Genomic DNA, 288358 nt, shown 5'->3' with positions numbered 1-288358 from the left:
ATGGGCTAATATTACTACTAACATTGTAGGAGTAGGGGCTAATATTACTACTAACATTGTAGGAGTAGGGGCCAATATTACTCTTACTAACATTGTAGGAGTAGGGACTAATATTACTCCTACTAACATTGTAGGAGTAGGGGCTAATATTACTACTAACATTGTAGGAGTAGGGGCTAATATTACTCCTACTAACATTGTAGGAGTGGGGACTAATATTACTACTAACATTGTAGGAGTAGGGGCTAATATTACTACTAACATTGTAGGAGTAGGGGCTAATATTACTCCTACTAACATTGTAGGAGTAGGGGCCAATATTACTCCTACTAACATTGTAGGAGTGGGGGCTAATATTACTCCAACTAACATTGTAGGAGTAGGGGCCAATATTACTCCTACTAACATTGTAGGTGTAGGGACTAATATTACTCCTACTAACATTGTAGGAGTATGGGCTAATATTACTACTAACATTGTAGGAGTAGGGGCTAATATTACTACTAACATTGTAGGAGTAGGGGCCAATATTACTCTTACTAACATTGTAGGAGTAGGGACTAATATTACTCCTACTAACATTGTAGGAGTAGGGACTAATATTACTACTACTAACATTGTAGGAGTAGGGACTAATATTACTCCTACTAACATTGTGGTAGGGACTAATATTACTACTAACATTGTAGGAGTGGGGACTAATATTACTACTAACATTGTAGGAGTAGGGGCTAATATTACTACTAACATTGTAGGAGTAGGGACTAATATTACTCCTACTAACATTGTAGTAGTGGGGACTAATATTACTCCTACTAACATCGTAGGAGTAGGGACTAATATTACTCCTACTAACATTGTATTAGGGACTAATATTACTCCTACTAACATCGTAGGAGTAGGGACTAATATTACTACTAACATTGTATTAGGGACTAATATTACTCCTACTAACATCGTAGGAGTAGGGACTAATATTACTACTAACATTGTAGTAGGGACTAATATTACTCCTACTAACATCGTAGGAGTAGGGACTAATATTACTACTAACATTGTATTAGGGACTAATATTACTACTACTAACATTGTAGGTGTAGGGGCTAATATTACTCCTACTAACATTGTAGGAGTGGGGACTAATATTACTCCTACTAACATTGTAGGAGTAGGGGACTAATATTACTCCTACTAACATTGTAGGAGTAGGGGCCAATTTTACTCCTACTAACATTGTAGGAGTAGGGACTGATATTACTACTAACATTGTAGGAGTAGGGACTAATATTACTCCTACTAACATTGTAGGAGTAGGGGCTAATATTACTCCTACTAACATTGTAGGAGTAGGGGCCAATATTGCTCCTACTAACATTGTAGGAGTAGGGACTAATATTACTCTTACTAACATTGTAGGAGTAGGGACTAATATTACTCCTACTAACATTGTAGGTGTTGGGACTAATATTACTACTAACATTGTAGGAGTAGGGGCTAATATTACTCCTACTAACATTGTAGGAGTAGGGGCCAATATTACTCCTACTAACATTGTAGGAGTAGGGGCCAGTATTACTCCTACTAACATTGTAGGAGTAGGGGCTAATATTACTACTAACATTGTAGGAGTGGGGGCCAATATTACTCCTACTAACATTGTAGGAGTGGGGACTAATATTACTCCTACTAACATTGTATGAGTAGGGACTAATATTACTCCTACTAACATTGTAGGAGTAGGGGCCAATATTACTCCTACTAACATTGTAGGAGTAGGGGCTAATATTACTCCTACTAACATTGTAGGAGTAGGGGCTAATATTACTCCTACTAACATTGTAGGAGTAGGGGCTAATATTACTCCTACTAACATTGTAGGAGTGGGGACTAATATTACTCCTACTAACATTGTATGAGTAGGGACTAATATTACTCCTACTAACATTGTAGGAGTAGGGGCCAATATTACTCCTACTAACATTGTAGGAGTAGGGACTAATATTACTACTACTAACATTGTAGGAGAGGGGACTAATATTACTCCAACTAACATTGTAGGAGTAGGGGCTAATATTACTCCTACTAACATTGTAGGAGAGGGGACTAATATTACTCCAACTAACATTGTAGGTGTAGGGACTAATATTACTCCTACTAACATTGTAGGTGTAGGGACTAATATTACTCCTACTAACATTGTAGGAGTAGGGACTAATATTACTCCTACTAACATTGTAGGAGTAGGGGCCAATATTACTACTAACATTGTAGGAGTAGGGGCTAATATTACTCCTACTAACATTGTAGGAGTAGGGGCTAATATTACTCCTACTAACATTGTAGGAGTGGGGACTAATATTACTACTACTAACATTGTAGGAGTAGGGGCCAATATTACTACTAACATTGTAGGGGTAGGGACTAATATTACTACTACTAACTTTGTAGTAGTAGGGGCTAATATTACTCCTACTAAAATTGTAGGAGTGGGGACTAATATTACTACTACTAACATTGTAGGAGTAGGGGCCAATATTACTACTAACATTGTAGGAGTAGGGACTAATATTACTACTACTAACATTGTAGGAGTAGGGGCCAATATTACTCCTACTAACATTGTAGGAGTGGGGACTAATATTACTACTAACATTGTAGGGGTAGGGACTAATATTACTACTAACATTGTAGGGGTAGGGACTAATATTACTACTAACATTGTAGGAGTAGGGGCTAATATTACTCCTACTAACATTGTAGGAGTGGGGACTAATATTACTACTAACATTGTAGGAGTAGGGGCCAATATTACTACTAACATTGTAGGAGTGGGGACTAATATTACTCCTACTAACATTGTAGGAGTAGGGACTAATATTACTCCTACTAACATTGTAGGAGTATGGACTAATATTACTCCTACTAACATTGTAGGAGTAGGGGCCAATATTACTCCTACTAACATTGTAGGAGTAGGGACTAATATTACTCCTACTAACATTGTAGGAGTGGGGACTAATATTACTCCTACTAACATTGTAGGAGTGGGGACTAATATTACTACTAACATTGTAGGAGTGGGACTAATATTACTCCTACTAACATTGTAGGAGTGGGGACTAATATTACTACTAACATTGTAGGAGTGGGGACTAATATTACTCCTACTAACATTGTATGAGTAGGGGACTAATATTACTCCTACTAACATTGTAGGAGTGGGGACTAATATTACTACTAACATTGTAAGAGTGGGGACTAATATTACTCCTACTAACATTGTAGGAGTAGGGCTAATATTACTCCTACTAACATTGTAGGAGTGGGGACTAATATTACTCCTACTAACATTGTATGAGTAGGGGACTAATATTACTCCTACTAACATTGTATGAGTAGGGGACTAATATTACTCCTACTAACATTGTAGGAGTAGGGACTAATATTACTCCTACTAACATTGTAGAGTAGGGACTAATATTACTCCTACTAACATTGTAGGAGTAGGGACTAATATTACTCCTACTAACATTGTAGTAGGGACTAATATTACTACTAACATTGTAGGTGTAGGGACTAATATTACGCCTACTAACATTGTAGGAGTAGGGACTAATATTACTCCTACTAACATTGTAGTAGGGACTAATATTACTACTAACATTGTAGGTGTAGGGGCTAATATTACTCCTACTAACATTGTAGGAGTAGGGGCCAATATTACTCCTACTAACATTGTAGGAGTAGGGGCTAATATTACTCCTACTAACATTGTAGGAGTGGGGACTAATATTACTCCTACTAACATTGTAGGAGTAGGGGCTAATATTACTCCTACTAACATTGTAGGAGTAGGGACTAATATTACTCCTACTAACATTGTAGGAGTGGGGACTAATATTACTCCTACTAACATTGTAGGAGTGGGGACTAATATTACTCCTACTAACATTGTAGGAGTGGGGACTAATATTACTACTAACATTGTAGGAGTAGGGACTAATATTACTACTAACATTGTAGGAGTAGGGGCTAATATTACTCCTACTAACATTGTAGGAGTAGGGGACTAATATTACTCCTACTAACATTGTAGGAGTAGGGGACTAATATTACTCCTACTAACATTGTAGGAGTAGGGGCTAATATTACTCCTACTAACATTGTAGGAGTAGGGGCTAATATTACTACTAACATTGTAGGAGTAGGGGACTAATATTACTCCTACTAACATTGTAGGAGTGGGGACTAATATTACTACTAACATTGTAGGAGTAGGGGCTAATATTACTACTAACATTGTAGGAGTAGGGGCCAATATTACTCCTACTAACATTGTAGTAGTAGGGGCCTAATATTACTCCTACTAACATTGTAGGAGTAGGGACTAATATTACTCCTACTAACATTGTAGGTGTAGGGACTAATATTACTCCTACTAACATTGTAGGAGTAAGGGTTAAAATTACTCCTACTAACATTGTAGGTGTAGGGACTAATAGTACTCCTACTAACATTGTAGGAGTGAGGACTAATATTACTCCTACTAACATTGTAGGAGTAGGGGCCAATATTACTCCTACTAACATTGTAGGAGTAGGGACTAATATTACTCCTACTAACATTGTAGGAGTAGGGGCCAATATTACTCCTACTAACATTGTAGGAGTAGGGGACTAATATTACTCCTACTAACATTGTAGGAGTAGGGGCTAATATTACTCCAACTAACATTGTAGGAGTAGGGGCCAATATTACTCCTACTAACATTGTAGGTGTAGGGACTAATATTACTCCTACTAACATTGTAGGAGTGGGGACTAATATTACTACTAACATTGTAGGAGTAGGGGCTAATATTACTACTAACATTGTAGGAGTAGGGACTAATATTACTACTACTAACATTGTAGGAGTAGGGACTAATATTACTCCTACTAACATTGTGGTAGGGACTAATATTACTACTAACATTGTAGGAGTGGGGACTAATATTACTACTAACATTGTAGGAGTAGGGGCTAATATTACTACTAACATTGTAGTAGTAGGGACTAATATTACTCCTACTAACATTGTAGTAGTGGGGACTAATATTACTCCTACTAACATCGTAGGAGTAGGGACTAATATTACTCCTACTAACATTGTATTAGGGACTAATATTACTCCTACTAACATCGTAGGAGTAGGGACTAATATTACTACTAACATTGTATTAGGGACTAATATTACTCCTACTAACATCGTAGGAGTAGGGACTAATATTACTACTAACATTGTAGTAGGGACTAATATTACTCCTACTAACATCGTAGGAGTAGGGACTAATATTACTACTAACATTGTATTAGGGACTAATATTACTACTACTAACATTGTAGGAATAGGGGCTAATATTACTCCTACTAACATTGTAGGAGTGGAGACTAATATTACTCCTACTAACATTGTAGTAGTAGGGACTAATATTACTCCTACTAACATTGTAGGAGTAGGGACTAATATTACTCCTACTAACATTGTAGTAGGGACTAATATTACTACTAACATTGTAGGTGTAGGGACTAATATTACGCCTACTAACATTGTAGGAGTAGGGACTAATATTACTCCTACTAACATTGTAGTAGGGACTAATATTACTACTAACATTGTAGGTGTAGGGGCTAATATGACTCCTACTAACATTGTAGGAGTAGGGGCCAATATTACTCCTACTAACATTGTAGGAGTAGGGGCTAATATTACTCCTACTAACATTGTAGGAGTGGGGACTAATATTACTCCTACTAACATTGTAGGAGTAGGGGCTAATATTACTCCTACTAACATTGTAGGAGTAGGGACTAATATTACTCCTACTAACATTGTAGGAGTGGGGACTAATATTACTCCTACTAACATTGTAGGAGTGGGGACTAATATTACTCCTACTAACATTGTAGGAGTGGGGACTAATATTACTACTAACATTGTAGGAGTAGGGGCTAATATTACTACTAACATTGTAGGAGTAGGGGCTAATATTACTCCTACTAACATTGTAGGAGTAGGGGCCAATATTACTCCTACTAACATTGTAGGAGTAGGGGACTAATATTACTCCTACTAACATTGTAGGAGTAGGGGCTAATATTACTCCAACTAACATTGTAGGAGTAGGGGCTAATATTACTACTAACATTGTAGGAGTAGGGGCTAATATTACTCCTACTAACATTGTAGGAGTGGGGACTAATATTACTACTAACATTGTAGGAGTAGGGGCTAATATTACTACTAACATTGTAGGAGTAGGGGCCAATATTACTCCTACTAACATTGTAGTAGTAGGGGCCAATATTACTCCTACTAACATTGTAGGAGTAGGGGACTAATATTACTCCTACTAACATTGTAGGAGTAGGGGCTAATATTACTCCAACTAACATTGTAGGAGTAGGGGCCAATATTACTCCTACTAACATTGTAGGTGTAGGGACTAATATTACTCCTACTAACATTGTAGGAGTGGGGACTAATATTACTCCTACTAACATTGTAGGAGTAGGGGCCAATATTACTCTTACTAACATTGTAGGAGTAGGGACTAATATTACTCCTACTAACATTGTAGGAGTAGGGGCCAATATTACTCCTACTAACATTGTAGGAGTAGGGGACTAATATTACTCCTACTAACATTGTAGGAGTAGGGGCTAATATTACTCCAACTAACATTGTAGGAGTAGGGGCCAATATTACTCCTACTAACATTGTAGGTGTAGGGACTAATATTACTCCTACTAACATTGTAGGAGTGGGGACTAATATTACTACTAACATTGTAGGAGTAGGGGCTAATATTACTACTAACATTGTAGGAGTAGGGACTAATATTACTACTACTAACATTGTAGGAGTAGGGACTAATATTACTCCTACTAACATTGTGGTAGGGACTAATATTACTACTAACATTGTAGGAGTGGGGACTAATATTACTACTAACATTGTAGGAGTAGGGGCTAATATTACTACTAACATTGTAGGAGTAGGGACTAATATTACTCCTACTAACATTGTAGTAGTGGGGACTAATATTACTCCTACTAACATCGTAGGAGTAGGGACTAATATTACTCCTACTAACATTGTATTAGGGACTAATATTACTCCTACTAACATCGTAGGAGTAGGGACTAATATTACTACTAACATTGTATTAGGGACTAATATTACTCCTACTAACATCGTAGGAGTAGGGACTAATATTACTACTAACATTGTAGTAGGGACTAATATTACTCCTACTAACATCGTAGGAGTAGGGACTAATATTACTACTAACATTGTATTAGGGACTAATATTACTCCTACTAACATTGTAGGAGTAGGGGCCAATTTTACTCCTACTAACATTGTAGGAGTAGGGACTGATATTACTACTAACATTGTAGGAGTAGGGACTAATATTACTCCTACTAACATTGTAGGAGTAGGGGCTAATATTACTCCTACTAACATTGTAGGAGTAGGGGCCAATATTGCTCCTACTAACATTGTAGGAGTAGGGACTAATATTACTCTTACTAACATTGTAGGAGTAGGGACTAATATTACTCCTACTAACATTGTAGGTGTTGGGACTAATATTACTACTAACATTGTAGGAGTAGGGGCTAATATTACTCCTACTAACATTGTAGGAGTAGGGGCTAATATTACTCCTACTAACATTGTAGGAGTAGGGGCCAATATTACTCCTACTAACATTGTAGGAGTAGGGGCCAATATTACTCCTACTAACATTGTAGGAGTTGGGGCTAATATTACTACTACTAACAAGGGGCTAACATTTTTTCTATAAATACTAACCAGAAACAGACGCCTGTGACGATAACAATGTGTCACCCTGACCTGTCGGGTCGGGTGTAAAATAGGGTGAAGGCTTCATTTTTGATGCATTGAAATGCATTAAACATTCAAATGTCACCCTATGTACCATTTATCTAGAAGTGAGTGTGTTTTAATACCATGATAGTACTCGGGTTTCACTAACAACATTAGCCCGGCGGACTGCCACTGATAATACCGACTACTGACCCAGATCTGAGGTACGACTACAACATTGTCTGTTAGAGTAAAGCTCCCGTGTAACACGGTAAGTAAGTAACATGTACACACGTGTATAGTTATAAATATCACTCTGTTTATCCTAAACATGTAATACATGTATAGTTATCTATTACATCTAAAATATCACTCTGTTTTGATATTTGGATTGTATCCGGGACGTACACACATTCTTTATACATTGTATATATCTATGATATCCTAAATATATCCAAAAGATCACTCTGATATACTGTTCAGATTATATACATGAATGTATCTATGGTATCCTAAACATGTAATACATGCTTACTTATCAATCAATCTGATTAAAATCAGCTGTTACATGGCTACGTTTACTATGCACTACGTCAGGATTAAGAGGTTGATAGTTAACAAGAATTACTCGTAATTATATGTTTTCAAGATTAAGGAGTTGATAGTTTCCAACAATAACTCGTAGTTATATGTCGTCAGGATTAAGAGGTTGATAGTTAACAATAATTACACGTAATTATATGTCGTCAGGATCAATAGGTTAGGTTGATAGTTAACAATAATTCCACGTAATTATTTATCTTCAGGATTAATATGCTATGTTGGTAGTTAACAAGAATTACACATAATTATAGCCATTTTGATTTATCATATTCATTGTTCTAATAATATGAATCAAATTTTAAAAAATATATTTTATTGCTATATTTCTTCAAATTTCAAAAGTTGTTTGAACTTCTAACAAGAGGCCAAAGGTCACGACGATTTTGACCGGAAGATGATTTCTGAACGTTCCGTGTCCCGATGCAATACAATACTTAAAGGGGGATATATTACCCCCTCATAAATATTACTAGATCAGCTGTAGGTACCTGTTGCTGTGGCAATGCTTGACAACAGGTTATCTGTAGTCAACAAATGTTGACCCTGCCACCGGAAAAATAACGCATTGCCTTGCTCCCCGACTCTGTCGCACTCAAAACAAAAGCTGTTGATACTGACAACTTTGTTTACTTCAGGAACCAGTATTTATGTCTAAGACACCAGTTATAATTGTACACGGTGGGGCGTGGGCCATCCCCGACTCCCTGGCGGAGGGGAGTGTCCAAGGGGTAAGGCTGGCCTCAACAGTAGGGTACAAAGTCCTCGGGGCCGGAGGATCGGCCGTGGACGCTGTAGAGGAAGCTGTCAGGAGCATGGAGGACAACCCAGTTTTTGATGCTGGTAAGTTTTAAACGATATTTATTGCATTTTTAATTGATTTGTATAAGTAAATAATTCTGCCCAAAAGCTGGCACTTGGAACAAGTTTTCAATTATTCTTTTTAATCTTTCATATTCACCAGGGGTTGGGTCAGTATTGAATGCCGACGGCGAAGTCGAAATGGACGCCGTTATTATGGATGGGAGGGACCTGAAGTCTGGAGCCGTTGGGTGTGTCCAGAACATCAAGAACCCTATATCTTTGGCCAGGGCAGTCATGGAAAAAGTGAGAACAACAGTCAATATACATTCCTTTGTAGCTTGGTGTACACCTACACGTGTATACAGTGCAACTTCCCCAAACCGATCCTTCCTAAAACCGACCACCTCTTGATAGCGATTGCAATTGCGATGTATGGAATCGATCCTTCTTTATCATAGTAATAAAACTTCCCAATACCATACCGATTCCTCTGAATTCCTAACATCGAACCGATTTTGTGTACAGAATGTTTCGAAATACGGGTAACGGACGGGTCGGGACATGTGTCTACCTATTTTTAGTCCACAAAGTGCTTTAGTGGTTTGTGTGGTATTTACCATTTATCACCAGCAGATGGACAAAACAAAACAACTTCTCCTAAGCAACTGGCAAGATATCATCCAAAACAAGCATAGGTCTTCTTACGCAGTTTGTATAAAGGGAATCGGTGACTTCATGGGACCTAAATGAGTCTAATTACTGATGGGTCGGAACACAAAATCCAATCCCTAGATAAAAAGTTAGTTAGTTATCCTTTCGCAGGAACGAGTAAAAGAGTTTTTAATTTCCCTGGCACAAAACAACCTTTGGCCAAGGGAACTCTACTTAGCTCACCGAATCGTCGAAACAGTTGAGTTAGAATGACTTTAGACTGATGCAGGATGGACACATGACGATGGGCAATAGGCACATGATATATGCCTCACTACAGCATGATCTCGTTTATCCTTCCGGCAGTTCTAGCTTGTAATATGAGTTCAGGATTTGTTTCCTAATTGAAGCATTGACAGGTTTTGCCGTTCATCAGTTCATATAGGTATGGTGTTCCGTTAGGGCCAAATTTCTAATATCGCTCCTTCGCGTTTGAAATTTGGTCCTAACGGAACACCATATATAGGTATCTATTTGATTACAGTTCCTGATCACGAATAAGCAGGTTAATCATAAATTTTTTATTGTTAAACCACACACACCTAGCTAGGTCTACATGTAACGCCAGATGGACGCTGAACGGACACTGGACATTGGACAACAGACGAACTCACGATGGATTTTGGTTGCATGACTATTGTTCGAATTTCAGGGTAGAAGTTGAATGTGTCCGAGAATGTCAATTCCATGTTGAATTTGTAATATAGATGTAATTTTATTGTCATGGAAGAAATTGTCTACTCTAGGTAAACCAGTGCCCGACTGTCAATACCTGTGTTTATTTCTAGACTGACCACACCCTGATTGTAGGGAAAGGAGCCAATAAATTTGCAGAGGAAGTAAATGCTGTAACCTTGCCAACTAACCAGCTGGTGACGGAAACAGCACGGAGAGAGTGGGAAGAGTTGATGAAGTTCCGCACTACCGTCACAAAACTCTTCAGTCCAAGGTATTAACAGAGCAATGTGGCTTTATTAACTAGAGAAACGAGTCTCAGTGTCCCCCACCCCCTGCTTGACTGGTTTAAATATCAATATTTCTGGTCAGCCATGCTTGGTGAGAAGAAGCTTTAATGCTTGTTGTTTTGTATAGCTTTTATTTTTATCATGTGACAATTTATAGCTGAACTCCCTCGCTCAATTGACTTTTGACCTTGGACCAATAATGACGGTAGTTGACCTTGTAGAATGAAAGAGTGCTCAATGCAAACATACTATTAAAGTTTCATCTAATATATCAACATTGAATATGTTAGCCAAATCTATTTCGGTAAGTGACCTTAACCTTTGATCAATCAGACAAACATCCGAACTTGTCCATCCATCGCAAACATGTGACGCATATTACTCATAATATTACTAGTAATGTGACATTAATTAATGACAGATTACACCATAAGTTTGAAAACTTCTTCAAAGTACTGTCCTGTGAGCTAATTTAACCATAATAACATAATAACAAATCACACTAAAACAGTCAATTGTTATAGACGGAGTATATACTGGTATGTGTCAGTATGAAGTAAGTAGGGCGCCGCGATGGCCGAGTTGTCCATGTGTCCCGACACTTTAACACTAGCCATCCACCTCTGGGTTGCGAGTTCGAAACTCACGTGGGGCAGTTGCTTGGTACTGGCCGTAGGTCGGTGGTTTTTCTCCGGGTACTCCGGCTTTCCTCCAACTCAGACACGTCCTTAAATGGCCCTGTGTGGACGAATAACAAAATAAACCAAACAAAGAGTATCAAGTAATAAAAAACTTAGATGTGGTGTTATGTTTATTACAGAGATACTGTCCAGAAGGAGTCTGTCCCTGTCGCCCCGGGTCACGACACAGTGGGCGCGGTGGCATTAGACACACAGGGAAACATTGCCTTTGGGACGTCCACTGGTGGCATCACAGCCAAACGTCCTGGCAGGATAGGGGACAGTCCTATTATTGGTGTGTTTAGTTTTTAACTTATCTCTACTTTATTGACACTTATGTACGGAAGCCCATTGGTGCCAAATGTTAAATGAAAAAAACAATTGCGTTTAAATAATTATGGCGTTCATTCGCAAAAGTATTGCGTTTAAACGCAATAAATTATGTTTTTTTACATTGATCATTTGGCACCAATAGGCCTCTGTACTTATATAATAGTAATTGGTCAAACAGATTATATTTCCATTTTCCAGACTTCGCCTAGCTATGTTTTAGTCCTGTGTGTTAGTCCGGGAACTAAAACACCCCTGCTGAACTAAGACACATCTACGTTTGGGTGTTTCCGCCGAACTTACCAGACAATGAGTGATCAGAGCCTGTTATTTATCAAACTCGTCGTCAGCGGTTATATCTCTGGCCTGTATCGATACATTAAAACAGTTAAATGATGGGATTGAGGGATGTAGCAAGTTTCTGGTTCCACCAATACCAGGTCTTCTTCTCGAAATGAATGTCTCTCTTACATAGCTATTGTCAGATTATACAGGTGTTGAAAAGATGAAAAATGACACAAAAGTTTTGTGGTTTTAACACATTTGACCCCTGTTGGTAAAGGTAATTCATTTTAACAAAACAGGAAACCCCCAATCTAGCATGTTACTTGCCCTATATCATGATCATGTACCTTTTGGTTATCGAGAAGAAGTTATTCAAACATTTTTTACAGATTTAATCCTAGTGAAAGACATTCATTTGAATACACCAATGGTCCTTTGGACATGTGAATCAGTGGCACATTAATTTGTATCAGCACTTGTGGAGTTGTGGGATTAAGGAACTTTAACCGCCATTAAACATGACTTTAACACATTTGAAAGCAATACATATCATAAATATCACTGGAAATATTTCAAAGGTCATTGACACACAGTGTGTACCTATCAACATCACCTCTTGTTGATCTTCTCTTGTTTGTTCTCATCAACATAAACAAGAAATTTACTTCCAGGTGCCGGTGGGTACGCTGATAACAACATAGGCGGGGTGTCCACCACAGGCCATGGCGAGTCTATAGCCAAAGTCTGTCTGGCCAAGCACATCACCCATCTGATGGAGGGAGGTAAGTGATAATAACTACAATGCTACTCAGAGATGACAGAGTGACGTCATGTGACCGGTTTTTTTTTATCTGAAAAAATCATTATCTATGGATATTTATCTTTCGTAAGGATAAATAATATAACAAAACAAGAAATATCTTTAAAAAAGATAAACGGCATAGTTTTAATGCTGGTGGTTATAATGTAAAACTGCTGGTGAAATAAATCAACGAACTAATGCGTTTCAGCACGGATGACAAAATCATATCAGTGTGAATCATTTTGGGTGATACTAAGACTGCATTTGAATCAGGAATATAATTGTATTAATGTGTCACTTGCAAAAGATACCTCCACTTATTCAGCTTGCATTCAATCTTAAGTTTGTTTCGTTTTTAACTGGATATCTGCATTTTGCACTTACCGCTTCATTGACCAATCACATACTTCATATTGACCAGTAACGCCACCTGTTGCGTCATATCAAAAAACCTTCTGGAAGTAACCCATCAGTTCCAGTCTCCTTTAGTGATAGATAAATCACTCCCAAAAATTAACAATGAGGTATTTATTTACAATTTTCAAGAGTTTATCCTGGATTATTGAAGGTTAATACTTATCACTGTAGGAATGACCCCACAGACCGCTTCAGAGACGGCCTTAACTTTCATGGCGAAGAGAGTGCAGGGCTCGGGAGGTGTGGTTGTACTCAATGACAATGGTAACATAGGGAGACATTTTACAACAGAAAGGATGGCCTGGGCCTGGGTCAAAGACAATGTCCTACACCATGGTCTCAATCCAGGTGAGGACTTCAGTGAGAATGTGAAATAAAATGTCTTTAATTCTTATCTACGCGTGTTTCTTATGTATTGATAGGCCACTCCCATTATACATATTTACACAACAAAACCTCTAAAGAATTGTACAATTTATTATCATATCATTATTGGTGTACAATTTATTACTTACAGTGGAACTTCGTTAACTCGAACTCGGAAAACTCGAATACCCCGCTTAACTCGAAGTACTTCGTCAGTCCCGGCCGAGTTTGCTCTTTATCCTAGTAACAAAAACTCGGAAAAGTCGAATTCGGAAAACTCGAAAAACTCGATAATACGAGGTGAAAATTTGGTCCAAACAATAAAAATGTATATCGTAATTGGTGTACAATTTATTACTTATATCATTATAGGTGTACAATTTATTACTTATATCATTATAGGTGTACAATTTATTACTTTTATCATCATAGGTGTACAATTTATTAATTATGTCATTATTGGTGTACAGTTAAAAAGACGATGTTAAAAGAACTAGATTTGTATCTAAAAACAGAGGAGGTAATTTACAAAAACAACATGGAGTATGATAGTTTTGTGAAAAAATGGTCTATATAAGTGAATAATTTTTCAGATCTTCTTCACACATATCATAACATGTACTTAAAAGTAAGTCAAAAGTTTTCTTTTTTTATACCTTTAAACACAATATATTAGAATGAGAGAAAGTGTGAGTGGAAGGTTGTTTGTTTGTTTGTCTCTGTATTCCAAAAAAAATCCCAACCAATCCTTTTTTTTTCTATTCATCACTTCATACGTATTGTACATCTTACTGCTGTAATGATATGTCTGTATTATTATACCATGTAATATAATGTAACTGTATGTATACTATATGTAAAAGGATGAATAAAAAAGATTTCAAAACTGAAAAAAAGACGATGTTATCAGAAACACCACAAAAATATACACAGAAGAACTTCATCACAGTGAACTAACTACGAAGATGGTTACTTTGTAATATATTTACTGAGACACTCCAGACTTATACTACGGTGTTAAGTCCCAGCTGATTCGATATTCAAGGTCTTGTTCCCGTTATCACGATTTCCGTGACGTATGTCGACTTCTGGCGGAGAAATTAACAACACAAAGTTTCATGTTCCACATCATGATCCGTATGCTATGACGTTTGACGTGTTTGATACTTGCTGATATGCCTAGTGATTCCGTTGTCACCATAACTCTCATTTTGAGATAGCAATTTCCCTCGGATTTGAACTATATGTATATGACAGGTGTGGCCAATGAGGAAGACGCTTACACTTCCGAAGAACCTGATATCAGGGGCCGCGATAGGTCAGTCGGTTAGAGCGCCGGCCACGTAACCTAAGGTGAGAGGGCCACGATAGCTCAGTCGGTTAGAGTGCCGGCCACGTAACCTCAGGTGAGGGGGCCGCGATAGCTCAGTCGGTTAGAGTGCCGGCCACGTAACCTAAGGTGAGGGGGTCGCGATAGCTCAGTCGGTTAGAGCGCTGGCCGGGTAACCTAAGGTGAGAGGACCACTATAGCTCAGTCGGTTAGAGTGCCGGCCACGTAACCTCAGGTGAGGGGCCGCGATAGATCAGTCGGTTAGAGCGCCGGCCGAGTAACCTAAGGTGAGAGGGTCACGATAGCTCAGTCGGTTAAGAGTGCTGGCCACGTAACCTAAGGTGAGAGGGCCACGATAGCTCAGTCGGTTAGAGTGCCGGCCACGTAACCTCAGGTGAGGGGCCGCGATAGATCAGTCGGTTAGAGTGCCGGCCATGTAACCTCAGGTGAGGGGGCCACGATAGCTCAGTCGGTTAGAGCGCTGGCCGGGTAACCTAAGGTGTGGAGGCCGCGATAGCTCAGTCGGTTATAAATTGATTGCCGTTTTATACATTTGTGTTAACTACGTGTTATATTTCTATAAATTGTGTGCCATTTTATACATTTGTGTTAACAGCCATGTTGAATGAATGGATCTGGTATAATCTCTGTATATCCGTGTAATAATCAACCCACTAAGTGTCCACACAATCGTCCAAACAAATGCCCATATAAGTGTCCATATAATTGTCCAAACAAGTGTCCACACAATTGTCCACATTAGTGTCCACACTAAGTGTTAATATGATTTTGAGTTCATGATTCAGCTGTACAAAAAACAATGAATAGTTAGTATCGTACTAGGTTTCTGCTTTTCCATTTTAAAAAAAATCGTAAATTCCGGAAATTGGACATACTACCGCTCCATAATTGAATACTGCTACATAATAATTATGTATATGGGGACATTAATTATAGTAAGGTATCAATGCTATATACAGCATACAGTTGCTCCATCTCGGTCAGTATTATTGCTGCGCTTAAAACTACATTTTCATTTACTAATGGTAAACATATACATAATATAAACACAAACAAACGAATTTTCATTATGTACATAGATGGATGCATATATCTCAGTAGATGTCAAACCTCAACGAATCTCGAATTTATTGTTTAATTAAAGACGTCTGTTTAACGTATCTCGAATATCTCAGTGCCGAGATATCTTAACATACTCAACAATTTCTCCATCCGAGATATGCGTGGAATTATGACTCAGTTTACAGTTATTTTTGATTGATTATTGGAAATATTTTTTAAATTATTATTATTAGAAACGTAGGTCTCTGCATTGTTATGAATCTTACTAAAATAGATATCGGTCTGTGAAATGTATTAATATTTACACCATGCTAGTTTGCATTAATGGCATAATGACATCACCAATATCGATATATACGTAAAACAAATCAATTTGTCGTAATGCATGGAAAACGCGCGAAACCTTCCATGACGTTAAGCGTTATTATGACGTCACTTCCTCTATTGATTTCCGCTTTTCAGAACAACGTTATTTTCCTGAAGGAAATACTTAAGATGTTCGGTGGTATGTGAACATGAACACTTGCTTACATACAAAAGATGGCGAAACGGTCGCGTTTCACAAGAATTCGTGATCATGTAATTAGCGTTTTAAGTAATATTCGAGCCAGCATACAAGAACTTTGGACCACTATTCAAGAATTTTGTACATCTGAAGAGAGTTCCAACAGAAATGACGCTTGCGGGGGATTTGTGTTGTTGACGGACATTTCAAACGTTAAGAAAGAAGATCAATGCACAAACAGTGAGGAAATATTGAAGGTCAGTATGGCATGTCAAACAGATCTGCAATTATTTAACAATGCATTGAATGCATTAGGGAAATCTGTAGACGATTGCTATATTGGAAACACACATATGCATATGAATAAGAAACGTTCTTCAAAAACATCAAAAAGCAAGGCTGATTTAGACGGATCGTTGCAACAACACAACATTCTTCTCTCAAATTTCAATGAAAACTATAGTGCTGAAAGAAATCGCAGGAAAAGTGCGCCATCTAGCGCACCGGTCCAGATTACGCGATCACCATTACCACTAGGAAATGAAACTCCCCAACCGGCACGATCTGCTGGATTTGTTGACAATTTCAGTGAAATGCGGGAAGAAGATATGGCCAACCAGCAACGCAGAAGGAAAAATATTTTCAATAAATATCCAAAAGATATGTGCGGATCAAGTATCTCAAAGACAATCTACCATGTCGGTAAACGATCTATTGGAACTTCAGCGTTCGTGAAATCTGCAGATGCTTTTACTCAGACATTCATGAGTATAGAACCGTCAGCGATTTTTCTTCCTCTGTCTACAACTCCATCGACAGACAACCAAAGGACAAGTGAAACTAGCGGGGAAAAAATTGGAGATCACATAAAAGACAAATCAAAGGGTTTTCAGAGCGGTAGCAAGACATCTGTCGGAAAAACGTGTACACAGGAATTACCAAGTGATAGCGTGTTTCATTTCAATGGTTCCCCGACACCCGTTAAAAAAGATGTGAAAGCGAATACAAAGATATCGCCTGACAAACAACGAAAGACGTTAACACCAGATGAGAAGGTTCTGTCCGTGCCCGACTGTTCAAAGTTAAGCGACAAAGGTACGGTGGCACATAAAATCGGAAGGCGAGATAAGACACCAACAAAACCGGACGAACAAAAATCGCCTGTCCAATCAAATGAAAGCCAACAAAATCTTAATGCAATCAAAACCAACACGACACCAATAGTGAAAGAAGAAAACAGCAAAATGCCGAATGAATCAAAAGTACCCGTCGAAACCAAGGCTGATTCGCCCCATCGTAATATCTCAAAAAGGGTGGCTGCCGCCGTAACTCGCGCGGACGGACGAACGGAAAATGCTAATGCATACGGACGCGAGAACTACATCAAAGTTATGCTTTTGAAAATCGTCGAAAAAATCCCACATATCAAGAAAATGAAAAAAAGACAGGATTCGTTAGCAGAAGACGACCCCGAAAGAGATCGTCTCTTTAAGGCAATCAACACTGAAATTAAGAAAAATATTAAATATGGCATGGAAAAATTCTATGTTCGTTACAATAAGCTTCATCCATCACAGAGAGTCGATACAACTAAGTTGGAAAAAGACTTCCTTATGGATTTAATCTCAGAAATGAAAAAGACAGATAAAGAGTTCCTTGCGGAGGAAGTGAAAACGCCCTCAGACGCGTATTTGAGGCAGAAAGGTGACGGCCAAATTGAGGAGGTGTCGGAAGCTAAAAAGATGGACATTGCTCAGATAAAAGAACTGGAATATAAACATAACCAGCGATTGGAGCAATCTCAAGAATCGAAGAGACAAGCTGAGGAATTGGAAAACGCGTCCGTTAATGTAACTCGTGCTACATCAACAGAAGTCCAAAGTAAACCGAAACATCGCAATAAAACCCGGCACCGTAAAAACGAAGTGACGGAAAGTCCAGTACCACTTCCCGATGACAACAAGCTTGTTACATTATTCTCGGAACAACAGAAATCAGAGAAGGACATACATATAGAGAATTTAGAGGAAGAAGTGCAAACAAATCAAGAAGCGCTGAGTTTAACGGAAGAAACAACTGCATCTGAAGATGGAACTAGCGAAGGAGACATCATCGATTTGATGAATGATCTAGAGGATGAGGCACATCGTGATGGTCTTTTCACAAACTGGGACGCAACCCCGTTTGGTGATATAGCAGAGTTCTTTGATAGAGGTCACTACCGTATCGACGGCCAAGCCATGGTCAGTAAAGGGGGTAGAGGAAGCAAGGTGGACGCGCGGCCGCAAAAGGTAAAAAGACGAGGTATTCCAAATAAACACCTTCAAAACACGAGCAACTACCTACAGGAGAGTGCCGGCGATACACAAAAAGACTGGCTGTTAGAAGAGGATGCTAATGACGTAGAGGCGGATGGCGCAGTTTTAGAGAACACCGATGAATCCGTGGATTTTGATATAGCACACGAGACCTTGGCAAGTTTGGATAACACCGAAAAAGAGATCAACCTTCCCGTAAACGAGGAGCCCGTGGTTGATACACGTCACCTGCAAGACATGCCGTGTGACGTCATTATGAAGAAGAAAGGGGAATGCGATCTACTCGAAGAAAAGTATTCAGTCTGCAAACCACCAAAAAACAAGGCTAAACCGAGAAAGAAGAAAACGAAGAAATCGTCAATATATGCAGCGAACTACAGTAACAACGCCGACGATGAATGGTCCGATGATGGTGACGACGACGAGAGTGACAGCGATAGTGACGATCAAAGCGACCTGTGTAGCGACGATGAAATAAGCACTGATAGCGATGAATCTGAGAACGAAGTTGCGTACCAAGCCAGGATTGCGAGATATACAGAAACGTTACAAACAATACCGTTAACCCATGATGATGATGAGCAACAAATATGAAAATATGTTGGGGTTTTTTGGATTTTTTTCCCCAATTTTCATTTTCACGTTAGGTTTTGCCAAATATTCGCATGGGTGCAAAAACAGACTGGATAAATAAAATAACAACAACATATATACGTGTATATAGAATCGTGAAATCTACAAATGTGAACATAGATGTATATTTAGTGTTTACATAAACATGATCTATTAATGGATAAATTACTACATTTCACCAATAATTCACGTGTAAAACCCTGATCTTTGAACAATTAGAATTAAAGACAAAGTTTGTATCAATATGAATGTTTATTTCTATGCTTGGCAGAATTAAGAAAGCGTTGAACAAGCTATGGCATCCCAGCTGCAAAAACTGTATTGCTATAGCATTCATACTGTCATAACTGTCACGTACGAAACTGAATGATGCAACGTTATCGCGCCATATCATGTTTGTCAGTGACACGAATGGCAGTTATGGCGACATGTCTGCCGCATCTATGAAGTATATTTCTTATAGATACGTTTTCAAATTGTTGTCTTTCTTGAATTTAAGTTCGACGACTTCTGTTGTAGTTAAATTAAATCAAATATCAGAAAACGTCGGTGTCCTTTTTCTTGAAAGAGAAAGTAAAGTTGGCAATTATGACGTCATTATGAAAATACGTCACTGATGGCAGCTTCACTTACACCCTTAACTGTTCTCGGATATCTCCATAAAGCGGAATCATTGAGCTGGTGGAAAATAGAAACAGGTCTATCTTAGAATTGTTAGCCAATGATATCATATGCTCGCGTACTAACAGACGGATTTATTATTTATTATATATGTTAGTGGTATTGTAGCCAAGTCAGAAGTAAAATACTCGGATAAATGACATGTCGTCAAAGTTTTTGGGTCAAACTATGATTGTTACACCCGTTTAAACACTAATTTTGTATCACGGTATGAGTTAATAGCTGTTGATTTATACGTCGTTTGGAAACAACTTATGAACAGTATTTGTGCTAAATTTTGATTATTTGTGAAAAGATTAACCTCATAGATTTCTTAATACAGTTATGTGTAATGTGGCATTTTAACAAACTTTATTACACATACAACCAAGGCATCCGGATTAATGAATACGACATGATGGTCAGGCTATATATCCGTGAAATACTTCTACAAAATATCAATAGAGTAAAAACAGGAATCATTCGGAATAAGAGGTACAATATATATAATTTATATAACACTTCATGTTAACGTCCGGAATAATGAATATACACTGTAACACTTCAGGTCAGAATCAATATACACTGTAACACTTCATGTTAACGTCCGGAATAATGAATATACACTGTAACACTTCATGTTAACGTCCGGAATAATGAATATACACTGTAACACTTCATGTTAACGTCCGGAATAATGAATATACACTGTAACACTTCATGTTAACGTCCGGAATAATGAATATACACTGTAACACTTCATGTTAACGTCCGAAATAATGAATATACACTGTAACACTTCATGTTAACGTCCGGAATAATGAATATACACTGTAACACTTCAGGTCAGAATCAAAATTGCGTGAACTTATGAAAGTTAAAACGTCCGGACTTATGAATATACAGTTACATTTCAAGTCAGAATTAAAACGTCCGGACTAATAAATATACACTGTTACATTTCAAGTCAGAATTAAAACACCGGACAAATGAAAGTACACTGCAGCACTTCACGTCAGAGTGAAACGTTCGGACTAATGCAAGTATAATGTTACACTTAAGGTCAGAATTAAAACGTCCGGACTAATGACTTTACACTGTAATACTTCAGGTCAGAGTTTAAACGTCGGACTAATGAAAGTATACTGTTACACTTAAGGTCAGAATTAAAACGTCCGGACTAATGACTTTATATCGTAACATTTCAGGTCAGAGTTTAAACGTCGGACTAATGAAAGTATAATGTTACACTTAAGGTCAGAATTAAAACGTCCGGACTAATGACTTTACACCGTAACATTTCAGGTCAGAGTTTAAATGTCGGACTAATGAAAGTATAATGTTACACTTAAGGTCAGAATTAAAACGTCCGGACTAATGACTTTACACTGTAACATTTCAGGTCAGAGTTTAAATGTCGGACTAATGAAAGTATAATGTTACACTTAAGGTCAGGATTAAAACGTCCGGACTAATGACTTTACACCGTAACATTTCAGGTCAGAGTTTAAATGTCGGACTAATGAAAGTATAATGTTACACTTAAGGTCAGGATTAAAACGTCCGGACTAATGACTTTACACCGTAACATTTCAGGTCAGAGTTTAAATGTCGGACTAATGAAAGTATACTGTTACACTTAAGGTCAGGATTAAAACGTCCGGACTAATGACTTTACACCGTAACATTTCAGGTCAGAGTTTAAACGTCGGACTAATGAAAGTATAATGTTACACTTAAGGTCAGGATTAAAACGTCCAGACTAATGACTTGACACCGTAACACTTCAGGTCAGAGTTTAAATTGTCCGGACTGACGACGTAACATCGTAACGCTTCACGTCAGAGCTAAACTGGTCTTGTATCTAGTTTGGTGGCATAAAGGTTAGCTTAAGATCTTCCAGCAGCCGTTAACATCCTGTTTTTACCTGTCTGTAGGTTCTGCATCCAGTTTTGATCTTTCTTTTGCGGTTCACTTCCTGTTTTGACCTTTTCTATGAGGGTCTACTTCCTGTTTTGACATTTCTGTGGGGGTCTACTTCCTGTTTTCACCTGTTTGTAGGTTCTACATCCTGTTTTGATCTTTCTGTGGGGGTCTACATCCTGTTTTGATCTTTTCTATGAGGGTCTACTTCCTGTTTTGATATTTCTGTGGGGGTCTACTTCCTGTTTTGATTTTTCTGTGAGGGTCTACATCCTGTTTTGATCTTTCTGTGTGGGGTCTACATCCTGTTTTGATCTTTCTGTGTGGGATCTACATCCTGTTCTGATCTTTCTGTGTGGGGTCTACATCCTGTTTTGATCATTCTGTTTGGGATCTACATCCTGTTCTGATCTTTCTGTGTGGGGTCTACATCCTATTTTGATCTTTCTGTGTGGGATCTACATCCTGTTTTGATCTTTCTGTGTGGGATCTACATCCTGTTTTGATCTTTCTGTGTGGGATCTACATCCTGTTTTGATCTTTCTGTGTGGGATCTACATCCTGTTCTATCTTTCTGTGTGGGGTCTACATCCTGTTCTGATCTTTCTGTGTGGGGTCTACATCCTATTTTGATCTTTCTGTTTGGGTTCTACATCCTGTTTTGATCTTTCTGTGTGGGGTCTACATCCTGTTTTGATCTTTCTGTGTGGGGTCTACATCCTGTTTTGATCTTTCTGTGGGGTCTTCATCCTGTTTTGATCTTTCTGTGTGGGATCTACATTCTATTTTGATCTTTCTGTGGGGGTCTACATCCTATTTTGATCTTTCTGTGTGGGATCTACATCCTGTTTTGATCTTTCTGTGTTGGATCTACATCCTATTTTGATCTTTCTGTGTGGGATCTACATCCTGTTTTGATCTTTCTGTGTGGGGTCTACTTCCTGTTTTGATCTTTCTGTGTGGGGTCTACTTCCTGTTTTGATCTTTCTGTGTGGGGTTTACATCCGGTTTTGATCTTTCTGTGTGGGGTCTACATCCTGTTTTGATCTTTCTGTGTGGGATCTACATCCTGTTTTGATCTTTCTGTGTGGGGGTCTACATCCTGTTTTGATCTTTCTGTGTGGGGTCTACATCCTGTTTTGATCTTTCTGTGTGGGATCTACATCCTATTTTGATCTTTCTGTGGGGGGTCTACATCCTGTTTTGATCTTTTCTATGAGGGTCTACTTCCTGTTTTGATATTTCTGTGGGGGTCTACTTCCTGTTTTGATTTTTCTGTGAGGGTCTACATCCTGTTTTGATCTTTCTGTGTGGGGTCTACATCCTGTTTTGATCTTTCTGTGTGGGATCTACATCCTGTTCTGATCTTTCTGTGTGGGGTCTACATCCTGTTTTGATCATTCTGTTTGGGATCTACATCCTGTTCTGATCTTTCTGTGTGGGGTCTACATCCTATTTTGATCTTTCTGTGTGGGATCAACATCCTGTTTTGATCTTTCTGTGTGGGATCTACATCCTGTTTTGATCTTTCTGTGTGGGATCTACATCCTGTTCTATCTTTCTGTGTGGGGTCTACATCCTGTTCTGATCTTTCTGTGTGGGGTCTACATCCTATTTTGATCTTTCTGTTTGGGTTCTACATCCTGTTTTGATCTTTCTGTGTGGGGTCTACATCCTGTTTTGATCTTTCTGTGTGGGGTCTACATCCTGTTTTGATCTTTCTGTGGGGTCTTCATCCTGTTTTGATCTTTCTGTGTGGGATCTACATTCTATTTTGATCTTTCTGTGGGGGTCTACATCCTATTTTGATCTTTCTGTGTGGGATCTACATCCTGTTTTGATCTTTCTGTGTTGGATCTACATCCTATTTTGATCTTTCTGTGTGGGATCTACATCCTGTTTTGATCTTTCTGTGTGGGGTCTACTTCCTGTTTTGATCTTTCTGTGTGGGGTCTACTTCCTGTTTTGATCTTTCTGTGTGGGGTTTACATCCGGTTTTGATCTTTCTGTGTGGGGTCTACATCCTGTTTTGATCTTTCTGTGTGGGATCTACATCCTGTTTTGATCTTTCTGTGTGGGGGTCTACATCCTGTTTTGATCTTTCTGTGTGGGGTCTACATCCTGTTTTGATCTTTCTGTGTGGGATCTACATCCTATTTTGATCTTTCTGTGGGGGGTCTACATCCTGTTTTGATCTTTCTGTGTGGGGTCTACATCCTGTTTTGATCTTTCTGTGTGGGGTTTACATCCGGTTTTGATCTTTCTGTGTGGGGTCTACATCCTATTTTGATCTTTCTGTGTGGGGGTCTACATCCTATTTTGATCTTTCTGTGTGGGGTCTACATCCTATTTTGATCTTTCTGTGGGGGTCTACTTCCTGTTACGATCTTTCTGTGTGGGGGTCTACATCCTGTTTTGATCTTTCTGTGGGGTCTACAATCTGTTTTGACATTTCTGTGGGGGTCTACTTCCTATTTTGATCTTTCTGTGTGGGATCTACATCCTGTTACGATCTTTCTGTGTGGGGGTCTACATCCTATTTTGATCTTTCTGTGTGGGGTCTACATCCTGTTTTGATCTTTCTGTGTGGGGTCTACTTCCTGTTTTGATCTTTCTGTGTGGGATCTACATCCTATTTTGATCTTTCTGTGGGGGTCTACATCCTGTTTTGATCTTTCTGTGTGGGGTCTACTTCCTGTTTTGATCTTTCTGTGGGGATCTACATCCTGTTCTGATCTTTCTGTGTGGGGTCGACTTCCTGTTTTGATCTTTCTGTGTGGGGTCTACATCCTATTTTGATCTTTCTGTGTGGGGTCTACTTCCTGTTTTGATCTTTCTGTGTGGGGTCTACTTCCTGTTTTGATCTTCCTGTGTGGGGTCTACTTCCTGTTTTGATCTTTCTGTGTGGGGTCTACATCCTGTTTTCCTGTTGCCTTGTCTTGCCATCGACGTGATCGACGTAACGGGACGTAAAACTACATGTTTAGTAGAGGGATGAGAAAAAGACGTTTTATAGACCCGAGATTCGTCTTTACTGACAACGAAATCCAAACGCCATTTTCAGGGGAAAGTCTGTTCGGTGTAGCAATGAAAATTCCAGCAAAAGATGGCAGAATATTGACAATCTAAAGTCAATACCTGATAGAATTAGAGACATGTTGTAGGACTGTGTAGATATTATACACAGTTACGTTTTAATCTTTTGTTTCTGTACTGTTGACACACTTTAATATTGTTTGTTTTGCCAGAGACCCTTAATGACCATGGTGGGTATTCCACGAACCGAAGGCTCTGTTCGCGAGCGTCTGGACCGTGGGTCACTGAATGATGCTTAATGACATGAATCTAGATACTTCAATACCTCACCCAAACCACACGGTACACTTCTGGGACTGAATCTGGTATCCCCGTCTGAACTTAAATCGTTATCATACAAACAAATACAAAGACAAAACAACTTGTTAATTTGCTTGGCAACATGGAATAAAACACAGAAACCATTAGCGCGAACTGACAACACCAAAACACACGATAATGGACAATGGGAGTGTCTTATCAATGGTCGGCAGGAGTTCCGTGAGAGAGTTGACCCAGCGACGTCAATTTACCTTGTTCTCACATTCCGGGTACAAACGCAAGATAGCTTCCGTTCTCGCGAGATTCTTCGATAGCTAGGTTATAAATACGGCACCCCGACTGATAACGCTCCTGTTGACCACTGTGATACGGCAGAGGAAGTCGTCGAAAGGAGCAACTCGTGACGGTAAATCGATCTTAGGTAAGAATGGATTTTTTGTTTGTTTTTTGTTAATGAAAATAATGTCTATTTTTGTAGTTTTCAAAATGAAGATTCGAAGAAATGTGAAAAAAAACCCAGCATATTCCGCAATCATCCTTGGATATTTCAGATACATGTTACATGATTTTATTTCTGCGAAACAAATCTGCGAAGTTGAAACACTTATCCGAATGTATTTTTTTGTTGTATTGGCCAAACTTTCTATTTAGATTTTTGTTAATTTTCTCTTTGTAAACGACAAAAATTTATTAAAGAGCTCCACAACAATTTCAAACACTTTTTGGAATTACCCATTCAATGTCTTCGCACATGCATCAGCCGTCATATGACGTACAGCGTAAGATGAAATTAAACATCTGTATATCAGGATACGTTAAACCCCTGCTCATCTCTTATAATTGTATTTACCATCTATGTCTATTGTATTGTATTAAACTTATAGCTGGGGTCTCAGGTTTGGCGCCAAATTGACCTATGTTCATGCTAATCATTCAAGAAATAAAATCATGATAATATAACAAGATGAAATAGACACGGGGATATGATGTAATAATCATGATTATATGACAAGATGTAATAGACACGGGAATATGATGTAATAATCATGATTATATAACTAGATGTAATAGACACGGGGATATGATGTAATAATCATGATTATATGACAAGATGTAATAGACACGGGGATATGATGTAATAATCATAATTATATGACAAGATGAAATAGACACGGGACTATGTTGTAATAATCATGATTATATGACAAGATGTAATAGACACGGGGATATGATCTAATAATCATGATTATATGACAATATGTAATAGACAAGGGGATATGATGTAATAATCATAATTATATGACAAGATGAAATAGACACGGGACTATGTTGTAATAATCATGATTATATGACAAGATGTAATAGACACGGGGATATGATGTAATAATCATGATTATATAACTAGATGTAATAGACACAGGGATATGATGTAATAATCATGATTATATGACAAGATGTAATAGACACGGGGATATGTTGTAATAATCATGATTATATAACTAGATGTAATAGACACGGGGATATGATGTAATAATCATGATTATATGACAAGATGTAATAGACACGGGGATATGATGTAATAATCATGATTATATAACTAGATGTAATAGACACAGGGATATGATGTAATAATCATGATTATATGCCAAGATGTAATAGACACGGGGATATGGTGTAATAATCATGATTATATAACTAGATGTAATAGACACAGGGATATGATGTAATAATCATGATTATATGACAAGATGTAATAGACACGGGGATATGATGTAATAATCATGATTATATGACAAGATGTAATAGACACGGGGATATGTTGTAATAATCATGATTATATGACAAGATGAAATAGACACGAGAATATGCTGTTATAAATACTGAAATCTAAATATAATGATGGTCGTCGTATTGTATTTTTTTGTATTCACGAAAAACAGATAATCACAAGGTCCTACGCCATTCTATTTTTCGGTCTAATAGATCGCATTTGATTGATAATAAACACAATCTGGCCACCGTTCAGTGGTAAAGTGGAGCCTCAATACTGTATACAGCATTTCTATAGTAGATGATGCCGACGTTCATTTAAACAATGATTGGTGAAAAATTCTTCATGAATTGACAAAGTACATGCTTTGATTTTGTGATACGGCGACATCAGTGGAGCTTAGATTACTAGAGACCTTCATTGTGACGTCATCAATGTCATTGTTATCAAACTAGTGATAACCTTGCATTGAACATTCTCACAAGCGTTAACCTAATATGTGTCTACTTTCGTTTTCCAGTCATGCAGTCACATAACTTGTTCTGGACTTTAGTAATTGGCATGGTCCAAGTGTTACTGCCTTTCGCCCTTTCTTGTGAGGTAAACGGCTGTTTTTGTTATGAAGAATATTTGAGCTGTCATAATCTGACGTCATTTCCTGCTCAGTTCCCGAAGGAATTAGAGGACCTATATTTCCATGACGTCACTTTTGATAAAATACCGACAGATGCTTTCCGTGGACTTAAGAACATGAAAACATTCAAGATATATCGCGGTTCAGTGGGGACAATAGAGAGATCGTCATTCAACGGATTTAAGAGATTACAGACAGTTTTCTTTGATAATGTGTCTATTGGCGAGATTCAAGGTCATGCCTTCGGTAGCCTTCGTAATATTTCGTTGACGTTCCAGTCATCATCGATTCCTGTCATACGATCCTATGCATTTGAAAACATCCGGAATGCGCATGCATTTGTTTTTGCCAATCTGAACATCGGGCATATTGAAAGTCGTGCGTTCGAGAATATCAGTGATATTGAGATGATTTCGTTTCGTATGTGTAACATAACTTCAATGGCCCCTCGATGTTTTCACAACTTCAACAGGATTAGATCATTTGGCTTCCACACTAACGAAATCGAAGATCTTTCATGTGGTAATATCGATAGTGCTATATCTGCCGTGACGGATCGTCTACAGGTTTTCTTTTTCAGCAACATCCTGTCGTGTAATTGTGATTTGGCCTGGATTGTTAACAATCCCATTATGACCATTGTCTTGCCTTATTCCAATCGATGTATTTTGCCTGGAACAAGAGGACATGTTAAAGTCGGTTTGGCAGATCTGACACTAGGGGTACTAAACTGTACACAACAAGACACCATTTGTCCTGATAATGAATTAACAGCAACAACAACGGAAGTGACGACACAAGCCACACATGCGCCTACATCATCTATGATGACTGATTTCGTCACAGGAACATTAGATATGACTTTTTCTACATCAGAGTTACCTGTATCCTCAGATAATTCTGTAAATAAATCTGACTTCGTGACAACATCTGCCGTTTCAGTAACAACAGAACCAGAAAGCACAACACCAAATTTCACAATAACTAGTATATTAACAAAAACCACAAAGGCGCCCTCTGTTTCCACCGGAAGTACAACTTCGTCTCAGAACGGAAACGAACAATCTTCGGTATCCCATCACGACACGATGATTGAAACAGTTACCAGTACTCTTCCAGGGACGAGTTCTCATCATACGATTTCGTCTTCCGAAACCACGGAAACAACTGTTACCCGTTCGGTGTCGGGGACACTGGCGATGTCACAGCACACGACATCGAGTACAAAAGCTGGTCACGGAGAGGCCAGTGGCGCCACCTATATCACGTGGTCTGTAATGACCTTGACATTTAATAGTTTATTATGTATATTCGTTAAGAGGATCGCAAATTAGGTTTCACTTTGAGCAATGGTTGATGGAATGGTAAACATAAAGTATAATCATAAAATATCCCCAGATACCAAACACCTCCCTCTGCTAATATATATAAATACTTTTATTATCATTTGTAATGATGCATGCCTTTTTATACTGTTCTTCCTCATTGCCATCGAAAAGCTGTGCTTGGGTGTGTAGTCTGGTCCTGCTACTTTACCGTGGCTTGGTGGTACAATGCGTGGATATAGACTCTTTTTTTTCGGAAACAGGATAAGACTGGTTTGCAATAAATCAACGGCATACAAGGTATCGAAGTAAATGCAGTAATCTTTACGGACAGACTGATCAAAGTAAACGATTCCTTGACGTATTTCAGTTGTCAATATTCCTATTTGAATCTTATCATATCGGGGAAAAAAACAAAAGCTTTCATAATGCGTACTGCTATTAGAGTATATTTTATGAGTTGCGCTCGTGCGAAAAAATACAATGATTAGGATATTTGTTTTATCGACTATAAAAAAAGTCTAACATTGTGGGAGGCCGAGTCATGTAGGCGTTGAACTGGAGCGGAGTCATGTAGGCGGAAAACCTGTAACTAACTAACATTGTGGGAGGCGGAGTCATGTAGGCGATGAACCAGTAACTAACATTGTTGGAGGCGGAGTTATGTAGGCGATAAGCCAGTTACTAACAGTGTGGGAGGCGGAATCATGTAGGCGATGAACCATTAACTAAATGACTTTGTTGGAGGCGGAGTCTTGTAGGCGATGAACCAGTTACTAACAGTGTTGGAGGCGGAGTCATGTAGGCGGTAAACCTGTAACTAACTGACTGTGTTGGAGGCGGAGTCTTGTAGGCGATGCACCAGTAACTAACAGTGTTGGAGGCGGAGTCATGTAGGCGGTAAACCTGTAACTAACATTGTGGGAGGCGGAGTAATGTAGGCGATGCACCAGTAAGTAACATTGTGGGAGGCGGAGTCATGTAGGCGGTAAACCTGTAACTAACATTGTGGGAGGCGAAGTCATGTAGGCGGTAAACCTGTAACTAACATTGTGGGAGGCGGAGTAATGTAGGCGGTAAACCTGTAACTAACAGTGTGGGAGGCGAAGTCATGTAGGCGGTAAACCTGTAACTAACATTGTGGGAGGCGAAGTCATGTAGGCGGTAAACCTGTAACTAACATTGTGGGAGGCGGAGTAATGTAGGCGGTAAACCTGTAACTAACAGTGTGGAAGGCGGAGTCTTGTAGGCGGTAAACCTGTTATTAAGTGTGGGAGGCGGAGTCATGTAGGCGTTAAACCTGTAACTAACAGTGTGGGAGGCGAAGTCATGTAGGCGGTAAACCTGTAACTAACATTGGAGGCGGAGTCTTGTAGGCGGTAAACCTGTAACTAACAGTGTGGAAGGCGGAGTCTTGTAGGCGGTAAACCTGTAACTAACTAACAGTGCGGGAGGCGGAGTCTTGTAGGCGGTAAACCTGTAACTAACATTGTGGGAGGCGGAGTCTTGTAGGCGGTAAACCTGTAACTAACTAACATTGTGGGAGGCGGAGTCTTGTAGGCGGTAAACCTGTTACTAACAGTGTGGGAGGCGGAGTCATGTAGGCGTTAAACCTGTAACTAACATTGTGGGAGGCGGAGTAATGTAGGCGTTAAACCTGTAACTAACAGTGTGGAAGGCGGAGTCTTGTAGGCGGTAAACCTGTAACTTAAGTGTGGGAGGCGGAGTCATGTAGGCGGTAAACCTGTAACTAACAGTGTGGGAGGCGGAGTCATGTAGGCGGTAAAACTTTAACTAACTAACTAACTAACAGTGCTTGTGACAGAGTTCTTGAGGTTATAGAACCAGTAACAAACATTGTCGGATATTTCAATGTACAAATGAATGTTTAAAGTGTAAATATATGCCATTTATCTGATATTGTCCCTTAAAATGATTTTTTAGCTGTCAAGCGTTATCTTATACCTTTGATTTACGTGGCGGTTAACACACGATTGATAAAACAGTTGGTAGACATCTTCGTCGCATCTGGTTTTCTGTGAGACTGGTGGACGTAATGGCGAAGTGCCATGTTGTGTGTCCCTTAAACAATCTGTGAGAATGTTCAGTAGTGTCGATCTGACAATCTCCTTGTGACCAAGAAAAAGGCAAAAATACATTTCATTTTCTTCGATCATGATAAGGAAGAGTATTTCACAGGGACAAATAATATTATGTTAGTTTTGATTAATTTTACAAGGAGGGGATTCTTATCAATGGCTAGATTGATGGCTGATCTTCCTGAAATTTCCATATACACTTTTTGTATAATTCATTTTAATCCATATTAAAGATATAAGCATTAGGTTATGAAAATCTTAAACTCGAATAAGAAAATATGTAAATTTTCTAATATTTCTTAATAAAATTCAATAAATATATCTTTTTTGTTCTCGATTCATTCACATGAAAAGGGTTATATCAATTACACAGACATATAGACGTCTTACCTGAATATTGATGTCTTCGCTGACAGAGATCAACAAAGATCAACAATAAGAGTTTATTTATTTTCTCCCAGTAGGTTAAAACGGTAGCTTCTCACATACAATGCTGTTGAAACTGAGTTTTTCATATTTAATAAAAAACGAATTTTGATTTTTCTGGAATACACACACATACATCGGAAGTAGTAGCTTACAAACTACTAAACATACTATAGGTCCTCCCTTCCATAATCCCTCCACTTGTTCTTTAGATTCTATACAAATTGATGGTCGATCTTTATTAGAATATGACAACATATTACTAGTATTTAACATGTGGAGCCAACAGGTGTACAGTGAAGTACAGCCTTAACTATGAACAGGTAGTTATAAGGTAACACATTTCTACCACAATAGGTGTACAGTGAAGTACAGCCACAATAGGTGGTAGGAATATGTTATTCAACTCCCAAGACATATAATAATCAGTCTATACCACGCGTGGAATAAACTCTAAATGCGTTTTGATTGGTTGACACAGTGACCTTTCATCGGGAATAGTTTTTAATCACTTGGTTCAATGCGTTTCGATTGGCTAACGCTTGAAGGCCACTAAACGCGGTCCCGGGAATAATCCCACAAGAAGTAGTTTGCAGTTTTTTTTTGTTTTTTGTTTTGCCATTTTTTAAAGATATATATATATAGTGATTTCTATCAATTCATTGCTTTGAAAATGATATACTTGCTTATTATTTTTTATGATTTGTAATAGATTGTAATATTTCCGTACCAATATTGTCAAACTAGCTTTTTTATGGTGGTAGTAGAAACAGATCACACAAACTCGCTGAAATTTGTGAAAAATAATTAACTTGAGTGAAAGAAATGCCATATACAGCAACCACTTGTTGTGTGAACTCTATATACAACAACCACTCGTTGTATAATCTCTATATACAACAACCAACCGTTGTGTATCCTCTATATACAACAACCACTCGTGGTGTAACATCTATATACAACAACCACTCGTTGTGTAAACTCTATATACAACAATTACTCCTGTAACCTCTATATACAACAATCACTCGTGGTGTAACATCTATATACAACAACCACTCGTGGTGTAACATCTATATACAACAACCACTCGTTGTGTAACCTCTGTATACAACAACCACTCGTTGTGTAACCTCCATATACAACAACCACTCGTTGTGTATTCTCTGTTACAACAACCACTCGTTGTGTAACATCTATATACAACAACCACTCGTTGTGTAACCTCTATATACAACAACCACTCGTTGTGTAACCTGTATACTCAACAACCACTCGTTGTGTAACATCTATATACAACAACCACTCGTTGTGTAACCTCTACATACAACAACCACTCGTTGTGTAACCTCTATATACAACAACCACTCGTTGTGTATCCTCTATATACAACAACCATTCGTTGTGTAACCTCTTTATACAACAACCACTCGTTGTGTAACATCTATATACCACAACCACTCGTTGTGTAACCTCTATATACAACAACCACTCGTTGTGTAACCTCTACATACAACAACCACTCGTTGTGTAACCTCTATATACAACAACCACTCGTTGTGCATCCTCTATATACAACAACCATTCGTTGTGTAACCTCTTTATACAACAACCACTCGTGGTGTAACATCTATATACAACAACCACTCGTTGTGTAACCTCTATATACAACAACCACTCGTTGTGTTACTTCTATATATTAAACATTTAAGTGAATTGTGTTGGGAATCAATGAAAGAAAACAAAAGACACAAATTAATGTTCTCAGCCCTCCGTTCCTAAATCGCACTCAGAACCATAACTTCAGAAAGTCTAAATACAATTCGTCCTATACTCTGGAAAAAATCATTTATTCATCTGCCATTTTTCCAAAAAAAAAAACGAAAAAAAAACGAGAGATTGAGACCACTTACCTGAGGAAGTCTCCACCAACTACCTGCAACTCTGTCTCGTGACCACTTACCTGAGGAAGTCTCCACCAACTACCTGTAACTCTGTCTCGTGACCACTTACCTGAGGAAGCCTCCACAAACTACCTGTAACTCTGTCTCGTGACCACTTACCTGAAGAAGTCTCCATCAACTACCTGTAACTGTCTCGTGACCACTTACCTGAGGAAGTCTCCATCAACTACCTGTAACTCTGTCTCGTGACCACTTACCTGAGGAAGCCTCCATCAACTACCTGTAACTGTCTCGTGACCACTTACCTGAGGAAGCCTCCATCAACTACCTGTAACTCTGTCTCGTGGACGCTTACCTGAGGAAGCCTCCACCAACTACCTGTAACTCTGTCTCGTGACCACTTACCTGAGGAAGCCTCCACCAACTACCTGTAACTCTGTCTCGTGACCACTTACCTGAGGAAGTCTCCACCAACTACCTGTAACTCTGTCTCGTGACCACTTACCTGAGGAAGCCTCCATCAACTACCTGTAACTCTGTCTCGTGACCACTTACCTGAAGAAGTCTCCATCAACTACCTGTAACTCTGTCTCGTGACCACTTACCTGAGGAAGTCTCCATCAACTACCTGTAACTCTGTCTCGTGACCACTTACCTGAGGAAGTCTCCACCAACTACCTGTAACTGTCTCGTGACCACTTACCTGAGGAAGCCTCCATCAACTACCTGTAACTCTGTCTCGTGACCACTTACCTGAGGAAGTCTCCACCAACTACCTGTAACTCTGTCTCGTGACCACTTACCTGAGGAAGTCTCCACCAACTACCTGTAACTCTGTCTCGTGACCACTTACCTGAGGAAGTCTCCATCAACTACCTGTAACTGTCTCGTGACCACTTACCTGAGGAAGTCTCCATCAACTACCTGTAACTCTGTCTCGTGACCACTTACCTGAGGAAGCCTCTATCAACTACCTGTAACTCTGTCTCGTGACCACTTACCTGAGGAAGCCTCCAACAACTACCTGTAACTCTATCTCGTGACCACTTACCTGAGGAAGTCTCTATCAACTACCTGTAACTCTGTCTCGTGACCACTTACCTGAGGAAGTCTCCACCAACTACCTGTAACTGTCTCGTGACCACTTACCTGAGGAAGTCTCCATCAACTACCTGTAACTCTGTCTCGTGACCACTTACCTGAGGAAGTCTCCATCAACTACCTGTAACTCTGTCTCGTGACCACTTACCTGAGGAAGCCTCCACCAACTACCTGTAACTCTGTCTCGTGACCACTTACCTGAGGAAGTCTCCATCAACTACCTGTAACTGTCTCGTGACCACTTACCTGAGGAAGCCTCCATCAACTACCTGTAACTGTCTCGTGACCACTTACCTGAGGAAGCCTCCACCAACTACCTGTAACTCTGTATCGTGACCACTTACCTGAGGAAGTCTCCACCAACTACCTGTAACTCTGTCTCGTGACCACTTACCTGAGGAAGTCTCCATCAACTACCTGTAACTCTGTCTCGTGACCACTTACCTGAGGAAGCCTCCATCAACTACATGTAACTGTCTCGTGACCACTTACCTGAGGAAGTCTCCACCAACTACCTGTAACTCTGTCTCGTGACCACTTACCTGAGGAAGTCTCCATCAACTACCTGTAACTCTGTCTCGTGACCACTTACCTGAGGAAGTCTCCATCAACTACCTGTAACTCTGTCTCGTGGACGCTTACCTGAGGAAGTCTCCATCAACTACCTGTAACTCTGTCTCGTGACCACTTACCTGAGGAAGCCTCCACCAACTACCTGTAACTCTGTCTCGTGGACGCTTACCTGAGGAAGTCTCCATCAACTACCTGTAACTCTGTCTCGTGGACGCTTACCTGAGGAAGCCTCCACCAACTACCTGTAACTGTCTCGTGACCACTTACCTGAGGAAGTCTCCATCAACTACCTGTAACTCTGTCTCGTGACCACTTACCTGAGGAAGCCTCCATCAACTACCTGTAACTCTGTCTCGTGGACGCTTACCTGAGGAAGTCTCCATCAACTACCTGTAACTCTGTCTCGTGGACGCTTACCTGAGGAAGCCTCCACCAACTACCTGTAACTGTCTCGTGACCACTTACCTGAGGAAGTCTCCATCAACTACCTGTAACTCTGTCTCGTGACCACTTACCTGAGGAAGCCTCCATCAACTACCTGTAACTCTGTCTCGTGGACGCTTACCTGAGGAAGTCTCCATCAACTACCTGTAACTCTGTCTCGTGGACGCTTACCTGAGGAAGCCTCCACCAACTACCTGTAACTGTCTCGTGACCACTTACCTGTGGAAGCCTCCATCAACTACCTGTAACTCTGTCTCGTGGACGCTTACTGATCACACTACTCTATTAACGAACTCTTTAAATTGTATTAAGTAAACATAAAATAACATTTATTATTATTATGATGATTTGTGACCACATATATAGTTATCTTCCTTGTTGAAAATCATTTGTTTACGATGGAAATGGTTTTTTTTTATCTAATTAAGAGTGTACAACATTATGAAGATGAAGATATACGGTCAAAGTAATTACCTTCTGGATGTCAGTTAATCATGGATAATTTAATCCAACTGTATCCAAGTAAAATTGTGTAAAGTACAGTAGAAATAGGTTGTCTTAAAAGCCAAGTTTCATTCCAATTGATGTTAAAAGGAATAGCGCGTGATCAGATTTTGACCAATCAGCAAGTTTGATCTTATTAGAAAATGTGTCATTTTTACATTAACGTTACCATGTCGTCATGATAATATTACTGTGTGAAATTTAATTATTTTTTTTTAACATTTGATTAGCCCGAGTTTCCTGTGGCCCTGGCACCAGACTGGGACATTCCTACACCAGACATCTAGATGTCAGAATGTCCAAATCTGGTGTCAGGTCCAGAGGAAACTTGTCATTTAATATGAAAGGGTGATACTTACTAGAAGGTATATTATGAAAAACAAAATCGATGATAAAGCGCGCCTCTGACATTGAGGTCCGTATATAATGTGATACACGAAAATCTGACTTCATAAACGCAAGAATCAATAAACAACGTGCGGCGATCAACGTCATAGCACTTTATAAAGTTGATTTCTATGTTGAATATGACTTAATCTAGAGAGCTTTACTTCAAGGTGAAATGTCATGTTTATAAAGTCACGGCGTATAATAGATTGTTGGGCAGGGTTGATGAAACACGGACACAACATTCATATCTGTCAGGCAGTAATGACGATCTAAACACATAAACAGTCAGGGAATGGGCGATAAGATGGCCGAATACAGACCGTGTTTACGTAACTGGCTCTGTAGCCAAGGACAGCTTGTCTGACTGTTTTATCGCATACATACCACACCCTGACGGACGAAAATATATCACCATGATGTTATATTGGTGTTCATATCGGGGCACGAATACGAAGTTACATTTCCACACTTTTCCATTTAAGAGACCTTTTTCAGTATGATGAGAAGTGTAGAAATGTGAGAAATTTTTGAGTTCTTGGTATACATTAGATCAAATCTAAAAGTTATACATGAATTTTAATCTTTGTGGAATAATGTTTTTCACATTGAAATTATATCGCCTGGAAACTGTACAGTGATAGAAATGCGTGCAAACACGGGGTGCTTGATTCAAATAATTTTTATTTGAGGGAGCGAATGTTACCCGGTCGGTTTTACGGTGGTCATTTATTATTTTCGTTGATTAGCGTTAAGAAGCGAATGCGAACATTTCCTCGTATAAATATACCAATGTCATTTCGCGAAATGTAACGTGCGAGAAACTAAAATGTTTTAATATACTCTTCATAATTAGCATTAATAGACAATGTAAAAAAAACACCTTTCTCTGATACGGGACGACTGCGCTAATTCGCGTCCACGCTAATAAATCATATTTTACAATTTTCTGTGTTTGCGCTTAAATTTGACTGCGCTAAAATAAGTACATTTACAGTATATAATACAATATGAAACTCCAGAATTACCCAGCATCACATGTAGAGTGCACGTGCGGCGTAGGTATTCTGATGTCACCAAATATCGCGCGTAACATCAATTGTATATTTCGTAATAAATTATCGGCTTTGAACGAATCTGTTTTTACTACTGGTATAACGCTATCATGAAAATTCCCACCAATTGAATGTCAAACACAAGATTACAATCCAAACAAATACTCCAACGTTTGCAATTTTGTTATTTTATGGAAAATGCCTTAATCCATGCTGCACAGTGTTTTCATCGCCGCCGTTACAAACAACCGTAAAACAACTCGTTTGATTTCGTCTATAATATTTTGACACGAGTTAAACATTTGTTATTTTCGGTGTTGTTTTAGCCAGGATGTTTTCTATTTTAATTTTTTGTTAAATTGCATTCTAACGACCGCTATATCAGACACAAACACCGTCAAAGTGGATACCTGGTGCCCGCTAGACAACTATCTCAATAGCTGCTTCCCACGGTCACGATGGCTACTATTTCCTATCACTGTTTTTCGGCATAGCCGTATAATTTTCTTTTGGCTCCGGATATGACGCGACAGGTGGCGTTACTGGTCAAGATGAAGTATGTGATTGGTCAATGTAGCGGTAAATGCAAAATGCAGATATGCAGTTAAAGACGAAACAAAATTAAGATTGATTGCAAGCTGAATAAGTGGATGTATTTATTCAAATGACACATTAATAAAATTATATTCCTCATTCAAATGCAGTCTTATTATCACCAAAAATGATTCAAACTGATATAATTTTGTTATCCGTGCTGAAACGCATTCATTGATTAGTTCGTTAATTTATTTCACCAGCAGTTTTACATTATAACCACCAGCATTAAAACTATGCCGTTTGCCTTGTATATACAAGATACTAATCAAATATATTTAAACCAGAGAGCAGTCAGCCATTTTTTTATTAGATGTAAGTAATTTACATTAAAAGTAATAAAGAACGTGAACACGAACTTACATTAACTTAAACGTACAGAATCACTTAATATGTTATCTTTAGCTGTTGTATGTCTCTAGATTTGACTTTTGTCTTTTTTCTCGACTTGGTACGCGTCCAAGTGTTCGTTGCGCTCAACAACATTAGTTATATGGTACTTGTCAAACCAAGGTCCGGTAATGGTCACGTCAAATTCGTTCGGGGTTTCGCCGACCTGAAACAAAAGAATACACATGAAAAAACAAAATTGAACATTCCTTTGATGACGAAATTTCAGTTCTATACTTATCTGTCGCTTTTGTTTGTCTAAATGTGGACATGGTGTTAAAGATCGTGCTTACCTCCAAACAACCATTTTCTGCTGTGGCATTGACAAATGGGATCCACGCTGTTACCACATGTGTGTCATAGCTTTCGACGTCAAAATATGCCGAATCTATGGACAGGCAAAAGTGTCATTATATAGTACACCCAAGGCAGCGAATTTCCTAAAATTCATCATACAAATGACTTATTATCGATAGTTGGAGACTTCTTTTACCTGTCATTGGGATGTCAGGTGGCGCAGTGGTAATGCACTCGTCTTCCATTTAAGCAGCCGGGTTTCGATTTCCCGACCGGACATGAAAAATAATGAGGCGACCTGCCCGCCCACGTAGGTTTCCTCATTTCATTCTAGGATTTTTATAATTTATCCCGAAATTGCCATAACCTAATTAAAGATTGTTATAATTTATTCAAAGACTGTTATAACTTATTCCATGATTGTTATAACTTATTCCACGATTGTTACAACTTATTCCACGATTGTTACAACTTATTCCACGATTGCTACAACTTATTCCACGATTGTTATAACTTATTCCAGAATTGTTATAACTTATTCCACGATTGTTATAACTTATTCCACGATTGCTACAACTTATTCCACGATTGTTACAACTTATTCCACGATTGCTACAACTAATTCCACGATTGTTACAACTTATTCCACGATTGCTACAACTTATTCAAAGACTGTTATAACTTATTCCATGATTGTTATAAATTATTCCACGATTGTTATAACTTATTCCACGATTGCTACAACTTATTCCACGATTGCTACAACTTATTCAAAGACTGTTATAACTTATTCCATGATTGTTATAACTTATTCCACGATTGTTATAACTTATTCCAAGATTGTTACAACTTATTCCACGATTGTTATAAATTATTCCATGATTGTTATAACTTATTCCATAATTGTTATAACTTATTCCACGATTGTTACAACTTATTCCACGATTGCTACAACTTATTCCATGATTGTTACAACTTATTCCACGATTGCTACAACTTATTCCATGATTGTTATAACTTATTCCACGATTGTTATAACTTATTCCACGATTGTTATAACTTATTCCACGATTGTTATAAATTATTCCACGATTGTTATAACTTATTCCACGATTGCTAAAACTTATTCCACGATTGTTATAACTTATTCCATGATTCATATAACTTATTCCACGATTGCTAAAACTTATTCCATGATTGTTATAACTTATTCCACGATTGTTATAACTTATTCCACGATTGTTATAACTTATTCCATGATTGTTATAACTTATTCCATGATTGTTATAACTTATTCCACGATTGTTATAACTTATTCCACGATTGTTATAACTTATTCCACGATTGTTATAACTTATTCCACGATTGTTATAACTTATTCCACGATTGTTATAACTGATTCCACGATTGTTACAACTTATTCCATGATTGTTATAACTTATTCCACGATTGTTATAACTTATTCCACGATTGTTATAACTTATTCCATGATTGTTATAACTTATTCCACGATTGTTACAACTTATTCCATGATTGTTATAACTTATTCCATGATTGTTATAACTTATTCCACGATTGTTATAACTTATTCCACGATTGTTATAACTTATTCCACGATTGTTATAACTTATTCCACGATTGTTATAACTTATTCCACGATTGTTATAACTTATTCAAGAATTGTTATAACTTATTCCACGATTGTTATAACTTATTCCAGAATTGTTATAACTTATTCCACGATTGTTACAACTTATTCCATGATTGTTATAACTTATTCAAGAATTGTTATAACTTATTCCACGATTGTTATAACTTATTCCACGATTGTTATAACTTATTCCACGATTGTTATAACTTATTCCACGATTGTTATAACTTATTCCAGAATTGTTATAACTTATTCCACGATTGTTACAACTTATTCCATGATTGTTATAACTTATTCAAGAATTGTTATAACTTATTCCATGATTGTTACAACTTATTCCACGATTGTTATAAATTATTCCATGATTGTTATAACTTATTCCTGGATCTTTGTAAAATAAGTCTAGTTTAGTATTTAGTTGGGTGCCAAAAGGAATAGAAGTAAATGCAACGTCCAGTCCGGAACTTACTCTAGATGGAGGCTTTATCCAGCTACATGACCACGAAAATGCAGTACGTCATACCCTGGTGCCAGGGAACAAGTGTTTCCGAGTGCCCAGGAATTTTTGGTCGGAGGTTCCAGACAGCGTGAGCGGAAATTTCAGGTCCAATTAATTGTTCAATGATGTTGAGAAGTCGATCAGGTGACCACAAATCCCGAAATGCCTGTAGGGAATAAAATAAAGTCTGTTTCAGATTTTTTACCGCTGATGTTAGGTACTAACACTATTCTTATTGGTGAACAGAAATATGATATATGCTATCGTATTACCATCTATATACTTCAACAGGCTCTATTTTCGCTGTTTTCCGCGATAAAATGAAATGGCGAAAAAATAAGATACACAGCTAGTTGAGAATACATAACAGTGATACTGATAGGGGTAATTAAGTTTCCCAGTCAAATTACCTGTGGTATTTTTTCCCAGTCTAATTACCTGTAGTAGTTTTCCCAGTCAAATTACCTGTAGTAGTTTTCCATGTCAAATTACCTGTGGTATTTCTCCATGTCAAATTACCTGTGGTATTTTTACCAGTCTAATTACCTGTGGTAGTTTTACCAGTCTAATTACCTGTGGTAGTTTTCCCAGTTTTAGCAGAAGCATGACTGCGCCGGGCCATTCCTTCTCGAGTTCAATCAAACGTTTCTCGAAGCCTACTCCTCACACAGATCTGTAGCATGAAGAAAGGGGATGTATTGACTGTTACTGCCAATACTCTCTCGGAAGGTTCAAATAAATGACCGGTTTTTTTTTTATCTCCTTTGCCCAATAATGTCATCAAAATCCATTCAGGGGTTCATGACTAGTAGGGATTTAAATGATTCACGGACGGGTCAGTTGAGTTAAAACTACGGCAGGTAATCCAGTGAATAAAGTGTATGTCGCCAAAATGAAACTTACTGGGAAATGTGCATTTTACCCAAGAAGTGAAAGCTATAAACTTCATATTGATACGAGAGATTTACTCTCAAGGGAAAAAAAGTGCTGCAAGCACCAAATCATAAAAACTCTCAATTCGACCAGAAGTATCACTTATTACCGCAAAGGCATACTGCATTTAGGCGTTACTTTCATTGCTGGTAGACACAGAAGCTCATATAATCCTCATTGGGGCACAGATTTAATCAATAGAAATTTAGCATTTTTCTGATGTCCGAACGAAGGAATCCCCCTTTAAAAGACATGAAGGCGTTTTCCTAATGGAAGACTAAGGCTATTTGTTCAAATTGATTTAAAAAATATCAAGGTTCGGACTTCATGTTTTACACGAAAGCTATCTAGACTTGCGTAATAATAACGTGAAATGGGACGTGTGTGTACGTGTGTGCACGTGTGTGTAAGTATGAATTGGTCACCGTTTGGTCCGATTGACTGACCAATTGACCTTATACGGTCCGCTACGATATCGCGATCCAATCACAAAAGGGCTTCAAACCAAACTATACTACATGTACTTACATCTCGTAAAAAAGTAAAAATGTTGACATGGAGTATAGCTATGTATTATATAAGTCATACGTCACCTGACTTGGGGTAAACAATACTAGAATATTGAACTGTACTTGACCTGTCTATTAACAATCATTACCACTAACACTGAACTCCAGACGACCTTTCAATACAAACGAAAGTTACTATTGTTGACAAACGTTTCTGATTTTATTTTGTTAACGATCTCGAAGCAGCTTACGTTTAATAAAGGCATTGCCTGGGGCTAAGAGTGTACGAAGTAGAGAGAGAGCAAAACAAAGGTCCAATGGGCTCGTACCGCTCAATTGTTCCTCAGGTGATGAAGATGGATGGACGGGCGGGCGACGGACGACGGCCGCCGCACCACGGACGTCATCACTTTATACTCACTGTTTATTTTACCAGCCTTGAACAGTTTTTTTTAACAAGATCGTCCACCAACTAATCAATCGCCAACCGGCATGGTTCCTGTTCAGCTGGTTCGAAGAAGTTGTCCACCATCAGGTAGCCCTAAAACATTTCCTGTATCCATTTGTAAACATTTTTACTGTAAAACGACGTCAAAGAGGCCTGTGAATTAGCTTATCAATTTAGCTAGACTTTAATATTGAACACAAAATCTCTAGCATGATTATAATACACCAGAGATATATTTCAAATGTTTAGGATATAATAAAACATTGAAGAATGTCCACTTTCTACAGAAAATAATTCGCGATAAAGGATCCACTCCATATTACTCATTGACTTTAACCCGAAAGTACTATAACGTTTGTAAATAGTTGCTACACTATAACCGTGCATTTATAACGTCAGGGGTTGATTTTGGACAATAGATGTACGTTTTTGTATATACATGTATCGTAAGATAGCATTGTTATAGGAAACAACAATCCTTAATTTTATACATAGAAATGTCGTAATATGTTACGTCATAACGCAAGAAAAAAAATCACGAGAAACCATTGAATGACGTCATTTATGTCGAACATATCATGTGTTTTGATTGTATTAGAATTTGGGAGTAAAGATCGCCAATAAAATCTCCAATAGATGAATAGCTTCAACCACAGACGTCTGTTTCTGATTTGTATCAACACAGATATGGTTTGGAAAGCAATTACTAAAAAAATCTACCTGTTTAAAGTACCTGTCGACCTGTTCTTTCGTCAACTGCCCAGGTTTCCTTTCCTTCGGTTGTATGGGAGGTTCAGTAAACACTTTCGGATAAGTTTTCCCAGTAAAACCTGGGGGTAATACTTCCGCCGCCATCATAATGTATTACACTACAGAAGACTGTTTTCGTTCTGGTATTGCTGTATACGCACGTAAAGTTTATGTAGAATCTGACCCAAATCTCCATGGATCGCCAGTTACATGAACATCTAACAACATCCCAATACTTGGCAATAGGGGTCACGTTCTGATGACCTTTGAGATGTGTGTATTTCACTTTCAGAGCGAATTGTCCATTTGCCGATGCCATTTCGTTACAGCAAGCATCTGAAGCAAACCATTTCGGTACAGCATGTACTATATATTTTGTCGGACGAAATGACTTGAAATAAATTGACAGATTATGCAAGTGATGAACTTTAGTCGTGCTAATTCGGACATATCATAAATTCACTTCCAAGATTCTGGAAGTAGTCATTTGATTGGCTAATCCAAAAGGTCACCCTGACGTGACCCCTGATGGGATGTTCTTAGATGTTCATGTAACGTAGTAAGAATGACCATCTATATTTTAATTAGATTGGGTCTGGTCAAGGTTAAACGGTCATAGCCGATGGGGGTCAGTAAAAGTATGAATGCCTCGCGAGTACATGTATGTGTAAACACTGGAGTAGCCCGAGTTTTCTCTGGCCCTGTCACCATGTCTGGTACATGGTGACAGGACCAGAGGAAACTCGGGCTAACACTGGAGTTGAATTGTGCTTTGGTAATTTTCTAAAACAAGGTAGTAGGGTATGTGTCTGGGTCCGATTGACCCGGACAAGATCGTAGGTATGATAGAATCCCAGTACTTAATGAACATGACAAAAGGTCAGGATGGGTTACAACGTTCTGACATCGTCAGAGTCCGTAAATCGCAACGTAACTAGTAACGTTATGACAACGTCAGAGTGACGTAAATCGCAACGTAACTAGTAACGTTCCGACAACGTCAGAGTGACGTAAATCGCAACGTAACTAGTAACGTTCCGACAACGTCAGAGTGACGTAAATCGCAACGTAACTAGTAACGTTCTGACAACGTCAGAGTGACGTAAATCGCAACGTAACTAGTAACGTTCCGACAACGTCAGAGTGACGTAAATCGCAACGTAACTAGTAACGTTCCGACAACGTCAGAGTGACGTAAATCGCAACGTAACTAGTAACGTACCGACAACGTCAGAGTGACGTAAATCGCAACGTAACTAGTAACGTACCGACAACGTCAGAGTACGTAAATCACAACGTAACTAGTAACGTACTGACAACGTCAGAGTAACGTAAATCGCAACGTAACTAGTAACGTTCTGACAACGTTAGCTCAACGTAAATTAGAACGTAAACAGTAACGTTCTGACAACGTTATCACGATGTTTTCCACAACATTTTAACAAAACGTTCTTACAACGTCACTGCAACGTTATTCAAAACGTAACTAATGACGTTTGATAACATTCCAGGGAGTCTACAGCGTCACGTTGCTTAACGTGGACCTGGGTGTTGGTGTTCCCTACTCCTATATACGATAGGTTATAGTCCGCCTGATTACATTACAAGAATAGTACATGGCACAAGCGAAATTTTCTCGCCATGTTGAACCTCAAACATTGTTGGACTAGGAATTTGGTCAAGGAATTAGAAAATATACATCAAGAAAAAGATCTTAGGGTCATATTTGAGATTCAATCTTTACTTGGCAGAATGTGTAAAAAAAAAAAGCAAATATGACTTATATGAAGGACCTAAAATAAATAACCAAATGTTCCTGCCCCTGTACAAAGCCCTAATGAGACGTCATCTAGAGTTTGACGTTACGGCATGGAACCCAACACTGGCAAAAGATACACAGACAACATAGTATAACGACCTGCAACTGGTCTATGGACTTAAGGAAAAGGCGTAAACATTGCCTTTATTGGATACAGGAGAAAAAGGACCAATGTCAAACAAATATCTAGTATAATGAATGGCATTAACAAACTTAGCCAAAACACGGCCGAAAATTGTTCAAACTCTCCAATGAGACCAGAACAAGTTGCCACAGCGAAAATCTGGACAAAACATTTTTTTTGCAGTGAGAGTAGTTGATGACTAGAACAGTTTGTGGGTGAAGTTGTGAGTCCCTCTAATCTCAATATCTTTAAATCTTGCTTAAACCGTGACTAGAAGACATTCCAATCAAATCTAATCCACGTTTCTACAATGCCCAAGAGTTCTATTAGCAATGATTGACCAGTGTTCATAAAACAGAAATATAGTCTGTAGTGTGACAAAGAAACTTTTTTTATCAAAACTATATATAAATGTCATCAGGACCAAATCAACAGGCACAGAGTGTGCAATATGTGTATATATATATATATAGTGTGGAAATTATATTTCAACATTTTCAATGGTAAAGACATGGTGTAGTAAACAGTAAATCCAGCTTTTAATAGTGAAAATTTAATCTCTGTTTAAAAACTTAAATATGAACAGGTAAATAAAAATTCTTTAAAAACAACAGTCTACAGTTACATATACAATTACATCTTATAAAAACATTTAATTACCATAATTACTGCACAACATGAAATGTCTTGGGGAATTTTCTTTTGAGTTATAAAGCTATTCAGCTTGTATGAAGCTATTTCGATTGTTTGAAGCTATTTCAATTGTTTGAAGCTATTTCAATCATTTGAAGCTATTTCAATTGTTTGAAGCTGTTTGAAGCTATTTGAAGCTATTTCGATTGTTTGAAGCTATTTCGATTGTTTGAAGATATTTCAATCATTTGAAGCTATTTCAATTGTTTGAAGCTGTTTGAAGCTATTTCGATTGTTTGAAGCTATTTCGATTGCTTCTTGAACAACAAAATCTGGTCTTGTATCACAACAAAATTTTTTATAAGCCTATTTACTGTAAATTTAATTTTTGTTTTTTGCCGGCAAAGATTAATAGCAACGAAATAGTTTCAATTACAGGTACAGTAGGCCTTTTTTTACTGTAAATCGTGAAATTAAAACGCAATGAAAAAAGTGTTTAGCACCAAAATACAAGTTGAGTTGATTTAAAGTATTTATTTTCATTCGTCTTTACAATGTTTACATGTCTGGGGGAATAAAATGGCGGGGTGGGTGGGGTGGGGAGAAGGATTGTTAGAAAAACCCAAAAAACATTTCATATTTTAAATTATGTAATATAAAATGTAAATACAAAACATGATATCTATAATCTTCCATGAGGATTGACCTTGTACTGAGTCACGAACAAAATATGATATCAATAATCTTCCATGAGGATTGACCTTGTACCGAGTCAACAACCAAAACATGTTTCACATATTGTGATATTTATTTATTTAAAATATATTGACTTTAAAAAAACATTTTCAACAGGTTGATAAATCACGGTAACAACCTCAATGCAAGTCAATAACTGTAAATTCATATTCATTCTAATGACTAAATAAAGCAGGAAAAACAGCTAAGTGGAGCACCTCTGTTTAATTTAATCGATACAGCAGTATTTTATACCATACATGACAGAACATAGGAATGTACACTTGTATTTTATACCTAAAATCACACAGAATAGGAAGAGACATATTGCACACAACTCAAAACTAAAGGTAATATATCAAGTGTATTATTAAAATTATTAAAAACTACAATCCTACATCAACTAAACAATTATAAATCCCCCCCGGAGTCTGAGGAGAAAGGCCTGGTAATTACATCCTGTCCGAGTCTGAGGAGAAAGGCCTGGTAATTAAATCCTGTCTGAGTCTGAGGAGAAAGGCCTGGTAATTAAATCCTGTCTGAGTCTGAGGAGAAAGGCCTGGTAATTACATCCTGTCTGAGTCTGAGGAGAAAGGCCTGGTAATTACATCCTGTCTGAGTCTGAGGAGAAAGGCCTGGTAATTACATCCTGTCCGAGTCTGAGGTGAAAGGCCTGGTAATTAAATCCTGTCTGAGTCTGAGGAGAAAGGCCTGGTAATTACATCCTGTCTGAGTCTGAGGAGAAAGGCCTGGTAATTACATCCTGTCTGAGTCTGAGGAGAAAGGCCTGGTAATTACATCCTGTCTGAGTCTGAGGAGAAAGGCCTGGTAATTACATCCTGTCTGAGTCTGAGGAGAAAGGCCTGGTAATTACATCCTGTCGGTGTCTGAGGAGAAAGGCCTGGTAATTACATCCTGTCTGAGGAGAAAGGCCTGGTAATTAAATCCTGTCTGAGTCTGAGGTGAAAGGCCTGGTAATTACATCCTGTCTGAGTCTGAGGAGAAAGGCCTGGTAATTACATCGTTTTCACACAATAGAACTTTTTCCGTAAAAAAATGTGAACTTCATTTATTTTATAACAATTGCTAAAACAATATCAATCAGCTTGTTGTCCCAGATTTAAGCATCTGGGTTCTTAGTGTGGAAGGAAACTGGAGAACCAAGGAAAAACCACGTGGTCGGACAGTTGATGCCATTACTTGTCACGTCGGGGAATCGAACCCTGGCCGCCAAGGTGAAAGGCAAGTGTGTTACCACTGTACCACTTGACCACACTTAGCTTTTCCCATCACTCCATACCAGCTGTTTACAACCAGATAAGTGTATAAATATCAATACTGGAGTATTTTAGGTACAAGTCCATATAATAGGAACCCTATCAGTCACTTTTGTAATGAAGAAGAGTTTGGATTTATTATGCGGTTAAATCAATTTATCACTTTATACTTCAGTTCTACAATATAAACACCCATAGAGGTTTTATTGATACAGAGCAGTAAAACCAGGGGATCTCGCAGTAATTTATAATAAAAACTTAATTTGTTTTACAACAACTATGAAAAAGGTTAACTTTTATTAATCAGTCTTTATGTCATGGATGGTAGCACACAAGGTCTTGTTTCTGGAGGAAACCACTTAAAAAGTTAGAGGAAATCAATCTGGTCCAGCAGGTAACCCCATATCGTTTCACAAACATGATTTATAACTATATAATAATCCGAAATGATCGTAAAACATAGAAATATATCGTGTTACGGTGTAAATATATTGCATTGTCATGTTATAGACTTTTCTGACCTGGGTTCATATTGCTTTTATATACATGGAGACATTTTCTTGATATTGAGGTCCTATATCTTAATGTATAATGTTGGTATCCCTGTTTGATCAAGTTTTGGCATGATTAACGTGTAACTTAACTCACAAATACATTCATCTTCAGAGAAACAAATACATTCATCTTCAGAGAATTATTGCTACAGTAAACCTGATCATGCTATCTTTGTCATGAGTTGTTATTAACAGGGCGTATCATTGGTTGATAAGGTAAATAATATATTTAACAGGGCATATCATTGGTTGATAAGGTAAATAATATATTTAACAGGGCATATCATTGGTTGATAAGGTAAATAATATATTATCCTATCATTTGTACCCTATTATAGGATACCATTATCACTTTAACAATATGTACATATTTATATATTACAAGGTCTTATCTTTGTTTTTGGTTCCAATATAATTACCAGCTAAATTGCTCTACAAATATTCAAAAATAGTCTTTAAAAAAAACAAAAATTAAAATCTATTAAGCTGAAAAAATCCCTGGAATGTCTACTATTCTTCTTGTCAAAGTACAAGTATGTGTCACAAAAATCAAATAAAAGCATTTAAAAAAAATAATGCATCTTAAACTCTATATCATGTCATGAACAAACCAGCTAAAATAAAAAATTTAAAACATTTTAGCATAAATCAATGAACAACAAATCAATAGATAATTTCAAAAAATAGTGCATCAGAGGACCTGTTTAACCAGATAAAATGATATGCCAGTGGTATGTTTGTCTGACTAAGGTGGGAGAATCAATCAATACAATTGTTTTACATACTGAATATATTTCATAAAACACAAATGTAGGTCGTAAAAACAAATTAACATTAGAATCACAACATTAGAATCACAAAAGTCTACCTTAGAGTCTAAAGGGCAAATGGTGGCCACTTGGTAATGATCAACACCACATCATTATGCTTATAGAATACTGGAATACTATCATGAATTGGCATCTTAATTTTGTAAGATGCATCAGTTTTTGAAATCATCCATTAATCAACATAATATACAAATTAAAAAAAAATATATATGCATAAATGGTGGTCTTAAAAGGTGCATTAATTGTCACAATCAACAGTAGATTACTTATATCGTACAGGTGTTCAATATTAAACACTAGTAAAATGAAACTAACCTGAATCCTTGAATGATAAAATTTGTTCAATATTAAATATTGTAAAGTGAAACTAACCTGAATTCATGAATGATAAAATATAACTATAATTTTCTAATGAAGAGGTTTATCACAGCAAAATGAGTATCACATTGGCGTTCTTACTTTAATGATCTGAACCAAATATGGCACAATTGTTTACAAGTTCTGTGAATTTCAATCAAAGTTAGATTTTACATAACAATGTTCATCCAGACCATGTTTGTTATTGTCATTAATAACATATTCTGTGAAAATCCATTTCTCATCAACAGAACGCAAAAGAAGACAAACATTCACCGAGAAGGGATAAAATATTTTGAATGTGTTTTTAAATATCTTGTCTTGTGCATTAATATTATTCATGGTCAGAATGATCAGAAAAAGTAATCATTTAATAAATTTGTCAATGTCAAATCATGACAATTTTGTCAAAAGCAGGAGACAAAATGACCTGAAATTATCTAAAAAAGCTAATCAGAACACTACCTCATGCTTTAAAATAAGGTTTCTAATGTTAAACTAAATCATTTCCAAGACCCTGACCTTATTTATTTTAAAGCTAGAAACATCTATATCAGGAATATGACCCTGGCTTTATGCTTTGGATCGCTTTGCCCGCAAAACCAGGAAAAGAAAAGATATCAGCCGGAATCCCACAAAAAGGGCTGTCATCACCAATAAGTCCAGAAGCTGATTGTCCTGTAACCATAGAAACACATGATTATGTTAATATGGACATCTATTTATGATGAGGTGTTAGCTTTTATTCTGAAGAGATTCATCCCTACTAAAGTCTATATGTATGTAAACACATTTATTGAATATGAAATGTCACTTACGTCACTGAAATTGAAACCGTCTAGAATGGCTGGCCCTGTACCACATATAGGCGATCCTTCTGGGGCGGGATGTTCGGTCACATTGGCACAGTCTGTAACGAAAGATAATCATTAATAGATCCTATTTTATTTATGACATCATAAAAGTGTTATAACACTCGATATTTACGACATGGGCATGTCCTGCAAGGTAACACATGTCTAGTTCAGAAGATGGACAAACTATGACATTATGGTGTTATTATTATATTCAATATTAATAGTTCAAGTTCAATTTATTCCAAGGACCTATCGGCCCATAAGTGAAAATAACAACATGGTAATGCATAGATATACAATAAAACAGTTACATGGTCGGAGAGTGTTCAACATGATAATGTAAGCTTATACATCTCATTAGTTTAACAAAATGATATTTAACTATTAACCTTTTCTGCCCTTTAATAATTAAGTTCAACTGAATGTTACATTATAATCATTTATATAATGAAAAGATAAAGTGAAAGTAGAAATTTGCAGAGACTCATCGTTATTGGTAATCGTACTTGATGTATCCGTGTGCCGGTAAATAAGATTTCCCAGGTAATCATTTTTTGTCTTACATATGAGACTATATACACACTCGAGGGGAACCAGTACTGGACTTTTAACTGGATCTGTCATTGATTGATAATTTTACAACAAAGCTGGTTTTTGAAACACAAAACTCATGAGAGATTACGCATGTTTTTGGTGTGTATGTTAGTCAGACATTTTTCAGCCATTTTAAGGTGATGTTTAGATGTGTGGATTACACAGTTATTTATGGTATATGACTTTGAATATTGTTAATATTTCCAAATGAATTCATGAAGAATTTTTTTTTTTTTTTTTTTTAAATCTGACTGCTTTTATGCGAGGACATGAAATCCAGCAATCTATGTTCTATATTTGTCTCCTAATTCTATACTTTAGCCAAATTTCCCCATTTCCATTAGGTAGCAATTTCCCGAAATGACTAAGAAAAGTACCATGGTTTGTTTTTGTTTAACGTCCTATTAACAGCCAGGGTCATTTAAGGACATGTCAGGTTTTGGAGTGGAGGAAAGCCGGAGTACCCGGAGAAAAACCACTGGCCTACAGTCAGTACCTGGCAACTGCCCCACGTAGGTTTCGAACTCGCAACCCAGAGATGGAGGGCTAGTGGTTAAGTGTTGGGACACCTTAACATATCGGCCACCGCCGCCCAATGTTACATGGTAGACCAGTTATGTGATTAAAAAATATCTAATACTCACATATGATGTCCACTTCCTTCCATTGATTTACAGATATCAGTTCGTTGGAAAACTGGAACCAGGAAAGGTACTTGACCCACAGCAACCAGTCCGGTATAGTACTGGCAAAACAGTGGAGTGTTAGAGTATTTTGGTGTAGCATTGAACTTTGAATACGTATACATGTCCCCTACTACCCCTGTGCTAAAATTAGCTAGTGACCTTGACCCCAAAACCCTGAAACTTATACTTGATTGAGATAATGACCTTTATCAATTAGTGAAGTTTGATCAAATTTCCTTACGTATATAAATACCGGTACATACGAGACAGACGGACAGAAAATTTATAGTCCCCAATCCCGATTTCACCAGTAGGAGACTAACAACTACGATTTTACGGGTCATTTTCATCATTACAGTCCACAGTGTTTGAACAAGCATGCTGAGTATTTCAAAAGCAATACATGTCCCCAATTGGTCCCTGCTAAAAATAACATCATTGACCTTGACCCCAAAACCCTGAAATTCAAACATGATCTGTAGCTACTCATACTGAAGTTACATACCAACATATCTTGAAGCATGGCTGAGGAAAGTAAGGAAAACTGTGGGGGCAGCCTGGCAGACAGACTTGGAGGAAACCCCTATAGGCCCACTCGATTTCACCAGTAGGGGACTAATAAAGTTGTTTCATTAAGGAGAGACCTTCCTATCTCATTTTCTGGTGTTCACTGATGTAAGATTTTCAAGGCTTGTATTAACATGAGCACCTTTCGTTAAAAAGGTCTGAATTATAAACTTAATGTTTAAATATGGACAAACTTGTTAGTCAGTGTAAACAAAAAGGATTGACGTCAGATATCGGTAAAAAATAATGGAAAAATTATAGAGACAAACTGGTAAATCGGTATAAACAAACTGAGATTCATGAACTGGGATCCACAAATTGGGATCTACTTCAAATATTGGTACAAAATAAAGGAAAGATTATAAAAACTGAATGCATTTGATAGGCTGTTAAATATCTGACTCTTGGCCATCAGAACAATTATTTCAACAGGCCTCCTTCATACCTGTAATGCCTGATACAGACACAGAATGTGAGATGTGATTTCAACAGGCCTCCTTCATACCTGTAATGCCTGATACAGACACAGAATGTGAGATGTGATTTCAACAGGCCTCCTTCATACCTGTAATGCCTGATACAGACACAGAATGTGAGATGTGATTTCAACAGGCCTCCTTCATACCTGTAATGCCTGATACAGACATAGAATGTGAGATGTGATTTCAACCAGAATGATAAAGCTGGGTACTTACCTGTTGTTGAGGAAGAAGCCACCAAATAGAAGAAGAGGGGTGAGAATAGCTGGGGCCACCGCCAGGGCTACATTCACACTACTGAAGGCTGTCGACACCATGTAACCTACGGAAATTATGATGGCAGATTATGATAATTCTAACATAATGTTTTAGTTGAATGCATCAGTCTTTAGTTTGCGTTTAATTTCATAAATGTAAAGAAATTTCCATCAGATATCAAACTTTATTTTACAACGGGTGCTGTATTTCACTTGGTAGATCATAAGATCAATGCCACTTCTGGTGAAGATCTGAGGTGTTTGATTTGTATACATATATCAAACAAGTCTGTGAGAACTAAAAATGTGTATATGATGATCTACCTTCTAAACGAGGCTGTTATATTGGTACTATATGTAAAATGCATTGAAGTAAGGAGAATGCTAACTAAGTTGCAATAACTTGTGCTTAATTCTTTTGGTCATTTAAAGGCAATAAAATATGTTTAAACCAATGTTGGCGGAGTATATAATGATCTACCTACCAAACGAGCCAGCAATGTTGGCGGAGTGTATAATGATCTACCAACCAAACGACCCAGCAATGTTGGCGGAGAATATAATGATCTACGTACCAAACGAGCCAGCAATGTTGGCGGAGTGTATAATGATCTACCAACCAAACGACCCAGCAATGTTGGCGGAGAATATAATGATCTACGTACCAAACGAGCCAGCAATGTTGGCGGAGTGTATAATGATCTACCAACCAAACGACCCAGCAATGTTGGCGGAGAATATAATGATCTACGTACCAAACGAGCCAGCAATGTTGGCCGAGTATATAATGATCTACGTACCAAACAAGCCAGCAATGTTGGCAGAGTATATAATGATCTACCAACCAAACGACCCAGCAATGTTGGCGGATTATATAATGATCTACGTACCAAACGACCCAGCAATGTTGGCGGAGTATATAATGATCTATCTACCAAACGAGCCAGCAATGTTGGCCGAGTATATAATGATCTACGTACCAAACGACCCAGCAATGTTGGCGGAGTATATAATGATCTACCAACCAAACGACCCAGCAATGTTGGCGGAGTGTATGATGATCTACCAACCAAACGAACCAGCAATGTTGGCGGAGTATATAATGATCTACCAACCAAACGACCCAGCAATGTTGGCGGAGTATATAATGATCTACGTACCAAACGACCCAGCAATGTTGGCAGAGTATATAATGATCTACCAACCAAACGAGCCAGCAATGTTGGCGGAGTATAAAATGATCTACCTACCAAATGACCCAGCAATGTTGGCGGAGTATATAATGATCTACCAACCAAACGACCCAGCAATGTTGGCGGAGTATAAAATGATCTACCTACCAAATGACCCAGCAATGTTGGCGGAGTATATAATGATCTACCAACCAAACGACCCAGCAATGTTGGCGGATTATATAATGATCTACGTACAAAACGAGCCAGCAATTTTGGCGGAGTATATAATGATTTACCTACCAAACGAGCCAGCAATGTTGGCCGAGTATATAATGATCTACGTACCAAACGACCCAGCAACATTGGCGGAGTATATAATGATCTACCTACCAAACGAGCCAGCAATGTTGGCGGAGTATATAATGATCTACGTACCAAACGAGCCAGCAATGTTGGCGGAGTATACAATGATCTACCTACCAAACGACCCAGCAATGTTGGCGGAGTATATAATGATTTACCTACCAAACGAGCCAGCAATGTTGGCGGAGTATATAATGATTTACCTACCAAACGACCCAGCAATGTTGGCGGAGTGTATGATGATCTACCTACCAAACGAGCCAGCAATGTTGGCCGAGTATATAATGATCTACCAACCAAACGACCCAGCAATGTTGGCGGAGAATATGATGATCTATGTACCAAACGACCCAGCAATGTTGGCGGAGTATATGATGATCTACGTACCAAACGAGCCAGCAATGTTGGCGGAGTATATGATGATCTACCTACCAAACGACCCAGCAATGCTGGTGGAGAATATGATGATCTATGTACCAAACGACCCAGCAATGCTGGTGGAGAATATGATGATCTATGTACCAAACGACCCAGCAATGTTGGCGGAGTATATAATGATCTACCTACCAAACGACCCAGCAATGCTGGTGGAGAATATGATGATCTATGTACCAAACGAGCCAGCAATGTTGGCGGAGTATATAATGATCTACCAACCAAACGACCCAGCAATGTTGGCGGAGTGTATAATGATCTACCTACCAAACGAGCCAGCAATGTTGGCGGAGTATATAATGATCTACCTACCAAACGAGCCAGCAATGTTGGCGGAGTATATAATGATCTACGTACCAAACAAGCCAGCAATGTTGGCGGAGTATATAATGATTTACTTACCAAACGAGCCAGCAATGTTGGCGGAGTATATAATGATCTACCAACCAAACGACCCAGCAATGTTGGCGGAGTATATAATGATCTACGTACCAAACGACCCAGCAATGTTGGCGGAGTATATAATGATTTACCTACCAAACGACCCAGCAACCTTGGCGGAGTATATAATGATCTACGTACAAAACGAGCCAGCAATGTTGGCCGAGTATATAATGATCTACGTACCAAACGACCCAGCAATGTTGGCGGAGTATATAATGATTTACCTACCAAACGAGCCAGCAATGTTGGCCGAGTATATAATGATCTACCAACCAAACGACCCAGCAACGTTGGCGGAGTATATAATGATCTACCAACCAAACGAGCCAGCAATGTTGGCGGAGTGTATAATGATCTACCAACCAAACGACCCAGCAATGTTGGCGGAGTATATAATGATCTACGTACCAAACGACCCAGCAATGTTGGCGGAGTATATAATGATCTATCTACCAAACGACCCAGCAATGCTGGTGGAGAATATGATGATCTATGTACCAAACGAGCCAGCAATGTTGGCGGAGTATATAATGATCTACCAACCAAACGACCCAGCAATGTTGGCGGAGTGTATAATGATCTACCTACCAAACGAGCCAGCAATGTTGGCGGAGTATATAATGATCTACCTACCAAACGAGCCAGCAATGTTGGCGGAGTATATAATGATCTACGTACCAAACAAGCCAGCAATGTTGGCGGAGTATATAATGATCTACCAACCAAACGACCCAGCAATGTTGGCGGAGTATATAATGATCTACGTACCAAACGAGCCAGCAATGTTGGCCGAGTATATAATGATCTACGTACCAAACGACCCAGCAACGTTGGCGGAGTATATAATGATCTACCTACCAAACGAGCCAGCAATGTTGGCCGAGTATATAATGATCTACGTACCAAACGAGCCAGCAATGTTGGCGGAGTGTATAATGATCTACGTACCAAACGAGCCAGCAATGTTGGCGGAGTATATAATGATCTACGTACCAAACGAGCCAGCAATGTTGGCGGAGTATATAATGATCTACGTACAAAACGAGCCAGCAACATTGGCGGAGTATATAATGATCTACGTACAAAACGAGCCAGCAATTTTGGCGGAGTATATAATGATTTACCTACCAAACGAGCCAGCAATGTTGGCGGAGTATATAATGATTTACCTACCAAACGACCCAGCAATGTTGGCCGAGTATATAATGATCTACGTACCCAACGACCCAGCAATGTTGGCGGAGTATATAATGATCTACGTACCAAACGAGCCAGCAATGTTGGCGGAGTATATAATGATCTACCTACCAAACGAGCCAGCAATGTTGGCGGAGTATATAATGATTTACCTACCAACGAGCCAGCAATGTTGGCGGAGTATATAATGATTTACTTACCAAACGAGCCAGCAATGTTGGCGGAGTATATAATGATCTACGTACCAAACGACCCAGCAATGTTGGCGGAGTATATAATGATCTACGTACCAAACGAGCCAGCAATGTTGGCGGAGTATATAATGATCTACGTACCAAACGACCCAGCAACATTGGCGGAGTATATAATGATCTACCAACCAAACGACCCAGCAATGTTGGCGGAGTATAAAATGATCTACCTACCAAATGACCCAGCAATGTTGGCGGAGTATATAATGATCTACGTACCAAACGACCCAGCAACATTGGCGGAGTATATAATGATCTACGTACCAAACGAGCCAGCAATGTTGGCGGAGTATATAATGATCTACTTACCAAACGAGCCAGCAATGTTGGCCGAGTATATAATGATCTACGTACCAAACAAGCCAGCAATGTTGGCCGAGTATATAATGATCTACCTACCAAACGAGCCAGCAATGTTGGCCGAGTATATAATGATCTACCTACCAAACGAGCCAGCAATGTTGGCCGAGTATATAATGATCTACCTACCAAACGACCCAGCAATGTTGGCGGAGTATATAATGATCTACTTACCAAACGAGCCAGCAATGTTGGCCGAGTATATAATGATCTACGTACCAAACGACCCAGCAACATTGGCGGAGTATATAATGATCTACTTACCAAACGAGCCAGCAATGTTGGCCGAGTATATAATGATCTACGTACAAAACGAGCCAGCAACGTTGGCGGAGTATATAATGATCTACCTACCAAACGAGCCAGCAACATTGGCGGAGTATATAATGATCTACCTACCAAACGAGCCAGCAATGTTGGCCGAGTATATAATGATCTACGTACCAAACAAGCCAGCAATGTTGGCGGAGTATATAATGATTTACCTACCAAACGACCCAGCAATGTTGGCGGAGTGTATGATGATCTACCTACCAAACGACCCAGCAACATTGGCGGAGTATATAATGATCTACGTACAAAACGAGCCAGCAATGTTGGCGGAGTATATAATGATCTACCAACCAAACGAGCCAGCAATGTTGGCGGAGTATAAAATGATCTACGTACCAAACGACCCAGCAATGTTGGCCGAGTATATAATGATCTACGTACATAACGAGCCAGCAACGTTGGCCGAGTATATAATGATCTACGTACCAAACGACCCAGCAACATTGGCGGAGTATATAATGATTTACCTACCAAACGAACCAGCAATGTTGGCCGAGTATATAATGATTTACCTACCAAACGACCCAGCAATGTTGGCGGAGTGTATGATGATCTACCTACCAAACGACCCAGCAACATTGGCGGAGTATATAATGATCTACGTACAAAACGAGCCAGCAATGTTGGCGGAGTATATAATGATCTACCAACCAAACGAGCCAGCAATGTTGGCGGAGTATATAATGATCTACCTACCAAACGAGCCAGCAATGTTGGCGGAGTGTATAATGATCTACCAACCAAACGAGCCAGCAATGTTGGCGGAGTATATAATGATCTACCTACCAAACGAGCCAGCAATGTTGGCGGAGTATATAATGATCTACGTACAAAACGAGCCAGCAACGTTGGCCGAGTATATAATGATCTACGTACCAAACGACCCAGCAACATTGGCGGAGTATATAATGATTTACCTACCAAACGAACCAGCAATGTTGGCCGAGTATATAATGATCTATGTACCAAACGAGCCAGCAATGTTGGCGGAGTATATAATGATCTACGTACAAAACGAGCCAGCAATGTTGGCGGAGTATATAATGATCTACCTACCAAACGAGCCAGCAATGTTGGCGGAGTATATAATGATCTACCTACCAAACGAGCCAGCAATGTTGGCGGAGTATATAATGATCTACGTACCAAACGACCCAGCAATGTTGGCGGAGTGTATAATGATCTACCTACCAAACGAGCCAGCAATGTTGGCGGAGTGTATGATGATCTATCTACCAAACGAGCCAGCAATGTTGGCGGAGTATATAATGATCTACGTACCAAAAGAGCCAGCAATGTTGGCGGAGTATATAATGATCTACGTACCAAACAAGCCAGCAATGTTGGTGGAGTATATAATGATTTACTTACCAAACGACCCAGCAATGTTGGCGGAGTATATAATGATCTATGTACCAAACAAGCCAGCAATGTTGGCGGAGTATATAATGATTTACCTACCAAACGACCCAGCAATGTTGGCGGAGTATATAATGATTTACCTACCAAACGACCCAGCAATGTTGGCGGAGAATATGATAATCCCACACAGGAAAAGGTAGTTATCAGCTGCCTGGTATAGTCCTGTAATATACATTAATATATCAGAACAACACCACAGTATTTTTTCAGACAATAAAACCCAGTAATATTATCAGATATGGTGGGAATATATGTATTATTGATCTACAATGGTCATTGGTCAACAACCTTCCCTACTTCTACATACATTATCACCTGACTTACTAGGTAAACTTCCTGCTTTGATGTTTCTTTTACATAATTTTCTGTACCATAAGTATGAAAATAGATAAAACCTTACACAATGGTTTGTACAAAAGACACACAAAATATCAGCATATTTAACAAACGAGCATACAGCTGTTTAGTCCTTCAAGGAGTGATGTTAGGGACATCATACAGCTGTTTCATCAGTGATATTAAGGACATCATACAGCGTTTTCACCCTTCTTGGACTCAGTGATATTAGGGACATCATACAGCTGTTTCACCCTTCTTGGACTCAGTGATGTTAGGGACATCATACAGCTGTTTAGTCCTTCTAGGAGTGATGTTAGGGACATCATACAGCTGTTTAGTCCTTCTAGGACTCGTAAGTGATGTTAGGGACATCAAACAGCTGTTTGGTCCTTCTAGGACATGTAAGTAATGTTAGGGACATCATACAGCTGTTTAGTCCATCTAGGACTAGTCTGAATGATGCTAGGGACATAAATCAGGTGTTTTGTCTTTCTAGGACTCCTCAATGATGCTTCGGACACAATACAGCTGTTTAGTTTGTGTAGGATTTGTCAGTGATGCTAGTGATGTCATCCAGTTGTTTCTTCCCTCTAGGACTTGTTAGTGAGTTAGGGACATCATACAGCTGTTTAGTCCTTCAAGGACTTGTCAGTGATACTAGGGACATCATACAGCTGTTTAGTCCTTCAAGGACTTGTCAGTGATACTAGGGACATCATACAGCTGTTTAGTCCTTCAAGGACTTGTCAGTGATACTAGGGACATCATACAGCTGTTTAGTCCTTCAAGGACTTGTCAGTGATACTAGGGACATCATACAGCTGTTTAGCCCTTCTAGGACTTGTCCGTGATACTAGGGACATCATACAGCTGGTTCGTCCTTCTAGAACTAGTCAGTGATACTAGGGACATCATACAGCTGTTTAGTCCTTCAAGGACTTGTCCGTGATACTAGGGACATCATACAGCTGTTTAGCCCTTCTAGGACTTGTCCGTGATACTAGGGACATCATACAGCTGTTTAGTCCTTCAAGGACTTGTCAGTGATGCTAGGGACATCATACAGCTGGTTCGTCCTTCTAGGACTTGTCAGTGATACTAGGGACATCATACAGCTGTTTAGTCCTTCAAGGACTTGTCAGTGATACTAGGGACATCATACAGTTGTTTAGTCCTTCAAGGACTTGTCAGTGATACTAGGGACATCATACAGCTGTTTAGCCCTTCTAGAACTCGTCAGTGATGCTAGGGACATCATACAGCTGTTTAGCCCTTCTAGGACTTGTCAGTGATACTAAAGGCCCGATTGATAAGTGATAAGAGGAGGTGACAAAACAAAACAAGAGATCCCAGAGGGATCTTGGCGCCCACCACTGAATGATCTTCATAGGTTCCATGTCAGATTGATCTTTTCTCTTTTTTCCCCTTCCTCTTACTAATCTGTATAAATTGAGAAACATCCCTCCAGTGCTTTTTAAGCAAGGGAAACTTATATATGAAATTTGAGATTTAGAGATAATGGTTGTCTGTCGACAATGTTTTCAGATTGGTCCAAAAATGCAATACGACGGACCATGGAGAACCTACATATGAAAATTGAGAAAGATCCCTTCAGTTCTTTCTGAGAAATATCGATAACAAACTTCAATTGTCAAAATCTAAGATGGCTGCCTGTTGGCCATGTTGTTATCTGATTGGTCCCAAAATGCAATATACATAACAAGGGACCAAGGGGAATCTACATATGAAATTTGAGAAGGATCCCTTCAGTTCTTTCTCAGAAATAGCGATAACAAACTTCAATTGTCAAAATCCAAGATGGCTGGCTGTCGGCCATGTTGTATTCCGATCCTTCCTAAAATGCAATATGCATAACTAGGGACCAAGGGCAACCGACATATGAAATTTGACAAAGATCCCTTTAGCACTTTCTCAGAAATAGCGATAACAAACTTCAATTGTCAAAATCCAAGATGGCTGCCTGTCGGCCATGTTGTTTACGATTGGTCCCAAAATGCAATATACATAACTAAGGACCAAGGGCAACCTACATATGAAATTTGAGAAAGATCTCTTCCTTACTTTCTCAGAAATAGCGATTATATAACAAACTTCAACAGTCAAAATCCAAGATGGCTGCCTGTCAGCCATGTTGTTATCCGATTGGTCCCAAAATGCAATATGCATAACTAAGGACCAAGGGCAACCTACATATGAAATTTGACAAAGATCCCTTCAGTACTTTCTCAGAAATAGCAATAACAAACTTCATTTGTCACAAGAGATCCCAGAGGGATCTTGGCGCCCACCATTGAATGATCTTTATAGGTTCCATGTCAGATTGATCTTTTCTCTACTTTTCCCTTTCTCTAAGTCTTACTAATCTGTGTAAATTCAGAAACAGCCCTCAAGTACTGTCTTGATCTGATGATGGTGGGCTAAAAAATATCAAAATCAGATTGTATGTGATATTCAAGAATCCTAAGAGGTACATACAATGCTTGGATCATGAGTAATATTGAGACATGTCCTGTGTAAAGAATTTTCTTTCAATGTGACATATATGTGAAAAATTCAACTGATTATAAATGTAAGTTTTCAACCTACCTGACATCCAGTACAGGATTGTACAGAATATGAATGGGAATATTGTAAAAGCTGGAATCTGGAATAGAAATATAACAAGAAAATATTTTATCTTCCCATGAAAGTGTATCCACAAATCTATTACTGTTTCCACTCTTCTTGTCTAAAGTTTTGAGACATACCAAATAATTCAACTGATATAATAAATTCTACATTAAATAGCCACCGAAGTAAGATCTTTTATAATCTCTAACATAACAAAGAGGCCAATGGGTTCAAAAAGGTCATAGGAAGCAAGTAATGATACTTAGTAATCTGATATAAACTGATAAATATTTGCTGTCTGTACCTCAGCTATGTTCTTGCAGAGGAAATATATATCCACACCATACAGACCGGAACCATATTCCCTCAGAAATATAGGCAGCTCCAACGGGAAAAGCTGCAATAAAGACAGAGAAAATAAATTTCTACTACAATAGGTGTTAATCAACTCCCAAGGCTGGGAATAATCATTACAACTGTTGAATAACATTCAGTTTATACCACACATGGAATAAATTCTAAATGCGTTTTCATCGGTTGACACGATAACCTTTGACCGGAACTATTTTTTAATCACGTGGTTCAATGCAATTTGATTGGCTAACACTTGAAGTCCGCTTCACAATGTCCTGGAAATGGTAACACACAAGAAGTAGTCTGTTTTGTTATATTCTTGAAAACATATAAAGATTTTTATCAATTAATTGCTTTGAAAGAATTAACCTACTTATGATTTTGTTGTGGTTTGTAATGAATTGTAATATTTCAATACATTTCCGAATTTGACAGTTTTGCATACTAATTAGTGGTATTTTGAATCAGGTCATATCCTTACACCACACCTGATATTGTGTAAAGAACACACATTGACACAAAACTCTTGAATCATTTATGTTTAGAAAATAGTCAAACCATGACTGATCACAGAAAATCATGATCTATTAGTCAGAGCCACAAGTAAAACGACTTACCAATTAAGAAGATTCAAACATAATAATTAGAGTTTAGAAAAAGTGTAAAACAATTTGATGTTAATGTGTGTGTAAAAACAGTGAGCCCAACACAGATTCATTCAATAAATCATTGAATACATCTCCGTGTTAGACTCACTATTTTCACACACACATTACCTGGATTTTGGTGAGACCCCGTGTATACATTAATAACATATGTTACCATGGAAGATTTGTCTGGATTGCTACAACTCGCTACATTCTAGGACATCTCCACCCCTGTATTAATTAGATACTCCACCCCTGTATTAATTAGATACTCCACCCCTGTATTAATTAGATACTCCACCCCTGTATTAATTAGATCTTTCTGCTTTTAAGATCAATTGTGCTGTAACCATTTAACCTGAGTACTGATGCTATACAAACTTACACTGATTTTAACCTGAGTACTGATGCTATACAAACTTACACTGATTTTAACCTGAGTACTGATGCTATACAAACTTACACTGATTTTAACCTGAGTACTGATGCTATACAAACTTACACTGATTTTAACCTGAGTACTGATGCTATACAAACTTACACTGATTTTAACCTGAGTACTGATGCTATACAAACTTACACTGATTTTAACCTGAGTACTGATGCTATACAAACTTACACTGATTTTAACCTGAGTACTGATGCTATACAAACTTACACTGATTTTAACCTGAGTATTGAAACTATACAAACTTACACTGATTTTAACCTGAGTATTGAAACTATACAAACTTACATTGATTTTAACCTGAGTATTGAAACTATACAAACTTACATTGATAACAGCAAACAGGTTCTGCATCGTCATCTGGATGAGGAGGAGAAAGAGGAGTCCATTGATGTTCTGTACATCATTCTGGTTGTATTCATCATTTGTCTTCAGGTAGATCAGTCCGAACAACACAGAGATTACCTAAACAACAAAGAGATTACCTTAACAACACTGAGATTACCTAAACAACAATGAGATTACCTTACAACACTGATATTACCTAAACAACGAGATTACTTAAAAAACACTGTTATTACCTAAACAACAATGAGATTACCTTAACAATACTGAGATTACCTTAACAATACTGAGATTACCTTAACAATACTGAGATTACCTAAACAACACTTATATTACCTTCAGAATGAGATTACCTTACAACATTGTGATTACCTTAACAGAGATAACTTTAACACTCAGATTACCCAAACAACAAAGTGATTACCTTTACATTATTTTGGTTACAGACAGATGAACAGACACATGTTTATATAACCTTTGATTACAGAAAAGAATTTTTCTTAAATGAGACCTGAATGTTTGATGAGGTTGTAGGAAAAAAAGTATCAATATACAAATAAAATGACTTACAATGGTCTGGAAAATCTTGGCTTTAAACACGATTGGATCACGAACATTTGTGACCCAACTTCTCCACAAGACGTTGACAAACTGAGTAAACCAGCTGGCACCATACCTGTTTAAAACATAACACTAGTAATACAACGATTACATATTAACTGGAACCTCATTTTTCAACAAACATTTCCCACAAATTATATATGGATATATATATATATTTAGAATGAGCAAAATCAGTTTTTAATGAAGCTTTCTTATAGACAATATACATATCATCTTTTTTGTTATCAATTTGACCATTTTCCTTTCATTTACCTCATTTACGGTATGTTCAAGTTCAAGTTCTTTATAACCTTGTGTAATATGACTCAAATTATAGATTTATACATCAAGCAGAGGAGGAACTCCTGAAGCCAGGTTACAATTGGTGCTCCAACTGGACATTTTCCAATAGGTTTGTAAATTTGTGTAAATTTTCTTTAAACATTAAATATTTATATCCATTGTATAATAATTTACTGTAATCGGAAATGCCTTACCTTGAAGCATCAAACACAGACTGAAACATGAAAATATTCAATTTAATTAAACTACTTTTATTAGCACTTTTGTAATTACACATAATTTATATATTTCCACAGGACCAATACTGTAATCAATTAATTTGTGTTGTTTTTTGTTGATGAATGCAATAAGTTTAGTAAAAATGTTGCCGTGCGCACTCTCCAGTTTGAGGAAAGTTCTCAAACTGGAGATCTCCAGTTTGTCAACATTTGATCTTTAACAGGTATGTCATATTCCATCAGGTATATTATGAACAGTCGAAATTTCACACCTTACTAAAGTGCATTGATGGACCTTATTTTTTACAAGCCCAAAATAACTCAAAACTTTAAAAAAATTCTTTCTGATGAACTTGAGCCTCCCACCTAAATAGATAGGAAAGGTTGACAACAAGAGGCCCATCAGTCTGAGTTGTCATCTGATTTTAATAGACCCCGGTACTATTGTATAGATAGGGTTGACAACAAGAGGCCCATGGGTCCGAGTTGTCATCCGATTTTAATAGACCCCGGTACTATTGTATAGATCGGGGTTGACAAAAAGAGGCCCATGGGCCTGAACGGTCATCTGACTTTAATAAACCCCAGTACTAAAGGAAGGTTGACAACAAGAGGCCCATCGGTCTGAGTTGTCATCTGATTTTAATAGACCCCGGTACTATTGTATAGATAGGAAAGGTTGACAACAAGAGGCCCATGGGCCTGAACGGTCATCTGATTTTAATAGACCCCAGTACTATTGTATAGATCGGGGTTGACAAAAAGAGGCCCATGGGCCTGAACGGTCATCTGACTTTAATAAACCCCAGTACTAAAGGAAGGTTGACAACAAGAGGCCCATGGGTCTGAGTTGTCATCTGATTTTAATAGACCCCGGTACTATTGTATAGATAGGAAAGGTTGACAACAAGAGGCTCATGGGCCTGAACGGTCATCTGATTTTAATAGACCCCAGTACTATTGTATAGATCGGGGTTGACAAAAAGAGGCCCATGGGCCTGAACGGTCATCTGACTTTAATAAACCCCAGTACTAAAGGAAGGTTGACAACAAGAGGCCCATGGGTCTGAGTTGTCATCTGATTTTAATAGACCCCAGTACTATTGTATAGATAGGAAAGGTTGACAACAAGAGGTCCATGGGCCTGAGTTGTCATCTGATTTTAATAGACCCCAGTACTATTGTATAGATAGGGGTTGACAAAAAGAGGCCCATGGGCTTAACAGTCATCTGACTTTAATAGACCCAAGTACTATTGTATAGATAGGAAGGTTGACAACAAGAGGCCCATGGGCCTGAACAATCATCTGACTTTAATAAACCACAGTACTAAAGGAAGGTTGACAACAAGAGGCCCATGGGCCTTAACAGTCATCCTAAATAGTCACTTAAATAGACCCCAGTATTATTGTATATATAAGGAAGGCTGACAGAAATTTAATTCTGGACAGTGTGCCAATAGATAAAGGAGTGAAAAAATTACTCATACAACAAAATTTTAAATCCCAGATGTTATCAGGAGTAACAAGGGCAGAACATATACACCTGTTGGAATCTGACTGAATAAAACCGTTAATTTAATGCTATATAATAACATTTTTCTTTTAAGGATTGTCTTTAAAATTTATAGAATCTTTTTGCACACAGAGAAATATATCTTACACTGAGGCTGTGTCCATTTGATGACACATTCATGGCTTCTCCAATGTCGTCCATAATGGCCTTACAGGTGCTGGTTTTCTCAAACGAGTTACATATAGACTGAAATAGGTAATTGTCTAATTACAGCTAATGTCTTCATTTAAAACCTTTATTTATAGACAAAAGGACAGCATTAAGAATGGGGACAACCACGCCTGGTATATACATCTCTAGTTATTTTTGGGTTAGGTAGCTATAGAAGTCTTGGTTATTACCTAACATTTCTTCCTCAGCTTCAATTAATCATCTTGAAAATCTTTACAATTACAAATATTTAACAATTTATTTACAATTTGGATACATTATATTGTAGTAGTAACTGGTCAGGTGTTGTAGTAGTAACTGGTCAGGTGTTGTAGTAGTAACTGGTCGAGTGTTGTAGTAGTAACTGGTTGGGTGTTGTAGGAGTAACTGGTCTGGTATTGTAGTAGTAACTGGTCGGGTGTTGTAGTAGTAACTGGTCGGGTGTTGTAGTAGTAACTGGTCGGGTGTTGTAGTAGTAACTGGTCGGGTGTTGTAGTAGTAACTGGTCGGGTATTGTAGTAGTAAATGGTCGGGTATTGTAGTAGTAACTGGTTGGGTGTTGTAGTAACTGGTCAGGTGTTGTAGTAACTGGTCAGGTGTTGTAGTAGTAACTGGTCGGGTGTTGTAGTAGTAACTGGTCGGGTGTAGTAAACTGGTCGGTGTGTAGTAGTAACTGGTCGGGTGTTGTAGTAGTAACTGGTCGGGTGTTGTAGTAGTAACTGGTCAAGTGTTGTAGTAGTAACTGGTCGGGTGTTGTAGTAGTAACTGGTCGGGTGTTGTAGTAACTGGTCAGGTGTTGTAGTAGTAACTGGTCGGGTGTAGTAGTAACTGGTCGGGTGTAGTAGTAACTGGTCGGGTGTTGTGTAGTAACTGGTCGGGTGTTGGTAGTAGTAACTGGTCGGGTGTAGTAGTAACTGGTCGGGTATTGTAGTAGTAACTGGTCGGGTGTTGTAGTAGTAACTGGTCGGGTATTGTAGTAGTAACTGGTCTGGTATTGTAGTAAATGGTCGGGTGTTGTAGTAGTAACTGGTCGGGTGTTGTAGTAGTAACTGGTCGGGTGTTGTAGTAGTAACTGGTCGGGTGTTGTATGTAGTAGTAACTGGTGGGGTGTTGTAGTAGTAACTGGTCGGGTGTTGTAGTAGTAACTGGTCGGGTGTTGTAGTAGTAACTGGTCGGGTGTTGTAGTAGTAACTGGTCGGGTGTTGTAGTAGTAACTGGTCGGGTGTTGTAGTAGTAACTGGTCGGGTGTTGTAGTAGTAACTGGTCGGGTGTTGTAGTAGTAACTGGTCGGGTGTTGTAGTAGTAACTGGTCGGGTGTTGTAGTAGTAACTGGTCGGGTGTTGTAGTAGTAACTGGTCGGGTGTTGTAGTAGTAACTGGTCGGGTGTTGTAGTAGTAACTGGTCGGGTGTTGTAGTAGTAACTGGTCGGTGTTGTAGTAGTAACTGGTCGGGTGTTGTAGTAGTAACTGGTCGGGTGTTGTAGTAGTAACTGGTCGGGTGTTGTAGTAGTAACTGGTCGGGTGTTGTAGTAGTAACTGGTCGGTGTTGTAGTAGTAACTGGTCGGGTGTTGTAGTAGTAACTGGTCAGGTGTTGTAGTAGTAACTGGTCAGGTGTTGTAGTAGTAACTGGTCGGGTGTTGTAGTAGTAACTGGTCGGGTGTTGTAGTAGTAACTGGTCGGTGTTGTAGTAGTAACTGGTCGGGTGTTGTAGTAGTAACTTGGTGTCAGGTATTGTAGTAGTAACTGGTCTGGTGTTGTATTAGTAACTGGTCGGTGTTGTAGTAGTAACTGGTCGGTGTTGTCGTAGTAACTGGTCGGGTGTATGTAGTAGATAACTGGTCGGTGTTGTAGTAGTAACTGGTCGGGTGTTGTAGTAGTAACTGTCGGGTTGTAGTAGTAACTGGTCAGGTATTGTAGTAGTAACTGGTCTGGGTGTTAGTAGTAACTGGTCGGGTGTTGTAGTAGTAACTGGTGGGTGTCTGTGGTATTGTAGTAGTAACTGGTGGGGTGTTAGTAGTAACTGGTCGGGTGTGTAGTAGTAACTGGTCGGGTGTTTAGTAGTAAACTGGTCGGTGTTGTAGTAGTAACTGGTCGGGTGTTGTAGTAGTAACTGGTCAGGTGTTGTAGTAGTAACTGGTCGGGTGTTGTAGTAGTAACTGGTCGGGTGTAGTAGTAACTGGTCGGGTGTTGTAGTAGTAACCGGTCAGGTATTGTAGTAGTAACTGGTCGGGTGTTGTAGTAGTAACTGGTCGGGTATTGTAGTAGTAACTGGTCGGGTGTTGTAGTAGTAACTGGTCGGGTGTTGTAGTAGTAACTGGTCGGGTGTAGTAGTAACTGGTCGGGTATTGTAGTAGTAACCGGTCAGGTGTTGTAGTAGTAACTGGTCAGGTGTTGTAGTAGTAACTGGTCGGGCGTTGTAGTAGTAACTGGTCGGGTGTTGTAGTAGTAACTGGTCGGGTGTTGTAGTAGTAACTGGTCGGGTGTTGTAGTAGTAACTGGTCGGGTATTGTAGTAGTAACTGGTCGGGTGTTGTAGTAGTAACTGGTCGGGTGTTGTAGTAGTAACTGGTCAGGTGTTGTAGTAGTAACTGGTCGGGTGTTGTAGTAGTAACTGGTCGGGTGTAGTAGTAACTGGTCGGGTGTTGTAGTAGTAACCGGTCAGGTATTGTAGTAGTAACTGGTCGGCTGTTGTAGTAGTAACTGGTCGGGTATTGTAGTAACTGGTCGGGTGTTGTAGTAGTAACTGGTCGGGTGTTGAAGTAACTGGTTGGGTGTTGTAGTTAATCCTTGAATACCTCCTATCTTGTAACCTAATAACACACAGCCTCCACCTACCTCAGCCCTGCGTTTACAGGTTTCCACACTGTCTGGTAGGATAGCCAGAGTCATGATGAAGTAATCGGCTGGATTGTAGTTTGGAGGGCACTGGAAATTTTCACTAAGAGGAAAGATTAAATTGTATATAAGGAATTAGACAGATTTTCAATTCAGCAATCCTGTTTTCATAGAGATTATTTTAATTGTAGGATTCTATGAAAAATGAGTAAGTTTTAAATAAATTATTGAAAAAATATTCTTTGATTGAAGTTAATGGGTCATGAATGTAAATTGATTATTTTTTGTGATATCCAGAAGTGTGTATATACAAACTTGGAGAAGAATGCTAGTGCTTCTTTGGCAGGGCCGAAGTAGGCAACTCGTCCTTCTGTCAATAACAGTAATCTGAAATATAAGTCATTGTGTTTAAAGTATATAATGTATTCTGTGACGTCATTGTGTTATAAGTATATATAATATACTCTGTGACGTCATTGTGCTTAAAGTATATAATGTACATGTAAGTTCAGGATTTTACAGTTTCCAGGATTATTTTTATTGTAGCAGCTTAAACGCTGAAATGAAATACCAGCATGATATTTATGAATTTCAATGAAAAGAGTTTTTTGCAAACATTTTTGAAAACATCATTCTCTTGAGACTGATTTAAAAATTAAAATGGTGATATTTTGACAGCATTTCATTTTTAAGAGCAATTGCTGTTTTCAAAAATAATTGCACTTTTCACATATGATTTCAGTATAGAATTTCCCATTTGCATAAAGGTTTATCAGTCTGAAACACAAAATGGAAATTTGCAATTCACCTTTGAACTCATGGACCTAAGATTATGAACAAAGGGTGTTTCTTTGAATTTGGAAAGAAAGTACAGTTTCCCATATGTATAAGAGAGATAAACTTGCGCAGGTGACACATTTTCGACATTTAAAAAAAAATCTTACTGGTCAAACATTTCGAACACCTCGGAGGATGGCTGGTGAAGGGTGGTGATGATGGTACGTCCATTGGACACCAATAACTTGAGGGTCTGTACAATGTTTTTAGCCATGTATGAGTCCAGGCCGGAAGTGGGCTCATCACAGAAGATCAGTGGGGGATTGGACAACACTTCCGAGGCGAACGCCAGTCGTTTCCTCTCGCCCCCTGATATCCCCTTTACTCGACCAGGCGTTCCTATGACTGTGTTGGCACACTTTGATAGACCAAGCTACAACAGCAAAAACAAGTTTTATCTTTTCATAAGGTTGTCATACAATTTTATTAATAGTTTCATAATAATGACCAATACCAAGGTTCTAGAATCCTGAGCTGTGTTTGAGGTATGTATAATAATGAGACCTGCATCTCTCACCTGGCCATTAGAAAACATGGGAAAAAATACTAATCTAGTTGCATAATCAGAGGTATAAATAGTGATACATGAACATTTTGTATCACAAATGTTTACCATTTTGTGTTCTACTTTTCAATTCTAAGAGGACAGCATATGTATTTTCATATATTTACATTTATTCCGTATTTAGTGTTAAATAAACCAGGTTGTAAATGATTCAGTGTTTCCAGATAAATTACCTCTCGTATGACTTCTTCAACCTTCTGTAGACGTTCCTTGTTACGGATTCTTTTGTCCATTCTTAGCAAAGCCTACAAAACAAATCAGACAAACAGTTCCGATGTAATCATATATCAGAATAGAACTAGAGTACAAGATTTTTCTGCTAATAAGAATCCTTGGAAGATTTAAGTATCCATACTATTAGAAGTTATTGTTTAAACTGTACTTTATTCAATAAACTCACAACAGTTTACAATTAGAATGTTTCATTGTGATTGAAAAACAAGCTAAGGGCTGTTCCTGAGAAGAGTTACTTACCCTGAATATCAGATGTTCCCGGACAGTGAGTCTCTAACGAGAGTTACTTCCCCTGAATATCAGATGTTCCCGGGCAGTGAGAGTCTCTAACGAGAGTTACTTCCCCTGAATATCAGATGTTCCCAGACAGTGAGAGTCTGTAATGAGAGTTACTTACCCTGAATATCAGATGTTCCCGGACAGTGAGAGTCTCTAACGAGAGTTACTTCCCCTGAATATCAGATGTTCCCAGACACTGAGAGTCTCTAATGAGAGTTACCTACTCTGAATATATGATGTTCCCGGACAATGAGACCTCTAACGAGAGTTACTTACCCTGAATATCAGATGTTCCCGGGCAGTGAGAGTCTCTAACAAGAGTTACTTACCCTGAATATCAGATGTTCCCGGGCAGTGAGAGTCTCTAACAAGAGTTACTTACCCTGAATATCAGATGTTCCCAGACACTGAGAGTCTCTAACGAGAGTTACTTACCCTGAATATCAGATGTTTCCGGACAGTGAGAGTCTCTAACGAGAGTTACTTACCCTGAATATCACATGTTGCCGGACAGTGAGAGTCTCTAACGAGAGTTACTTACCCTGAATATCAGATGTTTCCGGACATTGAGAGTCTCTAACGAGAGTTACTTACCCTGAATATCAGATGTTCCCAGACACTGAGAGTCTCTAATGAGAGTTACCTACTCTGAATATCAGATGTTACCTGATAGTGAGAGTCTCTAGCGAAAGTTACTTACCCTGAATATCAGATGTTTCCGGACAGTGAGTCTCTAGCGAGAGCTACTTACCCTGAATATCAGATGTTCCCGGATAGTGAGAGTCTCTAACAAGAGTTACTTACCCTGAATATCAGATGTTCCCGGACAGTGAGAGTCTCTAGCGAGAGTTACCTACCCTGAATATCAGATATTCCCGGACAGTGAGAGTCTCTAGCGAGAGTTACCTACCCTGAATATCAGATGTTCCCGGACAGTGAGAGTTCCTATAAACAGATCATCCTGCTGAAGGTAGGCAGACATATTTCGAATATTTTTGCCAACTTCAACTCCATTGAGTCGAACATCACCTTGTACGACCAAATTCTTTGTCTGGTTTCTGTAGGTCAACACATTCATCAATGTTGACTTCCCAGCACCACTATAAATAGAACGAGCATACTGGGTATGGATAAAGAAATACATGTCCCCTATCGGACCCTACTAAAAAATAGTTACAGTGACCTTGACCCAACATCCCTGAAACTCGCACTTGATCAGCAGGTACTCATACTATAGTTACAATACCAACTTTTACCAACATACCATGAAGTATGGCTGAGAAAAGTACAGAAAACTGAGTGGACAGACTGACAGACGGATGGACAGGGAATGAAAACACAGTTCCCCTGGTTGCACCGGTAGAGGACTAATTAAACAGATTATTTTGACTGAACTGAGCTGGTGATAACATACACATAAAGCTCCACTGGTTACATTGACATATTAGATTTCACAAATTTTTAGTTTGAACACCAAATTACCAAGTTTGCAAATACATTATAATTGTATTATTTTTCATACACCGATGAAACTAAAAACACTTTACACAAATATTATCACCCAAGTGTGAAATTCTCTGGAAACTTCAGCAACAAAAGTTAGCTTACATGTTCTAAATTTTCTAGATTATATCAACACAAGAGTACAAGCTCTGATATAAAACAATTTGAGCTACAGTATACAATTAAATGTACATACCTGGCTCCTAGGATAGCCAGCAATGTTCCTGGTTTTACAATTCCAGATACTGAAAAAGAAGTAATAAAATTTATATCATAACACACAATTTACAGATAGAGACAAGATAAAATGGCAGAACTACTTCTCCTCACTTCACAACACGACTCAGCCACCCCACTTCGGCTCAGACAACATCCCCTGTCCTTAGGGAGGGAGTATACTTTGTAGCTTACCATTAGAGAATGCGTCTTACCCCCGACAACACCTTTTGTCCTGAGGCATGGGGTATACACTAACTTACCATTGCGGAGAATGTGTCTTGGTTCGGCCCCTTTGGGAGGTCCGTGACAACATCCCCTGTCCTGAGGCATGGGGTATACACTAACTTACCATTGCGGAGAATGTGTCTTGGTTCGGCCCCTTTGGCAGGTCCCCGACAACATCCCCTGTCCTGAGGCATGGGGTATACACTAACGTACCATTGCGGAGAATGTGTCTTGGTTCGGCCCCTTTGGCAGGTCCCCGACAACATACCCTGTCCTGAGGCATGGGGTATACACTAACGTACCATTGCGGAGAATGTGTCTTGGTTCGGCCCCTTTGGGAGGTCCGTGACAACATCCTTTGTCCCGAGGCGTGGAGTATACACTAACTTACCATTGCGGAGAATGTGTCTTGGTTCGGCCCCTTTGGCAGGTCCCCGACAACATCCCCTGTCCTGAGGCATGGAGTATACACTAACTTACCATTGCGGAGAATGTGTCTTGGTTCGGCCCCTTTGGGAGGTCCGTTACAACATCCTTTGTCCTGAGGCATGGCGTATACACTAACGTACCATTGCGGAGAATGTGTCTTGGTTCGGCCCCTTTGGGAGGGCCCCCGACAACATCCCCTGTCCCGAGGCGTGGAGTATACACTAACTTACCATTGCGGAGAATGTGTCTTGGTTCGGCCCCTTTGGGAGGGCCCCCGACAACATCCCCTGTCCCGAGGCGTGGAGTATACACTAACTTACCATTGCGGAGAATGTGTCTTGGTTCGGCCCCTTTGGGAGGGCCCCCGACAACATCCCCTGTCCTGAGGCGTGGAGTATACACTAACTTACCATTGCAGAGAATGTGTCTTGGTTCGGCCCCTTTGGGAGGGCCCCCGACAACATCCCCTGTCCTGAGGCGTGGAGTATACACTAACTTACCATTGCGGAGAATGTGTCTTGGTTCGGCCCCTTTGGGAGGGCCCCCGACAACATCCCCTGTCCTGAGGCGTGGAGTATACACTAACTTACCATTGCGGAGAATGTGTCTTGGTTCGGCCCCTTTGGCAGGTCCCCGACAACATCTCCTGTCCTGAGGCGTGGAGTATACACTAACTTACCATTGCGGAGAATGTGTCTTGGTTCGGCCCCTTTGGGAGGTCCGTTACAACATCCTTTGTCCCGAGGCGTGGAGTATACACTAACTTACCATTGCGGAGAATGTGTCTTGGTTCGGCCCCTTTGGGAGGTCCCTGAAAACATCCTTTGTCCTGAAGCATGGCGTATACACTAACGTACCATTGCGGAGAATGTGTCTTGGTTCGGCCCCTTTGGGAGGTCCGTGACAACATCCCCTGTCCTGAGGCGTGGAGTATACACTAACTTACCATTGCGGAGAATGTGTCTTGGTTCGGCCCCTTTGGCAGGTCCGTTACAACATCCTTTGTCCCGAGGCGTGGAGTATACACTAACTTACCATTGCGGAGAATGTGTCTTGGTTCGGCCCCTTTGGCAGGTCCGTTACAACATCCTTTGTCCCGAGGCGTGGAGTATACACTAACTTACCATTGCAGAGAATGTGTCTTGGTTCGGCCCCTTTGGGAGGTCCGTTACAACATCCTTTGTCCCGAGGCGTGGAGTATACACCAACTTACCATTGCGGAGAATGTGTCTTGGTTCGGCCCCTTTGGCAGGTCCCCGACAACATCCCCTGTCCTGAGGCATGGCGTATACGTTGATGTCTTTCCATGATAGGTAGATGGGTTGTGTCACCTCTGCTACGCTGGAACTCTGACGATGGTACCTATTCCCTGTCGGAAGTGGCCCGTTGTATGGCTCATACAGCAAATTTTCCCTGTTACACATGCATAAAAAAATGTGCTTGCATCTTACAGGGACTGTTATGTTAATACTTAGCTAGGCATTACATCATGTTAGCTAAGATGGACTTCAGACAATCTATGATAAAATGGCTCAAGCCAACTAATCCAATAATCCTAGTTTCTTACTAAAAATCTTTTAAATAGCATACAAGTTTAATAACATACCAGTAGACCCTATACATTAATGAATGCGTCCCTTGTTTCTGAAAAATTCTAAAAATCAATTTCTCCGTATGGTATATAATTCAACACAGTTTGGATCGATCTTCATGTAAGAAGAACATAAGAGGGCTTGCTTTTGCAAAATATTCTTTGGCCTTAACCAAAGTGCCAGTTTCTCAAATATTGATAGAAATATTTACCTGACTTCTGTTGAACCACTAGAACTCTGTGCGAATCTTGTGTCTTTGATGCCTTGAGGCGTAGTATGTTCATGGTTGGGATTTGGGAGACCTTTAGGGATGACATTGGCATAGACAGCCTCCGACTCATCTTTCGCGGCCAACAAGGGCGTTTTCTCTTCTGCCATTATAGGCTTCACTCAGTGTTGTGTTGAGATTGTGTTCAATTAATCTAACACCGAGAAGAAGTCTGATCACTTTCAAAATTCTTATTTGATTCCTTAAAAATAAAAATAAAAATAGAAATTATGACTATAATTAAGTTTTCTAGTCCAATTAAAGACTGACCATTATCATAGGCTTCAAAATTCTTATTTTTCACCTGTTTATGAATTTTGGAGTCTGGAATTAGTCATAGTAATTAGATTTAGAGGACTAGTAAAGCAGGGCTGAACATTCACACAGCCCAGTTTGTTCTTAACTGTATTTTTCCTTCCTTAAATCATTTACCGTATTTGCCAATAAGCCCACGCCACAAATAAGCCCCTTTCTTCATTCTTGCAAAATCATCAATTCTAAAATACCGCAGTTAGGCCTAATTCAGTGGATCACATATAAGACCTCCCTTAAGTTTGATACTATACTTTTTCCAAGGTTAGAGGGCTTATTAGAGGATAAATACGGTATATTTCATTGTGTTTAGCCCCAAACTTAATACCTGGTAGATATTGATATGAGAGGGTCTCATATGTACAACTTTTGGGGCTTTGTTGAGGGAAGAAAAATTATAGCAGAACTAGTCTGGGATGAATGCCAGTTAGTGGCTATATACTTGTTACTAGACCCTTGATATAAATGTATATGAAGTATTTTCGACTGCTGACCAGTCAATATTTTTTACTGTTGACTGGCGAGGAACATGCTCACGCACACAGAATGTCAGAATGTTTAGAAGAAATCTCCGATCAAGGTTTGTTGTATCCAATTGAAAACAGACAGGGATTCGGGTACCACATAAAATATCATAAAAAGGGTGTGTAAGAATTCTTTAGCGTACTGCGAGGCCAATTTAAAGGAGAGTCAAATTCGGAGTTTGAATGCCCCGAAGCCAGTATTAACATTTTACTGAAGGATTTCTACGCGTTCAGCCTAATAAAATAGCCTATATGTGAATCTTATGGATTATTCAGGTAACAGTTGTTTTGCCTGTGGCCTCGAGAAACAGTTCATCGGGTTGGTCCCAACACCACGGGGAACAGTTTTGTCTGTTGACTGATAAGGCATGAAACAAATCTATACTGTTTCACGCAATGTCGGGGGCTACATAGCTTTTGTTTCAAGCTATGTCAGGACTAGCTATATAGCTATTGTTTCTCATTATGTCAGGGCTATAGCTATATAACTATTGTTTCCACTATGTCAGGGCTAGCTATATATAACTATTGTTTCTCATTATGTCAGGGCTATATCTATATATTGTTTCCACTATGTCAGGGCTATAGCTATATATTGTTTCCACTATGTCAGGGCTAGCTATATATTGTTTCCACTATGTCAGGGCTATAGCTATATATTGTTTCCACTATGTCAGGACTATAGCTATATATTGTTTCCACTATGTCAGGGCTATAGCTATATATTGTTTCCACTATGTCAGGGCTATAGCTATATATTGTTTCCACTATGTCAGGGCTAGCTATACAGCTATTGTTTCTCATCATGTCAGGGATATAGCTATATATATTGTTTCCACTATGTCAGGGCTAGCTATATAACTATTGTTTCTCATTATGTCAGGACTATAGCTATATATTGTTTCCACTATGTCAGGGCTAACTATATAATTATTGTTTCCGCTATGTCAGGGCTAGCTATATAACTATTGTTTCACGTTATCAGTGCAACCAAGCGAATGCATAAATCTGAATGGAAAAGCGTTTTATACTTATATTATATGGCAAATGCAACAACCAAAAGGGCATGTCAATCTTAAATAAAATAGCCAGACATAGCTACATGTATATTTATAAAGACTTGATGTATGGGTATTTCTGGCATTTTTTTTAAAGATATGACTTGACATGTCCCTGTGCTACAACAGTAGCTAGTGTCAGGGCCAGAGGAAAGTCGGGCTACATTACATAATCTGTGTGTTTACATTCTGTTCTAATTATTAAAACTGTATAATCTACTTTAACGTTAAGTGTTTAATAGGAGTCTTAATCTTACTTCAACGAATCAATCTGACCACGGACAGACTAGAATCTAGTCGTCTTTCAACCTATATATTTTTTTGTCAATAGCCTAAGTAGACTTACTTTTTGCATGTGAATAAGGTCAATATATGGGTCGTTGAGCGGCCCCCGTTATACCAAGCTAATCGTTACTTTACAGCAGAAACAAAACATTCAAGGTCTAGACTACAGTACAGTACATATTACAATCACGTCTTACCAGTTTTCATTCCTGAGACGACTTATCAAATATGTCCACCAAATCTCGATAACACCGATTCGACACCCTCCATCAGCTGTCACTGAACTCGTGCAGTCGTGGTTGTGTATCGTCTGGGTTCAGTTCACAGGTCAAAGGCAGACGCATCACACTCGGGCAATTCCGTCGAATTATCAGAGTTGCTTCCCTTCGTTCTATATCTTGGTTAGCGAAGATGTCCCGAGATTGACCGAAATGTAAATGATTTTTTTCCCAAAATGAGGGACATAGATACGTCCCTGCCAAAATGTATTACTTCATAAATAAAGCCGAAGCTTGGGTTCATTGTTATTTCAACTACTACCAAAAATATTGCCTTGTTGTGTCTTATTGTATTTTCTAGTACTGCTTATAACGTTACATATCATTTCATTGTATTTTTGTATTCCATGTGTCTTGATAAAGGGCGGTTAATTGCCTCGAAAATTTGACATTTTTCATTGTCCACAAATTTTCAAGGCAACGACTAGAAACGACTGAGTGGTATAACTAAACTACTGAGTGGTATCACTTAACAACTGAGTGGTATCACTAAACTACTGAGTGGTATCACTAAACTACTGAGTGGTATCACTAAACTACTGAGTGGTATCACTAAACTACTGAGTGGTATCACTAAACTATGAGTGGTATCACTAAACTACTGAGTGGTATCACTAAACTACTGAGTGGTATCACTAAACTATGAGTGGTATCACTAAACTACTGAGTGGTATCACTAAACTACTGAGTGGTATCACTAAACTACTGAGTGGTATCACTAAACTACTGAGTGGTATCACTAAACTACTGAGTGGTATCATTTAACTACTGAGTGGTATCACTAAACTACTGAGTGGTATCACTAAACTACTGAGTGGTATCACTTAACGACTGAGTGGTATCACTAAACTACTGAGTGGTATCACTAAACTACTGAGTGGTATCACTTAACTACTGAGTGGTATCACTAAACTACTGAGTGGTATCACTAAACTACTGAGTGGTATCACTTAACTACTGAGTGGTATCACTAAACTACTGAGTGGTATTACTAAACTACTGAGTGGTATCACTTAATTACTGAGTGGTATCACTAAACTACTGAGTGGTATCACTTAACTACTGAGTGGTATCACTAAACGTCTGAGTGGTATCACTTAACTACTGAGTGGTATCACTAAACTACTGAGTGGTATCACTAAACTACTGAGTGGTATCACTAAACTACTGAGTGGTATCACTAAACTACTGAGTGGTATCACTTAACTATTGAGTGGTATCACTAAATGACTGAGTGGTATCACTAAATGACTGAGTGGTATCACTAAACTACTGAGTGGTATCACTAAACTACTGAGTGGTATCACTTAACGACTGAGTGGTATCACTAAACTACTGAGTGGTATCAATTAACTACTGAGTGGTATCACTTAACTACTGAGTGGTATCACTAAACTACTGAGTGGTATCAATTAACTACTGAGTGGTATCACTAAACTACTGAGTGGTATCACTAAACTACTGAGTGGTATCACTTAACGACTGAGTGGTATCACTAAACTACTGAGTGGTATCACTTAACGACTGAGTGGTATCACTAAACTACTGAGTGGTATCAATTAACTACTGAGTGGTATCACTAAACTACTGAGTGGTATCACCTAACGACTGAATGGTATCACTTAACTACTGAGTGGTATCACTTAACTACTGAGTGGTATCACTTAACTACTGAGTGGTATCACTTAACTACTGAGTGGTATCACTAAACTACTGAGTGGTATCACTTAACTACTGAGTGGTATCACTTAACGACTGAGTAGTATAACTAAACTACTGAGTGGTATCACTAAACTACTGAGTGGTATCACTAAACTACTGAGTGGTATCACTTAACTACTGAGTGGTATCACTAAACTACTGAGTGGTATCACTTAACGACTGAGTGGTATCACTTAACTACTGAGTGGTATCACTAAACTACTGAGTGGTGTCACTAAACTATTGAGTGGTGTCACTTAACTACAGAGTGGTATCACTTAACTATTGAGTGGTATCACTTAACGACTGAGTGGTATCACTAAACTACTGAGTGGTATCACTTAACTACTGAGTGGTATCACTAAACTACTGAGTGGTATCACTAAACTACTGAGTGGTATAACTAAACTACTGAGTGGTATCACTTAACCACTGAGTGGTATCACTAAACTACTGAGTGGTGTCACTAAACTACTGAGTGGTATCACTTAACGACTGAGTGGTATCACTAAACTACTGAGTGGTATCACTAAACTACTGAGTGGTATCACTAAACTACTGAGTGGTATCACTAAACTACTGAGTGGTATCACTAAACCACTGAGTGGTATCACTAAACTACTGAGTGGTATCACTAAACTACTGAGTGGTATCACTTAACTACTGAGTGGTATAACTAAACTACTGAGTGGTATTACTAAACCACTGAGTGGTATCACTAAACTACTGAGTGGTATCACTAAACTACTGAGTGGTATCACTTAACTACTGAGTGGTATCACTAAACTACTGAGTGGTATCACTAAACTACTGAGTGGTATCACTTAACTACTGAGTGGTATCACTAAACTACTGAGTGGTATCACTAAACTACTGAGTGGTGTCACTAAACTACTGAGTGGTATCACTAAACTACTGAGTGGTATCACTAAACTACTGAGTGGTATCACTTAACTACTGAGTTGTATCACTAAACTACTGAGTGGTATCACTAAACTACTGAGTGGTATCACCTAACGACTGAATGGTATCACTTAACTACTGAGTGGTATCACTTAACTACTGAGTGGTATCACTAAACTACTGAGTGGTATCACTAAACTACTGAGTGGTATCACTAAACTACTGAGTGGTATCACTAAACTACTGAGTGGTATCACTTAACGACTGAGTGGTATCACTTAACTACTGAGTGGTATCACTAAACTACTGAGTGGTGTCACCAAACTACTGAGTGGTGTCACCAAACTACTGAGTGGTATCACTAAACTACTGAGTGGTATCACTAAACTACTGAGTGGTATCACTAAACTACTGAGTGGTATCACTAAACTACTGAGTGGTGTCACCAAACTACTGAGTGGTGTCACCAAACTACTGAGTGGTATTACTAAACTACTGAGTGGTATCACTTAACTACTGAGTGGTATCACTTAACTACTGAGTGGTATCACTAAACTACTGAGTGGTATCACTAAACTACTGAGTGGTATCACTAAACTACTGAGTGGTATCAGGTAACTACTGAGTGGTATCACTAAACTACTGAGTGGTATCACTTAACGACTGAGTGGTATCACTTAACGACTGAGTGGTATCACTTAACTACTGAGTGGTATCACTAAACTACTGAGTGGTGTCACCAAACTACTGAGTGGTGTCACCAAACTACTGAGTGGTATCACTAAACTACTGAGTGGTATCACCAAACTACTGAGTGGTATCACTAAACTACTGAGTGGTATCACTAAGCTACTGAGTGGTATCACTAAACTACTGAGTGGTATCACTAAACTACTGAGTGGTATCACTAAACTACTGAGTGGTATAACTAAACTACTGAGTGGTATCACTTAACAACTGAGTGGTATCACTAAACTACTGAGTGGTATCACTAAACTACTGAGTGGTATCACTAAACTACTGAGTGGTATCACTAAACTACTGAGTGGTATCACTTAACTACAGAGTGGTATCACTTAACGACTGAGTGGTATCACTTAACTACTGAGTGGTATCACCAAACAACTGAGTGGTGTCACTAAACTACTGAGTGGTATCACTAAACTACTGAGTGGTATCACTAAACTACTGAGTGGTGTCACCAAACTACTGAGTGGTGTCACCAAACTACTGAGTGGTGTCACCAAACTACTGAGTGGTATCACTAAACTACTGAGTGGTATCACTAAACTACTGAGTGGTGTCACCAAACTACTGAGTGGTGTCACCAAACTACTGAGTGGTATTACTAAACTACTGAGTGGTATCACTTAACTACTGAGTGGTATCACTTAACTACTGAGTGGTATCACTAAACTACTGAGTGGTATCACTAAACTACTGAGTGGTATAACTAAACTACTGAGTGGTATCACGTAACGACTGAGTGGTATCACTAAACTACTGAGTGGTATCACTAAACTACTGAGTGGTATCACTTAACTACTGAGTGGTATCACTAAACTACTGAGTGGTATCACTAAACTACTGAGTGGTATAACTAAACTACTGAGTGGTATCACTTAACCACTGAGTGGTATCACTAAACTACTGAGTGGTGTCACTAAACTACTGAGTGGTATTACTAAACCACTGAGTGGTATAACTAAACTACTGAGTGGTATCACTAAACTACTGAGTGGTATAACTAAACTACTGAGTGGTATCACTTAACCACTGAGTGGTATCACTAAACTACTGAGTGGTGTCACTAAACTACTGAGTGGTATTACTAAACCACTGAGTGGTATCACTAAACTACTGAGTGGTATCACTTAACGACTGAATGGTATCACTAAACTACTGAGTGGTATCACTAAGCTACTGAGTGGTATCACTAAACTACTGAGTGGTATCACTAAACTACTGAGTGGTATCACTAAACTACTGAGTGGTATCACTAAACTATTGAGTGGTATCACTAAACTACTGAGTGGTATTACTAAACCACTGAGTGGTATCACTAAACTACTGAGTGGTGTCACCAAACTACTGAGTGGTGTCACCAAACTACTGGGTGGTATCACTAAACTACTGAGTGGTATCACCAAACTACTGAGTGGTATCACTAAACTACTGAGTGGTATCACTAAACTACTGAGTGGTATCACTAAACTACTGAGTGGTATCACTTAACGACTGAGTGGTATCACTAAACTACTGAGTGGTATCACTAAACTACTGAGTGGTATCACTAAACTACTGAGTGGTATCACTAAACTACTGAGTGGTATCACTAAACTACTGAGTGGTATCACTTAACTACTGAGTGATATCACTTAACTACTGAGTGGTATCACTTAACTACTGAGTGGTATCACTAAACTACTGAGTGGTATCACTAAGCTACTGAGTGGTATCACTAAACTACTGAGTGGTATCACTAAACTACTGAGTGGTATCACTTAACTACTGAGTTGTATCACTAAGCTACTGAGTGGTATCACTAAACTACTGAGTGGTATCACTAAACTACTGAAGTGGTATCACTAAACTACTGAGTGGTATCACTAAACTACTGAGTGGTATTACTAAACCACTGAGTGGTATCACTAAACTACTGAGTGGTATCACTAAACTACTGAGTGGTATCACTTAACTACTGAGTGGTATCACTAAACTACTGAGTGGTATCACTTAACTACTGAGTGGTATCACTAAACTACTGAGTGGTATCACTAAACTACTGAGTGGTATCACTTAACGACTTAGTGGTATAACTAAACTACTGAGTGGTATCACTAAACTACTGAGTGGTATCACCAAACAACTGAGTGGTATCACTTAACTACTGAGTGGTATCACTAAACTACTGAGTGGTATCACTTAACTACTGAGTGGTATCACTTAACGACTGAATGGTATCATTAAACTACTGAGTGGTATCACTAAACTACTGAGTGGTATCACTAAACTACTGAGTGGTATCACTAAACTACTGAGTGGTATCACTAAACTACTGAGTGGTATCACTAAACTACTGAGTGGTATCACTAAACTACTGAGTGGTATCACTAAACTACTGAGTGGTATCACTTAACTACTGAGTGGTATCACCAAACTACTGAGTGGTATCACTAAACTACTGAGTGGTATCACTAAACTGCTGAGTGGTATCACTAAACTACTGAGTGGTATCACTAAACTACTGAGTGGTGTCACCAAACTACTGAGTGGTATCACTAAACTACTGAGTGGTATCACTTTAACTACTGAGTGGTATCACTAAACTAGTGAGTGGTATCACTTTAACTACTGAGTGGTATCACTTAACTACTGAGTGGTATCACTAAACTACTGAGTGGTATCACCAAACTATTGAGTGGTATCACCAAACAACTGAGTGGTATCACTAAACTACTGAGTGGTATCACTCAACTACTGAGTGGTATCACTAAACTACTGAGTGGTATCACTAAACTACTGAGTGGTATCACTAAACTACTGAGTGGTATCACTAAACTACTGAGTGGTATCACTTAAAATTTTGAATGAGTGATATCAGTGAAATCGACGGCACACAAACTAAACTAGTTATTTCCGTTGACACGTAACGATCAAAAGTAAAGCCTCAATTTTATTTTCGATTTTGCCATGACAGTGGTGAAGAGAGCGAAAGTGAAAGTGACCAACAAGCCATGAAATATTCTTCTATACACAGCATACGACCCCGACTCATTAATTTACAATCTCACCTGTTATCTGGTAAACCCCACAGGTGGGCTGATGCTTTTCCTAAAATATACATTGGAGCATGAATCCCTAGCCCCTCAAAGTTTGAAACCCCGTGCTTCACATTGACATTAAAATTTATTGTTTTGATAGAACTATTTACATAATTTCTGATAACTTAATTTATGTGCAGAATACGTAATCGATGTTTGGGGTAGTCCAAAATCTGGATAATAATAGATGTAATTAATGTAAGTTTAAATCAATGACAACCTCCAGATTTAAATTGTCTAAGTCTGGGAAAAGGGTACGTCTTTGTATGGTATGAGGACAGGTAAAACAAAGGGTACGTCTTTGTATGGTATGAGGACAGGTAAAACAAAGGATACGTCTTTGTATGGTATGAGGACAGGTAAAACAAAGGGTACGTCTTTGTATGGTATGAGGACAGGTAAAACAAAGGGCACGTCTTTGTATGGTATGAGGACAGGTAAAACAAAGGGCACGTCTTTGTATGGTATGAGGACAGGTAAAACAAAGGGCACGTCTTTGTATGGTATGAGGACAGGTAAAACAAAGGATACGTCTTTGTATGGTATGAGGACAGGTAAAACAAAGGATACGTCTTTGTATGGTATGAGGACAGGTAAAACAAAGGGTACGTCTTTGTATGGTATGAGGACAGGTAAAACAAAGGGATTCGTCTTTGTATGGTATGAGGACAGGTAAAACAAAGGGCTACGTCTTTGTATGGTATGAGGACAGGTAAAACAAAGGGCACGTCTTTGTATGGTATGAGGACAGGTAAAACAAAGGGCACGTCTTTGTATGGTATGAGGACAGGTAAAACAAAGGGCACGTCTTTGTATGGTATGAGGACAGGTAAAACAAAGGGTACGTCTTTGTATGGTATGAGGACGTATGAGGACAGGTGGAACAAAGTTTTTCCACACGATGCCATTTCGACCGTTGATGTCATTTCGTATTCAGACGTGACGTCATTCAGTTTAGAGAGATATCGCTATAATGATAATGTTTGTGATATCTGTAATCATTTATATTTAACATACTAGTTAATCATAAAATGTCACCAAATGTTCCCGAATTAGTATCACTGTATAAATGGAATTAAACCATTTAAGAAAACAACATTACTAATGTTACTTTGTCAATGTAATAAAATAAAATTAATAGTGTGGTATAATTTGTTCCATATCAAACTGCTTCAGAGCCCCCATGTTGGAGTTACATTGCTGACTTATTGCTATTAATAGAATCTATGTTAGTCTGACAGGTTCTCATTGATAAACTTTGTCTAAAGACCACCACAGATAAAAAGAAAAAACTATGAAATTGATAAAATTGATCACGTGATTTAAAGCGTCTCCTTGGATAATCCTACTTTCGTTTCGGGTATACTTTCGTCTTGAATAACCAATGGACGGCTGGTCTATGGCGGAGGTATGTACAAGAATGCAAAGTAAAATAAGAAATATAGGAATCAAAGTTTTATACGAAATATTTTTTTGTTTTTGCCGCCCCAGCGGATCCAGGGCAGCGCCCTGGTAGGGGTTACCCCCGGCTGAAAATGAATTAATTTAGTGATAATGCGAGCGCCGTAAGCGCAAGCCGATTTTTTTTTTTTTTTTGGCAAGGGGTCTGGGGGCCGCCCCAGCGGGTCCAGGGCAGCGCCCTTGTAGGGGTTTCCCCCGGCGGAAAATGAATATAGCAAATTTGCAATCATTCGGGATTTAGTAATGGGTCTGCCCTGTAGGTAGGACGTACCCACTGCATGGTCGTAAGAGGCGACTAACTTTTGGATCTTATCTTTTTTCTCTTTCTAAATACATTGTACTTGCCTGCTCCTAAAGTCTCCCTTAGCTATACCTCACGTTTGGCTTTTAGATAAAAGTTCTCTCCTGTGTGTAAGGCTTTGGATTCTGTGCCCTTTCTGAAACGTACCAGAGCCTAGGAAAATGGTAGTTTTCTGCTCCTGCTTACGGTCGGCAATTTTGGGAATGGAAAGACTGTCGGAATAATTAATGTCCTGTTGGATGTCTCCGGCAGTATGCGTCATTTTTGTTGTCCTTCTCATTTGGCAAAATGAGGTAAAATCTAACGTGGTTTAGCGACAGACAGGTACTTGGTATTGTCTTTAAAATACACTCCCTCTGAATGGCTAATCCAGTTTTATATTTATAATAAAGAAATGTCCAGTTACACTTACTGTAACTCATTCCCAGGTTGCTGTGTATGTGGACGAATAAAAGGCAGATGCTACACGTTATAAAGCCCGAAGTAGACAGAATCAGGACTCCGGCTACTAAACTCACCAGTCTCTACAGAAGTTATTTAGAATCCGATTGGGACCTCTGTTGTCAGAGGAAGAATACATAAAATTCATGATCTGATTTCCTAAGATTGCTGATGGTCAGTGCCCTTCTTACTGAACTTGTAACACCAAAAGAGCTAACATTTTTATCAAGTAAACTGTCTCTATAAAGATTCGTCCCTACTCTCCTCTGTTGACGAATGGATCGTCCATATACCAATCATTGATATTGACCATACCAACCATTGATATTGACCATACCAACCATTGATATTGACCATACTAATCATTGATATTGACCATACTAACCATTGATATTGACCATACCAATCATTGATATTGACCATACTAATCATTGATATTGACCATACCAATCATTGATATTGACCATACCAATCATTGATATTGACCATACTAACCATTGATATTGACCATACCAATCATTGATATTGACCATACCAATCATTGATATTGACCATACTAACCATTGATATTGACCATACCAATCATTGATATTGACCATACTAACCATTGATATTGACCATACCAATCATTGATATTGACCATACTAATCATTGATATTGACCATACCAATTGTTGAAAGAAGTTCTTATCATCCTTACAGCTAGCACTGCGGCATCACGAAAGAAAATAATGTACACGCATACATTTTATTGTAAAGTAAGAACCAATACAGGCGTAAAGCTACACGCAGACAAACGTATACATGTATAGATGATAATTCTACATGTATATATATATATGACGAATAACTAAAGAAAGTCTATAATTAGCACACACTGTAGAAGCACGTGATTAGAGACACTACGTAATACAATCTATACAGTGGGATTTCCTATGAAGTGACGTCTACTTTCGTTTTTGACTTGTCAAACAACTGAGGAGACATTTTTGGTTCCTCGCAATAACAGAAGCTCACGTAATTTCAAGACTGTCTGAAGGCGAGTTAAAAGAAGGCAACCATGCTTGTTGTAAGTAGATAAGCGTCCTATCTATCATAAATTTAGTTTCGAGGATAAATATCTATATTCAATTCTGCTTCAGGTAGACGTGTATACATGTATATTGATTGTAACTGCGTCTTGGGTTGTTGCCAGTTGTGACAGGAAAAATAAAGCATAAGGGATAGACAAAAAGTTAGTTTTACGTCAACAGTTGACTTCTTCTTCATAACCGCTAATCGGAATTTGACTGGTAGTATATCATTATGGGGTGGGGATTAGAAATTGTACGAAATGGTGGAGCTGACACCCCCAGGGGGCCAGAGGGTGGGGCAGAAAGGGGTCAATTCGGCTAAATTGATATAAACGGTTTCTTTTCCGAAACTAAGCAGTGGATATCGCTCATATTTGACTGGAAGCATCCTTATGGGGTAGGGATAAAAATTGTAAATATGGTGGGGCTAACCCAGGGGCGGGGCCAAAAGGGGTCAATTTGGCTAAATTGATATAAACAACTTCTTCACTGAAATTAAGCAATGGCTATCACTCATAGTTGTCTGGTAGCATCATTTTGGCGTGGGGATTAGAAATTGCCCCCCCCCCCCCCCCCCCCCCCCCCCCTGGGGGCCTGAGGGACGGGGCCAAAAAGGGTCAATTTGACTCAATTGATATAAAAGACTTCTTCTCTGGAACTAAACAATGAATATCACTCATATTTGAATGGTAGCATCCTTATGGGGTAGGAATACAAAATTGTACAAATATCGATAATACAGTCTATACAGTGGGATTTCCTATGTAGTGACGTCTACTTTCGTTTTGACCTGTCAAACAACTGGGGTGGCATTTTCGGTTTCCCGCAATAACAGAAGCACACGCAATTTCCAGACTGTTTGAAGGCGAGTTAAAAGAAGGCAACCATGATTGTTGTAAGTAGATAAGCGTCCTGTCTACCATAAATTTAGTTTCGAGAATAAATATCTATATTCAATTTTTACTTTAGGTAGACGTGTATACACGTATATTGATTGCAATCTTTTGGGACGTTACCAGTTGTGGTTGGACAAATAATGCATATAGATATATAAAAGGATAGGTAATAAGTTAGTTTTAATGTATAGATGTAAAGTAGATGAATTTGGCATTACTCTGCCTTCAGGGATATATATGCTGTCAAAAAATAATCGTTTTACAGGTAAAGAATATTTTTGTATAAAAGAGAAACACAATAAAAATGATCGGACAACTGGCAAAATTTGTTCTTGTCGGGTCAGAACAATTTAAGTATCCACGGAGTAAATTTCTATAAAAGGACATAATTAATCTACATGTTCAAGAACAATCGTCCTTTAATTAGATAATTAATCTGCAGTCTTTTGGTGCTGTGATATGGGCCTCGTTTGTCAACACGCCCATTATAAGGACGTATTTTATTTGTTGTGTATTTGCCATAGATAACATAAAGGGCGTATGGCCATAATTACACGTAATTCAAGTACTAGACAGTAGGAAAACGAAAGTATCAAGGGAAGTAACTCGGACAATGCGCAAAACTAAATCGTTATTGATAAAATTTCCAGACAACATTAAGTATAGTTACTATAATATCAGTTCTTTATGTTCATTTAAAGTTACTTTCTGTATACTTTCATATCAAAATAGTATATTTTTGTTTTAGTATTGCGTAGTCTCCCAAATTAAAAGCGAAAGTACATTTCATTTTTCCAAATGCTAAAGTTAAACAGAAAGTACATTCATTTGTTTCCCAGAAATGGTCGAAACTTCATTGTCTGGATTCTAATATGGAAAAAAAGATTTATAATAACAGTGATGATGATAAGCATTAATTATACTGATTATCAATGCAATTATTCATTAATTGATATCTAACAAATTACACATTTGCATACTAGGAAAAATATTGTTTTGGTAATTGAATGATAATTACTGATTTTCCCCCATTCATATATATATAGTGCATACATCTTTAAATTGCTCCTATAATGAACATATGTGTATTGATAAATGATAAATTAAAACTATCAGAAAAAAGATACTTGGTATAGATGTTTTTTTATCCCCCGCGAAACGCGTTTGCGGGGGATATTAAATTGGGCTCCGTGCGTCCGTCCGTGTGTCCGTCCGAGATTCTTTTCCGGGCTATAACTCCATAACCGTTCAACGCAGCTCCATGAAACTTTCTGTATATATCAGACTAGTGCCGTAGTTGTGCCTTTTGCTATTGGGGACCTTCCATTTTGGGTATTTTTTCTGTCACCATGGAAACTTAATCAAAAATACCAAATTACTGTTTCCGGGCTATAACTCCATAACCGTTCAACGTAGCTCCTTGAAACTTTCTGAATATATCAGGCTAGTGCCCTAGTTGTGCCTTTTGCTATTGCGGACCTTCCATTTTCGTTATTTTTTCTGTCACCATGGAAACTTAATCAAAAATACCAAATTACTGTTTCCTTTTTTCCTCCGTGCTATAACTCCATAACCGTTCAACGCAGCTCCTTGAAACACTCTGTATATATCAGACTAGTGTCCTAGTTGTGCCTTTTGCTATTGCGGACCTTCCATTTTCGTTATTTTTTCTGTCACCATAGAAACTTAATCAAAAATACCAAATTACTGTTTCCGGGCTATAACTCCATAACCGTTCAACGTAGCTCCTTGAAACTTTCTGTATATATCAGGCTAGTGCCCTAGTTGTGCCTTTTTGCTATTGCGGACCTTCCATTTTCGGCATTTTTTCTGTCACCATGGAAACTTAATCAAAAATACCAAATTACTCTTTCCTTTTGTTTCCGGGCTATAATTCAAAAACCGTTCGAAGCAGCTCCATGAAACTTTCTGTATATATCAGACTAGTGCCCTAGTTGTGCCTTTTGCTATTGGGGACCTTCCATTTTCGGTATTTTTTCTGTCACCATGGAAACTTAATCAAAAATACCAAATTACTGTTTCCTTTTGTTTCTTGGCTATAACTCCAAAACTGTTCAACGCAGCTCCTTGAAACTTTCTGAATATATCAGACTAGTTGTGCCTTTTGCTATTGCGGACCTTCCATATTCGGTATTTTTTCTGTCACCATGGAGACTTAATCAAAAATACCAAATTACTGTTTCCCTAATAACTCTTACTTTGAGCTTAATTTATACATGTATTTAGGGTTTTCATACCAACTGCGGGGCGCGGGGGATAAACTTTGTGGCTCCTTGTTATTACTGGTATTTTGTTTTATACAAATGTAGTAAATAATTGACTGGTCTATAGTTATTGTATTTTATACTTTAGTAAATAATTCACTGGCTTAGTAATTGTGTTTTATACAAAGTAATTAATTTATTGGCCTTTCGTTAATTGATGCAACTTGATATATTGCTTCTGTATGGCAATAATATAACCATGATGAAAATGCAAAATAAGAAAAGACAGAATCACGCACAACTATCTATATTGTATATCTGTGAAACATGTAATTATATAAATCAGGCAATAAGCCTATACATGTATATATATATATATATATATCTTTGTACACTCGTCCATATATATCACAGTTAAGATGAATTACTGATTAATATGCCAACCCATCTATATTACATTTCGGGGGAAAGGCTAATTAACAATTATTATTTTAAGTTTTTAATTTAGTCCCTTTTAATTACAATTAATTTTAATTTTAATTTTAATTACAGGATAAATACGGTACATTCTGTGATATAACTGTGAGATAGGATATAAGGATGTAATATATATATATGTGTGTATTTCCTTTCAGTGTACTTTTATAGTGTATGTACAACTTAGAATATCATTGTGTGCATATATCATTGTACTATAATATATTTCCATTGTACTTATAATATACTTCCATTTTACTTATAATGTACACATGTACTTCCATTGAACTTAAAATGTACTTCCATTGTACTTATAATGTACTTCCATTGTACTTATAATGTACTTCCATTGAACTTATAATGTACTTCCATTGTACTTATAATATACTTCCATTGTACTTCTAATGTAATTCTATTGTACTTATAATGTACTTCCATTGTACTTATAATGTACTTCCATTGAACTTAAAATGTACTTCCATTGTACTTATAATGTACTTCCATTGAACTTATAATGACTTCCATTGTACTTTTAATATATTTCCATTGTACTTATAATGTACTTCCATTGTACTTTTAATATATTTCCATTGAACTATTATTATACTTTCATTGTACTTTTAATGTTTTAATGTACTTCCATTGAACTTTTAAAGTACTTTCACTGTACTTTTAATGTATTTCCATTGAACTTTTAATGTTCTTTCATTGTACTTCATTGTTCTTTTAATATGCTTCTATTGTACTTTTAATGTCATTCCTTTGTATCTTTAATTCACTACAATTGTGTTTTTAATGTACTTCAACTTTACCTTTACAAAATTAAAACAGAAAGTAGGACTACCAAATGAAAATTTCCATTTTTTCCCCAGTCAATTCAAACAGAAAGTATATGTTTCATCCTTTATATAAAGTATACCTAAACCAAAAGTATAAATATAAAACAGAAAAATTGTCACTTTTATTTTCATACCCTGTCATAAATTGACTGGGATATTATGGTATATATTGTTCACCTGTCTGTCCAGCATCAATTTGTTTGTCAGAAAATCTTTTCCCTTAATTTCCAACAGATCTCTTTAAAACTTAAATAAACCAGGTAATTGTGATATGGAGATGAATTTTTCTAAGAGGTTAATTTGGCTTAATTGATATAAATGACTTCTTCTCTGGAGCTAAGCAATAGATACTGCTCATATTTGTCTGATAGCATCGTTATGATGGGCCTGAGGGATAGGGCCAAAAGGGGACAATTTGGCTAAATTGCTGTAAACAATGAATTGTCTGGAAGTAAGTGATTAGCATCGTTATGGGGTAGTGATTCAAAATTGTACAAATGGTGGGGCTGACCCCTTCAGAGCCCAAGGGAAGGGGCCAAAAGGGGTTCATTTAGCAACTCTGATATTAATGACTTTTCTGGAACTAAGTTATGTATGGCATTGATATTTCAGTGGTAACATCCCCAGGAGGGAACTGACACCACCATCCCTCCCCACCCCCTGGGGTCTTTCCCCACCCTTGAAGACTTATTTCATTTGTTTTATCTTTGAAACCATTCATATCCCCATCCAATAATCATATTCAGCCTTGCTGGGAATCAAGAGATGAACACAATCCTGATGTAAAAATAGGCCCAGGGTTGAACCGTTCTTTCCATACCCTAAGGGACTTATAGATTCTTTAACGACAATTATGTTGAATCTTGACTTTATTTACTGGGTTATATCTTTGAAGCAGTTGAGATCCCCACAATATAATCATATATCAACAAATAAAGCTATTAGCAAATGGAACATAAACATAATTTTGATGTTTGCTCAAATAAACCAGGTGAGCGATACATACCCTCTGGGCCTCTTGTTGATAAATGCTCTCATTGAACCTTTGCTGTCTCTATTATCAATATCACTTTGAAGTGTGATTGGACATATATATATATATCCTGACCATTAACTGGGCATAGATATCATTCCGACCAATCCACTGGGCATTGATATCATTCTGACTCGCCCATTGGGTGTAGATATCATTCTGACTCGCCCATTGGGTGTAGATATCATTCTGAGCTATCCACTGGGCATTGATATCATTCTGACTCACCCATTGGGTGTAGATATCATTCTGACTCGCCCATTGGGTGTAGATATCATTCTGAGCTATCCACTGGGCATTGATATCATTCTGACTCGCCCATTGGGTGTAGATATCATTCTGACTCGCCCATTGGGTGTAGATATCATTCTGACTCGCCCATTGGGTGTAGATATCATTCTGAGCTATCCACTGGGCATTGATATCATTCTGACTCACCCATTGGGTGTAGATATCATTCTGACTCGCCCATTGGGTGTAGATATCATTCTGACTCGCCCATTGGGTGTAGATATCATTCTGAGCTATCCACTGGGCATTGATATCATTCTGACTCACCCATTGGGTGTAGATATCATTCTGACTCGCCCATTGGGTGTAGATATCATTCTGAGCTATCCACTGGGCATTGATATCATTCTGACTCGCCCATTGGGTGTAGATATCATTCTGACTCGCCCATTGGGTGTAGATATCATTCTGACTCGCCCATTGGGTGTAGATATCATTCTGACTCGCCCATTGGGTGTAGATATCATTCTGACTCGCCCATTGGGTGTAGATATCATTCTGACTCACCCATTGGGTGTAGATATCATTCTGACTCGCCCATTGGGTGTAGATATCATTCTGAGCTATCCACTGGGCATTGATATCATTAATTCTGACTCGCCCATTGGGTGTAGATATCATTCTGAGCTATCCACTGGGCATTGATATCATTAATTCTGACTCGCCCATTGGGTGTAGATATCATTCTGACTCGCCCATTGGGTGTAGATATCATTCTGAGCTATCCACTGGGCATTGATATCATTCTGACTCACCCATTGGGTGTAGATATCATTCTGACTCGCCCATTGGGTGTAGATATCATTCTGAGCTATCCACTGGGCATTGATATCATTCTGACTCGCCCATTGGGTGTAGATATCATTCTGACTCGCCCATTGGGTGTAGATATCATTCTGACTCGCCCATTGGGTGTAGATATCATTCTGACTCGCCCATTGGGTGTAGATATCATTCTGACTCACCCATTGGGTGTAGATATCATTCTGAGCTATCCACTGGGCATTGATATCATTAATTCTGACTCACCCATTGGGTGTAGATATCATTCTGACTCACCCATTGGGTGTAGATATCATTCTGACTCGCCCATTGGGTGTAGATATCATTCTGAGCTATCCACTGGGCATTGATATCATTCTGACTCGCCCATTGGGTGTAGATATCATTCTGACTCGCCCATTGGGTGTAGATATCATTCTGACTCGCCCATTGGGTGTAGATATCATTCTGACTCGCCCATTGGGTGTAGATATCATTCTGACTCACCCATTGGGTGTAGATATCATTCTGAGCTATCCACTGGGCATTGATATCATTAATTCTGACTCACCCATTGGGTGTAGATATCATTCTGACTCACCCATTGGGTGTAGATATCATTCTGACTCGCCCATTGGGTGTAGATATCATTCTGAGCTATCCACTGGGCATTGATATCATTCTGACTCGCCCATTGGGTGTAGATATCATTCTGACTCGCCCATTGGGTGTAGATATCATTCTGACTCGCCCATTGGGTGTAGATATCATTCTGAGCTATCCACTGGGCATTGATATCATTCTGACTCAACCATTGGGTGTAGATATCATTCAGACCAATCCACTGGGCTTACCAGTAGATATTATTCCGACCAATCCACTTGACTTACTCATAGATATCATTCTGACCAATCCACTGGACATTGATATCATTCTGACTCAACAATTGGGTGTAGATACCATTCCGACCAATCCACTGGACTTACCCGTAGATATCATTCTGACCAATCCACTGGACTTACCCGTAGATATTATTCCGACCAATCCACTAGGCTTACCCGTAGATATCATTCTGACCAATCCACTGGACTAACCCTTAGATATAATTCCGACCAATCCACTAGGCTTACCCGTAGATATCATTCTGACCAATCCACTGGACTTACCCGTAGATGTTATTCCGACCAATCCACTGGGCTTACCCGTAGATATCATTCTGACCAATCCACTGGACTAACCCTTAGATATAATTCCGACCAATCCACTGGGCTTACCCGTAGATATCATTCTGACCAATCCACTGGACTAACCCTTAGATATAATTCCGACCAATCCACTAGGCTTACCCGTAATCATTCCGACCAATCCACTAGGCTTACCCGTAGATATAATTCCGACCAATCCACTGGGCTTACCCGTAGATATTATTCTGACCAATCCACTGGACTAACCCTTAGATATAATTCCGACCAATCCACTAGGCTTACCCGTAGATATCATTCCGACCAATCCACTGGGCTTACCCGTAGATGTCATTCCGACCAATCCACTGGGCTTACCTGTAGATATCATTCTGACCAATCCACTGGACTTACCTGTAGATATCATTCCGACCAATCCACTGGACTTACCCGTAGACATATTCCGACTCACTCATCCATTGGTTGTAGATATCATTCTGTCCTATGATGTTCTAGTTCTCCAGTAGGTAACAAAATTCAGTGTAAAAAATGTCTGTCTGATTTACTATGCTATAAATATTTGCGAGTAAAATTAAAATTCTAAAATAGTGAACTCAAAATGAAATTCAACTTAATTTGAAATGTCATCATACATATGTTGTTTATAATAAGTGGTTATAAATCTGTTTGTCTGCAATGTATTTCTCTGTTCTAGTTGTTGCACTTGTGTACAATTTAGATATTATTTTTGTTTGTTTGGTGTAGGGTACCATCCCTAACGCGAGTATGAACATCACCATGACGTCTCTGTCGTCGATGACAATGGGAGTTGAACAGCTCCAAGAGAAGTTTCTTCGCTGTAACAACTGCAACATGGACTATGACTCGGACGATCAGCACCCTCGGCTTTTGCCGTGCCTACACACACTTTGCTACAAGTGTGTCAAGGCCAAGGTATGTCATAGATCAAGGTCATAGAAAGTGAATTTTATAATTGATTATTATTTCAGAAAGCATTTTCTTGTAAGTAAGGTTAAAAAAAACCCAGATTTTCTTATACTACCATCAAATCACTATCAAAAAGGTTTTGGATGGCAACAGAGACAAATGATGGAAGGGTAACATATGCATCTAAAGTGTTTAAAGGGGCATGAAAATAACTATGGAAGAATTTCATCAAGAACTGAATACAGCTGTGATACTGTTTGAATGGCACAACTAATGTTATCTAGGAGTGATAAATGTTTTTCAAAAAAACATAACTCTATTCAATCAACTATGGAATGTGCATTCCCATATCATCCTATATTTATATATTATACAAGTTGTGAATTCCCATATCGTACCATATTTATATATTATACAGGTTGAGAACAAGAAAATTGTATGTCCTAAATGCAGAGTAGAGCACAAGGCAAGCTCGACCGACTTGAAAGAGTTTACCCGTGATGACACCAGGGAAGATTTAATGGATTTTGTCCGTGTGCAGAAAGGGCCGTCTGGAGTGACCTGTCAGTCGTGTGGTGAGGACAGCCCAGCCTCTCACAGATGCCAAGACTGCGGCGAGTTCCTGTGCAGTAAGTGTAGGGATGCTCACAAGAGAACAAATGTGACAAAGAATCATGAGCTTATCACCATGGACGACCTGAAGAAAGAGAAGACCATGGGTGCATTTAGTCACCCTCAGAAATGCCCTCAACATAATGAGAAATTGAACCTGTACTGCTCCAAAACAGAATGTCAGAAGCCAGTCTGCTACATCTGTGTCTTTTGTGACCATAAAGACCAAGATGGGCACAAGATAAGTGGCACTGATGACATCAGCATCAAAAAGAAACAAGACATAAGTAAAGAAATGGACAACCTTAAGAAAACCGAGGACCGTGTGAGCAGCATCATCAGAGAGGTTGACTTAGAGACGACAGCCGTGGGCGAGAAAGGTCGCGAGATAGAAATGCAGATTGATGCAGCCTTTGATGGATACATAAAGACTTTGGAGAAACGTCGAGAGGAACTAAAGAACAAAGTTGAGAGCCACGTAGAACAAAAGACAATGACTCTTGACAACCAGATGAGTACCCTAACTGCCCATAGGACTCAAATAGAGGAAGCCATTTACTTCTCCGATCAAGCTTTGGCCTACAAAAATTCGTCAGCCCTTCTCCAGATAGAAAAGACAATTATCAAGCGCATGAGAGCACTCAATCAACACCCCTTCGATAAGATGCCACACGAAACAGCTGCTTTAGGGTTTTCAAACAAAGGTCTACACACAGAGATACAGAAAAACATCATCTCCATGGCATCTGTTTGGGCCTCATCCATTTACCCACCACGCACACAGATAGAAATTGAAGGAGATGCCATTGAGAATGAGGTCGCAACCTTCTTTGTTTTTACAGCAACCTACAAGGGAGAAAAGTCGGATGACAGAATGGGAGATATCTCCGCACGTGTTAAAGGACCGAAAGGTGAGCAATGATACAAAAGCCCTCGGTTTCATCAACCTTAACCTTAGTAAATTGAAATTTTCACAGGAAAACATCACAAATTTTAAGAATGATTTCAGGATTTGACTTAAATGACAATTTCTGTTTTATGAATTTAGAAAACTTTAAATTATTGTTTCAACACATTTTTAACCATTAATTGAACATGCTCTAGTTGCAACTTTGATTCTTTGGAACAAGCAATGTACATATGGCCACACCAAAATTTGTGGCTTTGAAAAGTCCATAACATTTGGCGGTTTTTAACACTGCAGGAATAGTGAATAAGGCTCGGGTAGACGATCGAATGTTCGGATCAGATGAGCGATTCCGTGTCAGCTATATCCCATTCGAATCTGGAGACCATGTACTGGAAATCCGTGTTGCTGATCGTCCGATTGGAACACATCCATTCCAAGTCATTGCAAACACAGATGAAAGCAGTAAGTTAAATCTGATAAATTTGATTTTTCATTGCATATATTGAGGGAATATTAAATGTTTCAAATCTTTAATTTACTGCAAAATATTTGTTTAAAAATCTTATAATGTATTTGATTTTTATTTGTTTTATAATAAGGGAATACTTGTCTTTCCAGTCTCCAACATTCCAGAAGCCATCCTGCAGAAAGCACAACGTGAGTAAATGTTTTAGAAATACAATGTATATCTAAACATAATTAGGAGAAGTATGTTACCTGTCGACCTTAACGACTACAAAGTAGAACAGATTCATACAATTAATGAATAAATGAAGCTCATGCTTGTGACTATTGCTGAAATTTTTTAAAAATTCAACTTAATTATAAGTCTAAAAAAAAACCCAAAAAAACCTTGAATATAATATATACCATATAAATTTAAGATATTAAGTCTTTTAGATTTTTATTATGGGTGTTGTTCACATACCATAATAATGATTTATTCTCAAAATAAAGATTTTATTCTATTTTTTTTCTTGTTGAACGAAGGCATACTGTCAAGGTCACTTTTTTAAATGGCTGGATATTTTGTGATTTTCTATGTTTATCTTTTTTTTTCAAGGTATTACATTTTTCACAATTCTGTTCTATCCTTGATGCGATGTCCTTGATTGTAGTCAGATCTAGCTATTGTATATTTCCCTTTACAGGACCCGAGTTTTCTTTTGATCGTGCACGTGCCCATAGAGATGTGACGGTCTCGCCTGACGGGAAGACATTCCTGAACGCTGCAGCAACTGTTGAACCTTCTGGCCCTAAACACACTACAGAAATACAAGGGTGCTATAAGCACCGTCCCGATACAAGCCCCGGGCAGCCATTATTATGAGCTCAATGTCCGATACAAGATTCGCAGGCCACTTGAGAAATGCAATCTTGTATTTGAGATTGGCTTGGCACGTGGTGAAGTTGTTGATAATCGTCACCATGTTGAAGGGCAGAACTTTGCCTGGTCGTTGATTGGTGCTCACCACAGCGAATGTGACGAGATCTGCCTTCACATTGCTCACGGTAGCCAGTGTATCTTCCATGACAGCCTGTCAAAGAATGAATCTGGAGCTACAATGAGTCGTAATTTTGGGTTCATGGTGGATACGGATAAACAAGAATGGAAGATCTTTGACTGTGAAAAAGGTGAGCAGATTTGTGTTATTGATGCAGTGGATGGTTCGGAGCCTCTTTACCCTGTCGTCGCCGGTTACAATCCCTTCCAGGTTGAGGTCACCATGAACCTGCGTACAGGAGTGTCCATCAACCAGGAGAAGGGCACCAAGAAATGATGGGACATTTTAAAATTTCTGACCAAGACTGACAAGTCATTGGATCCAGGACTTGATTCTTAATAATCAGAATGTAGATAAAATGTTATTAGATTTAAAAACACAAAATAGTTTATATAGACTAAATATCGTAAAAGTGTACTTAGCATGTACGATAATTTTGTTTGTGATATTTTCTGATCAATAATTTTTTAAGGGAATCACAAAGTTAAAACTGTCACTACAAAGGAACTTATATTTCTAGTGTTGAATGAATGGTACATCACCATATGAGGTCCAAAGAACTGCTCCCTGCTACTTTTAGGTCACTTAAGACAAAGTCTCATGTGACCTATTATAATCGCCTTTTCTCCATCGGCATACATCGTCCGTCTGTAAACAATTCACATTTTCCACTCCTTCTCCAAAACTGCTGAGCCAAATTCAATGAAATTTGGCAGGAAGCTTCGATGGTCAAAGGTCAACCAAAATTGTGCCTGAGGGGCAGGACCAAAAAGGATCAAATAGACTAAATTTTCATACATCTTTTCAAACCCTGGCAAATAAAGTAGAATCAAATACTCTTCATAGATGGAAGAGTCTTAAGGTGCTTTACCAAAATTGTGAATTTCAAGACCCTTGGGTCTCATGTTTGCCCCTGAGGAGGGGGAAAAATTAACTATATTATATTTCGACTATCATGTGTCTGATTTCTACTGGAATTCATTCTTACTTTGTTAACATTATCAGCATGGGTTACAGCTTGATGGTATGTACAGGTTGGCTCTGACTGACCTTGGGGCCATAAAGGGTCAAATTCAATGAAACATTTCAAAGCTCAGGTGACTGTTTAGGCCCATAGGCCTCTTGTAATAGTTTAAATATCTTATCCTTTCACCAAAATTTCCCAGTTTTCCAGTAATTTTTTCACACCCCCAGACTAGACAATGTAGTTGTAATAATACTCTAGATGTCTTATCATTAGCACAGTCAGAATAGAAGAGGTTGTTCTCTGTCACTCTGCGGCATTATACAAGAGCTCACTTCATGTCTTTGTGAAGCGAGTTCCACCTAGGGGAGATAACTTCCTAATTTTCACTACAATATTTCAGTCTTCGTCATAATTAAAAGGGCATTGTGACAAGCCTTTTCTTACAATTAATCAAGATTCCTTTTATTAAAAAGATTTTTTTTTTTTTTTTTAATTTTTTTTTGTAACTGAACACTTTTACAGTTTATAACCAGTGGATATATACAGCAGCCATACAGTATATTTGTGTTTATAACCAGTGGATATATACAGCAGCCATACAGTATATTTGTATTGTTTTCTTCTTAAATTGTGTCTATTGACAAGAAAAGAACAGAGCACACCTAATTTTATTGATAGCTTGAAAGTCTTCTTGTATATTATAAACACCCATTTCGCCTGTCTGAGGAAGGTGATGAGAATACATGTCATTATGTATAAACGTATAACTAGACATGCTGTAAGACACCAACTGGTTTAATCAATTGGATCCTGTTTGAAAATTTATTTACATCATTCAATGCAGATGGTATAAAAATCAGTTTATATATTTATAGCGACATGTCATTGCTTGCCTGATACAGTGTAATCATTTATGGGACCAATTTTAATTTTGTGATATTATATACACCTGCCTGAGACCAGTCACATAGCACATTATTGACTGATATATGTCCAAAGTAATGGTGTTTGCCAGAGTTCTTTCCCCTTGAAAGTCATATTCCCTTCAGCTACATGTTGGAAATGATTAATCTACAAAAAACCCCCCAAAAAACCCCAAAAAAACAAAAACAAAAACAAAACTAGACATTGATATCCCCCTCTAACTTTAGATTGTACTATTTTGAGAAGAATTAGTATAATGCCTTATTATTGAGAATATCTCTTGACCAATGAAGATAATTGATCAATTATGGTCAAAACAAATCACTTAAAACCATTTTTAATACATATTTGTACAGTATTGATCATAATATTAGTAATGAATACAATCAGAAACAGGCAGATTATTTAAGTATATTAATCAAATTTGTATTAAATCTGTGTGTTTTTTTAGAGTGTTGTGTGATATAACCACACCGGAGTCGGATACTTAAACATTTTTAAAGTTTGTATTCAAATGTATTTTTGTGTATCCTCAGAATTCCAACTGTTGCATTCAACCTCTGTGAATAACTATCGTGTTCACATGACCTCTGTCAATACGAGATAACTATCGTGGTCGCATGACCTCTGTGAATATGAGATAACTATCGTGTTCGCATGACCTCTGTGAAAACTAGATAACTATCGTGGTCGCATGACCTCTGTGAAAACTAGATAACTATCGTGGTCGCATGACCTCTGTCAATATGAGATAACTATCGTGTTCGCATGACCTCTGTGAAAACTAGATAGCTATCGTGGTCGCATGACCTCTGTGAAAACTAGATAACTATCGTGTTCACATGACCTCTGTGAATACGAGATAACTATCGTGGTCGCATGACCTCTGTGAAAACTAGATAACTATCGTGGTCGCATGACCTCTGTGAAAACTAGATAACTATCGTGTTCGCATGACCTCTGTGAATACGAGATAACTATCGTGGTCGCATGACCTCTGTGAAAACTAGATAACTATCGTGTTCGCATGACCTCTGTGAATACGAGATAACTATCGTGGTCGCATGACCTCTGTGAAAACTAGATAACTATCGTGGTCGCATGACCTCTGTGAATACAATAACTTGCATTCAAATATGATATCTCTAAGACGAGATAAATATCAAGGCACTTGATACTGTAACTCTTGGATTCTGAAGATGTATTTCCATAGTGATTAGAAGTCACCTTAGATTTGGTTATTATACCATTGAGACATTTATAAATGATGTATGCTTGCAGCTTTACTGTATTACTAAGCTCTAAAGGTATTGGTTTTAAATATTAATATTATATATTACTGATGTGGCTTGAACTTGTAAAATTAAGAAGAAAAAGATGAACTAATGACATCTTCTGTGCATTACGATTAGAATGACAGCTAGGCCATGTGTACTCGTGTTGTGATTTTTGTGCTTTGAATTTAATGCTTTACATTGTAAGAGGCAACTGAATTAAATAAAAAAGATAAATGGTATTGCTCTGCTTTCATAATTCTTTATGATATAAATATACATGTTGATACCCTAGCCTCCCATATTTTCAGCCCACCATCATAGATACCCCAGCCTCCCATTTTTTCAGCCCACCATCATAGATATCCCAACCTCCCATTTTTCAGCCAACCATGATATATACCCCAGCCTCCCATTTTTTCAGCCCACCATGATATATATTCCAACCTCCCATTTTTCAGCCCACCATCATAGATACCCCAGCCTTTCATATTTTCAGCCCACCATCATAGATACCGCAGCCTCCCATTTTTTTCAGCCCACCATGATATATATTCCAGCCTCCCATATTTTCAGCCAACCATCATAGATATCCCAGCCTCCCATTTTTCAGCCAACCATCATAGATACCCCAGCCTTCCACTCTTTCAGGCCACCATCATAGATACCCCAGCCTCCCATTTGTTCAGCCCACCATCATAGATACACCAGTCTCCCATATTTTCAGCCCACCATCATAGATATTCCAGCCTCCCATTTTTTCAGCCCACCATGATATATATTCCAGCCTCTCATTTTTTCAGCCAACCATCATAGATATCCCAGCCTCCCATTTTTTCAGTCAACCATCATAGATATCCCAGCCTCCCATATTTTCAGCCCACCATATTTGATACTCCAACCTCCCATTTTTTCAGTCAACCATCATAGATATTCCAGCCTCCCATATTTTCAGCCAACCATGATAGATACCCCAGCCTTCCACTCTTTCAGCCCACCATGATATATACCCCAGCCTCCCATTTTTTTCAGCCAACCATCATAGATACACCAGCCTCCCTTTTTTTCAGCCCACCACGATATAGACCCCAGCCTCCCATTTTTCAGGCAACCATGATAGATACCCCAGCCTTCCACTCTTTCAGCCCACCATCATAGAAACCCCAGCCTCCCATATTTTCAGCCCACCATCATAGAAACCCCAGCCTTCCATTTTTTCAGCCCACCATCATAGATACACCAGTCTCTCATTTTTTCAGCCCACCATGATAGATACACCAGCCTCCCATATTTTCAGCCCACCATCATAGATACACCAGCCTCTCATTTTTTAGACCACCATGACATATATCCCCAGTCTCTCATTTTTTCAGCCCACCATAGATACCCTGGTATCTGGCAGTTCAAATCACCCTTTGTCTCTGGCCCATCTTAAAGAAAGTCTTGTTATCCCTATTTCTTGAAATACTGGAAGGTTATTTCTAACACTTCATACAAGTGATTATGTGCCTATTCCATTTTGAGTTTGATTGAAAAACAAAATGGCCGACAGGTGACCATCTTGGAATTTGTTATCACAATTTATTGAAAAGTACAAGGAAGATATTTCAAACTTCATACATAGGTTTTCTTTAGTCGTGTCCTTTTAATTTCGAGTCTTACTGGGAAAATACCATGTTAAAGTGGCCTACAAGCAACTATACTGGATTATGACAGGCAATCTCAACATAAAATAAAATGCCCTCACTTTAACAGTCACACATTGGCATCACAAGTTCACATTGGTTAAAATCTGACATATACACTTACTTGTTCTTCCAGGTCTGCCCAAAAATGTCGTTAATTTCAAAAACAATTATCTGATTCTTATAAACATTCTCCAAATAAACCGTGAAAAAATAAAAAATAAAGAAATAAATAAAATACAAATCTCTCACATTTTATTCATAATACAGAGGAGCCCAGGGTATATGATATACTCATCATCATACTATTCCCTAAAAGGAAACAAAAAATATTTTGAAAAAAAGAAGAGAACAACTTTTAGGTTAAATTAAAAACAACGCTTAAAAAGTATTGTGATGCAAATCTGAACACACTGATAGGCGAATGGTATCAGTTCATTATAATTCAGGCCCTCTTAAGTACTATTAATAGTCAAACACTACCAATATTCGCTGTAGCCGAGTTGGTAAGCCATACAGCAGTACAGATATTTGATGATATATAAAAAGTTCATTATTCTGATGACAAGCACTCTTATCAATGCTGATAACTAAAGTCCCTAGTTAAAATATTGTAATCCTAACAGCAAAAGCATCTGCTGGCCTGATTTGGTTCAGATGAAATGGCAAGGAATTAAAAAAAAAATAAACACCACAAAAAACATATCAATGAAATTAATTCAAATGCCTGACAATTACTTGGCAACACCATGCTTACACTTTCATATAACAAACACATTTTTTATACAATTGTATATGTCCTGTAAAAATCTCATTTGACTCACACAAGTCTATTTTCAGTACACAGTCTTTATCATCTGTATATCACAGTCATAATTACATTATATTTCTATATATTCAGAGATTCTATTAGCCATCAAAATCATCACAATCTTAGGTGTCAACTTTTATACTGTTGTATGAAGATTAATCATCAAGCATTCCATTCACATAAAACTTTTAAACATTCACACATTTAGTAAGTGTTTTTGTATTTCACTACAAAATCAAATTTTCTTAACTCACAAATATATTTATGTATTCACGTTGATTTATATAATAAGCATCAATTTCTCAAAAAGCACTTCCACATGGCCAACCACGACCCACAAGTATACCACATGGTCCAACCACGACCCACAAGTATACCACATGGTCCAACCACGACCCACAAGTATACCACATGGTCCACATGGCCCAACCACGACCCACAAGTATACAACATAGTCCACATAGTCCAAACACAACACACTAGACTGAAGTGTACTATAATGTTCAATGATCAGAAACAGCATACATTTTTTACGACCTGAACACATTAACGAAAGAGGCGGTTTGATTTCATTTTTTTGCTTATCGGTTTGTTTGACGACATCCAAGATGGAAGTTTTCGTTTTCCAGTACTGGTAGAAGATTCTCCCTCCATATTTTGGGAGTTCTGTGATGCATTTTCCAAATACAAAACCTGAATTGATAAGACAAATCATCAGATCAATCAGTATCTGAGGTCAACAACCTTCAATACAGAAATTATCTCTTTAAGATAGAAATGTTTCCACTCAATGATGGAACAAGGGGCCCATGGGCCTTATCAGTCGCCTGAATTTCAAAATATTTTGGTCAATTTTGACTCTTTTTGGGCCGCCCATCATCCCTGGGGTCAGTCAGGGCTGACATGTGCTTACCATTTAACACATGCTGATTATGTTAATAAAGTTAATTCCAATAAAAAAATCAACAAATGATAGTCAAAAATGTGATTTCTCTATATAAACTTATAGTGAAGTTTATCCCCTCCCAATTCAAAGGGCAAACTGGGTCATGAAATTCACAGTTTTGGTAAAGTTTCTTAATAACCTTCCATCTGTAAAGAGTATTTACCAGTAATTTTACCTTATTTGGGTCTTGAGAAGATTTTTGAAATTTTAGTCAATTTGAACCCTTTTTGCCCTGCCCTTCAGGCCCCTGGGGGCTAAGGACAATATAATTCACAATTTTGGTTGACCTTTGGTCATGGAAGGTTTCTTCAAAATTTCATCAAAATTGATTCAGGGGTTTCCGAAGTTGAAAATGTAAATAGTTTATGGACGGAGGACAAAAGGCGATTGGAATAGGTTACTTCAGATGAAGTTTCAGGTGACCTAAAAGTACTGTATTTATATGAAATTATGCCCCTGCTCACATATAAGCCCTCTTCTAACTTTTCAATGAATCATTGATTTTAAAAATAAGCCTTTCCTCCCTTATACTAAACTGATACACTTGGAGTGGGGCTTATATGAGGATAAACACGGTAAATGTATACAACAATAAATAACACCAAGAAATGGGACAATCATGTACAGACCTCTGAGGATTCCGAGTTACTGTCTGTTGATGAGATAGAGGCTCCTTTCTGCAGAGAGGAAGTGGTACCAGTCGTGCCACCTAAGATTACCAGCTCTCCAGATGGCAGCACCTCCTGTCCGTGTTTCCATGACAGGGAAGCAATGACTAACTTTATATGGTTAAATTCTATGTAGTCTGGTAACAGATCTTTGATCTTCATCAAACGACTAATGTCTGAAAAACAACAACAACAAAAACATTAAAATCTTGTATAATCACAGTGTTCCCACCCATATTTCTTTCTTGGGGTTTTGGCACCCCCATGGTTTGAAAATTGGGGGTACAGCAAGATTTTTGAGGGTACAGGTAAGTATTTGAGGACCAGTTGAAAAATGTGTTGCTGCAAATTTCAAATGAAATTTTAATCATACTCTGTCAGAGTTGTATTGTGTTTCACTTTTCATTTTCAATAAAAACAAATGCACAGCTCAAATGCAATTACTATTCTGTATTTGTATAGTAAACTTTATGGAGTTCGATCGATACACGTAATTAGACGTGATGTACAATGTCAATGTTGAAAGTTCTATGATAAGTAACAAACTGTAAAACAGACAAAATCAAACAGAATTTAAAGGGCTAATCTGGGGATTTAAATATAGCAGCCACTTCCTTTTGTTTTATGTTATTAAAACTAATTCATGAAACCTCACCTTAATTTAATGCATTCTGGATTATATAATTAATACTTATTGATTTAAGGAAAACTAAGACAGATTGCATCTCATTCTTTTCAACAACACTCACATTAACCATAAATGAACCTGGATTATATATTACATGTTTATTGGAAATACATTAAATAATACGGGCTTTTTTCCTGGACATTTATTTTAGCAGCGGTCATGTAATTGATTTGTTTTGCATTTTGTTTAACAATCACGTGTTCTTGTGTGTCTTGTTGCCGTAATAGTGCTGATCTTGGAAAGTTTGACATTCCATTTATAAAGGGGAGATTTTGAGTCATGATTAGGCCTATGTCTTTTACAAACATTGCAATACATGTATGAAATGTTTTTGTTGTCGCCGTCATCCTCAGTAACCTCGAGCTCGTCGGTCCAAAGCCAATCAAACTCCCCCAGCCGTTTCGTCTGAGAACGTTTGATCTTCTTTGGCTTGGGGAATACGGGACAATTTTGCCGTTGATGTTGCCATCACTGTCACTGACTGCAAGTCGTATTCGCTTGCCATGCGAGTGCTGCGGTTTAAAAAACCCTTGTTCACCATAGCAGCCATTTTGGTTTAGTCTCGATCATTTACGCGCTTTACATCGCGAGTGATGCACAGATAGCGAATTCAATCGCTTGAAAGATCGAGCTGTTTACGGAGAAAACCCTGAAGTTTTACTAGTTTTAAAATCATTCGGAGCAGCGGTTTTTACCGTGCCTATAGTCTTAAATAATATCAAGATTTGAAGAAGTTCTTAATACAAATTTAACCAATATTTCCTACGATATTTGCACATTTTAGCGCGTGCAAGTCACGCATGGAGACAAAAATATGTACGTGATTTTTGTAGAATGAGCGTGAATCACGCACGTTTCTACGTGAATGGGAACACTGTAATCAGCAGATTTATAATCATGAAACAATGTATCAAAAGCTAATCTGGTTAGAACTATTCTCAAGATTTTTCTTCTTTGAAATGAAAGGTGTCTAAATAGGAATAACAAGTCATCGGAGACGGAATTAGAAACTGTCTGCAAGACACGAATGCCCCACCCCCAGGCAAAGAACTTGATGTTATGATGATATGATATGGTGTAAACTTCAACCAAATTTAACAAAAACAAGAGGCGCAGAGGGCCTACATCACTCCAGACAATGCAGACATTGTTTTCCAGACCAAATTTAATCAAAATCCATTTAGTTGTTAAGGGCAAGTATCATTTTAAAAAAGATTTCTCCTTTGGACAAGGTGAGCTAAAATCTTGTCATTAATAAACACTACAAAGGGCATTAACTCTATAAGTTCCTGTCAAATAATTTCCATTTTCGAACTCATTCAAAATCTTGTCAATATATTGGCTGCATACAAAGTTTCATCAACCTTGGTTGATATTTACTTCAGTTACGGTGTTGACAAGGCCCAATAAAAAGAGTCAAAACATTTCCATTTTCAAACTTATCTGAGATCTTTAGAACAAGAAATGGTGACATCACAGATACCAGTGTACACAACAAGAAATGGTGACATCACAGATACCAGTGTACACAACAAGAAATGGTGACATCACAGATACCAGTGTACACAACAAGAAATGGTGACATCACAGATACCAGTGTACACAACAAGAAATGGTGACATCACAAATACCATTGTACACAACAAGAAATGGTGACATCACAAATACCATTGTACACAACAAGAAATGTTGACATCACAGATACCAGTGTACACAACAAGAAATGGTGACATAAGAGACAATACGGTAGAAGAATTTTACACAATGAGCACAGGTTTTGAAGGAACGACATCCGGGAATGTTGTGCCTCCAACTCCTCTTGATTTGAATCAGAACTGCTCAGGTGTTCACAAGGTACATCATTGATTTGGAAAGGGAAAGAGCATTGTGTCCCATGCAGAACAATCACATGTGACCTTTGACCCTTTTACCTGATGGTTTGTGTGTAGCTTACGTCAGAAGAATTTTAACAATCTCTCATCACCTCTATGACACGATTTTATACCTATCGTTACTACCATATAAGGACTGCTCTACCTGACTTGAGCGGGCCTCTGATTGTGTCTGTGACCAGCTGTTCTATCCGAGAATTGACACCAAGTTTCTGGATGTCAACCTCCAGGCCAATTTTCACCGCTTCACAGAGATGACTTATGATAGTGTTGGTTTTGAAACCTCGCCTGGATGCAATTTCCTCCTACAAATCATATAAACAAGAATTTAGACTGATGTCCCAGATATTAACCCCAAGATAAAAGATTGGATCAAAAGTGGGTCAGCTTAATTGGTAGAGGTCAAAATGCATAAAAGGAAATTTCTGTAAAATAACAAGCACATGTGTTTCTTCCGTTGGTTCATATTACCTAAAATATAAACAATGCTTATTCTGATACAGAAATACCATAAACAGATGATCATCAGTCATTTAGTTCCACCAAGACATAACCAGACCCCTGTATTGAACAGGCTTATTACAAATCTGTGTGGCATAGTGCCAGTCCCCCCACTCCCCCCTCTCAAATCAAACATGTCAAAAACAGCTTACAACAGCTTACAATTTAATGTAACGGTTGTTACTTTCAAAGTTCCTTTTTTCCCCCTTTTTTTAAGTAATAATGAACTTTTAAAGCATAGTCAGGGGAGATAACTGATCACTTGGTGTTACTTTTACACCCACCATTCTGAATTATTCTTAACGAGAGCAGTAGCGACAATTACTGTCTGTTTCATAATTTTCATAAAAATACATCTTTTCTGCAAAAACCACGGAAATTTGAACTATCAAAAAAGCCTCTATATAATCAGTCCCGAGATCTCAGCGTAAAGCTGGATTGAACTATCATGTATCATTAGAGTTTGGTACTTACCACTTCAAGATTTTCCTGACTGTACATGACGTAGGATGTCCGCTGTGTCTCTGTCAGCTTGTTAATGTCAAGACTTGGGGATACCTAAAACAATAAAATCATACACAAATGGTGTTTCTTTTGTCTTCACACACCTGTTCAGCTAAAAACAATGGCAACATTATTTCTACCTGTTATTTAAACAGATTGGTGCCTGCTAAAATTATGAGGGAAATTTAGAAACATTTCCTTTAAAATTGGGAAGATATTCATGTTTTTTTTTCAATTTGGAAAAATAGCACACTTTTTAACAAGAAAAACTGCCTGATATCGGCTGTAAGACAGAGCAAAATATATCACTTATTAGAAATTCATGATTTCAGAAATACATGTACTGTCATTGGCAACATGCATGAAGTAGTAAAAATAATTTCAGTGATTGAATTTTTGTAAATCAAAATCCTGACATTTTGTACTGATGTAGTCATAGTTTGGCTTTCTTTATTGATTTTTATCAACTCATCAGTGAAGTGAAAACAACGTAGAGTATTCCTAAATGAAATAAGATGAAATACCCTAGAATAAGACAATATCCCGAGAATAAGATGAAATACCCTAGAATAAGATGAAATACTCGAGAATAAGATGAAATACCCGAGAATAAGATGAAATACCCTAGAATAAGATGAAATACTCGAGAATAAGATGAAATACCCTAGAATAAGATGAAATACCCTAGAATAAGATGAAATACCTGAGAATAAGATGAAATACCGTAGAATAAGATGAAATACCCTAGAATAATATGAAATACCCTAGAATAAGATGAAATACCCTAGAATAAGATGAAATACCCTAGAATAAGACAATATCCCGAGAATAAGATGAAATACCCTAGAATAAGATGAAATACTCGAGAATAAGATGAAATACCCTAGAATAAGATGAAATACCCTAGAGTAAGATGAAATACTCGAGAATAAGATGAAATACCCTAGAATAAGATGAAATACCCTAGAATAAGATGAAATACCCTAGAATAAGATGAAATACCCTAGAATAAGATGAAATAACCTAGAATAAGATGAAATACCCTAGAATAAGATGAAATACCCTAGAATAAGATGAAATAACCTAGAATAAGATGAAATACCCGAGAATAAGATGAAATACTCGAGAATAAGATGAAATACTGTAGAATAAGATGAAATACCCTAGAATAAGATGAAATAACCTAGAATAAGATGAAATACCCGAGAATAAGATGAAATACTCGAGAATAAGATGAAATACCGTAGAATAAGATGAAATACCCTAGAATAAGATGAAATACCTGAGAATAAGATGAAATACCCTAGAATAATATGAAATACCCTAGAATAAGATGAAATACCCGAGAATAATATGAAATACCCTAGAATAAGATGAAATACCCTAGAATAATATGAAATACCCTAGAATAAGATGAAATACCCTAGAATAAGACAATATCCCGAGAATAAGATGAAATACCCTAGAATAAGATGAAATACCCTAGAATAAGATGAAATACTCGAGAATAAGATGAAATACCCTCGAATAAGATGAAATACCCTAGAATAAGATGAAATAACCTAGAATAAGATGAAATACCCGAGAATAAGATGAAATACTCGAGAATAAGATGAAATACCGTAGAATAAGATGAAATACCCTAGAATAAGATGAAATACCCTAGAATAAGATGAAATACCCTAGAATAAGATGAAATACCCTAGAATAAGATGAAATACCCTAGAATAAGATGAAATACCTTAGAATAAGATGAAATACCCTAGAATAAGATGAAATACCTTAGAATAAGATGAAATACCCGAGAATAAGATGAAATACCCTAGAATAATATGAAATACCCTAGAATAAGGTAAGACACCCCCACGGTATCTCAGCACCAACCATTACATGATCTGCATTGGTTCTTTGAAACGGATTTTTTTTTCTCTGCTTTATGCTATGAGACTCTACATCTGAAATCTAATCGAGATCTTAAAATACTTTCTTTGAATTAGAAATATCAACACTAAACTTTTAACTGTCAACCATTTTGTGTCCTGGATAAGACTCAAACTAAAATGAGTACAACTATGGAAGAAGGTTAACTCAAACATGAACTTTGAGAAAAAATACTCCAGTACTTATAAAAGAAATCTTGATAACAAACTTCAATTGTCAATTGTCATTTTGTATTCAGGATTAGACTGAAAATCAAATGGGCTTTATGTACTCCGAGACAAATCCTTTCAGTACTCCTCAAGAAGTGGCAATAAACAGGATTGTTTATGGATGGTGGGCCACTTCACGTGAATGATTACCTACCTGGTAGCAAATAATTTCAATACAAAAATTTGATCCCATTGGCTTCATCACAAACCTTTTGGATATCGATATCCGGAAAATTGTCCATTTTGCATCCAGAATGCATTCTGCAGAAGGAGGTGATGATGGTGATGAACATGTCCCCAAATTTCTGAACCTTGGCCTGTGGGAAGTCCTCCAGCTTAACCATCGTGTCTTTAGTACTTGGCCTGAAAATCACAATAATCTAATTTTTATGAGCATATAAAAATTATCTACAGTTATAATGATTAACAAGTTAAATCTAATACACAATTTTCTAGTTTTTATCTATAATGAATATCGAACACTATTAACCTCAAAAGTTGTTGGGGGTGGGCTTATTTGTGAACAACTTTTAGATCACTTTTAAAACTGATAATTTTGCAAAATTACGAAGAAGGTGCTGATCAGTTTGCAAGGACTTTTGAGGGTATTATGATTACCTAACAGTATTTTTAATGACGTCAGAAAGTTTTGAGTAGAGATAGTTTTAGTTCATGATGATCAAGAATACCTATAATTAAGTCTCCTGAGAATGACCTTTGAAGCCTCTGTTTTTGTTTGTAAATATAAATCCTTATCAATTTAGACTTCATAATCCACTATAGGTTTATCTTCATTTAATTTCACATTAAGCCTATCTTTAATTTGACTCTGTAAGTCGTAGATGATGAGATTTTACCAAATCCTTTTTTTTGCCTTCACAGCAGAAACCAGTACATCTGGTTGACTTTGGGCTTCTGGTGCATGGCTTTGATCACCAGTCTGCCATTCTTCTATACAAACTAGTTTGGAAATACATGCATGACATTTTCAGCAGACCATTTACATATAGAGAGTGGAGCACTGCATTAGAGATTGTCTGTAATCAGTTGGTAGTTTCCAGGTTTTAATTGCAATTATGAACTACGGTGTTGATTCTTAAATTGTATCATCATTAGGGTATATATTCTATCATTCCACACATTTTTGTAATTTGTTATAATGTATTTGTTACGACATCATAGGAAATCTGACCTGATATTGGCCATATCCAGGAGGACCTTGTTGCTGGCAATAGAGTAAGGAGCATATCCAGTCTCTCCAGACATCTCATTCCTCTTCTTTACCAGCTCCTTGTAAAGTTCATTCTGTCAAACAAATAAACATTTTCTTATTTCTTGATTTCTATATGTAGCTAAATTTAGTAGTGAAGTTAAAAACCAGTAGATCTTTAAACAGGATTGAACTAATTCTACTAACGATATATCATAGATGGAATAATTTGATAAAAACCAGTAGATCTTTAAACAGGATTTAAGTAATTCCACTAAGGGTAATCATAGATTAAATAATTTGACTCGTGACCTTGAATATGAGTCAAGGTCATTTATATCTGCAAACTTTTTCAAGCTTGATCCCAGGAATGCTATCGGCCAAAATAGCATAATTATAAGCCTTTCTGCCAAAGAGAAGTAGTTACATAGAAGAATTTGACACTGCCTGGACAGACAACAGAGACACCTAGGGACACCTTGGGGACCAGGTGAGCTCAAAACTTGTCTTTCTATGTCAAACTGTGTGACATGAAATATACTGTATTTAACTGGCAACAAGCCCATGCCTGATAATAAACCCGCCCATATCTGTGACTTCACACAAACGTTACTTTATTGCCCTCTGTTTCATCAACCATAAACTTTGAGCCAGCAGTTAATGAGTTTGACTTCTGGGCTTATTCATGAGGTGATTGAGATCAGACATTCTCACATACTTCACAGGGATATTCCGCGGTCATGGGGGAAAAGATTAATGTATTCTCTCACCCTAGATAGGGATTTCCGCAGTTTTACTGGGGTGTGAGATTTTTTTTATCTCACCTGTCGAGTGTTTGGCAGCTTAATTATCTTACCCCGAGTGTTGAGATTCCCGTCTCTTCTCCATGGGAGTGAATGATTATTTCTCTTACCCTGTTTACCCTCTTATGTATCTGATATTGACGTTACATCAATACAAGGAAATGTTGACGTGACGTGATTGAATTGTCGACATGACGTCAGTGTACTGGTGCCGTGACGTCATGGTATTGTTGACGTGACAAAATACTATTGTTGAGAATGTGAAAAGAGCACGTGTTGCTTGTCTTTTCCCTAGGGTGAGATAAGAAAATCTCACCTCGGTAAAACTGTGGATATCCCTGTCCAGGGTAAGAGAAAAATAGATCTCACACAGGGGTAGACACGCACTATATGACGCTGCTCATGATAACATAACATCATCATTTTATAATGAGTAACCATATCGTAAATGATGACGTCATCAATTTGACACACATTCCAAGTAGAGTTGTAGATGGCACAATAAAAAACTTTCCTAAAAACTTATATTTGCTTGCAAGTATTTGAGAAAAATAATCAAACATGGGTCTGTTCAGCAAACAAGGATATCTCGGTCCTCATTAAAGAGTTTGGCAGGCCAGCACTAGGCAAGCCTCATGCTGACTGGCCAAACTCTTACACAAGGGTTGAGAAATCCCTGCCAAAGAACAGATCCATCTTAGATTCTAATGATTCTCACTAACCTGTAAAGCGGCCATCTTTGCCTGGAGTTTGAGCGTTTCCTCGTCCACCACTGGAGTAAGTCGAGGTGATGTTTTGGGCGTATGTTGGAAGTCACCGAGATTGACCTTCTTTGAACTTGTTGATGCTGAGGCTGTTGCCATGGGAATTGATGGCCTACAAGAGGTTAAAAGAAGAGATTACAGAAATCACAAAACAATTTTTTTTATGGAAATGAGTAGCTAGGTTAAATTGCTCAAAAGTTACATATATGGCAGAGATGAAAATAGAAAATCTTAAGAAAAGCTGAAATATATTTCTTTAGTGGAAACTATAAATGGAATTAGCCATTTTTTGGTAGCTAAAAAGGCAGAAACAAATCAATCAGCTGAAGATTTTCGTCCCAGTATGGAGATAAGATTAACATCAATATGAAAGAATTTTTAGGGATAATGACTGGCATTAAAAGAAATTTTGATTGTTATCATGACATAATATACTGTAGTTCAATTGGCATTAAGTGAAGTCTGATTTTGTGTTCCAAATTTTCCAATGATATAGAAACACACTAAATCTACATGAAATTTTGTAGCAAATAAAATTTACTTGACTTGTCCATGGGTCTAAACAGTCATCTGACAAAGACTTAAAGCAGGGACACAACCCTTTATCCCAAAGGATCAAACCAGCCTCATTTATACAAATTATATATAACTGTCCTCCATTAATGCTTCATTCCAAATTTGTTTGTAATCCATTAAGGTACTTAGGAGGAGTAGCACTTTATAGCAGAATTTCAGCTAAGTTGCCATTTTGGGGACCCACCATTCTGTCCAATGGGGTTAAACCAGTCTTATTCATACAAATTATGACTACCCTCACCCAATGATGTATTAAGGCATTAAGTAGGAGTAGCAATTAAAAGCAAAATTTCAGCTAAGATCCCCTTTTGAGGCTCCCCCCTTTGTCACAAGTGGTTGCAACAGCCTCATTGATACAAATTATGACTGCCCTCCCCTAATGATGTTTCAGACGAAAGGTCGAAATTTGCTTTGGCATTCAGGTGGAATATTGTTCCGCATTGCAGTTCGTGCCTTTGTCTCGCCGATATATGTAGTTTCATGCAAAAGGCTGACTAATTCCACGCTGATATCCTTACACACATGGTGTGAACATTAGGAAAGGATCAACACAAATACTTGGATGAATTTCGGAAGATTGTATAATTTCAGAACTATACACTTTGATAAAGGATGGGTCCATGGTAATTGTGGCATAAACATTTCCAGACAAACTGAAAGATTGCCAGGTTTCGTTTTTGTGAAAATTTTTGTTTCTTGTTATAAATTAATGAACACAGAAGCTGCTTCAAAGGATTTATCAAAATATTTCATTTTGACGTGAACGAGAAATTAAAAAAAAAAAACGCCCACATTTGATTTGTATGCAATGAAATGTTAAAACAAAATTTTTGAAAAAATGAAAAAAAGCCCTCCCTCATCAATTTTTTCAAAAATTGGCCTGTAAACCAACTAATAAATTTGATATGTCCTAAACAAAGTGTTTTTATTGATCTTAATCCATTAACAAAATAATTCTTTGCTGAAATGAAATATCTACAGAGCTTTTCCAGTAAAAAATCTACCCCACCCCAGGACTCCAGGTTTGGTTAAGGGGTACCACCCATAGAATTTATTTAATGAATTACATGGAAGTAATAGGAAGGAAATCCAACCATGGATAGAAGTGATTTAATGTGGAGTTCTGGGGTCAGGTAGGTATTTTAATGGAATAGTCCACAGTAACTTTAATACATGTATACCCACTTGATAGAAACACTGATTGCAGGTTTTTCTTCAGCAACCAAGTCCGCATTCGGCGTCATCTTCAGGGACACATTTGCAGCTGTCCTATTTTTTGACAGCCAGCTTCTGCCTTTCTGCGACAATTCCACAACTGAGCCGAATCCAAATTCAATTGGCTTCTCTGACAGATATCCCTCCAAGATCAGAGCCTTTCCTAACAAATTATTAAGCAAGCTTCAAGAACAGAAATAAAGATATCTTTTTGCTAACTTTTAAATGATAAATGATCTATACTCAAAATTTACTAGAATATTTTTTTTTTTTTATAGGACCTTTGACCTTGAATTTAAGGTCACAGTGATCCAATTTGTGAGCATGATACATTGTCTGTGAGTGATGTATTTAACCTTGAGATTTTGTTTCTTTGGTGAAAAATTCTAGATTTAATTGGCATAATCTAATTGCCATTATTGATTTCTTAAGTTATTCCTGTTTGAAACATAGAAATTCACAAGTCTTGTGGTCATGGTGTATAGAGTGATTTTCATACTCAGGCTATACCAGGGGCTATCATGAAGGAGATCTGGGAAAAAAAATGTCCCACAGTTATATATATGTAAGCCTTTCTTCCTTCATAACACACATTTCAAATCATAATACATATATGGATTCTATAGGTATGAAAATATATTGGCCTGAAAAACCAGGAGTGATTCCAAACACTTCTTCTAAATATCACACTAACACCTCTACCAAATATTATATTGTATAATACCCCTCTAGTGGTAAGCTGTTGTGTACAAGTTACCGCGGTACAGTACATATAACCTACTTCATGCAAATGCCTCTAGACAGTTTGACTAGGTAAGGCCAGTTTGTGAAAATGATTCCGAGTATATTCTAACCATTCCCAATATAATATTGGTTCAGTATTAGGAATTTAGAGGGGTCAATAATGAGAATCATTTTTTTATTATTATAATAAATTAGGATTAATTCTGTGCATGGCCATTCTGTTAGTGTCAAGAGTTGATCAACCTAATTTCCTTCCTGCCTTCACTTACCAAAAGCACTCCACCACTTGATTTTCTTATATCTGAAATTTATGGTATGTGAAGATTATTCCAATCCAAACGACATAGGAAACAACAGTAATACAAACTCTTATATGATATTTTTTTGTTTCCAATTTTTCAAAAGTAACATTCATGTCCAATAGTGACAGTTTAAAAACAGTAAATGAAAGCCTGAACATCACATAATCTGTTATCAAAACCTTTTTGCATTCCTTTATTAACCCTTTCACCCCTATTGACCATATTGGACTTATAATGATGAATGCGTGGCAGAGTCCACTTAGGTATCTTAGGGTTGAAAGGTTAATGTGTACCCATTAAACCTCGATTGGCAGAAAAAAGCTGTCTTACTTTCCAGATCCAAAGCCATTGTAGTTGGAAAAACGTTGGACTTTCTTGTCAACAGATCCTGTTAGAAACTTGATAGGGGTCATCAGTCCATATCTGTTGCCCAAGGCCTGGAGTCACACAAAATAGTATTAGTTATAGCTCCCCAGGTCTCACTGAGAAATACAGGAGGTCCCAGAGGGAACTTGATGCCCACCATAGAATCATCATAACTAATGCCCACCATAGAATCATCATAACTAATGCCCACCATAGAATCATCATAACTAATGCCCACCATAGAATCATCATAACTAATGCCCACCATAGAATCATCATAACTAATGCCCACCATTGAATCATCATAACTAATGCCCACCATGGAATCATCATAACTAATGCCCACCATGGAATCATCATAACTTATGCCCACCATGGAATCATCATAACTAATGCCCACCACGGAATCATCATAACTAATGCCCACCATGGAATCATCATAACTAATGTCCACAATGGAATCATCATAACTAATGCCTACCATGGAATCATCATAACTAATGCCCACCACAGATTTCATCATAACTAATGCCCACCACAGAATCATCATAACTAATGCCCACCATGGAATCATCATAACTTATGCCCACCATGGAATCATCATAACTAATGCCCACCATAGAATCATCATAACTAATGCCCACCACGGAATCATCATAACTAATGCTCACCATGAATCATCATAACTAATGCCCACCACGGAATCATCATAACTAATGCCCACCACGGAATCATCATAACTAATGCCCACCATGGAATCATCATAACTAATGCCCACCACGGAATCATCATAACTAATGCCCACCATGGAATCATCATAACTAATGCCCACCATGGAATCATCATAACTAATGCCCACCATGGAATCATCATAAGTAATGCTCACCATGGAATCATCATAACTAGTTCTATGTTAAGACTGATTTTCCCCCCTTCTTTCTCCTCATTCTCTAAATAATTTGATAACAAGGGGAACTTATGTATAAAATCTAAGAAAGATTAAAGAAACTTTCTGAGAAATAGTGATACCAAACTCCAACTAGTAAAATGTTGGCCAGTGTATCTTTTCCTGATCAGTCTCAAAATTGAGCTAGCACATGTAGGCACCAAAGGAAACCTACATATTATGAAATCTGAGAAAGATCCATCAAGACCCGTTCCCAGAAATGGTGATAACAAGCATGCTGGGTATTATTAAAGCAATTCATGTCCCCTACCAACCCCTGCCAAAAATAGTAAGTAACCTTGACCCAAAAACCCCTAAAACTTGAACCTGTTCTGTAGCCTTTCCTACTTACATAATTTGTAAGTTACATACCAACTTTCACCAACATACCTTGAAGCTTGGCAGGGAAAAGTACGGAAAACTGAGTGGATGGATTGACAGACTGCCGGGAGGGAAACCTATATTCCTCCGGTTTTACCAGAGGGGACTAACTTGTAACCAGGGAACCAATATATAATAATTTAAGTATTTTTTACGAAATAGTAAAAACAAATTTTAAGCATTAGAAATCAACAAGAGGCTAAATGGGCCTGTACCACTCACCTGCTTCTTATGCAACTCTGCTCAGCTCATTCTGACATTATCTAAATACACCAATATATTGTGAAGTCATCAAAGGTTTCAGCATATTTGACCCCTGTGAACTTGAATATAGGTCAAGGTCATTCATTTGAACAAAACTAGAAGACCTTTACTTCATCATGCTACAGGCCCAATAACAAGTCCCTGGGACCCCTGGTTATCGAAAAGTTGCTTAACAAGTAAAGTTAATGCTGGACAACGACGCACCATGGCATAAGCCTCTTGGCAGGTGGCCTCTGTTGTGATAAGTTTGTTACCGCTATCTATCAGAATGTCCAGTGTATTTATATGGTCAAAGTGACTGTCCACTGTACAGTAACCAATATCTGAGTATTCTTACATCGATTGCAGAGAGGAGATCCCTAGCCTCCTTTCCATACTCCCGCTCCTCATCTGACATCAGGCTGTCAGCCATCGTCCAGTTCTTGGAGTCGTAGTAGCTCTGTTTGCGGCTCATCTCAATCCTAAAATAAGTACAGAGTTCCATGAATTGGGCAAAAATTTGATAAGCCCAACGAAACTGGAGTTATCGCACAAAAACCTCTGTACAGATGATACCGTGATATCTGTATGTTGTCTGGTATTTGCAGGCGATACAAAAAAGGGAGTTATCTCCCCTGTATATTTTCTCATGTTATACTGTCATTGTGTGACAGCCAAACATTCTCCTGGCTACATCTAGGGCCTGTTCATTTATACAAACAAACCAGTTGATCTTTTTTAAATGTAATTTTCCAGGCATATGTCTTGACGGACCTGCTGATGTTAGTGCAGGCCTTGAAAGTCTTTGTCAAAGCTTTTCTCAAAACAACAAGATATCACCAGGTCCATCCTCATTTCATAAACAAACAACTCTGTCCAAACCGTTTGGACTGCGATAAACGAAAACAGCCCAAGTATGTATCAGTGCTTACAGGGGGGATAACTCTTACAAGATGTACTCAAACGTAGGTCTAACATTCTGTTGGAAATTATTTTTTACAGGAGATAACATTTTATGAGTATTTGATATCCCTTTAAATATATCATAAATATAAATGTAATGATATCGTATTTCATATCCCTTTAAACATATCATAAATATAAATGTAATGATATCATACAACAGAATACTATGATAGTTCCATCAGATCTCTTGCTGTGAGGCAAAGCTTACTTTCTCCGACAATTGTCACAACAGTTTGGTGTCCCACCGATATGTTCCAAGCCTCTTGATTCAAAGTGACTCAACAACAGCCTGAAAACAGCATACAGAATAAATGTGTGAAAATTAGGTTATTGTAAAATTTTTCTGTCCTTTTCTAATTTTATCTTACCAGATCCAGAATTAATCAAGACTATGAATTCAATTACTCTTGTAATTGTGTATATCATGCTGTCGTACTTAAAACTAGTGGATGGTGGCATAGCGCTAATCCAAATCGCCATTTCATTTAAATATCTGCTCAGTGTTTGTAGAAAATCATTCAAACCCAGTAAAAAAAGAAACTATATGTAACAAGAGGCCCAATGGGCCTGTATCGCTCATCTACTTTAATGGTACTTTTAAAGTTGTTCTAGGTCATGTATGTAGATACTAAGCTGATTACCCCTATATTAAAATATCAGTGTTGGCAAGGTATTTTCATTTAAATTAATTTTTTAACCTTTGTTTTGAGCTTACTATAGTGTGGATAATAAGGATCAATGTTTCTTGGTCATTGAGAAACCTTCACCCCAGCATATTACAGACCCAATATCAAGGTCATTCAATTGAACAAACTTTATAGCCCTTCACCCAAGCATCAAACAAGCTTATATCAGGTCTCTGGGCCTATTGGTTATTGAAAAGTTGTTAAAATGATTTTAGCCTATTTGACATTCATGAACTTGTATGTAGGTCAAGGTCATTTATTCAAACAAATGATGCAGCCCTTCACCCCAGCATGCTACAGACACAGTATCAGTACCCTTGGCTTTTTTGGTTCTTGAGAAGAAGTTGTTTAATTGGAAAAGTTGACACCGGACGGATGCTGGAGGCCGCACCACAGCATATGTTCTCTTGCCCTTCAGGCGACATTTCCCCATTATACTCAATACCATAACATACCTGTGATATATCCCCGTGACACCAATAACCACTGCCCTAATACTTACCTACGGCGACATTTTCCTGCAATACCTAAATACTGCTGCATCTTTCGAAGCATGTGCATTTTGTGTTCTTTGAATGTAGAATTTTTCATTTCATTAATGAAGTGTCTGAAAAAATGGAAGCATGAAATTAATAGAGTTCTCATATAACAAACAAGCCAAGGTTTAGCCTGTCTGTTTACTATTAGTAGCTAAATCTAATTTCAGATCAAACGAAGACTTAGCCTGTATGTTCAATATTGGTAGCTAAATCTAATTGAAGATTGTAGACAAGCTACAGCTTAGCCGTTTTTGTTTGTTTATTAACACTAGTAGCTAAATCTAATTGAAGATTGTAGACAAGCTACAGTTTAGCCGTTTTTGTTTGTTTATTAACACTAGTAGTTAAATCTAATTGAAGATTGTAGACAGTCTAATGTTTAGTCTGCCTGTAGAATATTGATAGTCAGATTTAATTTTAGATAGTAGCAGTCTAATATTTAGCCATTCTGTTGAATATTGGAAGCACAATTTAATTTCAGACTGTAGACAAACTACAGTTAAGTCGTTTATCAATATTGGTAGCTAATTAGTCAGATTACTGACAACATTGTCCATACTTGGCAGTATTAAAGTCCCCATTGGAGAAGAAGACATGACATTGACTAGGAATTCCGTCCCTGCCAGCCCGACCAACTTCCTGATAATACGACTCAATGTCCTTGGGTGCTGGAAAGACATAGATTGATATATAATTAGTAGCAGAAAACTACAGATTTAACTTTAATACTGAGACACTCACTGTACTTCAGCTAGCTAAAGGCCTCTGGCTAATTTTTGGTTCTAACGCTAACCGACCATTAGGAACCAAACCCTATTTGATACTGCACAGGAGACAATAATATGAGTATTTATAACTGTAAACATGATGACAATACTCAAAGTTTGTGTATTATATATCCCATTTAAACAGTCCAATCACTAATTCATATCAAATTAATAAGAGTTTGCCACAAAACACTTTACTTCATCATTCCACTGCTTCAAGTGACCTTTTTCTAACATGGCAGCATTGATTATAAAAAATACGATAAGTATATTCCAAGCAGAACGAATATAAAGTACAAAGAAACTAGCTTTTCGTTTGTTTCTGCTTTATATTCCCATTTTGTATTTACAGGACTGCCATTTTCAATCTGAGTTGTTACCGTCATCAGTTTATTTCATACAGCATAAAATATTTCATAAAAAGAAACAAAACTTATACCATATGGTATGGTTGAATTTGTTGGGAGAATTCATTTTCTCATTTTCTTTCCATCTTTGTCAACTTACCTCCATAGTGAATGACTTTACGAACATCTGGTTTGTCGATCCCCATACCAAACGCTACCGTGGCAACCACCACCTAGAGATTCAAAACAGAAAATGTCTTCTAAGTGTGTCAGTACTGGAAGGTATGTATCTTAATTCTATCTTTGTATAAACATCCGAGGGGGAATCTATTGCTGGATCATCTCAATAAGACCTATTCTATGGTTTTGTGTTTTCGAGCCATAAATAAATTCTAGTAAAAGAGATACTGGATACTCATTTAAAAATCATTGTATTTGATGAGAACTTAACTTACATCAAATATTCCGTTCATATTCTAAAAATTAAAATTTTGCATCATTCCGTTCATGTTCTAGAAATTAAAATTTTGCATCTTAATTATCCCTACAATACATTATACATGAAGTATGTTGTTTAATTTGTAAGTTTGTAAAAGCAAACATTAACATTCTTTCATTCAATATTCACAGCAAGTTAAATCAGCCTGTATTGCTCACCTGTTTCTAATTTAACTTTGAGTTGATCAACTAAGGTTATTTATGCAGATGCAAAGCTGATTACCACTTTATTCAAATATATTGGTAGATTAATTATTCATTTGATTTGATAGCCCTTAATTTTAACATACTACTGGCCCAATATCAGATCTATTAATTGGCGTCTTTGTTATTGAGATTATTTAAAAGATTTTAACATGTTTGTAAACTTTATTATTTTACAACAATTGTAAAACAAGTTCTATCAACTTATATTAATCACGCTTCTTGGCTCGGATGGAAGGGCGCAAGGGGTCTTACTGTGGGAGAAAACCAGAGTACCCGGGGAAAAACCCACGTGGTCGGGCAGGTGACCCCATACCTTTTCACATCCGATCGGGAAATCGAACTCCGGCCACCTAGGTGAAAGGCAAATGTGCCATATGCTCACTTGCCCTTTGGACAGGAGAGCTTTTAATACATGGCCATTCAAAGCAGACCCTTTATAAACTGGTCAAATGTTTTGTTCCAAATCATGTTTTATAAAGACAGAAGATAAACCTGTAGGCGACATTTGATAAAGGGAGGTAAATTAGTCGATAACATCTGATAAAGGGAGATAAATAAGTCGATAACATTTGATAAAGGGAAGTAAATTAGTCGATAACATTTGATAAAGGGAGGTAAATTAGTGGATAACGTTTGATAAAGGGAGATAAATTAGTCGATAACATTTGATAAAGGGAGATAAATAAGTGGATAACGTTTGATAAAGGGAGATAAATTAGTCGATAACATTTGATAAAGGGAAGTAAATTAGTCCATAACATCTGATAAAGGGAGGTAAATAGTTAATAACTGCAGTACCACAACAAGTACCTGTATTTGGTCGTTGACAAACTTGTGGTGGGCGTCATCCCTAGCCTTCTGTGTGAGACCTGCATGATATGGTAGACTCGGGACACGCATGCCTGTACAACAAACCAAACAACCTTACTTACAGGGTCAGAACTGTAACTTTCATACTAAATAATGTCCATTTTTGTACCAACTAGAATTTTTCTGTTTATACAGTATAGGAAATTAATATCATTCTTGTTAAATTTAGTGATATCCCTAAAGAAATACAAGTATTTTGGATATCATACCCAGGTAAAGAAAAGGTTATGCTAAGAGGAAGGATATTTAAATTTGAATTGTTTTATTCAGCAAATGGAAAAGAGGCTTATTGCCAAACTTCAGCAGTAATGAGTGTACTGAGAGGCTTCTGCACTACCTAAGATTTATTAAACAATATTTTACAATGATTTTTTCCATAAAATACAGATAAATCCACAGCCTAACAGCAAGCAAGATTGATTGAAACAAGAGGCCCAGAGTGCCTGTATCGCTCACCTGGATTTCATGAGATATGAAACAAGAATGATGATTAAGCATATTTGTCACTGGTATTGCTATGTCATTATATCATAGGCATTTTATATGGGTATGTGAGGTTTTTATGCCAAAAAATGCATCAATCCATGAAATAGACTTTTGGCACAACCCCATAGGGATGCTACCACACAAATGTGAGTGATATCCATTGCTTAGTTTCAGAAAAGAAGTTGTTTTGACCCCTTTTGACCCCGCCCTCTGCACCCCAAGGGGTCAGTTCCTTCCTTTATAAAATTTTGAATCCCTACCCAAAAGGATGCTTAGCACCAGTCAAATATGAGCTGTTTCAGAGAAGAAGTTGTTTATATCAATTTAGCCAAATTGACCCCTTTTGGCCCCACCCTTCAGCCCCCAGTGGGTCAGCCCCGTCATTTGTACAATTTTGAATCCTTAACCCAAGGGAATGCTACCAGTCAAATAATAGAGATATCCATTACTTAGTTTCAGAGAAAAAGTTGTTTTTATCAATTCTGCCAATATCAATGATAATCTTTAAGGTAAATGTCCCTTTAACCAAGGTACAAATGACTTGAAACAAGTTTGCATTTGTCATTCATGACATTGGCAAAGACAAATACAGTCAAACTTCGATGTTTCGAAGTTCAAGGGACTAACAGAAAAACTTCGAAACAGCGGGACTTCGAATTATTCATGGTTGACAATAGATCGATGTTTTCTTGATAATGACCATATCTGTTAACGTTATATGTCCTCAGTGTCTTCGTGTTGATCGTCGCCTGTCAGGCTCACATCGAAAAGTTTAGTTAATTTATACCTCAAACACAACAAAATAAAAATTCTTTTCATTAATTATACCTAAGCATTTTATTAATTAAACAAAATATGTATCGGTTACAAAACACTTATATCGCGTTAACAGATAAAGCAAAAGAAGTACAATGCACACTTACGTAAGTCGTTAGGCTTTTCTGCTAAAGACACTTGCGTTTACGTTATGTGCATATAAAATACGGAATGCCGATCGGTTGGAGAATGCATGATTGAATGACAAATAATCGATTTACTTGGATATTAATGTATAAGTTTGAAACGTGACACTTTGAATATGAGTGAAGCTATCGCTAATTGTTTGTGTTTAAAATTGGTATGGTTGTTTTTGTTTTACAGTTCCGTAAAATTTACTCACCGACCGCTGATTTCAATGGCGGCGGAGATTATCAGAGACGACTACCGAAATGTTTTACCGGAGTGATTAAATGTCATGGCTTCTAAATACACCTTTTATCTATCAATTTGGTCTGATTATTAATTAACCCCATGATCGGGAGTGACAACACATGCTATCGTTATCCCTATTGTCAGTCAGGGCATTTGGGGGAGAGGTGTGAAATCTTGCCGCAGGGGTCACGACAAACACCTGTCCAGTGGTCAGTACAGGTAAATTTTTTGTTCGAATCATGAGATGTCAATTACCTATAATATCATAGCTAACGGGTCATGAAAAAAGTTCGATACATCGAAAACTTCTATTTATAAAAATTCGAATCATACATAGTTTCGTTAGTAGTGTTATATAGTGAAAAAATTCGGGACCAAGCAAAAAGTTCGATACAGCGAGAAATTTGAATCAATGAAGTTCGAATCATCGAGGTTTGACTGTAACACAAAAAGATGCTAATGTGTTTAAAACATTTTCATCCCCATCATCCCAATCCAACACACACACAAAAACAAAGGTGAAGAAGGAGTCCCCTTGTTAACCCCTACTGCCAAACCAGATCATACCGGACAAGCATTGTGCCACATCCATGGTAGTTCTCTTGGTTGGACAATAGATAATGGTTGGTCCATCAAACTCGTATCGTGAGTCCTTCTTTGTCATCTTGGACCGAATATCCTCCAACTGGCTGGTCTTGGAGCTCACCGAGAAAAACAAGTTGGGTCTGAAACAAACATGTACAGATCTTATGATAAATGACAGTTTTAGTTACACATACATGTTCCTTTATCAGGGTCATACCTGCTGTACTGGTACAAATCTGCAGTACTCATTACGCATGTGGAGTACCAACACAACCAAACCACTTTACATGGTTTGTTTCCTAAGACGTGCCATCTAGATCCAAGATGGTGAAATGCTTCGTTTGTCTTGCAAAATTTGACCCGGAATTGTTATTCATTGAAGAGATTGTATGAATTAGGTAACAATGTTACATGTAAAAGAGGCTTTTATACTTCAGAGTATTATAGCTTTAATGGTTCAAATTTTTGTTATTGAAAGGGTGAATTTTTCCTGAAAATTCTTGAAACAGATCATACTGATTTCATTTTCAAAGTTTGAAAATATCTGGGTTTTTTTTTTTTAATGATTTTTGATCTTTTTGAGACTAGCTTAAAATAACAGCCTATGAATTTAACAACCTTGACAGTATCGATCATTGAAAAGCTCACAGGATAACTAAAGAAAATCCTCACCTGTCAAACCCTGTACAGACCATGAGGGGGTTTCGGAGATTGAGGCTTTTACAGATGTCCCGCCTCACCTCTGGGGTTGCTGTAGCCGTCAATGCCATGATGGGAACCTGGATGTAGGCGAGATATTCAACAGTTAAAATTTGGATAACCATTCAACAATACCGACTCTCCTGCGAGATTTCTTCTCCCTGATTCAATAGTCTAATCTTTAAAAGATTATTTTTTCCGTGTCTTTTTCACTTATTATCGGAAAAGTTTTTTTTTTTTTGTCTAGACTAAACTATTAATATAAGCCAATTTATAATTTCAGTAATACTTACTCTTGGTCTTAATTATATTAGTTTTGTAATTTCAGTAATACAGTGTACTTACTTTTGGTCATGTTTATATAAGTTTTGTAATTCAAGTAATACTTAATTTTGGTCATGTTTATACAAGTTTTGAAATTTCAGTAATAGTTACTTTTGGTCAAGTTTATATAAGTTTTGTAATTTCAATAATACCTACTTTTGGTCTTGTTTATGTAAGTAAATTCGTAATTTCAGTAATACTTACTTTTGGGAATGATTTCCGTATTCGTCCTAGTGATCGGTAAGCTGATCGAAAGTCGTGCCCCCACTGGCTCACACAGTGGGCTTCATCTATAGCAATCAGGTCAATGCCTGTAGGGGTAGAAAATGTAACTATCTGAAGTAACACTGACGATAGATGGTGAGAAAAATCTAGAGAGAAATCTAGAGGTAGGGGGAGTCATAATGGCAGTAAGCAATAAGCTATTTTAGCTGTCTCAAAAAATTAACTCCTGCTCACAAAATAAGCCCCCTTCTACATTTTTGCAGAACCATCAATTTACAATAGTAATCTAAAATTGGTTCAGAAATAAGCTTCTTCTACACCAGGAGAGGGGACTTATTTGAGGATAAATATGGTAGCTAATTAACCTTGAAGTAGAGTATAAAGATGCAGTCAAGTTTCACCATTAATTAACAAAGATGAGAATTGAAAAACATACCGACAGCCTTGTCTAAATTGTGTAAGATATCTGTTGCAGCATCAGCAAACTCTGGTGTGATGTAAACCAGTCGGTACTTCCCCCTATACAGTGTAGTAAAGAGAAATTAGCTAGTTATACTACATCAGCAAACTCTGGTGTGATGTAAACCAGTCGGTACTTCCCCCTATACCGTGTAGTAAAGAGAAATTAGCTAGTTATACTACATCAGCAAACTCTGGTGTGATGTAAACCAGACGGTACTTCCCCCTATACCGTGTAGTAAAGAGAAATAAGCTAGTTATACTACATCAGCAAACTCTGGTGTGATGTAAACCAGTCGGTACTTCCCCCTATACAGTGTAGTAAAGAGAAATTAGCTAGTTATACTACATCAGCAAACTCTGGTGTGATGTAAACCAGACGGTACTTCCCCCTATACAGTGTAGTAAAGAGAAATTAGCTAGTTATACTACATCAGAAAACTCTGGTGTGATGTAAACCAGACGGTACTTCCCCCTATACAGTGTAGTAAAGAGAAATTAGCTAGTTATACTACATCAGCAAACTCTGGTGTGATGTAAACCAGACGGTACTTCCCCCTATACCGTGTAGTAAAGAGAAATTAGCTAGTTATACTACATCAGCAAACTCTGGTGTGATGTAAACAAGTCGGTACTTCCCCCTATACCGTGTAGTAAAGAGAAATTAGCTAGTTATACTACATCAGCAAACTCTGGTGTGATGTAAACAAGTCGGTACTTCCCCCTATACAGTATAGTAAAGAGAAATTAGCTAGTTATACTACATCGGACAGGATGGGTATGGGAAACACTAGCCCCCCCCATTTCATGATGGGGGCATTAAGACACCATTTAATAGATAATTTCAATACTTGCAAAAGAAATGGGTGAGTTGTTTATATTTAAGATAAATTCATTTATTTTAATTCTATTGTAATAATAAAGTTTGTTTTTTTTCTCCAAATTTTTTTTGGGATTATTTTTATTTTTAAAGTTTAATGTCTTTACAAATAGGGTGCCATTTTAGAAAACTCATAATAACATAACTTTGTATTCAGGCAGTGGATCCCACTAAGATAACATCCAAATATTTCATGGTGGGAGCATTAAGAGACCACTTAGGGCTATTCCATTAATTTATCTACCTGACCCCAGGACTCCACAATAAACCACTTCTATCCATGGTTGGATTGCCTTCTTATTACTTCTATTTCTTATTATTTCTATGTAATCTATTAAATAAATTCTACGGGTGGTACCCCTTAATAAGCAAACCTGGAGTCCTGGGGTGGGGTAGATGTTTTACTGGAATAGCCCTTAGATAATTTCAATATTTGTAAAAGAAAAGGGGCGAGTTGTTTATATTCAAGATGAATCTAATTGTAATAATTAAGTTTTTTGTTTTATAATTTAATGTCTTCACAAATTGGGTGGCATTTTATAAAACTTCATAATAACATAACTTTGTATTAAGGCAGTGGATCCGACTAAGATAACATCCAAATATGATATCCTTATTATACCTGTCCTGCCATGAATTACTTTTGTAAGCTATAAATATATCTGTTTTTTACATCTGGACAATCATCACTGACACTAATTAACACTTTGAGGCTGCCAAGCACACCTGTGTGGGGGGAGGTTTTTTCACACCTTTCTATCAGAAAACAATAGAGCTGAAATCAACAAGGACTTGTAGCTGACAACCATATGAGAGAAAGGCTTTAATACAGTCTGCCAGAACTTCTATTTATTAAAGTGTGGTTAGAATTGGAATCAAGAGGTAAGATCTACCGAAATTTTATGGTGAACATTTTTGGCATTTCTTTAAAAAAAAATAATTAAATAATGGAAATGGGTATTCAATTACGATTCATTCCTTTGTTGTATGTATTATATATACTCAACAAAACAGCATGGTGCAGGAAATGTAAATACTATTGTTGTAACTATGCTGTCGAAATGATTTATCTGTGATCTATGTTGTCATAGTTGTGTCCTTGGGCAAGACACAGGGCCCGGCAAAAGCATTCGTCCGCTCGTCCTGACGAGTAGATTTTCCCGACGGACGAGTGGTTTTAATTGTCAACTAGTCCGTCGGACGAGTAGAATTTTTCTATGTTATTTCAGTATTCGTTAATAAAATTGCTTAAAATTTGATGCATTGTTAGTTATGTATTCTTTTTTGTGCCATTATTACGAAAAATAGTAAAATTTCTGCATGATAGCAGGTAAGTAGGTCTATCTACGTCTGTAAATCGGAAGTCATGTACGATGACCGATAACCTCCGAGTGTTCCGGGTGACATGTTAGTATAATGGGTGTTGTCCGAGGATGTCTGCATAAAAATGGCTCAACGAAAATTGGATGGTTATTTTTTTTGTCAGTCAACCTGAAAAACAGGATGGCAGTTGTGTTGACACGACTGATTCAAATGAAAACGGTAACCCTTATGATTTCTGACAAATAACTGATTAAGTCACAGCTATATTTTATACTGGTTCATCGAAAACTTTCTCACAATTTCTCGCGTAATGTGACCTATTTCCCGATGTTTACACTCGCTACATTCCTGTATTAGTTGAATAATCATTCTTTCTATCGATGGATTAAAACTTTAGTGACGTAATGAACATTATAAGATCAGGCGTAAATGTATTGAATACAATTGGTAAACAGGCATGTGAAAAATGAGAATGTTGTATAGCAGATAATTCTGAAATTTTCTGGACAAGTGAATTCTTTGTTTGGACAAGTACTTTTATTCAGGCAACTCGTCCGATAGACGAGTGCTTTTGAAAGTTTTTCCTGGGCCCTGAAGACATTTCACCATCATTGCTATGGATGGCATACAACAGGCCTCCTGTATATTGTTAAGTAAGGTAGTCACCAACTACTACAAGGAGATCCTGCATCAAAGTTACCCGGCTGGTCAAGGGGTGATTAACCCAGCAAACAAACACCCAAATAATTGAAGGTTTGTTTATACAAAAGCTGCTGACTCCACTTAACTTTCAGGTCATCTGCATGACAAGCATTTTCTACGCCACACAACAAAATGGTTACAGATCGCTATGAGAGCAAGGAAACAAATGTTTTCATCAGAAAATCAGATATCTAGTGTTATAGATGTATCATGTTTATTGAAAGTTACATTACAACACCTAGTGAACTAAAATTCAAGTACTGAAGCATATTAAATGCTGTTATATGTTCAGGTTTAAATCATGATGATTATGACAACCATTTGTGACGTTCCTATTTCTAAAACCAATCTGGTCAAGTAATCACTGGGTCTAAGCAGAATCCATTGTAACCATGGAGACCTTTACTGGGTCTAAGCAGAATCCACTGTAACCATGGAGACCTTTACTGGGTCTAAGCAAAATCCACTGTAACCATGAAGATCTTTACCTCATCATTTCAGTCTTTATCTGTGTCATGTTCTGTTGAGCTGATCCTAGGAAACAGGCTTCAATGTTGGCCACTCTAGAATATCAAAAAAATATAATTAATCCTTAATGTGGTCCATAGAAATTTTACTTTAAACTATTATTTTTACAGAACAAAAGAATTAATAATCATTGATAAGATTAGGAAAGTATAAATAAGTTAATACAAGAAAATGTCTAAGACATTAGTGCCCCCACTGCCACTTGACACCCGGAAATAAAGTTTGGTGAGGATTGCATCAGCAGCGGTTTCCGAGATTTGATAGTTCATTGTATTGGACGGGATGGGACGGAAGAGACAGGATGGAATGGGGTGGACATGGGTAAAATTAGATTGCTTAATAGCACATTGGGGAATTCAGAACTGAAGGATCACTGTATCCTAGATTTTATATACAGACTATAGTTGGTGAGATGAAACCTAGCAATGGCTGGAGTTTTTGGATTATTTTAACGTCCTTTTAACAGCTGGGGTCATTTAAGGACATGTCAGGTTTTGGAGTGGTGGAGTACCCAGAGAAAAACCACCACCATTAAATGCAAACCAGTTGTGAGGCAATCAGGCCAGGTAAATGTTAATCTATCTATTTTAAGGTATATCTATATAGAATTTCTAAAAATTAGATATTGTATGTAAGTTTATATGGTAGATTGGGCTATTCAATTGATAAAAGAGGTACCTTGATGCTTTTGTGCAATTTTCAGTCTCATACGAAATCCTAACTTGTGCAAAATATCCAATTAAATACAAGCACTTTCTATATTGTCCTATTACTTTAGCCTGAAATTATCAAATCTGATAAACAAAATTTTGATGTTAAACACAAATTTTTGAATGCACACATTTTTTATACAAATAACTTACATTCCAAACATTGAATCCAAAATTTTCTCCCCACAACAAATTGTTAGGTTTGGCCACCAGACCCTAGTTTTTTGTTAAGAATCGCTAATTCTAATAATAGATTATCTCCCCTTAGTTTGAAACTAGAATCTGATATATCCTAGAGACCAAAATCACAAAGCCCAATTTTATTTATAATTTTGATATTCTATAAATTGTTATTTAGTACGACATTGAAAATTATTTTCTAAAGACATGTATTAATAAAATTTTATAAACAAATGCCAATGATATACTTTTATTTAATTTAATACTTGTATTTTCATATCGTTCAGAAACATACTTGAGTCCCAAAACCTGGTCCTGCATGAGAGATATCAGCGGTGAGATGACTACTGTTGTTTTGCCAGTAAACAGAGGAGGGTACTGATAGCAAAGGCTCTTACCATGACCTGTGTAAACAAAATATATCATCAAAATTCAAATTAATACAATGTTACTGTTTAAACAAACGTCTGTGTATAGAAGCTATTAAAATGATTTTTTGAACATGAATCACAGCATTATTTGTAAATTTGTACAAGAGATAAAAGAGGGATCTTGGTTTTGTGTAAGCCTGATCATTTCTATATTTTAATTATTTGATAACAAGCAGAACCTACTTTAATATGAAATCTAAGAGAGACCTAAGAAGAAATTACTGTGAATTAGAAATAGCATTATTAAACTTTAACTTTCAGCCATTTTGTTTCCTGGATCTGATTAAATATCAAATGGGCACAACTAAGGGTGAAGGGGAATTTTCATATGAAGTTTGAGAAAAATCCTTCCAATACTTCTAAAGATATAGTGATAACAGACTTCAACTATTAAAATCATGGCTGGCTGCCTAGCGGCCATTCTGTTTTTTTTGGATAAGACTGAAAAATTAAAAGGACACTACTAGAGGAAAAGGGTAACCAACATATGAAGTTTAAGAAAATTTCTTGCAGTACTTCTCAAGAAATAGCAATAACAATATTCAAATGTCAAAGACAAAGATGGCTTCAATTTTCTTTGTTTTCTGGATCGGACATGAAATCAAATCTTGGGTAATCTACCTGTAAAATTTGAAAAAATTCTCCTGTTACGTTGTTATCAATTGCTATTGTTATACCAGAACAGCCTTTATTGTCTGTTACCTGTAGCCATGATTACACAAGTGTCACGACGATCATTGAGGACGGAATCTATTATCTTCCACTGCATTCTGTAAATAAATTTCTGAATCAATACTTACTAGTTCACTAACATATTCAGAACATAGAAAATGACTTAAGTATTCAAGGATTTAAGCTTAAAGCAATATGCTGGTCTCATTTTCATAACAAGTTCATTCCAAGGACCTATATTAATTTGAATAAAAATGATACTAGTAAATATATAATTTTGCACAAATCAGATCTGATTCTATTGACAGGTTCATTCATTCAACTGACAAACTTCCTGAACCCCCTTGATTCTCATTTTTAGTCTGGTGATGAAAAAGGTGCTATTAATTTCAGACAAGTTTGACTTTCAGGGGTTGTGAGTCCAGGTCAAGGTCACCTCAGACAATTCGACTTTCAGGGGTTGCTAAGTCTAGGTCAAGGTCACCTCAGACAAATTTGACTTTCAGGGGTTGCTGAGTCCAGGTCAAGGTCACCTCAGACAAGTTTGACTTTCAGGGGTTGTGAGTCCAGGTCAAGGTCACCTCAGACAAGTTTGACTTTCTGGGGTTGTGAGTCCAGGTCAAGGTCACCTCAGACAAATTTGACTTTCAGGGGTTGTGAGTCCAGGTCAAGGTCACCTCAGACAATTTGACTTTCAGGGGTTGTGAGTCCAGGTCAAGGTCACCTCAGACAATTTGACTTTCAGGGGTTGTGAGTCCAGGTCAAGGTCACCTCAGACAAGTTTGACTTTCAGGGGTTGTGAGTCCAGGTCAAGGTCACCTCAGACAAGTTTGACTTTCAGGGGTTGTGAGTCCAGGTCAAGGTCACCCCAGACAATTTGACTTTCAGGGGTTGTGAGTCCAGGCCAAGGTCACCATTACTTTGTTAAGAAAATCCTTGTCAGTACTCTAGCGGCTTCATTTCTTGAGGGATTTGACCTTACTTCAGACAATGATAAAGATTATTATATCTCAGACACGTTTCATTTTCAGGGTTGTTTGGTCGATGTCGCTTACTATGTTAAGAAAATCCTTGTCAGTACTCTAGCAGCTTCATTTCTTGTGGGATTTTGACCAAACTTCAGACAATGATAAAGACTAGACTGAACTGAACATAGTAATAGCCTTTTTTAATTACTTACGGTCTGAATTTGGAATAACCAAAGTACTGCTTCAAAGTTACGAGATATTTCTTGTCGGCGGGTTGATTCTCAGAATCTATATGGAAAAAGAAGTCTTTATGATTATTAATGCAGTTTTTTTTATAAAGATATAAACAACAGATACAGCTTAATTTCATGAACAAAATAATAAAGCTACATATTCATCAACAAAAGTGTTATCTTTCAAATGACTGAACGTCCATTTTGATGGTGAACTATCACTATCCACAAGATTATGACCTCACAATAGAAACAGCCCTGAGTGACATTACACTCTATATAGCTAACTGTCCAGATTATACTACTTTCTGGTTACAAGGTAGACTATGTATATACAGTGGAACTTCGTTAACTCGAACTCGGAAAACTCGAATACCCCGCTTAACTTGAAGTACTTTGTCAGTCCCGGCTGAATTATCTCTTTATCCTAGTAAAAAAAACTCGGAAAACTTGAATTCGGAAAACTCGAAAAACTTGGATAATATGAAGTGAAAATTTGGTCCCAACAATAAAAATCCTACTTTAAATGATCGAATAACTCGAAGTTTCATGTTTGTGTCCAACAACGATCGGATATAAACGCCGACATTTTTTCAACATCAAAATTCTGTTTGTATCGGCACTACAATTCTACCGATTATTATATGCGATTATAAGTGTTTCATAAATTCATGAAAGAAATTGTCGGTGGAATCTTAAAACAATAACTATCGGTGATAAAAAGTACTGTTTTACTTACATCATAATTTCCTAAGACGGTCGGCGATATTAGTACACACGATAGTCAACAACTCATCTACCCGCTCGCTCAAGCGGAACTAATATCTGACACACCGGTAGATCTACTCGGCTGATGTTTTTACAGGTCTAGAAATGAAACAGTCACTGGTGCCTATTAAATCTGTAAACTGCTGAAACAATAGCGTAATTAATGCCGATGTGTTCAGAGTACGACTGTAACTGTCAGTGCTGTCTATTAAATCGGATAAAACGCCTACTCAGTAACAGTAACATTTTATACGCACATGCGCAGTACCAACTTCCTGTGCTAATACACATGGAAATGGCGTGGCTGTCGGTAAAACGTAAGTTGGACGATCAAACAGTATTTTATATGTCCAATATAAGGTAATGGTTCTGTTATCTTTTACATATAATATGTGTTAAATTTAAACGGTTATTTGATATAACATTAATAAATTGTTATTCGGTTGAATTCCATTTTTTATGAACATCAGGTCGTTAGTGAAGTGACTAAGTGAAAGAAACTTTATCAGGACTGTATATCGGCAAAACTACACCAAACTACGAATGACAGAACGAAATATTACATATACATTTACATGTATTGACCAGTCTTTACACTGAACTGGTGAGCGACAGAGCGGAGTTATACTGATTATATAATGTTGACAAATATTGACCAAACTTTGCACCAAAAATGATAACTCGCTTAATTCGAACACTCGGATAACTCAAAGTTTTCTCGTGGTCCTGTCGAGTTCGAGTTAACGAAGTTCCACTGTATATATATATATAAATGGCAGTGCCATTTTAATAGTTTGTTATCATTCATGTAGCTAATACAAAGAATGTGTGATGACCAACATAAAATGCAATTTATAATAAAATCATATTTTCAAGGCTTCTAATTTCATGGTTTTCACAAAGTATGAATTTGAGTATATTTGCTTTAGTAGATAGATATCATCCACAAAGTACATTAAAACAATTCATATTCAACAGTAATATCTTTTACATTTTACTAAGTCGTAGACGCATGATTTTGTGGATAAGAGCACCCACAAAATCAATGAAAATAAAATCATCACAAAATAGTTTCTGAAAATAAAACCATCACAACAATTAATGATTTTACAGTACAGTTTTTTTGTCATATCAAAGTTCCAATTGAGTTTTAATAGCTAACTTTGTTAGCATCATACCTATAAACTGGAACATATAGCTTAACAGGAAAACCTTTACCAACAAGTCTTACAAGAAGTATTATAATTAACAAACGTATAATCATTATGCATTAATCTTGCAATTTTTAAATACTCTAAAATCAGATTAAAATTTTGTGATTTAACCGACCGTCCTCATCCTCTTCATCGACTTGGTCTGCTTGTCCACTCAAGTCACTGCCAGAATTCTCAAGAGCAAAACTTTTCTCAGCCTCGTCCAATTGCTGCGATAAAAAAATATACACATGGACTGCTGCAAATAGATGCAATGTTCCCAACATTTTCCCCCCTAGTTAATTTGATAAATCGTCATGTGGGTGAAATATGGAAATTTCTGTAAGATGTAAGCGAGAAATTGGGAATTTTTTATTTTTTATATTGGAAACTGGAAAAAAAAACTTCCAAGCACAATATTTTCAGCAATTTAAAAAAAAATTGTGGATTATATGTACCAGTATGTTTGAAATCAAATGTATAACATTTTTCCAATATGAACAAAAAATATGTAGTCTTCCAAATTTTAAAGAAATATTACTGGATAAGACACATACCACTAGCATGTCTTGTGTGGGATAAGACACATACTACTAGAATGTCTTGTGTGGGATAAGACATATACTACAAGCGTGGGATAAGACACATACTACTAGCATGTCTTGTGTGGGATAAGACACATACTACTAACATGTCTTGTTTGGGATAAGACACATACTACTAGCATGTCTTGTGTGGGATTAGACACATACTACTAGCATGTCTCGTGTGGAATAAGACACATACTACTAGAATGTCTCATGTGAGATAAGACACATACTACTAGCATGTCTTGTGTAGGATAAGACACATACTACTAACATGTCTTGTGTGGGATAAGACATATACTACAAGCATGTCTTGTGTGGGATAAGACACATACTACTAGCATGTCTGTGTGGGATAATACACATACTACTAGAATGTCTTGTGTGGGATAAGACACATACTACTAGCATGTCTTGTGTGGAATAAGACACATACTACTATCATGGGATAAGACACATACTACTAGCATGTCTTGTTTGGGATAAGACACATACTACTAGAATGTCTTGTGTGGGATAAGACACATACTACTAGCATGTCTTGTGTGGAATAAGACACATACTACTATCATGGGATAAGACACATACTACTAGCATGTCTTGTTTGGGATAAGACACATACTACTAGAATGTCTCGTGTGGGATTAGAAACTACTAGCATGTCTTGTGTAGGATAAGACACATACTACTAGCATGTCTTGTGTGGGATAAGACACATACTACTAGCATGTCATGTGTGGTATAAGATACATACTACTAGCATGTCTTGTGTGGGATAAGACACATACTACGTGCATGTCTCGTGTTGAATAAGACACATACTACTAGCATGTCTTGTGTAGGATAAGACACATACTACCATGTCTTGTGTGGGATAAGATCCACTTACCACTAACAAGTCATCGCTGAAATCATCATCACTGAATTCGTCATCAATATTTCCCCCTTCAGTCACATCTTTGGGTAGATTTGGTGAACCCTGCAAATAACAATTAATGAATTTACAGAAATGGTGATGATAAAAAATAGAGTTATACACTATACTCAACAACAGGTATGTCCTTATCAAATAAATATCTAATCTAGTCACAGTAATGAGGAGGATCATATATCTGTCTGGAAAAGAGACAAGGAGCACAACTCTCAAAGTTTATACCATATTCTGTCCGCAAAAGGGACAGGGGCCCAACTTTTTTACCACCCTGTCAACAGCTGAAATTGAATAACATGTGGGAGGTCTGTCACAAGTAATCTAGTTCAATTAGGACAGTTTCTTGCACAACTTAAACACACACAGCACAGTGCATGATCTCAAATTCTGATAACTGTGATACAAACATTATATCAAAATTTCCTTACCTTTTTTTCAGAGTCTACATGATTGGTAGATTTCTGATCGACTTCAAATATAAACTCATCAAAATTTTCAAGGTCCTCCAGTCCTTCTGATTTAACAACAACTGGTGTTTCTAACAGATCAGGACTTTGATTGTTGATGTCCTCGTCTAAATCAACTGTCTCCGCATCGCTGACCTCTTCTGTCTTGTTGATAGCTAGAGCTTCTAACAGATCCGGACTTTGATTACAAGCATCTTCTTCATTTAGTTGTTCTTCACTCTTAGAGGGTTTGGATGAAGTGTCCAAAGCAAATAAGTCTTCTTCTATTTCAATTTTAATAGAAGCATTCATGTTGCCATTGCTATCCCCATCCTGTTCATCTACAGTTGTATCTGAACAATGAACAAACCACAATGAATTTTGATCATGTGCCGCAGTGGTAACATACTTGTATCCAAGCAGCTGGGGTTTTATTCCCCAATCGGACTTGGAAAAGGTATCAAGTCCTTCTGATTTAACAACAACTGGTGTTTCTAACAGATCAGGACGTTGATTGTTAATGCCCTCGTCTATATCAACTGTCTCCGCATCACTGAGCTCTTCAGGAACATGCTCACCATACACAGATGTCTTGTTGATAGCTAGAGCTTCTAACAGATCCGGACTTTGATTACAAGCATCTTCTTCATTTAGTTGTTCTTCACTCTTAGAGGGTTTGGATGGAGTGTCCAAAGCAAATAAGTCTTCTTCTATTTCAATTTTAATAGAAGCATTCATGTTGCCATTGCTATCCCCATCCTGTTCATCTACAGTTGTATCTGAACAATGAACAAACCACAATGAATTTTGATCATGTGCCGCAGTGGTAACATACTTGTATCCAAGCAGCTGGGGTTTTATTCCCCAATCGGACTTGGAAAAGGTATGAGGTCATCTGCCTGACAAAAGTACATTGAAAGTTTTAAAATGTAACAATCTCTTACTATTAACTGTATTAAAATCTAAACATGATCATTGTTGAACTATGAAATCAAATTATTTTTTCATCGTAACTCATTTGGATTCCACATTACTTGGTATATCAACTTTTGTTTATCAAAAGCTTTCTTAATATATAAACCGAATGTCAGTATTTGGTTTCAGCAGATATATGTATATATATATAACTGTGAAATATGCTACAAATGTACCTCAGTGTGACTTGAAGTATTGCATCTATCCTCAAATAAATCCCTAGTGTTTAAGTTTAGTATCAAATTTTTGGGAAGGCTTATTTGTGAATCTAACGATTCTGCAAAAATTGAGAAGGGTGCTTATTTCTGGGAAGGACTTATTTGCGGATAAATACGGTAATGTGTCAAAAAAGCTGGCTTACAGTTTTGTTTATATATTTACCTAGAGAGGAATAGACCATTTCATCAAAGCTATCAACTATATCTTGGCGCTTAATAAACTGAAGTTTCTGTTTAAGGGAATCAAGAATTTTACACTGCCGTCTATTCTTGGTCTGCTGCTTTTGTCGCCATATGATCAGGGCCATTTTGTTCTGCTGGACTGCCTGTAAAGGGTGGTCACGCTCGATCTGTTCCAACTCATATTGTTTTAATCCAAGCTGTGTTGCCAGCATTTTCCAATCATGGCCTAATTTGGTGGCCACTTCCAAAAGTCCTCTGTCAGACAAAGCACCTGGAAAACAAGACAGTTTTTTGTATAATACAGTTTCTGTTGGTTACTGGGTATATTGCTCCATGGTCATGATTAACCAAGGTCATGATTAGCCAAGGTCATTTTGAGGCAGAATTTCCATGGTGTCTAACCAAACAACCAAACAACAGTATGAAGTATGCTATCCAAAGCAAGCACACAACAACATAGGACAACCTGTAAACTCGGCTTCAAGTTGAATACAAACTACTCCAGGTGGGGATCAAACCAACACCATGGACCTTCTCCTGAATGAATCAGTCCAATGTTTTACCAACTGATAACAAGCTATCACATATATGCATTACATGAGAACAAGCTTGAGAAATCTTAAAATCCCTCAGACTGTTCAGCGATCACCATTGCCTGTTTTAGCGTGGTGGCTTGTCACCCTTAAGTGGCTACACGGAACTTACCTTCATACAATTTGCCGTCCACATCTTGACCAGAGTAATGTAGGAAGTCTAAGGCATCCTGAATGTTCTTTGCTGCGGCCTGTAAACTTTTACAAGCTTTACCTTTATCTTCTATACCCTTTAAAGGTCCCCAGGAGCTGACAGCCTCTAGTTTTCTTACCAAGCCACACAATTTGTCCACATTCTTGGTAAATGAAGAGGAACTCATACCAGCTTTTGATCAAAGACGACATCTATATCTTGACCCCAGTATGTGCTGCATTAAGTTCCTAAAAATATAATGATAACAATTTAATGTTGTACATAAGGGCCAGTTTTTTGTGCAACTTTTAATCGGGCATACTCTTGTTTGATGCTTCATGGATACATAGGCATTTCAGCTGCCTATACTGATCGCTAGCTTTTGCAGCTGCAATTGCAATTGTATCAAGTGCATCAATATATATCTATGTACAGAAGTTAAGCAACATTGAGCGGGTCAGCTCTTTGAAAATGACTGCTAACTCGTACCCCTAGTTCAAGTTTGAGTTGGTGTCACCGGTACCGCTGGGATTTTAACCCATGCCTCAATGATCTGTATATTGCATTGGTGATCATGACACAATCAACACTTAATGTAACAAGACGTTCATGTCACTCGCCGACAAAGTTCAACATTTACCACAAGGTGTTATGTCACTCCCAATTTTATTTTGTTTGTCCAAATGGTGTTGGAGAATTCCACGTTTTCATATATATGGTACGTAGTGCACTCTAGATCTGGCCCTATACCAAACATGTAAACTAAGGCTATAGTCTAGATCTTAACCCAGGCTGTGTGTCCTGAAGGGTGAACCTGTGTGACTGTCACTTGTTATGTATTTTTGTATTTGTGTATAATTATCACTACATTATCTACACAGTAAGGTGACCTTATACTCTCTACACTTTTACATTAGTACATGCAGTTTTTTGACCATTTATTTTCAGTTGGAACTTACATTGGTCTAATATTGTAATTAGAGCATATCTAGGTATGACAGTTAATTATTTAACATTTAAATAGCCCTGTTTCACTCCAGGATCTGATTGTTGGGGTCCAATTGTATAAACTTGCTAGCAATACAATTTCCAAATAGGTCTTATCAGTGTTCAATAGTTCATTTTAATGATTCCTTTTAAATTGACGTTTTTATGTAATGTGTTGATGTTGTGAGATGTTTTGGGGTGTTTTGGGGTAAATCGTTCTGCCGCTATATATAGTCAAATACAAGGAGTCATACACTGTTTAATTCAACTATTTCTAGATATTCTGTGAGTCAAGTCAAAATTCTTTGAGTACAGGACTCGCATGTAGATTTATCGCTAAATAATAACCACGGATAATTGAACATTTATATAGGCTAATAGGCCTAAACATTTTACGAAATTTTAAATTATTAGATGCTGTATGTGTCCAGAGGAATTTCCAATAAACAACTGGTTACAAATGTTTCGACAGATAAGAATGGCAGATGCATAAATTATTACGTCACTTCAATATAATTTCTAGACTTATATACTCTGTCACCCACAAATAATGCAGGAATAGGATCAAAATAAACGTTTAACAGCCAACAAACCATCCATTCCCGCTTCCATTTTGACTGCTTTTCGGAATATTTCTTGACTGTACCATGTGTTTGTGATAGAAGACCATTCGGAAGAGAAAATCACTTCCGGTTATAAAGGTGTGACTGTTGACGAAACGATCGAACGGACACAGGTAATTTACATATGAAAGGTATTTTGGTCTATTGTGACGGCAAGTGGGACGAGAGGCACATTTAAAACATATGCTGAAAGGATATATCACAATGAGCGTACTGACAATCTGTTTCATCTCATGGAAGCAAGTTATAAAATGCAGGTAAGCTGATAAAATCTATGAAATTATCTAGATGGGATTATTCCGATATACAATGTATGTCTGTAGTGTCACCAACAGGTGTTCATTATGAACCTGTTAATTTTCTATACACTGTAAGCGTAAGTCCATGTGCTAATGTAAAAGTCACGAGAAACATACCCGAGTTATGCTATTACCTGGATGATGTTAACCATCCAAAGTACATTTGATTACATTTGTTGTACTTTTGATTACAACATTTGCGTATTTTGGTTATCAAATTGAATCACAAATTAAAGATAATGCTACATGTGTATATGGCAAGATTATTTTAACATCAAGTTACTGCATTTTTTTCATATATACCTGCCAATTAGAAAATAAAAGTAACAACCTGTAAAATGAGTAATTATTATAGATACATTTTCTTTATTTACTTTTACTTAGAGCTAGTGGTCTTCTGATTAATCAAGTTTGTCAAGTATCACTTGAAATGGAGGATTATGATAAATAAAAGAATTAGTTGATTAATTGCCAATAATTGGTATATCATATGTGAGAAAAACTTATATACATTTATAGTTATCACAATCAATCATTTTTTGGGTTGTCACTTTCATATATTATATCTATAAAATACAAGCATCTATATGACTGCAGTAAGCACTATATAGTTATGAAGGATGTAAAAAATGTTTAAAATACCAGAAGATAATTGAAAATCAATAATCTATTGGATATGTGAAACTAATAATCAGGAAATTTCAACCTATTTTCATCATGCACCAGTTTTGAAAATAGACTTATTGCATATGCAATGTATTTGTTTTAAATATTCAAATAGTTCAAATATCTCTTCTCTATGTATATGGATATCTATGTATGTGTATTTATTGATTAATATTTACCCCTACATTGTATCTTCTTTATGTCAAATTAAGTTATATTTTATTTTGGTATAAATCAAAATCATATACATTGAGAGACCATTCAAAGGAAGCTGATAAATAGCCTCAATGGAGATCGATGGTCTCTTAAATTTTTTATTATTTCATGAATGCCAATTATAGTTAATAGTATATATATCAGTAAACAAATTCCAAGCTCATTTGTAAGGAAAACTGTAAAAAAAAAAAAAAAAAAAACATCTTGGTTTTTACATGTATACATGGGTAGTTATATATAGGCTTGTTATTTGGCTTGGGCTTATTGCTGGAAAATACAGTATGAAAAAAAAAATTCATATATTATTCCAATTCAGGTAACCAAGTCGTGTAATATTTATAAGCGTAATTAAAAGAACCAGTTAGTTTTGTTTTATCTGTATAGCCAAAATAACTGTTCATACACATATTGTCTGGTAGGGAGGTGTGTGTCTACATTTCAGGACCCCATTTATTGTTATATTTTAATTTACATTCACAGAAATAACCTATTTGTAGCTGACCTATAGAAATAATGTATTCATACTCATACAATGTCCTTTAATATTTAACACCCTAAGTTGACACTATACTAGGTAGGTGTTGGTCGACACCCACTTTGTTTTCTTACATGAATTAGATTTTGTTACAGTTTGATATTGTTGCATGTTCCCATATGGTAATAAAGGAGCCTAAAACCTTTAATATATATATATGATATCTAGATACTTCTTATTCCTGGAAATGAGGAGTTCCTACTCACACAATCACATTTACCATTGCTTTGTCTAATAACTTTGAAAATCATGCACACTAAACAATTCATTCATATAATATTGGCTTTACAGCTTTAAATTGGTGTTACATATACATATATAATTGTTTTATAACTATACAAAACAATAAATGTGCAGTCAAAGCATCCAATGCTGATTTCAGATACATGTTATTATAATTAATTAAATCACACTGAATGGTTCAACCATATCCTGGCGTTTAACAAAGACAAATGCTGAGATATTAATACAGAACTGGAAAGTAATTATGTACAGGAAAGTACAACATAGCGTATAATACTAACTCCCCGTGTTTAGATAAAGATGCTCCCAATATTAACCACAAATTCAGGCATTAAATATTAAAACTTCTTTATTTAATTCAAATTCCCCACCAGGAACAGGGGGACGGAGTTGGCGGCAGGTGGTTTAATTAGTGTTAATTGTCCCGATGATCGATTTTAATCAATATCTAATCGGAAAGGCCAACAATGCTCAATGATTGAATACGTGAGATGTCAATATCGATGATTGTTTTCAAAACTGGTAGTGCAAGTTCTACTTTCTATTTCACTACATTAAAGATGTAATTTTACTCTTAACTACAACTTCTTCCCAATCATGCTATTTAACTATAATTAATTGCCAAAACAATATATAGGATTATAACTGTTTTGTTATCAATAAAGATTATAATGTTAAAATGGCAGGACAGAAAATAAAGATACAAAACCAATCAGAGTAGTAGTTATATTAATATAAAATCAAAATCAAAATCTGCTTTATTGGAGAAAATATAGGCTTATTCAATCCCTGAGTAACAAAAAAGTAATATTTCTGAAGGATTGTGACGGTAGGCTAACAGATTAATAATGAAAACTAATTGGTTGACACTAACTTATTTTATTGGATTCCCATCACTGTTATGAAGTTATGTTGTTTGTCCGTTCTTCCATATCCTTCCTTACTTCATCTTGTCCATGCTCAATCTCCTAACTACTTGCATTTTGTTATTCATATTTTTTTAATTCCAATAACTCATCAGAAAGAACAGTTGCAATATTATACTTTTAAAAGAAAAAAAAAGAAAAAAAAAATTAGAACAATCTCAAAAATACAAATAAAAGGTTCAGATTTGGTTTCAATACCTTTTTTTTTTTTATCTCAAAGGTGAATTTGATTATGACTGGGTTGTTTTTATTCTCCAGAGGAATTTCACTGTAACAGCTGTTAAAATTTGACCGCAGATATATGTCCATTATGTGACACACAGGTACATTAGACATGTGAAAATCAATATATAAATGGTCACTGGTCATGTCGTTTAATACCTGTTGATATAAGGTGTGAAATGTACATTTCCTGTCATATCTAGGATAGCCAAGCCCCCAGATCTGATGTAATTTGGTAAGTACAGCTGTACTTATTGGAAATACTCACGAGGTATGTCAAAATAAGTCTATGTAAGTATTAATGCATTAAAACTGATTTTAAAAATTGCATTTCTTGTTTGAAGGTATATCTAGCCATATTGATAAAACATTTTAACTCTTGAAAGATTTTGTTAAAAATAGTCCAAATATAGACTATAATAGTTTTCTACTTTAATACCTTAATCTAACTATGACTAATTTCAAGTAATTGTATTCTATGATCAATTAATTCCATGCATGGTCAGAGGTAATAATAACTGATGTGAAACTCAGTATTTTACTGTTAAAGTCTTTGCAGTGTTACCTGCAAGTATATTATAATTTGTTTTCTGTGAAATATCAGAAATTACCAACTTAGTGAATGAATGTAGAATGAGGGCCCTCTTGCATGAGGACATATTTGTACAGATCTAAACCCAGGGTCCCAACCCTGGCAGTGATCTCTAGGTTCAAATGTCTGGGCAATACAAATTATTTTGGTAAAAAAAAATCATCATGGGTGATCTAAGTTTTATTTTGACCAATCGAAATGGTGCTTTCTATTCACCAAACTGATTTTTTTGTTCAGATCCAATTGAAAGCATATATGTCTGCATGAGAGTCTAAAATGCAGACAATTAAGGTGTCATGGCTTCTCTTGAATTCTGCTAGGGTTTGTTCATCTTCATGGTAGCAGATGACTGTCAATGAGCAGCAGTTTCCACAAAATGGCTGCTTATTTCCAAACCACTGTTAAAATAGCGTAAGTCACAGTAGTACACATAGTAACTTGGTTCTGTCCTCCGACTCCTCCGAGTAATTGTGACGCCTGGTTGAACTTTAAGTTTTATATAAGTGATAAATTTATCAGGATAAATTTGATGAAGCATGCATTTATTATCTCTACTATTTCAATAATTTGATAAAACAATAAAATGAGACTATGAGTCTCCACTATTGTTAATAAATGTTTCTGTATCTGTTAATGAGTGATGTGTATTAGGTCAGTTTTCTGTATCTGTTAATGAGTGATGTGTATTGGGTCAGTTTTCTGTATCTCTAATGAGTGATGTGTATTGGGTCAGTTTTCTGTATCTCTAATGAGTGATGTGTATTAGGTCAGTTTTCTGTATCTCTAATGAGTGATGTGTATTGGGTCAGTTTTCTGTATATTTATAATGAGTGATGTGTATTGGGTCAGTTTTCTGTATCTAATGAGTGATGTGTATTAGGTCAGTTTTCTGTATCTCTAATGAGTGATGCGTATTAGGTCAGTTTTCTGTATCACTAATGAGTGATGTGTATTGGGTCAGTTTTCTGTATCTCTAATGAGTGATGTGTATTAGGTCAGTTTTCTGTATCTCTAATGAGTGATGTGTATTAGGTCAGTTTTCTGTATCTCTAATGAGTGATGTGTATTGGGTCAGTTTTCTGTATATTTGTAATGAGTGATGTGTATTAGGTCAGTTTTCTGTATCACTAATGAGTGATGTGTATTGGGTCAGTTTTCTGTATCTCTATTGAGTGATGTGTATTAGGTCAGTTTTCTGTATCACTAATGAGTGATGTGTATTAGGTCAGTTTTCTGTATCTCTAATGAGTGATGTGTATTAGGTCAGTTTTCTGTATCTCTAATGAGTGATGTGTATTAGGGTCAGCTTTCTATATCTCTTATGAGTGATGTGTATTGGGTCAGTTTTCTGTATCTCTAATGAGTGATGTGTATTAGGTCAGTTTTCTGTATCTCTAATGAGTGATGTGTATTAGGTCAGTTTTCTGTATCTTAATTAGCGATGTGTATTAGGTCAGTTTTCTGTATCTCTCTAATGAGTGATGTGTATTGGGTCAGTTTTCTGTATCTCTAATGAGTAATGTGTATTAAGTCAGTTTTCTGTATCTGTTAATGAGTGATGTGTATTAGGTCAGTTTTCTGTATCTCTAATGAGTGATGTGTATTAGGTCAGTTTGAGTGATGTGTATTAGGTCAGTTTTCTGTATCTCTAATGAGTGATGTGTATTAGGTCAGTTTTCTGTATATTTATAATGAGTGATGTGTATTAGGTCAGTTTTCTGTATCTCTAATGAGTGATGTGTATTGGGTCAGCTTTCTGTATCTCTAATGAGTGATGTGTATTAGGTCAGTTTTCTGTATCTCTAATGAGTGATGTGTATTAGGTCAGTTTTCTGTATCACTAATTAGTGATGTGTATTGGGTCAGTTTTCTGTATCACTAATGAGTGATGTGTATTAGGTCAGTTTTCTGTATCTCTAATTAGTGATGTGTATTAGGTCAGTTTTCTGTATCTCTAATGAGTGATGTGTATTGGGTCAGTTTTCTGTATCACTAATGAGTGATGTGTATTCGGTCAGTTTTCTGTATCTCTAATGAGTGATGTGTATCGGGTCAGTTTTCTGTATCTCTTAATGAGTGATGTGTATTGGGTCAGTTTTCTGTATATTTATAATGAGTGATGTGTATTGGGTCAGCTTTCTGGTTCAGATTTCTCTTGATTATTGACATGAGCATTAGGATTGACTCAAATAATTGTCACCATCATAAATTAATAAGTATTCTGTCATTACCCCTATAAACACTGGCCTTTAATTGATCCAACTCGTCACACCCCACTGATCTCATTGTTAGTGCCCATCATATTTATCAATTTTCCAATTGTACTGTATATTACCTGCCCTGATGTCTTCATCACGATTCAGTAGAATAGAATTTTACAAGTAAATGCATTAGAGTGAATTTCCCAATTAGAGTGATGTGTGTTAGTCTTGAATAAAGGATTTTTGACCATTTTTAAACAAACATTAATGTTTGGTCATTGCAATCCAGAGTTAGACTGAGAAATATGACCATATTTGGTTACCACATTCCCCACAACTCCACCTACTTCCTGTTTCAATGAAATATGGCTGCTGCCATGGCCTTACGCTTCAAATAATTTTCTTGTTATAATAAAAGACAGATGAGCGATAGCCTATCTGGAACACTAGTTTTTTCTTTCTTTTTCTTTATGTTTTTAATGATTTAGTTCCTTAGATGAAATATCAGGCCAATCCATACGTCCTAACATCTCATAAAAAGATAAAATACTGAATAAATTTCATCAAAGCTGTGTATGATGTGTATGTACTTCTGCCATCTCAGATTCCTGTCCATGACTATACCTAAACAGAGGCCGGCTCTGACTGAAAAAAAAAGTTAAAAATAGACTGGGCATAAATATTTTGTTTCCATATATAGTAATAAGAACAAAGAACTCAAATTTTTCAAAATGGTGTTATATATGCAAACGTGTAAAATAATGTTGATCCAGATTCCTAAACCAGATCATTTTTAGAAAATGTGTAATCTTCTTACCATAGATATACTTATAATGTCGCACCTTATTTTCACCTGGTCCAGGCTGTTGCTATAGTTACTTAGATAAAGGTATTTGCATGATTGGTTAAAACTATAACTGTGTGTGACTGTTAAATATAGAACAGAGTCCTCATGATTGATCAAAATTTATACATTACTTAAAATTGGTATGTGGCTGCAGTTTCAAGAGAGCAAAAACTATTGCATTATCAGGTAATTTGCTCCATAGATGAACTAGATCTCGAGGCTGCTGATAAACATACAGGTTTAGAGTTAGCACCTATTCCACAAAGAGGTTGCTTATTAGCTAAAAGATTTACAGATAACACCTGTTACAAATAGAGGCTGCTGATTAGCAGAAAGGTTTATAGTTAGCACCTGTTACAAATAGAGTCTGTTAATTAGCAGAAAGGTTTGTAGTTAGCACCTGTTGTAAATAGAGTCTGTTAATTAGCAGAAAGGTTTATAGTTAGCACCTGTAACAAATAGAGTCTGTTAATTAGCTGAAAGGTTTATAATTAGCACCTGTTACAAATAGAGTCTGTTAATTAGCAGAAAGGTTTATAGTTAGCACCTGTAACAAATAGAGTCTGTTAATTAGCTGAAAGGTTTGTAGTTAGCACCTGTTACAAATAGAGTCTGTTAATTAGCTGAAAGGTTTGTAGTTAGCACCTGTTACTAATAGAGTCTGTTAATTAGCTGAAAGGTTTGTAGTTAGCACCTGTTACTAATAGAGTCTGTTAATTAGCTGAAAGGTTTAGAGTTAGCACCTGTTACAAATAGAGTCTGTTAATTAGGAGAAAGGTTTAGAGTTAGCACCTGTTATAATTAGTCTGTTAATTAGCTGAAAGGTTTAGAGTTAGCACCTGTTACAAATAGAGTCTGTTAATTAGCTGAAAGTTTTAGAGTTAGCACCTGTTACAAACAGAGTCTGTTAATTAGCAGAAAGGTTTAGAGTTAGCACCTGTTATAATTAGTCTGTTAATTAGCTGAAAGGTTTAGAGTTAGCACCTGTTATAATTAGTCTGTTAATTAGCAGAAAGGTTTAGAGTTAGCACCTGTTACTAATAGAGTCTGTTAATTAGCTGAAAGGTTTAGAGTTAGCACCTGTTACAAATAGAGTCTGTTAATTAGGAGAAAGGTTTAGAGTTAGCACCTGTTATAATTAGTCTGTTAATTAGCAGAAAGGTTTATAGTTAGCACCTGTTACTAATAGAGTCTGTTAATTAGCAGAAAGGTTTGTAGTTAGCACCTGTTACTAATAGAATCTGTTAATTAGCAGAAAGGTTTAGAGTTAGCACCTGTTACAAATAGAGTCTGTTAATTAGCAGAAAGGTTTATAGTTAGTACCTGTTATATATAGAGTCTGTTGATTATCAGTAAGGTTTATAAATGTAGTTAGCACCTCTTACTAATAGAGGCAGCTTATATATTATTTGCAGAATGGTCCGGATATCCAGCATTTTTTTCTATGATTTATTTGATATCCAGGTAAGGCTGATTGTTATTTGAGAAAATATTTCAGAAGAAATATATATTTATTGTGCAGTAATCTGTAATCAAATGTATTGATCCATTATTGCTTTGCGCAACAATGATATGCCCACAAATTAGCATTTATTACACAAGTATTGATCATATATATTGTCTAGTGTGATTGCTCCCAGAATAAAGAGCTTTCAAGTGATATAACAATTAGAGAAGTTAGAGCAATGGTATCGATGGTGACAACAACACAAAAACAAATTAAGAAACTGTCACTTATAGAACTACTGGGTCAGAACATTAATAAATGTAATATATATATTAGTTATCATTTTAATGTGGGGTCTTGAAGTAGTTGGTGGCTACCTCATTGACCTTGTAATAGCTGGTATCTTTTCCATTGAACTTGTAGTAGTTGTTGACTACCTCATTGAACTTGTAATAGCTGGTATCTTTTCCATTGAACTTGTAGTAGTTGGTGACTACCTCATTGAACTTGTAATAGCTGGTATCTTTTCCATTGAACTTGTAGTAGTTGGTGACTACCTCATTGAACTGATAATAGCTGGTATCTTTTCCATTGAACTTGTAGTAGTTGGTGACTACCTCATAGAACTTGTAATAGCTAGTATCTGTTCCTTTGAACTTGCAGTAGTTGGTGACTACCTCATTGAGCCCTTATATGGGTCGGTGGCTGTCTCACTGAACTTGTAGGTGCTGATGGCTACCTCACTGAACTTTAAGTAAATGGTCACTGAATTTGTAGTAGATGGTGACTACCTCCCTGAATTTGTAGTAGCTGTGGCTACAACACTGAACTTAATTTAATTGTAGTAGTTGTACCTCACTGAATTTGTAGTAGTTTATGGCTACCTCACTGAACTTTTAATAGCTAGTAACATGCTGTTTAGAGAAATCAGTGTAGAATTTCTATCCTGAGGTATACATACTGTGTGGGGTAGGAATAGAAAGTACAGATATGATTAAGATCAGAGGTTGCTTTAATTTAACCAATTTTGTGGACAGAGCTGTTGTGATCCCAGTTACAATGACAGCACAGACAATGATCCATCATATTTTTGAAGTAATCCATCTTTGTGCAGACAGAGATACTAAACAATCACTAATCACACATAGAAATAAAAAGTGAGAACATTAATGTGTAGTTACTTACAGTAAATCCCTCTTAATATACCGCGACATTGCTTAACATGTCACTTAAAAAATCCTTTTACCTTTAATAAGATGATTCTCCTTACAATCTTATATAAAGCTGCTTCTGAAAATGTCAAAGCTGCTTCTGAAAATGTTGTTTTTATGTGATGTTTTTATATTACTTCATTTCTATCTGAATATGACATTATATAATTAGATCCTATCCCCTATGGATGACCGATCTCTCTGTCTCTGTCTTGGGGGTGTAACAAAATAATCTCAACCCGGGGGGGGGGGGGGGGGGGGGGTTGAGATTGTTTCATCATCTGATGATATACACACACAGCTGCTGTAATAAGCCAATTGTTGTTGTATTGCATTAAGATAAATAACGTATTTTTATCCAGCAATATGCCAATGTCTGTTACAGCTAGAACTTGTTTAATCTAGCAATAAGCCTGTATATCATATTAAATAAGCCATTACTGCCACTGTCTGTTACAGTTCGAACTAGGGGCCGCGGTGGCCGAGTGGTTAAGGTGTCCCGACACTTTAATGACCCTGGCTGTTAATAGGACGTTAAACAAAAACAAACAAACAGTTTGAACTTGTATTGATCTGATCACATATTATTATTAATAAACCTGTATCTTGTAATAAGGTATTGCCACTGTCTGTTACAGTTCAAAACTTGTTTAAATCTGACAATAATCTCATATAAATAAGCCATGTGCCACTGTCTTTTACAGTTCAAACTTGTATTAATCTAGCAAAAAGCCTGTATCTCATATTGAATAAGCCAATTGTCACTGTCACACCAGACACTACTGTACTACAGTTGTACACATACATCAGTGTGTCAGTTGGTCCCAGGTGTATATATAGTGTCACACAGCTGTAATATCTTTGGCCTTCATAGCACAACACTTACAGCCTCCGTATGACAAGACCTTGTCTTCTGAGTCTCATCCCAGATTTATGGATCTCTTAATTATAAAGCATGGATGTAATAGTGGTTGAAAGACATGTGTTGTTCTGTAGAATATCACGGGGAGGATTTCTATTTCTGTGATCATGCTTCATCTAGCTGTGTTGAAGGTAATATTGTCTCCATCTAACTAAGCACTGCTGTCTATAACGACTATTTCCTATAGATTCTCATTGTGAAACATCTCATCGATTGATTATAATTAAAAATATTGATCAGTTTCGTATGCAATTCTAATTAGTTAATCATTAAATTTCGTAATTGGCCAATGATTTGAAATGAATTTTATGTAATGTTTTATCAATTTTATTTATAATTTAATTTTTTATTTCTTTAAGGAGAATTAAGTTCTTATAGTCCTGAGGCTACTATTTATAGTCTACCTCTGAAATTCTATTTTATCTATTAAGAATGGTCATTTGTTTACTGCTGAATGGATAATTTAAACCTAAATAAAAAAAATTTAAAGTGAATATGAAAAATATGCGTATATGAGTTGGACCAATAGTTACATTAAAATTGTTAACTATAAACTTCTTCACTTACAATTAAATTTTGTAATACAAAAATGTAGTAAAACCAGTTATGTTTACTTATATCAAGTACTCTTGTTGGTGTTAATTGAAGTTTAATTACTTAGAACAAATTAAAACATCTTTACCAGTTATAAGTTAAGATCCATTAAAAATGTCAAGCAATATCTATGACGCAGATATATTATTATCCATGTATGTTCTATAAAGTGTTGAAAAATATTTTTTGCATGATAAATAGTTTTTTTCTTGTACATGTTTCCATATTTTATTAACTTGCAATATTTAAGCCAATAGCCAGTTGATTTTAGACAAGAAACTGTTTAACTCAAAGTCATCTTTGACATATACTGTGTATGTGTACACCCTAGATATATATTTAATTTGCTGATTATCCCTGCAGGCCAAGCAATAATCCCACCCCTGTGTAATGGAGGTCAGTAGAAATATGCTACTTATATTGTAAATTCACCGGTATAATCAAAAGGCCCTGGGTCATGATATTTGAGATAGTAGCATGCTGGGATGAAGGGCTACCAAGTTTGTTAAAATGATTGACCTTGACATACACTTTCAAGTACAGTGGTCAAATATGTTAAAATATTTAGAAAGCCTTCTTCTCAATAATAAACAAGAGGCCCATATTCATGATATTGGGCCAGGAGCATGCTAGGAGAAGAGTTACCAACAATAAATCTTGTTGACCTCCTACTTTTAAAGGTCAAAGGGTCAATTGTGTTTAAATAATTAAAAAGACTTTTATGTGATGTGAAACAGCAACCTGAAGCGGTAATCGCCAAATTTTGCTATAACAAATTAATTGAGAACTCTCGGGGGGGATCAAAATGTTGCTTATTTCAATGATAAATCCTGAAGAGTTCAGGATAGGACCGGGAATAATTCTTCCCAAAAAACGCTAACAACACACCAGACAATCGTGTCTCCTAATTCCACAAAGTATTTGTTTGTGATGAAGTAATATGATTCACGCTTTTATATATTTCGAGACATTTGTTGAATTTAAATGAATTATATAAAAACAGCTTTAATCATACACTATGACCTGTTTTAACCCTGAGTATTCTTGACTATTTTCTGTGCAAATTATTACACTTGCTTCCTGTTTTTTTGCCAGGGGAGGTAACTCGTATGCACTCTATTTGATGCGACATTGGAAAGTCACCTCAAACTCTTGGGTTGATAAAAATGGCCCACGGCCGTCGAAGACTGATTTTGGTCTCAGATTTTCCAATTGCATACCAATAAATAAAATCTCCAATTGTTTTTACAAAGTAGAATATTTCTGATTGGTTCGTCATTTCTGAGAAATAGGCCACACAAAAATGGCCGTGCTGGTTGAGTTGGTTGAAGTGATTATGAGGTGAAACCTAACGTTAGCTTGTTTCCGTAACAGAGATTCCGAAAGCAATAAAAGTAGTTGCAACTTTTAAATCAGTCGTTGATGAAGTGCTTGCTCAAAGTATATAATATGAACGTGTGATTAAACAAGTCACCTGAACAGATCAGGTAGGTCAATTTATTGGTACCAAATCAAATTTCCGAGACAATTTTCTTCTAGCGAAAGTTGTCAGATCTCTAATCAGGATATAGATCAGTTATTACACGGAGAAAAAAAAAAGCAGTTGAGTACAAATTGAGTACATTCTTAAAAAAAATAAACTGGGAGAGTAATTCACAGGAATCTTATTTGTAGGGAATTGCGATGTGGTTTATCAAGAAACATGATGGACATCACTGATTAATCGATCTAAGAATTAAACTTAATCATAGTTTGCCAATTCAAGTGAGGTTTAAAAACGTGATTCTTCACTGTTCGACCACAACTTTAACGCAACCATAGTCTTTTTAAAGTAAATAAAATTCCTTAAAATGACATAGGATAATCATCAGTAAAACATTCAGGAATGCACTTAAAAATCAATAAAAATGTCTTCTTATTATATTAAATGACATTTTATATTGATATAATATTTGCTTTTCTTCTGTCTTTCAATCCCTCATTCAGTCCAGCACCTATGAGTGGCCTCGACACTTTGATCGTTTTATAACTTAGAGGCCCCGCCTGGGCATGATATTGGGGAGAGGCCCCGCCTGGGCATGATATTGGGGAGAGGCCCCGCCTGGGCATGATATTGGGGTAGTGGTTAGTGGTTTGCTTGTCTAACAGACTAAAAGGTTTGTCAGAATTGAATGACTTACCTTCAAGGTCACAGGGACGGAGCCATGAGATTAATTCTTAATTTAAAAATAGAAAACATCAACTGTCAGTATAAATTGAAGAACTGTTAAAGGCCTTTTGGCCTATTGTTTTATCATAGAAAAATCCGATAGTTTGTGAATTTTAAAAGCATTATCAATAATTTTATTTGTTACAGTGATCAATCTATCCATTTACGTTACCATTAAGGGGAACAGGTGTTTATAAAATGTTTGATTTATGATATGACAGGTCAACATTTATTTATGTATGCAAACTATTAACATCTGTTGAAGCAATGTCACATTGATTATTGTCATTTATCTTAGTGAAACTCTTTCCTTAACTGTAGGAATATCTGGTATTATAACCAGGGGAGTTCTGGTCTAACCAGGGGAGTTCTGGTCTAACCAGGGGAGTTCTGGTCTAACCAGGGAAGTTCTGGTCTAACTAGGGGAGTTCTGGTCTAACCAGGGGAGTTCTGGTCTAACCAGGGAAGTTATAGTCTAACCAGGGGAGTTCTGGTCTAACCAGGGGAGTTCTAGTCTAACCAGGGGAGTTATAGTCTAACCAGGGGAGTTCTGGTCTAACCAGGGGAGTTCTGGTCTAACCAGGGGAGTTATAGTCTAACTAGGGGAGTTCTAGTCTAACCAGGGGAGTTCTGGTCTAACCAGGGGAGTTCTGGTCTAGCTAGGGGAGTTCTGGTCTAACCAGGGGAGTTATAGTCTAACTAGGGGAGTTCTAGTCTAACCAGGGGAGTTATAGTCTAACCAGGGGAGTTCTGGTCTAACCAGGGGAGTTCTGGTCTAACCAGGGGAGTTATAGTCTAACTAGGGGAGTTCTGGTCTAACCAGGGGAGTTCTAGTCTAACCAGGGGAGTTATAGTCTAACTAGGTGAGTTCTGGTCTAACCAGGGGAGTTCTAGTCTAACCATGGGAGTTCTGGTCTAACCAGGGGAGTTCTGGTCTAACTAGGGGAGTTCTGGTCTAACCAGGGGAGTTCTGGTCTAACCAGGGAAGTTCTAGTCTAACTAGGGGAGTTCTAGTCTAACCAGGGGAGTTCTAGTCTAACTAGGGGAGTTCTGGTCTAACCAGGGGAGTTCTAGTCTAACTAGGGGAGTTCTGGTCTAACTAGGGGAGTTATAGTCTAACCATGGGAGTTCTGGTCTAACCATGGGAGTTCTGGTCTAACCAGGGGAGTTCTGGTCTAACCAGGGGAGTTCTGGTCTAACTAGGGGAGTTCTAGTCTAACCATGGGAGTTCTGGTCTAACCATGGGAGTTCTGGTCTAACCAGGGGAGTTCTGGTCTAACTAGGGGAGTTCTGGTCTAACCAGGGGAGTTCTAGTCTAACCATGGGAGTTCTGGTCTAACCATGGGAGTTCTGGTCTAACCAGGGGAGTTCTGGTCTAACCAGGGGAGTTCTGGTCTAACTAGGGGAGTTCTGGTCTAACCAGGGGAGTTCTAGTCTAACCAGGGGAGTTCTGGTCTAACCATGGGAGTTCTGGTCTAACCAAGGGAGTTCTAGTCTAACCAGGGGGAGTTCTGGTCTAACCAGGGGAAAGTTCTAGGTCTAACCAGGAGAGTTCTGGTCTAACAAGTGGACCGGAGTGTCTAGTCTAACCAGGGGAGTTCTAGTCTAACCAGGGGATCCGGAGTTCTAGGTCTAACATGGGAGTTCCGAGGCTAACCTAGGGGAGTATCTTGTCGAACTAGGGGAGTTCTGGTCTAACCTAGGGGTAGTTCTAGTCTAACCAGGGGAGTTCTGGTCTAACCAGGGATCAGGATTTTTTCTAGTCAAACCAGGGGAGTTCTAGTCTAACCAGGGTATCCGTCCGGAGTTCTAGTCTAACGCAGGGGAGTCCCGGCTACCAGGGGAGTCTTGTCTAACCAGGGGAATTCTGGTCACTAACCAGGGGAGTTTCTGGTCTAACAGGGGAGTCTGGTCTAACCAGGGGAGTTCTGGTCTAACCAGGGGATCCGGAGTTCTAGTCTAACCAGGGGAGTTCTAGTCTAACCAGGGGATCCGGAGTTCTAGTCTAACCAGGGGAGTCCCGGGCTAACCAGGGGAGTTCTGGTCTAACCAGGGGAATTCTGGTCTAACCAGGGGAGTTCTGGTCTAACCAGGGGAGTTCTGGTCTAACCAGGGGATCCGGAGTTCTAGTCTAACCAGGGGAGTTCTAGTCTAACCAGGGGATCCGGAGTTCTAGTCTAACCAGGGGAGTCCCGGGCTAACCAGGGGAGTTCTGGTCTAACCAGGGGAATTCTGGTCTAACCAGGGGAGTTCTGGTCTAACCAGGGGAGTTCTGGTCTAACCAGGGAAGTTATAGTCTAACCAGGGGAGTTCTAGTCTAACCAGGGGAGTTCTGGTCTAACCAGGGGAGTTCTAGTCTAACCAGGGGAGTTCTGGTCTAACCAGGGGAGTTATAGTCTAACCAGGGGAGTTCTGGTCTAACCAGGGGAGTTCTGGTTTAACCAGGGGAGTTCTAGTCTAACTAGGGGAGTTCTGGTCTAACCAGGGGAGTTCTGGTCTAACCAGGGGAGTTCTGGTCTAACCAGGGGAGTTCTAGTCTAACTAGGGGAGTTCTGGTCTAACCAGGGGATCCGGAGTTCTAGTCTAGCCAGGGAAGTTCTAGTCTAACCAGGGGAGTTCTGGTCTAACCAGGGGAGTCCCGGTCTAACCATGGGAGTTCTGGTCTAACCATGGGAGTTCTAGTCTAACTAGGGGAGTTCTGGTCTAACTAGGGGAGTTCTGGTCTAACCATGGGAGTTCTGGTCTAACCATGGGAGTTCTGGTCTAACCAGGGGAGTCCCGGTCTAACCATGGGAGTTCTGGTCTAACCAGGAAAGTTATAGTCTAACCAGGGGAGTTCTGGTCTAACCAGGGGAGTTCTAGTCTAACCAGGGGAGTTCTGGTCTAACCAGGGGAGTTATAGTCTAACTAGGGGAGTTCTAGTCTAACCAGGGGAGTTCTGGTCTAACCAGGGGAGTTCTGGTCTAACCATGGGAGTTATAGTCTAACTAGGGGAGTTCTAGTCTAACCAGGGGAGTTCTGGTCTAACCAGGGGAGTTCTGGTCTAACCAGGGGAGTTAGAGTCTAACTAGGGGAGTTCTAGTCTAACCAGGGGAGTTCTGGTCTAACCATGGGAGTTATAGTCTAACTAGGGGAGTTCTAGTCTAACCAGGGGAGTTCTGGTCTAACCAGGGGAGTTCTGGTCTAACCAGGGGAGTTAGAGTCTAACTAGGGGAGTTCTAGTCTAACCAGGGGAGTTCTGGTCTAACCATGGGAGTTATAGTCTAACTAGGGGAGTTCTAGTCTAACCATGGGAGTTCTGGTCTAACCAGGGGAGTTCTAGTCTAACCATGGGAGTTCTGGTCTAACCAGGGGAGTTCTAGTCTAACTAGGGGAGTCCCGGTCTAACCATGGGAGTTCTGGTCTAACCAGGAAAGTTATAGTCTAACCAGGGGAGTTCTGGTCTAACCAGGGGAGTTATGGTCTAACCAGGGGAGTTATGGTCTAACCAGGGGAGTCCCGGTCTAACCATGGGAGTTCTAGTCTAACCAGGGGAGTTCTGGTCTAACTAGGGGAGTTCTGGTCTAACCAGGGGAGTTTTAGTCTAACCAGGGGAGTTCTGGTCTAACCATGGGAGTTCTGGTCTAACCATGGGAGTTCTGGTCTAACCAGGGGAGTTCTGGTCTAACCAGGGGAGTTCTGGTCTAACCAGGGGAGTTCTGGTCTAACCAGGGGAGTCCCGGTCTAACCATGGGAGTTCTGGTCTAACCAGTGGAGTTTTAGTCTAACCAGGAGTTCTGGCATAACAGTGGGGTAGTGCTCTGGGAAAATCTTACTAATAATATAAACTGATAAAGTGTTGATCAGTTGTAAGTATAAGTATATAGCTAGGTCTGATAACAGATATCACTCATTCTACAGCTCCTTAACACAGGATAAATACGGTAGGTAACAGATATCACTCATTCTACAACTCCTTAATACAGGATAAATATGGTAGGTAACAGATATCACTCATTCTACAGCTCCTTAATACAGGATAAATACGGTAGATAACAGATATCACTCATTCTACAGCTCCTTAATACAGGATAAATACGGTAGGTAACATGTATCACTCATTCTACAGCTCCTTAATACAGGATAAATACGGTAGGTAACAGGTATCACTCATTCTACAGCTCCTTAATACAGGATACATATGGTAGGTAACAGATATCACTCATTCTACAACTCCTTAATACAGGATAAATACGGTAGGTAACAGATATCACTCATTCTACAGCTCCTTAATACAGGATAAATACGGTAGGTAACAGGTATCACTCATTCTACAGCTCCTTAATACAGGATACATATGGTAGGTAACAGATATCACTCATTCTACAGCTCCTTAATACAGGATAAATATGGTAGGTAACAGATATCACTCATTCTACAACTCCTTATACAGGATAAATACGGTAGGTAACAGATATCACTCATTCTACAACTCCTTAATACAGGATACATATGGTAGGTAACAGATATCACTCATTCTACAGCTCCTTAATACAGGATAAATATGGTAGGTAACAGATATCACTCATTCTACAACTCCTTATACAGGATAAATACGGTAGATAACAGATATCACTCATTCTACAGCTCCTTAATACAGGATAAATACGGTAGGTAACAGATATCACTCATTCTACAGCTCCTTAATACAGGATAAATACGGTAGGTAACAGATATCACTCATTCTACAGCTCCTTAATACAGGATAAATATGGTAGATAACAGATATCACTCATTTTACAGCTCCTTAATACAGGATAAATATGGTAGGTAACAGATATCACTCATTCTACAGCTCCTTAATACAGGATAAATACGGTAGGTAACAGATATCACTCATTCTACAGCTCCTTAATACAGGATAAATATGGTAGATAACAGATATCACTCATTTTACAGCTCCTTAATACAGGATAAATATGGTAGGTAACAGATATCACTCATTCTACAGCTCCTTAATACAGGATAAATACGGTAGGTAACAGATATCACTCATTCTACAGCTCCTTATACAGGATAAATACGGTAGATAACAGATATCACTCATTCTACAACTCCTTAATACAGGATAAATACGGTAGGTAACAGATATCACTCATTCTACAGCTCCTTAATACAGGATAAATATGGTAGATAACAGATATCACTCATTCTACAGCTCCTTATACAGGATAAATACGGTAGGTAACAGATATCACTCATTCTACAACTCCTTAATACAGGATAAATATGGTAGGTAACAGATATCACTCATTCTACAACTCCTTAATACAGGATAAATACGGTATATAACAGATATCACTCATTCTACAGCTCCTTAATACAGGATAAATACGGTAGGTAACAGATATCACTCATTCTACAACTCCTTATACAGGATAAATACGGTAGGTAACAGATATCACTCATTCTACAGCTCCTTAATACAGGATAAATATGGTAGATAACAGATATCACTCATTCTACAACTCCTTAATACAGGATAAATATGGTAGGTAACAGATATCACTCATTCTACAGCTCCTTAATACAGGATAAATACGGTAGGTAACAGATATCACTCATTCTACAGCTCCTTAATACAGGATAAATACGGTAGGTAACAGATATCACTCATTCTACAGCTCCTTAATACAGGATAAATATGGTAGGTAACAGATATCACTCATTCTACAGCTCCTTATACAGGATAAATATGGTAGGTAACATATATCACTCATTCTACAGCTCCTCAATACAGGATAAATATGGTAGGTAACAGATATCACTCATTCTACAGCTCCTTAATACAGGATAAATACGGTAGGTAACAGATATCACTCATTCTACAGCTCCTTAATACAGGATAAATACGGTAGGTAACATATATCACTCATTCTACAGCTCCTCAATACAGGATAAATATGGTAGATAACATATATCACTCATTCTACAGCTCCTTAATACAGGATAAATACGGTAGGTAACAGATATCACTCATTCTACAGCTCCTTAATACAGGGTAAATACGGTAGGTAACAGATATCACTCATTCTACAGCTCCTTAATACAGGATAAATATGGTAGGTAACAGATATCACTCATTCTACAGCTCCTTAATACAGGATAAATATGGTAGGTAACAGATATCACTCATTCTACAGCTCCTTAATACAGGATAAATACGGTAGATAACAGATATCACTCATTCTACAACTCCTTAATACAGGATAAATACGGTAGGTAACAGATATCACTCATTCTACAGCTCCTTAATACAGGATAAATATGGTAGGTAACAGGTATCACTCATTCTACAGCTCCTTAATACAGGATAAATACGGTAGATAACAGATATCACTCATTCTACAACTCCTTAATACAGGATAAATATGGTAGGTAACAGATATCACTCATTCTACAGCTCCTTATACAGGATAAATACGGTAGATAACAGATATCACTCATTCTACAGCTCCTTAATACAGGATAAATACGGTAGGTAACAGATATCACTCATTCTACAGCTCCTTAATACAGGATAAATATGGTAGATAACAGATATCACTCATTCTACAGCTCCTTATACAGGATAAATATGGTAGGTAACAGGTATCACTCATTCTACAGCTCCTTATACAGGATAAATACGGTAGATAACAGATATCACTCATTCTACAGCTCCTTAATACAGGATAAATACGGTATATAACAGATATCACTCATTCTACAGCTCCTTAATACAGGATAAATATGGTAGGTAACAGATATCACTCATTCTACAGCTCCTTAATACAGGATAAATACGGTAGGTAACAGATATCACTCATTCTACAACTCCTTAATACAGGATAAATATGGTAGGTAACAGATATCACTCATTCTACAGCTCCTTATACAGGATAAATACGGTAGGTAACATATATCACTCATTCTACAGCTCCTTAATACAGGATAAATATGGTAGGTAACAGATATCACTCATTCTACAGCTCCTTAATACAGGATAAATACGGTAGGTAACAGATATCACTCATTCTACAGCTCCTTAATACAGGATAAATATGGTAGGTAACAGATATCACTCATTCTACAGCTCCTTAATACAGGATAAATACGGTAGGTAACAGATATCACTCATTCTACAGCTCCTTAATACAGGATAAATACGGTAGATAACAGATATCACTCATTCTACAACACCTTAATACAGGATAAATATGGTAGGTAACAGATATCACTCATTCTACAGCTCCTTAATACAGGATAAATACGGTAGGTAACAGATATCACTCATTCTACAACACCTTAATACAGGATAAATATGGTAGGTAACAGATATCACTCATTCTACAGCTCCTTAATACAGGATAAATACGGTAGGTAACAGATATCACTCATTCTACAGCTCCTTAATACAGGATAAATACGGTAGATAACAGATATCACTCATTCTACAACTCCTTAATACAGGATACATATGGTAGGTAACAGATATCACTCATTCTACAACTCCTTAATACAGGATAAATATGGTGGATAACAGATATCACTCATTCTACAGCTCCTTATACAGGATAAATATGGTAGGTAACAGATATCACTCATTCTACAGCTCCTTAATACAGGATAAATATGGTAGGTAACAGATATCACTCATTCTACAGCTCCTTATACAGGATAAATATGGTAGATAACAGATATCACTCATTCTACAGCTCCTTAATACAGGATAAATATGGTAGATAACAGATATCACTCATTCTACAGCTCCTTAATACAGGATAAATATGGTAGGTAACAGATATCACTCATTCTACAGCTCCTTAATACAGGATAAATACGGTAGGTAACAGATATCACTCATTCTACAGCTCCTTAATACAGGATAAATATGGTAGGTAACAGATATCACTCATTCTACAGCTCCTTAATACAGGATAAATACGGTAGGTAACATATATCACTCATTCTACAACTCCTTAATACAGGATAAATACGGTAGATAACAGATATCACTCATTCTACAGCTCCTTAATACAGGATAAATACGGTAGGTAACATATATCACTCATTCTACAACTCCTTAATACAGGATAAATACGGTAGGTAACAGATATCACTCATTCTACAGCTCCTTAATACAGGATAAATACGGTAGGTAACAGATATCACTCATTCTACAGCTCCTTAATACAGGATAAATACGGTAGGTAACAGATATCACTCATTCTACAGCTCCTTAATACAGGATAAATACGGTAGGTAACAGATATCACTCATTCTACAGCTCCTTAATACAGGATAAATACGGTATATAACAGATATCACTCATTCTACAGCTCCTTATACAGGATAAATACGGTAGGTAACAGATATCACTCATTCTACAACTCCTTAATACAGGATAAATACGGTAGGTAACATATATCACTCATTCTACAACTCCTTAATACAGGATAAATACGGTAGATAACAGATATCACTCATTCTACAGCTCCTTAATACAGGATAAATACGGTAGGTAACATGTATCACTCATTCTACAGCTCCTTATACAGGATAAATACGGTAGGTAACATATATCACTCATTCTACAGCTCCTTAATACAGGATAAATACGGTAGGTAACAGATATCACTCATTCTACAGCTCCTTAATACAGGATAAATACGGTAGATAACAGATATCACTCATTCTACAGCTCCTTAATACAGGATAAATACGGTAGGTAACATATATCACTCATTCTACAGCTCCTTAATACAGGATAAATACGGTAGGTAACAGATATCACTCATTCTACAGCTCCTTAATACAGGATAAATACGGTAGATAACAGATATCACTCATTCTACAGCTCCTTAATACAGGATAAATACGGTAGGTAACAGATATCACTCATTCTACAGCTCCTTAATACAGGATAAATACGGTAGGTAACAGATATCACTCATTCTACAGCTCCTTATACAGGATAAATACGGTAGGTAACAGGTATCACTCATTCTACAGCTCCTTATACAGGATAAATACGGTAGGTAACAGATATCACTCATTCTACAGCTCCTTAATACAGGATAAATACGGTAGGTAACAGATATCACTCATTCTACAGCTCCTTATACAGGATAAATACGGTAGGTAACAGATATCACTCATTCTACAGCTCCTTAATACAGGATAAATATGGTAGGTAACAGATATCACTCATTCTACAGCTCCTTAATACAGGATAAATACGGTAGGTAACAGATATCACTCATTCTACAGCTCCTTAATACAGGATAAATATGGTATATAACAGATATCACTCATTCTACAACTCCTTAATACAGGATAAATATGGTAGGTAACAGATATCACTCATTCTACAACTCCTTAATACAGGATAAATATGGTAGATAACAGATATCACTCATTCTACAGCTCCTTAATACAGGATAAATACGGTAGATAACAGATATCACTCATTCTACAGCTCCTTAATACAGGATAAATATGGTAGGTAACAGATATCACTCATTCTACAGCTCCTTAATACAGGATAAATATGGTAGGTAACAGATATCACTCATTCTACAACTCCTTAATACAGGATAAATATGGTAGGTAACAGATATCACTCATTCTACAACTCCTTAATACAGGATAAATATGGTAGATAACAGATATCACTCATTCTACAGCTCCTTAATACAGGATAAATACGGTAGATAACAGATATCACTCATTCTACAGCTCCTTAATACAGGATAAATATGGTAGGTAACAGATATCACTCATTCTACAGCTCCTTAATACAGGATAAATACGGTAGGTAACATACAGATATCACTCATTTTACAGCTCCTTATACAGGATAAATATGGTATATAACAGATATCACTCATTCTACAACTCCTTAATACAGGATAAATATGGTAGGTAACAGATATCACTCATTCTACAGCTCCTTAATACAGGATAAATACGGTAGGTAACATACAGATATCACTCATTTTACAGCTCCTTATACAGGATAAATATGGTATATAACAGATATCACTCATTTTACAGCTCTTAATACAGGATAAATATGGTAGGTAACAGATAATTTATATTATAGGTATTATCTACAGTACACTATGATATCTTCACCAACTTAATTAGTTAATGACAACTGTCATGTTTGGAATATACAATGAATAATAGGATTTCAGAATAAGGATTTTTTATCTCATTTTTCTCTGGCAAGAATCTGGTATAATGTCAACAAAACTCCTGGACTATAGTGAACACTGGATGATTAATTATGACAGCCCAATTTGAAAAAAATATTCTGTTTTCTCTCACAAAAGAATAACATGGGTGCAGGTATGATCTTCCTGTGTGACCCTATTTAAGGCGTCTCCACAAAATCCTGTTAATTCATCTCAATTTTTCCTGTTACAAGAAACATGTATGGTAATTTATTATGTTTTTTATGCTGACTAAAATGTCTACATTAATCTAAATAGTTTTTGTCAGTTTATATTATATATGTAGATTCTATTTTAAAACGCCCATTAATCCTTCAGATGTATTTTCCAATAAATTTCGACAGTCATCATTTATCACAACCGTAATACTACCACATTTTCAGTTTTTACTTCTAAGTGTTTTCTGTATGTCTACTGTATAATGAGGAAGAGGCTTGTCCATGCATAAAAGAGAATTTAAGATGTCTATAAAGATTGAGTAATTTTATTTGAAATCCTTTGTTTTTCAAAATGCTTAAATTGATGGCATCTAATAAACATTACATTCTTTAAAAGATAACAAATTACTGGCATAGTAGATTTTCTTTTAAAAGTAGTGTGCAATAAAATATGTTAAGTAATTGGACAAAGGTTATCATATAACATAACAAAGACTGGCTGTTTGCAGGGGGGGAGGGATTTAAGTCCAGTAAATTCTATCTAAAGACATTTTCAGAGCCTACCGACAGTTCTAATCTGATTTTAGCTTCTCTGTAGAAAATTGGAGTCTAGCAGCTTTTTCTCCTACCCAGGATTAGTCTAGGTCCTTCAATGTAATCCCTCTACTTGTCACCATGGAGGTAGCTCTTCAATGTCCCTTCAATGTACGGTAATCCCTCTACTGGTCACCGCATGGAGGTAGCTCTTCAATGTCCCTTCAATGTAATCCCTCTACTGGTCACCATGGAGGTAGCTCTTCAATGTCCCTTCAACGTAATCCCTCTACTTGTCACCATGGAGGTAGCTCTTCAATGTCGTGTTTGAATTATTAGTCCAGATTATTTATTTGTTTGGAAGAAATTACCCCCTGATGTGCCAAAATTTAGATCTTGATTTGTTATAATACTGTACCCTGTTTGTGGGGATGGTGTCATACATCTTGTTTAATAAAAGCACTGCCTTATTTTTATGGGGATCGGATGGTACTACATTTTGTAGATATAAAGATATTGTTTTATTAAAAACACTGCCCTTTTTATGGGGATGGTGCCAAATATAAAGATATTGTTTAATAAAAGTGCTAGCACTGCCCTTACCGTCAGTTATACTAGAGCCTGTGTCAGCTATACTAGTCTGTGTCAGCTATACTAGAGTCTGTATCAGCTATACTAGAGTCTGTGTCAACTATACTAGAGTCTGTGTCAGCTATACTAGAGCCTGTGTCAGCTATACTAGTCTGTGTCAGCTATACTAGAGTCTGTATCAGCTATACTAGAGTCTGTGTCAGCTATACTAGAGTCTGTGTCAGCTATACTAGAGTCTGTGTCAGATATACTAGAGTCAGTGTCAGTTATACTAGAGTCTGTGTCAGATATACTAGAGCCTGTGTCAGCTGTACTAGAGCCTGTGTCAGCTATACTAGAGTCTGTGTCAGCTATACTAGAGCCTGTGTCAGCTATACTAGAGTCTGTATGATCAGCTATACTAGAGCCTGTGTCAGCTATACTAGAGTCTGTGTCAGCTATACTAGAGTCTGTGTCAGCTATACTAGAGTCTGTGTCAGCTATACTAGAGTCTGTGTCAGCTATACTAGAGTCTGTGTCAGCTATACTAGAGTCTGTGTCAGCTATACTAGAGTCTGTGTCAGCTATACTAGAGTCTGTGTCAGCTATACTAGAGTCTGTGTCAGCTATACTAGAGTCTGTGTCAGCTATACTAGAGTCTGTGTCAGCTATACTAGAGTCTGTGTCAGCTATACTAGAGTCTGTGTCAGCTATACTAGAGTCTGTGTCAGCTATACTAGAGTCTGTGTCAGCTATACTAGAGTCTGTGTCAGCTATACTAGAGTCTGTGTCAGCTATACTAGAGTCTGTGTCAGCTGTACTAGAGTCTATCAGCTATACTAGAGTCTGTGTCAGCTATACTAGAGTCTGTGTCAGCTATACTAGAGTCTGTGTTATACTAGAGTCTGTGTCAGCTACTAGAGTCTGTGTCAGCTATACTAGAGTCTGTGTCAGCTATACTAGAGTCTGTGTCAGCTATACTAGAGCCTGTGTCAGCTATACTAGTCTGTGTCAGCTATACTAGAGTCTGTGTCAGCTATACTAGAGTCTGTGTCAGCTATACTAGAGTCTGTGTCAGCTATACTAGAGTCTGTGTCAGCTATACTAGAGTCTGTGTCAGCTATACTAGAGTCTGTGTCAGCTATACTAGAGTCTGTGTCAGCTATACTAGAGTCTGTGTCAGCTATACTAGAGTCTGTGTCAGCTATACTAGAGTCTGTGTCAGCTATACTAGTCTGTGTCAGCTATACTAGAGTCTGTGTCAGCTATACTAGAGTCTGTGTCAGCTATACTAGAGTCTGTGTCAGCTATACTAGAGTCTGTGTCAGCTATACTAGAGTCTGTGTCAGCTATACTAGAGTCTGTGTCAGCTATACTAGAGTCTGTGTCAGCTATACTAGAGTCTGTGTCAGCTATACTAGAGTCTGTGTCAGCTATACTAGAGTCTGTGTCAGCTATACTAGAGTCTGTGTCAGCTATACTAGAGCCTGTGTCAGCTATACTAGAGTCTGTGTCAGCTATACTAGAGTCTGTGTCAGCTATACTAGAGTCTGTGTCAGCTATACTAGAGTCTGTGTCAGCTATACTAGAGTATGTGTCAGCTATACTAGAGCCTGTGTCAGCTATACTAGAGTCTGTGTCAGCTATACTAGAGTCTGTGTCAGCTATACTAGAGTCTGTGTCAGCTATACTAGAGTCTGTGTCAGCTATACTAGAGTCTGTGTCAGCTATACTAGAGTCTGTGTCAGCTATACTAGAGTCTGTGTCAGCTATACTAGAGTCCTGTGTCAGCTATACTAGAGTCTGTGTCAGCTATACTAGAGTCTGTGTCAGCTATACTAGAGTCTGTGTCAGCTATACTAGAGTCTGTGTCAGCTATACTAGAGTCTGTGTCAGCTATACTAGAGTCTGTGTCAGCTATACTAGAGTCTGTGTCAGCTATACTAGAGTCTGTGTCAGCTATACTAGAGTCTGTGTCAGCTATACTAGAGTCTGTGTCAGCTATACTAGAGTCTGTGTCAGCTATACTAGAGTCTGTGTCAGCTATACTAGAGTCTGTGTCAGCTATACTAGAGTCTGTGTCAGCTATACTAGAGCCTGTGTCAGCTATACTAGAGTCTGTGTCAGCTATACTAGAGCTGTGTCAGCTATACTAGAGTCTGTGTCAGCTATACTAGAGTCTGTGTCAGCTATACTAGAGTCTGTGTCAGCTATACTAGAGTCTGTCAGCTATACTAGAGTGTGTGTCAGCTATACTAGAGTGTGTGTCAGCTATACTAGAGTCTGTGTCAGCTATACTAGAGTCTGTGTCAGCTATACTAGAGTCTGTGTCAGCTATACTAGAGTCTGTGTCAGCTATACTAGAGTCTGTGTCAGCTATACTAGAGTGTGTCAGCTATACTAGAGTCAGTGTCAGCTATACTAGAGTCATGTGTCAGCTATACTAGAGTCTGTGTCAGCTATACTAGAGCCTGTGTCAGCTATACTAGAGTGTGTCAGCTATACTAGAGCCTGTGTCAGCTATACTAGAGTGTGTCAGCTATACTAGAGTCTGTGTCAGCTATACTAGAGTGTGTCAGCTATACTAGAGCCTGTGTCAGCTATACTAGAGTCTGTGTCAGCTATACTAGAGTCTGTGTCAGCTATACTAGAGTCTGTGTCAGCTATACTAGAGCCTGTGTCAGCTATACTAGAGTGTGTCAGCTATACTAGAGTCTGTGTCAGCTATACTAGAGTGTGTCAGCTATACTAGAGTCTGTGTCAGCTATACTAGAGTCTGTGTCAGCTATACTAGAGTCTGTGTCAGCTATACTAGAGTCTGTGTCAGCTATACTAGAGTCTGTGTCAGCTATACTAGTCTGTGTCAGTTATACTAGAGCCTGTGTCAGCTATACTAGAGTGTGTCAGCTATACTAGAGTCTGTGTCAGCTATACTAGAGTCTGTGTCAGCTATACTAGAGCCTGTGTCAGCTATACTAGAGTGTGTCAGCTATACTAGAGTCTGTGTCAGCTATACTAGAGTCTGTGTCAGCTATACTAGAGTCTGTGTCAGCTATACTAGAGTCTGTCAGCTATACTAGAGTGTGTGTCAGCTATGCTAGAGTGTGTGTCAGCTATACTAGTCTGTGTCAGCTATACTAGAGTGTGTCAGCTATACTAGAGTCTGTGTCAGCTATACTAGAGTCTGTGTCAGCTATACTAGAGTCTGTGTCAGCTATACTAGAGTGTGTCAGCTATACTAGAGTCAGTGTCAGTTGTACTAGAGTCAGTGTCAGCTATACTAGAGTCTGTGTCAGCTATACTAGAGCCTGTGTCAGCTATACTAGAGTGTGTCAGCTATACTAGAGCCTGTGTCAGCTATACTAGAGTGTGTCAGCTATATTAGAGTCTGTGTCAGCTATACTAGAGTCTGTGTCAGCTATACTAGAGCCTGTGTCAGCTATACTAGAGTCTGTGTCAGCTATACTAGAGTCTGTGTCAGCTATACTAGAGTCTGTGTCAGCTATACTAGAGCCTGTGTCAGCTATACTAGAGTGTGTCAGCTATACTAGAGCCTGTGTCAGCTATACTAGAGTGTGTCAGCTATACTAGAGTCTGTGTCAGCTATACAAGAGTCTGTGTCAGCTATACTAGAGCCTGTGTCAGCTATACTAGAGTCTGTGTCAGCTATACTAGAGTCTGTGTCAGCTATACTAGAGTCTGTGTCAGCTATACTAGAGTCTGTGTCAGCTATACTAGAGCCTGTGTCAGCTATACTAGAGTGTGTCAGCTATACTAGAGCCTGTGTCAGCTATACTAGAGTGTGTCAGCTATACTAGAGTCTGTGTCAGCTATACTAGAGTCTGTGTCAGCTATACTAGAGCCTGTGTCAGCTATACTAGAGTCTGTGTCAGCTATACTAGAGTCTGTGTCAGCTATACTAGAGTCTGTGTCAGCTATACTAGAGCCTGTGTCAGCTATACTAGTCTGTGTCAGTTATACTAGAGTCTGTATCAGCTATACTAGAGTCTGTGTCAGCTATACTAGAGTGTGTCAGCTATACTAGAGTCTGTGTCAGCTATACTAGAGTCTGTCAGCTATACTAGAGTCTGTGTCAGCTATACTAGAGTCTGTGTCAGCTGTACTAGAGTCTGTGTCAGCTATACTAGAGTCTGTGTCAGCTATACTAGAGCCTGTGTCAGCTATACTAGAGCCTGTGTCAGCTATACTAGAGTCTGTATCAGCTATACTAGAGCCTGTATCAGCTATACTAGAGTCTGTGTCAACTATACTAGAGTCTGTATCAGCTGTACTAGAGTCTGTCAGCTGTACTAGAGTCTGTATGATCAGCTGTACTAGAGTCTGTATCAGCTATACTAGATATCTCTTTCAATATTCTACATCAGCTATATTGGAGCCATTGCCATCATCTACAATATCTTAATTGTACAATGTTCCTGTGTAAGCTATTTGACCTAATGTACCAAATCAATCTATAGATCCTGTAGTTTATTACCATATGTCACAAAGGACTTTGATCCCCAATCAGGTCATTACTACGTAAATATACGTGTACATACCTGATAATTATTACCTGGCATGATTGACATTGTCTTCATTTCCAATCACATCCACCACTACCAAATAGTTTGTTACATAAATGATAATATGTTGTATTTTATATATCATTGCCTCATATATGAAGTGGAAAAACATGACAACAATCTATATCAATGTCAAACAATACCTGTATACCTGTTGATAAGCTAACTCATATCAGGTATAATTCAGTACAGCAATGCTAGCAGGTGCTATGATTTTGTAATAAAACATTATAAGCCCACCATGGCCATCAGTGCTTTGTGTCAAAGTTTGTGTTAATTTGCCCAAACTATCGAGTTAATTACAGGATATACGTACAGATGATGGTATTGAGGACAGTGATAATTATTGTTTCCATGATGTCACAGAAGTGTTGTGATAGGGGAATCTTGTCTCAAAACTATGCTTTTAGCTCACCTGGCCTAAACATTTCCTTTAAATCGCTACTAATCATAAAGTACTGAATAGATTTTAACCAAATTGAGAGAAGCATGCTTAGGGGAAGGCCTTCATCTCGATCCTTGTGTAAGAGATTGGCTGGCAACAGCATTCGGCAAACCTCATTCTAACTTTTTACACTTGGGTTGAAATATATGCCCATGGAACAGACCCATCCGACGGTAACTTTCTTACAAGTATAATTTTGTGGATGTGATTTGGAAGGTATAACTTAAAATGTGTTTGTATTTTCAGAATGGGGTAGACAAGATGTCCATCTTTAAGGAATAAAATGACCTTGTACTGATCATGAGGCCATAAACAGTCAAGCTACGGTAACCACCATGGATAAAATGCCACGCAGTAGTAACAAGGTTCTACCGCAAAACATGAGCATTCCTGCTACAAATATCAAAGAAAACGGCAATGTTTTTATGGTTGGAAACAAAAATGGTGATATCAAAATTAGCTCCCCTGGCAGCTCGAGACCAGGAACAGCCAACTCGAGCACACGGAAATCAGCCTGGGACAGAGCTCGCGAGAAGTACAAGGAACAACAGCAGCAGGTGAAACAGTCATCAAGGATTGACCCAATCGTCGGGGACGACAACGTGACTAACAAGCAGTACCTCGATGTTAAAGCTATCATAAGTGTGTTTAAATCAAAAAGGTTCAAGGACATCCAACTGGAGTGGCTTTTTCAGAAATACTTCTTCAAGCTGAATCAGACGAACCTCTCAATTCTGATGGCACTTTTCTGTGTGACCTGTGTTCTGTCTATCATTTCTTACTACACAGGTGGCGCCACATTACCAGCAAGGGGAGTTAACCTTGGGATAGCCCTTGTGACGTTTGTAGTGCTGGAGGTTGTGTGTAACCGTGGTACATTTTTTCAGCAGCAGATGGTTGTGATTTGCTATATAAACTTGGTGCTGCTCTGCGAATTTGTCGTTCTCATGTGCCTAGACACGGACCCGTCTTCTGCAACTGACTCCGCTTGGAGCACGATCATCTTTATATATATGCTTTACACCCTTCTTCCAATCAGAATGAGGCTGGCTGTCATTAGTGGAGTTGGAATGTCTGTTCTTCAGATTGTCTGCTCAATTGCAAAAAATCACTCCGATGTCTTTCTCTGGAAACAGGTAAGAAAACATTTCATGAAGAAATACTTCTTAAGGATATCATAACCAAATGTGATTTACTAAGATAAGAAGTTAGAATAATTGTAAAATCCAGGCATTTAATCTCTCAGCCATCACCATTATATCAGTGAGATGCATATTGATATCTTTGGTAAATTGTAACCTGTGCAGGAGCACGGAAAGAATATGACTGCTGACTCACTGCATGTGGTAAGATCTAGAGGTTACTTAAAATTTTGTGGATTCTGTGGATTAGGGGTTGGTTGTCTCCTTTAATTTGTCTTCTGTTGAGGAGACATTGGAGAGCCCAGGAGTAAGGTCTGCTGTATCTCACTGCATGACCTGCAAATAAAAGTTGGGCAACTGAAGAACTGGGGAGTTTCTTCCTTGTTTTCTATAAAGAGGACATTGGAGAGTCCAAAATACATCTTCTGCTACAATTTAGGATCTTAAATCTTTCCTTTCATTTAATTTCCTCACTATTCCTGACATTCTGTGCTTTGTTTTCTTACTCTTTGTGTCTCCTTGACCTTGACACCCATCCTCATTGACCCAGACTGTTGGTCTACTTGACACATGTCTTCATATGACCGTGGCTGTTTGTGTCCTTGACACCCATATCCTCATATCCCCCTGGCTGTTGGTGTCCTTGACACTTGTCCTCATTGACCCAGACTGTTGGTGTCCTTGACACTTGTCCTCATATGACCCAGCTAGTTGTTGGTGTCCTTGACACCCATATCCTCATATGACCCTGGCTGTTGGTGTCCTTGACACTTGTCCTCATATGACCCAGCTGGTTGTTGGTGTCCTTGACACCCATCCTCATATGGCCCTGGCTGTTTGTGTCCTTGACACCTGTCCTCATATGACCTTGGCTGTTTCAGGTGTCCTTTAATCTGTCCTCATATGACCCATGCTGTTGGTGTCAATGAATATGTCTTCATATGACCCTGGGTGTTTGTGTCCTTGACACCCGCCCTCATAAGACCCTGACTATTTGTGTCCTTGACACCCGCCCTCATAAGACCCTGACTATTTGTGTCCTTGATGCCTGTCCTCATATGACCCTGGCTGTTGGTGTCCTTGACACCTGTCCTCATATGACCTTGGCTGTTGGTGTCCTTGACACCTGTTCTCATATGACCCTGGCTGTTGGTGTCCTTGACACTTGTCCTCATATGACCCTGGCTGTTGGTGTCCTTGACACCTGTTCTCATATGACCCTGGCTGTTGGTGTCCTTGAATCTGTCCTCATATGACCCTGGCTGTTGGTGTCCTTGACACCTGTTCTCATATGACTTTGGCTATTGTGAGGATGTCAAAGCTCTAAAAACAAACAAAATTGATAATTTTTTCTACAGAAGACATGATTTTGTGACTGTTTAATTTACCAGAAAGCAAAGACTGTTAAATTGGACCAAAACTTTGTTTATATTAATTATACAGTGTAAATGCAAAACCAAGTAGTGTACATGATAATCGTCAATCAAAGATACTAAAAACAAAACAAATTTGTTTTACATAGGGCACTATTTAAGTCATAAACTACAGCTGTCTCACAAAATCAACTATCTTGACTTTCCATAAGTGTTCTCCACCCCATATCCACAAATATTACTTTATGTTCAATATTCTATAAAGAGATTTAGAAGGTGTAAGCTTACATCAATCCATCTTCCTAAGATTATAAGAATTCTAGAGTCAGTTATTAATAAACAAATTGATTTTCTCTACAATAACATAACCCAAATTTCTGATTACATGGATATTCTGCAATCAAAATTTTAATAAAAAAATCATTCTGGTTTCAAAAAGAAAATCAGATATCAGAATCAATAAGCATGTTGGTCATGTATAAAGCTGTGTGTATTTGTCCTGCGATGGATTGAGTGTATCTATAGCTATACAGCAGATCAATCGACCCTCAGCCACCGAATCAATACTCACACAGATTTTGATCTACTCTCATGAGCCATAACTAATCTTTTAATCCCTCTTTTATTGTTGCCTTTGTTAAATTTTTACTGGAAAACTAATGATGTCATGAGAAATAGGTACATTTACTGGGTTGGTTCGAGGTTTAGTCTGACTACAAAATAACAGAAAGATCCCAGATGTATCGTTAGCATCCGTCATCATACAATATTAATCTCATAGACTCATATATAGAAAATTAGAGGAAGATCTCTAATATAAAACAAGAAATAGTGGTAACAACTTTTAACCGTCAATATGGGAACATACAAGCTGTAAATAAAATAATGCATGATGAAGGAAATTTTAGCTCAACTAGCTTCGATAATTGTCATATTATAATCATTACCAGTACATGTACATGTCGTCAACTAGCATCGATCATCATCATATCATCATTACCAGTACATGTCGTCGTCATCATTTTCGTTTTCGTTTTCGTCTTCGTCGTCATCATCAGTACACATCATCATCGTCGTCGTCATCATTGTCATCATCATTTAAATTTTGATATCAATTACAAAAACAGGTTATTCGTTACTTGATGTTATGGTGAAATGTTTAATTTGATGACTGATTTTTGCCTGTCAGACAGGTGGTGAAACTATTGTCACAAATATACCTATCAATATACTGTTAATGACTGCCCATATGATTTTCATGATTTGATGATCAATCCATGAGAACCATCACCTGTTCTTGCATTGAGAAACAATTATAAAATAATACATTTTGTTTATCTAGCTTTTTAAATTTACTTAATCTACGTTCTATTTTTTTGTGCCAATTCTGATTTTTTGGCTTTGATTTAACAATCCATATATATATATGTATAGAAAGTGTGTCTGAAATCCTGCTTATATATATATGCCATAATCCTTTATAAATCAAGTACTTAACAAATTGGTTTTATGCTAATTTGATGATGAGTTAATTTTCATATTAATCATATTAGGAATTAATTTGTGAATTAAAATTCCACAGAAATTGATTGTTAATTCCATATACATCACAATCAATGATGAAATTGATTCCTTTTCATCACTAATTGACAACTGTTCATGAATAAATTTATAAGCATGTCTTTTGTAAATTTAAAATGTTTTATCGAGGTTTAGTGAGTTGGGTCGGGACTACTTGTGTTGCTGTTAATTTGCCCATCCATCCATTTTGATGTTTGTTTGTCTTGGTTTATTTTACTATTCAAATCTTACAACTGAAAATAAATGCTTTAATATGTACTTGTTATGATAGGTCAACTTCTGTATGTGCCCTCTCCACTTCCTAGGAAATATTATATATCTATATTGATTATTTTTGCTATTTTTACAGATATTCTTTTAAACTGTCTTTTTTTTCAGGTTGTTGCTAATTCATTTGTATTCATTTGTGCAAACATCGCGGGAGTTTTCACACATTATCCGACAGAGGTGGCCCAGCGCCAGGCTTTCCTAGAGACTCGCAAATGTATTGAGGCAAGGTTGACGACTCAACGGGAAAACCAGGAACAGGTATGCTGTACAGTAGATACATCTTCACTAACCAAGGGTGACAAATAAATTACCCTGCTTTAGGCTAGTGAAGTTAAATTACATGTTACTCACGGTTTCGACTTTACTTAAAATTTGAATCCATGCATACAAACATCTTTTCAAGAAGAAATTAATATTTGAATATGTAGATTCCATAGGGAAAAAGGTCAGCATGGTCGTGATACACATTCCTAAAAACTTAATGATACAGCAGAGGCTCTTCCTGAAACATAAGAATACGTCTCTCCCTGAAATGTGACAAATGACACAGAGTCTCTCCCTTAAGTGAACTAATAGTACAAAATCATTTTATTCTTTCTTACAATGAATTGGATGCATTGATAAACATGTAATTAAAAAATATCAAAGTCTATGATTTGTGATGACCGGGAAGGAAGTCTGGGTAATTCCTGAAAGGAGATTTGACTGAAAGCCCTATGAGACCTGCAGCTTTGATCGTTATTCAGGAACTAATTAACATACAGCATGTTATAATTATATGGCTGTCATTCAATTTTTCGTGGTATATAGCTCCTCATGTTAGTGAAAACTTTGTGCCTGACCTGAAATAATGAGTCCATATTTAATCAAGATTTGTGCTGGAAATAATTAATAGTTCAAAAACTGATTTCTAAGTAACTTAATGATTGATAATATTACAGGTGAGTTCTTTGAATTTTAATTATAATCCAGAGCCTTAGAATTAGAGCTTCAGTTCCACGATTTCAAGAGAACTTCAGTGTAACATTAGCTCATCTAGAACGATCTCTATAAAGGACAAATATCATGATGCTAGACCTTTTGTTTTTAAAAAAAGATAAGGGAAGGCGGGAGGTGCTTCATTGTGAGCATCCATCTTATTCATGGCAGATCGTCGAAGTGGTTGAAGGGCTAATGGAATGGTTTAATTTACTCTGGGGGTTATTATAGTCCTACTAATGACACTTGGGGGACTAAAGTTTCCTCTAAGTTTGTCTTGTACATACTGTATGTACTTAACACCAAAGTTTGTCAGTGCTCTAGCGGCTTCATTCCTTGAGGGATTTGAATCAAACTTCACACAATGATAAAGGACCATAATATCTCTGACAAGTTCGAGTTTTTGGGTCAAGGTCAAGGTCACTGTTAGTACTTTTACTGGGTGCCAGTAGGAGACATGTTTTGCCTTAGCAATACGTTACCCAGTATGTTTGTTTGTAATAAAATACGGTAAAATGATTAAAATACCTGCAAATTCTCTTCAGGAACGACTTCTGCTATCAGTATTGCCCCGTCACGTTGCCATGGAGATGAAAGCGGACATTGCAGGGAAACCCAAGGATACTATGTTTCATAAAATCTATATTCAGCGCCATGAAAATGTGAGGTAAGATTTTAGTTTTTGTCTCACCTGGTTTAAAGTATGTTCAGATTTGTCAGTTTTCTGTCATATTGTCCTCAATGTTCAAGTGAAAATTATATTTCCTGTTTTGAAGGAAACACCTCATCAGTTGATTAAGTAATTAACCCGTAAAAAGATACCTTGTATTGTTTTGATGTCACTGACATGATAATACTTAAGGAGATATCGATCGGGTGAGCTTTGTCATGGTTCAACGTCCGTCTGGCGTCAAGCGACATTTCCTTTAAATCCCTACCTGTCCTGAACGCCTGAATAGATTTTGATGAAATTTGGTCTGGAGTATCATTGGGCATAAGGGAACTGGGAGCCGAGAGACAGGGTGCAATAGGGGAAATTGAGGTAAATCCTTTAAATCCCTACTAGTCCGAAACGCCTGAAGAGATTTTAATGAAATTTGGTCTGGAGCATTATGGGGCAAAAGGGATCAAACATGGTATAAATGGAGGATGTGGCTTTCCTGGGGCAGGAGAAGTGGAGCCCAATAGGGGAAATTGAGGTAAATCCTTTAAATCCCTACTAGTCCGAAACGCCTGAAGAGATTTTAATGAAATTTGGTCTGGAGCATTATGGGGCAAAAGGGATCAAACATGGTATAAATGGAGGATGTGGCTCCCCTGGGGCAGAAGAAGTGGAGCCCAATAGGGGAAATTGAGGTTAATCCTTTAAAGACCTACTAGTCCTGAACGCCTGAGTGGATTTTGATGAAATTCGGTCTTGAGAACCATTGGGCAAATGTGACGTAATGTTGTGTAAACTGAGGGTGTGGCTCCCTGGGGGCCGGAGGGTCCGGAGGGGCAGTACCCAATAGTGGATATTGAGCTATATCCTTTAAATAGAGTTTTATAATTAAAACCCTGGAGATCCCCACTCCATAACCATATATAGCATTGCTGGACATCAAGAGATAAACACAATCCTGTTATAATTATAAATAATAAAACTGACTGTATCACTATAGTAAGATTATCAGGTATATAATAAAACTGTCTGTATCACTATAGTAAGATTCACCAGGTATGTAATAAAACTGTCTGTATCACTATAGAAAGATTCACCAGGTATGTAATAAAACTGTCTGTATCACTATAGTAAGATTACCAGGTATGTAATAAACTGTCTGTATCACTATAGTAAGATTCACCAGGTATGTAATAAAACTGTCTGTATCACTATAGTAAGATTATCAGGTATGTAATAAAACTGTCTGTATCACTATAGTAAGATTATCAGGTATGTAATAAAACTATCTGTATCACTATAGTAAGATTCACCAGGTATATAATAAACTGTCTGTATCACTATAGTAAGATTCACCAGGTATGTAATAAAACTGTCTGTATCAGTATAGTAAGATTATCAGGTATGTAATAAAACTGTCTGTATCACTATAGTAAGATTCACCAGGTATGTAATAAAACTGACTGTATCACTATAGTAAGATTATCAGGTATGTAATAAAACTGGCTGTATCACTATAGTAAGATTATCAGGCATATAATAAAACTGTCTGTATCACTATAGTAAGATTCACCAGGTATGTAATAAAACTGTCTGTATCACTATAGAAAGATTCACCAGGTATGTAATAAAACTGTCTGTATCACTATAGTAAGATTCAACAGGTATGTAATAAAACTGTCTGTATCACTATAGTAAGATTCACCAGGTATGTAATAAACTGTCTGTATTACTATAATAAGATTCACCAGGTATGTAATAAAACTGTCTGTATCACTATAGTAAGATTCACCAGGTATGTAAAAAAAACTGTTTGTATCACTATAGTAAGATTCACCAGGTATGTAATAAACTGGCTGTATCACTATAGTAATATTATCAGGTATGTAATAAAACTGTCTGTATCACTATAGTAAGATTCACCAGGTATGTAATAAAACTGTCTGTATCTCTATAGTAAGATTATCAGGTATGTAATAAAACTGTCTGTATCACTATAGTAAGATTCACCAGGTATGTAATAAAACTGTCTGTATCACTATAGTAAGATTCACCAGGTATGTAATAAAACTGTCTGTATCACTATAGTAAGATTCACCAGGTATGTAATAAACTGGCTGTATCACTATAGTAAGATTCACCAGGTATGTAATAAAACTGTCTGTGTCACTTATAGTAAGATTCACCAGGTATGTAATAAAACTGGTTGTATCACTATAACACGATTCACCAGGTATATAATAAATAGTAAAATTCATCAGGGTTTGAAGTCATTGTTTGCACATCCAGGCTGGTGATGTTTAGCAGCGTTTTTAATCACTTTTTGTAGAAGTCGATATTCAATTTGGATCTTCACTAGTAAGGAGCTTTTACAGAAAATACTTGGTTGAACTGTGGAGCCTGATTTGTTTCTGATATTGAAACACCACAGTGTGAAGTACAAAATGATTAGTTTTGAGGTCAGCTGGGGTATATGATGTTACAAATATTGCAGAATATATCCTTGCATTATTAAGCTTTTGTATTGGATGTGGTTTGACACCTTTGGAATCACAATTTCATCAAATTGTTCCGGCTTTCTATGAGTTTTTATCTCAAAACTGCTTTCATGTAAAACCACAGCTAATTAGTTGTTGCTAAGTAATGATATCATGTTGCTAGGCTGAACTCTTCAGTATTGCTTGACAGAGATATTCTGGAAGAAGAGATCTGCTTGTCTGCTGATTTAAGTCGTCACGAAAGCTTGCATAACAGCTAGAGTTTCAAGTGTACAATCAACCTTGATGAATGGAGTTCTGGAAGGCATACATGGAGACATCAACATGCCTATGATTTTGAACAGATCTCCATAGTAGTATTGATAATGTAGAATTGGAATTCAAGGGGTCAACAGTGAAGTCACTCTGGGTAAAACGTATTTAAGTTTGAAAAAAAAAACATGTGCACCTTTCTGGAATAAATTACCTTTGCTTACTAAAGACTCATTTGTAGGTCCATTTGAAACAACTGTGAAATATTAACCCATGAAATTTAACAGCTATATGTATAATGTACAGACAACTTCATTGTAGCACTTTCAGCTGTTGAAGTGCCAAATAACAGTAAAAAAAACCATTTTTGTCACCGATAGATTTATCAGATTTTGACACTATCAACATACATTAGAGTAACACCTTTTATAGTTCTATTAGATTTGATCTTCTATCAAATATTGTGTGAAGTATCTTAATTTGTCAGGTATCAATTGTATTTTGTCAGGTATCAATTGTATTTTGTCAGGTATCAGTTGTATTTTGTCTGGTATCAGTTTTGTTTTGTCAGGTATCAGTTGTATTTTGTCAGGCATCAGTTGTATTTTGTCAGGTATCAGTTGTGTTTTGTCTGGTATCAGTTGTGTTTTGTCAGGTATCAGTTGTATTTTGTCTGGTATCAGTTGTATTTTGTCAGGTATCAGTTGTATTTTGTCAGGTATCAGTTGTGTTTGTCAGGTATCAGTTGTGTTTTGTCAGGTATCATTTTTTTGTCAGGTATCAGTTGTGTTTTGTCAGGTATCAGTTGTATTTTGTCAGGTATCAGTTGTGTTTGTCAGGGTATCAGTTGTATTTTGTCAGGTATCAGTTTTGTTTTATCAAGTATCAGTTGTGTTTTGTCAGGTATCAATTGTGTTTTGTCAGGTATCAGTTGTGTTTTGTCAGGTATCAGTTGTGTTTTGTCAGGTATCAGTTGTGTTTGTCAGGTATCAGTTGTGTTTTATCAGGTATCAGTTTTGTTTTGTCTGGGGTATCAGTTGTGTTTTGTCAGGCATCAGTTGTGTTTTGTCAGGTATCAGTTGTGTTTTGGTCAGGTATCAGTTAGGTTTTGTCAGGTATCAGTTGTGTTTTGTCAGGTATCAGTTGTATTTTGTCAGGTATCAGTTGTATTTTGTCAGGTATCAGTTTTGTTTTATCAGGTATCAGTTTTGTTTTGTCAGGTATCAATTGTATTTGTCAGATATCAGTTTTGTTTTGTCAGGTAACAGTTAGGTTTGTCAGGTATCAGTTGTATTTTGTCTGGTATCAGTTGTGTTTTGTCAGGTATCAGTTGTATTTTGTCTGGTATCAGTTGTATTTTGTCAGGTATCAATTATGTTTTGTCAGGTATCAGTTGTGTTTGTCAGGTATCAGTTGTATTTTGTCAGGTATCAGTTGTGTTTTGTCAGGTATCAGTTGTGTTTGTCAGGTATCAGTTGTATTTTGTCAGGTATCAGTTGTATTTTGTCAGGTATCAGTTTTGTTTTATCAGGTATCAGTTTTGTTTTGTCAGGTATCAATTGTATTTGTCAGATATCAGTTTTGTTTTGTCAGGTATCAGTTGTGTTTTGTCAGGTATCAGTTGTATTTTGTCAGGTATCAGTTTTGTTTTGTCAGGTATCAGTTGTGTTTTGTCAGGTATCAGTTGTGTTTTGTCAGGTATCAGTTAGGTTTTGTCAGGCATCAATTATATTTTGTCAGGCATCAATTATGTTTTGTCAGGTATCAGTTGTGTTTTGTCAGGTATCAGTTGTGTTTGTCAGGTATCAGTTGTATTTTGTCAGGTATCAGTTTTGTTTTATCAGGTATCAATTATGTTTTGTCAGGTATCAGTTATGTTTTGTCAGGTATCAGTTGTGTTTGTCTGGTATCAGTTGTGTTTTGTCTGATGGATAAATGTTCCTGTTCGCATGATCACCATCTATTATTGACATAAGGAACATTAAGCTAGATGAAAGAATTAATTAAATTCACTGCAATTAATGAACTCATGAAAAATTAATTTAGCTATTTACATACCATCATGAGAGTTTAATACCTTGATTGATTTGTATAGAGAATATTAGTCTTTTGTATTGAGAATGTCTCCATGGCCATCAAATTCAATTGAATGCCAATCCTATAACACTAGAATTTTATGTTATAAGGAGGCTCAATTTCCAAAATAAGATTGAGGGTAGTCAGAAGAGATAAGATACCCTGGTACAGAAGAGATAAGATACCCTGGTACGGAAGAGATAAGATACCCTGGTACAGAAGAGATAAGATACCCTGGTACAGAAGAGATAAGATACCCTGGTACAGAAGAGATAGGATACCCTGGTACAGAAGAGATAAGATACCCTGGTACAGAAGAGATAAGATACCCTGTTACAAAAGAGATAAGATACCCTGTTACAGAAGAGATAAGATACCCTGGTACAGAAGAGATAAGATACCCTGTTACAGAAGAGATAAGATACCCTGTTACAGAAGAGATAAGATACCCTGGTACGGAAGAGATAAGATACCCTGGTACGGAAGAGATAAGATACCCTGGTACGGAAGAGATAAGATACCCTGGTACAGAAGAGATTAGTTACCCTGTTACAGAAGAGATAAGATACCCTGTTACAGAAGAGATAAGATGCCCTGGTACAGAAGAGATAAGATACCCTGGTACAGAAGAGATAAGATACCCTGGTACAGAAGAGATAAGATACCCTGGTACAGAAGAGATAAGATACCCTGTTACAGAAGAGATAAGATACCCTGGTACGGAAGAGATAAGATACCCTGGTACGGAAGAGATCGGATACCCTGGTACAGAAGAGATCAGATACCCTGTTACAGAAGAGATAAGATACCTGTTACAGAAGAGATAAGATACCCTGTTACAGAAGAGATATGTTACAGAAGAGATAAGATACCCTGTTACAGAAGAGATAAGATACCCTGTTACAGAAGAGATAAGATACCCTGGTACAGAAGAGATAAGATACCCTGGTACAGAAGAGATTAGTTACCCTGTTACAGAAGAGATAAGATACCCTGGTACAGAAGAGATAAGATACCCTGTTACAGAAGAGATAAGATACCCTGGTACAGAAGAGATAAGATACCCTGGTACAGAAGAGATAAGATACCCTGGTACGGAAGAGATAAGATACCCTGTTACAGAAGAGATAAGATACCCTGGTACAGAAGAGATAAGATACCCTGGTACGGAAGAGATAAGATATCCTGGTACGGAAGAGATAAGATACCCTGGTACAGAAGAGATAAGATACCCTGGTACAGAAGAGATAAGATACCCTGGTACAGAAGAGATAAGATACCCTGGTACAGAAGAGATCAGATACCCTGGTACAGAAGAGATCAGATACCCTGGTACGGAATAGATAAGATACCCTGGTACAGAAGAGATAAGATACCCTGGTACGGAATAGATAAGATACCCTGGTACAGAAGAGATAAGATACCCTGGTACAGAAGAGATAAGATACCCTGTTACAGAAGAGATAAGATACCCTGGTACGGAATAGATAAGATACCCTGTTACAGAAGAGATATGTTACAGAAGAGATAAGATACCCTGTTACAGAAGAGATAAGATACCCTGTTACAGAAGAGATAAGATACCCTGGTACAGAAGAGATAAGATACCCTGGTACAGAAGAGATTAGTTACCCTGTTACAGAAGAGATAAGATACCCTGGTACAGAAGAGATAAGATACCCTGTTACAGAAGAGATAAGATACCCTGGTACAGAAGAGATAAGATACCCTGGTACAGAAGAGATAAGATACCCTGGTACGGAAGAGATAAGATACCCTGTTACAGAAGAGATAAGATACCCTGGTACAGAAGAGATAAGATACCCTGGTACGGAAGAGATAAGATATCCTGGTACGGAAGAGATAAGATACCCTGGTACAGAAGAGATAAGATACCCTGGTACAGAAGAGATAAGATACCCTGGTACAGAAGAGATAAGATACCCTGGTACAGAAGAGATAAGATACCCTGGTACAGAAGAGATCAGATACCCTGGTACAGAAGAGATCAGATACCCTGGTACGGAATAGATAAGATACCCTGGTACAGAAGAGATAAGATACCCTGGTACGGAATAGATAAGATACCCTGGTACAGAAGAGATAAGATACCCTGGTACGGAAGAGATCGGATACCCTGGTACAGAAGAGATCGGATACCCTGGTACAGAAGAGATAAGATACCCTGGTACAGAAGAGATAAGATACCCTGGTACAGAAGAGATAAGATACCCTGGTACGAAAGAGATAAGATACCCTGGTACGAAAGAGATAAGATACCCTGATACGAAAGAGATAAGATACCCTGGTACAGAAGAGATAAGATACCCTGGTACAGAAGAGATAAGATACCCTGTTACAGAAGAGATAAGATACCCTGTTACAGAAGAGATAAGATACCCTGTTACAGAAGAGATAAAATACCCTGATACAGAAGAGATAAGATACCCTGTTACAGAAGAGATAAGATACCCTGGTACAGAAGAGATAAGATACCCTGGTACAGAAGAGATAAGATACCCTGGTACGGAAGAGATAAGATACCCTGGTACGGAAGAGATAAGATACCCTGGTACAGAAGAGATAAGATACCCTGTTACAGAAGAGATGAGATACCCTGGTACAGAAGAGATAAGATACCCTGGTACAGAAGAGATGAGATACCCTGGTACAGAAGAGATAAGATACCCTGGTACAGAAGAGATGAGATACCCTGTTACAGAAGAGATAAGATACCCTGGTACAGAAGAGATAAGATACCCTGGTACGGAAGAGATAAGATACCCTGGTACAGAAGAGATGAGATACCCTGTTACAGAAGAGATGAGATACCCTGTTACAGAAGAAATAAGATACCCTGGTACGGAAGAGATAAGATACCCTGGTACAGAAGAGATAAGATACCCTGGTACGGAAGAGATAAGATACCCTGGTACAGAAGAGATAAGATACCCTGTTACAGAAGAGATAAGATACCCTGGTACAGAAGAGATAAGATACCCTGGTACAGAAGAGATAAGATACCCTGGTACAGAAGAGATAAGATACCCTGGTACAGAAGAGATAAGATACCCTGGTACAGAAGAGATAAGATACCCTGGTACAGAAGAGATAAGATACCCTGGTACAGAAGAGATAAGATACCCTGGTACGGAAGAGATAAGATACCCTGGTACGGAAGAGATAAGATACCCTGGTACAGAAGAGATAAGATACCCTGGTACAGAAGAGATAAGATACCCTGGTACAGAAGAGATAAGATACCCTGGTACAGAAGAGATAAGATACCCTGTTACAGAAGAGATAAGATACCCTGGTACAGAAGAGATAAGATACCCTGTTACAGAAGAGATAAGATACCCTGGTACAGAAGAGATAAGATACCCTGGTACAGAAGAGATAAGATACCCTGGTACAGAAGAGATAAGATACCCTTGTACAGAAGAGATAAGATACCCTGGTACGGAAGAGATAAGATACCCTTGTACAGAAGAGATAAGATACCCTGGTACGGGGTCTTGTGTCCCTGTCTGTCTGGCGTAATTAACTGATGTCTTTTCATTAACCAAAAAGTTCACAGGGCCGTGATATTTGACTGATAGTGTACTAATGCATTAAAAATAACCTTGACCAATTTACATGGTCACATGAGTCGACACTCAAATAACTTTCTTTTAATTAACTGAAGCACAGAGAATCATCAGAACAGTTTATACAGTCGAACCTGCCTATAATAGCGGCCACCTGAATTAAGCGACTCTCTCTCATATATGACAATATTATTACCTTCTAATGTTATTTACTGTAATACTGTTACCTGAACTTGTATGTGACTATTTTTATTGACGGTCACATATGACAGGCCTGACTGATTTGCAGATGATTTAAGCCCATTGGGCCTCTTCTTTATTCTTATCACTGGTGCAGAAAATGTAGTGTTCATTTCTTTTGTTTCGAGTATTGAAGAGATTCTGGTTTAACTGCCACTGAAATGTGAGGCTAATAGAATCTTACATGGGTCTCAAGCCGAGTATACATGTAAGAGTATGGCCACCATGCGACTTGGTGAGAGTTGAGATTAATAGAATCTTACATGTGTCTGTAGATATCTCAACCTGAGTGTAAGTGTTTGGCTGGCCAGCATGCAGCTTGCTGAGGGTTGAGATATATCTCTATCAATGGTGCGGCCCATACTTGATTATTTTTCTCACATACCTAAAGAAAATAACAAATTGTAAGGTGTTGTTAAATCATTTTATATCACCATCATCAATGTCCCATGAAATGAGCATCAAAATTGATGTCATTTTCAATTTGTGATTTGGTTACACTGCATAAAATGATGATGTTACGTTTTATGTGCCAGGGGTGATTTCCATACCCTATGTGAGACTCATTCTATCCCCGTGTGAGATTGACTCATCCCAACCCCCATGTGAGATTGACTCATCCCATCCCCTCATATGAGATTGACTCATCCCATCCCCTCATGTGAGATTGACTCATCCCATTCCCCTCGTATGAAATTGACTCATCCCATCCCCCTCATATGAGATTGACTCATCCCATCCCCCTCATATGAGATTGACTCATCCCATCCCCCTGTGTGAGATTGACTCATCCCATCCCCCTGTGTGAGATTGACTCCCCTCAACCCCTGTGTGAGATTGACTCATCCCATCCCCTCATGTGAGATTGATTCATCCCAACCCCCGTGTGAGATTGACTCATCCCATTCCCCTGTGTGAGATTGACTCATCCTATCCCCCTGTGTGAGATTGACTCATCCTATCCCCATGTGAGATTGATTCATCCCATCCCCCTGTGTGAGATTGACACATCCCATCCCCCTGTGTGAGATTGACTCATCCCAACCCCCGTGTGAGATTGACTCATTCCATCACCTCATGTGAGATTGACTCCCCCCAACCCCATGTGAGACTCATCCCCTCATGTGAGATTGACTCATCCCATCCCCTCGTGTGAGATTGACTCATCCCATCCCCCTGTGTGAGATTGACTCATCCTATCCCCCTGTGTGAGATTGACTCATCCCATACCCCTGTGTGAGATTGACTCATCCCATACCCTCGTGTGAGATTGACTCATCCCATCCCCTCATGTGAGATTGACTCATCCCATCCCCTTCATGTGAGATTGACTCATCCCATCCCCTTCGTGTGAGATTGACTCATCCTATCCGCCTGTGTGAGATTGACTCCTCCCATCCCCTTGTGTGAGATTGACTCCCCCCAACCCCCTTGAGATTGACTCATCCCATCCCCTGTGTGAGATAAATTAACTCATCTCATCCCCCCCCACCCCCCCCCCCCCCCCCCCCCCCCCCCCATCCACAGCAAATCTTTCCATATGAGATTGATTCATCTCATCCCCCTGTGTGAGATTGACTCATCCCATCCCCTCATGTGAGATTGACTCATCCTATCCCTAGTGATGGCAGCATTACCCTGTTAAGCATGTGATAATATTTTGGTGACATGAAACAGGCCTATTCAGGATCAAAATCACAGATAAATAGAAGTTGATATGTATAATATTGAATTTTGAAACAATAATTTGAATATGAATGTAAAGTGGTATGGTTTATTGAGTATTATTTAATTACCTCATTGGCCGCTCTCCACTGTGTGGCTAATAGTTTGATATTTCAGATATATACATAAACCCCACTCAGGAAATATATTTGGTATTACTCAGGTGACACTGTTAGATATTCTATTTAGTCTATAAGAGGAATCAATTCACCTTATACATGTAACAGACTTAATTATCTTGCCTTAACGAACTAGAAGATCAATGACATTTTTCCTGAACATATTGACCTTAAATAATCATTACTTACACAGCCAGATACTCACTAATGAAAGTGGCTGAAATATGTTGGAAGTATTGAATTCTTGTCCACATGATTTTTATCATTATATTTACCCCACATGATGATTTATGAAGAGTGATATATAAAGAATATGGATAGATGGATCATCACTTATGGACAAAAATGAGGTCACTATTTTGCTCCATGTATAATGTATGATTTGTGTCATTAAAGTGAAAGGGGATCAGGGGATTTGTATTATACTAAAGTCCTTGTGTTAAAACAAAAAGTGTATTTTGATTCCTCTCATATAAATTGATACCTATGTTTATTTAGAATATAATGCATTCAGTTGACATTCATATTACCAATAAATGTCAAGTAGGTGAAGATCTGGACTGTTATATAATATTTAACATTTTTTTGATGCCCCACCATGAAATTGGGTGGGGGGGGGGCATATAGTGTTACCGTCCCGTCCCGTCTGTCGTCTGCTGCAATGTAACTTACTTATCTCTGGAACTGCTGATGTGATTCTCACCAAATTCGGGGTGTCAAGTAGCAGCACCGTGACAGTCATAGGTGTCAACCATCCCGGATTACACGGGAAGTGCCCGGAAAATCATTAAAATTTCCCCTTAATCCCGATTTGGTACATTTCCCGAACCGGGGTTAAATTTCTCCCGGATTTGAGCAGTCTTCCCTCATAAAACCCCGGAAATATCAGACACTTCGACCCTGAACTGATTATGTAAACAAAACACCCCCACCACCTGTGTAGCTGCCCTGGCCTGGGGCTTGGTGAGAGAGGGGAGTCGGTCACCGCTCACCGTGCATGCCTAATATGAATGTCAACTGAATGAATTATATTCTAAATAAACATAGGTATCAATTTATATGAGAGGAATCAAAATACACCTTTTGTTTTAACACAAGGATTTAGTATAATACAAATCCCCTGATCCCTTCTCACTTTAATGACACAAATCATAAATTATACATGGAGTAAAATAGTGACCTCATTTTTGTCCATAAGTGATGATCCATCTATCCATATTCTTTATATATCACTCTTCATAAATCATCATGTGGGGTAAATATAATGATAAAAATCATGTGGACAAGAATTCAATACTTTCAACATATTTCAGCCACTTTCATTAGTGAGTATCTGGCTGTGTAAGTAATGATTATTTAAGGTCAATATGTTCAGGAAAAATGTCATTGATCTTCTAGTTCGTTAAGGCAAGATAATTAAGTGTGTTACATGTATAAGGTGAAGTGATTCCTCTTATAGACTAAATAGGATATCTATCTGCACGGGCATTTATATCTTACAGATATTTTCTAGTACTCGAAATGTTTAGTCTCATAAAATTCTAAATGAATTATTCAAAATTATCAATAAATAAATTACAAAGGTATGTTTGTTTAATGATTATGAAAAAAACATCTTTGAGGAATGACCAATCAAATTCACCAGTATAAGGCATCATAAAAATGTTGTCAACAATTGGACAATGACATTCATAGGAGCTATGAAAGTCATTTGTGTTTGTGAAGGACAATATAAGTATGGTCATATAATGGTAAATATATATATGTATGTAAATGTAATATTATCTCAGTCGCTACATATTTGTAGACTTTTCCTTCTTCAAAATTTTGGTTGTCATGGTAACTCGTCACTATAAACAAGGGTATTTGGGCATGCTGTCAACATCACTATATAGGGTTTGTTGCCAGTGACAGGCTTTGATTGGTCAAAATTTGATTTATTGGCCAATTTTGATCAAATCTATTACACAAAGGCATTAAGGTAGGGAATGTCAAACATCACTGTATTATTCGATCTGTTTGAATTTGACAACCCTGAAAGAGATTTGGCATGACAAGGGAATGGTATATTTAGAGGGAAATTCAAGATTATGTATAAAATATTGAATTCACTAGGACTGAAACTAAAACAGTTGATGTATAAACAACATCTGTGGGGGGTATTAGTTATCCTCAGGATGACAGTTCTAGTTCCGACAGATTTAAATTACGACCTTACTTCCTCATACTGTCATTTTGATTTGTACATGCAGTTATCGAAGGCAGAGTCTGTCAGGCTGAGAGCTTAACCTTCGGTCCTGATGGTGGGTAGTGTGGCGCCATCTGTTGTATATTTACAAAGTCATTGAGCTGTTGAGAGGTGCAAGACTAAATTTAATCTGGTAATGGTTCTACATCATTGCTGGCTGTATGCTGTAGCTCAATAATAGATTCTCACGAAGATCCTAACGCAGTCCTCAGATTTCATCACCTTCTAGGTGACAGATATTAGCAATTATGTAATTGCTGAAATTATTGACAAAAATCAGAATCATTTAATATTTCCCTACTTTTTATCAAAAAAAAAGAATAATGTAATTGTTCAAAATAAAAAATTTTTGAGCTAATTTGATAATTGAAATAATATTAAAAAATTTTCATTGGGAAATGGTATAATTGTTTCAATGTCCTTTCTAAAGAATATCTGTAGTTTTCAACTTTAGGAAATAATATAATTGTTTAAATTGCCATCCAGCAAGGATATATGAATTCAGGCCTTGAATTTGTATGTGTTTAACTCTTCAGGAATTCTTTTCTATGTGTGGAACTCTTCAGGAGTTATTTTGTATGTGTGGAACTCTTCAGGAGTTATTTTGTATGTGTGGAACGCTTCAGGAGTTATTTTGTATGATTGGAATTCTTCAGGAGTTATTTTGTATGTGTGGAACTCTTCAGGAATTATTTTGTATGATTGGAATTCTTCAGGAGTTATTTTGTATGTGTGGAACTCTTCAGGAGTTATTTTGTATGCGTGGAACTCTTCAGGAGTTATTTTGTATGCGTGGAATTCTTCAGGAGTTATTTTGTATGATTGGAATTCTTCAGGAGTTATTTTGTATGTGTGGAACTCTTCAGGAATTCTTTTGTATGTGTGGAACTCTTCAGGAGTTATTTTGTATGTGTGGAATTCTTCAGGAATTATTTTGTATGTGTGGAATTCTTCAGGAGTTATTTTGTATGTGTGGAACTCTTCAGGAATTATTTTGTATGTGTGGAACTCTTCAGGAGTTATTTTGTATGTGTGGAATTCTTCAGGAATTATTTTGTATGTGTGGAATTCTTCAGGAGTTATTTTGTATGTGTGGAATTCTTCAGGAATTATTTTGTATGTGTGGAATTCTTCAGGAATTATTTTGTATGTGTGGAACTCTTCAGGAGTTATTTTGTATGTGTGGAACGCTTCAGGAGTTATTTTGTATGATTGGAATTCTTCAGGAGTTATTTTGTATGTGTGGAACTCTTCAGGAATTATTTTGTATGTGTGGAACTCTTCAGGAGTTATTTTGTATGTGTGGAACTCTTCAGGAATTATTTTGTATGTGTGGAATTCTTCAGGAATTATTTTGTATGTGTGGAATTCTTCAGGAGTTATTTTGTATGTGTGGAATTCTTCAGGAATTCTTTTGTATGTGTGGAACTCTTCAGGAGTTATTTTGTATGTGTGGAACTCAATCTTCAGGAGTTATTTTGTATGTGTTTAACTCTTCAGGAGTTATTTTATATGTATGGAACTCTTCAGAAATTATTTTGTTATAATGTGTGGAACTCTTCAGGAATCCTTTTGAGAAAGAGTACTAAAGGACAAATTAATAAAGGGTGTATTTCTTAACCGAATGAAAAACTGATGGTTATCTAAAATTAAAGTTAGGTTATGTTACTACAACCATGGCTTATAATGTATAAAATTATGTATGGCAAAATAATAGTCAACACCAGTGTCAGTTTGTGTTTCTCGGGAAGCTGAATAATGGACTACTCTGTGCTGTTTTGGATGTGTCCTTGGGTAAGACTCTTTACCTTTATTGCTCTAGATATGGCAAGTGAAAGGTCTCCCATATGTTGTTCAGTGAGGTAGTCACCAGATACTACAAGAAGACCCCCACCTCAAAATGAACATGGCTGTTAACATGGTGATAAACCGGCAAACAAACAAAGCCTGTTGCATAATATATCGGACACAGCTACCAGAGACCAATATAGTTTCCTATACCTAAAGTATAGAGTGATGTTTTTATTTATAGGTGTTGAAGGGTTATACGTTATCAGGTAAATCGGCCCGGCCATTAGAGGTAATGATAACTGTCGATTACAGTAGAGACCTGTTGACAGCTATTACTCTGAGCCTTGGACCACACGGCAAGCTTCTTGAGTGATTCTTAATTTGAATATATCCACTTTCATCTCATAAATGTCTTTTGTAGAACTTAATATGGATCTCCGATATTGTATTAGAAACTTAATGAGGTGTGTGCTATTTTTAGACTGTGATATATAGTGGTCCTCAAGTTCTTTAGACAGCTGACTATCGTATATATCTTGAACTGTCAGCTTTAACATGTTCACCCAAATTTGGAATGAAAGAAAAAAAAAAAAAATTTAAAAGGTATAAATTGTTTGCCTTTGGAATTAAAAAAAAATCTTCTGATACAATATATATATTTTTTCATACTTCTGAAATTTGAGTTTTTTGTTTGTTTTTTAATAAGCAGACCAAGCTTGATGTGTGAGTCTGAGATCTCCATCAGTAAATTGATTATTTCAACTAATGACCCTCAAGTGACCGGACATTTACTTGTAATATAACACAATAAAATCAGACGTTGATCATCAATCTTTATAACATAATGATGTTAATATTTGTCGGAATAATTAGCTTTTAGTCCAAATCAGATTCGTTTTTTCTCTCGTCTGATTTAATTTTCTGTGTTGACGAAGATAAAGATACTGGCCGGCACAATCAATAGATTGATGTCCTCGGAACTAGGATTGTATTAGTGCATGTGGTGTCTATTTGTCCGAGAGAGTTCTGAGGTATTATCTGGACAATATGTGGCTCAAATGAATTAAACAGGTGGGAGATAATATCAATCGGTTACACCATAGTTACCATGGCAACCATGTGGTGTTGTGATATTGGCAGTAACTATATATATATGATATAGGTGTTCTACGTCACATGGGTACTACAGTCAATGGAGGGCCTACGTAGGTCTTCACAGTATATTGAACTAATATTGAGCCAATTTATATATTTAATAAACAAATTTGATAAATATAAGATTTTACGTTATTATATAACTGAAAATAACATTGCTTAAAAAAAATTTCAACACTTTTCTTTATAGTGATAATTGACTGAAGAGACAAGCACAATTTCATGTAGAAAAGCATGATCTCATTTACATACACAATCAAACCTGCCTTAAAGGCCATTTGTGTACAAGAAAAACCTGTCTAAAATGGTCACTTGTATTAAAAAAATGTATATTTGTCTATGAAGACCACTAATATAAAAAAGAACCTGTCCTGAAAAGTCATCAGCACACACAAGAAGAACCTGTCTACAAAGGTCACAGGTACACAAGAAAAACCTGTCTAAAAGGCCATCAGTACACAAGAATAACCTGTCTAAAAAGGTCACCACTACACAATAAAAACCTGTCTAAAAGGCCATCAGTACACAAGAATAACCTGTCTATAAAGGTCACCAGTACACAAGAAAAACCTGTCTAAAAGGCCATCAGTACACAAGAATAACCTGTCTAAAAAGGCCATCAGTACACAAGAATAACCTGTCTATAAAGGCCATCAGTACACAAGAATAACCTGTCTAAAAGGTCACCACTACACAAGAATAACCTGTCTAAAAAGGCCATCAGTACACAAGAATAACCTGTCTAAAAAGGTCACCACTACACAAGAAGAACCTGTCTAAAATGGTCACCAGTACACAAGAAGAACCTGTCTAAAAAGGTCACCACTACACAAGAAGAACCTGTCTAAAATGGTCACCAGTACACAATAATAACCTGTCTAAAAAGGTCACCACTTCACAAGAAAAACCTGTCTAAAAGGCCATCAGTACACAAGAATAACCTGTCTAAAAGGTCACCAGTACACAAGAATAACCTGTCTAAAAGGTCACCAGTACACAAGAATAACCTGTCTATAAAGGCCATCAGTACACACAAAAAAACACCTGTCTAAAAGGTCACCAGTACACAAGAAGAACCTGACTATAAACATCTCAGGTAACATCTCAGGTAAACATCTCAGGTAAACATCTCAGGTAAACATCTGAGGTATATTGGTCAACACTCCTTACAAGGAGACTCTACCTAAAAATGACCCTGGCTGTTCAGGCAGAAACAAAAACAAAAACCAGCATTGGCAAAATAAAAGGCATCTGGAATGAGGATAAAAACAAGCTACTAATATTCTTATATTGTTGAACGAGTTTATTATGAAATTGATAAACAAGTTAAAATTTTTTGGTAATATATGAACATAAGGGTGAGGTTTCTGTTTATGATATAACTCAGGAAATCATTTTTACAAACATATGTTGACTGCTTCTAATTCATATATAGGAGTGATTGAGAGAGGGTATATTTCTTATATAGGAGCGATTGAGAGAAGGTATATTTTATATGTAGGAGCGATTGAGAGAAGGTATATTTTATATATAGGAGCGATTGAGAGAAGGTATATTTTATATATAGGAGCGATTGAGAGAAGGTACATTTTATATATAGGAGCGATTGAGAGAAGGTATATTTTATATATAGGAGCGATTGAGAGAATGTATATTTTATATATAGGAGTGATTGAGAGAAGGTATATTTTATATATAGGATAATTGAGAGAAGAGATATTTTATATATAGGAGATTGAGAGAGAAGGTATATTTTATATATAGAAGCGATTGAGAGAAGATATATTTTTTATATAGGAGCAATTGAGAGAATGTATATTTTTCACAATGGCAATGATTACATGACTTCCAGGGTATATAATTATATAGTGTTTTATCATGTCTCTGCATGCTGTTGGTTTTATGGAACAGCGATACATTTGCTGCACTGCATCAGTTTTTTGTATATAGGTATAGATACTGACTGAGGTGAAATGAAATATTTGTGAGAAATTTCCTGTGAAATAGAAACTCATGTTTATTAATTATTAATAAAATATTTCTGCAAACTACATAAGGTGTCATGAAAACAGCATTCTGTCACAGCCTTGATGAAAATGGCGTTATTCTCCTAGTCTTGGTCTCTCCTTAATCACGGATAGATGAATGGTTATATGATGTCACAGCTGAAACAATTAACTTTATTTCCAATTACTGAGCTCTGCTAGATGTAATGATGTGTTGGTTACAAAATTCATGTCATTAGGTGTCATGAGGTGATGATATGATGGATTATTGCATGGGTAACAGCATACGATGCATCTCAATGTCCATTGGATCGTTACCCTCTAGATGTTGTTGACTTCCGCTTCAGGATAACATTTATGATATTTATATGCTTTGAAGTACAGGTGAAATGGCATTGGTTACTCTGTTGTTGGGTAAACATCATGATGTTAAGGATATTTTGACTAATATTATATCATTATATATGTATTAAGTGGTACGATTGGTAAAGAAATACACAAAGAAGGTTGAAAACCTTGCAGGTTTGTGGAATGGTTCTGATGTCCAATGTTGGTCCTACATCCTGGACATTAATTTAAGATTAACAGTTCTGATGTCCAATGTTGGTCTTACATCGAGGACATTAATTTAAGATGAACAGTTCTGATGTCCAGTGTTGGTCTTACATCATGGATATTATTTTAAGATGAATGGTTCTGATGTCCAGTGTTGGTCTTACATCGAGGACATTAATTTAATTTAAGATGAACAGTTCTGATGTCCATGGTCTTACATCGTGGATATTAATTTAAGATGAATGGTTCTGATGTCCAGTGTTGGTCTTACATGGAAGACATTAATTTAAGATTAATGGTTCTGATGTCCAATGTTGGTCCTACATTGAGGACATTAATTTAAGATGAACAGTTCTGATGTCCATGGTCTTACATCGTGGACATTAATTTAAGATGAACAGTTCTGATGTCCATGATGTCCATGGTCTCACATCGAGGACATCAGTATTAGATGCTGCACTGCTGACAGTGTATATACTGCTTCTCACAAAGATGTATAACCATGTACCCAGGGAATAAACGTATCTAATTAAACATCGACAAACATAATTACTGTCCTGAAATATAAACTTTATATATTTTACAACAATTGCAAAATAAGTTATATCAATTTATATTAATCCCATTTGACCCATCTTGAAGCATGGTAGGAAACCTGAGCTGAGAGACTTCAGGGAAATCCCACGTGGTCGACCAGGTGACCCCATACCAGTTCATGCCTGGTCAGAGAAATCCCACGTGGTCAACCAGGTGACCCATACCAATTTCTCGTCTGGTCAGGGAATTGAACCCCGGCTGCCTAGGTGAAAGCCAAGTGTGTTGATTACCACTGTGCCACCTGACCACCCAATATAATTAGCTTCCTCAAAGTGATGTTGGCTTATTAATTCCAAAAGTTATATACCAGATATGGAGGTAGAGTCTGTGACAATAGAATTTCTCCTGGATGCAATTAATTATTTAATATCTTGAAATTAAAAATAAAAAGAGATCTTGATAAGCTTTAAGCTATAACGATGTCAATATCCTAAAGAATGTAATGTTTGGTATTCCTACAAAAATCTACAACAGCGAAGTCTTGTTTTCAATCAATCATAATTACTCTTTACCAGAGATTTAACATCTTTGATACACTATGGATAGTATTCAGGAAAAAACAACAGATATTTTATACATGTAACCACCTGGACACAGTCATACACTCTGATACAGGCACACAATCATACTGGCACACAATCATACTGGCTTTCATATAGGTAGTTTGAAGATTCACGATGAAGTACATCAAACGAATGTACTGGCTATACTTAGCGCAATTAGAAGTTGCGTGGAAATGTCATGCCATGATAGATATTATGTACTGGTCGCTAGGTAACCACATCCAATTGTTTACCTGTCATAATGAATGCTCTGATTTACACTTCATCAGAGGACACACTGATTACAGCACATGTTAGTGAGATCGGCAATGAGAGTTAAATACATATACCAGTAATAGTTATTCAACACGTTCACAATCGATCCTGAGAGTTACATAATATACCAGTAATAGATATTCAACACGTTCACAATCGATCCTGAGAGTTACATAATATACCAGTAATAGATATTCAACACGTTCACAATCGATCCTGAGAGTTAAATACATATACCAGTAATAGTTATTCAACACGTTCACAATCGATCCTGAGAGTTACATAATATACCAGTAATAGTTATTCAACACGTTCACAATCGATCCTGAGAGTTAAATACATATACCAGTAATAGTTATTCAACACGTTCACAATCGATCCTGAGAGTTACATAATATACCAGTAATAGTTATTCAACACGTTCACAATCGATCCTGAGAGTTACATAATATACCAGTAATAGATATTCAACACGTTCACAATCGATCCTGAGAGTTACATAATATACCAGTCATAGTTATTCAACACGTTCACAATCAATCCTGAGAGTTACATACATAAACCAGTAATAGTTATTCAACACGTTCACAATCGATCCTGAGAGTTACATAATATACCAGTCATAGTTATTCAACACGTTCACAATCGATCCTGAGAGTTACATAATATACCAGTCATAGTTATTCAACACGTTCACAATCAATCCTGAGAGTTACAGGATGTACATAATATACCAGTCATAGTTATTCAACACGTTCACAATCGATCCTGAGAGTTAAATACATAAACCAGTAATAGTTATTCAACACGTTCACAATCGATCCTGAGAGTTACATAATATACCAGTAATAGATATTCAACACGTTCACAATCGATCCTGAGAGTTACATAATATACCAGTCATAGTTATTCAACACGTTCACAATCGATCCTGAGAGTTACATAATATACCAGTCATAGATATTCAACATGTTCACAATCGATCCTGGATTCTGTTCTGTCTGTATTCATAGACTTTTAAATTAATTTTTTTATGACACCTTAATTCTATCAGAGAAATTTATGCAGATTTATTATAGTAATTAATTCTAATGTAAAACTGTTAATTAAGTAAATGAGACAGCCTTATCTGGGGTAATAGATCACACTCATATATTTTACTGAAATTAATCTCTCGTGATGTTACATCATCCTTTCAGTAAAATTATCCGAGCTGTACCTGTTTAACGTGTTTGATAGCAATTTAATCCTTCTGTGCATGTTACCAATGTGCTGGTTTGATTTCCGGGCCGGCATGATAGTTAACAGACCGTCACATCTATAATCAGGCTATAACGTTAGCGAGATTAACTTTTAATCTAGCTAAAATAGCTAGTTGTAGTATAAAAATTATATATACTTGTGATTAGTATATTTGTGTAAACTTTTTACTTTACATTAATTGTGAATTAAGCTTTTTTTTTTTTTATTCATGACCAGTCTTATATGAGTTAATTTTCCACATATGAAATCACAGAATCTGTGACAGGTGTTTTTACTGAAGTGAGATTTTGATAAATAATCCCTAGTCCTCAATCACTGTACACTATCGTTGATAGGAGACAGTGTGAACAAGTTAGTGATGAGTTGAAGGGGGCGAATATTGATCAGAATAATCCTATCGCATTGTCACCATTTTCAACAGAGAATTTGTCAATTACGACAGCATTGAACAACCTAATTAATTGAGTGGATGAAAATTTCGTGTCCATAACTTCCTGTTGACAGAAAATGTAGCATTATGTCCAGAATTAATTAAGGCCTTGTTACGGGTCGGTGGTATTATCGACTGAACATCTCACAGGTGTACCTCGAGACAGATTGTCACACTATAAATATTTAATTCACTACTTTGAAATCTATCCTGCATTGTTACAGTATTTTACCTCGAACCCTTTATTAGCCCACCATCATCAGATGGTGGGCTATTCAAATCGCCCTGCGTCCGTGGTCCGTCGTCCGTCCGTCCGTCCGTCCCTCCCTCCGTCCGTCCGTCCGTCCGTCCGTCCGTCCGTAAACAATTCTTATTATCGCTAATCCTCAGAAAGTACTGAAGGGATCTTTCTCAAATTTCATATGTAGGTTCCCCTTGGTGCCTAGTTATGCATATTGCATTTTGGGACCGATCGGAAAACAACATGGCCGACAGGCAGCCATCTTGGATTTTGACCATTGAAGTTTGTTATCGCTATTTCTGAGAAAGAGCTGAAGGGATCTTTCTCAAATTTCATATGTTGGTTTCCCTTGGTGCCTAGTTATGCATATTGCATTTTGGGACAGATCGGAAAACAACATGGCCGACAGGCAGCCATCTTGGATTTTGACAATTGAAGTTTGTTATCGCTATTTCTAAGAAAGTACTGAAGGGATCTTTCTCAAATTTGATATGTGGGTTTCCCTTGGTGCCTAGTTATGCATATTGCATTTTGGGACCGATCGGAAAACAACATGGACGACGGGCAGCCATCTTGGATTTTGACCATTGAAGTTTGTTATCGCTATTTCTGAGAAAGTACTGAAGGGATCTTTCTCAAATTTTATATGTTGGTTTCCCTTGGTGCCTAGTTATGCATATTGCATTTTGGGACCGATCGGAAAACAACATGGCCGACGGGCAGCCATCTTGGATTTTGACCATTGAAGTTTGTTATCGCTATTTCTAAGAAAGAACTGAAGGGATCTTTCTCAAATTTCATATGTAGGTTCCCCTTGGTGCCTAGTTATGCATATTGCATTTTGAGACCGATCTGAAAACAACATGGCCGACAGGCAGCCATCTTGGAATTTGACAATTGAAGTTTGTTATCGCTATTTCTGTGAAAGTACTAAAGGGATCTTTTTCATATTTGTTATGTAGGTTCCCCTTGGTGCTTAGTTATGCATATAGCATTTTGAGACCAATTGGAAAACAACATGGCCGACAGGCAGCCATCTTGGATTTTGACCATTAAAGTTTGTTATTGCCATTTCTGAGAAAGTACTGAAGGGATCTTTCTCAAATTTCATATGTAGGTTCCCCTTGGTGCCTAGTAATGCATATCGCATTTTGGGACTGATCGGAAAACAACATGGCCGACAGGCAGCCATCTTGGATTTTGACCATAGAAGTTTGTTATCGCTATTTCTGAGAAAGTTCTGATTGGATCTTTCTCCAATTTCATATGTAGGTTCCCCTTGGTGCCTAGTTATGCATATTGGATTTTGAGACCAATCAGAAAACAACATGGCCGACAGGCAGCCATCTTGGATTTCGAAAATTGAAACTGGTTATCACTATTACTAAGAAACTAAAGAAGGGATCTTCCTGAAATTTCATATGTAGGTTCCCCCAGGTGCCTAGTTATGCATATTGCATTTTGAGACCAATCGGAAAACAACATGGCCGACAAGCAGCCATCTTGGATTTTGACAATTGAAGTTTGTTATCACTATTCCTCAGAAAGCACTGAAGGAATCTTTCTCAAATTCCATATATATAGGTTCCCCTTGGTGCCTAAATCTTAAATTTTATATATAGGTTTCCCTTGTTTGAAAAGTACTAGAGGTTTCTTCTGAGTTTACACAGATTAGTAAGACTTAGAAGAAGAGAAAAGTAGAGAAAAGATCAATCTGACATGGAACCTATGAAGAACATTCAATGGTGGGCGCCAAGATCCCTCTGGGATCTCTTGTTTTGTTCTGTGATCTAATCCTCTGAAGGCCTTAGTTGATCATTGCTTTATAAGATTCTACTGCTGTACACATAGTGGTGAACCAGGGGGGACTCTACAATGTAGGTTTCGTCGGTCATATATGTGTACAGTAATATGTTTACATAACACGAACCTTCATGGATTTTGGTCAAACACAACAATAATTTGGACCATAAATGTCTCGGAAAAGTTTGAGTTTCAGGAAAGTTGGTTGGAAACATACAGGAAGTAACTGACCAAAGATCAAGCCTCACTTAGTAAAGGAAAAGGTCGTTTGGGTCTGTAACAGAGCGCATGATTAATTAAATTTAAATCACTGCCTCCGCTAGGGATCGAACCCGGGACCTCTGGCTTACTAGTCTTACGCTCAACCGATCGAGCTAAAGAGAAGATCTCTCTAGCCGAGAGGTATATTGCGGCTAGTATTTACCAGGGTTACATACTCCCCCTCCAGGAAATAACTCGTCCTCGAGTTTCCAGGAGTAACAGCAATGCTTGTGGAGCAATCCTGAGTATTTTCCCCGGGTCCCTACATGGGCGCCAATGTAACAGAGCGCATGATTAATTAAATTTAAATCACTGCCTCCGCTAGGGATCGAACCCGGGACCTCTGGCTTACTAGTCTTACGCTCAACCGATCGAGCTAAAGAGAAGATCTCTCTAGCCGAGAGGTATATTGCGGCTAGTATTTACCAGGGTTACAGGTCCAAAGGTCAAGGACAAAATAGATCTCTGACTATGATCCTGGCCTTTAGTTATAAATATGTATAATTGGTCATGTAGTCATAACAACAGACAAGTAGATTGTCAATTTGTCAACAAGACAATCGACATGTCCGTTCTATTGTCAGTACTATATATGACAATTACTATATATGACAATTACTATATATGATCAATTACCTATTTTTTTAAGTAATGCGCATTCAGCAAATGTCTTTTTGTTAGGATTCAGTACCTATATTGGACCATACCGTTGTATAACTTACTAGACCCTAGACATATATATATATTATGTATATTTTGCTTCTCCACCTGGATGATACGGGCAGATAACTTCCTGATGATTATGGGGTTTTTAATTTTTTGAGGTAAACTTGATTAACTTGAAATTTTGTGTCTGTCCATTTGAACATCAGATACTCTAATTATCTTAAGTTTGATAACATGTCACTCAGAATTATCTGAGTTTTTTTTATATATGTACAGGGATTGAGATACAGTAAATTTTAAATATGAAGCGATACTTTCTGATTGCCATAGTTGTATAAGATTTCTTTGTAATTTGTAGTGTCCTTTCTTACGGACGATGATATTTATGCCAAGTCTGTCTATTTTTGAGCCGACTTTATCAAGATTGTTATATATTCTATATATAGTTTTCTTCTTTTGCAGTATCCTATTTGCGGATATGTGTGGATTCACGCAGCTTTCTTCGCAGTGTACAGCACAGGAACTAGTCCAGTTACTCAATGAACTATTTGCCCGGTTTGACCGTCTGGCGGCAGACAACCATTGCCTGCGAATCAAGATCCTCGGTGACTGTTACTACTGCGTTAGCGGACTGCCCGACCCCCGTCCAGACCACGCCCATTGTTGTGTGGAGATGGGTCTTGACATGATACAGGCCATCTCGTAAGTTAATGACCATTTCTTAGTCACATACTGGTGAAACTGCGAGGGGACTGTTAGGTTTCTTCTCCATCTGTCCGTTCGTCCGTCCATCTGACAGTCTATTCACTTGATTTTCCACAGTTTTCTTATGCGCTTCAATTAAGGTATGTCAGTGAAAGTGGCTATGTCAATACAATATAAGTAGCTACAGATCAAGTTTTGCAGGGTTTTTGGGTCAAGGTCAAGGACACTGTTACTATTTTTAGCGGGGGTAGGTACGTAGGGGACATGTATTGCTTAAGCAGTACTCTCATAATGCTCGTTTACCTATAGTTAGTGTTACAACTGCCTACCCAAACTGACATTGTTTTAAGTTCAAAGAAATGATTTCAACCCAGTATAAGGATTACTGTTTCTGTTTATAACTGCTGGAAAAAAAATACAAATAGGGTTTCAAGACCTGTGAGTTGAATTCATTTCAACAAGTTTTATCATGTAGATTTAAACTAGATCTTCATGCCAGGTGTTGTGGATTTGAGAGAAGTCCGGAGACATCCTTCCAGAACACTCCTTTTAATTTACGAAAAAATCTTCATTTAAAAAGTAAAATATTTATTTTCAAAATTAATTGTTGTTGTTGATAAAAATCAGATTAGATGATTAATACAAAGAACTATTGTCTGTTTAAATTTCCTAGGTTAGTTAGAGATGTGACCGGGGCGGATGTCAACATGAGAGTAGGAATTCACAGCGGCCGTGTCCATTGTGGTGTTCTGGGACTGCGGAAGTGGCAGTTTGATGTCTGGTCAAATGACGTTACCCTGGCCAACACCATGGAAGCAGGGGGCGTACCGGGGTAAGATCATATTGTCCTTCAGTAAATAATATCTGGATTTTCATTGGTCAAATGCCAACCCTAATGTGGTGGTTCTCCATTTCTTACGGTGACATAGCGATTTCTATTCAGTATAATACTTTTATTATCTTATAGTTACATTCAGTATGATTTGGCGAAAATTGTATTCATTTTGAAACATTAGCCACATCACAGTGTGTGGTAATGTCGGGGACACCGTTACCACAGTTAGTACTCTCCGCCGTCACAGTGTGTAGTAATGTCGGGGACACCGTTACCACGGGTAGTACTCTCCGCCGTCACAGTGTGTAGTAATATCGGGAACCACGTTACCACGGGTAGTACTCTCCACCGTCACAGTGTGTAGTAATGTCGGGGACCGTGTTACCAAGGGTAGTCCTCTCCGCCGTCACAGTGTGTAGTAATGTCGGGGACCGTGTTACCATGGGTAGTACTCTCCGCAGTCACAGTGTGTAGTAATGTCAGGGACCGTGTTACCATGGGTAGTACTCTCCGCAGTCACAGTGTGTAGTAATGTCGGGGACCGCGTTACCACGGGTAGTACTCTCCACCGTCACGGTGTGTAGTAATGTCAGGGACCGCGTTACCACGGGTAGTACTCTCCGTCGTCACAGTGTGTAGTAATGTCGGGGACCGCGTTACCACGGGTAGTACTCTCCACTGTCACAGTGTGTAGTAATGTCTGGGACCGCGTTACCACGGGTAGAACTCCCCGCCGTCACAGTGTGTAGTAATGTCGGGGACCGTGTTACCACGGGTAGTACTCTCCGCCGTCACAGTGTGTAGTAATGTCGGGGACCGCGTTACCACGGGTAGTACTCTCCGCCGTCACAGTGTGTAGTAATGTCGGGGACCGCGTTACCACGGGTAGTACTCTCCGCCGTTACAGTGTGTAGTAATGTCGGGGACCGTGTTACCATGGGTAGTACTCTCCGCTGTCACAGTGTGTAGTAACTATGTGTAGTACTCTCCGCGGTCACAGTGTGTAGTAACTATGTGTAGTACTCTCCGCTGTCACAGTGTGTAGTAACTATGTGTGGTACTCTATGCGGTCAGTGTGTAGTAACTATGTGTAGTACTCTCCGCTGTCACAGTATGTAGTACCTATGTGTAGTACACTCCGCGGTCACAGTATGTAGTACCTATGTGTAGTACTCTCCGCCGTCACAGTGTGTAGTAACTGTGTGTAGTACTCTCCGCTGTCACAGTGTGTAGTAACTATGTGTAGTACTCTCCGTGGTCACAGTGTGTAGTAACTATGTGTAGTACTCTCCGCGGTCACAGTGTGTAGTAACCATGTGTAGTACTCTCCACTGTCACAGTGTGTAGTAACTATGTGTAGTACTCTCCGCCGTCACAGTGTGTAGTAACTATGTGTAGTACTCTCCGCCGTCACAGTGTGTAGTAACTATGTGTAGTACTCTCCGCCGTCGCAGTGTGTAGTAACTATGTGTAGTACTCTCTGCTGTCGCAGTGTGTAGTAACTATGTGTAGTACTCTCTGCGGTCACAGTGTGTAGTAACTATGTGTAGTACTCTCCGCGGTCACAGTGTGTAGTAACTATGTGTAGTACTCTCAGCTGTCACAGTGTGTAGTAACTATGTGTAGTACTCTCCGCTGTCACAGTGTGTAGTAACTATGTGTATTACTCTCCGCCGTCACAGTGTGTAGTAACTATGTGTAGTGCTCTCCGCGGTCACAGTGTGTAGTAACTATGTGTAGTACTCTCCGCTGTCACAGTGTGTAGTAACTATGTGTAGTACTCTCCGCTGTCACAGTGTGTAGTAACTATGTGTAGTACTCTCCTCTGTCACAGTGTGTAGTAACTCTGTGTAGTTCTCTCCGCTGTCACAGTGTGTAGTAACTATGTGTAGTACTCTCCGCTGTCACAGTGTGTAGTAACTATGTGTAGTACTCTCCGCGGTCACAGTGTGTAGTAACTATGTGTAGTACTCTCCGCTGTCACAGTGTGTAGTAACTATGTGTAGTACTCTCCGCGGTCACAGTGTGTAGTAACTATGTGTAGTACTCTCCGCCGTCACAGTGTGTAGTAATGTCGGGGACCGTGTTACCATGGGTAGTACTCTCCGCTGTCACAGTGTGTAGTAACTATGTGTAGTACTCTCCGCGGTCACAGTGTGTAGTAACTATGTGTAGTACTCTCCGCTGTCACAGTGTGTAGTAACTATGTGTAGTACTCTCCGCTGTCACAGTGTGTAGTAACTATGTGTAGTACTCTCCGCTGTCACAGTGTGTAGTAACTATGTGTAGTACTCTCCGCTGTCACAGCTAGTGTGTAATAACTATGTGTAGTACTCTCCGCGGTCACAGTGTGTAGTAACTATGTGTAGTACTCTCCGCTGTCACAGTGTGTAGTAATGTCAGGGACTGTGTTACCACGGGTAGTACTCTCCACCGTCACAGTGTGTAGTAATGTCGGGGATCGCGTTACCATGGGTAGTACTCTTTGCTGTCACAGTCTGTAGTAATGTCGGGGACCGCGTTACCACGGGTAGTACTCTCCGCCGTCACAGTGTGTAGTAATGTCGGGGACCGCGTTACCACGGGTAGTACTCTCCGCCGTCACAGTGTGTAGTAATGTCGGGGACCGTGTTACCACGGGTGGTACACTCCGACGTCACAGTGTGTAGTAATGTCAGGGACCGTGTTACCATGGGTAGTACTCTCCACCGTCACAGTGTGTAGTAACTATGTGTAGTACTCTCCGCGGTCACAGTGTGTAGTAACTATGTGTAGTACTCTCCGCTGTCACAGTGTGTAGTAATGTCGGGGACCGTGTTACCATGGGTAGTACTCTCCGCCGTCACAGTGTGTAGTAACTATGTGTAGTACTCTCCGCGGTCACAGTGTGTAGTAACTATGTGTAGTACTCTCCGCTGTCACAGTGTGTAGTAACTATGTGTAGTACTCTCCGCGGTCACAGTGTGTAGTAACTATGTGTAGTACTCTCCGTTGTCGGATTTCTTTTTCTCTTATTCTGTTAAATGCGATCCATGTTAAACTAATATAAATTTATTTTTGTTATGGTCTAAATGTTCAAAGCATAAAAAATCATACAGAAAATCTCTCAGAATTAATGGTTGCGAAGACTCGTCCAAAACTGTCTGACACTTTCCCGCATAGTTTTCAAAAACCATCATTTGTGTCATTTCTATTGGAATTAGCCGTTTTGGAAGGCAGTTTGCTGGTATGCAATTATTGGGCTCCAGGGACTGATGGTCAGGAACAAAAAGGGTCAAATTTATAGAAATATTTCAAAACTCAGGTCACAGCTAGGGTCATGGGCCTCTAGTTTACTTAACAGTAAGATTGATCTATAATTGATCAGTATTAGTTAAAATATTGCTGAATATTTAATAAATTTGGTTCTGGTCTAGAATTGACATTAATTCATTTAACCAGAAGATTTTTAGTGTTTTAAGAATAAATACAGAGTGAGATACTGTCTAAGTTGTATTAAAAGCCTTCTTTATATGATAAATCAAATAAGACAAATTACTGAAAAGTTGTTTATGATTATTTGTTAGTTTGGTACATATTACGGAGGAGACGCTAGGGTTCCTGAATGAGTGTTACGCCGTGGAGCCTGGCAACGGTGGCGAGAGGAATGCATATCTTCGTGACAACAAAATCACCACATATCTAATCCATGGGGAACAACAGAAGATCAAGGTAAAAAGTTATAATACATTTGTATTTCCGTGGCAATAAAGTCTAAATTTAAGTGGTAATTCATTGAGTCCCTTTCATTAATTGTTGACAGTCGAAGTAAGGAAAGTATTAGATATACCTCCTTTGCAGGAAGACTTTAAAGACTTGTTTATTTTTTCTTTTACTCTCATTTCAGTATAAAAAGTTTAGGTTCATATTTAAGGTCAAGTGAGTACAAGTTAAATTTCCTATTGTCCCAGTTAGTACTTTTTAGCCAACCAATGCAGCTATTCAAATCGCCCTACTTCCGATAAGTGGCCATCTTGTATTTTGAGAATCAAAGATTGTTATTGCTATTCCGTAAAAAGTAATGAATAGACATTCCTCAAACTTTACATGCAGATTCCACCTGGTTGTTCTCATTCATGTTTGAGTCTGATCCGAAAACAAGCCATCTTGGATTTTGAGAGTGGAAGTTTGTTATGGCTATAGCATGGAAAGCACTTGAGAGATATTTCTCAAACTTCCATGTAGGTTCGCCTTGGTCCCTGGTTGTGCCCATTCATATGGGAGTCTGATCTGGTAAACAAAATGGCTGACAAGCAGCCATCTTAGATTGTGACAGATTGGTTATTGATACTATTCAGAATTTAGCTCTCCTTAGATCCTACTTAGACTTTCTATGTAGGTTTCCCATGTTATCAAATGATTTAGAGGAAGAGGGGAAAAGTAGAGAAAAGAAAAGTTTTCATAATTAAGACTGACAAAAATCAGTGGGCACTAAGATCCCTCTAGGGATATCTTGTTTCAAAAAGAGAGAAAAAAAAATGCAACATCAAGTTTAAATTCAAAGTGTACAGTTCAGTCCCCTAACTAGTGTAGTTTGTGTTTCCCTGGAATCTCTTATTGATAAACATTCCAGTAACTGATTGTCATGGTTTTTATTCTGAAGCAATAAAAGCTACCCTGCTCTGTATGGCATGATACATTTATGTAGCTAGTGAGGTAGCCTTGGATGTACTGCCTCATAATTACTCTTGCTATTCATTGTGCAATGAATCTAGCAAAGGACACCATTTACCAAAAAAAAAAAAAAACTATTTAAGCTTTTTATTCGAAATTTAGGAAAGGCCAAAAGTTTCACCCAAGAAATCTGCCAGGGGACGACCTCCTCAGGGAATAGAAAAAAGTGCAGCAGCCAAGAGAATGGGGTTTGATGATGATCCTAATGCAAATATCCATCACAAGTAAGACATGTGGCATTAACATATACAATGTGGCATTAACATGTACAATGTGGCATTAACCTATACAATGTGGCTTTAACATATACAAGTGGCATTAACATGTACAATGTGGCATTAACCTATACAATGTGGCATTAACATGTACAATGTGGCATTAACCTATACAATGTGGCATTAACATGTATAATGTGGCATTAACATATACAAGTGGCATTAACATATACAATGTGGCATTAAAACATACAATGTGGCATTAACATATATAATGTGGCATTAACATATACAAGTGGCATTAACATATACATGTGGCATTAACATATACAATGTGGCATTAACATGTACAATGTGGCATTAACCTATACAATGTGGCATTAACATGTACAATGTGGCATTAGAATATACAATGTGGAATTAACATATACAATGTGGCATTAACATGTACAATGTGGCATTAACATGTACAATGTGGCATTAACCTATACAATGTGGCATTAACATGTACAATGTGGCATTAACCTATACAATGTGGCATTAACATATACAATGTGGCATTAACATGTACAATGTGGCATTAACATGTACAATGTGGCATTAACCTATACAATGTGGCATTAACCTATACAATGTGGCATTAACCTGTACAATGTGGCATTAACATGTACAATGTGGCATTAACATGTACAATGTGGCATTAACATATACAATGTGGCATTAACATGTACAATGTGGCATTAACCTATACAATGTGACATTAACATATACAATGTGGCATTAACATGTACAATGTGGCATACAACTGGTTCATCTACCCTTTATCAATATACAACTGGTTCAGCTATCTATCAGAATACAACTGGTTCAGATACCCTCTATCAGAATACAACTGGTTCAGTTACCCTCATTCAATAAACAACTGGTTCAGCTACCCTTTATCAATAAACAACTGGTTCAGCTACCCTCTATCAATAAACAACTGGTTCAGCTTCCCTCTATCAGAATACAACTGGTTCAGCTACCCTCTATCAGAATACAACTGGTTCAGCTACCCTCTATCAGAATACAACTGGTTCAGCTTCCCTCTATCAGAATATAACTGGTTCAGCTTCCCTCTATCAGAATACACCTGACATGTTGCCCATGCATACATCACATTGTCCAAGACATAACTCGTACCATATTTATCCTGTATTAAGCCCAGGGGACCAACTCATATTTTAGTTATTTGATACCCCGGTAAATGATGTACTTTATCATAAAAAGGCTTTTAGAGAGAATGTTTTTAAGAGAATGTTTTTGAGAGAATGTTAGCAGTCAATACTTTCAATTTACTAGCTGCATAGACACCAGGTAATTGAATATTAAGTTTCACAGAAGATTTTTAAGTGAAACTGTTTATATAGGTAGATGCAGTGAAATTAAATTTAGGAACCATCATTGATTTTGAAATAATAATGGTTTGATTCTGTCTTTACATACAACTATTTAGGGTGAGAAACCCTGCAAACAAACTCACAAGTATTGAACCCTGGTCTGTGTTTTATTTACAGATTGGGGTTTGGAGATCACTTTGAGTCCAAGAACCCAGAAGCAGAGGTGAACGAGTACTTAGGACGGGCTATTGACGCTCGGAGTATAGAGAAGCTTCGCTCCGACCATGTTACAACATTCTTTCTTACCTTCCGAAAGAAAGATCTGGAGGAAAAGGTAGCATATCCCTTTAACAGCATTGTCTGTACTAATGCTAATTACCTGCTTAGAGTCAGTTCAGATGACCTTCAGTCTGTTCAGATGACCTACAATCAGTTATTATTGCCTACAGTTAGCTAAGATTACCAAATTCAGATGATCGTTTTGTTGATAATATACATTTATCATATGGATTCTAAATCATTCTTTTGCAGATATATGTAAGCTCTGTCATTCTGTCATTTTATGGAGGGAATTCGCTGTTACCCTTGTCTGTCCTATCCTTAATTCATTTCATTGTGCCAACTTAATTTCTATAGGGACTTTTATCACTCAAATGTCAAAGTCAAATGTAAAAAAGGATCGACTCCAAGGTCAAGCTATGTCACCATTACTATTTATAGAAAATTACCATGTTCATTTCATCATTATAGCAACATTTTTAGCCCACCATGTTTCTTTAGGTATTTCAATCAAATTAAAGGTCAAGCAAAGGTCAAGTATGATCATATACCTTGGATGTATAGCTTCAGGGTTCAAAGGTCAAGGTCACTGATACTATTTATAGGTAATTGTAAAAAAAGACATCAATTTGCATTAGTACGGGCACATTCATTGCAGACATTTTTAAATTCCTTTGCACAAATAATGAATTCATTGATATTACTTGTGTGGTTTTTATTAAAAAAAAAGATTAAATTATCTTTATTTGTGTACTTGATGTTTTCCCATTTCCTTGACATGCAAGCAATTAAACTTTGAGTGTTGAGTTTTGCCAGATATAACTTTTGAGCTAAATATATAAAGCATTGATTCATTTTTAATCTTCTTAAAGTAATTGAGGTCATATGCATCTTTCTTGACTGTGATACTGTTAGAATTATCTCCCTTTAATATCTAGTTATTAGGGATTACACGAATGTTTCCAATGCATTCATTCTGAATTTAAAAGCTTTCAACTGTGTAACACAGTGTTATCAAATTGCTAAGACAATCTAAAGTTGCCCATCATTCAGAAGGCATAGTTATAATTATCTTTGTGTGGAACTCTTTAAAACTGGAGTCATACTAATTAATGTAGCATCCACCCTTAAGAAGACTGTTAAAAATAAATTTCATCAATCTTAAAGTGACCTTTGACGACTGTTTTAGAGTCTGCTTCATATGTATTCTCATCTTTGTGAATTCCTTTTCCTAATATTATTATTTATTTGGTATTTGACAGATGTTTTTAAAGTGATGAATGTGACAGAATGGAACGGTAATGTTTACTCACACACTTACAAGTGATACTTGGTATGACGCACTTGTGAAATTATCGCACGTCACCATATAATCATCACATGTTTGTTGATTTTTTTTCACAAGCTGCAAACTGACAAAACAATAATCTGATAATTCTCAAAATCTCTCTGACTAAAATGCATATTGTGTAGGCAAAGGTATATACATTGTGATTAAAAAATATATTAACAAAATTAATATATTATTTTTTTTAGTATTTTATCTTTATTGCATTTATATTTAACTCGTTAAGGTAAAATTCTGATAAGTAGGTGGGTGGTGATAGTAATATATCAACTAGAACTGTAAATGACATCAGTACAAGCCCTGCACTTAATTCTTCTGTCCTTCTATGCATGGGACACATCCGAAAAAAGAACAAAGAGATTGGAAAACAGAGAAAATAAATACCAGAAACCTGCTGATGAAATTCAGTCAGACATTTAGACAAATTCATTTACCATATAAATATGGGGTGGGTGGTGGGAGACACAACGTCCCAGAATGTAGAGAGTTGTAGTAATCCAGACAAATCTGCCATGGATACATATGTATACACGGGGTCTCACATATGTATACACGGGGTCTCACCAAAATCCAGGTAATGTGTGTGAAAACGGTTAGACTAACACGGAGATTCATTCAAGGGTCCGATTTATTGGAGAGCGTTGTTGACATGTTTCAGCAGGGTAGCCATCATCAGAATGGTTCTGATGACAGCTATCTATAGCTGAAACATGTACATGTATTTTTATATTCAAGCATTTGATTTTCAAAGTGAGAAGTATTTACAGAACCTCACATTCTTTACGTAAAGTGTGGGGGGAATTTTCCCTGTATATTAACACATAGAATGTAGTGTAGTTCATTTATGGACAAATGTTTGAAAATAACACATCCAAAATCAATGTTGATGTCAAAATATATCACCTGTCAAAATCAGAGAGCCATGTTGGAAAAGTGAAACAGCTAGGTTTCATTGATTAAATTTAATTAGCAAACAAAATAGTGGCACCTAAATCTCATTTAATTTTGTATAACATTCTTTAGACCTTGATGGAGTTATTCCTTGTGATAATTGAATATTCATGACTTGAATTTACTTCATCTCAATTTCACTGCACTTAATTGAAATCTGACACTTTTTATAATGAATTAATTATGTCCCTATCTAATTCCTGTAATCATCAATATACATAATATTAATTATTTAAATACAATATTCATATATGTATGGTACATGTACTTTGTAATATTCCATAGTAATTACATGAAATTATATTCCTTGCATATTAGATCAATATTTCTAAATACAAAATTTTTTATACAAACAAATGATCAGAATTTTATTTGCCATATTTTATTAGTCCCCTGCCGTTTGAAAAACGGTGGGACTATAGGTTTACCCTCCGTCCGTCTGTCCGTCCGTCCGTCCGTCCCTCCGTCCGCCCGTCTGTCTGTCTGTCACGCAATAGTTGTCCGGACAACTCCTCCTACTCCGATCTTAACGAAACTTGGTATACATGATCAGTATAACATGTAGTTGTGCATCCCACATTTGTTTTTTCGAAAAACCCTTTTTCAAAAAAAAATTGGGAAATGAATAGGTGCACTTCTGGCTGAGGCAGGGGACTTTGTATTGCTGTTGCAATACTATCCATCCTTGTTTTTTGGAAAAATACTTATTAACAAAAATTTAGTTAAATTTATCATTAATTTAGACCGATCCATATATAAATTTATCATTAATTTAGACCGATCCATACGTAAATTTATCATTTATTTAGACCGATCCATACATAAATTTATCATTAATTTAGACCGATCCATACGTAAATTCATCTTTAATTTAGACCGATCCACACGTAAATTTATCATCAATTTAGACCGATCCATACATAAATTTATCATTAATTAAGACCGATTCATACATAAATTTATCATTAATTTAGACTGATTCATACATAAATTTATCATCAATTTAGACCAATTCATACATAAATTTATCATTGATTTAGACCAATCCATGTGTAAAATCATTAATTTAGACCGATCCATACGTAAATTTATCATTTATTTAGACCGATCCATACATAAATTTATAATTAATTTAGACCGATCCATACATAAATTTATAATTAATTTAGACCGATCCACAAATAAATTTATAATTAATTTAGACCGATCCACACATCAATTTATAATTAATTTAGACCGATCCATACATAAATTTATCATTTATTTAGACCGATCCACATGTAAATATATCATTAATTTAGACCGATCCATACATAAATTTATAATTAATTTAGACCGATCCACAAATAAATTTATAATTAATTTAGACCGATCCACACATAAATTTATCATTTATTTAGACCGATCCATACATTTTATCATTAATTTAGACCGATCCATACATAAATTTATCATTTATTTAGATCGATCCATACGTAAATTTATCATTAATTTAGACCGATCCATACATCAATTTATTATTAATTTAGATTGATCCATACATAAATTTATCATTAATTTAGACCGATCCATACATAAATTTATCATTAATTTAGACTGATCCACATGTAAATTTATCATTAATTTAGACCAATCCATACATCAATTTATCATTAATTTAGAACGATCCACAAATAGATTTATAATTAATTTAGACCGATCCACACATCAATTTATCATTTATTTAGACCGATCCATACATCAATTTATCATTAATTTAGACCGATCCATACATAAATTTATCATTTATTTAGACCGATCCATACATAAATTTATCATTAATTTAGACCGATCCACACATAAATTTATTATTAATTTAGACCGATCCATACATAAATTTATAATTAATTTAGACTGATCCATACCTAAATTTATCATTTATTTAGACCGATCCATACATAAATTTATCATTAATTTAGACTGATCCATACATTTTATCATTAATTTAGACCGATCCACACATAACTTTATTATTAATTTAGACTGATCCATACATAAATTTATCATTAATTTAGACTGATCCATACATTTTATCATTAATTTAGACCGATCCATACATAAATTTATAATTAATTTAGACTGATCCATACATTTCATCATTAATTTAGACCGATCCATACATAAATTTATCATTTATTTAGACCGATCCACATGTAAATATATCATTAATTTAGACCGATCCATACATAAATTTATAATTAATTTAGACCGATCCACAAATAAATTTATAATTAATTTAGACCGATCCACACATAAATTTATCATTTATTTAGACCGATCCATACATTTTATCATTAATTTAGACCGATCCATACATAAATTTATCATTTATTTAGATCGATCCATACGTAAATTTATCATTAATTTAGACCGATCCATACATCAATTTATTATTAATTTAGATTGATCCATGCATAAATTTATCATTAATTTAGACCAATCCATACGTAAATTTATCATTAATTTAGACTGATCCACATGTAAATTTATCATTAATTTAGACCGATCCATACATAAATTTATCATTAATTTAGACCGATCCATACATAAATTTATTATTAATTTAGACCGATCCATACATAAATTTATCATTAATTTAGACCGATCCATACATAAATTTATTATTAATTTAGACTGATCCATACATTTTATCATTAATTTAGACCGATCCATACATAAATTTATCATTTATTTAGACCGATCCATACGTAAATTTATCATTAATTTAGACTGATCCCTACATAAATTTATCATTAATTTAGACCGATCCATACATAAATTTATCATTGATTTAGACTGATCCACATGTAAATTTATCATTAATTTAGACTGATCCCTACATAAATTTATCATTAATTTAGACCGATCCATACATAAATTTATCATTGATTTAGACTGATCCACATGTAAATTTATCATTAATTTAGACTGATCCACATGTAAATTTATCATTAATTTAGACCAATCCATACATAAATTTATCATTAATTTAGACCGATCCATACATAAATTTATCATTAATTTAGACCGATCCATACGTAAATTTATCATTAATTTAGACCGATCCATACATAAATTTATCATTAATGTAGACCGATCCCTGCATAAATTTATCATTAATTTAGACTGATCCATACATGAATTTATCATTTATTTAGACCGATCCATACATAAATTTATCATTGATTTAGACTGATCCATACATTTTATCATTAATTTAGACCGATCCACACATAAATTTATTATTAATTTAGACCGATCCATACATAAATTTATCATTTATTTAGACCGATCCATACATAAATTTATCATTAATTTAGACCGATCCACACATAAATTTATTATTAATTTAGACCGATCCATACATAAATTTATAATTAATTTAGACTGATCCATACCTAAATTTATCATTTATTTAGACCGATCCATACATAAATTTATCATTAATTTAGACTGATCCATACATTTTATCATTAATTTAGACCGATCCACACATAACTTTATTATTAATTTAGACTGATCCATACATAAATTTATCATTAATTTAGACTGATCCATACATTTTATCATTAATTTAGACCGATCCATACATAAATTTATAATTAATTTAGACTGATCCATACATTTCATCATTAATTTAGACCGATCCATACATAAATTTATCATTTATTTAGACCGATCCATACGTAAATTTATCATTAATTTAGACCGATCCATACATAAATTTATCATTAATTTAGACCGATCCATACATAAATTTATCATTAATTTAGACTGATCCACATGTAAATATATCATTAATTTAGACCAATCCTTACATCAATTTATCATTAATTCAAACCGATCCATACATAAATTTATCATTAATTTAGACTGATCCACATGTAAATTTATCATTAATTTAGACCAATCCATACATAAATTTATCATTAATTTAGACCGATCCATACATAAATTTATCATTAATTTAGACCGATCCATACGTAAATTTATCATTAATTTAGACCGATCCATACATAAATTTATCATTAATGTAGACTGATCCATACATAAATTTATCATTAATTTAGATTGATCCAGGCGTAAATTTATCACTTATTTAGACCGATCCATACATAAATTTATCATTAATCTTGACCAATCCATACATAAATTTATCATTAATTTAGACCGATCCATACATAAATATATCATTAATTTAGACCGATCCATACATCAATTTATCATTAATTTAGACCGATCCATACGTAAATTTATCATTAATTTAGACCGATCCACATGTAAATATATCATTAATTTAGACCGATCCACATGTAAATATATCATTAATTTAGACCGATCCATACATAAATTTACCATTGATTTAGACCGATCCATACATAAATTTATTATTAATTTAGACCGATCCATACGTAAATTTATCATTAATTTAGACCGATCCATGCGTAAATTTATCATTAATTTAGACCGATCCATACATAAATTTATCATTAATTTAGACCGATCCATACATAAATTTATCATTAATTTAGACCGATCCATACATAAATTTATCATTAATTTAGACCGATCCATGCGTAAATTTATCATTAATTTAGACCGATCCATACATAAATTTATCATTAATTTAGATTGATCCATGCATAAATTTATCATTAATTTAGACCAATCCATACGTAAATTTATCATTAATTTAGACTGATCCACATGTAAATTTATCATTAATTTAGACCGATCCATACATAAATTTATCATTAATTTAGACTGATCCATGCGTAAATTTATCATTAATTCAGATTGATCCATACATAAATTTATTATTAATTTAGACCGATCCATACATAAATTTATCATTAATTTAGACCGATCCATACATAATTTTTTTATTAATTTAGACCGATCCATATGTAAATTTATTATTAATTTAGATTGATCCATGCGTAAATTTATCATTAATTTAGACCGATCCATACATAAATTTATCATTAATTTAGACCGATCCATACGTAAATTTATCATTAATTTAGACCGATCCATACATAAATTTATCATTAATGTAGACTGATCCATACATAAATTTATCATTAATTTAGATTGATCCATGCGTAAATTTATCACTTATTTAGACCGATCCATACATATATTTATCATTAATCTTGACCAATCCATACTTAAAATTATCATTAATTTAGACCGATCCATACATAAATATATCATTAATTTAGACCGATCCATACATCAATTTATCATTAATTTAGACCGATCCATACGTAAATTTATCATTAATTTAGACCGATCCACATGTAAATATATCATTAATTTAGACCGATCCACATGTAAATATATCATTAATTTAGACCGATCCATACATAAATTTACCATTGATTTAGACCGATCCATACATAAATTTATTATTAATTTAGACCGATCCATACGTAAATTTATCATTAAATTAGACCGATCCATGCGTAAATTTATCATTAATTTAGACCGATCCATACATAAATTTATCATTAATTTAGACCGATCCATACATAAATTTATCATTAATTTAGACCGATCCATGCGTAAATTTATCATTAATTTAGACCGATCCATACATAAATTTATCATTAATTTAGATTGATCCATGCATAAATTTATCATTAATTTAGACCAATCCATACGTAAATTTATCATTAATTTAGACTGATCCACATGTAAATTTATCATTAATTTAGACCGATCCATACATAAATTTATCATTAATTTAGACCGATCCATACATAAATTTATTATTAATTTAGACCGATCCATACATAAATTTATCATTAATTTAGACCGATCCATACATAAATTTATTATTAATTTAGACTGATCCATACATTTTATCATTAATTTAGACCGATCCATACATAAATTTATCATTTATTTAGACCGATCCATACGTAAATTTATCATTAATTTAGACTGATCCCTACATAAATTTATCATTAATTTAGACCGATCCATACATAAATTTATCATTGATTTAGACTGATCCACATGTAAATTTATCATTAATTTAGACTGATCCCTACATAAATTTATCATTAATTTAGACCGATCCATACATAAATTTATCATTGATTTAGACTGATCCACATGTAAATTTATCATTAATTTAGACCAATCCTTACATCAATTTATCATTAATTTAAACCGATCCATACATAAATTTATCATTAATTTAGACTGATCCACATGTAAATTTATCATTAATTTAGACCAATCCATACATAAATTTATCATTAATTTAGACCGATCCATACATAAATTTATCATTAATTTAGACCGATCCATACGTAAATTTATCATTAATTTAGACCGATCCATACATAAATTTATCATTAATGTAGACTGATCCATACATAAATTTATCATTAATTTAGATTGATCCATGCGTAAATTTATCACTTATTTAGACCGATCCATACATAAATTTATCATTAATCTTGACCAATCCATACATAAATTTATCATTAATTTAGACCGATCCATACATAAATATATCATTAATTTAGACCGATCCATACATCAATTTATCATTAATTTAGACCGATCCATACGTAAATTTATCATTAATTTAGACCGATCCACATGTAAATATATCATTAATTTAGACCGATCCACATGTAAATATATCATTAATTTAGACCGATCCATACATAAATTTACCATTGATTTAGACCGATCCATACATAAATTTATTATTAATTTAGACCGATCCATACGTAAATTTATCATTAATTTAGACCGATCCATGCGTAAATTTATCATTAATTTAGACCGATCCATACATAAATTTATCATTAATTTAGACCGATCCATACATAAATTTATCATTAATTTAGACCGATCCATGCGTAAATTTATCATTAATTTAGACCGATCCATACATAAATTTATCATTAATTTAGATTGATCCATGCATAAATTTATCATTAATTTAGACCAATCCATACGTAAATTTATCATTAATTTAGACTGATCCACATGTAAATTTATCATTAATTTAGACCGATCCATACATAAATTTATCATTAATTCAGACCGATCCATACATAAATTTATCATTAATTTAGACCGATCCATACATAAATTTATTATTAATTTAGACCGATCCATACATAAATTTATCATTAATTTAGACCGATCCATACATAAATTTATTATTAATTTAGACCGATCCATATGTAAATTTATTATTAATTTAGATTGATCCATGCGTTAATTTATCAGTAATTTAGATTGATCCATACATAAATTTATCATTAATTTAGACCGATCCATACATAAATTTATCATTAATTTAGACTGATCCATGCTTAAATTTATCATTAATTCAGATTGATCCATACATAAATTTATTATTAATTTAGACCGATCCATACATAAATTTATCATTAATTTAGACCGATCCATACATAAATTTTTTATTAATTTAGACCGATCCATATGTAAATTTATTATTAATTTAGATTGATCCATGCGTAAATTTATCAGTAATTTAGATTGATCCATACATAAATTTATCATTAATTTAGACCGATCCATACATAAATTTATCATTAATTTAGACTGATCCATGCGTAAATTTATCATTAATTCAGATTGATCCATACATAAATTTATTATTAATTTAGACCGATCCATACATCAATTTATTATTAATTTAGACCGATCCATACATAAAGTTATTATTAATTTAGACCGATCCATGCGTAAATTTATCATTAATTTGATAAGGACAACACCTGATACATGTAGCTGCATCAGCATGATTTTAGTAGAAAATGAAATTTACACGTGCAGTGAAATATTTAAAATAGTTATTAAACATATATATTTTTTTTCTTATTGTTTTTTATTTGATTGGCATGTTGACTGTGTGGTTACTGACAATAAAACAAACATACATATTTAATACAATGTAACACAGAATAGTTTTGTGAATCATGTATTCAGATGCCCTATTTTAAATTCAGGACATTTTTTGTGGAGACTCAAATTTGGTGTTTTTAGCTCACCTGCCCAAAGGGCAAGTGAGTTTATTCTGTGGCACATCGCCCATCTTCCATCCAGCCGTCTGGTTTCAACTAATCCATTCAAACAGCATCTTCTCAATACCCAAGAGGCCCGAAGACCTTATATTGGCTGGTAGCCTGCTAGGGTGAAGGGCTAATTAGTTTGTTCAAATGAATAACCTTGAAATACATTCAAGGTCACAGAGGTCAAATAAGTTAAAATCTTTAAACTATGATTTCTTGATAGCCAAGAGACTCCCCAGACCTCATATTGGGCCAATAGTATTCTGGAATGAAGGCTTACAGAATTTACTTACATGAATAAACCTAGCTAACCATCTCTGATGATAGTAAACCTAGCTAACCATCTCTGATGATAATAAACCTGGCTAACCATCTCTGATGATAATAAACCTAGCTAACCTTCTCTGATGATAATAAACCTAGCTAACCATCTCTGATGATAATAAACCTAGCTAACCATCTCTGATGATAATAAACCTAGCTAACCATCTCTGATGATAATAAACCTAGCTAACCATCTCTAATGATAATAAACCTAGTTAAACATCTCTGATGATAATAAACCTAGCTAACCATCTCTGATGATAATAAACCTAGCTAAACATCTCTGATGATAATAAACCTAGCTAACCTTCTCTGATGATAATAAACCTAGCTAACCTTCTCTAATGATAATAAACCTAGCTAACCTTCTCTGATGATAATAAACCTAGCTAACCATCTCTGATGATAATAAACCTAGTTAAACATCTCTGATGATAATAAACCTAGCTAACCATCTCTGATGATAATAAACCTAGCTAACCATCTCTAATGATAATAAACCTATAACCATCTCTGATGATAATAAACCTAGCTAACCATCTCTGATGATAATAAACCTAGGTAACCATCTCTGATGATAGTAAACCTAGCTAACCATCTCTAATGATAATAAACCTAACTAACCATCTCTGATGATAATAAACCTAGCTAACCATCTCTGATGATAATAAACCTAGCTAACCATCTCTGATGATAATAAACCTAGCTAACCATCTCTAATGATAATAAACCTAGTTAAACATCTCTGATGATAATAAACCTAGCTAACCATCTCTAATGATAATAAACCTAGGTAACCATCTCTGATGATAATAAACCTAGCTAACCATCTCTGATGATAGTAAACCTAGCTAACCATCTCTGATGATAATAAACCTAGCTAACCATCTCTGATGATAATTAAACCTAGCTAACCATCTCTGATGATAATAAACCTAGCTAACCATCTCTGATGATAATAAACCTAGCTAACCATCTCTGATGATAATAAACCTAGCTAACCTTCTCTGATGATAATAAACCTAGCTAACCATCTCAGATGATAATAAACCTAGCTAACCATCTCTGATGATAATAAACCTAGCTAACCATCTCTTATGGTAATAAACCTAGTTAACCTTCTCTGATGATAATAAACCTAGTTAAACATCTCTGATGATAATAAACCTAGCTAACCTTCTCTGATGATAATAAACCTAGCTAACCATCTCTAATGATAATAAACCTAGTTAAACATCTCTGATGACAATTAACCTAGCTAACCATCTCTGATCATAATAAACCTAGCTAACCTTCTCTGATCATAATAAACCTTGCTAACCATCTCTAATGATAATAAACCTTGCTAACCATCTCTAATGATAATAAACCTAGTTAACCTTCTCTGATGATAATAAACCTAGCTAACCATCTCTGATGATAATAAACCTAGCTAACCATCTCTGATGATAATAAACCTAGCTAACCATCTCTGATGATTTGATAAAGTGGTAATCAGTGTTAGTTACTATCTGCATATAAATGATCTTAATCAACTTCAAAGTGGCTCTAGAAGCAAGTGAGCGATTCAAGCCCAATAGGCCTCTTGTTTGTAAAATGTAACATTTTGTGGATAGTCACATAGGTAGAAACACACAAAATTAACTGAAATTTTAATTGAATTAATTTAAGTTAATCTCATTCCAAGAAGGTGATTTTTTTTAGTTGTTGAAACAGACCTCTGAAATTATTCACAATGTTGTATTATATGCAGTAGTATTTCAAAATGTAAATTCAGTTGTTGACTTGGTTTTTCAACACTAATCTTACCGTGGTATGAAAATAATTGCAATATGACAATATAAAATGAGAAACAACCATTTTCCTGTTACAATTTGTGGCAAAAGTAATTCATGGACATATGAGTTCATGGTCTAGGGTACCCATTAATGAAACTAAGATAATGGTGAATGTCTTCACAGTAGTGACTCACTGTTAATGAGCCTTTGTGTTATATTTCAGTATTCGAAGGTACGGGACACTATGTTCACCTCTCACCTCTGCTGTACGTTACTAATACTGATGTGTATTGCCATCATTCAACTCGTCATTTTACATCAGTAAGTATAGATATATCTGTTGTCAGTGGCAACGATAAGCTTGTTATTTCCAGTTATATATTGATTCAGAGCCTAACGTTATATTACAATTGTTCTTAATGAGAATAGTTGATGTCAAACTTTTTGTGTGTCACAGGTGAGAACCATTTTTATCACTGCTAGCAGCAGAACTCACCTATATGATAATTACTGAAAGTGTTTTCGTTTTCAGAAAACGAGAAAATTTACATCGGTATACCCACATTTCCTCTGACTTGTTTTGTTGTTAATTATAAAAATATGAAATATGAAAAATATTGAAGTGATTTCTATGAAGCACATTCTTGAGGTTAATATCTTTATTCAGTTCATTGATTTGATGTGAAGTTTTTAAATTATACATATTTCACAGCCAAAGTTTAAAGTGATAGAATTTAGTAAGATGGGATTGATCGAACAATGATATAATTAAAACTTTGAAAAGTGGAAACATCATTACTTTGAATTGTAAAATGTATATATTAATATATCTGATATAGGAGAGGTAATTACAAGCCATTAATATATATTATATATCTGATATAGGGGAGGTAATTACAAGCCATTAATATATCTGATATAGGGGAGGTAATTACAAGCCATTAATATATATTAATATATCTGATATAGGGGAGGTAATTACAAGCCATTAATATATCTGATATAGGGGAGGTAATAACAAGCCATTAATATATATTAATATATCTGATATAGGGGAGGTAATTACAAGCCATTAATATATCTGATAAAGGGGAGGTAATTACAAGCCATTAATATATCTGATATAGGGGAGGTAATTACAAGCCATTAATATATATTAATATATCTGATATAGGGGAGGTAATTACAAGCCATTAATATATTTGATATAGGGGAGGTAATTACAAGCCATTAATGTATATTAATATATCTGATATAGGGGAGGTAATTACAAGCCATTGATATATATAAGTATATCTGATATAGGGGAGGTAATTACAAGCCATCAATATATATCAATATATCTGATAAAGGGGAGGTAATTACAAGCCATTAATATATCTGATATAGGGGAGGTAATTACAAGCCATCAATATATATCAATATATCTGATAAAGGGGAGGTAATTACAAGCCATTAATATATCTGATATAGGAGAGGTAATTACAAGCCATCAATATATATCAATATATCTGATAAAGGGGAGGTAATAACAAGCCATTAATATATCTGATATAGGGGATTTGGTTTCCAATCCAGGTATATGTAAACCATCTATTTTAACAAAAAGTCACTTTAAGTGTTGAATTGATAAATATTTAGATGAAAGTTTAAGTGATTTTGTTCAAACATCTCTGAGTACTAATGTTGTTTTATGAGTCCACATCTTTGTAACATCATTATTTCAGTCAAAAATGCTTTCTGTTTCAGATCAATAATTTTAGCAATATTTTTCCCGTCATGTTTCGTCATTATCATCATTTTGTTCCTGTTGGTTTTATCCGAGTCCTCACAGGTAAGTCAGATTTTAAAATATTAGATTTTTTCTGAAGTGCCCTCATACACTGCATCTGATATTTCTAAACACTGGTCAATATTTCTATTTTTCCAAGAAAATAAACACAAACAAACAAACAAAAATGTTGCAAAAAAAATAAACATGAGAGGAGTCGCTTGAATTTATACAAGCCAAAATTACAGTATTCAGATGTGTCTGGCTAAAAAAGAGGCATCTAATGATATTGATAATCTGTTTATTTTAAATTTGTTTAGTACATTGTTTTTCAAGACAGCGAATCTTACATTACAGACAAAGTTTTTCTTTCTTTCTTCAGTTTATGCCAAAAGGACTGAGATCTGCAGCCACGAAAATCGCAGTCAATAAATGGCTCAATCAAATAGTGACCACCCTGGCCGTCTCTGTCCTCTTTGTGGCCTCTGTGTTTGCCATGGTATGTATATCTATCTATATTTAGTCACGATAATATTGTGTTGCTCAGAAGGCGAGTCACTCCTTGTTTTTTTTACCTCCAACAAAGAAAGTTACAAATTTTACAGTATTAGTCCGACAAAACGTCACGTGAGACTATATATATGTATTATTGTTATTTTTCTTGCTTAATGTCCTCATCAACATCTCAGTTTTGCATTTAGATTCTTTTCTCAAAAAGTGTAAGTCTAGTTTTAATCAAACTTCGTATATATACGGTAAACCTTTGGTTAGTTCGAACACTTTATCACTAGGCCTCCACCACTGGGTTGTGAGTTCGAAACCCACACGGGCAGTTGCCAGGTACTGACCGGTGGTTTTTCTCCAGGTACTCCATCTTTCCTCTACCTCCAAAACCAGGCACGTCCTTAAATGACCCTAGCTGTTAATAGGACGTTTAACAAAATAAACCAAATAAAGCGATGAATATTTTCATGTCACTTGACCCACGACAGACTTATCGATAGAGACCAATATGTTTGTGTAGAAAGTAACATTTGTTTCGCTGTCACATATTTCCAGACTGATGAATCTTGAACACATCTATATACATGTTTCACAGAATTATTCTGTGTTAATGGTATGTTTGTTTCTTTTATTTTCAGTTTTTCCTTGGAACCAACAGTTATATTGAATGTCTTTCATCATATTATGGAATATCTCAATCCAGTTTCAACATAAGTTTGGTGCATTTGGCAAATATCTCGCGAGTAACCGAAACTAACATATGCCACCAATCAGATGCGACGACACATTTCCCTGAACACTTTACCTTCTGTGTTATGCTAGCTATGATAGGCTGTGCTGTATACGTACAGGCCAGTAGTGTGTTCAAACTTGTCGTACTCCTTGTCATGTTATTAGGCTATTGTGTGATAGTCGAAGTGTTCTTCGTCAATTTGTATGACAATCGGGACTTACTATTGGTGGCAGGAAGTGGGTAAGTAAAAATTCCACTTTATTTCGTTAACCCCAACCACCACAACTTGCCGTAGGCAGCAGTGTTGCTTCTTGTCCATCTTCATAGTTACTATAATTACCGTATACACCAACCAATAGTTAAAATTTCTTCTTTTATCTTTTAAATTTCTACTGAAGTTAACATAAATAATTAATAACATCCCAAACATTCTGTCATACTCTGTCCCTATAATTATTCCATTTATAAGTTATAAGCGATAAGTTTTGAGATGCTGACATGTTATTAGCTCACCTGCCTGAAGGGTAGATGACTTTGACCTTCATTCAAGGTCACGCATGGGTCAAATAGGCTATAATCTTCAAACAACTTCTCAATAACCAAGACTCCCAGGTACTTGATGTTGGGCCTGTCTGTATCATGCTGGGATGTAGGGTTACCAAGTTTGTTCAAATGAATGACCTTTTGCACCTACATTCAAGGTCACAGGGGTGAAATAGGCTCAAATCTTTAAACAATGATTTTGCGATAGCCAAGAGTCACCAATCAGTGATATTTGGCCAATAGTTGCTGGAATGAAGGACTAGATTGACATGAATAACCTAGCTTACTCTGATATTTGAATAAAGTGGTAATCAGCATAGTATCTGTAGAAATGACCTCAATAAACTTCAACTTTCTGTAGAGCTAGGTGAGTGATACAGGCTCACTGGGCCTCTTGTTATGTACAGGTGTGGTCTGTTGTTATGTTAAGTTGTGGTATAATGTTCGGGTGTGGTCTGTGTTTCAGTAAGGAGCTCGGTGACCCAGTTTCCTTTATCCCCCTGAAGTGGGAGACAGTAGCAGTGCTGGTGGTGCTAGTCGGGATCCTTTTTGTACAGACACAACAAGTAGAATCTACATCCAGACTCGACTTTCTGTGGAAAGTCCAGGTAAGGCTGTGGATAGGTAGTTCACTCAACAGATGTCAATATACAGTCCATCAAGGGCATTCCCGGTCATTCGTATATAAAGGCCACTTGTTTGGGTTATAATGTAATGCCATTTATCATATCTGAACCTCAATATAAAAGACATGCACCTGTCTATGAAAAACACTAAGACCACATTTGTGTTCTCCCTTGAATGACTTTTATAGACAGGTTTGACTGTATGAACCTCTATAAAGGTCAACTGCTTATAAATGATCCTTTTATGTACTCCGTTTAGTGGTCTTTATAGACAGGTTTGACTGTATGAACCTCTATAAAGGCCACCTGTCTATAAAGGTCACTTTTGTGTACTCCCTTGAGTGAACTTTATTGACAGGTTTGACTCTACAAATCTCAATAAAGTCTACCTGTCTATAAAGGCTCATTGTGTGTACTCCCTTGATTGACCTTATAGACAGGTTTGACTGTAGTATCTCTTTAAAAGGCCACCTGTCTATAAAGGTCACTTTTGTGTACTCCCTTGAGTGAACTTTATTGACAGGTTTGACTGTATATGTTCCAACCAGTGGCTTTATAGAGAGGTTTTGATGTAGAGACAAACCATCAGTAAATGAGCAGTAAGGGCACACAAGTCACATTAGCTGTGATGTTTTGTAAAAGTCATCATCTGGGATATTTTACATCACACCTCTGAGGTCATAAGTACTTCTGAAGAATCTGCTTTTCTTGTTTCGAAATTTATTTCAATCTTTGTATGATCATTTATGAACACTGGATAGATTTCTGGAAAACTTCTGTAAGGGAAGTTGTCACATAAACTATCAAGAAATCTAAGAATGTGACATCAGAAATGTAGGAATTATTGGATAAATCTGTATCTGTAGGCGTACAAATGTTTGTATCTGTAGGCGTACAAATGTTTGCATCTGTAGGCGTACAAATGTTTGTATCTGTAGGCGTACAAATGTTTGTATCTGTAGGCGTACAATGTAGGCGTACAAATGTTTGTATCTCTAGGCGTACAAATGTTTGTATCTCTGTAGGCGTACAAATGTTTGTATCTGTAGGCGTACAAATGTTTGTATCTCTGTAGGCGTACAAATGTTTATCTCTGTAGGCATACAAATGTTTATCTCTGTAGGCGTACAAATGTTTGTATCTCTGTAGGCGTACAAGTGTTTGTATCTCTGTAGGCGTACAAATGTTTGTATCTCTGTAGGCGTACAAATGTTTGTATCTCTAGGCGTACACATTTTTGTATCTCTGTAGGCGTACAAATGTTTGTATCTCGATCTGTAGGCCTACAAATGTTTGTATCTCTGTAGGCATACAAATGTTTATCTCTGTAGGCATACAAATTTTTGTATCTCAGTAGGCGTACAAATGTTTGTATCTCTAGGCGTACAAATGTTTGTATCTCTGTAGGCGTACAAATGTTTATCTCTGTAGGCGTACAAATGTTTATCTCTGTAGGTGTACAAATGTTTTTTATCTCTGTAGGCGACCGAAGAGAAGGAGGAGATGGAGAGTCTGCGAGCCTACAACAAGAGGCTTGTCACCAACATCCTTCCAATCAATGTGGCTGAACACTTCATGAAAAACACATACAAAAAGGATGAGGTGAGTGGGTGCGGTGGTGGTGAGTGGTTAGTGGTCGGTGGGATTGGTCAGTAGTGAGTGGGTTCGGTCAGTGGTCGGTAGTAAGTGGGTTCGGTCAGTAGTCAGTGGTCAGTGGTGAATGGGTGTAGTGAATGGATTTAGTGAGTGGTCAGTTAAGTTGGTCAGTAGTGAGTGATTAAAGTGAGTGCAGGTCAGTGGACATGGTCAGTGGTGAATGGGTGTAATGAATGGATGTGGTATGTGGTCAGTTTGATTGGTCAGTAGTGAGTGATTAAAGTGAGTGGTCAGTGGACATGGTCAGTGATGAATGGGTGTAGTGAATGGTCAGTTGGGTTGGTCAGTAGTGAGTGAGTGTGGTCAGTGGGCATAGTTTGTGTGTATATTCTTTGAGATTAAGGAAATTCTTAAACTTCAGGCCAGCTTGTTTGTAATCAAGAATAGTGTAAACCATTTTCAATATAATTATCCTTTATAGTTAAAATACATGGTCTCTGTATATTATATATAGATGATTAACCCGGAACATTCTACATATAATTAAATAGCATAGAATTTACTAAACGTCATTCTTTATCAAACAAAACAATAATATAGAGAAATCACTGGAATTGTATTGATTCTGTGTTAACGTTGAACCTGAGCACACACATAACACTTGTAACTTGTTTGTTTAAGGACTTGTACTACATGGATTCGGAGAACTCGTGTATTATGTTTGCATCCATAACCAACTTTTCCGAGTTTTACATGGAGCTGGAGGGAAACAATGAGGGTGTGGAATGTCTCCGTCTCCTTAACGAGATCATTGCCGACTTTGACGAAGTATGCTAATTAATTACATTAATGAATATTGACATTTTCAAAGAAAATTTATATGAAATTAATGATATTTTAAATTTTACATGAAATTAATGATATTTTAAAAGTTATATGAAATTAACAATATTTGAAAATTTATATAAAATTAAAGATAATCAAGAAGCAATATAATTTCAACATGGCAGAAATTAATAATCAATGTCCAAAGGAGCTTGAATGTATCGGTGAGATTTTGAAATCAAAGTTTAAAATTGACAATTGAAGCAAAAATTTCATCATGTTTAGTTTTATCCTTCTTAATTTATATCTCTATCTACAAGTTCATTGACAATAGAAAACCTCAGTAAAATTATATAATAAATCATCATATTTGTATTCATATTACTGAGAAATTCTTGTTTTACACAGGTACTGGGGGATGAGAAATTTGGATGTATTGAGAAGATAAAGACAATCGGGTCGACTTATATGGCTGCATCTGGTCTCACACCCCAGACAAACTTTTCAGACATGAGTCATGTTATTGCTCTTGCGGAGTATGCCTTTGCTATTCAGGCACAGCTGCAGTATGTCAACGAGCATTCCTTCAACAACTTCAAACTCCGAATCGGTCAGTAATATTCCCTCAATACAGTTCAAAATTGTCAATGAGCATTCCTTCTACAACTTCAAACTCCGAATTGGTCAGTAATATTCCCTCAATACAGTTCAAAATTGTCAATGAGCATTCCTTCTACAACTTCAAACTCCGAATTGGTCAGTAATATTCCCTCAATACAGTTCAAAATTGTCAATGAGCATTCCTTCTACAACTTCAAACTCCCAATTGGTCAGTAATATTCCCTCAATACAGTTCAAAATTGTCAATGAGCATTCCTTCATCAACTTCAAACTCCAAATTGGTCAGTAATATTCCTTCAATACAGTTCAAAATTGTCAATGAGCATTCCTTCTACAACTTCAAACTCCGAATTGGTCAGTAATATTCCCTCAATACAGTTCAAAATTGTCAATGAGCATTCCTTCAACAACTTCAAACTCCAAATTGGTCAGTAATATTCCTTCAATACAGTTCAAAATTGTCAATGAGCATTCCTTTCTACGACTTCAAACTCCAAATTGGTCAGTAATATTCCTTCAGTACAGTTCAAAATTGTCAAGGGTATTCCTTTATCAACTTTAATTTCAGAGTCTCTAGTGATGTTCCTACTACAGGTTTACTTCAATAAGATTCAGAATTGTCAATTGCACATTTTATGTTAGTACTTTCTAATTGATAACTTCAAATTTAGTGTAGTTCAGTGATAATCATTCAAGAAATTCAAATTCAGAATCTTTAAAAAAAAAATTTAATCTGACAATTTCATCAACAATTTTGAACTTGGAGAAGTCCTTCAATAAAAATGAGATTAGGAAAGTGCCTTTGGTGTATCTTCCAATAAATATTTCGGTTATTTGATAATTAATATAAAAGATGATATCCATTAAGAACTATATTTTTTTCTTTATGTATGAATTGTTTTTGTTCTTAAGGTGAGAAATCATGTAAATGATTAGTGATTTGTTTTTTCCGAATAGGTCGATTGATTATTTCTGATTTCAGGAATGAACGTGGGGCCTGTAGTCAGCGGAGTTATCGGCGCCCGTAAGCCTCACTATGATATCTGGGGAAACAGCGTGAATGTTGCCAGTAGAATGGACAGTACCGGGCTGCCCAACTGTATACAGGTACTGCTCAGCTCCTGGAGTTTTTTCCGGTTTTCCTGATGCTGACTAATATCATATCTTTCCTGTTATAAGCCCAGGGCTTTAATACTTAAACTCTAGCTTGTTACCAGACATGGGCTAAATACTCATCAATAGATATGTACTTATAGCAAGTTATATTACAATGATCAAGTTTCTCAGCTTTTTCAGTTTTTATTTTCTGCCTGCCATGCCACACCTGTAGACTCTGCATTTAGGTCATTTTCTTCAGTCAATAAAGATTTTAAGATGGCATTTTGTTTTTAAATTCTTTACATCTGTATCATTTATATTTTTAGATAAATTAAAAATAAAACAACTTGGTAAAAATACCTGGTTTATTTTGAAAAAAAAATGTTTGGAGTTTCTAGAAGTTTTGAAGATAAGGACTGTTGACTAAGGCTCAATGTCATGTTGGTGCGCTTTACATAATTCTCTGTTTGAAAGATAATTGAAATGCAAATTCCTGAAATTGAAAATCTGTTGCCCCTATTACAACTCTGTCAAGAATGTTTTCTCGTCATTTCCTAACTACCCAAGGTAAACCTCAACTTTGACCTGGAAAAATTTACATGTATATCTAAACGTTTGTTTTGATCAATATCTATTTCATTAAATTACTTTTAAAATGTTTTGTTTTCTAGGTAACACAGGATATGCACAACATTTTGTCAGTCAGAGGATATGAGCTGAAGTGTCGTGGCATTGTCAAGGTCAAGGGCAAGGGTGATATGACCACGTATTTCCTTACCGGACGTCCAGACGGCAAAAGTCACATGGTTATGCAGACCTAATGTTATTGCTCATATGGCAATTTAATCAAATTTAAACACAGTGCTTTTTTCTATTTGAGAAACAGATTAGTCCAGTTTTCGTGTCATTTTGGATGTGTACAAGTATGGTGTAAAATAACACCCACATGCAACTTTTTAAAGTGGCACTACAGTCTAAGGGAGACTACTCCCAGAATTTTGATTGACTGAAGATCTGACTGTCCAACAGGGGCCTTAGAAAGTTGAATGATATTTTGTTATAATGGTAAAAGTTAATCCAGTTTTTCTGTTTAACATTAAGATTTTTAACTTATTTTTTTTTACATCCTCCTGTTATTTTGAGTTCGTTATCTTGCCCTAGTCATGGATTGTCATGGACTAATAGCTAGTCCATTGATTTTAATGGGTGTTTCGCTAATAAATAGTTGATTTATTTTAATGTGGTTTTAACTAGTCAGTTGATTTTAATTGGTTTTTAAGCTAATAACTAGTCAGTTGATTTTAATTGGTCTTTTTTAACTAATATCTAGTCAGCTGATTTTAATGGGGTTTAACTAATAACTAATCAATTGATTTTAATGAGGTTTTAACTAATAACTAGTCTGTTAATTTTAATGGGGTTTAACTAGTAACTAGTCTGTTAATTTTAATGGGGTTTAACTAATTAATAATCAAGTAATTTTAATGGGGTTTAACTAATTAATAATCAAGTGATTTTAATGGGTCTTTTTTAACTAATTATTAGTCAGTTGATTTTTATGGGGTTTTAAGCTTATAACTACTCAGTTGATTTTGATGAACTTTCAACTAATATATAGTCCACTGATTGTCATTATCTTTAGATAAGATGATATAGGATAGTGAACATTTTATCAAAGAAAGATTTTTTTTCAATTACCATATTTTGAGATTTCTTTGCACTATACAAAATATGTTCACATTTCGTGGATGTTATAAGATCATCCATTGGTATTCAAATGTTTAATAAGTTTTGTCTTTGATAAGAATGTGGTACTAGTGATGATTATGTACATGTATGTCTTTAGCACCATACACATAAGATATCATGCAGACATGAAAACTACCTAAAACTTAATATAAATGTATATTTAATATTTTTTAAATGAAAATTAGATTGGATTTCATAAAGGTATAGATTTTTTTTCTCACAATAGTTGTGATGACAAGTTACATATCTCATGTATATTTTTATAGTAGGGTGTACATCTTGTCTATGTTATGTGAAAATTGTGATGTTTCAACCAAATATATGATTTATCATCCTGTATAGAAAAATACATATACTCATAGTGATGAAAGAACTTCGGATGTAGTCTCTGTCATATAGGTCCTTAAACTGTTGATGCCGTCCTCCCGTCACCATGGTAACTGTGTTTGTATATATATACAATATGCTTTCTGACCCTCTCGTTTACATGATAGTCATGTGCTATACACATCTACATGCCCTGCCCCTCTTGTCACCATGGTAACTGTATACACACACACATGTATATACTTTCTACCCCTCCTGTCACCATGGTAACCATGTGTTATACACTTTATATGCCCTCTTGCTCTTATCACCATGGTAACTGTATACACACACACACAAACATGTATATACTAAATTCCTGCCCCTCCTGTCACCATGGTAACTGTTTGTATACAAACATATATATATATATATACGTCGTGCCATTTCTGTCACCATGGTAACTGTATACACACACATGTATATATGTCTTGCCCCTCCTGTTACCATGGTAACCTTGTGTATGCACATACATGTATACATATACATCCTGCCATACCTGTCACCATGGAAACTTTTTTTTTTTATATACATGTGCTTGTGTATGTGTAGCCTGGTATGTTTGTATGTGTCTTTTACATATTCTTGCCAATGATCTATGTATTTAGTGTTGTTGTTTTTTCTGTTATAGTATACAAATATTGATATTGATGATAACTGCTAGTCAGAGTGCATATATTTGTTCGTTTTTATGTATTATACCAGAGACCTATATACTAGGGATTCGCGACAACCGCTTTTCTCGCAGAGTCACGACCTCACCTATTGTTCTCATAACCGGATGTATATTTAGCACGAGATCTAGCGAGACCAAGCGCTGCGGCTGCGCAATAGGTGGATATCAGAGTTGTTTATATTAGTGACATATGTGCCGTGCCAAGAGTGTCACCGCGTTTGGCCGAGATAACTTCACACTGGCGATAGTTATACCTTTGCACTGTAATGTATATCGGCAGATGTGAACAACGATATTTAAGTAGTGTCTTACCGAAAAAAGCACCATTTTTCCGTTAAAGATTTATATAGAAACACATGGAAAATGTCGTCCGATTTTCTGCCATTAGACCATGATCTAAATTTCGATGTATAGAGAAATATACTGACGACGATTTTTATATTTTCGATAGTGATACTGACTTCAGTCAGTGCTTCCCTAATTATACCGGACTCTTACAAGGGGAAATATAATCACCTGTGTTATTTTCTTTGTATCTAAATACACTTTATTAATGACAACTGTCCAAGTATTGAATCACAGGGGCATGTCTAGTTTTATATTACAGAAATAGTCATAAATACCTATATATATTGACAATATATATAGGTATTTATGACTATTTCTGTAATATAAAACTAGACATGCCCCTGTGATTGAATTACAGATGCTTGATCTTTTCTTGCTAATTTATACCGACGACATGGCTTTATTTGTTAACTGCCCAGAAGATTTACAAATTATGTTGGATTCTTTATATGCATATATCATAAAATGGAATCTGGTGGTCAATGTTGATATAACTAAAATCATGGTGTTTAGAAATTGTGGACAAATAAGAAATAATGAGCCATGGAAATATAATAATGAATAATAATGACAATATAGAAATTGTTGACAGTTTTAAATTATTGGGTATGCTGTTCAACTACAATGGGAAGTTTTACAAAACACAAAAACATTTTGCAGAACAAGGCAGAAAAGCTTTATTTTCTCCGACAACTTCTCTTAGAAATCATTGCCTGAATGTAGAAACTCATTGTTCTATATTTGATTCGTATGTAAACAGTATTTTACGTTATGCATCGGAAATATAGGGATTTCATAAAGCACCAGATGTCGAAAGCGTACATTAGAAATTCTGTAAAAAAAAATACTGAACTTAATAAGGTGCCTAAATCAACTTGCAATGACTTTTGTTTACTGTGAATTGGGTAGATTACCATTAACTATTATGAGAAAATTAAGAGTGTTCAAATATTGGTGAAACAGTCGGGTAATCTGGTATTGAAAACATGTCTTGATGAAATGGTAAATGAGAATGACGTGTGGATATGTGACATTAAGAATGAATTAGCCGCTTTAGGTATTGAGTACATGTTTTATTCTAAATCACCAGTAGACTATGCTTTTAAAAGCATTGAGCAGAGATTGACCGATGTTACAAAACAAAACATGTTAACAGACATCTAGTTCTTCGAAAGGTAGATTATATATCGATATCTGATAGATAGCCACTGTGTACAGTTTTAAACCTATAGAAACTAAATATAAATGTATGTGGAGCATCCTCACACAAATTAAATATAGAAATAGGTAGACATAATAATATTACCCAAAGAAATAGAACCTGTAACAATTGTGATTTGGGTGACATCGAGGGCGAGTTTCATTTTATTTTGATGTGTCCATTATATACAGGTCTGAGGGTAAAATGTATAAAACAATATTACTACAAAAGACATTCTGTTTTTAAATTAATCCAACTATTATCTGTTAATAATGTTAGAGAGTTGTCAAATTTAGGTTAATATCTATACTTGGCTTGCAAAAGACAAAATTTATTAGTGTAGATAATTTTATATTGAACAGTTTTCATGTACATGTATGTAACACTCTCCTGTACACATCTGTAGTTGTTTAATGTTATATATCTTGTATACCTATAGGCCTTAGAGCTCATCTGCACCCACCACTAGACCAGTGATTCGTTGATTTATTTCACCAGCAGTTTTACAGTATAAAAACCAGCAATAAAACTATGCCTTTTATCTTTTTTTAGAGATATTTCTTGTTTATTAGACAAATGCTATAGCAAAAGTCTTAAGTAAAATGAAAAAAAAAAAAAAAAAAAAACCACCGTCATGTTTGATGATTGATAATATTTTATTATTTAGTATTGAAAACTTTGATAGGTCATGTGCCAATGGTAGATCTTTTCTTCTTTGGCTTTCTGAAAAAAAAATCAAATTTAATAAGTATTGATACATTATGGTATAGAATAGGCAGAGAAGCTTCTATAAGATTTAAATTTGAAACATTCAAATTTCAAATACCCTGCAGATAATTCATATACCCCAAATGTTGATTAAACAGATTCGTAAATTCAAAATTAACCTAAAACATATATATCTAAATATGAATGGACACATTTAAGTTTAATTAGGGAATGAGGACACACCTGAGGGATTTTTGTCTTCCAGAGTACAGGTAAATATTTAGATTGTATACTGCACAGCATGCCTTTAGTGAACTCTGGTATTTTGGGGAGATGGACATGGCTAGCCTCAGGACAGGTGTTGACAATGAGACACACCTGTTGATTCATGTATATCTCAAAGGTAATAAAGGTGTGGCCAATGTCCTTATGGTTTGGATGGAGTGGGGCAGCCCAGGTGATCACCATGACAATATTTTTTCCTGTAGACCCAGAAGTACAGGTACATACAGGTATATACTCTACAGTCTGAATGGACCCCCTTTGAGTTTATTAGGAGATGCCCCATGACTAGGTGTTAATGTCTTTATCAAAGGTGAGGTGTGATCAATGCCCCAAAGGTTTGGGGGGGGGGGGGGGGGGGGGGGGGTGTTGGTGTTATATATATATCGGTCATAATGGGGAAAAAAATATATAACATTTTGATTTTATTAATATTTAATGTTTTGCTATGTGCAAAAGATATAGCTATTATATCCCAACACACTCATTCCTCGATCAATCCCTGCAATTCTGTATCAAATATCTGTGTTGAAACACTAAATAATTTACAAAAAGTATAATATTTAATTTAATTTACATTAGACTGATTTATCAATTAGTTTCAATTAATGCATTTCTTTCAAAAATGGCTTTATTATTCATGAGATCAATGTTAACAGAAGTCATGATTATACTATATAAAATTCTACAGATTATAGCTATCAAATCACTAATCTAATCATAAATATGATATTAAAGTTGAATTGAATATAATTAATCGGTCTCACTAGTTACCGACAAGAGCCGACAAGAAACTAGATTTACCGACAAGAAGTTAGAATTACCGACAAGAAGCCGACAAGAAAGAAAATGAGAGATAAAATAGTTTTTATTTATTAAAACAATCTATGATTTGTTGATTTTTTTTATTTAGGAATATTTTGTTGTCTAATGTAAAGTTGGCGAAAGTTAATATTGAGCCGACAAGAAAAATAGATCTACCGACAAGAGGCTGCAATTACCGACAAGAAAGAAAATAAAAGATAAAACACATTTTATTTATCAAAACTATGTTTGATTTGTTCATTTATTAGTTATTTATTATCTATTTGGATTGTTTTGTTGTCTAATGTAATGTTGGCGACAGTTAATTGAGCCGACAAGAAAAAAATATGATTTACCGACAAGAGGTTATAATTAGTCTACCGACAAGCCGACAAGAAAATGAACAATACGATCTTTTTTATTTCTTGATTTATACTAATTTAATTACACGTACAATGTAGTAATACATGTATATATCGACAATGATTGCATTACCAGAAAATGATTGATACAATTGTTTCTGTATCTTCGTTTCTAATAATTTCACTGCATTGAACGGAAACCGACAAGAAGTTAGAATTACCGACAAGAAGCCGACAAGAAAGAATAGAAAGGTTATTTCTTCGTACAAATAAATAAATAAAAAAAGCAACTATTTTGTATTTCATTTTCTATCTTATCGGCTTCTTGTCGTTAATTCAAGCCTCTTGTCGGTAGATCTATTCTTCTTGTCGGCTCAATATTACCTGTCACAACCATTATTTCAGACCACAAAATATTCCTAAATAAAAAAAATCAACAAATCTTACATTGTATTAATAAATAAAAACTATTTTATCTCTCATTTCCTTTCTTGTCGGCTTCTTGTCGGTAATTCTAACTTCTTGTCGGCTCTTGTCGGTAAATCTAGTTTCTTGTCGGCTCTTGTCGGCTCTTGTCGGTAACTAGTGAGACCCTAATTAATGGATAGTTTGAATTATATACACCTTCCAGTTAAAAATAAAATAGACGATAGTATATATATATATATACCAGCCATCTTTTTCTCTTGTTTTGTTTACTAATTTTCACCGGGCAATAACTAAATATTCACAATGAATTACACAACAAATTTTGACTAAACGCGATACAGTAACTATCGAGCAACACTTATTTGAAAACCATTTTGAAATTGGTCAATAAATAAAAAAGGAGTTTAACTGAAACCATGTAGCACTGTACATGTCCTTAACACCAGACATTCACAGTATAACCATCATTTGTTTTGTTTACTTATTTTCACTGGGCAATAACTAAATGTTCACAATGAATTACACAACAAATTTGACTAAACGCGATACAGTAACTATCGAGCAACACTTATTTGAAAACCATTTTGAAATTGGTCAATAAATAAAAAAGGAGTTTAACTGAAACCATGTAGCACTGTCCTTAACACCAGACATAAGCGGCCAGACATAAGCTAACCAGCACGGTAATCGCCGTGAAAAGAAGTTGAACGGTCACATGTGCAGTCTTCCGAACATAAAGTACGACGGAATACGTTGGAAACACCAGTTTACATAAAAAAAATTACACTTACGTTTGATTCCCGTGATTGGTTATCGGACAATAGTCTTCTATGAGCTGTGATAAAGCTGACCATGTTTCAGGCGTACTTTTAATATGGCGTCTAAACAGTAGGAGTAGCAATGCACTCTGGGATAAATCACCCGAACTTCCGCTCGGCGGTGACGTTTGGTAAGCCAATGAGCTTGTTGCGAATCCCTAGTATATAGGTCTCTGATTATACTAACAAATATGTTGTGTGATTGAAAACATATCATAGTACTATATCTTATTATCATTGTGTTTAACCAACACAATGCTTGGTACTACAAACACATGGATGTACACATATACAAATAAATAAAATGTATTTATAGTTATTTATTTATAAGGTCAGGAGAAAAAAAATTGTTTTAGGTAATTTGCAAGAAAGATAGGAAAGGTAGGTAGAGATATGATTTATTTATTTCATTATTTTTTATTTCATTTTTTTTTTTTCACAAATACATTGTAATATCTAATTTATTTTACAATTGTTCAAAGCATATCCTAACACTACATGGTTGTTGTAAAGCTGTTAAAAATGATTCCGAGAACATGAAGAGTTTTGAGTGACCATGAGAGTACTGCTGTGCTGATCGATAGCTAATGAGACTGTTTTGGATAAAACAAGACAATAACATTTTCTAGGACCAAAAGTAGGACAAAGTAGGCTATACGTACAGATAAACAAACTCTTTTTTTTTCACATATCTTTGTGTATACATTGTATTTTTAGACATTTTTTTTTATCTACTCTGATATAATTGTAATTAAGGATTCAACTAGAATATAGACAATGTTTTACTTGCAAGAGTCTGAATGTTTCCTGACCTGAACAAATTATAAGATGTAGTCCGATGATGATCTGCAATCAGGGCCCGGTTGTTAAAAAGGTGATTAGCTTAATCACTTGATTAGTGAGAATCTCATTTCTCCTTTACTTAAAACTCTTTGTATGTATATTCTTTAAAATAGACAGGTAGGAAACTTAAAAATCTATATATGTATATTCTTTAAAATAGACAGGTAGGAAACTTAAAAATCTATATATGTATATTCTTTAAAATAGACAGGTAAGAAACTTAAAACTCTATGTGTGTATATTCTTTAAAATAGACAGGTAGGAAACTTAAAACTCTATGTGTGTATATTCTTTAAAATAAACAGGTAGGAAAAGACTAATGGGTGTTATAGTTTCCATACAATTTTGTCAAGTTTTACCAGAAATGATTTTATCAGGGTTTGAATCTGTTGTTAAACTGTAAATACCTTTATCACCTTTTGAACAACTGGGTCCAGGTGTTTAAATTCAGTATGTGTACAACCAATTTCCTGGGTCAACTTCTTTCATCACTGATAAGGCCCATCTGCAATTTCATACTGACCATATTATGACCAGATGAAATCATGAAAACAATTTTTTTTTTATGCAAATTGTATTCAAAATGATGTTCAATAATAGGAGAAATATGAAAACTCTACGATGAAATTAGTTACTGCCTTTTCATTTTCAAAGACCTTACAACCTCTTTCACGTATAATTTGAAAGGCTAGGACCAAAGATTTGATAAATGTTTATCAGCATCACTGGTACAATATTCTGCTTATATATTATATTCTCATGACGAAGGTCACACAGAAATCTGAAGACATCTGTCAGAGGTTTAATGTGATATTGCTGTAATGATGATTCACCTTTAAGATCTCTTGCTTCTATATTTTACTTGTACTACTCATTCCAAAACACATGTTTTTTTATCATTTATAGTCCTTTGTCTGTTTAAGAACAACATACATTTGTTGGGACTTACATGTATTTTAAACATTTGTGCAATTTTTGATTATAAATATTTTTGTATGATTCTAATATCATTTTACAAAATATGTGTTTACTTCTAGAATGAAATATTTAGTATAACTTGTATCTAGTCAGTTTCATTGAATAGAAATTAAATTTCATTAATTTATACTTAAATATGATTTAATTAAGACGAAATATGCTTGATCATATGATGTAATGAATGTTTAAAGTAATTGCTTTTTTTTTTTTTTTTGCCTTTTGAAGTTTTATAGACATAAGTATATAGACTTTTATATAAATGTTTTAAAAACAGATCTAGAGCACACAAACATGTGATATTATATAGGAATCTTTTCGTGTTTTGATATGCTTCCCTATCCCATCCAAATAGACTGTAAACTAATCTGAACCGATGTTTTTTGTTGTTTTTTGGTTCATTTTGTGTGGATAGGACAGTCTACTTTTAAATCAAAGGGTAGCAGATTTGACCTTCACTTTGTATGTATAGAATATTATAGCATAAACATAAAAATCACGTTACTAAATCAATTTATGAGACCAAATGGGGCAGCAATTATATATGATATATATATATATAGCTTGGGTGGTTAGAGCATTGGCCTGCGGCTAAAGTCTACTAACCTGAGGTAAAGATCCAAGGTGTGTGGTTCATCACTTTCTGTCATGTCAGGGGCCTCCCGTATGTTGTGTGAGGTAGCCACCAGCTACTACAAGGAAACCCAGCAAGCAAGCAAACAAACAGCCCAAACCAAGGCTAAATCTTTCATGATTTTGTCACTATAATCTAAAAAACATCTATTTTGTTTGGAATTTCTTAGTTGTGATTTAAAATGTGAAATGTTACTGAAAAATCAGCAGAAATACATCTTTAATCACAAGTTAAATTTTATACATTTTGAAACAGGAAAATTAATAAAACTTTCAAAGAAGATATAATTTTGTTTTATAATTTTCACAATTTTTAAATTGATATTGCAGTAACATAGACTTGAATACAACATACTAATCTTAATATCTGCATACTTGCCAATCTGACAGAGACCTCAGACTGCATACAACATACTAATCTAATATCTGCCTACTTGCCAAGCTGATGGAGACCTTAGATGTGTCATCCTAATTTAAGGAGAAAGATACCAGTAACACTGTGGACAACATTTAATAACCTATAGAATCTCATCAGAAAGAGGCTGAAACTTAGAGAAAAGGAGGTCTATAATTTTGCTTAGCAGAGCCTATGAATTTTGCATACAGTTGCAATTTTCCAAAAAAGAAGAAAGAAAAAAATGAAAAATTTGTTTCTAGGTATGTACATAAACGTAAAATAACAAGTATTCTGATGATATTGCTTAAGTATCAGTGACCTTGACCTTGACCAAAAAACCATGAAACTCTAACTTGATCTGTAGCTCATTATGCTGAAGTTACACACCAAATTTCACCTTGAAGCATTAAGGCTGAGAAAAGTTTGGGAAACTGAGTGGACAGACTGACAGACAGACAGGAAGACAGATTGACAGACAGAGAGATGGACGGATAGAGAGACCGACAGGGAGGAAACCTATAGTCTCCCCAGTTTCACGGGAAGGGGGCAAATAAAATTACTTAAGTACATAATAAAGTCAACAAACTACAATTGAATTATTTATTAAATGAATTGTATTAGATAAAATGTTCTTTTCACATAAGTATATATATACATATATGCTTAAAAAATGATCAAATTTAAATGGTAATGAAATTGACAAACTTCAAGATAATAACCCTTTCTATCCAAAAATACGCCCCATTTTTCATTTTTTTGCAGAATCATGAATTTTGAAATGGTATTCTAAAAGTGGTTCACAAATAAGTCTCCCCCTCCCCAACTTTAACACCCAACTTTTGCACTTGGAGAGGGGACTTATTTGAGGATATATAAGGTAAATTTCACACCAGAGATGGGGGCTTATTTGAGGATATAGCGTACCAAACTTTCATACAATGGAAACAGGGGGCTTATTTGAGGATATATACCATACACTGCATTTATCAAATGAATTGCATCTAATATGTGTCAGTAACAGATAGTTATTGTTTGATTCTCTCTAACCACACCCGCCCTTATTCAGGTTAATATTGTTTGATTCTCTCTAACCACGCTCACCCTTATTCAGGTTAATATTGTTTGATTCTCTCTAACCACGCCCACCCTTATTCAGGTTAATGTTGTTTGATTCTCTCTAACCACACTCACCCTTATTCAGGTTAATGTTGTTTGATTCTCTCTAACCACACTCACCCTTATTCAGGTTAATATTGATTGGTTCTCTCTAACCACGCCCACCCTTATTCAGGTTAATATTGTTTGATTCTCTCTAACCACACCCACCCTTATTCAGGTTAATATTGTTTGATTCTCTCTAACCACACCCACCCTTATTGAGGTTAATATTGTTTCTCTCTAACCACACTCACCCTTATTCAGGTTAATATTGTTTGATTCTCTCTAACCACACTCACCCTTATTCAGGTTAATATTGTTTGGTTCTCTCTAACCACGCCCACCCTTATTCAGGTTAATATTGTTTGATTCTCTCTAACCACACCCACCCTTATTCAGGTTAATATTGTTTGATTCTCTCTAACCACGCTCACCCTTATTCAGGTTAATATTGTTTGATTCTCTCTAACCACGCCCACCCTTATTCAGGTTAATGTTGTTTGATTCTCTCTAACCACACTCACCCTTATTCAGGTTAATGTTGTTTGATTCTCTCTAACCACACTCACCCTTATTCAGGTTAATATTGATTGGTTCTCTCTAACCACGCCCACCCTTATTCAGGTTAATATTGTTTGATTCTCTCTAACCACGCCCACCCTTTTTCAGGTTAATATTGTTTGATTCTCTCTAACCACACTCACCCTTATTCAGGTTAATATTGTTTGATTCTCTCTAACCACACTCACCCTTATTCAGATTAATATTGTTTCTCTCTAACCACACTCACCCTTATTCAGGTTAATATTGTTTCTCTCTAACCACACTCACCGTTATTCAGGTTGATATTTTTTCTCTCTAACCACACTCACCGTTATTCAGGTTGATATTTTTTCTCTCTAACCACACTCACCCTTATTCAGGTTGATATTTTTTCTCTCTAACCATGCCCACCGTTATTCAGGTTAATATTGTTTGATTCTCTCTAACCACACCCACCTTTATTCAGGTTAATATTGTTTGATTCTTTCTAACCACACTCACCCTTATTCAGGTTAATATTGTTTGATTCTCTCTAACCACACTCACCCTTATTCAGGTTAATATTGTTTGATTCTCTCTAACCACGCCCACCCTTATTCAGGTTAATATTGTTTGATTCTCTCTAACCACACCCACCCTTATTCAGGTTAATATTGTTTGATTCTCTCTAACCACGCTCACCCTTATTCAGGTTAATATTGTTTGATTCTCTCTAACCACGCCCACCCTTATTCAGGTTAATGTTGTTTGATTCTCTCTAACCACACTCACCCTTATTCAGGTTAATATTGATTGGTTCTCTCTAACCACGCCCACCCTTATTCAGGTTAATATTGTTTGATTCTCTCTAACCACGCCCACCCTTTTTCAGGTTAATATTGTTTGATTCTCTCTAACCACACTCACCCTTATTCAGGTTAATATTGTTTGATTCTCTCTAACCACACTCACCCTTATTCAGATTAATATTGTTTCTCTCTAACCACACTCACCCTTATTCAGGTTAATATTGTTTCTCTCTAACCACACTCACCGTTATTCAGGTTGATATTTTTTCTCTCTAACCACACTCACCGTTATTCAGGTTGATATTTTTTCTCTCTAACCACACTCACCCTTATTCAGGTTGATATTTTTTCTCTCTAACCATGCCCACCGTTATTCAGGTTAATATTGTTTGATTCTCTCTAACCACACCCACCTTTATTCAGGTTAATATTGTTTGATTCTTTCTAACCACACTCACCCTTATTCAGGTTAATATTGTTTGATTCTCTCTAACCACACTCACCCTTATTCAGGTTAATATTGTTTGATTCTCTCTAACCACACTCACCCTTATTCAGGTTAATATTGTTTGGTTCTCTCTAACCACGCCCACCCTTATTCAGGTTAATATTGTTTGATTCTCTCTAACCACACCCACCCTTATTCAGGTTAATATTGTTTGATTCTCTCTAACCACACCCACCCTTATTCGGGTTAATATTGTTTGATTCTCTCTAACCTCGCCCACCCTTATTCAGGTTAATATTGTTTGGTTCTCTCTAACCATGCCCACCGTTATTCAGGTTAATATTGTTTGATTCTCTCTAACCACACCCCACCCTTATTCAGGTTAATATTGTTTGATTCTCTCTAACCACAACCCACCCTTATTCAGGTTAATATTGTTTGGTTCTCTCTAACCACGCCCACCCTTATTCAGGTTAATATTGTTTGTTTCTCTCTAACCACGCCCACCCTTTTTCAGGTTAATATTGTTTGATTCTCTCTAACCACACTCACCCTTATTCAGGTTAATATTGTTTGATTCTCTCTAACCACACTCACCCTTATTCAGATTAATATTGTTTCTCTCTAACCACACTCACCCTTATTCAGGTTAATATTGTTTCTCTCTAACCACACTCACCGTTATTCAGGTTGATATTTTTTCTCTCTAACCACACTCACCGTTATTCAGGTTGATATTTTTTCTCTCTAACCACACTCACCCTTATTCAGGTTGATATTTTTTCTCTCTAACCATGCCCACCGTTATTCAGGTTAATATTGTTTGATTCTCTCTAACCACACCCACCTTTATTCAGGTTAATATTGTTTGATTCTTTCTAACCACACTCACCCTTATTCAGGTTAATATTGTTTGATTCTCTCTAACCACACTCACCCTTATTCAGGTTAATATTGTTTGATTCTCTCTAACCACACTCACCCTTATTCAGGTTAATATTGTTTGGTTCTCTCTAACCACGCCCACCCTTATTCAGGTTAATATTGTTTGATTCTCTCTAACCACACCCACCCTTATTCAGGTTAATATTGTTTGATTCTCTCTAACCACACCCACCCTTATTCGGGTTAATATTGTTTGATTCTCTCTAACCTCGCCCACCCTTATTCAGGTTAATATTGTTTGGTTCTCTCTAACCATGCCCACCGTTATTCAGGTTAATATTGTTTGATTCTCTCTAACCACACCCCACCCTTATTCAGGTTAATATTGTTTGATTCTCTCTAACCACAACCCACCCTTATTCAGGTTAATATTGTTTGGTTCTCTCTAACCACGCCCACCCTTATTCAGGTTAATATTGTTTGTTTCTCTCTAACCACGCCCACCCTTTTTCAGGTTAATATTGTTTGATTCTCTCTAACCACACTCACCCTTATTCAGGTTAATATTGTTTGATTCTCTCTAACCACACTCACCCTTATTCAGATTAATATTGTTTCTCTCTAACCACACTCACCCTTATTCAGGTTAATATTGTTTCTCTCTAACCACACTCACCGTTATTCAGGTTGATATTTTTTCTCTCTAACCACACTCACCGTTATTCAGGTTGATATTTTTTCTCTCTAACCACACTCACCCTTATTCAGGTTGATATTTTTTCTCTCTAACCATGCCCACCGTTATTCAGGTTAATATTGTTTGATTCTCTCTAACCACACCCACCTTTATTCAGGTTAATATTGTTTGATTCTTTCTAACCACACTCACCCTTATTCAGGTTAATATTGTTTGATTCTCTCTAACCACACTCACCCTTATTCAGGTTAATATTGTTTGATTCTCTCTAACCACACTCACCCTTATTCAGGTTAATATTGTTTGGTTCTCTCTAACCATGCCCACCCTTATTCAGGTTAATATTGTTTGATTCTCTCTAACCACACCCACCCTTATTCAGGTTAATATTGTTTGATTCTCTCTAACCACACCCACCCTTATTCGGGTTAATATTGTTTGATTCTCTCTAACCTCGCCCACCCTTATTCAGGTTAATATTGTTTGGTTCTCTCTAACCATGCCCACCGTTATTCAGGTTAATATTGTTTGATTCTCTCTAACCACACCCCACCCTTATTCAGGTTAATATTGTTTGATTCTCTCTAACCACAACCCACCCTTATTCAGGTTAATATTGTTTGGTTCTCTCTAACCACGCCCACCCTTATTCAGGTTAATATTGTTTGATTCTCTCTAACCACGCCCACCCTTATTCAGGTAAATATTGTTTGATTCTCTCTTAGCACACTCACCCTTATTCAGGTTAATATTGTTTCTCTCTAACCAAGGCTCACCCTTATTCTGGTTAATATTGTTTCTCTCTAACCACACCCACCCTTATTCAGGTTAATATTGTTTCTCTCTAACCACGCCCACCCTTATTCAGGTTAATATTGTTTGATTCTCTCTAACCGCACCCACCCTTATTCAGGTTAGTATTGTTTCTCTCTAACCACGCCCACCCTCATTCAGGTTAATATTGTTTGATTCTCTCTAACCACGCCTCACCCTTATTCTGGTTAATATTGTTTCTCTCTAACCACGCCCACCCTCATTCAGGTTAATATTGTTTGATTCTCTCTAACCACGCCTCACCCTTATTCTGGTTAATATTGTTTCTCTCTAACCACGCCCACCCTCATTCAGGTTAATATTGTTTGATTCTCTCTAACCACACCTACCCTCATTCAGGTTAATATTGTTTGATTCTCTCTAACCACGCCCACCCTTATGCGGGTTAATAATAATCGATTCTCTCTAACCACACTCGCCCTTATTCAGGTTAATATTGTTTCTCTCTAACCACGCCCACCCTTATTCAGGTTAATATTGTTTCTCTCTAACCACACCCACCCTTATTCAGGTTAATATTGTTTCTCTCTAACCACGCCTCACCCTTATTCAGGTTAATATTGTTTGATTCTCTCTAACCACACCTACCCTCATTCAGGTTAATATTGTTTGATTCTCTCTAACCACGCCCACCCTTATGCGGGTTAATAATAATCGATTCTCTCTAACCACACTCGCCCTTATTCAGGTTAATATTGTTTGATTCTCTCTAACCACGCCCACCCTTATTCGGGTTAATATTGTTTGATTCTCTCTAACCACGCCCACTCTTATTCAGGTTAATATTGTTTCTCTCTAACCACACCCACCCTTATTCAGGTTAATATTGTTTCTCTCTAACCACACTCACCCTTATTCAGGTTAATATTGTTTGATTCTCTCTAACCACACTCACCCTTATTCAGGTTAATATTGATTCTCTCTAACCACACCCACCCTTATTCAGGTTAATATTGATTCTCTCTAACCACGCCCACCCTTATTCAGGTTAATATTGTTTCTCTCTAACCACACTCACCCTTATTCAGGTTAATATTGTTTCTCTCTAACCACACCCCACCCTTATTCAGGTTAATATTGTTTCTCTCTAACCACACTCACCCTTATTCAGGTTAATAATGTTTGATTCGCTCTATAACCACACCCACCCTTATTCAGGTTAATATTGTTTCTCTCTAACCACGTCCACCCTCATTCAGGTTAATATTGTTTCTCTCTAACCACACCCACCCTTATTCAGGTTAATATTGTTTCTCTCTAACCACGCCTCACCCTTATTCAGGTTAATATTGTTTGATTCTCTCTAACCACACCTACCCTCATTCAGGTTAATATTGTTTGATTCTCTCTAACCACGCCCACCCTTATGCGGGTTAATAATGATCGATTCTCTCTAACCACACTCGCCCTTATTCAGGTTAATGTTGTTTCTCTCTAACCACGCCCACTCTTATTCAGGTTAATATTGTTTCTCTCTAACCACACCCACCCTTATTCAGGTTAATATTGTTTCTCTCTAACCACACTCACCCTTATTCAGGTTAATATTGTTTGATTCTCTCTAACCACACTCACCCTTATTCAGGTTAATATTGATTCTCTCTAACCACACCCACCCTTATTCAGGTTAATATTGATTCTCTCTAACCACGCCCACCCTTATTCAGGTTAATATTGTTTCTCTCTAACCACACTCACCCTTATTCAGGTTAATATTGTTTCTCTCTAACCACACCCCACCCTTATTCAGGTTAATATTGTTTCTCTCTAACCACACTCACCCTTATTCAGGTTAATAATGTTTGATTCGCTCTATAACCACACCCACCCTTATTCAGGTTAATATTGTTTCTCTCTAACCACGTCCACCCTCATTCAGGTTAATATTGTTTGATTCTCTCTAACCACGCCTCACCCTTATTCAGGTTAATATTGATTCTCTCTAACCACACCCACCCTCATTCAGGTTAATATTGTTTGATTCTCTCAAACCACACTCGCCCTTATTCAGGTTAATATTGTTTCTCTCTAACCACACTCACCCTTATTCAGGTTAATATTGTTTCTCTCTAACCAGGCCTCACCCTTATTCAGGTTAATATTGTTTCTCTCTAACCACGCCTCACCCTTATTCAGGTTAATATTGTTTAATTCTCTCTAACCACGCCTCACCCTTATTCAGGTTAATATTGTTTCTCTCTAACCACACCCACCCTTATTCAGGTTAATAATGTTTCTCTCTAACCACGCCCACCCTTATTCAGGTTAATATTGTTTCTCTCTAACCACACCCACCCTTATTCAGGTTAATATTGTTTCTCTCTAACCACGCCTCACCCTTATTCAGGTTAGGAGGATCAGTGACTAATTGAAACATTCCATAGGGTCTTTATCTCGTCTGCCAATGTAAACTTCAGTTTGATGCTTCATAAATGTATGTTAATGAAAACAGATTTTTTTTCCACTGGGATTTCACATGGAAAGTTTTCACTGTAATATTTTAATGAGCAAACTCCTGTTGTGTTTTGGTTAGTATACAGAACACTTGTTAGGTCAATTTTTGACACAATTCATCAGGTCTATTACATTAACTCTAAAATCAATTCACTTCATAACATTTCATTCCTTCGAAGTGTGTAAAATCAAATTGGGTGATATTAATATTTCATATCTTATGAATCCTGATGTTTGTGAACAATTAGATAATGTAATGAAACATATACATATATGTAGATTTCCATCAATACAAATGTTAATTATTTCTCTATGTTATTGGGAAGATACGCTGTAAGCATCTGTTGAAATACATTCCTTATCAGAACAGTTTTTGAGAAAAACATTCCTTATATTCTATATACAGATTGTAGATGGTTGGCAATTAAAACAGATATATATTCCTAATCATGAGGGTTTTGTGAAATATGTTCATGATCATGAGGGCTTGGTGAAATTTATTCCTAAACATGATGTTTGATGAAATATATTCCTAATTGTATTTTTTTGGTGAAATGCATTACTAATTAGGACAGTTAGATTAATACACTCCTAAGGGTGGTGATGTGTCTGGTTTGAACATAAATTACATGTTGTTCAGTTGTTGTATGATTGCAGATAAGTTCTCTCCAACATTTACAAAAAATCTGCATTCAATACAAGGTAATTGAATAAGTGATATTCATGTAAATCTTTCAAATAAACATTTCCTGTAGGCACTCGTAATATTTGTTCAGAACATTCCAAGTTTAGGCTACTACATTTATGTCATAATGTTAATGTTCTAAATTATCACGACTACATTGGGGATACAGTAGTTGTCAAGTTTATTTTCTAGTCGTTAGAAAATAACTAATGTCTTAATTATATTGTTTATAATTTTGATTTATAAGTGCGAACTAATTTGAATATAAAATAAAAAAAGATATATGTTTGATATTTGTTAAGTATTTTATGTACACATATTGTGTGAAGTTTCATTAGAAGTATGTGAGTGATACAGGCCCTTTGGGTCTATTGTGTACACAGATTACGTTAATTAATTGGTATCGTAATCGGGGCAGGGATGAGTTTATAAGTATGGCTACTGTATCTCACTGTTCACATATGTATATACTACATGTGTAGTTGTGGTCTTTGAAGGATTGCCTCCCCAGTCTAGTGTTAAAATTCCTATCAACAGCCATGGTCATTAAAGGATTACCTCCTAAGTCTATTGTTAAAATTCCATCAACAGCCATGGTCATTAAAGGATTACCTCCCAAGTCTAGTGTTAAAATTCCATCAACAGCTATGGTCATTAAAGGATTACCTCCCAAGTCTATTGTTAAAATTCCTATCAACAGCCATGGTCATTAAAGGATTACCTCCCAAGTCTATTGTTAAAATTCCTATCAACAGCCATGGTCATTAAAGGATTACCTCCCAAGTCTAGTGTTAAAATTCCTATCAACAGCCATGGTCATTAAAGGATTACCTCCCAAGTCTAGTGTTAAAATTCCCATCAACAGCCATGGTCATTAAAGGATTACCTCCCAAGTCTAGTGTTAAAATTCCCATCAACAGCCATGGTCATTAAAGGATTACCTCCCAAGTCTATTGTTAAAATTCCTATCAACAGCTATGGTCATTAAAGGATTAATTACCTCCCATGTCTATTGCTAAAATTCCTATCAACAGCCATGGTCATTAAAGGATTACCTCCCTAGTCTATTGTTAAATTCCCATCAACAGCCATGGTCATTAAAGGATTACCTCCCATGTCTATTGTTAAAATTCCTATCAACAGCCATGGTCATTAAAGGATTACCTCCCAAGTCTATTGTTAAAATTCCTATCAACAGCTATGGTCATTAAAGGATTAATTACCTCCCATGTCTATTGCTAAAATTCCTATCAACAGCCATGGTCATTAAAGGATTACCTCCCAAGTCTATTGTTAAAATTCCTATCAACAGCCATGGTCATTAAAGGATTACCTCCCAAGTCTAGTGTTAAAATTCCATCAACAGCTATGGTCATTAAAGGATTACCTTCCAAGTCTATTGTTAAAATTCCTATCAACAGCCATGGTCATTAAAGGATTACCTCCCAAGTCTATTGTTAAAATTCCCATCAACAGCCATGGTCATTAAAGGATTACCTCCCAAGTCTATTGTTAAAATTCCCATCAACAGCTATGGTCATTAAAGGATTACCTCCCAAGTCTAGTGTTAAAATTCCTATCAACAGCCATGGTCATTAAAGGATTACCTCCCAAGTCTATTGTTAAAATTCCTATCAACAGCTATGGTCATTAAAGGATTACCTTCCAAGTCTATTGTTAAAATTCCTATCAACAGCCATGGTCATTAAAGGATCACCTCCCAAGTCTAGTGTTAAAATTCCTATCAACAGCCATGGTCATTAAAGGATTACCTCCCAAGTCTAGTGTTAAAATTCCTATCAACAGCTATGGTCATTAAAGGATTACCTTCCAAGTCTATTGTTAAAATTCCTATCAACAGCCATGGTCATTAAAGGATCACCTCCCAAGTCTAGTGTTAAAATTCCTATCAACAGCCATGGTCATTAAAGGATTACCTCCCAAGTCTAGTGTTAAAATTCCCATCAACAGCTATGGTCATTAAAGGATTACCTTCCAAGTCTATTGTTAAAATTCCTATCAACAGCCATGGTCATTAAAGGATCACCTCCCAAGTCTAGTGTTAAAATTCCCATCAACAGCTATGGTCATTAAAGGATTACCTCCCAAGTCTAGTGTTAAAATTCCATCAACAGCTATGGTCATTTATAATGACCACCCCAGTCTATTGTTGTCTTTTGTCTATTGTCATAGAAGAAGGGCTACTAGTATCCAAAAATGGAAATGTTTTAATCACAGAATGCACTATATATAAAGCTTATGGGACAACAAATGTGGGACTCCCAAGTAAAATTTTGTTCCTTCTATATCAGGACATGGGAAAAACAAAATGATTTCTGTTGTAACCATGGCAGCCTGTGGAGATTTTCAACATTACTCAAGGGATTCACATTATTTTGTGTAACCAATTTTTAGCTATTTTGCTGAACATAAGGGCGCACTTCCTATTCTCTCTAAGCTTGATAATTAGGTTTAAATAAGTAAGAACTTGTTGCTAGTTGTCACTATGACGTGATCAGATGGGTTATGCTACCAAAATGCCAAGATTATCTAGCATTTCTATACTCACGCATTCAATGGCTTCAGTTAAGCTCTATGATTATACAAATGGAACTTGTGTAGGATGTTTCTTTTAGGTTTTATGCCCTCACAAGTCAAATTAATTCAGTGACGTTATACTGACAATGTCACACCAGTAGTGTGACAGCCCACTTAGTCATGTCATACTTACAATGTCATACCGGTAGTGTGACAGCCCATTAAGTCACGTTATACTGACAATGTCACACCGGTAGTGTGACAGCTGACTTAGTCACGTTATACTGACAATGTCACACCGGTAGTGTGACAACCCACTTAGTCACGTTATACTGACAATGTCACACCGGTAGTGTGACAGCCGACTTAGTCTCATTATATTGACAATGTCACACCGGTAGCGTGACAGCCGACTTAGTCACGTTATACTGACAATGTCACACTGGTAGTGTGACAGCCGACTTAGTCTCATTATATTGACAATGTCACACCGGTAGCGTGACAGGTTACTAAGTGACGTTATACTGACAATGTCACACCGGTAGTGTGACAGTCCACTAAGTCACGTTATACTGACAATGTCACACCGGTAGTGTGACAGCTGACTTAGTCACATTATACTGACAATGTCACACCGGTAGTGTGACAGCTGACTTAGTCACGTTATTCCTGACCAATGTACACCCGGTAGTGTGACCAGATCCACTAAGTCCACGTTATACTGACAACGTCACACCGGTAGTGTGACAGCTGACTTAGTCACGTTATACTGACAATGTCACACCGGTAGTGTGACAGTCAACTTAGTCACGTTATACTGACAATGTCACACCGGTAGTGTGACAGTCAACTTAGTCACGTTATACTGACAATGTCATACCGGTAGTGTGACAGCTGACTTAGTCACGTTATACTGACAATGTCACACCATGACAGCCCACTTAGTCACATTATACTGACAATGTCACACCGGTAGTGTGACAGCCGACTTAGTCACGTTATACTGACAATGTCACACCGGTAATGTGACAGCCCACTTAGTCACGTTATACTGACAATATCACACCGGTAGTGTGACAGCCCACTTAGTCACATTATACTGACAATGTCACACCGGTAGTGTGACAGCCCACTTAGTCACGTTATACTGACAATGTCACACCGGTAGTGTGACAGCCGACTTAGTCACATTATACTGACAATGTCACACCGGTAGTGTGACAGCCGACTTAGTCACGTTATACTGACAATGTCACACCGGTAGTGTGACAGCCCACTTAGTCACGTTATACTGACAGTGTCACACCGGTAGTGTGACAGCCGACTTAGTCACGTTATACTGACAATGTCACACCGGTAATGTGACAGCCGACTTAGTCACGTTATACTGACAATGTCACACCGGTAGAGTGACAGACTACTTAGTCACGATATACTGACAATGTCACACCGGTAGAGTGACAGTCCACTAAGTCACGATATACTGACAATGTCACACCGGTAGTGTGACAGACTACTTAGTCACATTATACTGACAATATCACACCGGTAGTGTGATGGCCGACTTAGTCACATCATACTGACAATATCACACCGGTAGTATGACAGTCCACTTAGTCACGTTATACTGACAATGTCACACCGGTAGTGTGACAGCCCACTTAGTCACATTATACTGACAATGTCACACCGGTAATGTGACAGCCCACTTAGTCATGTCATACTTACAATGTCACACCGGTAGTGTGACAACCCACTTAGTCACGTTATACTGACAATGTCACACCGGTAGCGTGACAGACCACTTAGTCACATCATACTGACAATGTCACACCATGACAGCCCACTTAGTCACGTTATACTGACAATGTCATACCGGTAGTGTGACAGTCCACTAAGTCACGTTATACTGGCAATGTGACACTGGTAGTGTGACAGCCGACTTAGTCACGTTATACTGACAATATCACACCGGTAGTATAACAGCCCACTTAGTCACGTTATACTGACAATGTCATACCGGTACTTTGACGGCCGACTTAGTCACATTATACTAACAATGTCACAACGGTAGTATGACAACCCATTAAGTCACGTTATACTGACAATGTCACACCGGTAGTGTGACAGTCCACTTAGTTACAGTATACTGACAATGTCACACCGGTAGTGTGACAGCCCATTAAGTCACGTTATACTGACAATGTCACACCGGTAGTGTGACAGTCCACTTAGTCACAGTATGCTGACAATGTCACAACGGTAGTATGACAACCCATTAAGTCACGTTATACTGACAATGTCACACCGGTAGTGTGACAGTCCACTTAGTCACAGTATACTGACAATGTCACACCGGTAATGTGACAGTCCACTAAGTCACGTTATACTGACAATGTCACACCGGTAGTGTGACAGTCAACTTAGTCACGTTATACTGACAATGTCACACTGGTAGTGTGACAGCCGACTTAGTCTCATTATATTGACAATGTCACACCGGTAGCGTGACAGGTTACTAAGTGACGTTATACTGACAATGTCACACCAGTAATGTGACAGTCCACTAAGTCACATCATACTGACAATGTCACACCGGTAATGTGACAACCCACTTAGTCACGTTATACTGATAATGTCACACCGGTAGTGTGACAGCCCACTTAGTCATGTCATACTTACAATGTCACACCGGTAGTGTGACAACCCACTTAGTCACGTTATACTGACAATGTCACACCGGTAGTGTGACAGCCCACTTAGTCACGTTATACTGACAATGTCACACCGGTAGTGTGACAACCCACTTAGTCACGTTATACTGACAATGTCACACCGGTAGTGTGACAGCCCACTTAGTCACGTTATACTGACAATGTCACACCGGTAGTGTGACAACCCACTTAGTCACGTTATACTGACAATGTCACACCGGTAGTGTGACAACCCACTTAGTCACGTTATACTGACAATGTCACACCGGTAGTGTGACAGCCGACTTAGTCACGTTATACTGACAATGTCACACCGGCCACTAAGTCACATTATACTGACAATGTCACACCAGTAGCATGACAGCCCACTTAGTCACGTTATACTGACAATGTCACACCGATAGTGTGACAGCCCACTTAGTCACGTTATACTGACGTCACACCGGTAGTGTGACAGCCGACTTAGTCACGTCGTACTGACAATGTCACACCGGTAGTGTGACAGCCGACTTAGTCACGTTATACTTACAATGTCACACCGGCCACTCAGTCACGTTATACTGACAATGTCACACCGGTAGTGTGACAGCCGACTTAGTCACGTTATACTGACAATATCACACCGGTAGTGTGACCGACCACTTAGTCACATCATACTGACAATGTCACACCGGTAATATGACAGCCCACTTAGTCACGTTATACTGACAGTGTCACACCGGTAGTGTGACAGCCCACTTAGTCACGTTATACTGACAATGTCACACCGGTAGTGTGACAGCCGACTTAGTCACATTATACTGACAATGTCACACCGGTAGTGTGACAGCCCACTTAGTCACGTTATACTGACAATGTCACACCGGTAATGTGACAGCCCATTAAGTCACGTTATACTGACAATGTCACACCGGTAGTGTGACAGTCCACTAAGTCACGTTATACTGACAATGTCACAACGGTAGTGTGACAGCCCACTTAGTCACATTATACTGACAATGTCACACCGGTAGTGTGACAGTCCACTTAGTCACGTTATACTGACAATGTCACACCGGTAGTGTGACAGCCGACTTAGTCACGTTATACTGACAATGTCACACCGGTAGTGTGACAGCCGACTTAGTCACATTATACTGACAATGTCACACCGGTAGTGTGACAGTCCACTAAGTCACGTTATACTGACAATGTCACACCGATAGTGTGACAGCCCACTTAGTCACGTTATACTGACAATGTCACACCGGTAGTGTGACAGTCCACTTAGTCACGTTATACTGACAATGTCACACCGGTAGTGTGACAGTCCACTTAGTCACGTTATACTGACAATGTCACACCGGTAGTGTGACAGCCCACTTAGTCACGTTATACTGACAATATCACACCGGTAGTATAACAGCCCACTTAGTCACGTTATACTGACAATGTCATACCGGTACTTTGACGGCCGACTTAGTCACATTATACTAACAATGTCACAACGGTAGTATGACAACCCATTAAGTCACGTTATACTGACAATGTCACACCGGTAGTGTGACAGTCCACTTAGTTACAGTATACTGACAATGTCACACCGGTAGTGTGACAGCCCATTAAGTCACGTTATACTGACAATGTCACACCGGTAGTGTGACAGTCCACTTAGTCACAGTATGCTGACAATGTCACAACGGTAGTATGACAACCCATTAAGTCACGTTATACTGACAATGTCACACCGGTAGTGTGACAGTCCACTTAGTCACAGTATACTGACAATGTCACACCGGTAATGTGACAGTCCACTAAGTCACGTTATACTGACAATGTCACACCGGTAGTGTGACAGTCCACTTAGTCACGTTATACTGACAATGTCACACTGGTAGTGTGACAGCCGACTTAGTCTCATTATATTGACAATGTCACACCGGTAGCGTGACAGGTTACTAAGTGACGTTATACTGACAATGTCACACCAGTAATGTGACAGTCCACTAAGTCACATCATACTGACAATGTCACACCGGTAATGTGACAACCCACTTAGTCACGTTATACTGATAATGTCACACCGGTAGTGTGACAGCCCACTTAGTCATGTCATACTTACAATGTCACACCGGTAGTGTGACAACCCACTTAGTCACGTTATACTGACAATGTCACACCGGTAGTGTGACAGCCCACTTAGTCACGTTATACTGACAATGTCACACCGGTAGTGTGACAACCCACTTAGTCACGTTATACTGACAATGTCACACCGGTAGTGTGACAGCCCACTTAGTCACGTTATACTGACAATGTCACACCGGTAGTGTGACAACCCACTTAGTCACGTTATACTGACAATGTCACACCGGTAGTGTGACAACCCACTGAGTCACGTTATACTGACAATGTCACACCGGTAGTGTGACAGCCGACTTAGTCACGTTATACTGACAATGTCACACCGGCCACTAAGTCACATTATACTGACAATGTCACACCAGTAGCATGACAGCCCACTTAGTCACGTTATACTGACAATGTCACACCGATAGTGTGACAGCCCACTTAGTCACGTTATACTGACGTCACACCGGTAGTGTGACAGCCGACTTAGTCACGTCGTACTGACAATGTCACACCGGTAGTGTGACAGCCGACTTAGTCACGTTATACTTACAATGTCACACCGGCCACTTAGTCACGTTATACTGACAATGTCACACCGGTAGTGTGACAGCCCACTTAGTCACGTTATACTGACAATGTCACACCGGTAATGTGACAGCCCACTTAGTCACGTTATACTGACAATGTCACACCGGTAGTGTGACAGCCGACTTAGTCACATTATACTGACAATGTCACACCGGTAGTGTGACAGCCCACTTAGTCACGTTATACTGACAATGTCACACCGGTAATGTGACAGCCCATTAAGTCACGTTATACTGACAATGTCACACCGGTAGTGTGACAGTCCACTAAGTCACGTTATACTGACAATGTCACAGCGGTAGTGTGACAGCCCACTTAGTCACGTTATACTGACAATGTCACACCGGTAGTGTGACAGTCCACTTAGTCACGTTATACTGACAATGTCACACCGGTAGTGTGACAGCCGACTTAGTCACGTTATACTGACAATGTCACACCGGTAGTGTGACAGCCGACTTAGTCACATTATACTGACAATGTCACACCGGTAGTGTGACAGTCCACTAAGTCACGTTATACTGACAATGTCACACCGATAGTGTGACAGCCCACTTAGTCACGTTATACTGACAATGTCACACCGGTAGTGTGACAGTCCACTTAGTCACGTTATACTGACAATGTCACACCGGTAGTGTGACAGTCCACTTAGTCACGTTATACTGACAATGTCACACCGGTAGTGTGACAGCCGACTTAGTCATGTCATACTGACAATGTCACACCGGTAATGTGACAGCCGACTTAGTCACGTTATACTGACAATGTCACACCGGTAGTTTGACAGCCCATTAAGTCACGTTATACTGACAATGTCACACCGGTAGTGTGACAGCCCATTAAGTCACGTTATACTGACAATGTCACACCGGCCACTAAGTCACATTATACTGACAATGTCACACCAGTAGTGTGACAGCCGACTTAGTCTCATTATATTGACAATGTCACACCGGTAGCGTGACAGTTTACTAAGTGACGTTATACTGACAATGTCACAACGGTAGTGTGACAGCCGACTTAGTCTCATTATACTGACAATGTCACACCGGTAGTGTGACAGTCCACTTAGTCACGTTATACTGACAATGTCACACCGGTAGTGTGACAGCCCACTTAGTCACATTATACTGACAATGTCACACCGGTAGTGTGACAGCTGACTTAGTCACGTTATACTGACAATGTCACACCGGTAGTGTGACAGTCCACTTAGTCACATTATACTGACAATGTCACACCGGTAGTGTGACAGCCCACTTAGTCACGTTATACTGACAATGTCACACCGGTAGTGTGACAGCCCACTTAGTCACGTTATACTGACAATATCACACCGGTAGTGTGACAGTCCACTAAGTCACGTTATACTGACAATGTCACACCAGTAGCATGACAGCCCACTTAGTCACGTTATACTGACAATGTCACACCGATAGTGTGACAACCCACTTAGTCACGTTATACTGACAATGTCACACCGGTAGTGTGACAGCCCACTTAGTCACGTTATACTGACAATGTCACACCGATAGTGTGACAACCCACTTAGTCACGTTATACTGACAATGTCACACCGGTAGTGTGACAGTCCACTTAGTCACGTTATACTGACAATGTCACACCGGTAGTGTGACAGCCCACTTAGTCACGTTATACTGACAATGTCACACCGGTAGTGTGACAGTTCACTAAGTCACGTTATACTGACAATGTCACACCGGTAGTGTGACAGACTACTTAGTCACATCATACTGACAATGTCACACCGGTAGTGTGACGGCCGACTTAGTCACATTATACTAACAATGTCACACCGGTAGTGTGACAGTCCACTAAGTCACGTTATACTGACAATGTCACACCGGCCACTAAGTCACGTTATACTGACAATGTCACACCGGTAGTGTGACAGCCCACTTAGTCATGTCATACTTACAACGAGTTTTTAACCAGGCCTTACCACGAAATTTGCAACTGAACATCAAGGAGAAAGCAGTAAGTATAGTTTTTTTAACTTTTTTTACAGTATTGTTTTCCTTGCCTTGGCGGACATTCAACCAGAGGATCATAACCTGCCGGAAGTAGTATCATAAAACAAAACAAATATTAAAAAAAAAACCTGATTAAGAAGTCTTGTACATTTTTGTATGTATGCAAATAATATCGATATATAAACAATCTGTGAAATATTAAGGTTACTGCAGTGTATTTCTTATGAAATGAAATCAAAATTAGAAAAGGATATCGACTAGAATTATTTTGAGAGTTACACAAATTATCTTGTAGAATAATTTCAGCTTTTCGTATATCGAAAGACGACATGATTTAAATGCCCACCACATTATATCATGTATTACCTCTTTCTTGTCTTTATTGGATTGAAATGATCCATGAATAATCCGAACACCAGGAATGGCTACGTCAACTTCCGGTTGCGAGTTGCAGTCGATTTCCAATACAATGATATCTTTCACAGACAGTGTCTTATTGGCAACTAAAGACGAAATAAGAACGTGAACAATAAAGTTAAGGAGATACTTGTCGTCCTGTAGCATCATTTCGGAGAAAACAATAACAATTTTAGAACTTTCACATATTGCATCGTGATATACAGTATTTCTTGGTTTGTTGGCACGATGTGTCAAGTCTCTGTGTTCTAAGCATGCTTTCAGTGCCGAAGTTTCAAGGATATCTGCAACACAGAGTCCAACAGATCTATCATGGTCTCCGTCAGAGCAAATTATCATAACATCATACTTTTCCGTGCAGATTTGTTTCAAACACAAGTTCTGATTCAGGATTCTTGCTATGATTGGAATGAAAATAAAATTTGTTAATATTTTCCGCACAAGCTGCAAATACCAAAAACAACACTTCACCACTAAAATGCACATCAAACACTCAAATATAATCCGTAATCCCAACACACATTCAGCAGACTCCGACACATAATCATATATGTCATCAGATGTATGCAGCTTTTGCATGCTAATGCCATCGACATTGGTTTCAATAGTACCTGTGTTGTTGTTAGTATCGTACCAACTTCCCCAAATAAGAACATTCCACGGAGACGTTGGTTTGATGAGGAAGAACACACTTGATTCTTCAGTAAGGGACTCCCATTCCTGTGTATCTTTGTTGTATATGTCTCTGGTAATTTGTAGCGAATGGAGTCCATAAAAATTAGGATGCACACACGACAAAAGTGCAGATGAAAACTCCCTGTGACCTGGGAGATACGTTTTTGTGTATGGTATCTCATTACAAGGCCGATCGCTCAGAAAAAGACAGTATATTAAAGAGCTAAATATAGCTGTTAAGAGAGTACATCCGTGTGGTAGTAATTTCCTTGAATCTGTAGTTGGACGATAACGTAAAGAATGAGTGAATGATTCGTGTGCTTTATGCGAATTAACGTGGAGTTCAACAGCTGGGTATTTTATTTCGATCAAAGACCCAATTGGTGCATAAACAGTCGATAACAATGTTGGAAAAGGTTCCAGGATAAAACTTGCAAGTTCAAAACTGACCACATTTATATAGTCAGTGTGATTAGTTGTGGTCTCCGACCAGCATGTGTACGTACCATAGTCTTTTTCCTCGATGACCTTTAGATACAGAGCGGTTCTTGATCCCGGCATATAGTACGTGGAGTATTTTGAAGCACTTTCAAACGTCCACATTATTGCAGCATTGTCGTCCATTAACAAAGGGAAGTCACATTCAAGTTTCTTGTCTTCGAATTTCATTACTCTGTACGTTTTCCGTGTAACGTAATGATTGTCCATATTTGTATAGTTTGTTGCTGGGATAGGATGTTTTTTATCATCAGCTAAAATTGATATATTTTTTTCGGAACATAATCGTTTGTGCGGTACTCCTTGGATTATCCGAGGTACATCAACGTAATGCATTCCCTTGAATGAAACAGTGTGTAGCCTCCGGAGTAGATCAAAGCCATGGAATAATCCAGTTATACACATGTACGCCACCCCCATAAGTAGCAATAATATCGCTACCATAACAACAACCAGTAAAAATACTCTTTTTATGCCATATGTCTTACAAAAGTTGACTGCTCGTGTAAGATGTATCATGAATTCATTAATAATTAGATAGTAAATCATAATAAACACAGATAATAAAAAATGACAAAAATGAAATCCTTTAGACAGTTGTACTTCTAAACTGCTCATCACAATGTTACCGACACTGAACAGCAGACCGAACAGCAGGAGTTTTGGTAGCAACATATACAATAAAGGGTCAGAGCCTGGTCGAGACGTTCCAGTACTGAAGGATACGAGGAGAGTGGAAAAAAATAAAAAATCAGTACGGCTATATTCAAATGATGGCGTTTGTTGATCGATGAGCTGTAGGTTATTATATTCAATGGACAAAACCAACATCCAAGCAATCGCACCAATCCATATCCGCACAAACCAATGTATCCCAGCCATACTGGATCCACCCACTGGTAGCTGAAAATATAAAGAATAAGAGTAACTAGGGTTATAAGTATAATGTATGACGTATGTGTTCAATATCTAGACTATGTTGATATAACTTAAAATTGGTCTTGAGTTACAGCAGCCAACCAGCTGTTAGACAATGGTGAGCTTATGCTATCCCGTGGCGTCAAAGTCCAGCGTCCGGCATCCGTCCGTCTGTCAACAATTTACTTCTTCATAACGACAGATTGGAATTAAACAAAACTTTCAAAATTATACAAATAGTGGGGTTGACTACCAAGGGGCCTAAGAGGCAGGATCAAAAGAGATCAATTTGGCTGTATTGATATAAATCAAAACTTCTCTGAAACAAAGCAATGAATATTGCTCATATTTGCCTGGTAGCACCCCTATGGGGGTAGGGATTCAAAATTTTACAAATGGTTTTTGCCTGTGAACAGCATTCGTCCTCTTTCTTATCAAAATGTATTTTGTGTATAGTTGGGGTATCTAAAATTTCGCACACTTTTGGTATGTATTTATATACATTTCTATCGAACTCATTTCAAATCGAGATAGAGTATCTTACACTGTCAGATGAACAAAGTCTTCATAACATACAAGTGTGTCTGAAGTATAACCTGATGTGCGCACGTGTATCACTGCACGTGGAAGCTGTTGTTAACTTAGGTTTGAAGACGATCGGGAACGTAATTTCGCACACTGTACTAACTTCTTTAATTTTGGTGATAAAATAGTTTTCAACCATTTTGTAGAAAAACATCATCCTAAACTAAGATTAAGCCCAATGCCATGATTAAAATAATATCTTAACAAAATATTGGAAAATTTGAAAGTGTCAATTTACCCCCATTTCATCTTTAAATAATGACCACTCCCTATGCAGTTAATGATTAAAGATACAAGAAACTTCGTCAAATTCACAAAACCAAAGTACAATGTAACATAAGCTCGAAGTGGCTTGTATTTCAATAAATATAAAATAAAACAGATATACAAGCAACAACATAAATATATCACAGCACTAGTTGAGTTCAGAATAATTAAGATAGTTACCTGGTAAGGAAAGTAACTACTGATACAGATTGTACTTACAATTGAAATTAAAACACTATTGAAAAATGTAATATATGCCAATGTAGCAAAAAGTACAATGTACAAACATTTTGCCATACCTGGTGTTGTTAACCTCTATTTCCCCTATGGGGCCCCACTCCTTTGGCCCCTCGGGGATCAGAGTCACCATTTATGCAAAATCTGTTCCCCTTCCTCCAAGGATGTTTCTGACTAAATTGGTTTCAAATCCATTCATAACTTTATGACCAGTAGCGATTTAAAGGCATAACCTCTATTTCCCCTATTTAACTCCGCCCCTCTGGCCCCTTGGGGGTCAGAATCGTCATTTATGCCAAATCTGTTTCCCCTCCCTGAAGGATGTTTCTGATCAAAGGTTAATATCCACTAGGTATTTTATGACAAGTAGTGACTTAAAACAAATGTTGACGGACGGACGACGGACGATCCGCTATGGCATAGCTCACAGTCACAGAGACTACCCCATCTGAAAGGTGTATCCCTCAAGAACAAGCTGAAAGAAGCGGGCATAGGTGCACGATGATGAAGTGCAGGAACATACCCCGACCAGATCTTGGAATGGACTCTGCTATCATGCCACTTTATAAAATTGACGTTCCCTCAGTCTTGCAGACGAGCGAAACAACCACTTCAGTTTATCACTGAGAAAGTATTATCCTGACCAGAATTTAAAAAAATACTTGCCCAAACATTTTGCAACGAAACTCAGAAATCAGCCACGAGCAACACTAGAAGCCTATCGAAATAACCAATAGCATTTTAGGACATGTACAAAAACTCCATTAAAGTCGAATAGGAAAACCATCTGTCAAATGATGTACAACTCAAACAGGGAACTAAGCATGGGGAAAAACTCTCAACCACGCTTTACAATGTCTATAATAAGACCATGCTGGAAAACGTAGAATCGTCATCGAAAACGGCATGGTTTATTCTTGAAAATCCTTCAAAAAATCATTCTGAAAAATAATGTTAAAATCGGCAAGGATTGAAAACTGGAATGAAATCTGCAAAGAAAATCAAGAAAGGCAATCCTCACTCCGCTTTCTTCAGCTACACAAAGCTCATAATATATGGGCTTGTGTAGGATCATCATTAAGAGATGTCAAAGCAGTAGAAATCCAAGCTCGCCTAGTTACCCGCACCTAAAACTTAAAATACCGAGAGGTCAAATTAAATAACAAGAGCTGTTGGAGAACAACATAGCTCGTCTCGCAAATGTTTGTCATTAAATAATTAAAATATATTAATTGGAATGGTATCGCAAATTGTATTAATAATATTTATATTGTTTACTTGATCAAATTATGTTTTGTGAATTCACAATTTTCAAAACCATTACCGATATACATGAATTATTTATTGACAAACATTCGGGAGACAAGCTATGCTGTTGTATATTAAATACAAATGTAAATGTAATTGCTTTTGGACATATTTCTTAAATTTTTTGACAAAATATTATCATTATGAGAGTTGTCTTCCTTGAAAAATGTGGACCAGTATAAATTGTCTATTATGAGCCTTTTCACATTGTTTTTTTTTCAGTTTCACTCCAAGAAGGGATAGTGTAGCTCCTTAGGGACTCTTTTACCAAATATCAGCACCCTAGTACAATCATAAAGTGACGTGTTAATAGCTTTCAACATTTGCACAAAATTTTTTAAAAACATGTGTTTTTTCCCAAAAAATCTTTCAGTTAAACTCCGGCAAGGGAAAGTTTAACCCCCACAGGGAACCTAATACCATGTATTACTAACACAAAGTCCAAAGATTTAAAAAAAAAAAATTAAAAAAAAATACACATTTAAAAAGAAAAAATCCAATTTTTTTTAAAGTTTTACTCCAGAAAGGGATTGTCGTACTCCATAGGTACTCTATTGCCAATTATCAGCACCCTAGTACAATTATAAAGTGATGTATTATAACCTTAACACTTGCACCAAAAACTTATTCTATTCTAAGTTCAAAAATTTGAGAATTCTGGTTTTTTCCCCAAAAAATATATTTTATTTTAACTTTGGCAGGGGATATTTTTAACCCCAGAGGGACTCTATTGCCAATTATCAACACCCTAGTACAATTACAAAGTGATGTATTAATACCTTTCAACACTTGTACCAAAAAGTTAACGCAAACAATTTCTAAGTCTAAACATTTTCAAAAATCTGTTGTTTTTTCCCCAAAAATCTTTTAGTTTAACTCCGTCAGGGGATAGTTTTAACCCTACAGGGACCATATTATCATAAATTACTATGCCTTTCAACACTTGCACCAAAAATTTAACATTTGAAAAACCAACGCCGACGCCGGAGTGACGACATAAGCTTTCACTCTTCTTCGAAGAGACTAGCTAAAAACGACCACGACTTGACGTGTCGGTTATGTAAAGCGAATATTACACACTTCATTAACGACGAGAACCTCTATATGCAGCTCCTATTGGATCTAACTTCAGAGGCCCTACAGGAAAGCATGACCCTCAAAAAAGGACCATTGCGGATTTAGAGAGGCTATCATGGATCCTCTACTATTCCCTCCATCTTTAATGCACCGAAATACTATCTTCTAGTGGCAATGTGTAAGATAAGTATAGTGGTAGTGCCAGTGGTAATCTTAGAAACTTTAAGGAAACCAAGGCCACACATTATTTCTATAATCTTCAACTGCTAGTGGTTTGGTTTATTTTGTTTAACGTCCTATTAACATCTAAGGTCATTTAAGGACGGCCTCCCGTGCGTGGGACATGCATGCGTGTGGTGAGTGCGTCAATGTAATTAAAATCTAGATGGTCATTATCACTACGTTACATGAACATCTAACAACATCCCATAAGGGGTCACGTTCTGATGACCTCTGAGATGGGTGTATTTCACTTTCAGGGCGAATTGGTATTTTGCCGAAGCAAAACATTTCGCCACAGCATACATCTGAAGCAAACCGTTCGGCACAGTATATAGCTATATGCTTTATGGGACGAAATTACTTCAAACAAATTGACAGATAATACAAGCTATACACTCTAGGTAGTCTTGCTGATTCGGACATAAAAAAATCACTTCTAAGATTCTGGAAGTAGTCATTTGATTGGCTAATCCAAAAGGTCACCCTGACGTGACCCCTGATGGGATGTTGTTAGATGTTCATGTAACGTAGTGAGAATGACCATCTAGATTTTAATTAGATTGTGAGTGCGTATGTGTGTTTTGGGGGGGAGAAGGGGGGGGGGGGGGGGGGCAATAAGGATCAGTGAACTATGATCAATGGAAGTGTGTTTTGTGTTTTATACTGTGATTTCTGTGATTTTAACAATAACTACTTTATCTAGCAGTACGCCCTAATTGGATTTAGGTAGCTTTCATCACTCGGCCAGTATAGGTCTTTTAGCAGCCGCTCCTTGCAACTTCTGTTTTGTGATCTAAATTTTCGCTCTTATCATCCTTTAGTGTCTGACTAGCTGTCTTTCCTTTAAAATCTACCTTAAGTGGAAATCGATACAAGATTTCTTTTAAGCATTAAGGTTGTGTATAAAAATTTAATATCATAGGGACCGGTGCATGTGGTGACGGACTCGCTATGATTAATGGACTAACCTAAGTAGCTTTTAAGTAATCTACATAATTCTCTGGACAGCTCCTGAATGGCACCGAGATAAGATAGTGCCCATGTACGCCAAAATCTGATTAACTGGCATCGTGCGAATGTTTACGTCTCAATATCAGTGTTCTAGTGTCAAAAAAAGAGTTGATAGATTTGTATTGCACTTTGGGGCTATGTTTAGCGATAGCTGTATCCAAATTCGAGTTATAGGGTGCCCAAATGTGTCGAAAGGGTGCCCAAAACTCGTGTCAGGTGGTATAAAGAGAGTGTGTGAAAGAGTTTGGGCGAGTCTGAGAGTGATGACATGTTTTGATTTATTAATACACAAGTGAAATTTTATACTCGTGCTGTTTCTTTACTTTGATGGTACCCCAGCACAATACCAGCCGTTTTATTTTATGTAACGAACACATCTATACTGTTGTGGGAACCTAGTTATTTGACAGTAAACTTGAAATTCTGGACTCCCGCAGCCTGATCAACTACTCGAGTATAATTATTCTTTGGGTGTTTGGACAAGTTGCTTGTTAAGTGCTATGAAAATACGTCACAATACTTATTTTATCGACGTTTGAAATAGTACGTATGTAGCGTAACTGGACAAGGTCGATCAGCGGCGACCGGGTAGCTCAGTTGGTAGAGTATCCGTCTAGAGTTCGGAGGGTCCCGGTTCGAAACCCCGGTCTGGCTGCTACATTTCATCCTTCTCCTGCTACACGCAAATCATTGATGTGACTTATACATAAAACTGTACCGATCAGTATTAGGCTATGGTACACACTTACGTTCTTTTGTAATTAAAACTGTACCGATCAGTTTAGGCTATGGTACACACTGACGTTCTTTTGTAAGTAAAACTGTACCGATCAGTTTAGGCTATGGTACACACTTACGTTATTTTATAATTAAAACTGTACCGGTCAATTTGGGCTGTTGAACACTGATGTTCGTTGTAGTTAAAACTGTACCGGTCAATTTGGGCCATGGAACAAACTGATGTTTGATGTAGTTAAAACTGTACCGGTCAATTTGGGCCATGGAACACTGATGTTTGTTGTAATTAAAACTGTACCGGTCAATTTGGGCCATGGAATACACAGATGTTCGTTGTAGTTAAAACTGTACCGGTCAATTTGGGCTATTGAACACACTGATGTTTGTTGTAGTTAAAACTACCGGTCAGTTTGGGCTATTGAACACACTGATGTTTGTTGTAATTAAAACTGTACCGGTCAATTTGGGCTATGGAACACACTGATGTTTGTTGTAATTAAAACTGTACCGGTCAATTTGGGCTATGGAACACACTGATGTTTGTTGTAATTAAAACTGTACCGGTCAATTTGGGCTATGGAATACACTGATGTTCGTTGTAATTAAAACTATACCGGTCAATTTGGGCCATGGAATACACTGATGTTCGTTGTAATTAAAACTGTACCGGTCAATTTGGGCCATGGAATACACTGATGTTCGTTGTAATTAAAACTGTACCGGTCAATTTGGGCTATTGAACACACTGATGTTTGTTGTAGTTAAAACTGTACAGGTCAAATTGGGCTATTGAACACACTGATGTTCTATTGTAGTTAAAACTGTACCGGTCAATTTGGGCTATTGAACACTGATGTTCGTTGTAGTTAAAACTGTACCGGTCACTTTTGGCTATAGAATATTGATGTTTGTTGTAGTTAAAACTGCACTGGTCAATTTGGGCCATGGAACACTGATGTTCTTTGTAGTTAAAACTGTGCCGGTCACTTTGGGCCATGGAACACTGATGTTTGTTGTAGTTAAAACTGTACCGGTTGATTTGGGCTATTGGACACACTGATGTTTGTTGAAGTTAAAACTATACCGGTCAATTTGGGCTATGGAATACACTGATGTTCGTTGTAGTTAAAACTGTACCGGTCAATTTGGGCCATGGAACACTGATGTTTGTTGTAGTTAAAACTGTACCAGACAATATGGGCTATTGAACACTGATGTTCTATTGTAGTTAAAACTGTACCGGGCAGTTTGGGCTATGGAACACACTGATGTTCGTTGTAGTTTAAACTATACCGGTCAATTGGGGCTATTGAACACTGTTGTTCGCTGTAGTTAAAACTGTACCGGTCAATTTGGGCTATTGAACACTGTTGTTCGCTGTAGTTAAAATTGTACCGGTCGATTTCGGCTATTGAACACATATGTTATATTGTAGTTAAAACTGTACCGGTCAATTTGGGCTATTGAACACTGCTGTTCGCTGTAGTTAAAACTGTACCGGTCAATGTGGGCTATTGAACACTGATGTTCGTTGTAGTTAAAACCATACCGGTCAATTAGGGCTATAGAACACTGAAGTTTGCTGTAGTTAAAACTGTACCGGTCAATTTGGGCTATGGAACACAGATGCTTGCTGTAGTTAAAACTGTACCGGTCAATATGGGCTATTGAACACTGATGTTCGCTGTAGTTAAAACTGTACCGGTCAGTTTGGGCTATTGAACACTGATGTTCGCTGTAGTTAAATCTGTACCGGTCGATTTGGGCCATGGAACACTGATGTTTGTTGTAGTTAAAACTGTACCGGTCAATTTGGGCCATGGAACTCTGATATTTGTTGTAGTTAAAACAGTACCGGTCAATTTGGGCCATGGAACTCTGATATTTGTTGTAGTTAAAACAGTACCGTTCAATTTGGACCATGGAACTCTGATATTTGTTGTAGTTAAAACAGTACCGGTCAATTTGGGCCATGGAACTCTGATATTTGTTGTAGTTAAAACAGTACCGGTCAATTTGGGCCATGGAACTCTGATATTTGTTGTAGTTAAAACTGTACCGGTCAATTTGGGCCATGGAACACTGATGTTTGTTGTAGTTAAAACAGTACCGGTCAATTTGGCCTAGGGAACTCTGATATTTGTTGTAGTTAAAACAGTACCGGTCAATTTGGCCTAGGGAACTCTGATATTTGTTGTAGTTAAAACAGTACCGGTCAATTTGGCCTAGGGAACTCTGATATTTGTTGTAGTTAAAACAGTACCGGTCAATTTGGCCTAGGGAACTCTGATATTTGTTGTAGTTAAAACAGTACCGGTCAATTTGGCCTAGGGAACTCTGATGTTTGTTGTAGTTAAAACAGTACCGGTCAATTTGGCCTAGGGAACTCTGATATTTGTTGTAGTTAAAACAGTACCGGTCAATTTGGCCTAGGGAACTCTGATATTTGTTGTAGTTAAAACAGTACCGGTCAATTTGGCCTAGGGAACTCTGATATTTGTTGTAGTTAAAACAGTACCGGTCAATTTGGCCTAGGGAACTCTGATATTTGTTGTAGTTAAAACAGTACCGGTCAATTTGGGCCATGGAACACTGATATTTGTTGTAGTTAAAACTGTACCAGACAATATGGGCTATTGAACACTGATGTTCTATTGTAGTTAAAACTGTACCGGGCAGTTTGGGCCATGGAACACTGATGTTTGTTGTAGTTAAAACTGTACCAGACAATATGGGCTATTGAACACTGATGTTCTATTGTAGTTAAAACTGTACCGGGCAGTTTGGGCTATGGAACACACTGATGTTCGTTGTAGTTTAAACTATACCGGTCAATTGGGGCTATTGAACACTGTTGTTCGCTGTAGTTAAAACTGTACCGGTCAATTTGGGCTATTGAACACTGTTGTTCGCTGTAGTTAAAATTGTACCGGTCGATTTCGGCTATTGAACACATATGTTATATTGTAGTTAAAACTGTACCGGTCAATTTGGGCTATTGAACACTGATGTTCGCTGTAGTTAAAACTGTACCGGTCAATGTGGGCTATTGAACACTGATGTTCGTTGTAGTTAAAACCATACCGGTCAATTAGGGCTATAGAACACTGAAGTTTGCTGTAGTTAAAACTGTACCGGTCAATTTGGGCTATGGAACACAGATGCTTGCTGTAGTTAAAACTGTACCGGTCAATATGGGCTATTGAACACTGATGTTCGCTGTAGTTAAAACTGTACCGGTCAGTTTGGGCTATTGAACACTGATGTTCGCTGTAGTTAAATCTGTACCGGTCGATTTGGGCCATGGAACACTGATGTTTGTTGTAGTTAAAACTGTACCGGTCAATTTGGGCCATGGAACTCTGATATTTGTTGTAGTTAAAACAGTACCGGTCAATTTGGGCCATGGAACTCTGATATTTGTTGTAGTTAAAACAGTACCGTTCAATTTGGGCCATGGAACTCTGATATTTGTTGTAGTTAAAACAGTACCGGTCAATTTGGGCCATGGAACTCTGATATTTGTTGTAATTAAAACAGTACCGGTCAATTTGGGCCATGGAACTCTGATATTTGTTGTAGTTAAAACTGTACCGGTCAATTTGGGCCATGGAACACTGATGTTTGTTGTAGTTAAAACAGTACCGGTCAATTTGGCCTAGGGAACTCTGATATTTGTTGTAGTTAAAACAGTACCGGTCAATTTGGCCTAGGGAACTCTGATATTTGTTGTAGTTAAAACAGTACCGGTCAATTTGGCCTAGGGAACTCTGATATTTGTTGTAGTTAAAACAGTACCGGTCAATTTGGCCTAGGGAACTCTGATATTTGTTGTAGTTAAAACAGTACCGGTCAATTTGGCCTAGGGAACTCTGATATTTGTTGTAGTTAAAACAGTACCGGTCAATTTGGCCTAGGGAACTCTGATATTTGTTGTAGTTAAAACAGTACCGGTCAATTTGGCCTAGGGAACTCTGATATTTGTTGTAGTTAAAACAGTACCGGTCAATTTGGCCTAGGGAACTCTGATATTTGTTGTAGTTAAAACAGTACCGGTCAATTTGGCCTAGGGAACTCTGATATTTGTTGAAGTTAAAACAGTACCGGTCAATTTGGCCTAGGGAACTCTGATATTTGTTGTAGTTAAAACAGTACCGGTCAATTTGGCCTGGGGAACTCTGATATTTGTTGTAGTTAAAACAGTACCGGTCAATTTGGCCTAGGGAACTCTGATATTTGTTGTAGTTAAAACAGTACCGGTCAATTTGGGCCATGGAACACTGATATTTGTTGTAGTTAAAACAGTACCGGTCAATTTGGCCTAGGGAACTCTGATATTTGTTGTAGTTAAAACAGTACCGGTCAATTTGGCCTAGGGAACTCTGATGTTTGTTGTAGTTAAAACAGTACCGGTCAATTTGGCCTAGGGAACTCTGATATTTGTTGTAGTTAAAACAGTACCGGTCAATTTGGCCTAGGGAACTCTGATATTTGTTGTAGTTAAAACAGTACCGGTCAATTTGGCCTAGGGAACTCTGATATTTGTTGTAGTTAAAACAGTACCGGTCAATTTGGCCTAGGGAACTCTGATATTTGTTGTAGTTAAAACAGTACCGGTCAATTTGGGCCATGGAACACTGATATTTGTTGTAGTTAAAACAGTACCGGTCAATTTGGGCCATGGAACACTGATATTTGTTGTAGTTAAAACAGTACCGGTCAATTTGGGCCATGGAACACTGATATTTGTTGTAGTTAAAACAGTACCGGTCAATTTGGCCTAGGGAACTCTGATATTTGTTGTAGTTAAAACAGTACCGGTCAATTTGGGCCATGGAACTCTGATATTTGTTGTAGTTAAAACAGTACCGGTCAATTTGGGCCATGGAACACTGATGTTTGTTGTAGTTAAAACAGTACCGGTCAATTTGGGCCATGGAACTCTGATATTTGTTGTAGTTAAAACAGTACCGGTCAATTTGGCCTAGGGAACTCTGATATTTGTTGTAGTTCAAACAGTACCGGTCAATTTGGCCTAGGGAACTCTGATATTTGTTGTAGTTAAAACAGTACCGGTCAATTTGGCCTAGGGAACTCTGATATTTGTTGTAGTTAAAACAGTACCGGTCAATTTGGCCTAGGGAACTCTGATATTTGTTGTAGTTAAAACAGTACCGGTCAATTTGGCCTGGGGAACTCTGATATTTGTTGTAGTTAAAACAGTACCGGTCAATTTGGCCTAGGGAACTCTGATATTTGTTGTAGTTAAAACAGTACCGGTCAATTTGGGCCATGGAACACTGATATTTGTTGTAGTTAAAACAGTACCGGTCAATTTGGCCTAGGGAACTCTGATATTTGTTGTAGTTAAAACAGTACCGGTCAATTTGGCCTAGGGAACTCTGATGTTTGTTGTAGTTAAAACAGTACCGGTCAATTTGGCCTAGGGAACTCTGATATTTGTTGTAGTTAAAACAGTACCGGTCAATTTGGCCTAGGGAACTCTGATATTTGTTGTAGTTAAAACAGTACCGGTCAATTTGGCCTAGGGAACTCTGATATTTGTTGTAGTTAAAACTGTACCGGTCAATTTGGCCTAGGGAACTCTGATATTTGTTGTAGTTAAAACAGTACCGGTCAATTTGGGCCATGGAACACTGATATTTGTTGTAGTTAAAACAGTACCGGTCAATTTGGGCCATGGAACACTGATATTTGTTGTAGTTAAAACAGTACCGGTCAATTTGGGCCATGGAACACTGATATTTGTTGTAGTTAAAACAGTACCGGTCAATTTGGCCTAGGGAACTCTGATATTTGTTGTAGTTAAAACAGTACCGGTCAATTTGGGCCATGGAACTCTGATATTTGTTGTAGTTAAAACAGTACCGGTCAATTTGGGCCATGGAACACTGATGTTTGTTGTAGTTAAAACAGTACCGGTCAATTTGGGCCATGGAACTCTGATATTTGTTGTAGTTAAAACAGTACCGGTCAATTTGGGCTATTGAACACACTGATGTTTGTTGTAGTTAAAACAGTACCGGTCAATTTGGGCCATGGAACACTGATGTTTGTTGTAGTTAAAACAGTACCGGTCAATTTGGGCTATTGAACACACTGATGTTTGTTGTAGTTAAAACAGTACCGGTCAATTTGGGCCATGGAACTCTGATATTTGTTGTAGTTAAAACAGTACCGGTCAATTTGGGCCATGGAACACTGATGTTTGTTGTAGTTAAAACAGTACCGGTCAATTTGGGCCATGGAACTCTGATGTTTGTTGTAGTTAAAACAGTACCGGTCAATTTGGGCCATGGAACTCTGATATTTGTTGTAGTTAAAACAGTACCGGTCAATTTGGGCTATTGAACACACTGATGTTTGTTGTAGTTAAAACAGTACCGGTCAATTTGGGCCATGGAACTCTGATATTTGTTGTAGTTAAAACAGTACCGGTCAATTTGGGCCATGGAACTCTGATATTTGTTGTAGTTAAAACTGTACCGGTCAATTTGGGCCATGGAACACTGATGTTTGTTGTAGTTAAAACAGTACCGGTCAATTTGGGCCATGGAACTCTGATATTTGTTGTAGTTAAAACAGTACCGGTCAATTTGGGCTATTGAACACACTGATGTTTGTTGTAGTTAAAACAGTACCGGTCAATTTGGGCCATGGAACTCTGATATTTGTTGTAGTTAAAACAGTACCGGTCAATTTGGGCCATGGAACTCTGATATTTGTTGTAGTTAAAACAGTACCGGTCAATTTGGGCCATGGAACTCTGATATTTGTTGTAGTTAAAACAGTACCGGTCAATTTGGGCCATGGAACTCTGATATTTGTTGTAGTTAAAACAGTACCGGTCAATTTGGGCCATGGAACTCTGATATTTGTTGTAGTTAAAACAGTACCGGTCAATTTGGGCCATGGAACTCTGATATTTGTTGTAGTTAAAACAGTACCGGTCAATTTGGGCCATGGAACTCTGATATTTGTTGTAGTTAAAACTGTACCGGTCAATTTGGGCCATGGAACACTGATGTTTGTTGTAGTTAAAACAGTACCGGTCAATTTGGGCCATGGAACTCTGATATTTGTTGTAGTTAAAACAGTACCGGTCAATTTGGGCTATTGAACACACTGATGTTTGTTGTAGTTAAAACAGTACCGGTCAATTTGGGCCATGGAACTCTGATATTTGTTGTAGTTAAAACAGTACCGGTCAATTTGGGCCATGGAACACTGATGTTTGTTGTAGTTAAAACAGTACCGGTCAATTTGGGCCATGGAACTCTGATATTTGTTGTAGTTAAAACAGTACCGGTCAATTTGGGCCATGGAACTCTGATATTTGTTGTAGTTAAAACAGTACCGGTCAATTTGGGCCATGGAACTCTGATATTTGTTGTAGTTAAAACAGTACCGGTCAATTTGGGCCATGGAACTCTGATATTTGTTGTAGTTAAAACTGTACCGGTCAATTTGGGCCATGGAACTCTGATATTTGTTGTAGTTAAAACAGTACCGGTCAATTTGGGCCATGGAACTCTGATATTTGTTGTAGTTAAAACAGTACCGGTCAATTTGGGCCATGGAACTCTGATATTTGTTGTAGTTAAAACTGTACCGGTCAATTTGGGCCATGGAACACTGATGTTCGCTGTAGTTAAAACAGTACCGGTCGATTTGGCCTAGGGAACTCTGATGCTCTTTTGAAGTATAATGTGTACCGCGTTAACTTTTTCTCTGAACATATTTGACTGTTTTTATTTTTTAAGTGCACCATGTTAAAATTTATCATTGTACATATTAAGCCTTATAGCCGACAGAGACATTTTAAAGTACAAAGGTGTCTAAGGTATCGACCTTCGTTGTCTGCATCCGGTCCAATCTGGCTTTTAATTTTGTTACATTTCAATAACTTTTTATTTTCGAACTATCACTCCTTCAAAAGGCTTGTCTAACCAGTAACCGACTTAATCCGTAGTTCTGATATACTTTCTGTTCTTTATTTACAACGGCGATAGTTTTTATCAAGAGTATACATCTCAAGCTTTGAAATAACACCATAATACAACATCAGAGTAGTTTTAATGCATTCATTTCAATGCTATCACAAGCAGCACATTATTTTCAAAAATTGACGACTTGTCTTTAGTAAACGATAGAGTGAAAAAAACAACACCCCAGAGGTCCGTCTGATTTTCTGCGCATCGAACAAACGTGTTTAACACGCTTACAGATTGATAATGACATGCAAAGATGATACAAATTTCATTTAATTCATGTTTGTTGTCTGTTACGTTAAACTATTTACGTTTTTGAATTTTGATTTATGAATAAAATATGAATTTAACTGGAAATAGGAAATACTTTCAGATGTAGTTTCTTCTCATTCCTCGGAAAGAGTGATTTTTGTAATAATTTGAAAAGTATACAGATTTTGTGATTTTTTTTTTTAGATTTTGCAAAAACGTAGGACATTGGACACATATACCTTTGCAATTCATATATCCTTAGTGCCAAACTGTATGGCTTCAATAAAACACATGATGTATCAGCGTTTTAAAATTAAAAATAAAACCTATAGAATCTGATAGTAGACAACTTACCATGTCATATGAGGTCTTGCATTATACATTGATAAGAAACGCATTGATAGATTTGACAAGCTGAACTTCTGGTTTTGTCATCGTTAATTAATTTCTAATTTTACCATTCCTAAAACATACGCAACACACTTAAAGATAGTTTGATATATCAAAAGAGTTCCGACACCGAACTAGTGTATGGAAACCAAACATAGGTCTACATAGACAGACTGATTTATGGTAACCACACTTCATTAGCAGATAAGGGCAGCTAACAAACGCTGTAAAGCTGTAAGCCTGAAAAACAATCCCAGAATCCTAGGCGATACGATACAGTTACAATGTACAGTGGAACTTCGTTAACTCGAACTCGGATAACTCGAATACCCTGCTTAACTCGAAGTACCTCGTCGGTCCCGGCCGAATTCTCTCTTTATCTTAGTAAAGAAAACTCGGAAAACTCGAACTCGGAAAACTCGAAGAACTCGGATAATACGAAGTGAAAATTTGGTCCCAACAATAAAAATCCTATTTGAAATGATCGAATAACTCGAAGTATAATTTTCGTCGATCGGTGGTAAACGCCGACATTTTTTAAGAGCTAAATTCCGTTTGTAATACTGAACATATCGGCACTACTAACCTACATGCTATTATAAGTGTTTCATAAATTCATAAAAGAAATTGTCGGTTGAATCTTATAACAACATGTCTTGGTGATAAAAAGTACTGCTTTACTTACATCAAGTAATTTACTAAGGCGATCGCCGATATTAGTACACACGATAGTCAACAACTCACCAACCTGTTCGCTCAAGCGGAACTAATCTCTGACACACCGGTAGATCTACCCGGCTGATGATTTTACAGGTGTAGAAATGAAACAGTCACCGGCGCCTATTAAATCTTTAAACTGCTGAAACTAAAACGTAATTACTGCCAAGGTGTTCAGAGTACAACTGTAACGGTCAGTGCTGTCTATTAAATCGGATAAAACGCCAGCTCAGTTACAGTAACATTTTATACGCACATGCGCAGCCTAACTTCCGGTGCTAATACACATGGAAATGGCGTGGTTATCAATAAAAAGTAAGTAGGCCGATCAAACAGTATTTTATATGTTCAATAAAAGGTAATGGTTCTGTTACGTTTTGCATGCAATCTGTGTTAAACTCAAACGGTTACCGGGTATTTGATTTGACATGAATAACTTGTTATTTTGTCGAATTCCGTTTTATCGTTTACCTTTTGCAAACATGACTTGGACATCAGATCGTTCTTGAAGTGACTAAGTGAAAGAAACTTTATCGTGACTGTATATCGGCAAAACTACACCAAATTACAAGTAACATAACGAAACATTACATATATATTTACATGTATTGACCAGTCTTCACACTAAACTGATGAGCGACAGAGCGAAGTTATAATGATTATATAATGTTGACAAATATTGACCAAACTTTTCACCAAAAATGATAACTGGCTTAATTCGAACACTCGGATAACTCGAAGTTTTTTCGTGGTCCCGTCGACTTCGAGTTAACGAAGTTCCACTGTATATTAACTTATAACTAAACAAGTTGTAAATAAGTTACGCTGTCAGCTTAAATATTTACAGGTGATGGCGAAGTAGCAAAAACTGAACACTGTAAAATAACAAAATCAATCTATCAATAACTCTACTTATTGATTAATATCATGTGTGTATAAAATGTTTCGGGTATTGTTGTAAGGCAATTTGCCATCGATCCATTGCCTGATTTTAACAACACACTTTTCTAGTTGCCTTCCCTTCTTTGGTTTTCTTTCTAACTTAAGCACAGGCGCGTGTGGCAATGCTAACATAGCATCGTGTGGAATGTTGCCACAGGGTTGAAGCAGGACAAAACACACATCTTTGTGTCTCAAGGTGCCATTTGCAACCCGCGCGATTGTCATACTATCAAGGTAAGTATTCATACAAAATTGGTCTTTTTTGAATTTGTTGGAAAATACAATAATGATTCGTTCACTGTTTTCTAATGCATCTGCGTGAATCTTATACCCTGGTAAGTTTCCTTTGTCAGCCCAGTCTCTAGCAGGAAACAGCAGTCGATACCCTGCTTTCTCTAACGGTTGGACAATGTCCTTGCGTACGATATTCCGATCGTCGTCGTGGTGCAGAACGAGAGCATCATATTTACGCGGTTTTTGTCGTTGCTTGGCCCTTTTCTTGTTTTTCTGTTTTGATATCAAATTTGCTCGCTTGAGGGTAATCCGTTTCACTCGCACAACGTAATAATCAATAAAGATTCTCCACAGTTGTGAAAGTACATACGAAATGAACACGTATAAAGCAAAGATACATATTGACTCTAATATAGTTCTAATCCACGACAGTACTGTGAATATTATATCCCATGATGGAGGTGTCTTTTGAAGCATTGCTGATGTATCCTCGAGATAACTAAGATTCTTCATTTCCATGTAAAGTAAACTTGAATCTGGAACCAAGCTGACTGATAATGGAAGATCGTACACATGGCGTTCAACTTCACCATCAATTCTATTCTTGATGTTTCTTTTAATTTGAATCTTGTGTTCACCAATGTTTTGCGGATTCGTACAGAAAACGTAAGAGTACTGGAGAAGATTATCATCTTTAAATCGAGTTACTCCAAAGGGTACTCTTGTACATCTGGATTTACTGAAGAAAATACAGTGTATTGACGAATACAAAGCTGTAAATGGACTGCATGCAAACATGAAACTGAAATATTTGGATACTACAGAATCTGTGCCATTTTCCACTCTGTGCTCGAATTGAATTGATTGTTTTCTACCCAAAACATAATAATCCATAGATCGCAATGTCATGAATAAACCAATAGGAGCTGGGACTGCTTTACGAATATATGGAATTGGCTTAACACTGAAGAAAGCTCGCAGAGCAAAGATGCTGAAGATTGTGCCTTTCTTCGTATTCACGCTTTGCTTTTCTCCCCAACATTCGTAATTTGCGAAATCTCCACTATTGGCCATGTAAATTGATAAGAAGCTCGTTATCCGGTAGGTTGAACCATGCAATTCATAATGATCCTCCACGTGGTATCTGTCTTCACTTGCTACCAACTGTTTATCACGAAACCATAATGTGTTTAACTTCAAACTTAAATCATCCGTATCTACATCATATTGACACTTCATTTGTATGTCTTCGCCTCGATAACGTGACAATATCGTTTTTGTCGTCACCAAGGATGGCCGCGGGGAGGTACAGTTTGTTTCTCTGTACAGTATAGTTTCGTATCTGAGGGAATATTCTACTTCCATACAATCAAAACCGAAAACCAAAGGCTCCGTTTTGTCCTCAGGTCTTTCATTTACAACGCGTTTCCGTATGAAATGATGTAAACTTGTCTCGTCTCCGATTCCGCTGGTTTGATTTTGAATGAAGTGTCCACAAGATGCGACTATAATTGTCAATAGCATTGTCAGACCAGTAATGTACACCATATACTGAATAATACTGCGAGGAGTGTAGTATTTTGATACTTGGTACGTGTAACCCATACACCATTCTAAAATATCCATACCGAAATCGAAAAGATACGGAAGAAATACCATGAGTTCTGCTAAGATCTCATCATTTCCTTGTGATTGGCATTGTGAGTGCACATAATAAAATGTTAAACACATGAATACTTTATCAATGTGAGGAAATTGGGCCACATGTTGTTCTACTTTATCATGGATTGGGACAAGTACGAATGTTAGGATTATTACCGCTGTATAAACCTCCTCTATCGAAAAGTCAGAATGCCGAATAGTGTTGTCGAACTGATCTTCTTTATTGAATATTATCCAAATTCCACATAGTGTCGAGAGGAATGATGACTCCCGAAGAATTAAGGTTAAAACGTTGCGTAGAAGATCCATGGCTATTAGTAGTTGATCTGAAATCAATATACCGTATTCACTGTAAGTACTATTATAATACGTAACATAGAAATGTGTTATGTATTGAAATATTTATTTCGCGAAAGTTGTCTATTTTAATCACCATACACGTAACTTTTACTGAGACAATTTATGTGTTTAATAATCAAGAATTAGACCAGGTCAAAGTCAAATTATTTATTCTAAATAGTTGGAAGCACACCTCCAATGTAAAATGTTTTTCACTGAATTCATGAAATACTGTATGTTCTCGCTGTTAAATTTCAATGGGTTAATATTTCCTGGCTGTTTCGGACCAAGTTTGCACAAGGACACCAGACAAACCAGCCTCCCACCATACACACAGACACCATGTTTGGTTTGGTTTGGTTTATTTTGTTTAACGTCCTATTAACAGACACTACGTACACTGTCCTTGATGACCTTAGCTGTTGATAAGACGTCGAACAATACTAGATCAAGGCAGACGTCTCTACATTGTAGTTACACCAATGTTACATGGATATTTATTTTCTCTTTATAATTAGTGACCGCGAATATCAATATTTATACAGTGTTCTGTCAACGAGATACGTCTACCGCAAAGGCCTATAAAATAAACATAATCTTAGTCGGGAGATCATATGCGCTGAATGTTAAACTCATCTCATTATTCATAACGTTTAAAAAAGCCTTGATAAAAATAATGTGTATCACTTGTATTTAATTAAATAGGCCATGGCAACTATTTTGTCACGGAGGACATTAGTGATGACCAAGTGTGGGTTGCCTTGCTGTATCAGCGTTTTCTCCGATATCTACTAGAAAGTCCCAAATACAGTTGCTTCTTACGGATCATGAAATGGGAGAAGGTATGAACTTAATCTCCCAAGGTGTCAAAAGATATCTTGTATATAAACGTCTTATACCGAAAGTGGTTAGTACGACCTTATAATTGAAACCTTGACTGTCGAGCACTAAACTCGAAGGAGGTTTATAACTTGATAATGTAACAATAACAAGAAATTGTACAAGGATTCAGCAAACATCTTGTACACAAACGTTGCATATAAAACAACAAATATGTCTTACTTTTGAACTGCCTCTCGCAACAATGGTTCAAGCTCCACTTGGACCAAATCCTGTCATTCCTGAAAAAGGAAAGGATTTTATTTTTTGTTCTATATTTTCCCAATTGACCAACTTTCTTTCGCACAAAGAGTGATACATCCTTCGTTTAGACAACATTAGGCAAAAGAAAGTTGCCCAATGATGCTCCAGATCAAATGTCATCAATATCTATTCAAATGTTAAGGCCTAGTAGTGATATAAAATGTCTCTATTTCTCCTTTTGGGCTCAGCCCCTCTTGCCCAAAGGGAATGACATCCTCCATTTATAAAACATTAGATTTTTTATTTTAATTTAGATTATTTATAGTAGAATTTTTGAGGAGATGATACAAACCTAAAAGTGAGTAAGGTGATGTCGAGGCCAATCGGAAAAGAATGGCTAGTACATTATAATTATATAATGGGCATCCATTTTTTCCAATTACTCACAAAATTTGTTTAAATAGAACCAGTTTAACTAGAAAATACATATTTTTGTACATGGAAATGAACCTTAATCGAATTAAGGAGAGCATTTAAATTAAGAGATTTTGACTTACAGACATAATGCTTAATAAGAATTAACATTTCATTACTTACAGCATCAGCCGAAGGATGAATTATACCAATCAGATATGTTTCTTTGTTTACCCGATAAGGAGTTTTTAAAATTGACTCCGACTTACTTTGCTTCATAGCAAAGAACTTGTTCATATTTTAAATACATCTTTCCAGAATCTATTTCAATTCCACAATGAAACAATTTGTTCACCTCCACAATAGAATTCAAAAGAACTTTCAATTTTCCTGATGACCGAGTAATTACTCTAATCCAGCCATGTTTAAGGGAGTCAATAAAAGCACCTACATCTATCATTTTTAGCCCACCCCCACCCCCATCTGTGTAGCTTTGAATTACCACATGCATTTTAATTTTTAGCAGTTTACCAATTTTATCTGGAGGATTAGGAAGACTTATAAATAGATAATTGAAATGGGAAATTAATTTTATTATATTTATTCTACCAATAGAAGTAAGACTACGTCTTTGTCACATTAGTAAGACCAAAATTCATCAAAATCCATTTAGGCGTTCAGGACTAGTTAAGGAAATGTTGGCGGACATTGGACGGACGGACGACGGACGCATACGTCACCGGTTCCTTGGGCTAAAACGTAATGCCGAACTTTTCTTGTCAAGTGTTGTGACACCGAGTTGAGGATGTTTGCAAATTAACAAGCAACTAGAGCTGTCACCGAGGGGGTGACAAGTATACCCCCCGCTTTTCCATGATCGGTTTGGATACTTTGTGAAGCTGCCTATTTATGGTACTATAACCAAATCAAACATGTTCTATGTTTAGGCAAGAACTAAGTGAATGCATAGCCGAACAAAATTTTGCTCGTTTAAAAAACAAGAGCTGTTGGAGAACAGCATAGCTCGTCTCGCAAATGTTTGTCAATAAATAATTAAAATATATTAATTGGAATGGTTTCGCAAATTGCATTAATAATATCTATATTGTTTACTCGATCAGATTATGCTTTGTGAATTCATGCAATTTTCAAAACCATACCAATTTATATATATATAAATTATTTATTGACAAACATTCGGGAGACAAGCTATGCTGTTGTAGATTAAATGAATATATTAAACACAAATGTAATTGCTTTTGGACATATTTCTCCAATTTTTTGACAAAATATTATCCTAATGAGAGTTGTCTCCCTTGAAAAATGTGGACCAGTATAAATTGCCTATTGTGAGCATTTTCACATTGTTTTATTTTCAGTTTCACCCCAAGAAGGGATAGTGTAACTCCATAGGGACTCTTTTACCAAATATCAGCACCCTAGTACAATCATAAAGTGATGTGTTAAATAGCTTTCAACATTTGCACAATTTTTTTTTAATGTGTTTTTTCCCCAAAAAAATATTTCAGTTTAACTCTGGCAAGGGATAGTTTAACCCCCACAGGGAACCTAATACAATGTATTACTATGCCTTTCAACACTCACAATATAAACTTAACACAAAGTCCAAAGATTTAAAAACAAAAACAAAAAAACACAGATTTAAAAAGAAAAAATCCAAAGTTTTACTCCAGGAAGGGATTGTCTTACTCCATAGGGACTCTATTACCAACTATCAGCACCCTAGTACGATTATAAAGTGATGTATTAATACCTTTCAACACTTGCACCAAAAACTTAACGCAGAAATATTCTAAGTCCAAAAATTTGAAAATTCTGGTTTTTTCCTAAAAAAATCTTTTAGTTTAACTCCGGCAGGGGATAGTTTAACCCAAGAGGGAGTCTATTGCCAACTATCAGCACCCTAGTACAATTATAAAGTGATGTATTAATACCTTTCAACACTTGCACCAAAAACTTAACGCAGAAATATTCTAAGTCCAAAAATTTGAAAATTCTGGTTTTTTCCCAAAACAATCTTTTAGTTTAACTCTGGCAGGGGATAGTCTAACCCCAGAGGGACTCTATTGCCAATTATCAGCACCCTAGTACAATTATGAAGTGGTGTATTAATACCTTTCAACACTTGCACCAAAAACTTAACGCAAAACTTTTCTAAGTCCCAAAATTTTCAAAAATCAGTTTTTTTTCCAAAAAATCTTTTAGTTTAACCCAGGCAGGGGATAGTTTGACCCCCACAGGGACCATATTACCATAAATTACTATGCCTTTCAACACTTGCACCAAAAATTTAACATTTGGAAAACCAACGCCGACGCCGACGCCGGAGTGACGACATAAGCTCTCACTCTTCTTCGAAGAGACGAGCTAAAAAGGGGGCATAACTCTATTAGAACTGGTAATTCGGCAAAATCTTTGCATAGAAATAAGCCTCGTAGGGTCCTCTAACTACATACCAAATTTTAGTAAAATCCATTGAAAACAAAGCAAATGCATAGCCGGATAAGCTAGTAACCATTTTTTACATAAAGGGGCATAACTCTGTAAAAAGTTTTTTTCGGAAGAAGCCGTTACTGGAGACACAACTTCATGCTTCAATTCTGTATAAAGTTTCAAGAAAATCCATCAAAAACTAAGTGAATGCATAGCCGGACAAAATTATGACACATTTTGTATGAAAAGGGGCATACCTCTGTTAAACAGGGCTAAATCGCAAAATCACTGCAGGGGACACAAGTTCCTATGGTCTTTTAACTATATACCAAATTTGAGTGAAATCCATAAAGAAATGAGCGAATGCATAGCCGGACAATGGTTGTGACAGACGGACGGACGGACAAGGTGATTCCAGTATACCCCCCCCCCCCCCCCCCCCTAACTTCGCTGCGGGGGGTATAAAATGTGTCTGTCTGCACGTAATCGCCACATGAACTAAGTTTAAAATAGAGAAAATAAATCAAATGGAAAGGAATCAATTATAAAGGTAAATGTTTATATGCTGTTTCATCTAATTCAATGCATGATCGATTAGGATTGATATTTGCAAGCATATCAAATAACTCACAAAAGAAGTCGGTGTTATTGGCTTCTCTGGTTAACTATCTCAACCATCAGCCGGGTATGGGAAATAAATGTCATGGGGGATCCCATACTGTCGTGTGACTTTATTGTGTTCCACCATAACGACCCATAAACATAACATGTATTGAATGTGTCTGCATCGGACTGTGTGGATTGTGAGTATAATTGATGACTTGCCAAACACTGTTATTCTATACCCACTTTTAAAAGCCTATTTTGTCAGTACGTATTAGCAACACAACAAATCAAATGTACTGCGTGTATTCAGGGTATCACTGCGTAGACAAAGTACAGAATAGCTTTCATTAAAAATCGTACAATGAACCATTATTGTCTTAAACGCCTTACTATACTTACGATTTTGCGTGGGGTTTGAACGGTGTATAAACTGACATTGCTTATATGAATAGATTTAAACATAGATTGAATAATACCGCTTTGATTACAGGTTTACAAGTAAGATTATTCTCATCCCTGCTGAATAATGAAATGCTATATATGTCATCTTTTATATAAGTTTCATCTTCTCAATATACTTCTGTCTCTGCTGCAGTTTTGTCAATTGAGAATATATTTACACAAAGATAACTCAAGTATGATCAACAATTGTATCTATACCCACTAAATTAAGAGAAGAAATCGTGGAAATCTTGTAAATGATTGTTATCCACTTTAACATCGTTAATGTCGTACCTGGCACTGATTACCAAACCTCCTTGTGATATTGATGCAGTACGATAAACTACGGCTGGTTTAATCTGTGTGGACTTTGAGTGTTGTTAGCTATTGATCATTTCATTTTATGTCTGTTTATTGATTAGATACAGTATTCGTCAAAATATTCACAATATATTTCACTGAACTAACATATACTGTGCATTTCCTGAACGAAGTGTAACACAGAAAACGAAACGGTACGGAAAGAGTTAAAGGGCCGTTTCGTTTTCTGTGTTACACTTCGCTCAGGAAATGCACAGTATCTGTTAGTTCAGTGAAATATATTGTGAATATTTTGACGAATACTGTATCTAATCAATACGATTGTATTGCCTATGTACGCAAGCTTCCAAGTTTTGATAAGAAGTGTTGTGGAGTGGCATCAGACAGCTGACCCTCACTGGGACCAGGGCTGTCGGAAACTAAATAAAGATAACATTATAATCAGCTCCTTTTTCATTTTAAAACCATTGTAACCCGTACCGAACGTTACATGTAGTTCTGTGTTGATAAAATTTAGTACAATAGAAATAAATGACAAACATTGCCTGCTCTTAGCTCTCCAGAGCAACATTTGTATCGACTTTAGAATTTTAGATATTTATCATTGACGTTCCACTTCTGGCGATTAGGTATATCACAGGAAAGCCTAGATGTCAGAGTCGTAATTCAAGCTGTCTGTGTCGAGTCTTGAGCATCGTGACGTTCAAATTTTCATTCAAACATGAACTCTAACCCCGAC

General features: G+C 37.1%; 7 protein-coding genes and 1 long non-coding RNA gene across 13 annotated transcripts in view; 5 read left to right on the top strand and 3 right to left on the bottom strand.

Annotated features, from left to right (window-relative positions):
* Window positions 1–7813: 7813 nt before the first annotated feature.
* Window positions 7814–13863, top strand: LOC117344037 (isoaspartyl peptidase/L-asparaginase-like). Of its 2 annotated transcripts, none has more exons than XM_033906636.1 (7): window positions 7814–8099; window positions 9114–9318; window positions 9440–9582; window positions 10779–10939; window positions 11776–11930; window positions 12922–13032; window positions 13641–13863. In XM_033906636.1, the coding sequence occupies exons 2-7, from the start codon at window positions 9126–9128 to the stop codon at window positions 13844–13846; spliced, it is 969 nt and encodes a 322-aa protein (XP_033762527.1). In that variant the 5' UTR covers window positions 7814–8099; window positions 9114–9125; the 3' UTR covers window positions 13847–13863. The 2 variants fall into 2 exon arrangements, with proteins under 2 accessions (XP_033762527.1, XP_033762526.1); XM_033906635.1 differs by having other exon boundaries at window positions 7814–8146.
* A 12161-nt stretch (window positions 13864–26024) lies between these two features.
* On the top strand, window positions 26025–31794 carry LOC117343953 (leucine-rich repeat-containing G-protein coupled receptor 5-like). Its single transcript, XM_033906520.1, has 2 exons — window positions 26025–26065; window positions 27936–31794. The coding sequence occupies exon 2, from the start codon at window positions 27938–27940 to the stop codon at window positions 29381–29383; it is 1446 nt and encodes a 481-aa protein (XP_033762411.1). The 5' UTR covers window positions 26025–26065; window positions 27936–27937; the 3' UTR covers window positions 29384–31794.
* A 14624-nt stretch (window positions 31795–46418) lies between these two features.
* LOC117343716 (protein white-like) lies at window positions 46419–78969 on the bottom strand. Of its 3 annotated transcripts, XM_033906183.1 has the most exons (20): window positions 78662–78969; window positions 76229–76487; window positions 75639–75838; window positions 73749–73797; window positions 72960–73149; window positions 71710–71781; window positions 71079–71344; window positions 70450–70521; window positions 70135–70237; window positions 67238–67336; window positions 65552–65571; window positions 65022–65127; window positions 64434–64571; window positions 62962–63054; window positions 62634–62691; window positions 59772–59849; window positions 53667–53772; window positions 52363–52463; window positions 51086–51177; window positions 46419–50945 (listed from the first exon to the last, which is right to left on the bottom strand). In XM_033906183.1, the coding sequence occupies exons 2-20, from the start codon at window positions 76393–76395 to the stop codon at window positions 50841–50843; spliced, it is 2115 nt and encodes a 704-aa protein (XP_033762074.1). In that variant the 5' UTR covers window positions 76396–76487; window positions 78662–78969; the 3' UTR covers window positions 46419–50840. The 3 variants fall into 3 exon arrangements, with proteins under 3 accessions (XP_033762074.1, XP_033762075.1, XP_033762076.1); XM_033906184.1 differs by lacking the exons at window positions 75639–75838; window positions 76229–76487; window positions 78662–78969 and adding an exon at window positions 74121–74193; XM_033906185.1 differs by lacking the exons at window positions 75639–75838; window positions 76229–76487; window positions 78662–78969 and adding an exon at window positions 74032–74060.
* Window positions 78970–86530: 7561 nt separating this feature from the next.
* On the top strand, window positions 86531–103531 carry LOC117343742 (tripartite motif-containing protein 45-like). The gene is given in 7 exon segments (XM_033906222.1): window positions 86531–86578; window positions 96915–97103; window positions 97516–98620; window positions 98914–99081; window positions 99238–99276; window positions 99771–99883; window positions 99885–103531. Coding segments are annotated over 7 exon segments (2154 nt in total). The 5' UTR covers window positions 86531–86554; the 3' UTR covers window positions 100401–103531.
* On the bottom strand, window positions 101585–143845 carry LOC117343740 (Werner syndrome ATP-dependent helicase-like). Its single transcript, XM_033906219.1, has 30 exons — window positions 143768–143845; window positions 142167–142435; window positions 141442–141732; window positions 140068–140864; window positions 139598–139687; window positions 138258–138351; window positions 136140–136215; window positions 134990–135057; window positions 134152–134260; window positions 132927–133001; window positions 129511–129593; window positions 129054–129160; window positions 128499–128605; window positions 127809–127966; window positions 125505–125596; window positions 124150–124222; window positions 123435–123543; window positions 122839–122943; window positions 121859–121939; window positions 121043–121166; window positions 119079–119185; window positions 118716–118747; window positions 117673–117865; window positions 115870–116023; window positions 114327–114439; window positions 113344–113497; window positions 110955–111038; window positions 110125–110284; window positions 107361–107575; window positions 101585–106478 (listed from the first exon to the last, which is right to left on the bottom strand). The coding sequence occupies exons 2-30, from the start codon at window positions 142372–142374 to the stop codon at window positions 106332–106334; spliced, it is 4206 nt and encodes a 1401-aa protein (XP_033762110.1). The 5' UTR covers window positions 142375–142435; window positions 143768–143845; the 3' UTR covers window positions 101585–106331.
* Window positions 143846–143902: 57 nt separating this feature from the next.
* LOC117343741 (adenylate cyclase type 5-like) lies at window positions 143903–235578 on the top strand. Its single transcript, XM_033906220.1, has 19 exons — window positions 143903–144054; window positions 173723–174612; window positions 177951–178100; window positions 179366–179487; window positions 204278–204517; window positions 205194–205352; window positions 208922–209066; window positions 210171–210292; window positions 211840–211996; window positions 224674–224771; window positions 226200–226284; window positions 226604–226720; window positions 227364–227698; window positions 228468–228609; window positions 230110–230229; window positions 230905–231051; window positions 231457–231658; window positions 232652–232776; window positions 233439–235578. The coding sequence occupies exons 2-19, from the start codon at window positions 173812–173814 to the stop codon at window positions 233586–233588; spliced, it is 3417 nt and encodes a 1138-aa protein (XP_033762111.1). The 5' UTR covers window positions 143903–144054; window positions 173723–173811; the 3' UTR covers window positions 233589–235578.
* Window positions 235579–249563: 13985 nt separating this feature from the next.
* LOC117343743 lies at window positions 249564–252139 on the top strand. 3 transcript variants are annotated; one of them, XR_004536076.1, is made up of 3 exons: window positions 249564–249698; window positions 249782–249822; window positions 249952–252139. It is a non-coding gene; the product is annotated as an uncharacterized LOC117343743 (long non-coding RNA). The 3 variants fall into 3 exon arrangements; XR_004536075.1 differs by lacking the exon at window positions 249564–249698 and having other exon boundaries at window positions 249721–249822; XR_004536074.1 differs by lacking the exon at window positions 249564–249698 and having other exon boundaries at window positions 249721–249822; window positions 249870–252139.
* A 27702-nt stretch (window positions 252140–279841) lies between these two features.
* Window positions 279842–288358, bottom strand: part of LOC117343141 — a 10915-nt gene continuing 2398 nt past the window's right edge. Inside the window, exons 2-3 of the mRNA XM_033905460.1 lie at window positions 283363–283421; window positions 279842–282287 (exon numbers count right to left, since the gene is read on the bottom strand). Coding sequence (XP_033761351.1) covers window positions 280036–282270 — 2235 coding nt within the window. The 5' untranslated portion in view covers window positions 282271–282287; window positions 283363–283421 and the 3' untranslated portion in view covers window positions 279842–280035. The remainder of the gene's footprint in view (window positions 282288–283362; window positions 283422–288358) is intronic.

The sequence above is a fragment of the Pecten maximus genome, chromosome 15, assembly GCF_902652985.1.
Source record: "Pecten maximus chromosome 15, xPecMax1.1, whole genome shotgun sequence".
NCBI lineage: Eukaryota > Metazoa > Mollusca > Bivalvia > Pectinida > Pectinidae > Pecten > Pecten maximus.
Note: the sequence above shows the minus strand (reverse complement) of the source record. Positions and strands in the feature narration are given on the sequence as shown.

What these genes read in the sequence shown, in the direction of transcription:
- LOC117343741 (XM_033906220.1), top strand. Translation starts at nt 173,812, where the DNA reads ATGGATAAAATGCCACGCAGTAGTAACAAGGTTCTACCGCAAAACATG. An exon ending in GAAGCAGGGGGCGTACCGGG is followed by an intron (nt 205,353 to 208,921) that starts GTAAGATCATAT and finishes ATTATTTGTTAG; the next exon opens with TTTGGTACATATTACGGAGG. An exon ending in ACTTTCTGTGGAAAGTCCAG is followed by an intron (nt 228,610 to 230,109) that starts GTAAGGCTGTGG and finishes TTATCTCTGTAG; the next exon opens with GCGACCGAAGAGAAGGAGGA.
- LOC117343716 (XM_033906183.1), bottom strand. Translation starts at nt 76,395, where the DNA reads ATGGCAGAAGAGAAAACGCCCTTGTTGGCCGCGAAAGATGAGTCGGAG. An exon ending in AGTGGTTCAACAGAAGTCAG is followed by an intron (nt 75,839 to 76,228) that starts GTAAATATTTCT and finishes CATGTGTAACAG; the next exon opens with GGAAAATTTGCTGTATGAGC. An exon ending in GAAGGAAGTGGACATCATAT is followed by an intron (nt 51,178 to 52,362) that starts GTGAGTATTAGA and finishes CTTTCGTTACAG; the next exon opens with ACTGTGCCAATGTGACCGAA.
- LOC117343740 (XM_033906219.1), bottom strand. Translation starts at nt 142,374, where the DNA reads ATGAGTTCCTCTTCATTTACCAAGAATGTGGACAAATTGTGTGGCTTG. An exon ending in GCAGGAAAATGTCGCCGTAG is followed by an intron (nt 121,940 to 122,838) that starts GTAAGTATTAGG and finishes TGCTGTTTTCAG; the next exon opens with GCTGTTGTTGAGTCACTTTG. An exon ending in GCAATCAGTGTTTCTATCAA is followed by an intron (nt 116,024 to 117,672) that starts GTGGGTATACAT and finishes AACCTCTTGTAG; the next exon opens with GCCATCAATTCCCATGGCAA.
- LOC117343953 (XM_033906520.1), top strand. Translation starts at nt 27,938, where the DNA reads ATGCAGTCACATAACTTGTTCTGGACTTTAGTAATTGGCATGGTCCAA.
- LOC117344037 (XM_033906636.1), top strand. Translation starts at nt 9,126, where the DNA reads ATGTCTAAGACACCAGTTATAATTGTACACGGTGGGGCGTGGGCCATC. An exon ending in CAACCCAGTTTTTGATGCTG is followed by an intron (nt 9,319 to 9,439) that starts GTAAGTTTTAAA and finishes CATATTCACCAG; the next exon opens with GGGTTGGGTCAGTATTGAAT. An exon ending in CACCCATCTGATGGAGGGAG is followed by an intron (nt 13,033 to 13,640) that starts GTAAGTGATAAT and finishes TTATCACTGTAG; the next exon opens with GAATGACCCCACAGACCGCT.